This window comes from Oryx dammah, unplaced genomic scaffold (genome assembly GCF_014754425.2).
Source record: "Oryx dammah isolate SB20612 unplaced genomic scaffold, SCBI_Odam_1.1 HiC_scaffold_5, whole genome shotgun sequence".
Lineage (NCBI taxonomy): Eukaryota > Metazoa > Chordata > Mammalia > Artiodactyla > Bovidae > Oryx > Oryx dammah.
The window spans coordinates 91028270-91312221 of NW_024070189.1; the positions used below are offsets into that span (position 1 = coordinate 91028270).

Here is a 283952-nt window from a genome sequence, read left to right on the forward strand (position 1 = left end):
AATGTTCTGGATGGAAGGACTCACTTGTACAAAGGCCTGGAGGTGGGTTGAGGGCAGCTTTGGTCCATTGCTGCCCACTTCTGGGCATCTATTTGTCTGGGGGGGCAGGGAACCTAGGCCCAGAGCAGGGCGGAAAGTCACTTCCAGGGATATTAACATGGCTCAACCCCAGGGCTCCAGCCTCCCAGACTGTACCTATTCTAAGCACCACCTCTCCTCACCACCCTTGTCCCACAGTGCCCCCTGCTGGGGATGTCCTCACCTTCCACTCTTTCCCAGACTCCCTGGATTCCAGCCACTGCAGCCTCCTGGCTGAATTGGCCACCACGGGTCACGCCTCAGGACCTTTGCACCGGCTGTTGCCCCTGCCTGAGATGCCATTCTCTTCTGCCTGGCTAGCTCCTACCTTTGTTCAAGTCTCAACTTTCTTCAATCCTCAGGAAAGCACTCTGGGACGCCCAGATGGGGGTGGTTCCCAGGTTACCCCTGGCACAGTGCCCACCTCCTCGGCAGCATTTTCCACCACCTCGTTTAATGGTTCCTAGATGAATCACTTCTATATTATTACTGGTCATTAAGCAGGAGTGGTTCAAATTCAGGGCCCCCACTGTGTCCCCACTAGCTGGTCCAGCACCCTGTGCCCATTCGTATGTTGCCTGACAGACGACGGAGGCCGTGTGGCTGACCATCCCGTGGACGCAGGCTGAGGATGCAGCGCTGGAAGGCGGCGGCCCTGGCCTCGGTGCTCTGCAGCTCCGTGCTCTCCATCTGGATGTGTCGGGAGGGCCTGCTCCTCGGCCACCGCCTCGGACCTGCTCTGGCCCCGTTGCGCCGGCCGCCTCGCACCCTGGACGCCCGCATCGCCCGTCTGGCCCAGTGTAAGCCCTCCCCCACCCCGTCTTGAGTCAGATACCCCCAACATCGCAGCGACCATAATGGTGGAATGTTGTACGCAGTGGAGCGGGGCCACAGAGGCTTATTTTAGATGGGGTGGAGGGAGGGTGCAAATCCCCTCAACGGCCTGGCAGGGGTGTCAGAGGGGATGGATGCTGGGAACTGGGGTCCCTCAGCTCAGCTGTCACAAGGAATTAGGCTCTAGCCCTGAGGGGCCCGGGGGCCAGATGGAGATTAGACCTGGGCATTCGGCCCGGGCGGCCCCTGCAGCACAGCGGGGGGTGGAGGGAGAGGGAGGCTGGACTCGAGGCCCTAGTGACCTGCCGGGAGTGGGGGTGACGGAGGAGGAAGAGAGAGACCTAGAAACAGGACGAGTCCTAGAGATGGGAGACAGACAGACATAGAGGAGCAGATGGGCAAGAACGATGTGGGGAAAGGCCCGGAGGTAGAAAAGTGGAAATGTCAGCCCTGGGGCATGTGGCTGCATGGTCCAGCTCCCCACTCGCCCCTGATGCCTGCCCCCTGCAGGTTCTGTGGGGCTGGAGCAGTGCGTGGGCCCTGACTTCGTGGGTGCATGGGTGTGTCCACAGGTGCATCCGCACGGGTGAATGGGGATTAGGTGTAGGTGGGGGAGCATGCGTGGGCCCCCGTGGGTAGGGGGTGCATGCACGCCTGTATGCAAGTCTGCACGCGCCCTGCCAGCCTACACAATCCTTCTTTCTTGTCTTCACAATGGACAAGGGTGGCCTCCGGCGCAAGCTCCACTTCCGCCCCCGCCGCTCCCCACTTCAGGCTGCTTAGTCCTTCCCAGGACACTGGGTCCCAGAGACCCGGGCTCCCCAAAGCTAGTGCTCCAGGCCCTGGGGGCAAAGGCCCAGTGGTGAATTTCAGGCACCGGGGAGGATCTCAGCCCACTGTTGGGTCCTGCCTGCCCCGCATCCTGTCCCCGGATCCAGCCCTACTGGAGGAAGGACATGGATTTCCATACCCCAGAGTCCATGTTCTAGATTCTGGGATCAATGCACTGATGGAGGAATCTCAGGCTTGGGCCAGGGAGGTGCGGGCATCATCTCCTTGTATTCCACGTGTATTCCTGTGCACGTGGCCAGGCCTGCTGGAAGGACAGATATACTAGAAGATTATTGTTTATCTGAAATTCACACTGAACCAGGGATCTGTATCTTAACCTGGCAATCCCATGAATTAACTCTAGACACACATCTTTGGGGTGGGCACACTGGTGGAATTTTAGGCATCGTTAGTGAGGTAGGCTCACCCTGATTCTAGAGCAAGCAGTGCTTGTCACCCTACTCCCACCCATCTCCCAGAAGATGCTGTTGGGTGGCCCCCGATTTCTACCCTCCCAGCCCCAGCCAAAGTAGGGACTCTGCAAGTCTCACTGAGCAAACAATGAAAGTAGGGTACAGCAGGGTACAACGGGTGCAACGAAAGTAGGGCTGTCATCTGCCTGAAACCACAAGGCTCAGAGTGGGCAGAGCAAGGCTCAGAACCAGGGCTTGTCTGCTCTTGAGACCCCCCTATGGGAACAGACAGCTCCCAGGGTGACAGACAGCCCTTCCCCTTGGGCCTCCCAGGAAGCTATTTCTTTTGACAGCCAGGTGCGCCAGCCTTGGGGGCAGGTGGGAGGTTAAACTCGGGATTTCCTCTCTCAACCATAAGAGTGACTGCCACCTGCTCAGGGGCTGGAAGCCCCCTGTCTGCAGACTCAGTGTCAGTTCAGCGCTGTCTGCCATCCCGATGTCTACACTTCTCTCCTGGGGCTGAGGAGCACTGGGGCAGGACCAGCCGCTTGGGAAATAAATTTAGGCCGTGGAGCCCTGGGAATCTATGGCTCAGGGCACCTCCAGGCAGTTGTGGGAGAAAAGGGTTGGACTTGCACCAAACTTGGGCACGGGATGGAAGTGGGAAGGCTGTTTGGTTTTCTCTCTCTCTGCCACCTGCCAGTGGTGAGGTCTTAGGCACCTCTTTTCCCCTCTGGATGCCCGGTTTCCTCACCTGTAACATGGGGGGAGCCCCTGACAGTAGCTGTCACCCCATGTGGCGGGGCCAACACACAAGTCTCAGTGTCAGCTGCTCGTCTGTGCATTTTGAGGAGCTCACACACCCTGCTTTGGTGTTGTGAAAGGGGAAACTGAGTACTGCTACACAGTGGAGCAGGAGGGATGGGGGAGGGGGAGGCATTGGTAACAGGCCAGAGGTTCAGAGAAGATGCAGAGGTTTGGGTGGGGATCCCAGAGACGGAGTGAGAGACCCATGACAGCTCAACCAGAGTGGAGGGTTGGGGTGTGGGAAGCAGGCCCCCAACACTGCTCAGAGAGGATGTGCCAGTTTCCTGGAGCAACCAGCGTGGGGTGGGGACAGCTGGGGCCCAGGAGGGACAGGGATTTGGTTCACTACACTGCTTGCTGAGCGCCACCCCCCCGCGCTTTTTTTCTCCAGTGAGGTGAGAGCAGCTCAGTGAAAAAGGGAAGAATTTCCAGTGCTGCCCTGCATAGGGATGGGGTCCACAGAGAGTGGTGGAGGGGTGTGCCCACAGGGAGACAGACACCGGGTCGGCTCAGCTCAAGTTGGGGCAGACTGGTATGTGGTACAGGAAATGGTTCTGGGCAGTCCATCTTAGGTGTAGGCTCCAGAGAAGAGTGCTGGTAGCCTTGGGGACCCAGCCTGGGGGCCTGGATATGCAACCCTCCCCTTACACACACGCCGCCCAGAAAGGGTGCATGAGCCGGAATCGGGGAGCAAGAGAAGACGCGGTCGGGAGAGGGTGCAGTAGCCCTTGAGTCACCACAGGGTCCTTTTTGCAGAGGAACAGCGTAGATGTGGCGCTCCTTCCCATGCATCCACCCACTGACCCCCCCGGCCCTTCTCCATCCCCTCGCAGACCGTGCACTGCTGCAGGGCGCCCCGGACGCGGTGGAGCTTCGAGAACTGACGCCCTGGACCGGGCGGTCCCCTGGTCCGCGCCGTCGGGCGGGGGCCCGGCGGCGGCGCGCGCGTGCGCGGTCGGGGACACGGCCTTGCGGGCTGCGCGAGCTCGAGGTGCGCGTGAGCGAGCTGGGCCTGGGCTACGCGTCGGAAGAGACAGTACTGTTCCGCTACTGCGCAGGCGCGTGCGAGGCGGCCGCGCGCGTCTACGACCTGGGGCTGCGACGCCTGCGCCAGCGGCGGCGAGTGCGGCGGGAGCGGGTGCGCGCTCAGCCCTGCTGCCGCCCGACGGCCTACGAGGACGAGGTGTCCTTTCTGGACACGCACAGTCGCTACCACACGGTCCACGAGCTGTCGGCGCGCGAGTGCGCCTGCGTGTGACCCTACCTCAGCCGGCCCGGAGAGACGGCGGCCACGGCCCCCGCCCCGACGGCACCTACGGTCCCGCCTGGCAAGCCCCGCGACAGACTGCCAACGAGCAGAAGATGCCGTCCAGGGCTCAGGACTCTCGCGTTAACTGTACCAAAATAAAGTGTGGAAAATCCAGCCAGGGTTGTGATTCTGCGCTGAAGGCCTACGGGGAGGAGACGCCATCTCCACTGGGAAGAGGGGGACGGGTACCACCTGCACTATGGTGGGAGGATCCCATTTGCTTTGGGCTCGGGGGAAAGAAAGACGGTTTTGTTCAGGCGTGCAGAAAGGAAAGGGGCTGAAAGGGGGCATGTCCACAGGGACCTTCCTTCGCATCTCTCTACAGGCTCTCTTGCCCTTTCCAGGTGTGTCCTAGCCTACTCCCCGGCAAGTGTCCTTCTGGGTAGGAAAGATCGAGCCACAGTGCAGATGGAAAAACAGGTCCAAGTGGTCCAAATCTCCCTCACCCAACAGACCTCTTCGGGCCTGGTCAGCTCCCACCAGGGTGAACTCGGAGCCACTATCTCCTTTCACTAGCTAAAAATATCTGCGCTGCCCATCTCCCTGCGGGGATAGGTCTGGGGCGGGCGCCAACCCCATCTAGCCCCAAACTGGCGCCTGCTGGGGCACAGCTGGGTCCCCAGGGACCTAGGTCCTGGGCTGTAAAGGCTTTGGCCAGAGCTCGAGGGAGAATTTTCCAGGAGCCCCCGTGGAGGATGGAAAAAGCGTGATGTGGTGTTTAGATTTGCCCACGGTATCACCTTGATGCTTGGCACGCCCAGAAAGGGCACAGGGTGTTGGGTTCCTAGCAGGCCAGAGAGGGGTCTGCTGGTCAATGGTCTGAGGAGGGTGGGCAAGAGAGTGGCTGCTGCAAGCCCAGGACTGGCTCACGGGAGCCCAGGTGGAGTGGACTCTTACCCTTCTTCCCCTCAGACAGGGTGGCACGGGAATGTCTCCAAGGCACAATTGCCCCTTTGCCCAGTTTGTCTAAGGGCACAGTCCCTTCTCTTCCATCCTCCCACACTAGACTGGTATTCTCAAAAGAACAGCCCCACCCTCTCCTTTACTGTTGTGTCTCCTAGACTGGCCTCCTCTCTGCTGCGCTAAGGACCACCTCCTAGAACCTACTAAACATGGTGTCCTGCGCAGACCCAGCCCCATCCTGATGCTGGGAGACTCAGATCAGATGCTCCACCCAGGGAGGCTCACCTGGCTGGGCAGGAACATTCCCAGCTCCCTGCTTTCCAGTCTTCTTTTTTGCTGTTGCGGCAGCTGGACCCACTGGAGTCAGCTAATAGGCAGGACTTCCAGGGAGGCCCAAGAGCGGCACTTAGAGGCCAGGCCCCAGACCGTGGGTGGTCAGCTTGGAAGGCAGTTTCAGAGCATGCTGGCTGGCTGGGGTCCCCACCCACCCCCGCAGTCTTTTGACTCTGAGGTTTGGGGTGGTGGATTCCTACACCATTCGGGCTGACTCAGCCCGGCAGCCGTGGCAGAGAGGCCTGAGTTCCCAGAAGCCGAGGAAGCTGAGCCTCAGTTTCCCCATCCTAGAAGGCCTTGAGCCTCAGAGAGGGAAGTTGCTCAGCCCAGGACACACAGCAGGAAAATCAACTTTGATGCTTGGGCCTGTTGTCCCTGAAGTGTCTTGGGTGTGTGTGTGTGTGTGTGTGTGTGTGGCCTCCTGGGACCACAGCCTCCCTGTCTCCCACCCGGATCCAACCACAAGGCGCTGGCCCAGCCCACCAGAGAACTGGAACATAAACAAGCGCTGCCTTCGCAGAACCCAGAGCTGGGGGTCCTCAGCAGTGCATGCCATACACACACACACACACACTCACAGGACACAGAGACTGCCATTCACATGGGGCTTAGAACCATGCACAAACCTCCTTTGGGGGCATGCCCTGCCCCTCCTGTATCCTTGCAGTGGGTATAGAAGATTCACTTGTCTCAACCTTGCCCTATGTGACCTCCCAGGTAGCCCCACCCCCACTCTCACCTGCTCCCAGCCTCGGTCTTCCCACCCTGCTTGAGGGTTTTTCCTACCTCTGAACACTTGGAGCCGGTCCATTCTCCCAAATTCAGGGCCAGACTGGGCGCCGTAGACTTTTGGGCAGGATGTCTGGCTCCCCATCTACAGGATGCTATCAGCCCACCCCATTTGTGACAAGCACAGATGTCGCCAGACCCTGTGAGTGACCCCTGGGAGCAGAGTTGCCCTGAGGGGAGAATGCTGGTTTGGAATAAGGGAGGACACGCCAGTTTTCCTCAGAGCATTCCCATATGGAAAATGGCGTCAGTATTGCCAACCTTAATACCTCAGAGGCAGTTCATCAACAGCAGCAGTAATCACAAACCAGTCCACCAGAGCCATCACCAGAGGGCAGGACACCGAGGCCAGTTCCCCAGGGGCAGCCATAGCCCCTGGCAACTCACCCCTGCCCCCACCAGGTAAAGTTCCTAGCAAGCGGGCTCCCAGGGAGGAAAGACCCCTGGTGAAGCCCCAGGTAAGGGAGAGCTCCAGCCACCAGGTCCCCAGATAGTCAGCAGTACAGGTGCCAGGCTGGCCTGCTCACTGGAACCAAGACGCGATACTGGGCACCGTCTGGTACCTGGGCTCCTGCTGCAGCTTCCAGCAGGCCTTACAGAACATAAGGGCCCAGGAGAAGGACCGAGGCCGCAGCGTCTCCCGCCAGCGGAAGTAGTTCAGGTAGCTGGCGTAGTCCTTGTCCAGCGCTAGCAAGTACTGCGCCAAGTCCTTGGGGCTCTGGAAGTCGTCGACGTGGATGAAGGCTTTGGGTGGCAGGAACTGTTCATAGTTGGCCCGGCTGGGGCCCAGGACCACTGGCACGGCCCATGCCTGCAGGGCATTCTTCCACAGCTTCTCTGTGATGTAGTCGGGGTGCAGGGAGTTCTCAAAAGCCAGGTAGAACTTGTACTGGGACAGCTGCTTGGCCATGAGCGCGTAGGGCAGTGGTGTGTGGAAGCGTCCGTACACGTCCACTTGGAGGTGCGGCTTCAGCAGCTTGTAGTAGTGCACCCTGATAGAGTCTTTCTTCCAGTTGGACACCACCCAGGCCACCAGCTTGGTCTTGGCCGAGATGTTGAGCAGCGTCTCCACAGGCTGGCCAGGCCATGGCTCGAGCCAGCCGTAGGGCATGAAGATATCTGAGTCCCGGCGGTAGGACATGGTGAGGTTGAAGTAGCCGTCTAGGTCCTTCAGTTTCAAGCAGTTGCTGGGTGATTCCATGCTGAACCAAACCCAGCGCTGGCCAGGGGGCCGCGGGGAAGGCGGGAGCTGCATCTGGGGCTGGTTGCTGACCTCCCGGTGGTGCACGAGGACCGCATCCGCCTGAGGGTACTCGCTTCGGTTGACGGTCAGCTGGCAGTCAGCTGTGCCAGGCCACAACTCCGAGCAGCGGGACAGAGCCACTGGCTGGTTGAATGGCCACGTCCACAGCAGGACACGCAGGGGCAGGTGGGCGGAGGACCCCTCAGTGGCCTGGGAAGGGGCCCCCAGTTCAGAGACCCACATGGGCTTGGGCTTGTCTTGAGACACACGCAGATAAGAAAAGAAGCACAGAGCCAGAAGCAGCTGCAGCAACAGCCCGGGAAGACAGTGGTGCCAGGAACACTTCACCTTGGTGCAACCGGGTGGATACATGGTTTGGAGCAGCTGGGAGGAGGGGAGAGTGAACATGGCACCTTTGACAAGAAGGATAATAACACATGCGTAGGGACTTCCACCTGATGTGAAGAGCTGACTCATTGGAAAAGACCCTGATGCTGGGAGGGATTGGGGGCAGGAGGAGAAGGGGATGACAGAGGATGAGATGGCTGGATGGCATCACCAACTCGATGGACATGAGTTTGGGTGAACTCTGGGAGTTGGTGATGGACAGGGAGGCCTGGTGTGCTGCGATTCATGGGGTCGCAAAGAGTCGGACACGACTGAGCGACTGAACTGACTGACTAAGGGACTTCCCTGGTGGTCCAGTGGCTAAGATGCTGAGCTCCCAATGCAGGGGTCTGGGGTTTGATCCCTGATCAGGGAAGTAGATCCCACGTACCACAACTAAAGATCCTGGCATGCTGCAATAAAGACTGACAATGCCTTGTGTCACAACTAAGACCTGGTACAGCCAAATAAATAAATAAATATTGAAAAAAAAACAGTAATACCCATGCCTAGTGGGCACATGCGGGTTATTTCTATTTTACAGATGAGAAAACTGAGGCTAAGGGACTCAGTGAGAAAACAGCAGATCTGGCCCCAGAGTCCACACTCTCCTACCCACCAGGTCACACAACCTCTTGACCTAGGATAGGTTCCAATGGTTCTCAGGTCCCACCCTGACCGTGACTTTGCCCTTGCCCTTGCCCTTTCTTAGCTTCCCCAGAGTCTTCCCCAGCCTAGGGAGAAGACAGGGCTGGTTACTGGGTGCTCCCCCAGGGCCCTGGAGTTGAGGCTTGGAGCCAAGACTCCGTCTGGGAGGAGTACAACAGAATTATGTTAGAGGGCTCACCAGGCAGTATACGAGTTGGGGGAAAGGACACTCCTGGTGGACACAACAGCCAATGCCGAGGCCCAAAGGTGACAGTGAACCTGAACAGTTTGTGGGGAGAGGACAGGAAGAGCTCAGGGAATAAGCACTCAAGACACCTCCCATCCCTGGTCGCACTCTAGGGGACCCTGGGTGTCTCTTGGTCCACTCCCTGGTCCTTTCTGTTCCTGCAAGCGGTCACAAAGCCCTCCCAGACTCCAGACCCCAGCCGTGGGAACAGAAATCTAGGACCTTAGCCCTGTGCCCCTCCACTTCCTGCGGCCATGGAGCCGCCCTTTTTACAGATGAGAAAACAGAGGTTCTGAGTATGTCTCTTGCCCCAAAACACAAAGCTGGAGCAGTTGTGATCCAGAATCCGAACTCTCCTCTTTTAATGTAATTGCAAACTCCGCTCCCGAGTTCAGATTGGCTAGTTGTCCATGACTGTAGTTTCAGTCTGTCTGCCCCCTGATCCCCTCTCTCAGTGCCTACCATCTTACCTGGGTTTCTCTTACTTTGGATGCAGGGTCTCTCTTCACGGCTGCTCCAGCAAAGTGCAGCCGCCACTCCTTACCTTGGGCGCGGGGTAGCTCCTCTCGGCGCGCACTCGTGCTCCTGCGCCGTCGCAGCCACCACGCTCAAATTCTGAAAGAGATGGGGACTACCAGACCACCTGATCTGCCTCTTGAGAAACCTGTATGCAGGTCAGGAAACAACAGTTAGAACTGGATATAGGACAACAGACTGGTTCCAAATAGGAAAAAGAGTATGTCAAGGCTGTATATTGTCACCCTGCTTATTTAATTTATATGCAAAGTACATCATGAGAAACGCTGGGCTGAAAGAAGCACAAACTGGAATCAAGATTGCCGGGAGAAATATCAATAATCTCAGATATGCAGATGACACCACCCTTATGGCAGAAAGTGAAGAAGAACTAAAAAGCCTCTTGATGAAAGTGAAAGAGGAGAGTGAAAGAGTTTGCTTAAAGCTCAACATTCAGAAAACTAAGATCATGGCATCCGGTCCCATCACTTCATGGCAGATAGATGGGGAAACAGTGGAAACAGTGTCAGACTTTATTTTTCTGGGCTCCAAAATCACTGCAGATGGTGGCTGTAGCCATGAAATTAAAAGACGCTTACTCCTTGGAAGGAAAGTTATGACCAACCTAGATAGCATATTCAAAAGCAGAGACATTACTTTGCCAACAAAGGTCCGTCTAGCCAAGGCTATGGTTTTTCCAGTGGTCATGTATGGATGTGAGAGTTGAACTATAAAGAAAGCTGAGTGCCGAAGAATTGATGCTTTTGAACTGTGGTGTTGGAGAAGACTCCTGAGAGTCCCTTGGACTGCAAGGAGATCCAACCAGTCCATCCTAAAGGAGATCAGTCCTGGGTGTTCATTGGAAGGACTGATGTTGAAGCTGAAACTCCAATACTTTGCCCACCTGATGTGAAGAGCTGACTCATTGGAAAAGACCCTGATGCTGGGAAAGATTGAGGGCAGGAGGAGAAGGGGACGACAGAGGATGAGATGGTTGGATGGCATCATCAACTCGATGGACATGGGTTTGGGTGGACTCCGGGAGTCGGTGATGGACAGGGAGGCCTGGCGCATTGAGGTTCATGGGGTCGCAAAGAGTCGGACACGACTGATTGACTGAACTGAACTGAACTCCCGTGTTGCACATGGAGCTCCAGTCTACAGCCTGGTGCTGTCTACAAGAACGTTCTGCTATCGTGGAAATGTTATTTGTCTGCCCCATAGAGTGCACCCTATGGCTCTCAAGCCCTTGAAATATAGCAGTTGTGTTGGACGAACTGTTAGCATTAAGCTAAATTAAATTAAGAAAAGCTTCTCTATTCTGTACATTGAAGACAATTTCAAGATAAAAAGTAAAAACACTGGCGGGTCCAGTAGTTTAAGACTCTGCGCTTCCACTGCAGGGGGCATGGGTCCAAACCCTGGTCAGGGAACCAGATCCCACACGCCCAAGATGAGGCCAAAAAAACCAAACCCAAACGTCCACCTCCCGCCCCCGCAACAAAACCCCACCAAAACCAGTGTCTGATAGCCAATTCAACAGCTGAAAATCCTGACAGGATATTTGGGACATCGTGGAGGGGCAAATCTGCTCCCACAGGACATTTTTACAAAGTCTAATTAAAGATCAAGGATCTAGAGTGAAAACTGAGTGTCCGGATTAGGCGTGCTATCGATGTAAGATACACCCCAGTTTCTAAGACTTGGGCTTCCCCAGTGGCTCAGCGGTAAAAAATCTGCCTACAGTGCAGGAGACACAGGAGACACAGGTTCGATCCCTGGGTCAGGGAGATCCCCTGGAGGAGGAAATGGCAATGCACTCCAGTATTCTTGCCAGAAAAATCCCACAGCCTGGTGGGCTACAGTCCATAGGGTTGCAAAAAGTTGGACACAACTGAGTGGCTGAGCGCACATTCCAAGACTTGGGAAGCAAATGAGACAAAATTCTCAGTCCTTCTGTTGATTTCACATTGGAATAATACTAGTTTGGAACTTCCCTGGTGGTCCAGTGGTTAGTACTCTGCACACTCACTGCTGAGGGTGAGGGTTCAATCCCTAGTCAGGGAACTGAGATACCATATGCTGTGCAGTGCAGCCAAAAAATTAAAGAAGACTCTGATGGCTGGTGGGCTACTTCTCTTGGGCATAGCTGGCATAACCCTCCAAGTGCAGGATGGAGGAGCTGGCAGGTGGCCTCGGGTGATGAAAAGGGAGTGGGATTTAGAATTATATGTTCATGCCAGAGTTTCTGGAAAGAGACCCAAAAGACAAAACCTTTGAGGAGGTTCAGGAGGCTGAACTCTGACCACAACCTACTTTGTGCAGCTGGGGTTTGGGGCCACGCACAGAAGGTTAGTGTGTGGAAATGCACTTAAAATGAATATAGGTTTTTTTGTCCTGGGTTTATAGCAGCTCCTCCTAGGAGGCACTGAGGCCCTTGGCAGGGAGGAGGAGCCTGGATCGGGGGATGGGGGTTGGGGAGGTCAGCGCTGAGATTCCACCCAAATGGAACCTGAGATATTTTTTCCCAGAAAGGAATTGAAGAATGCCATGATACTGGGACGCCATAAAGATCAGATAAACAGAACAAAATCCACCCCCTTCTCCCCACAACTCAGGTCCTCTCCCCATGGAATGGGGTTGGAAAGAGGAAGGGCTCTGGGGTGCTCATGGGGGCCAGGAAGCAGTGGGGGTTCTAAGCCAGAGCTTTGCCAGAGAGAGACAGATAGACAGAAACAGAGAGAAACGCAGCTCCTCCCAGTTTGGCAAATCAATCAGAACTGCCCACACCTGCTCCACCTCTGGTGCACCTGGCACCCAGAAAGACCCCTGGGAGGGACTTCCCTGGTGGTCCAGTGTCAAGGATAGGAATCTCCCTGCCAGTGCAAGGGGCACAGGTTCAATCAAGATCCCACATGAGGCAACTAAGCCTGGGGTACCACAACTACAGAGCCCGAGCTCTAGAGCCCTCGAGCAGCGACTGCTGAAGCCGTGTGCCTAGAGCCCATGTTCTACAACAAAACACCACAATGAGAAGCCCGTACACCACATCTGGTGAGGAGACCCTGCTCGCCGCAACTAGAGAAAGCCCATGCACAGCACCGAAGACCCAGCACAGCCAAAACACCAAAAATGTCTGGGAGTACAGCCTGCAAGCCCTTCCCAGGGGGCATCAGTGCCTCCAGGGAGAGGGGACGTGTTCCCCAGGAGGCCTTACCTGGAGGGGCAGAGTGTAGGGCAGACAGCAGCCGACCAGGAGGCTTAGGGCCGAGGAACAGTTGGTCACGCTGGCAGGGGATGAGGCGACTCCAGGGAGGAGAAGGAAGTGGACCTACAGGAGCAGCACAAATCAGTCCAGTTCCACCACACCTGCAGTCAGATGACACAGGGTATCCTGTCCCATGAGCCAGGCCATAGTTTAATAGCAAAGGTGGGACTTGGCTAATCTCTCCCATATGGCCTGATGAGGAAGGGGTGGAGGAAACTGGGGACTTAGTCACTGCCCCGGTCTCTCGCGTGGCCGCCAGGCTTTCCTGGTTTTGGGCATAGAGTTGACCCATCCATAAAGGGAAAGGGCTGACCCAGACCACTGGCTCTCAAAGTGGTTTCCGTGGCAGGTGGCGGGGCACCAGGGGTTCCTTGGAGTTGGGGAGGGGCAGGTGAGGAGAATTGCAAGCCTCCTACCCTCCCTTCCCACACATCCCACCTCTTCATTCCGTCTCAGTCAGCAAATGTTTCTTGAGCACCTGCTGTGTCAGGCCCCAGGAATATGGCAGGAAGCAAGTGGGTGAAAGAGATAACCTGTAAGAAAACTTGTAAAAAAAAAAAAAGTTACAGATTGCAAGGACTTTCTTGGTGGTTCAGTACTTAAGAATCTATGTTGCAATGCAGGGGACACAGGTTCAAGCCCTGGTTGGGGAACTAAGATCCCACATGCTGTGGAGCAAATAAGCCCTTGTGCCAGACTGCTGAGTCCGTGAGCCACAACTAGAGAGTCTAGGAATCACAACAAAAGGTCCTGCATGATGCAACAAAGCTCCTGTGTGCCCCAACTAAGACCCAACACGGCCAAATAAATAAATACTCTTTAAAAATGTTTATTGGATCAATACTAAAAAATAAATAAATTGCCAAGAAGAGGCTGCAGCCTGGTCTGGACTTCTCCTGGATGTGTGAGCTGGGGGTTAAAGCCCCATTAGAAATTTCTAACTAGAGCTTCCCTGGGGCTCAGTGGTAAAGAACCTGCCTACCAGTGTAGGAAACATGAGTTCCATCCCTGGTCCAGGAAGATCCCACATGCAATGGAGCAAGTAAGTCTGTGCGTCACAACTACTGAGCCCGTGCTCTAGAGCCCGGGAGCCGCGACTACTGAAGCCTGTGCACCCTAGGGCCCGTGTTTCGCAACAGAAGCTGCTGTGATGAGAAGCCAGTACACCGCAACTAGAGAGCAGCCGCCGCTCGCCACAACTGGAGAAAAGCTTGCACAGCAAGGAAGGTCCAGCGCAGCCAAAAACAAACAAACAAAATTTTAAAAAGAATTTTCTAACTAAAAAAGACTTAACCACTGGACCATATGAGAGAGCTTTCCAGGCAGAGGGACAGCCTGCGCAAAGGCCCTGAGACAGCAAGGAATGGCAGCATTGGAGGGGATCCAGGAAGCCTGGGCGTTCAGGAGCAGGAAGTGAGGTTGGCCGCATTGAGCTGCGTCTGGCTGTGGTCAGAAATGGGTATTTAACATGGGGTGACAGTGGGGCCATGAGGAGCTTCCAGTGGAGCTGTCGCCACCGCAGAGACTCCTGTTTGAGATGCTCTTTCAGGCTGTCGTGTTGGGGACAGACTATTGGGAGGGGAGGGAAGCAGGGCAGAGGCAGGGAGGCTGGGAGAGGGAGGCTGTGGCGGGTGGGTGAAAGCACGAGGGACAGCTCCCATGTACTGCAACTCCTCCGTTCACAGGTGAGAAACCGTTTCCATGAGGCTGCTTCATGCTGCCTGGACATCCACCATCCAAGTGTCCACTTAGTTCCAGGCTGATGGAGGCTCCAGGAGCTAGGTATCCACCAGGGCAGGGCATTTGTAATAGGGAAGAATACGTCTTTTTTTTTTTTTGCTGTACCATGTGGTATGTGGGATCTTGGTTCCTACACTAGAGATCAAACCCGCATCCCCTACAGTGGAAACGTGGAGTCGTAACCACTGGACCATAAAGGAAGCCCTGGGAAGAAAAAATCTGACTCTGTATTAAGACATAACCCTCCTAGACTTCAGACAATACTACAAAGCTACAGTAATCAAAATAGCATGGTACTGGCACAGAAACAGACATATGGATCAACGGAACAGAATAGTGAGCCCAGAAATAGGCCCACACACTTATGGTCAATCAATCTTCAACAAAAAAGGCAAAAATAATACAATGGGAAAAGACAATCTCTTCAGTAAGTGGTGCTGGGAAAGTTGGACAGCCACACATAAATCAATGAAGTTAGAACATTCCCTAACACCATATACAAAAATAAACTAAAAATGGCTTAAAGACCTAAATATAAGACATGACATCATAAAACTCCTAGAAGAGAGCATAGACAAAACATTCTCTGACATAAGTTGTACCAGTGTTTTCTTAGGTCAGGCTCCCAAGGCAGTAGAAATAAAAAACAAAAATAAACAAATGGGACCCAATGAAACGTACAAGCTTTTGCACAGCAAAGGAAACCATAAACAAAATGAAAAGACAACTTACAGAATGGAAGAAAATATTTGCGAATGATGCAACTGACATGGGCCTAATCTCCAAAATATACAAACAGCTCATACAGCTCAACAACAAAAATACAACCCAATGAAAAAATGGGCAGAAGACCTAAGTAAACATTTCTCCAAAGAAGAAATACAGATGGTCAATAGGCACATGAAAAGATGCTCAACATCGCTAATCATTAAAGAAATGCAAATCAAAACTACCATGAGGTGCCACCTCACACTGGTCAGAATGTTACCAAAAATGGAAGTCTGTGTGCCTGACGCGCAGTGAGATCCATCAATACTAAAACACTGGAGTCTGGAACAGATAAAGGTTTATTATAGGGCCATGGAAGGAGATGGCCAGGCCCTAAGAACCCCCAAAATTACTGAAAGCTTTCAGCAAAGCCCCTTTAAAGCAAAATGTGAGGGAGGGGCGTGGTGAGCTGTTGCAAACTTCTTGGGGTCAGATCCTTTGTTCTTGAAGTCAGGTCACGGTCAGGTAACGACGTTCCTAGAAATCTCTACCAAACGAATGTCATTCTCCATCCTAACAAAAAGGGGCCAGGTCCCAAGACAACTGACACCTTCCAAGGTCCCCGTCCGGGCTAAGAGGAGGCAGAGCTCAGCTGGTGGCTCCCTCAGGGCCAAGTCCCCAGATCCTGACCAGCTGTCATCGCTGAGGGAGCCAGGTGCCCAACCCAACCGGCCCTCAGGCTCCTCAGGCTACCAGACGGGGAGGCCAGGTCCCACAGTCTGTGACCCAGGCAGACGGTCACTGCTATTAGCTTGAAGGGACAGGGATGGAGGACAGGTTCACTGCTGCCTCAAGGCCTGGGGGTGGGCCTTGCTGAGGGCTCCGGAGCCCTGCAGGACACAGGCCCCAGCCTGATCCCTGGGACCCCCCAGCTTACCTGCTGGCCCAAGGCCGGGTGAGCTGGAGGGCCTCGGGGAGAAGGCTGGGATCTGCCTCTTACCTCATTCTCCTCCTCAGAACCACCAGCCCACGGCTGTCTGAATCCGCTCACTGTCAATTCCTGATGGTTGGTTGCTGGTGGGCAGGGTCCACTGAGGCATCAACCAGCGGCTGAGCAGGATCCGTTGTCTGGCACAGGGTACAGAGCAATCACGTACAGAAATGGTTGTTTTGCATCCAGTACTGGATGTGCTCAGGGGGCTTTGTTACAATTTCCCCCCTTTCCCTTGATACTCCTCAGTCTTGAAGTTAACACGGGAGTAGGTTTAAACTTGGCAGAGGAACTTGGTTTTAGAGGGACTTAGTTTCAACCTCCAATTCCATTTCATCCTTCCCCATGTCTTTCAGGGAATGGGGTGATGAGTGCTCTAGCTACCTCCTTCCAAAATGGGGCACAGTCCTACCCTGGTTTGGGGAATAGCTACCAAGTCGAAAATACCCCTGAGTTCCAAGTCCTGGATCTGACTCTTATGTACAAAGATCTTGTATAAATTCAGGAGAATAAGCCTGAAAACCAGTCTGAACCTGGCAGTCTGGGGGAGGCTTGTTGCGAAGTAGCCCAAGTCATAGAAGTATAGTTTGCCAAATTGCTCGAAGTCATGAGTAACTTGAGAGGAAGGGCTTCGTTATATCTGGAGATATACAGAAGAGATAAAACGGAGATAAAAAATCAGTACTATTTCAGACAGAATCTATAAACATTATAACCATATATATCAGTTTAATCAGTAACCAATCCTTTTGTTACCCTTATCAAAACGATAAGGTTCCAGCACAAGAACAACACAGGTCAGAAAGGCCCTATAAAAGGTGGTATTTGGTAATGGAGGGCTGTCCCTTTTTGCGCTAAGAGTCATAGCTTGCCCCTGAGTTACTTATTCTTTTTCCCTTGATCTTCCTGCTGCCAAGGGATTGTCTCAGTAGAGCTGTGTTGTTTCAGGGGGCAAAGTAAGCAATGCTGAATGCAGTCTTTCATTATGCTTTTATGAAAACCAAATTTTTCCAAAGCCAGTACTTCATGTCTACAGTAGTAACATTTACCCATACAGTAAATCCTCAAAGGCTTATAACTCCTTTGACAATACTTCCCATGTAATTCAACATACCAAATAAAACTCATTAAGTACTCCTCCTTGAGATGCCTTATGGGCCCCCTAATGAACCTCAAAGTTAGCTAGAGGTCAAAAGAAATTTAATTAAAATTTGATATTTTGGAAGTTTGTCAAGAAGTCTCAAAACATTTGGTCAAATAAGATCATTGATCACTGTAAGACAATACAAAGATTACATAAATTATGACACAAAGTCTGGTACTCAGTAAATACTTAATAAATGGATGCATGCATGCTAAGTCACTTCAGTCATGTCTGAGTCTTTGTGACCCTACGGACTGTAGCCTGCCAGCTTCCTCTGTCCGTAGGATTCTCCAGGCAAGAATAACATAATCTCAGTTGACCATGCATAAAACTCCTTTTTAACTCAAAACATATATCCTACTTTCCTACTTAATACTGAAATTTTTTCCTTTAATTAATTTTAGTAACTTCAATTATATATTTATATTAGAATCCTCAACTCTTAAACACCTTACTTTTTAGTGAGAACCAACAGGTAATTATAAACTGTTATACCAGCATTTTCTGACTGGAAACTTATGCTATAGTTTTCCTCTTCTAAGAAGGCAAAGGTTGGTAAACTTAGATTTGCCCAGCAACCAATGACCCAGATAGTCAATGAATTCTTGCCATTTAAACTTAGTTCAGTTTCAAGTTACCAAAATCTGGAGAGGCTATTTTAGACAGACTAATCATTTCATCATATCAAGTTGTTGATATTTTCTTTGCTGACTAATTTGTAACAGATATAAGGTCTTATTTGATCTCTAACAAACCTAGGTACAACGAAGTGTTATACTTAACAAACCAACAAGCTTAAGCTAACTTCAGTGAAGTGAAGTGAAGTGAAGTCTCTCAGTCGTGTCCGACTCTTTGCTAACTTCAGTAGCAGATATCAATTCAGTACTGAATATTTCTCAGATCACGAGTACTTGAAATACATTTTGGCCAATTTTCTAAATATTATGAAGTATTTAAGCGCGGGCGGCTGCGACCGGCGCACTAAGCGCGGGCGAGAGAAGCTACCCCGCGTCCGAGGCCAGGGGCGGCGGCCGAGAGGAGGTACCCCACGTCCGAGGTCAGGGGCAGAAGCCGGGAGGACCCCATCCCCGAAGGGCGGCGGCCAAGAGGATTTACCCCACGTTCGAGGTCAGGGGCAGCGGCCGAGAGTGCCAGGCTGCGATGGCGCAGGAACGGCCGGGAGGAGCCACCCCAGGTCCGAGGCCAGGGGCGGCGGCCTGGAGGAGCCACTCCGCGTCCGAAGCCAGGGGCGGCGGCCGAGAGGAGCTACCCCACATCCGAGGTCAGGGGCAGCGGCCGAGAGGGCCAGGCTGCGACGGCGCAGGAACGGCCTGGAGGAGCTACCCCGCGTCCGAGGTCAGGGGCGGCGGCCGGGAGGAGCAACCCCACGACCAAGGAGCAGTGGCTGCGCAGGCGCAGGAGGGCCTAGAGGAGCTCTCCCACGTTGAAGGTCAGGAAGGGCGGCAGTGAGGAGATACCCTTCATCCAAGGTAAGTTGCAGCGGCTGCTCTTTGCTGGAGCAGCCGTGAAGAGATAGCCCACGTCCAAGGTAAGAGAAACCCAAGAAAGATGGTAGGTATTGCAAGAGGGCATCAGAGCGCAGACACACTGAAACCATAATCACAGAAAACTAGTCAATCTAATCACACTAGGACCACAGTTCAGTTCAGTTCAGTCGCTCAGTCTTGTCCGACTCTGCGACCCCATGAATCGCAGCACGCCAGGCCTCCCTGTCCATCACCAACTCCCGGAGTTCACTCAGACTCACGTCCATCGAGTCAGTGATGCCATCCAGCCATCTCATCCTCTGTCGTCCCCTTCTCCTCCTGCCCCCAATCCCTCCCAGCATCAGAGTCTTTTCCAATGAGTCAACTCTTCGCATGAGGTGGCCAAAGGACTGGAGTTTCAGCTTTAGCATCATTCCTTCCAAAGAAATCCCAGGGCTGATCTCCTTCAGAATGGACTGGTTGGATCTCCTTGCAGTCCAAGGGACTCTCAGGAGTCTTCTCCAACAGCACAGTTCAAAAGCATCAATTCTTCGGCGCTCAGCCTTCTTCACAGTCCAACTCTCACATCCATACATGACCACAGGAAAAACCATAGCCTTGACTAGACAGACCTTAGTCGGCAAAGTAATGTCTCTGCTTTTGAATATGCTGTCTAGGTTGGTCATAACTTTTCTTCCAAGGAGTAAGTGTCTTTTAATTTCATGGCTGCAGTCACCATCTGCAGTGATTTTGGAGCCCAAACAAATAAAGTCTGACACTGCTTCCACTGTTTCCCCATCTATGTGCCATGAAGTGATGGGACCGGATGCCATGATCTTTGTTTTCTGAAAGTTGAGCTTTAAGCCAACTTTTACACTCTCCTCTTTCACTTTCATCAAGAGGCTTTTTAGTTCCTCTTCACTTTCTGCCATAAGGGTGGTGTCATCTGCATATCTGAGGTTATTGCTATTTCTCCCGGCAATCTTGATTCCAGCTTGTGTTTCTTCCAGTCCAGCGTTTCTCATGATGTACTCTGCATATAAGTTAAATAAGCAGGGTGACAATATACAGCCTTGACGTACTCCTTTTCCTATTTGGAAACAGTCTGTTGTTCCATGTCCAGTTCTAACTGTTGCTTCCTGACCTGCATACAGATTTCTCAAGAGGCAGGTCAGGTGGTCTGGTATTCCCATCCCTCTCAGAATTTTCCACAGTTTATTGTGATCCACACAGTCAAAGGCTTTGGCATAGTCAATAAAGCAGAAATAGATGTTTTTCTGGAACTCTCTTGCTTTTTCCATGATCCAGCAGATGTTGCCAATTTGATCTCTGGTTCCTCTGCCTTTTCTAAAACCAGCTTGAACATCAGGAAGTTCACGGTTCACGTATTGCTGAAGACTGGCTTGGAGAATTTTGAGCATTACTTTACTGGTGTGTGAGATGATTGCAATGGTGCTGTAGTTTGAGCATTCTTTGGCATTGCCTTTCTTTGGAATTGGAATGAAAACTGACCTTTTCCAGTCCTGTGGCCTCTGCTGAGTTTTCCAAATTTGCTGGTATATTGAGTGCAGCACCTTCACAGCATCATCTCTCAGGATTTGAAATAGCTCAACTGGAATTCCATCACCTCCACTAGCTTTGTTCGTAGTGATGCTTTCTAAGGCCCGCTTGACTTCACATTCCAGGATGTCTGGCTCTAGATGAGTGATCACACCATCGTGATTATCTGGGTCGTGAAGATCTTTTTTGTACAGTTCTTCTGTGTATTCTTGCCACCTCTTCTTAATATCTTCTGCTTCTGTTAGGTCCCTACCATTTCTGTCCTTTATCGAGCCCATCTTTGCATGAAATGTTCCCTTGGTATCTCTAATTTTCATGAAGAGATCTCTAGTCTTTCCCATTCTGTTCTTTTCCTCTATTTCTTTGCACTGATTGCTGAAGAAGGCTTTCGTATCTCTTCTTGCTATTCTTTGGAACTCTGCATTCAGATGCTTATATCTTTCCTTTTCTCCTTTGTTTTTCGCCTCTCTTCTTTTCACAGCTATTTCTAAGGCCTCCCCAGACAGCCATTTTGCTTTTTTGCATTTCTTTTCCATGGGGATGGTCTTGATCCCTGTCTCCTGTACAATGTCACAAACCTCATTCCATAGTTCATCAGGCACTCTATCTATCAGATCTAGGCCCTTAAATCTATTCCTCACTTCCACTGTATAATCATAAGGGATTTGATTTAGGTCATACCTGAATGGTCTAGCGATTTTCCCTAATTTCTTCAATTTAAGTCTGAATTTGGTAATAAGGAGTTCATGATCTGAGCCACAGTCAGCTCCTGGTCTTGTTTTTGTTGACTGTATAGAGCTTCTCCATCTTTGGCTGCAAAGAATATAATCAATCTGATTTCAGTGTTGACCATCTGGTGATGTCCGTGTGTAGAGTCTTCTCTTGTGTTGTTGGAAGAGGGTGTTTGCTATGACCTGTGCATTTTCTTGGCAAAACTCTATTAGTCTTTGCCCTGCTTCATTCCGCATTCCAAGGCCAAATTTGCCTGTTACTCCAGGTGTTTCTTGACTTCCTACTTTTGCATTCCAGTCCCCTATAATGAAAAGGACATCTTTTTTGGGTGTTAGTTCTAAAAGGTCTTGTAGGTCTTCATAGAACTGTTCAACTTCAGCTTCTTCAGCGTTACTGGCTGGGGCATAGACTTGGATAACTGTGATATTGAATGGTTTGCCTTGGAAATGAACAGAGATCATTCTGTCGTTTTTGAGACTGCATTCAAGTACTAATAGATGGAGAAGTTCGTGACATTGTACAGGAGACAGGGATCAAGACCATCCCCATGGAAAAGAAATGCAAAAAAGCAAAATGGCTGTCTGGGGAGGCCTTAGAAATAGCTGTGAAAAGAAGAGAGGCGAAAAACAAAGGAGAAAAGGAAAGATATAAGCATCTGAATGCAGAGTTCCAAAGAATAGCAAGAAGAGATACGAAAGCCTTCTTCAGCAATCAGTGCAAAGAAATAGAGGAAAAGAACAGAATGGGAAAGACTAGAGATCTCTTCATGAAAATTAGAGATACCAAGGGAACATTTCATGCAAAGATGGGCTCGATAAAGGACAGAAATGGTAGGGACCTAACAGAAGCAGAAGATATTAAGAAGAGGTGGCAAGAATACACAGAAGAACTGTACAAAAAAGATCTTCACGACCCAGATAATCACGATGGTGTGATCACTCATCTAGAGCCAGACATCCTGGAATGTGAAGTCAAGCGGGCCTTAGAAAGCATCACTACGAACAAAGCTAGTGGAGGTGATGGAATTCCAGTTGAGCTATTTCAAATCCTGAGAGATGATGCTGTGAAGGTGCTGCACTCAATATACCAGCAAATTTGGAAAACTCAGCAGAGGCCACAGGACTGGAAAAGGTCAGTTTTCATTCCAATTCCAAAGAAAGGCAATGCCAAAGAATGCTCAAACTACAGCACCATTGCAATCATCTCACACACCAGTAAAGTAATGCTCAAAATTCTCCAAGCCAGTCTTCAGCAATACGTGAACCGTGAACTTCCTGATGTTCAAGCTGGTTTTAGAAAAGGCAGAGGAACCAGAGATCAAATTGGCAACATCTGCTGGATCATGGAAAAAGCAAGAGAGTTCCAGAAAAACATCTATTTCTGCTTTATTGACTATGCCAAAGCCTTTGACTGTGTGGATCACAATAAACTGTGGAAAATTCTGAGAGGGATGGGAATACCAGACCACCTGACCTGCCTCTTGAGAAATCTGTATGCAGGTCAGGAAGCAACAGTTAGAACTGGACATGGAACAACAGACTGTTTCCAAATAGGAAAAGGAGTACGTCAAGGCTGTATATTGTCACCCTGCTTATTTAACTTATATGCAGAGTACATCATGAGAAACGCTGGACTGGAAGAAACACAAGCTGGAATCAAGATTGCCGGGAGAAATAGCAATAACCTCAGATATGCAGATGACACCACCCTTATGGCAGAAAGTGAAGAGGAACTAAAAAGCCTCTTGATGAAAGTGAAAGAGGAGAGTGTAAAAGTTGGCTTAAAGCTCAACTTTCAGAAAACAAAGATCATGGCATCCGGTCCCATCACTTCATGGCACATAGATGGGGAAACAGTGGAAGCAGTGTCAGACTTTATTTGTTTGGGCTCCAAAATCACTGCAGATGGTGACTGCAGCCATGAAATTAAAAGACACTTACTCCTTGGAAGAAAAGTTATGACCAACCTAGACAGCATATTCAAAAGCAGAGACATTACTTTGCCGACTAAGGTCTGTCTAGTCAAGGCTATGGTTTTTCCTGTGGTCATGTATGGATGTGAGAGTTGGACTGTGAAGAAGGCTGAGCGCCGAAGAATTGATGCTTTTGAACTGTGCTGTTGGAGAAGACTCCTGAGAGTCCCTTGGACTGCAAGGAGATCCAACCAGTCCATTCTGAAGGAGATCAGCCCTGGGATTTCTTTGGAAGGAATGATGCTAAAGCTGAAACTCCAGTCCTTTGGCCACCTCATGCGAAGAGTTGACTCATTGGAAAAGACTCTGATGCTGGGAGGGATTGGGGGCAGGAGGAGAAGGGGACGACAGAGGATGAGATGGCTGGATGGCATCACTGACTCGATGGACGTGAGTCTGAGTGAACTCCGGGAGTTGGTGATGGACAGGGAGGCCTGGCGTGCTGCGATTCATGGGGTCGCAAAGAGTCGGACTCAACCGAACTGAACTGAACTGGTCCATCACCAGGTGAATGGATGAAGAAGCTGTATACAGTGGAGTACTACTCAGCCATAAAGAGTGTGACAAGGCAGCAACATGCATGCAACCAGCGATGACCAGACTGTACGGTATCACTCATATGGAATCGAATATATGGCACAAATGAACCTGTCTATGAACTAGAAATAGAATCAAAGACAGAACAGACTGGTGGTTGCTCAGGGGAAGGCGGGGGGAGGAACGGAGTGAGAGGTTGGGGTTAGCAGATGTAAGCTTTGATATATAGAATGGAAAAATCATAAGGTCCTACCATATAGCACAGGGAACTACTTTCAATATTCTATGATAAGCCCAATGGAAAAGAATTATGTCTCCTTGCCTGGCCCTGCAATAAACCTTTCTCTGCTCCAGTCTCCATTTCGGTATTATTTGGCCTCACTGTGCGTCGGGTGCAGGGACTTGCGTTGTAAGAGCGGGCTTATTCCAAGGTGCTCATGGCTCACTCCTGACAGGCAGAATTATCTGGTGACTTATTAAAATATAACTCAAGGAGGTCACTCTGTCCTCGGCCCAAGGCCAAACCTCGATGGGCAAGTCTTCAGCCTTCCCACAGCCACCCTGCCAATATGGACACTGAGACCTAGACAAGGGTCACTCAGAATCTCAAAGGCACAGAGGGGTCTCCAGCTACAAAAGCTGCTCTGCCAGGAACACTCTTTGCCCCTCACTGCCCTGTTAATCCCTAGTCATCCCATAGAGCTCAGTGCAGACACCTCCTCCAGGGAGCCTCCCCAGATACCTCCCCATCCCCTCAGCTGGATCAGATCCCTTCTCTGGCCCCCACAGCTGTCTGCTTGTCCCACTCAGTTTTGGCCACTCGGTGTCATTTCCTCTGCTGGACTGACAGCCTCATGAGGACAGAAAAGCTGGGGAGAGCATGAGAGTGAGGAAAAGAGAAGAAGAAATTGGGCTTTAAATTTCTTAAGGATTTAAAACTCCAAAGCAGAAACTTCCCTGGTGGTCCAATGACTAAGAATCCACGCTCCCAATGCAGGGGGCCCGGGTTTGATCCCTGGTCAGGGAACTAGATCCCACATGCCGCAACTAAGAGTTCGCATACTGCAACTAAGACCCGGCACAGCCAAATTAATAAATAAATAAAAATAAAGATGAAAAAAAGAAGAAGAAAACCCCCACAAACCTCAAAGCAGGTCTCTTATGGAGGGCTGAGGAGAGGTCAAAGCCATTTCCACAATTTGTCATCAAGTTCCGCAGGCTCTGTCTGCAAGTGTGTGGATGGGGACCCTGGTCCTGCCTGTTACCCCTGAGGGGCCTGAGGAGCGGGACTGCCTCTCTGGGAGCCTCCGTTTCCCCCTCTGTAACATAGGGCCTGTGCTAGCACTGAGAATGCTCCCTTACTGTCTCTAGAGGGAATGAGCTCCCTGTCAAGGGGTGGATCCAAGCAGGAAGGTTCTGCTGTGGAAAGAGTTCCTGTTCAACGTCGCTTTGAGATCCCCCCAGAAGAGCTGAGGAGGACTTTTATCTGCCCCTGGGCCAGGCTGGGAAGGTTCCAGGAGGCCTCTCTGTGACAGGGCCTGATGGGCTGGGCCTGCAACCAGAGGGAGGCCTGGGTGCTCCTCTCCCACCTGCTTCTGGACTCTGTGCTTCACACCCACTTGTCACTGTGCAGCAAATACGTGGGTGGTGGAGGTGCTGCTCTCTGCAGTGGGTCCCCGCACACATCTGGACTCAGGACTCTGAGACCCCCCACATCCCATGGGAGTTCTAGCCATCTGTCACCAGGCCATGGGTGCGGTGGGGACTGGGGCAGATGAAGCCAGGCTGGAGGCACGGGTAGCAATTTTTCTGTACCCAGCCTGCCTGAGCCTCCCAGAGGCCTGTCGCAGCCTGAACTCGGTCCCACAGGGCAGCAGGAAGCTGGAAGACAGGGCCGGCTTCTGGGGATGGTGCTTCTGGGGTAAGTAACAACAATCTTCCCAGGTTGCTCAGTGGTAAAGAATCCACCTGCCAAACGGGAGATGCAGGTTCGATCCCTGGTGGGGAAGATCCCCTGGGTAGGAAATGGCAACCCACTCCAGTGGGGCCTGGTGGGCTGCAGTCCATGGGGTTGCAAAGAATCAGGCACAACTGAGCACACAGGCACGCAAACTGGCCAGGCAGAGCCCCGACCCTGGCAGAGCCCCAGTCCCCACGGAGCCCTGATCCTGAGCTGCAGAGAAGGGAACGTTGGAGACTGGGGTTTGTGGGAGGCATGTAGGGTTCCTGATCACCGACGCTCTGCCCACCTGCACCCTCCAGCAAGTCCCGTCACTTTGCAGGGCCTGGAGACGAAACCTGTGTGTGTAACTGGAGCACAGGTTACCTCTTGTGCATTTAATCCCCCACTGGACCCGCCTAGCGAGTTCCTGCACTGCCCAGATGTCATCCCCTTTCCAGTTTGGCCAAGGGACACACCTGACCCCAACCTCACCCGTTGATCCCCTCCGCTCCCCACCCGACATCCTCCTTCTCAGAGGCCTCCTTTCATGGTCTCTCCCATCATTTAGTTTTATAGCCTTAAATCCGCCTATTCTGCCTACAATTTCAGATTTTATTGCCATTTTTGCCTGCTTGGCACAGCTGGGAAGTGGAGCATGGGGTGGGGTGGAGGGGGTTGCAACAGATTTGAACTGAGGTCTCCTTGCCTCCGGATGTGTAGCTGGACCAACCACCAGGCCCTGGGGTTCAGACTTTAGGGGGCAGAGAGGAACCTCCTGCCCAAAGCCAGAGAGAACCAACGAAGTATTTCCTGACCCTCTCTGGGGGTGGCTTCCCTGGCTGATGCCAGCCAGGTAGGGCCTCTATGGAAAGGGGTTGGTCCCAGGCCAAGTGTGGGGGACCTTCAGGCTTGGAATGAGCTGGGGCCAGCCAGCGTGGGGGGTGAGTTAGGGCTGTCTGCACCCCCAGCCCTGCCCTTTGCCTGCATCAGACCCGCAGCACCTTGGGTGAGTGAGAGAGCTGGTAGATCACTGGAAAGTGCAGATCCCTGAGGCGTTGGGCTGTGAGCCAAAGGGCGGCTGCCAGCTCAGGAGACGGGCACACCCCCCACGTCTGGCATGGGTGAGAAATGAGCCACGTGTGTGATGTGAGGGGCACAGGAAGGTGACAGGGTGCAAGGATGGTGCTTGGGTGTGAGGAGAGCCGGTGTCTCCTGATGTTGACCCGCATGGCCGGCGCTCAAGGCGGGTTCCCATCCTCCTCTGAGCCTCAGAGAAACTTCCAGAAAGAGGGAGAGAGAAGGAGAAACAATGAGGTGTTCAGCTGTCAGTTTAGTTGGAGGCGGTGACCACTCTATACTCCCCAGCCCTGGGAGGCCAGTCCTGCCCCAGCCTGCAAGGAAACCCTGGCCTGGCCCTCCAAGGGCCCCGTCTGCTTCCCAAGACCCTGGCCTACAGCCAGCCCATGGGGAGGGCCGCAGGTGTGTGGTGTGTGTGGCAGGTGAGCGATGGGCCTGGCAAGGCTGGCTCAAGCCTGCGGTCACTGGCGGGCTTGGCAGAGGCCCTCGAGGCCTCTCTCCTGCCATCCACCAGTGCCCCCTCTCCCATCCTGGGTCCTGGCCCAAGTCAAAGGCATCACAAAGATCCCTGCTGTGCAGACAGGTACACCACTGAGGCTCAGAGAGTGCCTGGAATTCTTCTCTGCCCCCAACTCCATCTCCCTTGGCATTGTCCAGACAGTAGCATTTTCCCCCAGCACCAAGAAGTTCTGGAATGTTCAGGAAGTCCTTATTTAATGTCAGAATCCATCTGTGGCCCCTAAGTGGTGCATCTGGGCTGGTACCTGTCTATCTGACTCAGTGTTCTTAAACCTAAGAGCTTCGGAGCTCATCTGGCCAGCAGCTGTGTGGCCTCGGGTGAGTGGCACAGCCTCTCTGGGCTTCAGTTGTGCCATCTACAAAACGGAGCCCATGCTGGGACCCCCTTCAGGTGGTTGCCCTCCCACACCTTCTCTGCAGGGTGGGATTGTGTGCAGGGGCTGGAAATCCGCAGGCCTCAGTCTCCCCTCCGATGGTATGTTAACCTGTGAGGCCTCTCCTTGCCTAGCGTTATGGTGTTGGGGCTGCCACCTGGAGAAGGAGTAGGGGGACTCAGGGTGACAGAAAACTATCATCCCTGTACTGCCCACTCCTGGCCTCTCTTCACCCAGGGGCCCCTGGCACGTTCGGGTCTGCCTGCCCCTGGCACCCCAGCCCTGCCAGGTTCACGGGGCTTAAATTTCAGCCCACAGTGGGTGAGGAAGGGGATTGCCAGACACACTTCATTTTCCAATTTCTGGAAATAAAAGCTGTGGGGCCACCTATTGTTGAGTGGAAAAAAGCTGGTTGCAAAACCGGGTAAGAAAAAAAAAAACAATAGTGCCTAGGTGCGTTGCTGCTGCGAGAGACAGAACATTCCAGGGACTCTGCGGGGCCCCAGGGAACAAAGGGCCCTTTCTCTCCCCTTGGAAAGGTCTGGTGGAGCGTGTGTGGCAGTTTCAGGGTCGGAAAAGCCAGGGAAGGTATTTTGCAAGAAAGAAAATGGTTCGGAGAAGATCTGTCAGGACAAGGAGACAGAAGAGCGTAGATTTTGTTGTTTTGTTTTTAGAGGATGTTGTCCAATTTTCTAAGACACCTGTCCCTCCACTGGCAAAACATGGAGCCAAGAATGCTGGTAAGCTGGGCTCCGGGCCCAGCCCTGCAGGGAGCGTATGGAGATGCCACATGCGGAAGAAGTGCTCAGAATCCCCCCCAAACCTGCCAACTCCACCCCCATCATCACTGGCAATCTCCAGGGAGAAGCAATTCTCCGCCCCCCCCCCCCCAGGCTCTCCAAATGTTCCGGAAGTCCTCATTTAGGGTTAGAATCCACCTGCAGCCACTTGGGTCTCCAGCCCAGCTGCAGCCGCTGGCCCAGTCCCTTGGCCTGAAGGGTGACAATTCTGGAGATGTACCTCAGAACGAGGGGAGAGCCAGGCAGGAGGGTTTCAGGCCACCTCGGGCTCATCCTCTGCTCAAGATCCTCCCGTGGCCCCTACAATCCCAAAGACAGAGCACACAGGTTCTGTGGCATTGCCCCAGTGGTTGAGCCCCAGGACCTTTGCACGTGCTGCTCCTGCTGCCTGGAACTCCCTCCACCCTGACAGCCCTCTGGTTCCCTCAGATATCTCCCTCTCAAATCACTTCCTGCTTTATTCTCTGTACAAAAGACTACCATTTCACCAGACCATGTATTAGACTTTCTGGCATGATTACTCTCTCATGCCTCTCTACCATCTAAATGTCATCTCTGTGAGGGATCTTGGCCTGCTTTGTGCCCTGCTGTGCTCCGAGCAGCCTGAACAGTGCCTGACACATGGGACGGCCTTGATAAACACACCTCAAATGAATGAATGAACAGTATTAAGCGCGGCTGAAAACTCTCCTGTTTCCCGGCTTGTCATCAGTTTTCCCCAAGACTGGGAGCTCTGTGGGGCAGGGTCTGGGTCTCCAGCAGGACTTGGCACTCAGTAAACAGGTGCCGAATAAATTAAGGCTTCTGAGAGTCCGCACAGACAGAAGCTTGGAGTGCTACTCGGGGAACTGTAAACGGAGACTCCGGGCGGGCGACGCCAGAGCCTGGGGCAGGAGTGACTATCACCCACCCTTTACCCTGCCCCCACCTCTGACTGTCCTGGGCCACGGGCTGTCTCCAAGGGGCCTACAGGTGAGGTGGTCCTGACCCAGGGCGGGTGACACCCACTCGGATGGAGCTGGATGGCAGGCACAGGCAGGCAGGCAGGCAGGCGAGGAATGCTCTGGCCGACAGGAATGAATAAACAGGCTCCTTGGATGTCAGAGGTTGGGGGCTGGGGGCCGCCTTGAACCTCATGCTTGGCTGAGGATGTTTGGACAAGGCAGGCAGCCAGGAGGTGTCATCAGGGCTAAAATTAGCCTCTGATTCCCGCTCAACCCCTCCCTCCTGGGCCGGGAGGCTGGGACAGGCCATCGCTTCGGTGAGCGCTAACTTTGTCCCAGGCCAAGCTCCTCCAAGCCATGAATGCATTTAATCCTTGCAATGACCCAACCCTCAGTATTATTATTAGCAGTGTTATCATTCATCCCCATTTTACAGGTGAGGAAACTGAGGCACTGACAGAACCCTGGGTGAACTTACCACTCGTGAGGGATGGGGCTAGGATTTGAACCTGGCTTTCGGGTTGACACAGTCACCATCAGGGCCTTGCTGAAGGCTGTGGGAGACAACAGGGCCCCTACACAGTGAAGACTTGGAGGCAGTGGGCTGACCACCCGTTCTCTCCTCTCCCCCAGGGATAATTTCAGCATCGAAATTCAAATACGTCCACTGCGGTTGGCAGCTAGATGAGGCCTCAGGTGCCCCCATCCACACCTGGGCCCCGATCCCAGGCCCCAGGTCCAGTGCCTGAGAGGGAGACCCACCTTACAGGGAGGCCCCCAGGATCCCGTGGGGCTGCATCCCTCTGACTGGTCAGTGTGGATCTGCATCCGAATATCTGCTCCAAATGCAGGGAGGCCCACCGTGGGCCATTGTCCACCCAGGCAAGATTAGGGGTAGGCCGCTGGAGAGTCGGGCTGAGTCGGGACTTCAGGTGAAAACCATAACTGTGTCCCGCGTAGGACATGGGTCATTGCTTAAAGGAAGCTCAAACTTCACTGGCCGTCTGCATTTTTATTTGCTTAATCTGACAATTTGAGGCGTACCCCCCCTACCCAGTGCAGGCAGCGAGGAAGAGTGTAGGTAAGCCACAGGGGGTGCTGGATGGTCGAGGCAACTCTGGTTCAGTTCCCCCGGGGCTTGACCTGGGGGGAGGACTGGTCCGGGAGGAGGTGGGGTGGGTGGGGCCTCTCTTCCCCACCCCCCTCCCCTCCAGATCCCGCCTGCTGGGCCCATTATCCATTATTCATTTTTAATGCAGGGTGGGCAGGGAACGCCTGGGCCTGATGGTCCTAGAGCACTAGAGGGGAGTGGGGGCTGGCCTGGGGCAGGAAGCGTCCAACTGGGGCAGGGGCGGGAAGCTGACTCCCACTGCAAGGGGCCGTTTCCTCTGAGCTGAGACTGGAGACCAGAAGCTGCAATTCTGGATGCTTTCATGTTATTCCACCAACCGCTGGGCAGATCCTCCTGCACCCCCAAGTCCCAGGTCCAGGAGCTGGGGGTGGCGGGGCGGGGGCCTGCTCTTGCCCTCCCAGTTTCCTCCTGCCCTCTGGCTCCCGAGTGCCTGCTGCACCCAGCGTGGTGCCTGCAGAGGTCACTGAATCCTCACAGCCAAAGTGAGGCCACTGAGCCATCACTGAGGCCCAAAGAAAGGGCTGATTGGCTACCAGTGGGCAGAGTGGGGACTGGAACCAGGGTCTTGTTCCTGCCACAGCCAGCGCTCTTGACCACGCCACTTTCCCTCGTGCCTCTGAGCCATCTTCCTTGCTGTTCATCTGGGCTCGTTCGCTCTCTCCCCTTCTGGAAAGCTCCTACACCCTATTATCCCTGGACAACCCAGGCCCGGTCAGGTGCCTGCCCCTGACCCTGGGCACAGGGCAGCCACATTACAGACCCGTTAACCCAGGCTGTAACTGCTCACGTGCTTGTCTCCCTCATTGGACTGCGAGCCCTGGGAGGGTAAACTGGATCAGTCTTGTTCATCACTGCGTCCCTTAGTGCCCAACATAGGGCCTGGGACAAGGCAGGTGGAAATGCTCTGGGGTCTATCACAAGGCCTTGGCTCTACCCCATCTGCTGTGTGACTTTGGGCAAAACAGCTATCCTTCTCTGAGCCTTGGTTTCCCCATTTGCAAAATGGAGTACTAGCACCTCCGTCCTAGCCTGAATCATACAAGACATGTAAGGAACCATGCTTGGCTCCCAACAGGAGGCTCAACAAAGCCTTATCTCATATTTAAGCAAATTGAAACCACAACAAGGTGCAACTACACACCCACTGAAATGCCCCGGATCCAGACCACAGGCAACGTCAAAGGCTAGTGAGGATGTGGAGCAACAAAACTCAGGTTCATTGCTGCTGGGGATGCAAAACAGGCCAGCCGCTCTGGGAGGCGGCTCATTCTCGCAAAACGAAACCTACTCTGCGTCCTGCCACAGTCGCCAAAAAAAAAAGAAACCTACTCTGACCAGGGCCCAGCATTCACACTCCGTGGAATTCGCCTCAAGGAGTTGGAAACCGATATCCATGTGGAAACTGATGCCCACACAGAAAGCTGCACGTGGATGCTTATGGAAGCTTTGTTCATAATTGCCGAAACTGGGAAGCAACTCAGACATCCTTCAGCAGGCAAAGAGAAACAAAAGTGTGCAACATTCAAGCAATGGGATGCGATTCGGTGCTAAAAAGAAATGCGCTACCCGGCCATGATGAGACATGGAGGGGGCTTCAATTCGCGTGACTAAGTGAACGTAGCTGATCTGAAAAAGGAGATGGACTGTGATCCCAGCTACAGGACACTCTGGAGAAGGCCAAGGTGGAAATGGTAGGCCCTCCCAGATGGCGCTAGTGATAAAGAGCCCACCTGCCAATGCTGGAGACATAAGAGATACAGGGTCGATCCCTGGGTCAGGACGATCCCCTGGAGGAGGGCATGGCAACCCTCTCCAGTATTCTTGCCTAGAGACTCTCAAGGATAGAGGAACCCAGTGGGCCATGGTCTATAGAGTCGCGAAGAGTCAGACACGACTGAAGTGAGCCAGGGGTGGAGCCCCAGTGGAAGGCTGAATAGCCGGAGCGCAGAGGATTTTCAGGGCTGTGAAACCTCTCTGCATGATACTATTGGGTTGGCCAAAAAGTTTGCTCAGGTTTTTCTGTAAGATGTGATAGAAAAACCGAAACGAACTTTTTGGCCAACCCAAAACAATGGTGAATGCTTATCATTTGACATTTGTCCAAACCCATAGAATGGACAACACCAGCAGCGAACCCTCGTCCAGTGCGCACCGTTGTACTATTTACAATAGTGCACTTCTGTGCTATTTACAATCGCCAAAACACAGAAGCAACCTCAATGTTTGTTGAAAGAGGATGGATAAAGAAGACATAGGATATACGTATGCAGTGGAATACTACTTAGCCACAAAAAGAATGAAGTCATGGCATTCGCAGCAACATGGATGGACCCAGAGACTCTCATACTAAGTGAAGTAAGTCAGGCAGAGAAAGACAAGCATCATGATACCAGTTGTACATGGGTTCTAAAAGATGATATACATATACTTCTTTACAAAAGAGAAGTGGATTCACAGACAAGAAAACAAACTTATGGTTACAGAAGGGGAATGGGGGAGGGATAAATTAGCAGTTTGGGATTAACAGATACACACTACTCTATATAAAAAGACGAACAAAGGGTTCTACTGTATAGCACAGGGAACTATACTCTGCTGCTGCTGCTGCTAAGTTGCTTCAGTCGTGTCCGATTCTGGGCGACCCCAGAGACGGCAGCCCACCAGGCTCCCCCGTCCCTGGGATTCTCCAGGCAAGAACACTGGAATGGGTTGCCATATCCTTCTCCAATGCATGAAAGTGAAAATTGAAAGTGAAGTCGCTCAGTCGTGTCCGACTCTTAGCGACCCCATGGACTGCAGCCTACCAGGCTCCTCGGTCCATGGGATTTTCCAGGCAAGAGTACTGGAGTGGGCTGCCATTGCCTTCTCCTGAACTATACTCAGTATCTTGTAATAACTTATAAAGGAAAAGGATATGAAAAATATATACATGTATGTATAACTAGTGATGAAGAATTGATGCTTTTGAACTGTGGTGTTGGAGAAGACTCCTGGACTCTAGGACTCCCTTGGACTTCAAGGAGATCAAACCAGTCAATCCTAAAGGAAATCAACCCTGAATATTCATTGGAAGGACTGCTGCTGAAGCTGAAGCTCCAATACTTTGGCAAAGAACTGACTCACTGGAAAAGACCTTGATGCTGGGAAAGATTGAAAGCAGGAGAAGGGGTTGACAGAGGATGAGATAGTTGGAGGGCTTCACCTACTCGATGGATATGAGTTTGAGCAAGCTCTGTGAGTTGGTGATGGACAGGGAAGCCTGGCGTGCTGCATTCCCTGGGCTCGAAAAGAGTCGGACATAACTGAGCAACTGAACTGAAATGTTACTTTGCTGTACATGTGAAATTAACACAACAGTGTAAATCAACTATATTTCAATAAAAAAAGAAAAAAAAATCCTATCTTTAGAACAGCGGGTGGGGGGTGGCGGGGGGGAAGAAGAGGGAACCCTGATGCTGATTATGGACTTTAGTTTACAATAATGTATCAGTGTTAGTTCATCAAATGTAACAAATAAAATGCACCAATACAAGATGTTGATAATAGGAGAGGGACTTCCCTGGTCCAGTGGCTCAGACACCGCCCTCTCAGGGCAGGGGCTCATGTTCCATCCCTGATCAGGGAACTAAGATCCCATATGCTGTGTGGCTCAGCCAAGAGATTTTTTTTAAAAAGCAGGTGGCTGGGGGAGGAATTGTGTGTGTGCATTAGGGGAGTAAGGTACTGTGTGAGAACTCTGCACTTTCTGCTCAATTTTCCTATAAATCTAAAATGGCTCTAAAAATATCAAGTTTATTTATTTATGTTAAAATATTTATTTATTTTATTTGGCTGCACTGGGTCTTAGTCTCGGCCTGCGGGATCTTCAGTTGCAGCGTGTGAACTCTCAGTTGCACCACGTGAGATCCAGTTCCCTGACCAGGGATGGGGCCTGGGCTCCGTACTCTGGGAGTGCAGAGTCTGAGGACCACTGGACCACCAGGCAAGCCCCGAATATCAAGTTTATCAATGAAAAACAACTTCAGGGACTTACCTGGCAGTCCAGTGGTTAAGACTCTGAGGTTCCACTTCAAGGCATGCAGATTTGATCCTCGGTTGGGGAAGTTCTGCACACCATGGGGTGCAGCCAAAAAAGAAAAAAGTTTTTAGGAAGGGTGCGAGTATGTTGACCCACAAGAACAGTGGCATTGTTACAGCGTGTTTTCCTTTCATTTACCCTGACTTCTTTTTTTAAATACAATTTTATTTGTTTATTGTTTATTTTTGGCTGTGCTGGGTCTTTGTTTCTCTGAGGGCTTTTCTCTAGCTGCAGCGACTGGGGGCTGCTCCCTAGGTGTGGCCCCCGTGGCCTCTCCTGTTGTGGGGCACAGGCTCTAGGCACGTGGGCTGCAGTAGCTACAGCTCCCGGGCTCTAGAGCACAAGCTCAGTTGCTGTGGTACCTGGGCCATGTTGCTCTGGGACATGTGGGATCTTCACAGACCAGGGGGTCAAACTGGTGTCTCCTGCATTGGCAGAGGATTCTTTACCACTGGACCACCAGGGAAGCCCTGCTACAGGGTTTATGGATTCACCGTTTAAACCTGCAAAATGCTGGGACTCAGGGCATATGCTTTCACGGGGACGGCCATCCAGCCCCAAGAGGAAATATTATACAGCCGTTAAAAGGCCAGAGAAGGTTCTTTATGGGAAGAAATCTGGGACATATTGTTATGAGGGAATCAGAAGGGCTGCAAAACAGCAGGGATGGATGGTATGATGCTGTTTCTATGAGGGGAAGGGAAAAGTACACAGATGCGCTTGTTTGGGGGAGGAACACGGCTGGGAGGAGAAACGAAACACTGGCTGGCAGCCTCTGGGGAGCCTGGGGGGCTGGTGTCTCTCCTGAACACCCCTGGTATAATTTACATGTGTGGCCTGAGTCTGTTTTGCCTATGAAAAAAAAATAAACTAAAATATATTTTTAAAAGACTGCTGTGAAAAAAAGGAGGGGCAAAATAAAAGCGTTTGGGTGGGTGTTGTGGGGGAAAATTTTAGGCCACATCACAGGTTTGTTGCAGACCCTACTTTCGGGCTGAAAGCCTCTGGTGCCCCGCAGTGCCTGGCCCCTGTGGGGGCTCACACCTTTCCTGTTCGGGGTCAAGGAGTGTTCAGAGTCCTGGGGCCCCCAGGGGTGAGACGTGGGCTGGCCTGGGGCTGGGACTGACGGAGGCCCTCGAGGCTCCGGGAAGACCCCTGGAGGCTTGGCTGGCTTCAAGTGGGGACCCGTGAGTGCCTATGTGGGGCTGGCGGTCCAGCAGGACCTCTCTAGGTGCCAAACCCAAGGAGGGCCAGAGCAGAGGAAGGAAGGGTGACTGGATGGGGGAGTGGAGACCCCTGGTCGGGGAGTTGGTGTGTACCTCTTTCCCATGGAAGTCACTCTCCGGCGGGGGTGGTGCTAGAATTGGCCAGTATCTCAGGCACTGAGGACTCCCCTGGGTTCTGAGCCCTGGATGTCGAGCCAGACAAGGTGATGGGTGTTCAAAACTCTGCCCTCCACTTTCAGACCCCTGAAGTGACAACTAACCCAGCTTCAGGGTCAGGGGCTGGGATTGGCAGGGTTGGGGGTGGGTGATGATGGTGGGCTGGGGCCCCAAGTCCCCCAGCCCCCCAGCATGAGTACTAAGTCACTTCAGTCGTGTCCAACTCTTTGTGACCCTATGGACTGTATGTAGCCCACTAGGCTCCTCTGTCCATAGATTCTCCAGGCAAGAATAGTGGAATGGATTGCCATGTCCTCCTCCAGCGGATCTCCTGACTCAGGGATCGAACCCAGGTCTCCTGAACTGTAGGCAGATTCTTTACCGACTGAGCCACGCCCCCAACAGAACCCAGACAGGGATCCTTGGGTCCCCCTTTCCCAAGATCCCCACCCTTCAGTCTCCTCCTTGCTCGCTCTACCCTCCCCTCGGTGTGGTGACCCTATGGGCATGGTGGTAGGTGCCCTTTTCACGGGGCTCAGAGGAGACAGGGCCAGAAGTGCCTGCTATGGTGCGTGCAGGATGGGTTCCAAGGTGTCTGTTTTGACAGGCTGGGTCCACCCGGGGCCATGCCTGACTCTGCTCACAGTCCACCCTTACCTGCCTTCCCGGCTGGCATGGGAGGTTGTTCCCCGCTTCTTCCAAGCCCACAGCCTTCGGACCCTCTGTTTCCTCTGGCTGGAATGTCCTTCCTTCAGTCACCTCAGGCTGGTCTTTCCCTCCCTGACTGCCCCCACCATGCCCACTGGCTCACGGCCCTGTTTTTTCCCGTGTCACTTAAGTTCTCTCTTTCCAGCATAGTTCTGTGTAAATCACTCTTGTTCATTTATATGTTTGCTCATTGTATTGTTTTACTATACATATATATATATTTCTTTTTTTTTTTTTTTTTTTTTTACCATTTTACTATTTCTTCCTCCAGACCAGATTTTGAGTTCTAGGAAGGTGGGAGCCTCGTGGGTCTTGTCACCTGATGGGACTCCAAGCCCAAGACTCTGCCTGACACATGTGGGTATTCGGTAAAGATGTGTAAGTCTTGCTTTTTCAAAGAATTTTTTTTTTTTAATTTTTGAGGTGGACCATTTTAAAAGTCTTTACTGAATTTTTTACAATATTGCTTCTGTTGTTTTGTGTTCCGGGTTATTGGCCATGAGGCACGTGGGACCTTACTTCCCTGACCAGGGATCGAACCCGCACCTCCTGCATTGCAAGGGGGAATCCAAACCACTGCACCACCAGGGAAGTCCAACACTTCTAAGTCTTGACTTTGAGACCCTCATTTACGGATGGTTCCTGCCTGACCCTGCCTCCTCCCCACACCCTGCCGCCACCATCAACTATGGGGGTGAACTGAGTGGGTCCCCACTCAGAGCAGGGCTGGGCCATGTATTTACAGAGCCCTGCTGTGTTCCTAGGCTGGGTGCTGAACTGAGGGTGTAACAACTGGGATATGCCCCATGTTCCACTAAACAATGCGCACAGTGATGACAGGGGATTTAGGAGCTGGTAAATGCGATGGACAAAAATAGAAGAGGGCAAAGGGCATGTGGGGTGCTGGGCAGGACGCAGGTTCAGAGGCGTGTCAGGAAGGCTTCAACGAGGAGGTGACGTTTGGATTTGGAACTGAAGGTGATAATTGGGGAGCTGTAGGGGAGGGGACAGGTCAGGGGAGAGAGGTCTGGGCAGAGGGCATAGGCTGTGCAAAGGCCCTGGGGCAGGACTGTGTGGCTGGAGCAGAGTGAATGAGGGGGAAGAGCAGAAGGCAAGGGAGGGACCTGGGAGTTTTACCCCCAGGGAGATGGGAGCCCTGGAGGGCTGTGGGCAGAGTGGGCGGGGCCTGACTTGAGTGCGAACAAGGCTGCTGCTGCGGGGAAGACAGACTTGGGGGGCGAGCGCAGAGCCGGGGACCAGGATGGGGGTGAATACCCCGGTCCAGGTGGTGCTGATGGGGGCAGCCCTGGGTTGGGGGGAGTGAGGTGTGGGTAGGTCCTGGATGGATTCTGGAGCCAGAAGGGTGTGAAAAGGGGTGAGAAGGCAGCAGATCAGCCTCCAGGTCCAGTGCGGGGCAGATGGCTGGCCCATGGGGCCTCCTCAAAAGCCTTATGTATCCCCCTAGCTCATGTCCAACGCAACTTTTTACAGGAGTTTTGGGGTTATAATTTTGCTTTTAAGATCTCTTGGCAGGGAGCACACATCCCTCCTCCCACTGGGTTGCTTTTGTTGTCACCATGGCGACCACATGGGCAGTCTTTCAGAGGCAGTCTATAATGCTCTTTGCCAATGACAGCTAATAATAATAAAAGAACTAACACTGGGGACTTCCCTGGTGGTCTGGTGGTTAGGACTCCATGCTTCCAATACAGGGGGCGCAGGTTTGATCCCTGGTTGGGGAACTAAGATCCTCCCATGCTGCTTGGTGTGGCCCTCCCAAAAAAGAGAACTAAGTGCCCACTGTGAGCTGGGCCCTGTGACATCACCTCTAGGGGCCTCAGTTTCCTCATCTGTAAACAAGATTAAAGTGAAGAGCTCACTCTGGAGCGGGGAGGGGTATGGGTTTCGAGGACTCAACAAACTGACAAAATGAGCTGACAGTAACAATGCCATCCACAACTGTGCCCTGCCGGTGGTGGGAAGGAAGGGCTGAAGATTTTCCTCCTTTTGTTTTGGATTGCTCACATTTTCTTGGCCTGCAAACAGCTCAGAGACTTGGCCTGGGCTGGAGGGCTGGGTCAGTCCTTGCAGCCTTGTCCCCAGGGGTCTTCAGTCCTTGGATCTTCCTTGGTCCTCTGCCTGGGACACCCTTCCCCTCGGCGCACATCTGGAAAGCCCCTCGTACCCAGGTCCTCCCTTTGCCTCCTCCAGGAAGCCCTCCTAGTCCCCTCCAATGAGGCCCCTGCTCCCCCTCTGCTCCAGTCCAGACCACTGGGGGCTGGGGATGGCTTGGTCTAGGTGATTCCAGAAAGGCCCTCCAGTGCCCCGCACGGGGGTGCTGCTGGCGCAGTGTGTGGGGACCCAGGTAGAACAGTGGGAGCGCAGGGTTCTCTGGTTGGGGGCCATCCCCACGGGGCACCTCCCAGCCTAGTAAATGTTTACGGGAGACGGTGCCTGTATCTGGGGCTCCCTGGGGTCCAGTGAGCTGCTGCTCCCTCCCGCCCCATCCTGGGGGTCCTGGAAGGCCTGCCCCAACCCTCATTCCTGCCCGCACAGGGGAAACAGAGGCTAGGAGGCAGGCTGGGGCTGGCTGGCCCTGAATGAGTTTTTCCTCCCCTCTGTGGGCCCTCGGACCTGGCACTCAGTTTGGGCTTCAGGAGAGCCAGACTGAGGAAGGCTGTGTGGGGGTGAGGTGGGGTGCCTAGGAGGATCTAGTTCTGGAAGCTACTGTGGTGTGGGGGCCAGGAAGTGACCAGCTGCGGGGCCTTGAGCCGGAGCTTTTGGCAGCCCCGACACCATCACAGACACTACTGATTCTGAGAATCTGTCTACCCTGCTCCCCGATGCTACAAGCAGGACAGATGGGAAGGTGTGGGAGGACCGGCAGAGAGGCAGGGCTGCAGGGCCAGGGGCCTGGGGGCACCGGACTGAGCAGGGCAGGCCCTGCCCCCTGCCGGCCACCGCAGGGACAGGACAGGCTGGTGCTGGAGTCAGGGACCTGACCCCTACTCAGCGGGCATGGAAGGGGCGTTCCCGTGGGTGGAGCCACTTCCCCTCTTCAGGGAAGAGCTGAAAGAGGCTTGCACTCATGTCCACTTGCCAGGTGGGGAAACTGAGGATAGAGCAGGAAAGAACCAAGTGCTAGGTCTCGAAGCCCTGAGGCCGGCTGGTTCCATAGCAGGGGTGAGGGGTTATCTCCATCCTCTCTCAGAGACCCCCAAGTCCGGACCTGGGTACGTAGGCCTGGATGTGACTCCAAGTTGGCGCCTGGTTCCAGGTTGCATGTGGACACTGGTGCCCACTCTGGGGTGGTGTGCTGGGAAAGGGCCATGTCCATGAAGAGGGGCTCAGCGTGGCAGGTGGGGAGGCCGAGGGGGCAGGGCTGGGAGGGACCCCAGTGGCTATAAGGGGGTGTGGGGGCTGGGGTGTTAGCAAACAGTGGCAGCAAGGGCGGCCCAGCTGACAGCCATGGGGCTCCGTGCTCTGCTTCACACTCGAGTGAATTATTACCTGGGCTGGACACAGCATAAATACAAGGCTCCAAGTTCGGCTTTCAACCGTATCAGGCTCCGGGAGAGAAGGAAAGGGAAGGAGGGTTGGGGCAGACACTGGGGAGGGCCACTCCTGCCATCCCTGGACCCTTCGGGCTGCTCCTGCAGCGCCCAGACCCCCACCAGGACATGATCCTGCCCCGCAGGGTGGGCCCTGGAGAGCACTAATTTATGGCCCACTGAGGCGTGCTGGGACACGCAGGGCCTTCCTCTCTGGCTGCCAGGAAGAACTGAGCTGGTTGTGCAGAAAGCCCAGGACTGCGCCAGCATTCTGGGGCCGCCTGCATCACTGGGCCTGACAGGCGGCTGTGCGTGCAAGGCCCTGAGTCCTTCTCAAACTGCCGACGAGGGCCCCTGCCCTGCAGGCTCCCGGTGGCCTGTCACCCACCTGTCCCACCTGATGGGGACGGGGCTTGGGGGCCAGGCCGTCTGGGGCTCTCCGCTCCAGTGCCCAGGAATTTGGAAATGGGCCGTGCGTGGGGCCTGGGCGTGTTTTCCACATGCTGTTGGCTTTGGGGGAAGGCCCAGAGAGGGGCTGGCTTGTGAGCTGCAGGGGGGCCACAGGAAGGGCTGTGGGCTGTGGGGCCCAGTCCCCCCCAACCTCCCCACTGTCAGTCCCCAAGGAGGCCCGGCGACCTCTGCCTGACACCTGCTCCCACACTGGGGCCCAGCTGGCGCCGCGCCTGCCCCTCTGGGCACAGACCCAGACGCCTTATCTCCTGCCGCTTCCTCACTCCCTCCCACGTCCGCCCTGAGCCGCCCTGGCCTGTCCCCCAGCCTCTGTCACCTGGACAGGGCTTCATCCTGGAGAACGACAGAGGAGGAGAGACGCACACAAATATACACAGGATTTATTATTTTTAGACGAGTTTCAAACTGCCCGAGGTCCCAGGAGGCGGCAACAGGGCTCACACCTTGGGTTCTGCAAACACCTTCCAGTCCTCCAGCTGGCCCATCTTGACCAGTGCGGCCGTCAAGCCCATGTATGCACAGGCAGCGGCTCCGATCCCATAGCTGCGGGCTGCAGGGGTGGAAAGACTGGCATCAGACAGCATGCGGGGAGCGAGGCTCGCCTACGCCCCCCCTGAGCACCATCCGAGGATGGCCCTCCCTCCAAGCTCAGGTGGCCAGGGCTGGACCACATGCTGTTTAGGGACGAAGCCCCGGGGCCTCTGCCTTTGAAGGTGGGCGGCGGGAGTCCAGGCTTCCAGGCGTGGGGGCATGGGGGACTGAAGGCCGCTGGCAGGTCTCAGTCCTGGCCAAGTCTGCCTTGTGGTCTGTGGAGTGGAGAACGCAAGATGCCTGTGGCCTGAGAGGTGCCCTGGGAAGGGGGTTCTGCCTTCTGAGTGCCGGGCTCACATACCCGGTTGCAGGCTCAGGGGTGCAGGTCAAAGCCGGACCTCAGCCAAGGTCTCCCAGCAAAGGCCAGGAGGGCGTGGCACCCTCCCTCTCTTCCCTGCTGGAACCTTCCACAGACACTCCAGCCAGCAGGCTGGGGTGTTTATCTGCATGTGGCCTCCATTTCTCCCCTGGCCGGCCGCCCCCACCCGCCAGGCTATGGGAGGCGGGAAGAGCGGTGTCTGCTTCCTATTCTAGGCGGCTCTGCTGTACCAAGCTGGCCTGGGGCCTGGCCTCCCACAGGGGAGACATCCTCTTCTCCATGTGGGTGACCTCAGGCCACCTCATCTCCTTGGGGCCTCAGTGCCCCGTCTGGAAGGTGGGGTTGGTGACAGCTGCTTCCCTGTGGGGCTCTGGGTGCCAGCAGCTCCAAGCCAGCCCCGACTGCTCCCCTCGACGGGCAGTGACCCTGTGCTCTCTGACAAGACGCGGCAGAGGGAGAGAGACATAAGCAAGGCAGGTGGGGGCCCAGATGTACATAGCGCATTGGGATAGTGACTTCTGGGGGGAAGGGTGTTCTGGCAGAGGGCACAGCCATGCCAAGGCCTCGAGGTGCTGGAGGAACAGCGAGGAGGCTGTGGAGCTGCAGCAGAGAGAGCAGGCAGCGAGGGCAGGATGGGGGCAGAGCAAGTCCATGCAGGCCACGCCGAGCCATGGGGGCAGGAGGGTGTAGCGAGGAGGACGTGCAGTAGGTGCCTGAGCAGCGCTAAGCTAGCTGGTGGCTGAGACTCAGAGGCGCGGGGTCTCTTGCGGGCGCTGCCCTCTCCCCTGCCAGATGGACGTTCTGCACACCCATCCCTGATGGGCAGAGGGAGGAGGGTTGGCAGAAGTCAGGGGCGCGGGGCTCACTCACTGCGCGCTCCCAGGGTCAAGCCTCCGGCACAGCCTCCGATGAGGTAGTTGAGAGGGTCATCGGGCTTCTCGCGGACCTGGGCGCTAATGCAGGAGGTGAGGCCAAATATGGCTCCGATGGCGGCTGTGGGGGCAGGTGGGGCAGGAAGGGCCCCAGTCTGAGTCAGGGGTCCAGACCAGTGCCGGAAGGGCCCCTGAGGAGAAGCCCAGACATCATGCAGGTTTGCTCACCTGCGGTGAATGTGTACCGTCCTGTCCTCGCCACTCCCTCCAAGAAGGAGGTCGGGGTTTTGAGAGCAACGCTGTAGGCAGAGACAACGAGGCCTGCAGACAGAGAGGGACAGAAAGGCGGCCAGGCAAGTCAGCCCTGGGCCCTGGAGGGGGCAGGCCCCTCCCCAGTCCACAGCGCCGGCTCCTTGCATTCCCATGACAACCACCAAGGTGGCTTGGGCCAGGGTGGGCCAGGAAGCGGCTGTTACAGGGCTCACCTGGGGTCCCACAGTCGATGAGCTGGGATCTAACCTGGCTCTCCTGCTCCAAGGCCTGGGCTCACACCCCCCGTCATCCAGCCCACCCGACAGGGCACCAGCCCAGAACACGGCCCCCATTGAGGATGAGCCGGGGCCTTCGTGGCTAGACCAGCACCCCAGCCCTACTCCCCACTTCCAGCAAAGCTCTGTCCCTGCTGCAGGGCCCAGGGCTCCTGACGCCTCTTCTCGCCACTCCCAGACCTGACCCTCACCCCGGCTGGTTCAGCCTCACCACTCTGGTAAGCTCTTCTATCTCCACCGTTACCCCAGATGAGCTGCCCCTGATGTTGGTTTTTACATGTGAGGGCCCCTGGTGGGCAGCCAGGCCCGAGGTCCTACCCTGGGGCATGCTGAGCCAATGCCGACCCACTCCATGTGTCAGCCTCCTCAGCCAGACCCTCTTTGGCGGATGTAGACCTGGCTGGCTCCCCGTCACCACAACAGCCCAGTACAGGGCTCCCCACCCTCCAGCTGACCCCGCACCTCTCCTCTCCAGACAGACTCACAGTGAGGCCCAGCTGCCAGCACAGACCTCCTGGGGCCAGCCCGTCCCAGACAAAACAGAACCACCTCCTGCCAGGTGACAGGGCGCCCACCGCCCTCTCCCTCCTCAGGGCCTGATGGGCTCAGTCCCCTCTTGTTGCTTTGTCGGGGGGTGGGGGGGGCCCCTCAGACAAGCAGAGAGACTCCCCTGATGCCACCCACCTGGCAGAGCAGCCTGGAAGACCAGAGGATCTGCAGGCCAACCACCTTCACCGATGCGCCAGGGACGTGGGCCCTGCCCAGTCTCCAAGTCCCCAGCTTCTGCAGACCCAGCAGCTGGCGTGCTGCACTCCCCCACCATGACCTTCCCAGCTGAGCAGCAGCCCTCCAGCCCTGCTGAGGTTCAGCTCACAAGAGCTGTGGGGGATTTGTCACAGTGGACAGGGGCAGTAACCTTGGGAGCAACTCTGAGGAGGGCCAAGACGGCCGACCCACTTCCCAGACGGGGAAGCCGAGGCCCAGGGATGAGGGGAGAGGAGCCTCATATACAGAGGGCACCCGTACGCCAGGTGCCCACTTGGGGGCTGCCCAGGTCCAGTCCTTCCGCATCCCACGCTGAACCCTAGTGTCCCCGCACTCCTCAGGGGCTGAAGGCTGGGAAGGAGGGAGTGGGCCGGAGTCTGGGGCTCCCCCTGCCCGCACTGTCCCAGCAAGCCCCTTTCCTCAGTTATTCTCTCATACGAGGCCCCCACCCGCACCCCAGCTTGTAAAGACTTAATCAGAGCAGCTCCCCACCCTGTCTGGGACCTGGGGATGCATGATCTCTAGACGACTCTCTGAAGAGGAACCACAGACAAGGTTCAGTGATAGTCCCCAAACCGCAGTGAGTCCTGGGGGAGAACCTTATTGATCCCACCCCCACATGCCTGCTTTCCTTATAGCTCAGATAGTAAAGAATCTGCCTGCAATGCAGGAGATCTGGGTTCAATCCTTGGGTCAGGAAGATCCCCTGGAGAAGGAAATGGCAATCCACTCCAGTATTCTTGCCTGGAGAATCCCATGGACAGAGGAGCCTGGTGGGCTACGGTCCATGGGGTCACAGAGAGTCAGACATGACTAAATGACTAACACATACATACCACATGCCTGCGACCCTGGCCGAGGGACACCCAGTTGCCAGGCCATGCCGGGCATAGAACGCACCCCAGCATCTTATGAGCCCTCAGAAGTCCTTTAACTGGGAAGGGATGACCTGGAAGCCATTGGATTATCCCAAGGTCAAGGACTGTCCGTGCCTCCCCCACCAACAATCATTTAGTAGATGACATGCCAGCCACCTCCCCCAGCCCACTTAACTCCTCAGATGCTACAGCCACCACCACCCACCCCCTCAGCACTCGAGGGTCTCCACTGACTTGGCCCCTTCCACAGGTTCCTGTCACCCCCTCCAAAGGCCCCTCCTCAGCCCCTCTGCCAGCTCCTGGCTCCCCATCAGTCTTCTGAAGTGACTTCCAGACACTTCACATGAAAGAATGAACACACAGTCGTTCACTCATTCTCACATTCATTCACTCACTGTTACTGTGTACCTTCATTCATTCATTCGTAAAGCCATTCATTCATTCCTAGTTACTACCTCGCCTTCCTTCCCTCGCTCATTCCATCATCCAGTTACTGTGTGCTCTGTGCTGGGTTAGAGCCTGGCCCCCTGCCCTCAAAGGGGCTCACCATCCCAGAGAACTCCAGTGTGAATTCTCGCTGTAGAGTGCTGAGGGGAGGCAGGGGTGGAAGAAGGGAGGAGGGGTGGGAGGACAGAGGGCCATGTGTAGTTAGGTCCTGAGTGTGGAGTGGAGTTGGCTGGTGAGGCAATTCGGGCGGCAAAATGAGTGTCACAGGCACACAGCAACGCCCTTGAAGACCCACAAGCCCCCTTGCGGGGCTCCTGGAAATCAGTGACAGCCCCCCAAATCCGAGTCTCTCCATGACCACAAGACATAATGCCTCTGTCAAAAGTTTCCACCTGCAACCTCTCAAACACCCTCCAACAAGCTCCTCCGGACTCCATTCAAGCAGACGCCACAAACACCCAGCACCCAGGAATTTTGACTACCCCAGTGATCAGCTTGTCACAGATACCACAACCTCCCAGGGCCCAGGAACCCTGCTAGCTCCCCCGCCTCTCCCCGCAACGTCTACCTCACACCAGAGGTCCCCATGGCCGGCTCAGACACTTCAACGAAGACCACGTACCCACTCCGCGAGATTCTCAGCCCTCATGGGACCCTCTCGGACCCTATGATCTCTCTGCGCCCTCTGCGTTAGTCCCCACAAAGTCTATCTAGTATGAGAGCCCCCCCGGCGTCCCAAGGCCACCCCACATACCCCGACGACGACTACTGCCATCCCGCGAGGTCCGCAGCCCCTCCAGGATGCCCTCGGGCAGTCCCCGAGGGGATCTGACGGCCTCCCTGCGCCCTATACCCTGGGGACCCGGCCAGTGCTCACCAGCGGCACCACCGATACTGGTGGCGGCGTAGGTCTTGCGGTGGCACTCGGTGCCTTCGGGGATGTCCCAGTACTGGTGAAGAAGCGTCTTAGCCATGACGGCACAGCCCTGGTCCTGCACTTTACCACCCGGCAGCTCCTGCGGCCAAGGACGGACGCCGCTGACTCTCGCGAGACTTCCTGGGCGGCGCGCGCAGCCTCTAGTGGGGGCGGGACAGCAACAAGTGAGCAACTTTATTGAGCGCCTCCTACTTGAACACGGGTTGCGCTCAAGTCCTGGAGTTGGGATGGGAGTAAAGGAAGAGCACGTGCACTACTGGCCGATTTCTGAAGGGGGAAACTGACCAGGATCAGTGAAGGCAGTTGTCGTTATTTTAGGTCAGAAGATCCTGGGTCAAGAATAGTGTGACCCCGAGAGGTAGGACCTAACTAGGAGCGGTACTATCAAAGGTACTAAGCCTATCCACATGCAGAGAGGAGACCGCGGAACCAAACTCTGCTGGAGCGAGACGTCATTATGGGGCGGGAACACGGAGGGATGTGGCCACTCCTAGAGCCAGTATCTGTGGGGAGGCGTGGTCACGCCCGATGGCCAGTTTTAAGCCTAGTTAACCGCGTGCTACTATTTGGGGGCGTGGTCAGGCACAGAATTACTGTTCAGTAGCTAACTTGTGTCCGACTTTTTGCCACCCCATGGACTGTAGCACGCCAGGCTACCCTGTCCTCCACTATCTCCCGGAGTTTGTTCAGATTCATGTCCTCTGTCGCCCCCTTCTTCTCCTGCCCTCTATCTTTCCCAGCATCAGGGTCTTTTCCAATGAGTCGGTTCTTCGCATCAGGTAGCCAAATATTGGAGCTTCAGCTTCGGCGTCAGTCCTTCCAATGACTCAGGCTCAGGGGCTTAACGAGAAAGTGTCCACTCCCAGTGCTTGGATTCTTAGCAGGACGGGGTCTGTGCCCGGTTTGTAGTCCAACCCCTGGGCGGGATGAAGAATGACCATCCACGGGGTGTTGGTCCAGAATCCCAAACATAACCTGAAGGGGACTGGACCAATCAAGAGTTGTACAATTGCCTAAGGGGCGTGAACGGCCAATGAGAGAAGCGTAACGGGTTCCAGGGGGCGTGGTCAGACTTGTGGGGCCCGACCAATTTGACGCGTTAGATTCTGAGGAGGGCGGGGCCTGCCTCGAGAGAATGACCTATCCTGTTGCCAGAGCCTGAGCTGGCCACCGGACGACAAGGCCAACTTGGTTTGTTAAGACCTTGGCCAATCTTAGTCGGGGCTCAGGGGAGGAGTTTCCAGTTGCCGGAACCAGTGAGGGCGTTCGAGTTTGAGTACTAGACCCAGCCCTGGAGGGCGGAGCCTAGCGGTGAACCCGGCCAATCACGCCGAAGTCTTGAACCGACCCTCGGAGGTGTGGCCCTCAGGGGGCGTGTCCAGGGCCTGTTCCGGGCCGCCCGTGGGCGTGGCCAGGCCTGGTACTCTGCAGGGGCCATGTCAGCGCCACCGCCCCTGCAAATCCGCGAGGCTAACGCACACCTGGCTGCCGTTCACCGGCGCGCGGCGGAACTGGAGGCGCGGCTGGAGGCAGCCGAGTGCACGGTGCGCGCCCAGGCCGAGCGCCTGGCGCGCCACGACCAGCAACTGAGTGCCGCTTTAGACGATCTGGGACGCGCCAAAGACCGGTGAATCTTGGGACCCGGCAGGTGGACTTCTCGGAGGAGTTGGGCAGAGGCAGATCCGAGATAGGAAGGGAATACTAGTAGGGGAGACGTGGAGCTGGACTACTGGTGGGACTGGAAAAACAAACACAAAAATACATGAATCATCACTATATAAAGTTGAGAGATGTCACTTGGGTGTGGCTATCTAACTTAACAGGGTCCATTTTACCACTAGGCAAAACTGGCTGGTCCTGAGTGGTACAGGGACCACCAGCAGCATGAGGTAGGTATTGGAGCCATGGCAGGTTCTTGGGAGGATGGGATTATATCGGCAGTTTTGAAGAGTCTTTCTAGCTGAGGATTCAAAGGGATGAGACCAGCGCCCAGGGAAGAAAGTGTTTCTGAGGACCCGGTGGGAAACAATTCAGAGCTGGTTGGACTTGTTACTTCATCTTTACTGAGCACTCTACCACGTGCCAGGCCCTGTGCTGGTCATTAGGGCACATCAGTAAGACCTGTACAGCCCTGCCCTCAAGCACACTGTTTGGCAGTTACAACACAGGGTGATTGGGATGTGTGTGTATGATGGCTGGGGAAGGAAGTGGCAACCCACTCCAGTATTCACCCTGCTCACAGTATCCTTGTGTATGATGGAGGGCAACAGGGCTCTAGGAGGGCCCAGAGGGAAGGCTTCTTGGAGGAGGAAGCATCTAAGCTGAACAGCAAATAGGAAAAGATGGAGGGGACAAGGGAACTGATAGCGGGTGAATGAGGGAGTGTGTTAGTTGCTGAGGTTGCCATTATAGAATACCACAGACTGGTGTCTTAAACAATATCAAATGAGTCCTCACAGTTCTGGAGGCTGGGAAGTTCAAAATCAAGGCGGTGATTCAGTTCTGAGTGTCCTCTTCTGGGCTTGCCAACAGTCATCTTCTCACTTTGTCCTCACAAAGCACACACACACACACACACACACACACACACACACACACAGAGCAAGCTGTGGTATCTCTTCTTAAAAGGAAACCCTTCATTACATCAATGTAAACTTTCCTTACCTCTCAAGGCCCCCTTCTCCAAATACTATCACTGCGTAGGGATTCAATCTATGAATCTGGGGATGGAGGTTGGGAGCAGGGGGAAGAGAACCTCTGGTGGCCGGGTACCATAATGGTTCCGTCTTGCCTTCCTGCCAGTGAGATTGCCGCCCTCCAGGAGCAGCTGCTGACCTCCGAGGCTGCTGTTCAGAGTCTGCAGGCTGCCGTGCGCCAGAGGGACAAGCTCATCGGGCAGTTGCAGCCCCGGGCTGAGCTGCTGCAGGATCTCTGCCGCCGCCGGCTGCCCCTGGCTGGGCTGCTGGCCACCCTGGCAGAGGCCGAGCGCCTGGGGCCCCTGCCGGCCAGTGACTCACTCCCTGGTAGGCCCAGCTCACCCCTTGCCAACAGTACTGGGGAGGAAGAGGACAGCGACCAGCTCGAGCCCGCAGTGTTTGGGACCACTGTGTGAGTCCCAGAGAGCAGGTTCTGGAATGGCGAAAGAGGACTCCAGTGGGAACTTCTACTGCCTGGGTATCCTCAGGGTTAACATATTCCAGAGAGGACCCCTTGGAAGAGCCATAATCCTCAGCATCAGAACCTGTTAAAAAGGCATAGGTTTCATATGGGTGGCCTGCAGGCCAAATGCAGATGAACTCAGCCAGGTTTTCTTGCTTTTTTTCTTTTAAAAAGCAAAACTTTGAGTCAATCACCCTTGTTGGAGAACTGGTCGTGCTTACACACGAATCTGGATCTCTGGCTTTGGGCTGGGCTGTACCTGCCTGGATCTGAGTCCAGGACACCCTCTTTAGCGAGGGCAAGTTTCCATTCACCCCCTTATCTCTCAAGGCTGGATGTCTGGCCCCTGAAACATCTGAGTTAGAGACCTCTCTTTTGCTGGTGGAGGTGGATGGCATCAAGTGCCACGTGATTTGAGTCTCTCCCTCTTTTCTCCCCTGCCCCGGTTTTTGTTCCTCCGGAAGTACTCTTCATCCTAAAGCCTTATTCTTCATCTCAGTCCAGAATTGTGAACCTCAAGCCTCAGGCCATTTTGCATTGGTTATACTTAGATATTTTCCCCCCTAATTCTATCCTCCTCTCAACCCAGGAAGGAGTGTGCAGGTGGGATGTGCCAAGATGCTGGCAACCAGGCTTCACTGCCCAGGCAAACTCAGGCATCCCGTACCCTTCTCTTCATAGCATCCTGCCTTGGGGTCTTTACACTAGCTGTTTCCTCTGCCTAGAATGCTCTTCCCCCAGATGCCACATGCCTGGCTCCTGCTCACTCAGGTCTTTGCTCAAACGTCACCTCCTCTGAGAGGGCTTCCATGATTGCCTTATCAGAAGTCATTGTTCCCCATTCCACCCCCGCTCATTGCCCCATTTTAATTCCTTTATGTAACTTTTTATCATTGGAGTGGAAGCTCCATGAGGGCAGGTTTTTGTTTTCTGTCTCCAGTGCCTGGCACACGCTGGGACCCAGCACATCTGATGAGGCCCCCGGCAGCTTTCCTTTCGTAGCACCAGCTGGCTCCTTTTTCTAATCCTCTGAGACTCTATTTTTTCACTCCTTATTTGTATGCTGCCCTTGTTGGCCAGAGACATTTGAGGCACTTTGCTTTTTTTTATCAGAACAGGGAGCAATGTGCCTTTCTCTGCCCAGCCCAAGTGCCTGGCCTGGGACTATGGCAGCCGTTTCCTGCCTCCCGACTCAGGGAACCCCCACCCCAGGAACCACTGCGGGGCACAGCCCCTTTCAGCCCGGAAAGCTCAGCGTCTGTCCTCTGCCCTGCAGAGGGTGCCGCCTGGCATCGCACAGTGACCCCCTCAGTGTGTAACAATGGCCCAGTTTTCTCCTCTGGACGAATAAGGGGGGTGCTGTTTGTACAAGGGGAAGGCAGGCTAGGGCCTGTCTACGCTCAAGAATAAACCAAATGATTTCATGGCACCACTGGTCCCTCCTCCTTTCTTCCTACTTCCTCCCCTTCCTGCTGGAGAGGTGGCTGTTGTGCTGCTCCTGGGTCCAGGGTGGGGCCCCACTGGGTGGGAGCTTGTGCCAAGCACTCCACATATACAGCTCTGTCTCTTAAGCCACCTATGCACACAGGCATTGCCCCATTTTATAGCTATGCAAAGTGAAGCTCAGAGAAGTAAAGTGAAAGGGCCTCTGGGTTTGGAGGGCCCTTGCCACTTCCAATTTTTTTAAAGTAAAGTTAATTAAAAAAAAACACAACCATTTATTTGGCTGTGTCAGCTTAGTTGTGGCACGTGGGTTCTTTGTGGTGACACAGAAGCTTAGTTGCCCCATAGCATGTGGGATCTTAGTTCCCCAACTAGGGACTGAACCTGTGTCCCCTGCACTGGAAGGCAGATTCTTAACCACTGGACCAACCAGGGAAGTCCCCCCAATTTTTTATTGTTGAGATTCTGATTCTCTCAGAGATGCGGAGATGCCCAAACAGAGCTACAATAATTGTGATTACATTTTACATTTCTTTATAGAAAAAACCCCTGACGTTTATAATCCTCATGAAAGCACACGATGGAGCTATTTCTTTGTGCCTACACAGAGAATGTTGGACTGCATGCAGCAAGTCACGAGAATTTCTGCAGCAGAATGTCACTGCAGTTTCTTATAACAATCGATGGTGTTGCATCCGCTGTGGTGTGAATCACAGTGACAGGTTGCTTGTGATCCACAGCTTTGCTTCAGTCGGGAGCAGCAACTTCGGACAATACCATTGTGCTGTGTGCAACTCCCAAGCTTTGAAAAGCCTCTGATGATCTCTGGGTCTCTGTGGGTGGGCAGGGGTTCCCCAAACAGGGGCCTGCATTTTAAGTCCTGTAAAATCCATTATCATCTTCGATCTTAGCCTGCTGATATGAGGCTCAGTTGGCCAGATGTCTGGTCTGATGGCAGGCCTTCTCTGCCGGTGGTCTTGGTTCCTCTTGGATTACGGAAGTCAGGGGCCCAGGGGTCCTTCTCTGGCCAGATAAGCGGCTTGTCATGAGCAAGCCCACCAAGTGATGTCTGAGAACCGGAAACCAACCCCCAAAAGATCCATGTTGACAAAAGTACCACGACTGGCCACAATTAACTACTGAGAATTGCTTCGTCCAACTCAACATTGATGTTTACACGACTGGCTGCGTCTCAGCTCAGCTAGCACTCGTCTGAGCAGCTCCTGTTGGATGTGGGCCTGGGCCATCTCGAGTCTTTAAACTTGAATTCCTCAGCAGCTTCAGCTGCAGCCCTGTGGAAAGGGGCTGGGGGCTGGTGAAGCCCAGAGAGGGGAGGGGTCGCATAGGAATTGGGCCTGGCCTCCCCTCATCTGGGACACTGGTCCCTGCAGGGCTGTGACCAAAGCGCCCCTCCCGCACTCCCCCCATCCTCCTACTAGCCTGGGTCTGGCTCTCTCCCAGGGCTGGGAGAGAGCAGGCGGACAGTGGTTGGGCAGTGCTGACAGCAACAGTGCCGGCCTGTCCTCCTTGGCCTTCTATACGGCCCCGCAGGGCTGTGCTTGTGGCCACAAGGCCCTGGCACAGGGAGAGTTACAGCGGGGCCCCTCCTGGTCTCCAGGGCCCTGTCCCCTAGCAACAGCCCTGCCTGGCAGGACGCACTGCCAGCGCTGGGCAGAACGGGCAGGAGGCAGGCAGAGAGGCCACCCGGACTCCAGGACAGATCAAGGCAGCCAGTCCGTAGCCTGGTGGCTGAGCAGGAGCCCCTCCTCCCAGATCTCTAGCCCGTCCAGCCACCCAGAGAGCCCGGAGCCAGCATGGATGCTGTGGACACCACCATGGAGAAGCTCCGAGCCCAGTGCCTGTCCCGAGGGGCCTCGGGCATCCAGGGTGTGGCCAGGTGAGCTTTCCTCTCACATCTTCCTGACCCCCAGTCCCACGGATCTTTTCGAACCCCACACCCCTGCCCCCCAGATTTTTTCGCCGCCTGGACCGGGATGGGAGCCGCTCCCTGGATGTGGGGGAGCTCCAGCGGGGCTTGGCTGAGCTGGGGCTGGTGCTGGACGCAGCTGAGACGGAGGGCGTGTGCAGGCACTGGGACCGTGATGGCAGCGGGACGTTGGACCTGGAGGAGTTCCTGCGAGCGCTGCGGGTGAGCTGGGGGTGCAGCAGTGTCCCTTCCTCCCATTGGGGTGCCGCACTCTCCCGGGCTCGTCTGTCAGTGTGGAGACCAAGGGGAGCCTCTGCGCCTCCTACCCCCCGGTCACCACCACACCCTCCCCAGCCCCCCATGTCCCAGGCCCGGGAGGCGGTAGTTGCAGCTGCGTTCGCCAAGCTGGACCGCAGTGGTGATGGCGTGGTGACCGTGGACGATCTCCGGGGGGTATACAGCGGCCGCACTCACCCAAAGGTGCGGAGCGGGGAGTGGACTGAAGAGCAGGTGCTCCGCCACTTCCTGGACAACTTCGACTCCTCCGAGAAGGACGGGCAGGTGGGTGCATGCATACCCCGGTCCCTCGCCCACACCTCTGGACCCCCAACCACCTGTCTGCCCCCAGGTCACGCTGGCTGAGTTCCAGGACTACTACAGCGGTGTGAGCGCTTCCATGGATACGGATGAGGAGTTTGTGGCCATGATGACCAGCGCCTGGCGGCTGTGAGCCGCACACCCTCATGCACCCTGGAGCCATGGCCTCTCATCTGGGCTTGGAGCTGAGCAGCCCTGGGGTGGGGGTGGGGAGGAGTGTGGCAGGTCGGAGGCCACAGAACCGGCTGGACCAGGTCTCCAAGTGTACTGCTTGGCCACCAGTTCCCCTAATGGGTCACTGGCTCAGGACCCCAGAAAGAAAGGCCCCTTGCCCACATCGTGCTAACCCCAAACCTCCTCCCATCCCTGCTCAGTGAACCCTGCCTACCAGCACCCCTCCCCCTCCCTGTGGGTCCCTGGGAAGCCAGGCAGCACCTGGTGGGGAAGCAGACAGTTCTTGTGTGAAGCCAGCCACTGCGAGTCTCGGAAGGCAGCCATTCTGGGTCACCTGCCCAGGTGTGCAGTGTGGGGCAGAGGCCACCACCCTGTGGGCAGGCCAGGCTGCTTCCTGGTCAGGTTGTCCGGCTTCCTGAGGCCCCTGGGGCATGCAGGAGGCCAGTGTTTTAGTTAAAAGTTTTAATGTAGTTCCCAAATACATTTCATATGACAATCTTACATAAATGTTCCAAAACACGTGGGCATTATCTGGTTTTTACTTGTCACTAGTTGACTAAGGCTTAAAGCAGAGAAGTGTGACCGGATCTGCTGGGGGGGCCTTTGGTGATGTCCCATGGCTCAGGCACGGCTGCAGGGCCACCCTGGGGTGCGGGTGGCGTGGCTCAGACGGCCCCCTCCTCACCCTGTCAGGGCGGGCGGGAGGTTTCCTGTGAACCCCTGGAGCCTCCTCTGTGAGCCCCGATGTGGGGGAGGCAGCGCCCAGCTGCTCTTGGCCACACTCCGGGGTGGGCAAGCAGAGGGCGCGCTCCTGTGTGTGCTGAGAGCACGGATTCTGCCTGCTGTCTGAAACCGCTCTGCCTGCTGGCCCCTCCTCGAAGGCCCCACCAGGGTTGCCCTCTCAGAGGCCCCCAGCCCTCGACAGTCCTGGGGGGCAGAGACGCCAGGGCCTGGTGAGGGAAGAGCGGCCAAGAGCAGGAAGCAGGCTTGCACCTGGGTACCCGAGGCTGGGTGACCCATGTCACGGGCACAGACAGGAGGATGGAGCCCCCCCGACCCCACATCCAGTGACCCTTTTCTAGACAAGATCTCCAGGCCCAGGGCCCAATCTGTCCAAACCCCACGACTCGGCCTGGAGGAATCCCAGGTGGGGAACCCATGGGGCTGGCTCTCGAGCAGTCGAGTGCCCCCAGCATGGGGGCTGGGATCACAGGGGGAACCAGGGTGCAGCCCACAACGCAGCCACGCCTGCTCCACACACAGAAGTGCCTTGCTCAACTTAGGAAACCAACACAAAGCCTTGGGGGGAGAAAAGATCTAAAAATAAAACCCCCAAGTCAGAACGTGGGGGCGGGAGGTAAAGATGGTGGTAACAGACGGTCCAGCAGGCCCAGTGTTACACTGCGAGGTGGCCTGGCGGCCTGGGCAGGCGGCAGGGGAAGCCGGCGGCACAGGGAGGGCGGGTGAAGAAACGAGGTGTCCCAGTCCCAGTGAGAAGCCGTGACAAGTCTTAATGTGCCATTTCAATTCAAGGTGGGGAGGGAAGAAATGTTCTTTTTCGTTTTGCTCATCAATATGATGAGGTTCGTGTCCCAAACCACATTCAGGCAGTTCCCGAGTCTGCTTCTGAACGGGACGTGCGGATCCAGACTGTGGCCAACCCAGCGGGGAGTGTGGTTCCCGAGCCCCGTGCCTCGATGCTGCCGGGGGAGGGGCGGGTGGGCAGACAGACGGACAAAGCAGCAGGCTCGCGGCGGCTGGCTCCTGGCGCTATGTGCTCCCGGCCGTCTGCCCATTGCCTTCATCGCCGGCGCCTGTGGGAAGCAGTGGCCTTGCCGTCAGGTCCCTGCCTGGGACAGCCCCAACCCGGGCCACCCTGGGACACCCGACTCACCGCCTGTGGGGGCCCCCGACGGGGTCAGCACATCGTCGTCATCACTGTCATCCTCGTTGGACGGGGCGGTCCCAGGCTCAGGGGCTGGTGCCTTGGCCTCCTGCTCCTGCTCCACGCGGCTACGCAGGGCCAGGATGCGGTGGTGCAGGGCCGCATACAGCTGGCCTGTGTCCTTGGAGCTGGCCTGGGGGCAGAGGGGAGGGCCAGGTGACTAGGCCTCTCAGGGAGACCCCTCCTCAGTCAACGAAGCCCCCAGGCCAGGACTCGGAGTGGGGTGCCCGACCTCCCTCCTCAACAAACCCTGGGGGCAGCAAACAGAAGCTCCTGCAGGTGCAGGTCTTGCCCTCCCGACCCTGGAGGCCTCTCGCTCTCCCTGGCCAGGCCCCCGTGAAGGGCGCCCAGTGCTGGACGTGGAGCTGCCCGCTTGTGTCTGGCAGCCACCTGGCCTCTACCCGGGGCTGCTCACCGAGATCAGGAAGACCTTCACGCCCTGGTCCTCAGTGTCCATGGCCGTGATGCGGATGCTCTTCTCGCTGGCCTTGTCCATCTGCATTTGGGCCCATAGCTTGGTGTTGAGGATCAGTCGCAGGCTGCCCTGGGTCCGCATCACTGCAACCAGTGAGGACGTCAGTCCTGCCCGCCCCCGCCCCCTACCCCAGGAAAAGACACACCTGCAGGAAAGTCAACATCCCAGGGAGAAATCCCACGACAGCTTCCCACCAGCCCGTCTGCCGAGCACCAGCCCTGGCACCCCTGCCACTGAGGTGCGTGCAGTGGGTGGAGGTGGTGCCTGGACGGGCTTCCTAGGAAAGGGGCTAGTTAGGGGGCATGCTGCATGAGGGTGGGCTGCACACTGGCGACATGCCACATGAAGCTGACACCCCCTGACCGTCGCCACCCACAGGCCAAGGTCCAGCTCCCGTCCCGTGAGGAGGAGCTGAACACTGGGAGGAAATGCTGGGGCTGACTGCTGCTCAGAGCATCCCTCAGGAAATGGCTGAGGGCAGCACGCAGTGGAGAGAACCTGGGACAGACCCTTCCCTCCGGAAACACAGGTGAGACCTGAGTTCCACCCACAGCCAGCCCAAGGCCAATGTCATCCTGCTTGACCTGTCCCGGCCTACCCTCCCGTCTATGCCCCAACCTTGAAAACCTGGAGCAGGTTAGATGTGGTCACCCCAACCCAAGTGCCCCCACCCCACCCCCCAAGGTGAGTTCTGAAGGAAGGTCTGTCTATGCCAAGGGTCAAAGGCTGTGTGGGGTGAAAGGAGGGCATGGCCAGAAAGGACCTCAACAAGGAGGGGAGGGCATGGCTGCAAGGAAGCTGACCACAGGCTGATGACCAGGGGATAAGCCACGACCTGGGGTCTTGAAATCCTGTGCCCTCTCTGCCCCCTGCTTGCACATTTCCATTAGAAAAATTGGAAAAGAAACAAAGAGATGTCTACGGGCAGGGGTGCAAAGACCTGTGCCCGAACAGGAGGGCCATTTCCATCTCTGTTCCAGTTCTGAGCCCAAGCACATAAAACACTGTTGAAAGGACACGGTGTGAGCTACACCTGCGCCAGGGATCGACATTTCTGTAAAGGCCAGATGACAACTTTTAATTTGGGAGGATAACTTACAAAAAAAAAAAAAAAGATGAGTACACGTCTCACACATATGCAAACACACTCACATACATACTTTTTGTAACAATCATACTTCCAGGAATAAAATTCATGTAAAAAATAGTACCAGAAACATTATTTATGAGTCAAGAAAAATTAGGAACCCAAATGTCCATCAAAAGGGAAATGGCTAAAATATATTCAGTCAGTGGAATATTAATGTGGAAGTTTTTCAAGAACTTTTTAAGTCATGTTTTAAGGCAAATGGAACAACACAGGAACATGCTCACTAAAGAGAGTGAGGGTAAGAGGGTAAGACAGAATCGCCCCACTTCCTTAAAAAAGGGCCACAGAGCAGGAATGGATCTACCCAAATGTTCTCAGCAGGGATTTCCCTTTTTCATAAAGAGATTTTAGCTGATGTTTGATTTGTTTTCCCACCATAAACCAACTGGCACTTTTATTATCGAAAAATAAGTTCAAAAACTACTGAATCCTTTTATCTATTTTCAGAGTCAGAAAGAGAATCAGAGAAGGACTGGCAGTGGGAGCCTCTGGGCTGGGTGGGATGGGTCCCCCAGGTTGAGGGCTGGCCATGGACACACGTCAGGGGCCCGAATCCCCCAGACCCCCCACAGGAACCTGGCCACAGCTCACCTAGTCGGGACTGCAACGTCCCGTCGTCAGTTGACGCCATGTCGTTGAGTCTGAGCAACCCCCGGCCTCTCTCCACCCACGACTGCGAGGTCTTGTCAAAGACAAACAGCTTACATTGGATCTGCAACACAAGGCGAACGTGCATGAACCACCAGGTTCCACAAACTATGGCCCGGGGGACACATCTGGCCCTTGGCCACTTTTCTGTCCTGCTTTCAAGCTAAAATGGATTTTACATTTTCAGAAGAGTATTAAAAAAAATCACTATGGAAATGCAAATCAAAACCACAATGTGGGGGACCTCTCTGGCGGTCCTATGGTTAAGAATCTGTCTTCCAGTACAGGGGACACGGGTTCACCCCTGCTCGGGGAACTAAGATCCTACATGTTTTAGGGCAGCTAAGACCTGACATAGCCAAGTAAATAAAAAGATAAAAACTCCACAATGTGATACCACTTCACACTCACTAGGATGGCTGTAACCAAAGGACAGATGGAAACAGGTGCTGGAGGATGTGGAGAAAGCAGAACCCTCACACTCTGCTGATGGAAATGGAAACTGGTGCAGCCACTGTGGAAAACTGTCCTTTAAAGCGTTAAACACGGACTTATCACACGGCCCAGAAATCCCACTTGTAAGTATCTACCCAAGAAGAGTGAAGCAGGTGTGCACTGAGAAACCTGTACACGAGTGTTCATGCTGCTGCTGCTGCTAAGTCGCTTCAGTCGTGTCCGACTCTGTGCGACCCCATAGATGGCAGGCCATCAGGCTCCACCATTCCTGGGATTCTCAAGGCAAGAACACTGGAGTGGGTTGCCATTTCCTTCTCCAATGCGTGAAAGTGAAAAGTGAAAGTGAAGGTGCTCAGTCGTGTCCGACTCTTAGCGACCCCATGGACTGCAGCCTACCAGGCTCCTCAACCCATGGGATTTTCCAGGCAAGAGTACTGGAGTGGGGTGCCATTGCCTTCTCCGTGAGTGTTCATGGGTTATCATTAATTCCCCCAAAGTGGAAACAAAGCAGGTGTCCACCAACAGGAGAAGGGATGAGCAAACGTGGTCCATCTGTACAGTGGACAGTCACTCAGTCATGAAGAATGAGGGTCTGACACATGTCCCAACAGGGACGAACCCTGAGAACATGCTGCTCAGTGAGAGAGACCAGACCCCAGAGACAACATAGCATGAGTCTGCTGACATGAAATGCCCGGAACAGGCACATCCAGAGAGAGAGAGAGGATTTGTGGTCGCCAGGGGCTGGCGGAGAGGGGGATGGAGAAATCACTGCTGAAGGGCAATGGGCATAAGGCTTCTTTTTGGGGGCAAAAATGTTCTAAAGTAGTGATGACATTTGTACAACTTTCTGAATGTGCTAAAAATCACTGAACTGTACACTTTAAAAAAGGTGAATTTCATAGCATGTGCACTGTATCTCAACAAAGCTGTTTTATGTTTAAAAAAGTGCAACAGAGACCATAAGTGACCCTTTACAGAAAGAAGTCCGTAGATCTTTATAAGTCAACATCTCTTGATAGTAAAATGAATCTGTGAGTAGGGATAAGCAGTACCACAGAAAACTCCCCAAAGCCACATGTACGTGGTTTACAGACACACATTCGGTACGTGTGGAAAGACCAAGGGCAGATGGAGCCCTACTGCCCTGGACCTGCCTCCCCAGAAAGGGAGGACCGTGGGGACGTGGCAGGAGGGCCGTGAAGTCTGGGCTAAGAGGAGGACACAGCACACTGGGGCAAGACGGTCACAGCTGCTAAGCGGGCGGCAGGAAGAAGTGTCTGTTTCAGGTCTGTAATTTGTCTTGAGACAGACCCTGTGGCTCCAGCACCCGGCACAAGCAGGTGGGCACTCACCTGCAGCACGTTGCTCTCGGCCTCCTCCCCGGTGATGACCTCCACCTTCTCCAGCAGGCACTTCCGCGCCGTAGCCTTGGTGTAGGCGGCTGCCGACTCAGCCAAGGACTCTGCAATGTGATTAGCTAAACGCCATTGACTATTGACGTGGCTGGGGGGATGGTGTACCTCATGGGACACCCCAAGAGGGCCGGTGCCTCTGGGAGCCACACCCTGGCCTACAGGGGACCCTGCTAACGCACCCTGTGACTCTGCCAGGAGCGGCCAGCACAGCTCCGGTTCCCACTCTCCTGGCTCCGGGGAGAACAGAAGATAGTGAGACCTCTGAGGGTGCTGAAGAGCACCCCCTCAGCCGCCTCGGTCAGGGACAGACACCTCACCCCATTCTGGGTCACCAGGCAGTGCCTGGGCCTGGCTATCCTGAGCTGGCCAAGCCCCCTTCTGCTAACTGGATGCCTGTACTCATGGCTGGGGTTCACAGTGTCCCCGGCCACCCTCCGGGACAGGACCAAGGCCTACCTTTCTCGGGGGTGGCCTCCTGGGACGAGGACTCGGATCCGGACTCTGCGGCTGTGTTTTCTCTGTTGGCATCTGAGCTGAGTTCATTTAACTTGGGTGGGCTCTGTGGGGAGTGAAGGTATACAGAAGAAGGTGGGTATGTGGGGAGGTGGTCCCAGTGGGCTTACTGCTGCAGACAGGAGGCCCCTCTGCTGGCAGGTGGCTCTCGGCACGTTCTCTTCTGGGCAGAGGGTTTCTCTCAGCCAGCTTCCCTCTTGGAGCCTGGGGACCTGCCCAGCCCCAGCCCCTCTCCACTCAGCACTTGCTGAGCATCCTCAGATGACACCCTAGACATAGGCCTGCCCTGGATGTTGTACGTGAACTGCCTCTGGAGCCTCTGTGGCATCACCAGGAGGCAGGGGCCACTGACCACAGGCCACCTGGTCACCTTGGTCTGTGAGGCAGTTCTTTGACTACTTCATTGTAATCGAAAAAGGACACTACTGATACTCAAGAAAAGCAGCAGGGAGTTCCTCAGCATAATCAACACAGAGACCAAGGTGCCCAGAGTCAGGTGAGCCCCCACCAGCACCTGAGCCACCCTCACAAATGGACACAACGGGGGTGGGAATGTGTGGTTGGGGGAATAAAAGAAAAAAATAAGGAAGCACGTAACAATTCTAGAAGCCCATCCTGGGCCAGAAGACGACCCGAGGTAAGTGTTATGGGTGCAGGGGACACTGTGGGGGCCTGAGGGTGCCACCCCCCGCCAACTCCGTGCTATGGCCTCAGTCGGGGTGGGGCCACCCTCCCCTGGCGTCAGAGATGGCTCGTGGTGGTCCCACTAGCACACAGCTGAGGGCTCTGGCCACCAGCTGCCCCACCTGCCCTGAGATGAGCAATGACAGAAGTGCAACCCAGGCTCCCGCAGACCCTCCCTGGGCCGCCAGATCTGTCCCTCCTGTCCCCGCACACTGTTTAGGCTGAGTCTGAGTTGGGTCTTCTTTCTCTTACTCGGCAAAAGAAAGCACTCTAATGTCACAGCAGGCACACCCCATGTGCCCGTGACCTGCGGGTGGCTCTGGAAGTCTCTGGGCCCCAAGGATCGTCTCCACGGGGTCACTCACCAGCACGCGCTCACTCATGTTCTGGCCAAACACGAATTTGCTGCTGGTGGCGTCGGCACTGTTGGTTGCATTCTCTAAGCTGCAAAGGAGACGCACTCTGAGTGAGTGTGGGGCGTCAGGGACACAGGGCCAGCGGTGTGCACGCCCGCACACACAATACGCACGGCTGGAGCAGAAAGCAGCTGAGGCCCCGCAAGGCCAAGTGGGCCGAAATGCCTCGCCAGGGACAGGCCCCGACAGGCTCTGGGTTGGGCCCCACCAGGAGGCAAACAGGAACCCTTGGCTCCAATTGCCTGGCACCAACTGCTTAGTCACTCTGTGACACACCGGATGCCCATCTTCCCAGCCCCCGGAGGAGGGCACCATCACAGAGAGGCTGAGTGCAGGGGCCATCTGCCCACTCCCCGAAAACATGCCCCTGAGACCTGCTGCAGCTTTCTGGGCCCCTCCCCCGGCCCCACACCAAGGAAGTGACACCTCCTACCAGGCTGCGGGTGGGTGACAAAGAACAGCCCTCAGGGAGCGCTCGGCAAATGGCCGCTGCCACGGCCGTCACACTTCATCCGGGTTAAGACATTATAGGCTGCACGCGCTTCCCAATGTGGGAAACACTGAGGTGCATAAAACATGTCTTAAAACAACTGATGTGCTCCACTAACTGGGGGCCAGGCTGCCGAACAGCAGGTCACTGCTCCCGCCAGGCCTCTTGGAGGCTGGCGTCTGCACGGTGCCTGCCCTGCTGGCCCAACTCCCAGGCAGAGTGTGCCTTCCTCCCCAGACACCCCAGCAGCCAGGCTGTGGGCAAATGTCCCTGCCAGCAGCGCCAACAGGGAGCCCAGATCCAGCACCTGGTGACGGAGGCCACTCCCAGGATGGGCTGGACAACCCCACGGGACTGCAGTCCTGCCTCAGCTGTCCACTGCAGTGCCCCCCACCCCCCAACCAAGTAGGGAAGGAGGGCTGGAGGTGACTGGAGTTTGGCTGCCTGGGTCCCCCACCCTCCTGAGGAAGGACTGGGCTGGTCCAGAGACAGTGGGTGACTGCGGGTCCCCCTGAGGCAAAGGCTTCCCCGAGCAAGGCTAGGCCCCAGCCCGAGGTGCACACCTGGAGCTGATGTACTGAAGGAAGTAGTTGGTCGCAGCTGGCGTCTCTGAACTGGGGTGTCCGGCGTTCTCCATGTCTGCCACTTCAGTGTTCTCATTGATCAACTGGGAAATGAGGGAAAACACTGCTCAGGGGACGGCATGTTCAGGGCCTCAGCAGCTCAGCCCATCTGCACAGGCCCTGCGCCGACACACAGCTCCATCTACATGCATGCGTCCTGGGGGTTACAGTTAAGATGTAAAAACAGTCCATGCTAGGAAGCCTTTTCTCCTCCGTTTAAAAACACACACTCAGGCTGGCAACCTGTTGGCATTTTCCACCAACGCTTCTGCACCAAGAGATTACAGATCATGTACAAATAAGGGGTTCATCATAAACAGCAGCCTCATTTCTCGAGGCTTCTTTTATGCCAACTGTCGTGCTGCCCTGGTTAAACACATTCGCCAATGCAATTCTCCTGGGAACACTGTGAGGTGGGTGTTAGAGACTGTGTTCTGAGAGAGGAAGCAGAGGCTCAGAGGGGTTAAGAAACCACACCTTCAAATCACTCTCCATGCAGAAGCCAGGATGTGGCCCTGAGACCCAGGGGCCTCCATGAGACGCTGCCCCACCCCAATCTCAAGGCAGTATGGAAGACTCGACCTGAAGGCCCAGGTCTCTCTTTTCCTCCTTCCTGCTCCAGAAAGGGAGCGGCTGCCAAGGGACTCGTTATTTTGCTGAAAGCTGTGCAACATCAACACCTACTTCTGTGTCTCTGGGGGCATCCGTGCTTCTGTTGGACAGCGGGCACCAAAGAAGGAAGCAGCTAGTGTGGCTGGACACCTTCCCTGCACCCCAGACTCTGGTCTCCTCACTTCAGGGCTCCCCACCCTCCACATCACTGACCCCGCACCTAGCTGGGTCCCTGAGTGGGGAGAGGGCATCCTGGGCACTGCAGTGTGTTGGTCAGTGTCTCTGGCCTCCACCTACTCAGCATCAGTGCACCTACCCTCCAGTTGTGACAATGACTGGTGTCCCCAGACCCAGCCTCCAGGAGCTCCTGCCTGATGAGCTGATGCACGTGGTGCAGAGAGACCTTCTGCACCCAGGGCTGGGACAGGTCTCCCAGAGGGCCAGAGAGCGGGGTCCCCAACTGAGAGCCCCTGCCATGGCCACAAGCTCCCTACCCCCAACTCAAAGCTCCCAGAGCAGACCAACACAGCTGGGGGCAGCCAGGAAGCTCAGAGCCTGCTGCCTTCTGGGGAGAGAACAAAGCATCGTCCCAGCTGTCCTACTTGAAAACAAATGGCGGCAGCTTTCACTGGGGGTGATGTAGCCCCCGGGGTCAGCACTCATGGGAATGCTTCCTGTGGTCACCACTGGCAGGGAAAGGCATCCAGAGGGCGGGGCTGGGGAACACCCTCAGTGCCCAGGACACGCCTCCCGGAAGAAAGAAGGATCCAGTCTAAACACTGGCAGTGCTGAGAACTCTTCAGTAAGGATAAGAATCTCTGGAGATGCTGAAAGCATCAGACACTAACATCTGCTCGTTCCTTTGCCGTAAAAACATCAGCTGTCAGGGCTCAGTCACCTCCCTGATCTTGTTCCTGGAGCATGAGGGAGCTGGCCGCTGGGAGCCCTGCCGAGCTCCAAAATTGGGGGTGGGGGTGGCACGTGGCCAGCAGTGCAGCAGGGTACCACCCTGGACACGGCCCCGCTCCCCAACTCTGGGAAAATGAAGCTGGGGGAGGCATAAGCAGGTTGCTTCACTAGTCCCCAGCTCACCGGGCTCTCCAACCACCTACCTTCACTCTGTCCCTCAAGTTCTGCCCAAACACGAATGCCTGCTGGGCCCCCTGCTCTTTCTTCTCACAGTTCTCCTCCTCGGAAGCATTGCTAGACTCATTTCTCTGGGACTTCTCCTGGTTAAAACAAGCAAACAGGATAGCTGAGAAGCAGGAACATCGTAGCCCTAGGAAGCGAGACGAGTTGTCTCATGCCCCTACATCTGCTCAGTATGAATCCTGTGGTGCAGGCCCTTGGGTGGGGGTTGCTGGGGAGACCACCTAGGATGGGGCAAGCTCTGGGCAGTGCCCTTGTCACTGGGGATGCTGGTGAAGGATGGTGGGGAGTAGGATGGGTGGGCTGGGGTCACTTCTGGGTTTTCCTCAAGCTGACTGCCCTGGAGACCCCGGCCACCAGTTTCTGAGAAGCTGTAGGCTGTGGGAACGATTCCTCTTCCAATTCTGCCGACTGTGGCTCAGGGGGGCTCAGGGATGTATGAAGACTGAATTGCACATGTTCATTTTCCCCATTTGAGCCTCAACATCCGGTGGGGGTGGGGAGCGTGGGCGGGGAGGTGGAGAAGCCCAGGCAGCACTGTATCTGCCCAAATGGATGGAGTGGAAATAAACACACGGGTGCAAGCGGTCTCTGCACATGGACCCTCGGGTTATGTGTGACTGCAGCTCGGGTTTCAGGTCTGACTTGCCAACCACAAATGCAGGCTCTTCATTAAATGTCTCGTATTTTCCAGCTGCTGTGAAATGCTACAGGAAAACACATCTGGCCTATAGAATCCCACAGCTCGTCTTCTCTTCTAAAGAACGATTTCTGAGCCAACTCCCAGGCACACTTCTGCCACCAGAAGCAGAGCGTGTGTACAAATCCCTAGGAGCTGCTTGTCTGTGCGAGAGGGTGAGGAGACAGCTCTCCATGGAGAGATGCAGGCCCCCTCAGTGGCACAGCCCTGCTCGTGGCCCATGTCTCTCAGAACCAAGCATGGGGTCCTGGCAGCCTGGTGATTTGGCCAGTCAGCTGTGGTTACCCAAGGATCCCTCCGGGCGAATCAGGCAGCCTGAGTACAGGCCAGCTTGGACACGGCCCAAAGTGGCCCACAGCCCACGTGCTCAGCTATATCCCGAGAGGCCTTGCATGTGGCACGCTCCCTGCCCCATCGAGGACAGACCTCAAGTGCTGGCGCCTCATCAGATGGACTTCTCCGGGCTGGGTTGTCAGGCAAGGCTGATGTTGCTGCCTCTGTGCAGTCTGCTGGGATGCTGACCCCGTTGGTGCCACTGCTCGGGACTGTGGGAAAAAAAGACGGAGGGCATCTCAGAGGTTGGACCACCTCTACTGCCCCCTCCTACCACTGGGGCCCAACAGTGAACTCTTTTTTTCAAAGGAGAGGATCTGGGACTTCCTTGGGGGGGTCCGGTGGTTAGGACCCTGTTCTTCCATTGTTGGGGGCCCGGGTTTGATTCCCAGTTGGGGAACTCAGATCCCACACGCTACAGAATACAGCGAGAAAATTGAAAAGATAACCATGCTTAAAGAAAAATGATATGGAATTAATACTGAAAATCACAAATTCTTAGGTTAGAAAAACCCAAATACCAAACGAAAACCTCACAAAACTGAGACTCTATTATTGTTAATTCTACAAAGAACCCTATGAATTTTCAGTTTATTTAGACATACTACTAATAAGGAGGAAAAAAGAGAATGTATTTGGGGAATAGTTATAAATTTTATAAAACTAGTTTTACTAATAAAGTGTTTTTTCTATGCACTCCTCTCCTGGTGGCTCAGACGTTAAAGAATTTACCTGCAATGCAGGACACGTGGGTTTGATCCCTGGGTCGGGAAGACCCCCCGGAAGAGGGCATGGCAACCCACTCTAGTATTCTTGGCTAGAGAATCTCATGGACAAAGGAGCCTGGCGGGCTACAGTCCATGGGGTCGTTAAGAGTCAGACACAATTGAGTGACTAACATTTCACTTTTCCCTTTTAAGTAGTTGCAACTGTGTGACTTGCACAACTTCAAATCTGGCTTTGTTCAGTGTTAGACCAAACAATTTTCCATGTAATTAAAACTCTTCATAAATACCAACTGCTTCTCCCAGGTGGGTTGTAGCACTGTTCCCGATGAGGAGTTCTTAAATTGCAGGGAAAGATTAAGAAGAAAAGCCCATCGTGATTAAAAAATTACAGATCAACTGCAAACCACACTTGGTATGTGGATATAACGGAAACATGGTTTAGGAGTTACATCTCGAGGTTGGGGAGTGAGGTTAGACTACCTCTAATCAGGTCACTCCTCCACGATTGGAGATGCACAGGGCTGAGCTGCGCACCCAGGGTGGGACCTGGCTCTTGGGAGCCTTGGCACCGCAGCAAGGAACAGTGATTGTACCCTCTGTGCAAGCCTGGCTCCGGGGCTGTGACTCACCTGTCTGTGAGAGCGCCTTTGGCTGCGGGGCCTGTAATACCGCCGGGCGAAGCACGCTGCGCTGCTGCTCCTTGGGCTTTTGGCTCGGCAGACCTGGTGACACAGGCTGGTTTGCCCTGGTCCCTCCGACCCCATGGGCAGAAGTGTCCCCCATCCCCACGCTCAGGCACTTACAGAAGTACCCCCAGTGCCCCATGTGATGTCCCTCCTAGGCTGGGCTTTACAGGAAGTACAGTAAAGCAAGAAAATTCAAGCTATTTTCTTTACAGTTAGACACACACATTCCAGCTATTCTTTTTATACGTGGTTCAATAAAACACCCCATGAAACAGATCTTGCCTGTAGATTAATCCAGGGAGTATGGTAATACTACAGGGGAGCCAAAGGACAGCTGGTCTTGTGGGTCAAGGGCAGATGGTGAGGGGAAAGCAGTGAAGGCATGGTTGACCTCTCAGAGTTTAGGACTCCACAACAGGTCATGTAAAGGTACCCCTTACATGTGCTTCTCAAAATGTCACGTTGAGAAGATCCCTCTGCCAAACACGGGGCAAGGACCACAGGAACGTCCCCAGCCCTGCACGGGCTCCCCACTGGATGTGGATGGCACCAGCCTGGGCCTCGCTCACTCATGGCCACTCTGCTACTCTGGGTTAACGCTGTGGCCAGAATGCTCTGGGGAGATAGTCTGATGACTGAGGACTGCCGTGCACAGAGCCTGAACGCCCCACCCCAAGCCGAGCCTATCCTTCCCCGCCTCCTCCTCCTCTGGGCAGCGGGCTCACTGGACGGAGCACCTCCTGATCTGAGGGCACTCTCGGTGCTCAAGTGTCAGGAGGGGGAGCCCAGCACGCACCGGCACTTGGGAGGCTGCTGCCCTGCACGCCTCCTCGACAGCAGACACCCACCTGCACTAGGGGCCTGGCCATGGATCAGCGTCGGTGGCTTCAACCGGAACCCACTGCTCTTTTCCTCTACAAGCACAAAACAAAAGATGAAAAGCGGGCCTGCTGGGGCAGAGCAACAAAGCCGGAGGGACCTGGGGCGGCCAAGGCCTGCAGTCTGGGCTTCAGTGGCCGTGAGTCTGGAGAACCAGGGCAAATATTTCCAAGTTCAAACAGAGAAGCAGAGGCTGGTCCAGTCCCATCTGTGGGGCAGCCCAGGGAGGAGGCTGGAGGGCCGCAGGCATTGCTGGCTCCAGGAGAACTGCTGGTAGCAGAGACTGCAGGGTGAGTGCAGGACTGGTCAGGCCTCCGCCCATCTACCCAGCTGCCTGCAGGGGCTGAGGGCCCCAAGGACAATCAGGGAGCCCCAAAAGACTGCCCTCCCTGGGACCCAGCTCCCCATCCCGGAGGACACAACTGCTATCAGGAAAAGTCCTGCATTACAGCAGATGTCTGGGAAATGAGATACGGTTTTCTGTGGTGAAAGATCAAAGGAGGCCAATGGCAGGCTTGCTCTCTCCAGATGTGCCAGGAAGGCCTGGGAGAAAGATGGGGCCTTCTGAGGATGGGGTCTGGGACTGACAGCCAAGGCTCAGAGCCCGGTTCAGCTCAGCCACCGGGGCACCCAGACCCCTTCATTCTGCATCCTCGTGAATGGCCCATCTTAGGGAGCGGGGGAGACAGGCTAACACCACTCCTGACCAGATGGGTCAGTAGAAAGCCTCGTGGTTCCGACAGGACAGTCTGTCCCCAGAAAAGTCAAGGGATGGCCTCACTTTTGTGCTAAGGTCCAACCCATGGGAAAAAAAACCTTTTCAGGTCACTGGGAACAAGCTCAATACACAGAAATCATGTGTGTGTTATCAGACACGAGCGGTGAATAATCCAAAAATGAAGTTGAGAAAAAAAAACTCCGTTTATAACAGCACAGAAGAGAATATAGTACCTGGGAATAAATGTAACCAATAAGAACTATAAAACATTGCTGGAAGAAAATAAAAGACTTAAAGAAACAGAAAGATGTCCCCAAAGGCCACACAGTTGTGCGATTCCATTCACATGAAATGTCCAAGGCAGGCAAATCCATGGAGACAGAAAGTGGATTTGTGGTGGCCAGAGGCTGGGGAGACCAAGTGGGGAGTGACTGCCCAAGGGCACAGAGTCTCTTTTTGGAGTGACAGTCATCCTAAAATTAATTATGGTGGTGGGTATACGACCCTTCAGCTGCCCTAGAAACCCTTCAGTTGTACACAGAAACACCACCATATTCACAACTCGTCAGGCCACACAATTAATTAAGTACGAAAATCAAATTGGAACTCCCCATCAGGCAGGAGGGCCCTGTGCTCTCCTCAGGCAAACACAGGTTCACAAGAGTGATGCCCCCTGCTGGTCAGCACGTGGGAGCCCATGCTGCTGGGGCTGGGGTCCCTCCTGAAAGAGGCCTCAACAGCCAGACAGCCCAGGATGTGGGGAAAAACATGCTGCTAGGTGGGCCTCTGGGGCAGGGTGATGCTGAATTACATTCCCAGAGCTCAGGGTTACTAAGACGATGACTGGCAATTTAGAAACACTGGGAAAGACTGAGGTAAAATTCACAACTGAGGTAATTTTAGAAGGTCCTCGGAGCTGGCCTTGCAATGCTCATACTGCAACTACTATTCACCACTCCGCTCTGACAGGCTAACCCTCGGGGTCGACCCTGAGCAGGTGCAACAAGCCTGGAGAGTCACAGACACTGACCACCACCTCCCGGCCTGGTGCTGGCCCGCCCATGAATGTACAGGACGTCCACCCTGAATGCTGCGGGGAACTGACGCACCACATGCCTCACGTGACTGGGAACACTGGACAGAAAGATGGCGGGGCCCAGAGCAGCAGGGGGACACTTACGGGGCAGGGCCCCCATCTGCACTAGAATAAATGTGCTCTCTGCTTGTGGCCTCTGGAAGCTCCCTCTGCAGCAAGGTCAGTGTGTAATGGAGCAGCGGTCAGAGCCCTAGCATGCATGCCCAGGTCATAGGAGTGCACAGGCCGCCATGCCCGTGTTCTCTCAAGGGCACATGCGTGGCCCAACATGAGCCTGCTGTGGGAGAACAGGACTCCTAATGGGGCAGCCTCTGCCCTCCTCTGAAATCACACCCAGGCAAGCAGGTTTCTCTGCCTTTGCCTCAGAGAGACCCCAAGTGCTGAGAGGGCAATGCTGGCTCCCAAGGGAATTCCAGGAACTCTTGGATTAAACCAGAAAGACAGATCAGAATTTAGCCTGGTGCAGACCAGAAGCTAGAGAGAATCTGAGAGGAGGCTCTCTGGTAGGGGCTCAAGCAACAAGTAAACACACTGAGGAGAAAGGGAGCAGGTTTCTCACTGTCAGGAAAGGGGCAGAAACATGAAGGAGGGTTTCAATGAACCTTGCTGGCACTGGACAGGAAGTATCCACATGAACTGGGGGGACCTATACACACAGACAGAGAAGCAGAGACACAGAACGCATGCAGACGTGAGTGCCTGTGTGTGAAGAGGTCCATGTGTATGTATACACGTGTATGTATGTATGTGCTCTCAGCCACGCGTGTTCCCAGCTGTGCGTACAGAGAGGGCCTGGGAGCAGCAACAGCCCCCAACAGCGCGGTGGGCCAAGTACTCAGATCTTGGTTCCAAGAGACCACTTCCCCTAAGCAGAGCCCGGACCCCACTGAGGACAGGGAGAGAAGATGATGAGCCTAGAACTGCTTCTGACAAGAAGAAAAGGGCATGCTCAAGAGAAGGATGGGGCCGTGGCGGAGAGCAGAGAAACCTGCTGGGCAGGGCTCCGCCAGCCAGATCGGCGGCCATTAGAATGAACTGACGCTTAGTTCATTAGAATGAACTAAGAGCTGAATGTTAAGATAAATACTAGTGACAACAGATTATAGCCCACTGACATAACTAGGTGAAGCTGGGGGACTGTTTCAGATGTGTGATGCAGGAGCCAGAACAGGATGCCTTTGCTCATCGCTAGGGCATCTGGGGGAAGATCGAATGGGGTGTCTAGGTGGTGGGATGGAGAAGTACCTTATCTTAAGGGTTACATTTTTTTTTTTTTTTCCAAAATAAAAGCTAAAAACAATAAAAAGGCAGGCGGGCAAGGAGCTGAGTAGTTCACTCTGTGGAGTGGATAGGTCAGCCTGTCCCCATTGCATACCGCAGAGGGGACCAGGGGCCAGGCTGACCTTTTATGACCTGGCCCCCACAGTCCCGAACGGGACTCATGAGGCCGGTGCCCAGGCTTTCCCCAAGGAACCCTGAGAACCAAGCTCCTCAGGACTTCCTGGTGGTCCAATGGTTAAGAATCCACCTTTCAATGCAGGGTACTCGGGTTCAAGCCCTGGTTGGGGAACTAAGATTCCCCATGCCACAGTATGGCCAAATAAAAAACAAAAAGCCACCTAGCTCCCTTTCAGGCCCCGTGAAGAGGTCAGCTCAGAACAGTTCACCTCTGGAGTCAGAACAAATTCAACCACTTGAAACAGTGCCATCAAATCAACCCTCAAAGTTACAGCTCGCCTCTCCCCCGACGGCGCCCTTGTGCCAGAGGCTGACTGAGTTTGCCTTGCTTTTGAAGTCAGCAGTGAATTTATACAAGGCGGGTTGGGTTACAGAATTCGGATGGTTATGTTCGCTCATTAAATCTTTTATGAGGAATTCCAGCCACGTGGGAGAAACTTTCAGGAAATCTTGGAGCTGGTTCTCTAGTGAAGGACCGAAAAAGGAAAAGGCTGCACATTCTTCAGAAAGGATCAAGCTATTCGCCATAAAGTTTTAAAGCTGTGATTAAATATATTTACCTAAACAGATCTAAGTAATATTAGTCAAGTGTGAGAATTTAATACACAGAGAAGGGGTCTGGAAAATTACATAAACTTCAGAGTGGTGATCATGGGGACGGCAGTGTGGCGGGAAATGAACAGGAGGACTCTTTCACTCTGTATTTCTGAGTTTTTAATGACACAGAGATACAGTATTTGTGTAAAAATTTGAAAAACGAGTCCTGTATTTCACTATGGATTTTTGTGTGTGTTTGCTTTTGTCTTTTTTTTTAAAGGGACCTGAAGCTCCCTGTAACTAGGCTCTGCTCGCAGAAACCGATATTAAGGGCCACAGAAGTCTGCCTCACACTGGATTCTACATCTGCCCGCTGAAGGTTGGGAAACACGAACCGAAAAGAGTGCTGATTTCCCACTGTTCTCCCTCGTTTAAGACAGTGTTTTATGAGAGTGCAAGTGCTTTTCATCCCAGGACACCCCCAGTGACCAACTGGTGAAGGGCAAAGGCACGCGAAGGCTCACCTGGTTCTGAGTCAGAATTGCCTGCAGATGGCTCGCAGAAGGTGGATGGCATAAAAACATTGTTTTTGGATACTGTCGACAAGGAGGTGCAGGCAGGGGAGGAACAAGAGGAAAACAGCGTGAGTAGGCAGGACAGACATGCCTGGGAGCATTTCTCCCACCTGAGGGGGCATCTCCAGGCCCCACTGTGGTGCTATGGGGGGTGGGGAGGTCAGCATCGCGAACCTGGCCTTCAGCCACTCTAGCAAAAGTGAAACCCCGGGACTCCTCCTACAGCCCCGAAACATGGGTGTCCAGCGGAACAGCCTGAATCTGCCTGATACCTAGCTGTCAACTCTGGTCTGCTGTGGCCTCCTGCCTTGCCCGTGTGTCTCCAAGAACACGGCAGGGAGGGACGCAGACGCTCCCCGGGGCCGAGCCCCAGACCCTGCTCCCTCTCAGCAGTCGGTGCTCGGTTGGCTGCAGGCTTCCCCTGCACCCCCTTTTAGAATCTTACAAAAACAACTGGTTCCCTTGTTGTGGGCCAGGCAACACCACAGTGGGGCTGAAGACCAAACTGTGCAGACTGCAGGCAGCTAAGTGGAATCAGAATGCAGCACAAAGCCAAGGCCTCTGAACGCAGACCACTTGTCTTTACATGCCTGATGGCTAAGCTGAACCCTAGGGGGGAATGCGCCAGAGGACAGGACTAATGTCTAATGTTCACTGGTCCTTGGTTTCTCCAGCCTACAGCCAGAGCACAGACTACCACCTCTCTTCTCCGCTGTAATTTTTTGATGGAAGAAGTGAGGCTTAGCAGTGGGCGGGAAGGAATGTGATCTATGGCCAGGAAGTGGATGCTGCCCTCCTGTATTAAGGCCCATGCAACAAGCGTGCAGAAAGCCTTAAAAAAAGAATGGACCCCCAGCCTGGACTGCAAGCTGTCCGGAGGACTCCTCAGTGCAAACCACAGCACCTCTGTTTGGAGTGGGGAGTGGGGGGAGTGTCTCCTGCAGTTATGAAAAAGGGGTCAGCTGTGCCCAAGGCAAGTGTTCAGGGAACAGGCATGAACTCAGGTGTGTTACAGGGGTGATGGTAAGAGGACGCTCATGTACTCTTTAAGCTTCCAAGAGTCTTTTCTCTCCTAAAGTGACATCCTTAGGGCTCACAGCTGTAAATGCTTTAAGTGAATTCCCAAGACTGAACTTCAAGCTAGGGAGCTGGAGGGCACGTGAAAGCCAGTGCTGCAGAGAGCACTGGGCAATGCTCGGGTTGGGTGGGGAGTTTGGGGGCCCTGCTGCAGCTTTGACCCTGCAAGGAACAACAGCAACCCCAGGCTTGCAGAGCCCCCCACTCAGTAGCCCCAGCGCCCTCTACCCCAGGAACCCGCCTTTGTCCACCAGATGGTCTCCTGGCCTCCGTGTATGCACAGACCTGGTTCTGGCCTGGAGGCTCCAACCCCTTGGGCCCAGCCTGGCCAAGCCCTCTGGGATCCCCTGAGCTCCCCTCCTTGGGGAGTTCATGCCATCCCACCACCAAGTGTCTGCCAGGGCTGCTGGACTCCCCATGTACTGTCTGTGTGTCTGGGCTTCTCAAGTGGCCCCCCTGGGCACTAGGCTCACTGCTGAAGGGCGAGGGAGACCCTCCACTTCCCACACCTTCAGTACACACATAGCCAGCAGCCCATACAATGTGGACATGCACTTAATGGTCAAAGCCCGAAACACGGCCCTGACATCCCACCCCTCCATAAGTGTCACTGATTCTCGAGGGTGTCTGTGCTGTGCTCAGCCAAGCTCCAACCTTACTCCCGCCCCGCCAAAAAAACTGAGCCTCAGGCTGAGCATAACTGGAGACACACAAGGGGTGGGAGGCACCGCAGGAGGCAGCAGGCTTGCAAACACGGCCGCTTCACCACCCAGTAAAGGGCTGCTGTTACCTGACTGTGATGGCGGGAACTGCGTTAAAGAGGAGGTTCTTTCTCGCTTGACGGGAGGGCAGTAATTTCCATCTTCTCGGTCAGAATCTACACAAAATGAGGAGGAGGAGAAGAAAAATCAGGCTGCTTCCACTTTTACGCCTGAAGCTGGTAAAACATTTGAGAGATATCCTCACCTTCTCCACCTTCGGGGCTGGAGCCGCCGGCTGACCTCTGAAATGAGAACACACGTCAGGGCCATCAGAGAGAGCCACACGGCCTGGTGGCTCTTGACTTCTGCCACCAATGGATCCCGAAATGCGGCACCAAGGGTGTGGGGCTTGGGTTCAGTTGCCCGGGTCACAGACTTTCGACCTAATGCCTGAAAATCTCCCGTGAACCTTCTGCCCCCGCCTCACCAGGCCTCGTGCCAAGGACTCCTAACAGCTGGGAATGTTTCCAACACAGGATCAGTATCCAAGTTTTTCCACTGGGTACAGCTCACTGGCATGTCCCCCGCACCCCCCACCCCAAAGAGAAAAAATGGCCCTGGCAAAGTCCATTCTGCCGAGGTGACCTCTCCACCCTGAAGGGCAGCAGGGCCGTGGACACTGGGTCAGGGGACCCCCATCTCTGGCACCTCCCCTGGTGTGGAACCCAATTTCCACGGAGGCTGCTGTTTCCAGAGTAGCTGAGTGCTTCGGTGCCACGGGCCCAAGTGTGCAGCACCTCAGACTACAGACCGGCTGAACAATCACGAGCTGAGAGAAGGGTGGATGAAGAACTTCCTCCCCAACAACCTCTGGTTTTAGAATGCGAACGACTAGCAATTAATAAGTTTAAAATGAGCCCCTGGCCCCATCTGGGGTGACACATCCTCTCTCAGGGACTTGTGATTCTTCAGAGCTAATCAGCCTAAAGCGAACTCCGAGGGGTCAACATCCCCACCCCCCAGCCCTGAGCACCAGAGTTGAAGGGGAAGCAGGGGAGCCAATTTTCTTATTTTCAGAAAAGCCCCTCAGGGGTTAAGTTTGGCCAAACGAGGACCACCTGCCTTGAGCCTGTGAGGGATTAAATGAGATGATGCATGTGAAAGTGCTCTGCAAGCTGCAGGGCCGCGAGTTGGGGAAAAGCTGTAAAATAAGGAAGCTGCAGATGAGGAGGCTGGGACCCTCGAGAACTGGGGCGGCGCTTTCCAGTAAAGGGCCAGCTCCACAGGCCCCATTCAGGCCACACGTATATTCTGTTTTTACAATCCTTTAAAAACCTGAACACCATCCGAGCTTGTAGGCTGGACAAAAAGAGGCGGTAGGCAGAGTCTGCAGACAAGTCCTAAAGGACAGTAAGAAAAGGACCCCAGACTGCACCCCCGCCCCATCAGAGACCATCTATCAAAATGCTCAGGAAATGTGAAAGCCTCCTAACTCGACGGGCTCAGTGGTCCTCGGGGCAACTGTGAACATACCACGGGGCTCAAAACGAAATAAAATACCCCCATAGGATTCAGCAGGCAGGCACTAGCTGAGCACAAGACAGTGGTCAGGGCTTGGAACGAGAGGGCGCTCAACTTCCTCTCAAAGGCTTGAGAGCTAGTTGGCCGTGTCTTGAATGTGGAACCTGGGGCAAACGGCTTCACTGGCCGAGGTTTCCACCTCCTAGCTTGGAAGACAGTGCGGCCAGTGCTTCCTCTGCAGGGATGAAGGTGCAGGGGTCGATGGGTGGCCTTACACCTGGACCTCCCGGCAAGCTCACCTCCTGGTGTCACACCCAGGGCAGCAGGGCTTCAGAGCTCAGGGGATGGTGTGGACAGGAGGGACCAGGGTAAGGCACCCTCTCACTGTGGGGGGCCGATGAGAGAGGCACCGTTGCAGTGCTGTCATTCAACAGGCCTGGGCTGGCAGCTGACGGCCAAGAGCCGTGCCCGCGTCACCAGGACATCAGGGGTTCCTCTCGGATGCCCCCTGCCCTGGCTGACACTGTGAAGGCACAGGCTCCAGGGGCGGCTCCTGTTGTCCTCTAGAGCAGGCCTTGCCAGCCCCAGACTACCCCTGCTACCCTGCCCCCAAGTCCTGGCCTCAACTTCTTTCCTCCTCTTCATTCAACAAGCATTTCGACTCTACCAAACCTCCCCACAGCAGGCAGCCTCCGAGGCCCGTGGCACCTGTGGCTTCCTGAAGGATGCCTGGGACCTGGAACAGCCAGCCCCTGTAGACATTCCTCTCTCACAAACACCCTCCCTTCCCTCGCCACCCAGGTGCGAATCTCTCAGGCTGTGGCCTCACCCCTCCCTGCTCTTCTCCGTCGCTCTCGCTCCGGGTCCCCCGCTAGCCTCTAAGTTCCGGGAGAGTGTGGCCCCAGTGCTCAGTGGGGCTCGCTCACCACGTGTTCAGGGGAAGCACCTGGATCCCAGGTGCTCGCTGGCCACAGAGAAGCAGCCAAGTCACCTACCACCCCGACTGTATGCGGAGTGGGGGCCCTGACAGCTGCAAGGCCAGGATGGTCCTCCTGGTTCTCAGCTCCTGGGGAGGACGGTCCTCCGCCACCTCCATCTCAAAGGGCCCCTGTCTGGCTGCCTCTTCCGCTGGCTAATTTCCATGGGTGTGAATGCCCCAGGGCTCCTTCTGCTAGGAATTTCTAATTTCATTCCATTTTGGTTGGAGAAGACAGTGATTTCTGGACTCCCTTTCTTCTGTCATTTTTTTTTTTAAAGTACTTTGGGGCTTTTTTAACAACACTTAACTTGCTTATCCTTGCCAGCGACACCCCAAGCCTCTCAGGGATCCGGGTGTCCCTGAGAATTTGATGGGAGCCAGGAGCCTCTCCCCTGAAGTGTGCCTAGGCCTCTGAGCGGCAGCCCTGCCTCTTGGGGCCTAGGACTGCTGGCTCCAAGTGGCCTCCTGCTACACTAGGCCCCTCCGCCTATCACACTCTAGCCCTGCTGTCTCCCTCCCGTTTTCTGACACGGTGACACCGTTTCCGCCTCAGTGTTCCTTCTCCATGTGCGCGCTGCTCCCACGGCTGTCCTGACCACCTCCAGGGTGAACCAAGCTCACGTGCCATCCCATGACCCAGCGAGAGGAAGCAGCTCCTCTGCCCCCACCCTCCAGCCTCTCTCGGGCCTCAACTCTGTTTTGGGCTTCACAGTGACAAGTGATCTGCTATGCCCATCTGTTGTGTGCCTCCTGCTACCACGAGGCCCTACCCTGCCTGTTCGGCTTACAACTCACACACCCAACACCTAGGATACTTGCTCAGCAAGCATCTACTACACAGATGGAGCCCCGATCTCTGCCACAGCCCCCTGGGTGACCTGGAGAAGAAAGGGCACCTGGCAAGACAAGACACTCCCAGACCTCTGCCCTCAGGAGGCCCTCAAATCCATGCTCCAAGTCTCAGAACCATCCCACAGCCATGTGGCCAGCCTGCTGGTCCTGGACAGCCTGGGAGGCGAAGGCCTGTGAAGGACAACACAGGAGACTCCTCCACTGAAAGAGCCTTTCAGAAGCTGTTGGAACTTCCTGTGGGTTCTGAAACAGCTGACTCGGAAGCAGTGAAGACAGTGACGTCAGTAACTCTCCTCAACAGGAGTCAGCACGAGGACGCAGGCGGCCAGAAGTCAAGTCACTTCGGCTTGCCTTGGGAGATGCTCTTCATGTTGGAAAGCCCCCTCTGTTGCTTGTGTGAGCTGCAGCCTGACCTCTCCCCACCCCGTGGCCCCCATCAGAGAAGGCCCGAGCTTGCCGTCTAGGCCTGGTGCCTTGTGCTATCTTCCACTCCCTGGGGCACACGTGGGGTTGGGCCCAGTGACCTGTAGCCCAAAGCTTGGGAGCTGCTGCTCCAGGGATGACTGTGAGGAGGGTCTTGAGAGCAGGCTCTCAGGATCTGTGATTTGGGGGAGCAGTCAGGACGGAAGTGGGGTGTGGAAGCCCCACGTCCTTCTCTTCTTCTTTCCACAGCAGAAGCCGTCCCTTGATGACGTGGGCTTCAGGCTGACACCTTGGGGATGCTCAGATCAGGGCACCCTAACTGCGCACTTCACAGTGGCTGTGCGTCCCACATCAGTGGAGGGGGTGGGCAGGGTAGACCACCTTCTCAGAACACACTGGAACCCTGGGGAGAAGCAGCTTGTCCTGTGAAGGGCATACGAACCTGTCACCAAGCACCAGACTGGAGGGAACACCTGGCTCAGGACAGGGCCAAGGGGCTGAGAAGCGCCCGTCCTTTGTGTAAAGGCTGAATCGACGGCAATTACTAGTATTCTGTTTACTGAGGCTTGCACCCTCCCCAGACAGGGCTTTTGTGAGGCTGCCTGGCATGGGTGGCCTTGAGGGGATAAGGGTGCCAGGCCAGTCCAGGAGGTGGAGAAGGAGCAGGAGGCTGTGTCACAGAAGCTGAGAAACAGACAAACAGGCAGTGAGCAGGAGTGAGCGGTGCTACCTTCTTGGCCTCCCGGAAAGATGAGAAATCAAGACCATGTCAGGGACATTCCTTCCAGAAAATACCAGTTGGCCTGCCAGGGACTTGGTGATCCGCACCCAGATGGACCCCCATCTGGACAGTCCAGCCAGAAAGTCCGCTGCTGTGACTGCAGGAAAATGGACACCTGGATGAAGACCCACTTGAGGGAGGCGCCTGCCAAGGCAGCCTCACCTTCACGTGGACCGCAGGCCCACTCACCACTGTTTATCCTTTGACTCAGGGAAGCAGCTCAGAGCTTTTTACCCAAAAGGCAGACACTGAAAAAAAAGAGAAAATGAGGTAGCCTCCACAGATGTGCCTGCTGGGCAGGGGCGGACGAGTGGTGAAGCCCGTGCACATCCAGAGGACGGGCAGGGGAGCAGTCCGGCCAGGGGACTTGGTCCAGACTCTTGGTTTCCCAGTGGGGCTCGTAACACGTTTCAGGCTCGGGACTTCAGCTGGCAGACTTCAGCCAGGCTCGGGGTGGGCACCGGGAACACTTTCTCCAGGTCAGATGAAGAACTTAATCTGGATGTGGTTTGCTGTCCCTCAAGCTGCCTTGTGAGAGCCAGGTCTGCTATAAGGAGGCTGTTTCCTGGTCCTGGGGCTTCAACGGCCAGGGCTCTGATGAGACTGGCAGATGATAAGGGCCCTTTATAGGCAACAATTCAGTGTGCGATATATCGCAGCTTTACAATCCCCCGAAGGATCGTGGAATGAAGAACAGGCTGAACGTGAGGGATGAGCCCTGTCAGGTTACACGTGGGTATTTCCTGAACTCCAGAGTGAGACAGAGTGAGCGCCAAATCTGCTCTGAAGCAGGAGCAACTAGTCCAAGTTCACCACAGAAATATCTCAGCCCGGGAAGTAGCTGGGATCAGGGTCTATCCACACCCTAATTGACCTAAAAAACAAACTCTGCTGTGTCTTAGTGACCCAAAAGCAGAAAAAGCTGCGGATGGCTGATAGCTGTCACAAATGGTGTGATGGCAGTACTGCTGGGACTTCTGATGGAACCAGGGATGCCCAGTTACCCATGTTAAAACCACACAGGGTATGCACGGGTGTGTATGTCACAGGCATGGCCCTGTCCATGAAGCTGGCACGTTCAGAAACAACCCCCCTCCGCCCCAGGCCCTCTCCCACAGCAACGTAACAACCATCTTCACATTCCCTGCTATCGCCCTCAACCTTGCATCTTTCAGTCTGGGCACTGCTTGCATTTCTCAGAATTAGAGCTTCTGACCTACAGTCCACAAGAATTGAGAAGCTGAGTTCTGTTGGCCAGGCCTCAGAAATCGGCATCTGGACTGGCCATAGAGAGAAGGCGAGGCCCTGTCTCACAGGCATTAGCAGAAAGGGGTCTGAAAGAGCCTGGCTTCTGGAAGGGCCGCTGCCGTGATGCCACCTCTACCATTTGCCACCCTCCACAGAAAACCCTCGACCTCTGCAGCTGGAGGTTCTCCGTAAGTTGCGCTCTTCAACCCAGACAGCAGTGGAGGGGCCCCGTTTCCTGGGCAGATCCTCACAAAGACCACCTGTTCTCAGGGAACTGGGAACATGTGCCTGCTGTCACCTGACTCAGGAGAAGGTTCCAGCAGCTGCTCTTGCCCAACCCAGAAAATGACTGCCTCTGAATTCCTGCTCTTGGCCCTCAAGTGGGGACCTCAGATTGGAATCTTCCCTGGGCTTCCTTCCGTCAAGCCCCCTTCCAGGCCACGAAGGATAGCCCCCAACAGGGACAGAATGGTTCTTCTTTTTCCACCACACACTGATTCCTCCAAATGTTAAGATTTGGCTCCAGCCTCACTTGGCTGAACATCACTTCTTTCTGTGAATCCCAGGGTCTGGCAGCTCTAGCTGAATTTCAATGGTTTCCTCAAGGACATGGGAGACTGGTGCTGTGACACAAGGAATCACTAAAGGTCTGGGAGAGGGCTGGGGCTGTGATGCCCTGGGTGCCATGTGGTGGGGTGGGATCCTGTTCTCTTGAGTCACTTTTCCCTGATGTGGGAACGGGGGGCTCTGCCACTAGGTACCGAGAGGATGAAGCTTTCGATCCTGAATGGAGGATAATGTTTACCTTTCCCAATTTATCAAACTCCAAAAACTCCAGACATTTCTTGTTCTGGAGAATTCACAGTCTTCTCCACCTATAATCTTCCAAAGCCTTCTGAATACAAAGAAAAAGGGCTCAGGGGGCTCCCTCCGATTCAAAGGAAGCAGCTCTTCTTCCTGCTTTGATTGAAGACAAGCAGTTCACAGCCCAACCACAGTCCAGACACAACTGGTCTTGCAAAGCAACAGGCATTAGACACCTTTTCCTACAGATCAAGGAAGCTTGAGCCTTTCGTGTTTCTAAGATACTGAATTTGAAAGCCCGAATTCAGGAGAGACGGAAAAACGGAAGGAGGGAGAAGGGGCTGAATTGGAGGTGGAGAGTTCTACCCTGCTCCTCAAGTCCTCTTCTGACCCTTTGCTTCTTTCACTAACAGGATTAGGTGCAGGCTGTGGATGAATGTTCCCCTGACTAGAAAGGTCTCAGCATAGAAGGGGACGTGCTCCTTGCTGACTTTTTGGCAGCGGGAATTAAAGGGCGCCGAAGAGAGCCTTCTCATCTTTTCAGTTGTCGCCAGCTGCTGGCGACCTGGGGTCTGGATGTAAGGGCCGAGGGGGAGGGGCCGGTCTGGGTTGGGAGCCCCAGGCTGGGGGATGCCAGGGGGAGGCGGACTTACCCCTGCCAGTTCTCGTGGAAAAGGAAGAAGCTGGGCTTCGGGAGCGCGGGCCAAAGCGCTAGCGGGGGCAGGAAGCTCTAGGGCATGCTCACCAGCTGACTCGGGGTGACCCGTGCCATGGTGGGGGGCCTCAGCCTCCCCCCGAGGCTCCTCTCCCGAATCCGACAAGTCTTTTTGCTCTGCAGAGGACTGGGAGCAAAAAAGACAATTTTCCTTCAATGTAAACAAAGCCTGCAATGCGGGGCAGGGGAGGGGGTGGGATTCAAAGGTTGAGCATCTCCTGACGCTCCTGCCCGGGAGGGACATCGGGCCAAGAGAGCTGGCCCTCCATGCTGTCAGAGGGCGGTGACATGGGCCAAGTGTCAGACTTGGCACTTCCTAAGGTGTCCAGGAAGTCGGACCCAGGTTTTGAAAACTGGCAGGCGGCCTCTGCGGCATGAAGCTCCTCTGCTGGTGGCAGCCATGAGGAAACGGTCCCATCCACTCAGACAACTCAGGAAGGTGGGTGAGTGCCAGCACCGTGTCTGGCCGCTGGGACTGGGGCTTCAGCAGGAGCTGCAGCCCCGGCAGCACCTCCCATCTGTGCCGGTAAACCCGAGAGGAAGGAAACGCATTCCTGCTCAGCGAGTGCAAGTGTCCAAGCGTCGGGGACCCAGCAAGCTGGGTGGAGGTCTGGCTGAAGGAGAGAGCCCCTCGGCCTAGGAGTCTCCCGGGCCAAGCCTGATCTAGAAAACAGCCAGGGTAAGGGGAAGCCGGAATCCTCTGAGGCAGTTCTTGGGGTTCAGGAGGGGCTTCTATGGAAGTGGCTTGTTGCAAAGCTGGTGGCCTGGATCCAACAGGTGGGCTCTGGTCCCCAAACCTCATCCACCACAGGCTTCTCTCACTTTGTGAACTGAATGACAATGGGGCCACCCTGTCTCCCTGTAGACGCAGCCACATTCCTCCTGCCTGTGAAGTGACTGAACCCTCTTTAGACAAGACTCGGGACTATTTTTAAATGTGTGAGCCTGCTGGATGAAAGCAACTACATAAAAGATTTAAGAGAACGTTCAAACACTCTTGGAAAAGCAAAAGCCACGTGACGTTAACACATCCACATGTCTGAAAGTCACCCAAATGGACTCTTCTTATGCAGGGAGATCACAGACGTAAACCCCTTCCTCCTCAGGCTCCTCTTCCAACTTGTGCCGGGGGCCGAGGCGGGGCCCCACACCTGCCTGCTGCTGCTGTGCGGCCAGCACTGGACACCCAGCCAGAGGGGACAAACCCAGAGCTCCATGGGAGACTGTCCATCTGTATACAGAACAACTAGGGTTTTTAAAACAATCCCCACTTTTCGAACAGAAAAGTTCAAATGCCCTCACGTATGGCAGAGATGAAGTTTATACCAGAGAAACAAAAAGAAATACAAATGCCACCCCAGCATTTTCTCCTAGGGTCTTGAGTATTTCTTCTGGACAAGGAAAGTAAGCTCTAAAGAGCCTGTAGGTTTTCAACATGTTTGTTAAAGTCAGACACTGGGATTTTGGCAGCCTTTAACATCATCCTAAAATACAGATGGCTGACAAAAAGCCACACACACAGAACACGCTTGTTACACACAGAGTAAGCGCCCAGCATTGTCAGAGACATCCTGCTTTCTGCCCAACAGCAGACTGCTGTTGTAACTGCTTTCTGTCTTTTTACTAAACTGCTTTTTGTCTTTATTCTGCCACGGCAACCCCAAAGTCTTCTGCCTTCAGATTAACAAATATTTGGAAGATAAAGTAAATGAAAGGAACCTTCAGTTATCACAAACAGTGTAACAACCCACAGAAGGAGATTCAAATTCTCTTCCTGTTTAAAAGAAAAAAACTGTCTTCATTCAAGGCAGTTAAGAAGGTTTCATTTTTGCCCCTAAAACACAAACGCGTGGAAACGCAAGCATCTTGTGAAGAGCGCCATCTTGAGGAAGTTCGGGCATAGGGAAGCGACAGGAAAGGCTCTTGCATTTGGTCTGGGTTTTGGCATCAAGACTGCAGTTCCAGCTGCCCGAGGCTCTAACACAGAACGATGGGAGGATCTGAGGACTCTTCCCAAGACCCAGGGACGCCACCGGCAGGCCACCGATCTGTGGTTTGCTGTGAAGGCAACTCAAACCTTGTCTACGGGACAGACAGAAAATCCTAGGTGGTTTGATCACCAAACCAGCACCAAAAATGCCTGGGCTGGCAGCCTAACTTTTTTCTTCTCAGTTTCCAATCTTTTATCTTGATCATGATTTGGTAATAACAGCTGGGCCTCTGAAGGGGACTGGGGGCTCCTGGAGTACATCCCATGGGTGCACTAGCGGTTTACGGATTACCCACCAGAAGAAGGGAATGGGCCCACAGGCGACAATGGGACTCCTTGATCTCTGTGGATCCAAAAGTGGCTCAGAAAATAGCTGTGCGGGTGGCACTTAGGACCGTTTCCATCTGGACTAAATATGTTACAGGATGTTTCTGAATTAATGGTCACTCTCTCAGGCGTGACCATGGCACTGGGGCTGTGGGGAGGAATTCCGAGGAGACAACTGTCTTTAAGGGAGAGCCGTCAGGGGGCACAACTGACAGCTGAGTGTTTCTAGAGCCTGGTGGGCTGCAGTCCATGGGGTCGCTAAGAGTCGGACATGACTGAGCACCTTCACTTTCATGCACTGGAGAAGGAAATGGCAACCCACTCCAGTGTTCTTGCCTGGAGAATCCCAGGGACGGGGGAGCCTGACGGGCTGCCGTCTATGGGGTTGCACAGAGTCAGACACAACTGAAGCGACTTAGCAGCAGCATTTATGATAATGATGTTAACAGTGAAGCCTACCCAAGGTGGCTTCCCAAGGGTCCAGTCCATGGTACCATTCTTTTAATTTCTCTGAGGACTTGACAAAAATTTCAGAACAGAAAGTTGAAAAAGGGCAAAAAAGCTCACTTGGAAAAAAATAACAGCAGCCTGTTGTTTCCCAACCCTGTGGTGTGAGCAGGGAGGGCTGAGATGGCAGCAGGACGGGAAACCAGAGGGGGCCCCAGGAAGGCATGGTGGCTGCTCCTTGCAGACCCACCTTGCCCCAGCCCCGGGGGCCACACAGACACCAGGCCAGCTGTCCGGGCCTCTTCACGTCCTTCCCGCCTGATGCCCGAGTGGTCACAAGCAGCAGAGAAGGAGGAGGCCCCATGTCTACTGGGCAGCCGCCTACTCGGCAGCTCAGACATGGGCCTTGATGAATACACAGACTCCCCTGGCCTCTGCTGCAGAGGTTTTCCACGCCCTTCCAGTGATCTTGTCACACAAGTATGACAGTAGCGGAGAGCCGGAATCTGAAGAGCTGACGGTCAGCTATTTTTAGAAGCCCATTTAGAGCTGGCACCGAGTCAATATTTGGAGGTGCACGTTTTCATGAGGATGAGCATCCTGTTGGCAACTCTTCAGGTTCAAACTTACCCTGTTCGCATAACTAGAATCAACCTTCTGAAGGTAATGAGTGTAACTTGGCCTTTTGAATAGACAAAGCAACAGAGCCATCTCAACCATGAAAACAGTACTGAAATAAGAATTAGTAATTTTAAAAGCATTTTAAATTCAGCTGAATAAACGTTACACTTTAGTTTTTCATCCTGCTGATTGTTGGAAAGTCTTCAGAATTAGCTATTTCAATTACTTGTTTCAAATCTGGGTTGCCAACCGTTTTTTCTGTAAAGGGCCAGGTGCTGAATATGTTTGAATCTGCAGGCTGCCTGGTCTCAGTCCAAACTCCTTCATGCTGCAGCTGACAGGGAGAGAGCAGCCACAACTCCCAGTACACACTGGGTGGGGCTGTGCGCCAATAAAGTTTTATTAACAAAAACAGTTATGACAGCCCTTAGTTTGTTGATAATCTAAAAGTGGTTCAAAAGAGAATCACAGTAAAATTCAAAATTCTAGAAAGTCCCGATTTTATGGAAAGCCTGAGTAAAATAAGTGACTTTCATATCTGAAGCAGAAACCAAACACGTTTACTTCTAAAAGCCAGAAGAAACACATCAGCCCCTTCACAGAGGCTGAACTTCCAAAGGACAAGTGATAAAAGCACGTGAAACTAAACTGTATGTATTGGTTAGGGCCCAATGGGGAGGAGGCAGCTGAGGCTGATGGACCTAGAAAGCATGACCCAGGAAACAGAAGCAAAAAGGGAAGAACCTTTTCTTGTGTTTTCTGATTCCTCAGCAGAAGAACTGACAATGGGAAAGATTCATGCGAGAACAAGCCCAGCAGATAACACAGAAAACACCCTGCAAGGGGTGTGGGGGTCTCAGGGCAGCTGCCTCTCCTCCCCACCTCTGCCCCCACAATAGCACCGTTCCCCACAGCCCTTGAACAGTGTACCGCGCACAGGAAGAAGACTGGCCTCTTCTCAGACCATGGGGCAGGGTCTACAGGCAGCGGCTCGGCTGCCAGCAGCCCCCAGCCTCAGAGCCAGTCACCTTCGGGAGGACCCACCTGGTCTGTGGGTCATGAGTCCAGAGCCGAGGGGCCCCTCAGAGGCTGTCCTCACTGACGAGACACACACAGATTTCAGAATACTGGTATCAACTCAGTGCAGAGGTCACTCTGAGACCTTGCCGTGGCCACGACATCACACCTGCTGTCCCCGGGCACGAAGACAGGCACTTTTTTTTTTTTGACAAATAGGGGGAGTCCCCATATACCCCTGGGTCACCACAGAACATGGACTAACTCGAGACAAGCCCAACCTTCCACACTGCCCCATCAGGGAGGGACATGGCCTGCTGACTTCAAGGTGAACAACCATACATGACAAGGACCACACATGGGAAGGCACCGCCTCACCCTCCAGGCGCGCGAGCTCTTCACCATGAATTTGGTGAAGTATCTCCAACAACAGAGCCAAGCAGAAACGTAAAGCAACCTTTAAGGACAGGCAGCGAACACATGATGCAAGCCGGCTGCCAATTATTCTAAATGCACTTACGCCAAGTTGGCTGGGGCCAAAAACTCCCCTAAACACGGTAAAGGTCCTGTTTTTCCTTACTCAGCACTGCTCCCGCTCCTCCCCTCTCCTCCCACCTTCCCTCCCTCCTACCAGGTTCCCTGATGCACAGCAGTACTTCAACACTGAATTAGAAGGAAGCGCTCTCTCTCTGTTTCTTAACAGGGTCTCTGAGCCCTGTCCACGCACCGTCTGTTAACCCTGGGCCATGGTAAACCTAAGGCCACCAGGCCTTCTTCCCTGAGCCCCATGGCGGCGCTGCGACCTTCGGGGGGAGGTGGGGGGGGACGAGGGGATGGGAGAACATACCGGCCCCTTACCTTTTGTCCTTTCTCCTTCTGAAACACAAAGACAGGCGGAGCAATGGCAGGCTTTTCTGCAAAAAGAAAAATTGGTGTTTTTCCCCCCAACACTATATTCATACAGTAAACACAGCTACATTTGTTTGTGATAAGTTAAAAACAAAACACAAATCCAATATAAAACTAGTAACTCGAATGATCATCGGATCACCTAGAAAACAGTTTCTCGATATAAATGCATAGTGTTCAGCGTGTAAAGCTATGTGCATCTTTCTGTGTGCATGTACACACCAATAAACGGTTTCGAGACTGGCTTAGAACGGCCATGTCACTGGGCAGTTCGTAGGTTTAAAATGTTTGTTTTCAAATCTGCAGGCCAGCTGGGGCCAGGGGCAACCCATCCACAACCTCTGCCCACGAGGCACACGCTCTTTGGAGGATTACTGTGCTCAAGTCAGCTCTGCGTCCCACCGGGGTGTGTTAGGGAAGAGTGTGGGGCTGTGAGGAGTTAGGGAAGAGCGTGGGGCTGTGAGGAGTTAGGGAAGAGTGTGGGGCTGTGAGGAGTTAGGGAAGAGCGTGGGGCTGTGAGGAGTTAGGGAAGAGTGTGGGGCTGTGAGGAGTCAGGGAAGAGAGTGGGGCTGTGAGGAGTTAGGGAAGAGCGTGGAGCTGTGAGGACTGAGAAGCCCAGCCTGCACAGCCGCTGCTGGAGGGAGAAGCCCAGGGGCGCTGTCACTGGGCCAGGAGACGGCTGCCGCCGGTTGTCCTCAGCCAGCACCACTGGTCTTCCGTCCGAGGGGCCACGTCCCTGGCCCTCTGCCATCCGCCGGAGCGGGCACCGCCTTTCTGTCTGGGGCCTGAGTGCAGGGCTCTGGGTGTGCTCCTGAGCCCTGTGGGGGGTGGCACGGATGGGAAGCAGGGCCGGGGGGTGTTGTTATGAACTTGGGCAGCATCTGCACAGCCCTTCCCCTGCCTGAGTCCTGGGCTGAGCCAGGAACCCGCACTAGCACAGCCTTTACCCGGCAGGATGGGTGTGCGGTTTGCAGGCCACGAGGGCACTCGCAGGCACCTGGTCGGAGGATAGGGTCTGGGGCATCTTGGGAGAGGAGGCTGCACTGAAGCCTCAGCAGAGGAGCCTGGAATGGAGGGACAGGTGTGAAGGCGGCTCCTGAGGTGACGGGCAGCCTGAGAGGCAGATGGTGGCGATGTAAGGAGGTGGGGCAGTTGTGAAGGGGGTGGGGGAGGAAAGCACAGACCAGAGTGTGGGGAAGGGGCGAAGGCGACCACCCATACTGAAGAGGGGGGGCGGGGAGGAGGTGTGAGGAGATGGCCACAGAACACTGTGCCCGCTCCACCCCCAAAACTCCCACGCCACGGAGGAGCAGGACGGACGCCCATCTGCACTTTGGGAACATGGCCCACTGATGGTGACCGTTTCCTCCACTGCCTCACTCACTCTGGCACCTGAGTCAGATTCACCACGACAGTCCTCACCAGACGCAGCCCACGCCGCCACCACTGGGGTAAGTGACAGCTTAGAGACTGCAGTGCCACAGGGCAGGAGAGTGGGGGGCGTGGAAGGGTCTCCCAGCACAGATGTGTAGCTCCACAAACCCAGGTAAACGAAGAAGAACGAACGTGCCCTACTGCTGGACAGTAAGTGACAGCGAAGGTGAGCTGCAGGGACTCTGGGGACAGCAGCAGCTTTTCCACACACACGTCTACCACGGGATGGCCAGACACCTGCCACTGCCCTTTGCCCGACCAGCCTGACATCGAGGGCTGCGGGCCCGGGTCCCAGCCTTACTTCCGCATTCCACTCCAGGCCAGCTGCAAGGCTGGGGGCATGCAGGAAGGAGCTGGCATCAGCCCAAGGCCCACTTCCTACAGCCCTGGCTCCAGGCCAGAGGGGAGATGCTGTTTGCCACGGCCCTAGGGGGCACCAGGCACGGCAGCGAGGCCAGACGGCTGGCAGTGATGGCACTCAGGCCCGGGACTTTTGCCAGAGCTGCCGGGGAAGGGGCCCCCTCGCTCTGCTGGGGCTGCTAAGCTGGTAGGAGAGGACCCCGGGGCTGCCAGCGGCCAAGTGTCGCCACAAGGGAAGCTGGAGCCAAGCCAACGCAGCTGGGAGCAAAGCTGGGGGTGGAGAAGGAAGCGGAGCCCTGGAGGCTGGGCTGGAGGCCCCCAGTCAGCAGGCCCAAAGCTAACCCCACCTCCCACCCTGACTCTTCAGTTAAGCCAGCAAATGTTGACTTTTGCTTAAGCCAGCCTGAGCTTGATTTCTGCCCCTGGTCTCTAAGCATCTCTGGCCTGAAAGGGGAAGCCTAGCCACTGCAGACCTCACTAAACACACAGTTGCCTGGAGAAGAAACCCGGGACGGGCCTCCCAGGGAAGACAGGATGCCTGGTTGCTCTCACAGCACCACCACCACCTGTCACACTGTGTGTGTGTGTGTGTCTCTGTGTGTGTCTCTGTGTGTGTGTGTGTGTCTGTGTCTCTGTGTCTGTGTGTCTGTGTGTGCTGCACCTGTCACACTGTGTGTGTATGCGCGCAGGGTTAGGGCCTGTCAGCCAGAGTAAGACACCAACTCCATGAGATGGGAGGCCTTGCCTTGCTCCCCTCCTGTCCCAAAGCCTGAAAACAGTCCTGGGCACCCTGAAGGGACTCAACAAGTAACTGAGGGAGGGACGAATAAGGGGAGGGGCACTGAGAAAATGAACGCCATGCTGGGCTGTAGGAGGGCCTGAGACGGAGAAGCAGCATGCAGATAGCAGAGGAAGAGCTCCCTGGTGCTGTGACTAGAGGCCCCCGGGAGGGGCTGCCTGGGGACCCCCAAGGCGGGGTGGGAGTGGAACTGGTTTCAGCAGGAGGCTGGCTGTGGCTCACAGGGCCTGCCCAGTGCCTTCTGGAGCAGCTGGGGGCAGAGGGCAGCGAGGGGCACAGAGGGCTCTGTGCTCTGTGAGTGGATCCGGCCTCCTTACCTCCACGGTTGCAGCTGAGATCTCCCGTCTTTTCCCGCCTCTACCCTCACCCCTTGGGGTGGCCGCCGAAACCACTGGTGCGAAACTCACGCTTACAACCTGGCAACTTCCTCCCCAACTTGAGGCACAGGCCCTCTGAACAGGCCAGCCCCGCCAACCACGACTGGGACACTGATGAGCCCTGGTCCCCGCGTGCCCCACGCTTCTGTCACTTTGGGACTTTCGCCCGGCTTAGTCCCTCTGCCGGGAAGAGTCTCGCCTTCTCTTCCCCAGGTACAGACGCTGCTTCCCCTGGGAAGCTCCCAGTTTGAACTGGGCTCCTGAAGCCTGCTCTGGCTTGTATCTGCATGGGTGACACCAAGGCTGCCTGTCAGGGAGTCTGAGGGACCACAGACAGCCCCCAGAATAGCTTTGTGCCCCCACGACCCTGTGTGTGGAGGGTGAGAACTGTCCGTCATGTCTGCACTGAACCCCCCGTGCCCTTCTTCCTGTGGGAGTGCCAGCTGCCACGTAATCACATAGGCAGATGAAGCCCTTACTCGGTGCAAGGCACCATGGGAAAAACGAGGACAAGGAAACTGGGGGCAGAAAACTTCAGGGTAAAACATCTCGTGAAAGCGGAGGGGGTGTGTGTACACGCGGCCTGGCACTGCGGAGCCTGGGGGCTCCAGGTGGCGGTGGGACAGGGCGGGGCGGGTTATTTGCTTGCCGGCTGCATCTACCCCTGGACCATAAGCACCATAAGCTTCCTGAGAGCCTCTACGTGTTCACAGCCAAACGCAGACACATACCTGACACGTGATCGACACACAGTCACAAAGCGAGCGCAACACTGACACTGGGGCCAGGGAGACCCCTTGGATGGCAGGTTTGGCAGTCATGAACTTCAGTCAGTTCTCTACCAAAGACACAGAGTACCAGAGCCACGCGAGTTTCATTTCTGCTCATCCACTTCAGGGCCCCAAGCCTGTAACCTGTAGATCAGTCCTGACTCCACGACAACACGCATGTGCCCTCCTCCAGGCAGGCTGGTCTTTAACTGACCCGCGTCACCACTTGTGCGGTCACCAGATGAGCACCATCATGCAGGAGACTGAGATCCCAGCGTGGGGAAGGAATGGGGACAACGGCAACAAGGCTCCTAAGGTATGCCTGAGACCCCAGCCCAGCTCTGCTTTCTCAAGTGAACTTCCAGATGTGTAAGCTGGATTTAGAAAAGGCAGAGGAACCAGAACAAACTGCCAACATTCGCTGGATCACAGAGAAAGCTAGGGAATTCCAGAAAACATCTACTTCTGCTTCACTGACTATGCTAAAGCTTTTGTGCAGATCACAATAAACCTTGGAAAATTCTTAGAGAGATAGGAATACCAGACCACTCTACCTGTCTCCTGACAAAACCTATACGCAGGTCAAAAAGCAGCAGTTAGAACCAAACATGGAATAACGGACTAGTTCACAACTGGGAAAAGAGTACATCAAGTCTGTATGTTGTCACCCTGCTTATTTAACTTATATGCAGAATACATTGTACAAAATGCCAGGCTGAATGAATCACAAGCTGGAATAAAGACCTGGAGAAATATCAACAATGTCACATATGCAGATGATACCAATCTAATGGCAGAAAGTGAAGAGGAACTAAAGAGACTCTTGATGAGGGTGAAGAGGAGAGTGAAAAAGCTGGCTTAAAACTCAATATTTAAAACACTAATATCATGGCATCCAGTCCCATCACTTCATGGCAAATTGAAGGGGAAAAAGTGGAAGCAGTGATAGATTTTATTTTTCCTGGGCTCCAAAATCACTTCAGACAGTGACTGCAGCCATGAAATTTTAAAAGACACTTGCTCCTTGGAAGGAAAGCTATGACAAATCTAGCGAGCATAAAAAAAGGCAGAGACATCACTGTGCCAACAAAGATCCGTCTAGTCAAGGCTATGGTTTTTTCAGTAGTCATGTATGGATGTGAGAGTTGACCATAAAGAAGGCTGAGCACCAAAGTACTGATGCTTTTTAACTGTGATGCTGGAAAAGACTCTCGAGAGTCCCTTGGACTGCAAGGAGGTCAAACCAGTCATTCCTAAAGGAAATCAGTCTGGAATATTCATTGGAGGAACTGATGCTGAAGCAACAATACTCTGACCACCTGATGAGAAGAGCCAACTCATTGGAAAAGACCCTGATGCTGGGAAAGACTGAAGGTGAAAGAAGAAGAGGGCAGCAGAGGATGAGATGGTTAGCTAGCATCACTGACTCAGTGGACATGAGTCTGAATAAACACCAGGAGATAGTGAAGAACAGGGAAGCCTGGGGTGCTGCAGTCCAGACACAACATAACAACTGAACAACAAGGGGGACGGGGCAACGAGGCTTCCAGGGAGTGCCTGAAATCCCAGCCCAGCTCTCCTTTCATGCGTGCAGAGAAAACCACCTCCACAGATTTGTAGAGACTAAGGCCACCACAAAGACCTAAAACAGTAAAAGGTTAATCGAATGCATGCTATTTAGTGCAGAGTCTGTCCACCAGGTGTTTTAAATGTTGCCCAAAGCTATCTGACCAGGGAACCCTTTGCAAGAACACCTGTGACGAGGCCTGAGAACAGTGGGTAACTGCAGTCAGCACTGCTGTGTGAAGTGGGGCGGGATTCAGAACCCCAAGTCACCCGGAAGAATGGCCCTCCTCTGGACAGAGTGGGCACCACTGTCAGGGATGCACTGGGGGTGCCCGCCTCACCTCAGCTTTCCAAGGTGCCGATGCCAAGTCCAAGGTGGCTGCTCTTGGTCTGAACCCCTCCTCCACTGTCCCCGACACAGCCCTCCTCAGCTCCAGGGCCCCAGGGGGCTACCCCAGCCCAACTGTGATCCTAGCTCCCAGCCAGGGAAAGTCCTTACCCCTGCCTCAAGAGGGTTTCTAGGGTGCGGTGGTGACACAGAGAGACACGTCCTCTGCCTGCCAGGAGCCGACTTCAGACTTAGTTGAACATTACAACACAGAGGAAGCACAGAGTGCAGGGCTGGGGCACCCAAGCCGGTGAGGCTGCAGAGGAGCAGCCCATCAGGGAAGGCTTCTGGAGGAAGTGCCTTTAAGCAGAAGGCGGAGCAGCACTTGGCCAGGCAGCCAGCAGCAGGGAGGCATGAGGACACACTGGAGGAACTCGAGGAAGGTCAGGGTGGGAAACGCCCCAGCCTGGGGTGAGAGGAGCGGGGTGCAACCCCCCATGACTGCACGGCCCAGGGGAGACGCTCCTGGAAGGTAAGCACTGATAACACTTAGGCGGGTAGTTTCTTTCTTGAGTAAAGGAACTAAGATGGCTGTGAAGAAGTCAGGGGGTCCCTGAGGTGCAGGCCGCCTCTGGACCCAAGGGGCCACAAACCATCCTCTCGGCTGGGAGTGGAGGACTCTGGGTAAGAAAGGGGTCACCGAGGAGCCAGGTCCTTCTCCTAAAGCACAAACTACTGACCCAGGGCCCAGGTTGGGGGAAAGTCCTCAGATGGCTGGGTACCTGTGGGGGAAGCTGTAAAAGCCCCACCCTGAAGGCACCTCTGTTATCTGTGTGACACCTCTGTCAGGAAGAGGGCCCCTTAAACTGTCTCCTAAAAGAGGAGGTGAGGAGGGTCAGAAAGAAGAGAAGAGTTTTACAAAGCGTCATGCTTGACAGATTTAAAACTGTGGGCTTTCTGACACCACCGCTACAGGCAGGGCAGGGGACAGGGAGGGTTCACTGGTGTCTTTTCTGCCCAGAGATTGACTGGTGGCAAAACCCTTAAAACAAAATGACTTGTGTGTCTATTTTGGACGCAGCAGGAAAGGGGGATGGAGCGGGTACAGACCTGAAGCCAGTCTACGGTGGAGGAGTCCCGAGGGAAAGGGTGGGTGGCGGCAGGTGCCCACATGCAAGGAGCTGGCCTGGACCGCAGTGGCAGCCCCGTGGTAGAAGGGTGTGTGTCCCAACCCTCCAGGGTGACACAGGTCTTGGGAGACCCATCTTTAAACGCCTCCCAGCCTCTGCTATGCAGTCACAGCAAGAACACTCCGATGGGGTGTCCAGACCCTCAGATGGTCTCACCCATCAGTGGTCACTGATTGTGGGGTACTGATGGACCAGGCAGGTGCTCAGTGCTTTGCTGGCAACACTGTCCTGAATCTTCACCACCACCTGAAAGGGCAGGTCCTTCGTTTACAGAACAGGAAACGGAGACTCAAGCCAAGTGACTTGTCCAAGGTAGGCTGGGCCTCCGACCCAGGCAGGTCTAACTCTGGCCCCTGACCTCCACTGCTATCCCCGCACCGCAGGGGCAAAAGGGAGAAAGTCACTACCCTAGCCTGCTCCCTCCCATCTCTCCCGCTTAGGAGGGCCTCGAAGCTGAGACACTGAGGCTTTTCTTTTGAGAAGTAACATCAGGAATAAAGCAGCTACAGTGAACATTCTAGACAGACATCTCTGGAAGAGTCCCAAAGAAACTAGCCGGTGAGCGGTGGGCTTTCACCAAGTCACGAGACCATCTGCTTTGGATGAGCAAGCATGCAGTTAAGCCAAGGGCAGATCCTTATGGTCCTCAAAGAAAAAATGAAGACCCACTCCGAGGTGCATGCTCCACGGAGAGGCAAGCTACGCCGTCTTCATCTGTCAAATGTGTAACCGTGGGATGTTCTGTGTAACACTTCCACTGTCTAAGCTGGAAACACACACACATTCACCCCCCGCATGCAGGCTTTCCTTCTCCACTGTGCTGTGCAGGGAGGTATGTACACAGAAACCACGGGCGGCTGCTCCATGACAAGCTCTGGCACCCCCCCGTGGCGGCTTGACTGCCTGTGCCTGAGGATGTCTGTTAAACTAAACAGAAGAAACTGTAGACCCAAGAGAGCACACTGGACTACCTTGGCCTGTTCTGTTTATCCCCCTACTAAAATGATGTCTCCAACACCTGCCAGGAAACAGCTCCCATCTGGAAAGCCACTTACAATTCTTGACCAAAATGTCAGTAAGGTACTTGTGCGAAATGAGCTTTAATCCTGGGCTGATGTGGCTTAATCTTATCTGTGCAAAAAATATGGAAAGCATCTTGCCAGCACAAACAACGGTCTGTTAATACGTGGCAACCACTTTAATCCCCCAATACTTACTATCTCAACCCTTCGAGCCGTTTCTTTTCTCAGGAATTATTATAAACAGTTCAGTGCAGCAACATAAAGGTGAATTTGTCACCAATGTGTCAACACTGTCCACCAGCTAATTCTCCAGTGAAGAATGGAACTGATCTCCATCATGCTGTTGCTAGGCGACGCCTCTGATCTCATGCACCGCAGACTCCGCGGCCCCACGGCCCAGCCACTGTGGGGTGTGGGCCCCTTCGTTCCTTTTTTGGTGTTCGAATGTGTTTTGCCTCAGGCAGCTCTAAACTGGTCTCACAGAGACCACAGGAGCACACGGCTGGGAGATGATGATCTTATCCCTTCTTTCTGGAATGCTCTTCCTCACACCGTTACCTTCACATACTGAAATCAAGCCACTGCTCAGGGCTCCAACCTTACCCTGACAACAGCAGGGATAACAAATGGCTCATATTTGTTCAGTGGCCCTTCCTAGACCCTGGCACTTCACACACTCCATCTCATTCAGTGTCATCACAGCCCAATGGCAGAGAAATCATTTATCATCTCTGATTTGCAAATCACGAAGCCAGACTGGGAGGCCTTGGAGAGATGGGTGCCCTAAGTCATGATGGGTCCCCATAGCAGGGGTGGGACCAGAACCCTAAGCCTGACTTCCAAGTTGGCCGCCTCACGTCCCTCACAACCTCTCGGGCTAAGCTACATCTGCCTTCTTCTCTTCTAGAACTATCGGCCTGGCAGACCCCTACGACCTTCCCATCCTTGCCCCATCCACTCAGACTACAAGATCCTGGGGCACACCCTGCACTGTGCATACCCCTGGGCCTTAAAACCCAGAAAAACCCCATTCGCCTATTACTAAATCAAAGTCAGCAACCTCACCTACAGCAACCAAGAAACCAGGGAGCCAGCTTCGACAGCAGTTCTCTGTTCTACCACTAGATGGCGCGACGAGAGCACGGCTGAGCTGAGATTGGGCGTGAAGCGGGGCAGTTCCCCAAGGGCAATCTCAGGACTACAAGACCTCTGCGGAGGCTGCAGACCAACCAAGGAAACCTGGGAACGCGGGCAGTGGGTTCTGTGTGCGTTCAGGTGGGCCTCCACCACCCGGGGTTGGGATCCCCTGCAGGTGAACTCTCTCCACACATGCCTGTGTCTGTCAGCGCAGATGGGACCCCCACTCTGTCGGTTCAGAAGGACTGGACCCAAAGATGCACATCCAGAGCTCGGCAAGCGGCTGGCATTATTATCTTACTCTAATTACACACAGGACACTGCAGATACACGGACGCCACCTCAAAGCGTGGGTCCTGGACTCAACTCCAGTTGCCAGTCCCTTTCCAAGGGCCGCCTGGACACAAGGACACCTCACCACACACTCTCCATCTCTCAGAATCCCTGGAACCCTTCTGAGGCCGAGAGAATCACCGAGATGATTGGCCAGTCCACCGGCCAAGCCCTGCTTGCAGCAGTACAACCTCCTGAGCACCCACAACGGCCCAGGGGCCAGAGACAGGACGAAAGGTGGATGAGGCCACAGCCCTCTTCTAGTGGGAAGAGGAAGGAAAAACATGAAGCAGAGGCGTGCAGGGGTCACAGAGGGGCATTGGGTGGGTGAGGGAGTGAGCCAGGCGAACCGGGCAGGGGGGGAGCCCTCAGAGTGAATGAACAAAGGGCAGGAAGAACCCTGAGGCCTAGTGAGCCAAGAGCTCCTGGGGGGGGGGGAGTGGGGAGGGAAGGGGGTGTGTGGTGATGAGTGAGTGGAGGTGCAGCATTCACATCCCACCCCACCCTGGCAGGGGTCCTCGGGCAATCTTTCCCATCTTGGTGCGCTGGGATGTTTTTAATAAGGTCACCGGGGGTGGTGAGGAGAAGAGATCTCCGGTGGATGGGAGTCTGACTGTTCTGGGGACAGAGCCTCCCGTGTCTGAGCTGGGGGAGGGCTGAAACGACCGTGCGAGGCTGTGGAAGCATGGTCCGCTCACTCAGTGGCTGACTGGACCCTCACTCTGACAACAAGACTCCATGAATAGGGGTCCCATCCATGTGGCACTGATGATGAGTGACCCAGGCCCTGGGTGCTCAGATTCCCAATGGCCACTCAATGCTGCAAAAGGTTCTTTCTCCTCTGAGCACAGGAGGCCTTCTTTTCTAACTCCTGCCATGGTAGAAGCCGCATTCTCTAGAACTATTTTGCCCAAGCTTGCTGTGCTGTGACAGATACAACACAGACGTTCATTCTGGGCTGACAAATTCCTGAAATCCAGTGTGGCCAGCCTGGAGGGTGTTTAATTTAGCAAAGGCATTTAAAATACGATGCAAAAGTGAGCCTTGCCTCCTGAACAGGGCGTGGAGAAACCACTATCATCTCTGTCAGGAGAACAGGTGCCCGGGGAGTCAGAATGACCCACTGGGAAGCATGAGCTAGGCTCTGAGACTCAGTGGCTGGAGGTGGGCACACTGGGACAGGCCGACTCTTCCAACAGACCCGGCCCTGAGCTTCAACCCCTGTGCAAGGGGATTGCTCAAACACAGAGCATCTTGGAAGGCCCTCATCTTGAACTTGGAACAGTGCTGAAGGTCATGGAAAACACTGTTCCCCTTAACTGGGACATGAAGTCCATCACACCATGATGCCAACGGCTGCCAAGAGGCCATATGGGAAAGAAAAGGTCGGCAGGGTGAGCCCTAAGCTCTAGCTGGCAAACCATTTTCTCCTGGACAGTTTTATTTGCCCCCCTCCCTCCCACTGGGTGATGTCTGAACATTTTTGGTTCCCATGAGGGCAGGAGCTGCTAACGGCATTTGGCATTTGGTAAATGGAGATCACGATGCTGACAAGCATCCCACTGTACACAGGATGACCCCCCAAGCCCAGAGAATGAGCCACCCACACATCAACTGTGCAGAGGTTGAGAAACGACACATTGATTATGTACAAGGAGGCCGGGTCAGATCCCCAGCTCATGCTGTACACCGAAGTAAATTCTCAGTGGGTCAGACGGCACAAATCAGGGTGGCACCCCAGCTTCTGTGAATAACCTCCTCTCCCTCCCCACTCAGTCTGTATATTTAAATGTGTGCAGCATCTCAGGACTTCAGTAGAGATGACTATGCCACACAGTCGTGTGGGGGGGCAGGTGGGGGGAGGTCAACAGAATCCCCTAACCCAGGGGTACTCAAACGGTGGTGATTTTGCCCCCAAGGGGACATCTGACAATGTCCGGAGACATTTGGGTAGAGACCAGGGACACTGCCAAACATCCCATGAGACTCAATGCAGCTGGAGGACAGCTCCCACCAGCACCAATGAAACTTGGCTATGGTCAGAAAGGAGCTTTCTCTCTCCCTAGGATCCATCAGCAGACTAACAGCAGGAACCGATATGGCTCCCCACACGCTAGTGGGCCGATCACCCGCCACGTGTTCCCTTCACAACAATCCGCAGACTAGAGAGCACCATTCCTATTTTACAGATGCAGGACCTGAGGTCAAATAATTTGCCTAAGATCCTGGCCAAGTAAGTGACAGAGATGAGACACAAACCTAAAGCACTTCCAACTATGCCACAAGCTATCAGCTGGAGGCTGCCTGTCAGCTCCAGTCTAAGATTTCTTCGAGGCCCGAGACAGGGGAGAAAGTCCCACAGACCCTGTACAGGCCCCACTCAGGCCCTTCACACTGGGGCTCCACTGGCCCAAGCCAGTGTTTCTCAAACTTTTTGACCTTGGGACCCCTTTCCACAATTGTAAGTTATTGAGGATGCCGAAGAACTCTGGTAAATGTGAGCTACAGCTACTGATATGTACTATGTTAGAAACTGGAGAAGGAAATAGCAACCTATGCCAGTATTCTTGCCTGGACAGAGGAGCCTGGTGGGCTACAGTCCATGGGGTCACAAAGAGTTGGACACACTGAGTGACTAAACGATAACATGTTAGAAACTGAACTAAGAAACATCAGAAATTAGTTAATTTACTTAAGATAATAATAGTGAAGTCTTAGCTAGATAATACACTTTTACGAATAATAACTATTTTTGAAACAAAAACACTAGGGAGAAGAGGGACATTATTTTATATTTGGACCCATGTTTTAACATCTGGCTTAACAGGAGACAGGCCAGGCTTTCTTATCTGCTTCTGCAGCCCATCTGTTACACTATACAACCTCTGGGAAAAAACACCACCATCCATTCACAAGGAGTGTGAAAAGGGCAAATGATGCCTTTGCATTGTTATGAAAATAGTTTTGAACTCGCAGTCCCCTTGAAAAGGTTGAAAAGTCCCCTGAAAAACTCCCAGTGCCCCTGGACTATCTTGGAGAAACACTGCTCTGAGCACTAGCATTTCAAGTGCACAGAATCCTGAATGATGGACCGCCAAGACCCGTCTGCTGAGGGTCTCTGCCACAGAGCACCCAGTGCTCTGAACACATCTGAGAGGTGCTAGAGCCACCGGAGTGAAGCCCACAGGCCAGCCGAGGTCAGGCAGGCCCGGGGAGCGGGGAGCGGGGAGCGGGGAGCAGGCAGGTTCCCAGCTGGCCGGGGCAGCAAGGGGCTGGGAGGGGGGCGAGGTGCTGCCTGTGGTGACTGGGAAGCACAGCCTGTCTCAAGGGGGCGCTGTGCCTCAGTCCTGGCACATCACTGCCGGGCAGGAACACCAGCTGAGGCTGGTGCTGTTTTCCGAGAGAGATCAGAAATCTGGATTGTTCTTTCCCCCGAGGCCTTAGAATCCTTACTCCGCTCCTAACTAACAGCAAACAAAGACAAACCCAATGGACCAAATTACATACTGTTTGCCCCGGAAGTGAGGTCACAACTCCTGCCTGTGGTTTTTGACTCTGGCTCTGTGTTGCAGAAAACCGGTGGGGTCCTAGACATCGCAGACCTCCTGACCTCCTGCAACCATCTCCGACAGTGCAGCCAAGTGTTGGTTTTAGTTTTCCTCCACAACCTCCTTAAAGTAAGCGTGAAATGCAGTTGGGGTTAGGACTCACAGTGAGGGCTACACAGCTGCAGCAGGTGGAGACAACCAAGGGTGAGGCAGAGTGTGGACACTCGGGGGCCTCACCTGCTCTGAGGCCCTGAGCTGCCTAGGTTCCCACCAAGGAGCGCTCAGCCACGCCGGACAGGGCTCCACGGGATCACAGGAAGGCAGCAAAACAAACGACCAAACAAAACAGAGAACCCCTGCTGCTTGCTGCTGGTGCCGCCACCACCAGATTTTGCCTCCTGCTCGCTTCAAAGTACCATGGAGAGCTACCTGCCAGGGGCTCGGCGAGGTGGCAGCAGCTACCTCTGCCCGCTGCCTTTGTCAGGCAGCCCCCATCACGTGAGAAACAGGCCCTGTCCAAGTCCCCAAGACACACCCTACTGCTCCCCAAACAGCCGCCATCTCCCACTTCACTCCAGCCCACTCTCTGTCTCTGAACTCAGGTGGGAATTCGACTGGTACCTAAAACGCCCTCTTCGCCAGGCCCAAACACCGCCCCCCTCCCAACACCATTCAAAGCTCTGTCCTTACTTCTGTCACCTCTCTCTCTCCAGATGCTTCAGCGTGTAAGCACACAGCAGAGCTTGACCTGTCCTATACCCAACGATGCCCGCAGGAAATGGTGGCGCAGTGTGAAAGAATCCACCTGTCAATACAGGAGATTTGGCTTTGATCCCTGGGTTAGGAAGGTCCCCTAGAGGAGGAAAAGGCAATCCACTCCAGTATTCTTGCCTGGGAAATCCCATGGACAGAGGAGCCTGGTGGCTACAGTCGATGGGGATGCAGAGAGTTGGACACAACTTAGTGACTAAACAACCACAGTGGGACTGCTGGGTGAGTCCGTTTTCCAGTTAACTGAGAGGCAGGCTGAAGATACGGTGGAAGAGTTTTAAACTTGCAGAACTACAACCGTGTTTCGTCTGTACACAGGATCTCGGGCAAAACTTAACATTTTCTTCCAAGTATACAAAGGCATGGCACCCTCAGCCCTAATCTGCCTCAGGTGAGACGCACGGGGGAGTTCAATGTATACTCTGCAGGGCAAACCTCAGGGTTAATGTTTATTGTTTAAGTTCATGAAACTTTGAAAAATTGCTTCTCACTTATCCTAAGTATTAAGTTGAGGGCAGGGCAAGCGGGCGGTAAGAATCAAGTGAATGAAGAACTTCAACCATTGGAATTCTAGCGCATCAATAAACAGTCAGCTGCATCTCATCCTCTCAGGGGTTAGGTTTGAAATCAACAAGGTGAGGGACTTCCCTGGCAGTGCAGTGGTCAAGACTGAGCTTCCACTGCAGGGGAGATGGGTTCGATCACTGGTCAGGGATCCCACATGCTGCACAGCATGGCCAAAAGCCAAACAAACAAAAGGCAAAAAACAAGTCAGGTGAGTGAAGAAAGACAAATCACCCTTGGAAATCTCTGGACTGCTATCTGGTCAGGCCAGATCGGGGGTTCTCAATGGGGGGCAACTATGGGAGTCCCCCACCCCACCACCAGGGGACACTGAGCAACATCTGGACATTTCTGGTTGTCATGACAGCAGGAGGGTGCTACCAGCATCCAGCAGGCGGAGACCAGGGAAACAGATCAACATCCCAGGACACCCAGCGCAGCACCACAGAGAATGCTCTGGCCCCAAATGCCCGGAGTGCCCAGGCTGGGAGCGCGTGGCTAGACGGTCATGTGATCAAAGTCAGGACAGGACCAAAGAGGACGGACAGCCCAGCTCCGGCAGCATCCCATCCTGGGCGTGCCCCAAGGCCACCTCGTTCAGACTCGCTTCTTGTTCTCTCTGACTTTGCCTTGGGCACTTCAGCTAAATGTGTCTATAACATAAGTCCTCCACAATAAAAATAGCTGCCATTTCCTCCTAACGGTTTATTACTGGGCTGAGATAGGTGCTAAATCATTTATATGTATTAATTCAGCCAGGGCTCAGAGCAACCGTGTGATAGATACACTCACCATTATCCTCATTTTACAGGTGAGGAAACTGAAGCTCAAAGCAGTTAAGGAGTTGCCCAAAGTCACTCAGAGAGGACAAGGCAGAGTCAAAGCACAAGCCCAGTTCCAGGGCAGAGACTGGGGTCCACCATCACGCCACACCACAGGCCTCAGCTGAGGGGGATACACTGTGTCTGAAGATGGTCACGGCCCCTGGGGTAGGGGCGCCAGACAGGAAGCGTGCTGCCAGAGTCGCATGGAGGCAAAGATGCTGCGGGGACGCTCAGTATCCTGCACAGCAGAGGACAGCCCCTCAACAGAGACTCATCCGGTCCAACGTGTCAAGAGGACCAGAGCTGAGCAGCCTGCGCCGCACGTCTCTCAGGTTTCTGCCACGCGGCTCTGCAGGCCAGCAAGGCGTCATGTGTATGTGGTGTCAAGTTTTAAGGCGGGGATCTAGAACCCAAGGTCTGCTGCAGCTCCAATATGCTCTGCTCACCTTCTTCACCTTCACCAGAAACCAAATGCTGCCTTCACATCCTGATGCCAGTCTACCAGGCAGAATAACTCCAGAGACAAGATGGTTAACGACTCTGGGATGTGTCAACAGTGAAGTGCAGGGTAGAAGATTCCAGGACACAAGTGTACCCCACCCCCACCCCCCAGGAAACATTCCAACGGGACTTTAAAAGTCACAGACTACAGGACTACCAGCAAGGGTTGTGGGTGTGGCTGTTACCATCCCTGAAGAGATCGCCATGGCAATAAGAGCCAACAAGACACTGAACTGGATGCACATCTGGAAATGCTTCTCTCTACACAAGCACGGCCCTCCTAACCAGTACTGCACCACTCAAGCCGGCGATTCTCAACCCTTGTTGCACAGCAGGATCACGTGCGCTGCTTTCTGTCTCTACAGACGCCCAGGAGTAAGGATGGGTCTGCTTAGGATCCCAGTCCAGAAAGACAGAAGCCAAGAGGGCATGTGAGCTTCAACGACAAGTGGGAAAGCACACGTATGGGGCAGTCCCCTAGGCTGCACAATGCATAGGAAAGGAAGTCCTAGTTCACACAGAGGATAAGAAACTAAACATGCTGGCGGGCTGCAGAAGCCAAAACCAGAAATAGAGTCGAGAAACACATGACAACCAACTAAAGGACGGTAGAGATAAGGGAGGCATAAAAGGCCACTAGGATTTGACTTTTTTGAGGCCAGCTAGGCCAGAACTAGTGTCAGAGGCAAAATACTAGGTGAGTGTGGCATTTACTAGGCAAAAACTTTAAGTACAAAATATTCCATTGTCTCTATTTTATACACTGATCAGTTCAGCTATGCAACGGACAGCTCATGTGCCAGCACCTATGCTAGACATGGTGTCCCTGGATAACCAGAATCCGTATTTCCCTTTGTGCTCACAGGTACACCTCACTCGTTCATTCAACAAACATTCCCTGGATCCCTATACCCTGCGCCAGGCACTACTCTGCATCGGGGTGGGGTGGGGGATCCATTAATGACAGACAGAAACCCTGCTCCTCATGGAACTTACATTCTTGAAGAGGGGTAGTCAGACAAGCAAGTCAACCCAGCTTGCTGGTAGGTGATAAGCACTGTGGAGTATCACGAAACAGAGTAAAGGGGATAGGGAATGAGGATAAAATTTAAAATAGGTGGTGGGAGAAGTTCTCAACAAAGCAACACGTGAGAAGGAACTTGAAGGAGATATAGGAGCGAGCCACAGGGACAACTGGAGAAGACTGACTCGAGCAGAGGAACCAGCAGGTCCAGAGGCATAACAGAGGGGGGATACGGAGTGCGAGACGGGTGCTGAGAAAGCTGGAGTAGTTAAAGCAGGGCAAGTCGGGAGACAGTGGTGGGAGGGGAGGACAGGGAGGTCTTGGGACACAGGGGTCGTCTGCCTTCTGGGTTGAGAATCTGCCAGATGGGTGAAGGTGGCAGGGAGGACCAAGCAGTGGCAGCAGCACTGGTGAGAAGCGGTCATTCTCTGGAAAGATTTTGAAGGTAGAGCAGACAAAGATGAGCTGCAGCATGTGAGAGAAAGTCATCAGGGGCAACTTCAAGGTGTCTGGCCTGAGCAATTTTGAACAAGGGACCTGCTATTTACCACTAGGGGAGAAAGCTGGCAGGGTGGGCGGGTTTGGGGGAGAAAGATAGGGGTTTCATTTGATATGACATCCAAATGGAGGTGCTGAATATGAGCCCTGAGCTCAAGAATGTGAACGGGCCAAACTTGCAAATATATAAGGTGTGTCCTATTGACTCTCTTTTATCCAGTGCCCGTTCTGCCTTTAAATGGATCCTGTGAATGGAATGCCTCAACCCTCCACCAGCTCCTTTAACTTATCAAAGATATATGGTACAGATGAGAGGTGAAGTGGGGGCTCTGAAGTTAGACCACGTTGATGCACATCCCTGCTCCTTACTAGATGTGTGACCTGCCCTGGAGGAGTAACTTAACCATTCTAACTCAGTTTCCTCACCGACAACCAGGGCTGATGGTACCTTCCTCTGGGAACGTCTGTGCGAAACTTCTATTCTCCAGATAGCTGCCCACCCAAGTCTTTGAACAGTACCTGGTACTGCCCCAAATGCTCCACCAGGGTGAGCACTTAGGACCATCATTTGTGCGGAGGGGGAAACCTCAGGCCAGCAGGGAGCAGGGTATGAGGGGGAACCAGGGCCAGGTGACCGCTTGCCCGCAGCTGTGCACCTAAGAACGAAGGAAGCTAAACACAAGCCTCAGAAAGTCCTGAAGCTACGAGCGATCTGAACATCACAGTTGATTTCATCAGACGGCGGCTGATGGCGCGCTTTCTCTCAGCCGTTCGGAACTGTAACCTTGTCAAAATCGTTCAGCTGGGATGTCAGCGCTTCGAAGAGGAGGGGATCACACAACCTTGTCTCTCTCTCGAAGTGCAACCAAAAAAAGGGCCGAAAACCAGCTAGGGCTGGGCTTTCAGCGGCCCACACCCCGCGGCTGGGGCCTCAAGGAGCTAAGACGAGGCGCGACTCTCAGTCGCCACTAAGGATCCGGGGTAACTGGCGGGAATTGGGGGGCCGAGTTGAGGGTGGGGATGAAAACAAACCCGACGTTCTCAATCCTCGGCGAGGGGCACCGCCACAGGATTAGGGGGTGGGCCAGCTTGGCAGCCAGGCCGGGGAGGAGGGAAGCCCGGGTCCCCGAGAACGAGGGGGCGGGGAGAGAGCGTGGCGCGCTGGGCCCGCGACCAGGCCCCGAGATCTATTTACATCCGAGGTCGAGGCGCTGCGGCCGTGCCTCCCGCCCCCTTCGGCCCCCAGCCTGGCCTGGGAGGCGGAAGGGCCTCAGGATCGCCGTTCCCGCCGTCTCCCGGGCCGTCTGGCCGGACGGTGGTAGGGCCGGGGCTGCCGGGACTGATGGGTCGGGCGGGTGAGCCCGGCCTGAGGGGACGCAATGGGGGGCGGCTGCAAGGCCCTCGGGGCCGCTCTTCCGGAGCAGACAGGCCCCCCGCACCCGGAGTGCTCACCCCTCGGGCCTGTGGCCCCCGGACCTCCCGCCGCCCGTTCCCTGGCCGCCAGCTGGCCCCAGACGGCGCCTCCCCTACCTTCGTTCGCCAGGTCCGCCATTTTACTTCCTTAAGCCCTCCCACAAGGCCCCGCGCCGGCCCGGGCTCGTCTGCTTTCTGCCAGAAACTCCCGCGCGTGCGCACTCTCCAAATCGACTCCCAGCGAGGCGGGCAGCTAGCGCCTGCGCGCGGAGCCCGGCACTGAGACGCGCTCTGGATCGCAGTCCGGTTCAGCCCAAGCTCGTAGCACGCGCCTGCGCATTAACCGCCCCCGCCTCCTTTTCCCGCCGACCGAGGGGGCGTGGGCAGGGCCGGGCAGGGCGCACGCGCAGTGAGTCTCGAGCGCGCGGCGGGCAACACAGGATCCGAAGTTCTTTACAGCTGCCCGGCCGGAGTGGATTTTCATGCCCCTGCTTTCCGATTGTTTTCCGGCTCTGCCCCCCGAGGCTGGAGCGTGGACAGTGGAGGGCTCCGCAACAAAGGCCTTCTTCTAGGTAAATCCCTGGGTTGGGGCTGGGGGAGGTTTTCACGTGCGCAGGCCCAGGGCTTGGAGGGGACCCTGGAGGGGGTCTTGGGGCTCCCTATGTCACCTCAGGCCTCAGTTTTTCCTTCTAAGGAACCGTACGTCAGGCAAATTTTCTGAGGCCACGTGGAGAGGTGGGGGATGGTTGCGGGAAGTAGAGGTCAGAGGTTGGAGAGCACTGGCCAAAGGGAAGGTCCATGGGGGTGGGGCGGGGCTCAGATGTTGGTCGGGGGACTCAGCGCAGGGGACCTGCCTCATTGAACCATCAGAATGGGCGTTCCGGGACCAATGGCCCACGAGGCCCTGGACCTTGCGACGACTGTCTTCATAGATCACGTGGGCTGGCTATCGCCCAACGTCTGGAAGACAGTGAAACCTACACAGGCGAGAAAAGCAGGCACCGGGGCAACCAGGCAAAAATTGAACTATAAGTACTGCCTTAGTGGTTGGGCATTTTCGGAGGTCGAGTGTGTGTGACTGAAATGTAAGCGAGTATGGAGTCCCAATCCTCAGTTTCCTTCTTCCCGAGGAAAACGGCGGTGAATGCTAAGTCATGTCCCCATGGACTGTAGCCCACCAGGCTCCTCTGTCCTTGGGATTCTCCAGGCAAGGGTACTGGAGTGGGTTGCCATGCCCTCCTCCAGGGGATCTTCCCCACCTAGGGATCAAACCAGCATCTCTTAAGTCTCCTGCTTTGGCGGAGAGGTTCTTGACTACTAGCGCCACCTGAGAAACGCCCTGAGATGGTCAAACCCATTTTCAAGAGTGTGCAAGAAGCCTCCAGTGTAGGGGGCTTGAGTGCACAGGGAAACTCAGGCATAAGGACCAGCTGAAAATTGGGAATAAATGTTCTAGGCCTAGGGAACCAAAGAAAGGAGGAGATAAGGATTCTTTCTGTGACATCCCCCCACCCCCTGCCCAATAGTCCACTGGGGAGGATGTTGAGATTTGGGGCAGGATAGTCCTCCTGCCAGGACTAGCCGCTGAGTAAGGCTCTGATGAAAGCACTGTTGCCTGCTTGTAGGAGACAGAGCGGTCTATGCTGAGCAGTTGAGTTGGAGGCTGATGTGATGCTTTTCCTCTGCTTAACTAGAATTTGTCCGGATAAAACTGAAGATTTTTACACGAGAGCTTTGCTCCAAAGAAATGGGACATTACTCTTCCCGGCCGCTCATGATTCTCAGGTGACCGAGACATTTCCAGGAATGGTGAAAGCCAAGTCCTCATACGGTGCAGTGGTTCCCTAGGGAAACCCACTCATTAATTAAAACACTTAATTAAAACCCCATGGGGTCGCAAGGAGTCGGACACAACTGAGCAACTTCACTTTCATTTTCACTTTAGAGCCAGGGGTCTCAAATAAGAATTGGCTATTGAGACACGTAAAAGGGCTGAAACGACTCTGGGGTGACTCCTGGAGGAGTTAAGCTCACATGCAGCACACTGGCCCACCACACATTTCACTAGTAAATTTTACCCATGACAAATTCAACTTAAAATGGGAAATAAAATCCCTCAAACACAGAAACACAGGGCATCAGAAAACAGCCCTAACACCAACCTGGTTTATGCATGTACAAAACTTATTCTTGCAGGTTTCTACTTGGAATTAAAGGAAAATTTTTGTCCTAAAAATAGCCAAAATGGGCTCTTTTACTGCATAGGCAGTTGTTAAAGAAAGCTAGCTAGAGATAATCTAGTAAATTTTAATCTGTGAGCTATGTTTGTCTATAGGTATGTAATATTATGCTTTACCTGTGACATGATGTTATCAAAATTATTTTGTAAATAAGCACTACTTAATTGGCTTGAGAAAATTAAGAGCTTATATAAATTCTCAAAATACAAAAGATAACTGGCCAGAATTTTAGATTCATGAAAACTAAAAAAACGTTCAATATTAAATCTGATGTTAAAGTGTTAATATAGCCATGTCTTTAGACTTCCCTGGTGGCTCAGACAGTAAAGCATCTGCCTACAATGAGGGAGACCCAGGTTCAATCCCTGGGTTGGGAAGATTTCCTGGAGAAGGAAATGGCACCCACTCCAGTATTCTTGCCTGGAAAATCCCATGGACAGAGGACCCTGGTAGACTGCAGTCCATGGGGTCGCAAAGAGTCGGACACAACTGAGCAACTTCACTTTCATTTTCACTTTAGAGCCATCAACGTTAGGTATAATACTTTTATTGATTAAACAAATGCCAGAAAGTCTGCTTCCAGACGAGGTAACTATAGCTTATGTAAATGGTCACCAGGAAGGGAATTCTATGGAAGCCACAGGGAACAGGCTCACAGATGAAGCCACTAAGTGAGCCTCTCTAGGGGAGAAAATGAATCTATTGAACCTGATCTCGAACACCCAAACTGAAGACCAAAGATGGGTGTTACCTGACGGAAAGAAAATGATAAGTAAGCCCATGATGAGGGAATTGATGACTATTGGGGCCCCTGGGCTATGTATGATACAATACTTAGAAACTGTGGTTGCCTGAGAATTTACACCATTGCGAAACAGGTTTACAGAAGCTGCGTAGCCTGCCAGGAAATTAACAAGAGGGTGATTAGGAAAACACATTTCAGGAGGCAGACCTCCTGGGCTAAGACCAATTTTTAAGAAACTATATACTGACCATTTCCTCTGCCTTATCATCCCCCAGATTAAAAGGACACCTTGCCCAGACTCTGCCTGTAGAATTCATCACTTCCAGCTGGGTGACTTGGAATTAATTAAAACCTGGAAAGAAGACAAACTCCAACAAGCTGGAAAGGCCCTTATCAAATGCTCCTGACCACCGAGACAGCTGTGTGCACTGCTGAAAAAGGTTGTACTCATTATACACGAGTCAAGGGGCCAATAAAAGAGACCTCAAAGGGAAGGGAAAGGACCAATGAGCAGCCTTTAAAGGTAACTTTAAGAAAACCTTGTTAAATTCCTCCCTCTGAATCTTCCCCTTCACAATAACCATTAACCATGTGGCCACACCTTTGGAAACTGGTATTGAAACCAACAGGTAAAAAGTCAGAGTCGAAATTGACAAGGAACCCCTGATTATCCAACCAGGTTGGTTGTCAATATAACCAAAACCTTGTCACCTCAGACTATTAAGTTTTGATGCCTGCCAAATTTTACCTTGTGGAAACTTAGAAAACCAGAGACAGTTGTCACAGGCGGATAAGTATCTTTGCCCTGAACCAGATTTGGTTTATACTAGAGCAAGCCCCTGCCCCAGTTGGGATGATGTACGGTGGACCACCAGGTTTCAGGACTGGATGGTAAACACTGGGTGGGTGAGGCCTTTGAAAGACAAAATATACCTAAAGGGCATTCCACCAGAAGCCTGTCAAAATCTACAATGCAACCCTATCCTCTTGACTGTTAACAACCCAGCTACCCTAGACTAAGAGCCAAAAGTAGCATCTCAGGTATATGAGTTAGGGACAGATGTCACGGGGAAAGACCCCCCTAGGGTGATTTGTTCTTAACTTTATTGAAAATAAAAACCTCCCGTGTATCAGAGACTGTCCCAACCCCAAGCTCCGAAAACCATGTTAGTTCTATTAATGAGCCCAAAAGAATAGAAATAATTGAGGTACAAAGATCTAAGACAGACTTTAGAAACTGACACAGGGTATGGAGATACGATTGCCTGGGTTGAATGGGTCAAATTTACAGTGCAAGCCCATCATAGGAGTGATGTGATGCGTGTGTGGCCAGACGCCCACAGGCACAGGTGGGGAACCAGTTCCCCCTCAGATGGGGCACTGATCTGGGAGGAACGCACCACATGTTGGCCCTTTACCAGGACAAAGATGCATGGGGAAAAGACCTGCAAGAATCTGTCGTGACTCTTTCCCGAACTGCAAAGGTTGGACCCAAGAGCCATCCCCTCTTTCTCCATAGGGAATATGAAACAGTGCAGGAGACTCAAGAGACTCAGGTTCGATCCCTGGGCAGGGAAGATCCTCTGGAGAAGGAAATGGCAACCCATTCCAGTATTCTTCCCAGGAAAGTCCCATGCACAGAGGAGCCTGGCGGGCTACGGTCCACGGGGTCACAGAGAGTCAGACACGACCAAGCACGGTGAGTGCTCTTGCCTCTAGGCAGGGGGCAGAGTTCAGTAGACCCCTGGGAGAACTTGCCACCTGTGCCAGCTTCGTGAACGTTACCGGTGAGCCAGACAACAGCAACTACTCAGCCTTCCATAGACCCCGGGCTGATGGCTGGTGGTTTTGTGGGAAAAGGAACCTCCCAGACTGACTGCCATCAAGTTGGACAGGGACTTGTGCCTTCATTCAATTGGCCATTCCCTTCACCCTGGCATTCCACAAGGTACCTGAAAAGCCACCCAGCCACCGAAGCTGAACAGCGGTGGACTCCTTTGACATATATGTATATGTGTATAGACATATATATAGAGAGTCAATAGGAGTCCCTAAGGGAGTTCTTAGTGAATTCAAGGCCTGAACCAAATAGCTACAGGGTTTGAGTCAGTACTTTTTAGGTGGTCCACAGTTAATAAAAAGGAAAAAGAAAAAAAGTAGATTGGATTAATTACATATAACCAACAGATTTATCAGATATACCAGAGATGCCCTCCAAGGAGTAGCTAGCCAGTTGGATGCCACCAGTCAATGGCTTGGGAAATAAGATTGCACTGGACATGATAACTAGCAGAGAAAGGGGGCGTTCATGTTATGCTGGGTGGGAAATGCTGTACTTTTTTTCCCAAAAATATAGCTCCTGATGGAGCCATCACAAAGGCCTTAGAAGGACTAACGACCTCAGCCAATGAGCTGGCAGAAAATGCTGGAATTGATGATCCACTCACAGATTGGTTAAAAGGATGGTTTGGAAAATGGAAAGATTTGGTTGCCTCAGTTCTCATCCCTCTCATAACAGTTCATTCACTCAGTTGTGTCCGACTCTTTGCAACCCCATGAACGCAGCAAGCCAGGCCTCCCTGTCCATCACCAACTCCCAGAGAACACCCAAACCCATGTCCATTGAGTCGGTGATGTCATCCAACCATCTCATCCTCTGTCGTCCCCTTCTCCTGCCCTCAATCTTTCCCAGCATCAGGGTCTTTTCCAGTGAGTCAGCTTTTCGCATCAGGTGGGCAAAGTATTGGAGTTTCAGCTTCAACATCAGTCTTTCCAATGAACACCCAGGACTGATCTCCTTTAGGATGGACTGGTTGGATCTCCTTGCAGTCCAAGGGACTCTCAGGAGTCTTCTTCAGCACCACAGTTCAAAAGGATCAATTCTTTAGCACTCAGCTTTCTTCACAGTCCAACTCTCACATCCATACATGACCACTGGAAAAACCATAGCCTTGACTAGACGGACCTTTGTTGGCAAAGTAATATCTCTGCTTTTTAATGTGCTATCTGCTGCTGCTGCTGCTGCTGCTGCTGCTAAGTTGCTTCAGTCGTGTCTGACTCTGTGCGACCCCATAGACAGCAGCCCACTAGGCTCCCCCGTCCCTGGGATTCTCAAGGCAAGAACACTGGAGTGGGTTGCCATTTCCTTCTCCAATGCATGAAAGCGAAGAGTGAAAGTGAAGTTGCTCAGTTGTGTCCGACTCTCAGCGACCCCAAGGACTGCAGCCTACCAGGCTCCTGCATCCATGGGATTTTCCAGGCAAGAGTACTGGAGTGGGGTGCCATTGCCTTCTACAAATATGCTATCTAGGTTGGTCATAACTTTCCTTCCAAAGAGTAAGCATCTTTTAATTTCATGGCTGCAGTCACCATCTGCAGTGATTTTGGAGCCCAGAAAAATAAAGTCAGCCACTGTTTCCACTGTTTCCCCATCTATTTCCCATGAAGTAATGGGATCGGATGCCATGATCTTAGTTTTCTGAACGTTGAGCTTTAAGCCAACTTTTTCACTCTCCTCTTTCACTTTCATCAAGAGGCTCTTTAGCTCCTCTTCACTTTCTGCCATAAGGGTGGTATCATCTGCATATCTCAGGTTATTGATATTTCTCCCGGCAATCTTGATTCCAGCTTGTGCTTCCTCCAGCCCAGCGTTTCTCATGATGTACTCTGCATATAAGTTAAATAAGCAGGGTGACAATATACAGCCTTGACGTACTCCTTTTCCTATTTGGAACCAGTCTGTTGTTCCATGTCCAGTTCTAACTGTTGCTTCCTGACCTGCATACAGATTTCTCAAGAGGCAGGTCAGGTGGTCTGGTATTCCCATCCCTCTCAGAATTTTCCACAGTTTATTGTGATCCACACAGTCAAAGGCTTTGGCATAGTCAATAAAGCAGAAATAGATGTTTTTCTGGAACTCTCTTGCTTTTTCCATGATCCAGCAGATGTTGCCAATTTGATCTCTGGTTCCTCTGCCTTTTCTAAAACCAGCTTGAACATCAGGACAGTTCACGTATTGCTGAAGCCTGGCTTGGAGAATTTTGAGCATTACTTTACTAGCGTGTGAGATGAGTGCAATGGTGCGGTAGTTTGAGCATTCTTTGGCGTTGTCTTTCTTTGGGATTGGAATGAAAACTGACCTTTTCCAGTCCTGTGGCCTCTGCTGAGTTTCCCAAATTTTGCTGGTATATTGAGTACAGCACTTTCACAGCATCATCTCTCAGGATTTGAAATAGCTCAACTGGAATTCCATCACCTCCACTAGGTTTGTTCGTAGTGATGCTTCCTTAAGGCTCACTTGACTTCACATTCCAGGATGTCTGGCTCTAGGTTTGTGATTACACCATTGTGATTATCTGGGTCGTGAAGATCTTTTTGTACAGTTCTGTGTATTCTTGCCACCTCTTCTTAATATCTTCTGCTTCTGTTAGGTCCCTACCATTTCTGTCCTTTATTGAGCCCATCTTTGCATGATATGTTCCCTTGGTATCTCTAATTTTCTTGAAGAGATCTCTAGTCTTTCCCATTCTATTATTTTCCTCTATTTCTTTGCATTGATTGCCGAGGAAGCCTTTCTTATCTCTCCTTGCTATTCTTTGGAACTCTGCATTCAAATGGTTATATCTTTCCTTTTCTCCTTTGCTTTTCGCTTCCCTTCTTTCGACAGCTATTTGTAAGGCCTCCTCAGACAGCCATTTTGCTTTTTTGCATTTCTTTTTCTTGGGGATGTTCTTGATTCCTGTCTCCTGTACAATGTGACGAACCTCCGTCCATAGTTCATCAGGCACTCTATCAGATCTAGTCCCTTAAATCTATTTCTCACTTCCACTGTATAGTCTTAAGGGATTTGATTTAGGTCATACTTGAATGGTCTAGTGGTTTTCTCCACTGTCTTCAATTTCAGTCTGTATTTGGCAATAAGGAGTTCATGATCCGAGCCACAGTCAGCTCCCGGTCTTGTTTTTGCTGACTGTATAGAGCTTCTCCATCAGGAATTTGTAAGAAATAAAAAAGTGGTCCATTTTCAAAGGTAGCTAGCTCTGAGTGGAAAACTACCAGCAGCCAAGCTTGCCTAACAGTTTGCTGACGTAACAACCACAAAGTTCACACACCTGGAAAGTCCCTAAGTAAGTGGGATGTTGTGAGAGAGATAAACTAAAATCTTGGTTGAGAAGTAACAGAATTAGGTTGGGAAGGGAGAAGGAAGGATACTTTATAACCAAACCTTCAGGATGATCATACACCCCATAGTACCCAGCGGATGAGGAACCGAGGGAGGGACCTGCATGCCAGCGAATAAAGTGCTTGCTGTAACTGTCCTGGCTGTGCCTGCCCACCAGACACTCGGTCTTGCAAGACCGTCATTAAAAGTCTCACTTTCACCGTGGTTCGTGTCTCTGGGTCCATTCCTTGGTTTTGGACATGTGAGCATATTTCTCACACTTTGGAGCTCCCCAAACTCTCTGAGCCACTGGCTGATCCCTGCGCTTGGAACTTTGTGCCCCAGGTCTTCAGTTTGGGTCCCAGTTCCACTCCTGCTCCAGTACGATCGTGACAAGGAGGTCCTATAGCCTTTGGGCCACATCTGTCTTCAAGCTAAGGGTGGCTGTTACATTTTTAATTGTTGGAACAAAACCAAAAGAAGAATCATCTCATGACATGTGAAAATCATGTGAAATTTAAATCTCAGTGCCCATAGATTTACTTGAAAATAGCCATAGTCATTGACATAATGTCTGGCCGCTTTTAAGCTGCAGCCACAGAGCTGAGTTCTTTTAACAGACTGGCCCAAAAATCTTCAAATATTTACTTGTTGGGTCTCGATAGAAGTTTTGTTGTTCAGTTGCCAAGTCTTGTCTGACTGACTCTGCTAACCCATGGACTCTGGCAGGCCAGGCTTCCCTGTCCTTTGCTATCTCCCAAGGTTTGCTCAAACTCGTGTCCACTGAGTCGGTGATGCCATCCAACCATCTCATCCTCTGCCACCCTCTTCTCCTGCTCTCAGGGTCTTTTCCAATGAGCTGGCTCATCACATCAGATGGCCAAAGTATTGGAGCTTCAGCTTCAGTCCTTCCAATGAGTATTCAGGGCTGATTTCCTTTAAGATTGACTGGTTTGCGGTATTTATATGGTTGTTCTATACACTTCTGTACAACCAGTGGGGTGTGGTGAATGTTCAACAGCTCCTGCTGCTTTGGGAGAAGCAGAGAAGCGTGTGTTTCTGCCTATAATTACACATGTGCCTGTGTATATATAGTTTCTTGTAAATTTTACCATTTTCCCATACTTAAGTTTTGAAGACAATAAAACAATAAAACGGACCCTGCCTTGTAATGCTAATTTCCTTGATATAAATACTTCATATGGCCAGTCTCAGGCTACCAGTGTGAATATCACTAATCAGAGTTGAGCAGAGGTGTGCAGTAGCATACTAGATTTTTCTCTCTAGAGCCTGCTACTTTCTTGCTGTGGCCTCCAAACCAGCAGCATTAGCATCACCAGGAAATTTGTTGAAAATACAGACTCCCAGGTTCCAACCTAGACCTGAATCAGAATCTGCATTTTAGCAAGATACTCATTTGCTACCTTGTATTTTGCCTCCAGGCTGCAGGCACAGGCCATAGAGATTGGCTAGAAATTCTTCAGGAATAGCTAGAATGTCAGTGCTGGAAAGGACACTGAAATGAATTCACTCAGTCATGTCTGACTCTTTGCGACCCCATGGACTCTAGCCTACCAGGCTCCTTCGTCTGTGGGGTTTTCCAGGCAAGAGTACTGGAGTGGGTTGCCATTTCCTTCTCCAGCGGATCTTCCCAACCCAGGTGTCTAGCCTGCAGTACACAGACTTAGTTTTCTTATGTATTTCGGTATCATTATGTTTGGGCTTCCCTAGTGACTCAATGGTAAAGAATCTGCCTGATAATGCAGGCGATGCGGGTTTAATCCCTGTGTCGGGAAGAACCTTTGGAGGAGGAAGTGGCAACCCACTCCACTATCCTTGCCTGGGAAATCCCATGGACAGAGGAGCCTGGCGAGCTACAGTCCATGGAGTTGCCAAGAGTCAGGCACGACTTAGCAACTAAAGAACAACAATCACTATATTCATTACATTTTGTTATCTGTAACTTCTCTTGGGTAAGTGTTCTTGGCTGTTGCCATGTCTCTGAACCCTCTGACCCTTAATGAACTTAATACTTTATGTGCCTTTTATTAGTTGAAGTTGACATTAAATAGATACCGTATATTGCCACTTCAGATAGAAAACCACTGAGCCGTAGCTGTAAAAAGAAACACAAAAACAAAACAATGTTCTGTAATTCTGGGTGGATATTGTTGCCTGCCAAGGTGTTGAGCCCCAAGCCTGCTTTTTTTTTTTTTTTAATGTAAAGAGATTAGCAAAGTATTAGAGGGCTATTAAAGGCATATTATCACTCAACTGAAACTTCTTGACACAGTGAGAAGGAATGAAAGAACTGAACTGAGGTAACTCTAATCCATGAGATTCTGTGTCATTTAATGCTCTGTCTGTATGCCTCCAAAAGTCAGTTGCATGGACCACATCCATCCCACACTTTGGGAGACTCCCAGCAACATGTCATCACTGGCTAAATATAATCCAGTTGTGGTTTCTCAAGGGACGCTAAACCCATCACCCTGATGTTCATGCACGCTCAGTTGTCTGACTCTTTGCGACCCCATAGACTGCAGCCCGCCAGGCTCCTCAGTCCATGGAATTCACCAGACAAGAATACTGGAGTGGGTTGCCATGCCTTCCTCCAGGGGATCTCCCTGACCCAGGGATTGAACCCGTGTCTCCTTCATTGGCAGGTAGCTTCTTTACTGGGCTACCGGGGAAGCCCCATCAGCCTGATGAGCCAACTAAATTTCCCTTGGTTTCACGGTTTTCATCCTGGTGGCCATGGTTGCCTTTGTCGTGTCCCTTAGACCTCCCTTTGCTTTCTTTATCTGGTCTCCTCTTACACATTCACTTAGTCAACATTTATTTATGCAAGAAATATTTGTTGATTGCCTACTCTGATGGTTTTAAAACATGGCCCCAAATTCTTTGACCTTCTTCCCATCAAAAGGTCAGGTCTCAAATGCCACCTGATACCACTTAACATGTGGAATCTCAAATACAACACAGAGGAACTTATCTCACAAAACAGACACAGAACAGGCTTGTGGTTGCCGTGGGGGAGGGATGGACTGGGGATTTGGAGTTCACAGATGCAAACTGTTACATACAGAATGGATAAACAACAAGGTCCTATTGTACAACACAGCTATACTCAATGTCACATAATGGAACATAATGGAAACCATAATGGAAAAGAATATGTACAACCGAGTCACTGTTGTAGAGCAGAAATTAACAACATTGTACATCAACTCTTCTCCAATTTAAACAAAGGTGAGGGCTCCATTTTCCATGAATGGGGGCAGGCTGGTTACGCGTCCATTTATGGAAGTGGAAGTGATACCGTGTGACTCACAAGACAGGATACAACTTCCACCTGCTTTGCTGGAACGGTTGCTGTCCTGTAAGCAGTCCCCCTGCCCTGAGGCTGCCATGCTATAAAGGTGCTGAAATGAGACCAAAAGGCAGGGCCTTCCTGGTCATCCAGTGGCCAAGACTCTGCTCCCAGTGCAGGGGGCCTGGGTTCAATCCCTGGTCAGGGAACTAGATCCCACATGCTGCAGCTAAGACCTGCCGTAGCCAAACACATTAAAAAGAGACCAAAAGGCAAAGCCCTGAGAGAGACCTGGCCAGCCTGGCCCTTTCCATTCTTCACCTCCATGAAAGATAAATGATGCTTCCCGTCCATAAACCAAACCACAGAATATTCGTTACATGGCAGCATATATTCACCGCACCTACTACGTCTCAGATGTTCTACGCTTGGGGGCCCAGAACAAGACAGACCCTGCCGTCACCGAGCTTTGCATCCTTCTGTGGGGGGACTGACAATAGACAAGGAAGAGAAATAATTTGAGATAGTGACCCAGGCAGTGTTACAGAGAAAAGAGTAAAGGATCTAGTGACAGAGAGGGTACTTTAGGTTGGCTGTTCAGGGGCTTCACTGGTGGCCCAGTGGTTAAGAATCCACCTTCCGACGCAGGGGTCGTGGGTTTGATCCCTGGTTGGGGAACTAAGATCCCGTGTGTTGCAGGGCAACAAATCTGACACTGCCAAAAATAAATATTTAAAAAAAAAAAAGATTGTTCACAGGAGTCCCCTCTGGGGATCTGAGGAGGTGGCATTCTAGTGGAAGACCTGCAGGAGAAGCACTCTAGACAGTAGTGAGTGCAAAGGTCCTGAGGCAGAGACCAGTTTGGTGAAGAGCGAGGAGCTCAGTTTGGCTGGGGCTGAGTGAGCAAGGAGCCCCACAGGGCCTGGGAGGCTATAGAGTTCTTGGAGGAGTTTGTGATTTTTCTCCAAGACAAGGGTCAGATGTGGGAAATGGAGGGACCCCAATGGTTTCCTTTAAGCTGCTGACCAGCCTCTCTGCTGCCTTCTTCTCCCCTGACCCCGGGTCTGGGCTAAAGCCCTGAGGACCAGGAACTTCCTTCTCTACAGCCAAGTTGGAAAATGGCTTCTGTAGTTAGACCCCAGGAAAAGGGCCTTCACAGCTGTAATTTAGTTATCATCTACCCATTGTGGGCAGGGAGCTGGCGTGGGAAGTAGCTGCTCTGTGCCCAGCCCCACGTGGAGGGTGAGGACCCAGAGGTTAATCAGCAGGAGTCCCTGGCCTCCTCTGTTCAGTACCTCTTCTCCCACTGTAGTCCACTGGGTCAAGTTCTTGCCAGCAAGGTGTGGCCGATGCAGAAGCCAAGAGGGGGACCCCTGATCCAATCTAGGTGCATCGGCTTCCCCTCCCATGTTTTGCAGCAGCTGAATGTGGATCTAGGAGGAAATACTGATCTTAAAGCTTCCCAAGTGGCTCAGTGGTAAACAACCTGCCTGCCATGGCAGGAGTCTCAGGAGACTCAAGTTCGATCCCTGGGGAGGTTGGAGATGGCAGCCCACTCCAGTACTCTTGCCTGGATAGTCCCATGGACAGAGGAGCCTGGCAGGCTACAGTGCACGAGCTTGCCAAGAGTCAGACATGACTGAGCACGCATGCACTGATCTTACTCTTTGTAATTTAAAAGATTTTTTTTTTAAAGGTCACTCTGTGCAGCATGCAAGATCTTAGTTCCCTGACCAGGGATTGAACCTGTGTCCCCTGCATTGAGCGTGTGGAGTCCTAATCACTAGACCACCACCAGGGAAGTCCCTGTAATGAAAAGGATTTAACCTTCAATTAAAAATAAATTCAGCCTCCCCTAACTCTAAAAAAAAAAAAGAAAAAAAAAGATTCAAACTTACAAAGAAGTTGAAAAAACTGCCAAGAAATTCCATGTGGCCTTCATCCAGCTTCCCCAAATATTGCTTAAACAGCACAATGCTCAAAACCAGGATATTCGCACTGATCAATATGTGATCAGTACACTAGTGATTACAAACCTATTCAGGTCTCATCTGCTGACTGCCAGTGTTTTGTTCCTATCGCAGGATCCAGTCCAGGATTCCTCGTTTAATTTTTATTTTCTGTCTTTTGGCTTTGCACGGCATGTGAGATCTTAGTTCCCAGACCAGGGGATGGAACCTATGCCCCCTGCAATGGAAATGCAGTGTCTTAACCGCTGGACTGTTAGGGAAGACCCCCTTGTTGCATTTAGATGTCATTTCTCAGGTTTCCTTTAGTCTGGATTAATCCCTGTGTCTTACTTTTCCTTCACCATGACTCTAGTGAGGAATTGTTATCGTTTAGTTGTTAAGTTGTGTTCGAGTCTTTTGGGACCCCATGGACTGTAGCCCACCAGGCTTCTCTGTCGACGGGCTCTCCCAGGCAAGAATACTGAAGTGGGTTGACATTTCCATCTCCAGGGATCTCCCCAGACCAGGGATCGAACCTGCGCTGCATGCACTGCAGGCAGATTCTTTACCACTGAGCCACCAGGGAAGCCCCTAGTCAGGGATACTCCCAGCTATTTTGTAGAAGATTGCTTCATTTTGGGTCTGTTGGATGTTTCCTCCTGATTAAATCAAGGTGATGATTTCTGGGTGGGAATAACACAGAATAACCTATCTGGAAGGCACCTGATGGCAATTTGTATCATTACTGACAACTCAGATCACTTGGTGTTGGTCAGGTTACTTTTTCTCTTTGTATTAACAGTTACTGAATATCTTGTAGGGAGATAAATAAACAGGAAATATTTGAGAAAGAGGAGGAGAGATGGGATGTAGAAGAGACAGCTAGCTCTGATCTTTCCAGGCACGACTGCAATTTCAGTGTAAACAAAACAGCCTCGCCTCTAGGCAAAATCGGAGTTGGCCGTTTTCCCCAGTGTAAAGGAAGAGGCAGTGTCACAAACTGACCACAGTGGGGCGGCAGAGGATTGGGATGAAATAAAAACTGCTGCTGCCGCTGCTAACTCACGTCAGTCATGTCCGACTCTGTGTAACCCCATAGACAGCAGCCCACCAGGCTCCCCTGTCCCTGGGATTCTCCAGGCAAGAACACTGGTGTGGGTTGCCATTTCCTTCTCCAGTGCATAAGAGTGAAAAGTGGGCTCCAGGTAAAAAGCAGTTGAGCTCCTTCAAAGTGAATAAATCTGTGGAAACCCAAAGGCTCTGTACTAGTTGAGGTTGGGCATCTTCTTGGAACCAGATGAAGTAGGCGCTGGCTGCTCAGATTGCACTCGCAGCATTAGGGGTGGGCCATGTCTAAAACAGGGGCTCTTGGGGTTGTGGTGAACTTGGAGACTGGGATTGACACTATACACTACTGATGCTGTGTATAAAATAGATAACTAATGAGAATCTACTGTACAGCACAGGGAACTCTAGTTAACGCTCTGTGGTGATCTAAATGGGAAGGAACTCCAGAAAAGAAAGGATACGTGTAAGCTGATTCATTTTACTGTACAGTAGGAACAAATGCCACATTGTAAAGCAACTATCAGTCAGTTCAGTCGCTCCGTCGTGTCCAACTCTGACCCCATGGACTGCAGCACACCAGGCTTCCCTGTCCATCACCAGCTCCCGGAGCTTGCTCAAACTCCTGTCCATCGAGCCGGTGATAGTCCAATAAAAATTAAAACGGGGGCTCTCGGGCAGTGGGGTGGGGATTTGGGCAGGAGGTCTGGATTTTCAGATGCTGAGCGAGTCAGCAGCATGTGGACGAGGTCACAGAGGGTGTGGAAGGAGCAGGACCCAGGTGTAGTGAGTGGGGACAGAGGGACAGCCAGAGAGGCGGGAGGAAAACTGGTGCAGGGGGTGCCACTCCCAGCCAGGAGAATCTCTCTTAGCACTCTTGCAGCTTCACGCTCGTGTGTGCGTGTCATATGCAGGTGCACCCTATACTCTGCTTCAGAGTTCTTGCTACCAGAGTTCTTAGAAGCAGGAACATCAGTGGGTCCCTCTGCAACCCTCCTAAATGGTGGTTTACTGAACTCTGACTGGAGGGTTCACTGGGGCCCTGGGAACCCAGGCTCCTCTGTCTCATTGCTTTGCCACCCTTATTGTATGATGTCCACCTCAGGGTCCAATATGGCTGCTGGGGCTCCAGCCATCCTGCTTGCTTTCCAGCCAGCAACTTTCGATTTTCCCATGGGTATGACAGTGGATGGGGGTGGTTAATACCTATCTGGGAAGATCGTCAAAAAGAATGGACCAGAGCATCTACAGGGAAGCCACTGTGATTGGTCAGGATCTCCTGAGGCTCTTGGTAGGACTAGGTCCCTCTTATGCACTACCCAGTGGGCCATCAAGGGACTCGATGACCCAGGAGCCTTCAGTGGGCTCCCCTCCTTATCTCTCTTCTCTGGCTCCTGCGGCAGCAATCGTGTGGGCATCACCTGTGCTCATGAGCCTCACCAGCTACCCAAGCCCTAAGGTGCCCTCCCCTACCAGGGACCCTATTGCCTGGCCCTGGCTGGGATCTCTGAGGGGGAAGGTTAGGGGTGCGGCTCCTGCCCTGTGCAAGGGTTGATGCTGCTCAGGGGCCATGGGCTGAAATCCTGAACCATGAGAGGGTGGGGACACCTCTGGGCTCTGCTGAGTTTTCAGAGCCTGGCAGGGCATTGCACAGAGTTGGGGCCTGGCCACTGGCCGAGGGGGAGGCTGCGTGCTTGGGTCCTGGGAGCTCCTCCCCAAGACTGGCCACCGTATTTGTGAGACCCAGTGTGAAATGAAAGCACTGACCCTTTGGTGGAAAATTCTTAGGAATCTCAAGATGGGGACCACAAAGGCATTAAGCCAAGCGCAGGCCCTGGGGTTCCCAGCTTGGGATAATTTTCATTTGGCCTGGAGTCACCTGGGCTGCCACTCGGGACATAGAGGCCTGGGCTGGGGCCGAGGCTGAGCAACTTCGGCGGCGTACAGGGCACCTGCCTCGCCCCCTAGAAGCAGCTTTTACGGGCAACTGAGAACTGCGTCCAGGTTTCTAGAACATCCTCCTGCCCCTGGGCCCTTCCTGGTTCCTGAGCACATTGCTCTTCTCTGCAGGATTTCTCCAAAGTCCCACAATCCCGTGTTGGGTACCCCCATGCCCACACCCACCCCCTGCAGAGAGGGTGGTGGCAACAGTTATGGATGCCCAGCCCCGACCTTAATGCCACAAGCCGGGCTCTCTGGGGCTGGGGCCTGGTGATTCTGCAAGAGGCTCAGGCATTGATTCTTAGGGGGTTCTGAGGTCTGCCCCATGCCTCTCCGCCCCCGCTTTACCAGATACACCTGGTAAACACTCAATGGGCTGCATCAGCGGCTGGAGCTGGGTTTATGCTGCACCTCTGAATTACTCTAGCCTGGACACACTGTGTTGCCCATCCTGGGCTGAGCTGCTTTGTTGTCCTCTCGGCCTGGCGAAACTGCCCCTTCTGGAACATTCCCCAGGGAGCCGGAGGAAAGCGCCGTTTCCGTCCTGCCCCTTCCCAGGCTCACGGAGCCCAGTCTAGGCCTCCCTGCTGTCCCAGAACTAGGGGCCTGCAGGAGGGGGTGCTGAATCTTCCAGAACCACGGGGGGCGGGACAGGGGTGGGAGTGTGGACCGTGACCCTCAGTGGGCACATTCAGTGTGTTTATTGCAACGAAAAACAAGAATGGGCTCGAAAGTCTGGTGTCTTTATGTCGTTTATATTCCTCCTCACGGAATCTGGCAAAGGACTAGACAGGGCGTAAGGCAGAAACGTGGCGGAAGAGGCAGGCATGACCATCCAGGAACCATGAACTTGACCGTCTCCCAGGAAAGCGGATGTATCTTTAAAGATATTTTTTTTGTCTGAGTTCATCTGAGTCTGCAGTCTTGAGAGGAGATGCACTCGGTGATCGCCACAACAGGCCGCTGGTTCCTTAGAATGAGATTTCTCATCTTTCCCCTCAGCTCCCTGCCCAGTGCACTCGAGGACACGGATGCACAGCGCTGCTTGTCGAGAAACAGGGTTTGCAAGGCCACGTGAGTTTCCATTAGTACCTTCTTCATGCATGAGGAAACCACTGGGGATCGGATATACTGCCATATACACATTCATAAGGAACATTCTAATAACAATTAGATCACAAAACTATCGGTATGAACATATTTTCAAAAAGAGAAACGAAGCCGGGCCTTCTTAGACCAGAGGCTTGTCGTCTTCTCTGCAGCTGCTGTGGGGTGCAGCCCTCTGTCCCAGGCCTATTGGTGCAACGGGTAAAATTATGAGGGTTGCAGACACAGAGCGTGTAGAGTTCGGGGCTGGGCCGGGCCTTGGGGTTCATTTGTCCCCAGAGAAGAGTTTGGACTCTGAGCAGTTCAAGATGGGACCTGTTGGAGTCAGTGCTCAGGGATCGCTACTTCAAAGGGAGGCAATCTGGAAGGTTCTGTGAAGCGAGGCTTAGACACAGCTGTTCATGCACAGTCTTGGCTGGATGGGCTGCCCTCTGAAGGCGCCGAGGGGACACTGATCTCCCGAACTCCTTGGAACAAACTCATTCCAGACTTCACTGTTGAGCTTGATGTTGGCTGTGAACTTGGGCAGAATCCCAATCCTTCCGGTTGCAGATCAAGCTTCTGGGTTTGATGGAAAGGTCCCACTGGGTCTTGGCACCAGGGAGCCTGTTTTGGTGACTGGTTCTTGAGCCACGTGGGGCTGTGGGCTGAGCCCCGTCCAGGGATCATTTGGCAGCTGCTTTTGAACCCTTTGGCATCTAGAGACCAGGCTCTTGGGGACCAGCTGGGCAGGAGGCCATGAGGCAAGGATCAAGACGGCCCCTGCCCTCTGCAGGACACGAGGGGGGCTTCGGGACACCCCCTTCCTCCCTGGGGCCACTGGAGTTCCCAGCTGGGAGGGGAGGCAGCAACTGGCCAACACCGCCTGGCCCCTTCCAGCTCTGAGCCAGGGTGTGTGCCGAAGGGGGAGGAGATTCAGGAGGAGGAGAAGGTGGGCTGGGTGCCCCAGTGTGCAGCTCAGGCCCTGGGCACCTGGCGCACAGTTCCTCCAGGGTCACAGCGGTTTTCGTCTTGAGGAAGAGGAGGGTGTCTTTTATGGGCACCCTGGCCCAGGGCGCCTGGACTCGGGAGTAAAGATCACTTGTCTAAGAGGCACTATTGTGGCGGAGTTCGGGCCTGGAGCTGGGGGCCCGGCTAGACGCCCTGCAGGGGGTGGTTGGGGTCGCTGCGCTCCCGCTTCACCAGGGGCTCGCCCCGTCCTCGGGTCTCCGAGTGGGCCTCACTGATGTCATCTGTGGGGTCGGGTCGGGTGGGGGGCACGAACAGGCCAGGTGAGGGCCCTGCCTTGGCTTGGGTCTGGGCTGACTGGGGGTTTCCTGCCCGCGACCACCCCTCAACCAGCACCCACGTGCCTGGGTCATGCACCTGGTAGGGTCCCCCTTGGGCGCTGGGCCTCCCATCCCCGTGGGGCAGGGAATGGGCCCCAGGGGTGCTCACTGCCCCACCTGCCCCACTCCCTCTCCAGACGTGGAGGGAGGAGGCACTTAGCTGCCCCAGTCCCGTCTGTGGCCCTGCTCCTCCGGGCCTGGTGTGGATGGCCGGGGGAGCAGGACAGTCATCTAGGAGGAGCAGGGGGGCTTCTGCTCTGAGCCCCGGTGAACATGCGGGCTGCTGCCCAGGGCCCTGCCTTAGGGGTCGCCCCCACCTTCACTGTGCCCAGGATGGGAGGGAACGCCCAGACACACCCACCTTTGTCCAGCAGTGTCAGCGACAGGGAGGCCAGATCGTTGAACTGAAAGAGAGAGGCTCAGAGTGAGGGGCTCTGCAGGGTGGTCCCGGGGAAGGTGAGCCATGTCTACAGTGGAAACTGGTTTGGCTTTGTGAGGGGGCTTATGCCCTGAGAAATAGCCCTGAAGCTGCAGAGGTCTGGGCTGTCCCCTCTGACACTCTCTAGGCCCTGCCTGGGAGCGGCTGGAGGGCACAGGGGGTGCCGACTGCCCAGGCTAGCAAGGGCACAGAGGCTGTGACCTCTGAGTGCTCAGGGAAGGAATGGCTGCTTTTTCTCACTGCTTATCATGCACTAAAATCTCTGTGCACTAAAATCACCTTGTTTCTTCCTCAAAACAAACTCATCATGACCCAGAAATACACTCCCAGGTATGTACCCCAAAGAATTCAAGCAGATGTTCAAACAAAATGTGCAGGAATGCTCACAGCAGCATGATCCACACCAGCCAGAAGTTGAAAACAGCCCCTCTATCAACAGGTGATGGGTCAGCCAAGTGGCAAATAGCCAGGCAATCAGAGAGTACTCTGCCATAAGAAGGAGGGAAGCCCTGACGCTCCACATGGACGGACCCTGAGAAACGATGCTCGGGAAGAGTAGCAGACACACAAGGACACACAGGCTGTGACTCCATGGCTGGGAAATGTCCTGAACAGGCAGATCCACGGAGACAGAGAGGGGGTGAGTGGTTGCCAGGGGCTGGAGGAAGGGGTACATGGGGGGACTGCCAGTGGGAATGGGGTTTTTCTTGGGGTGGTGGAATGTTCTAGAACAAGATAGGTGGGGGTTTCACAACGTCGTGAATGTACTAAATGCCATTTGATTGTTTACTGTGAGACGACTGAAAAGGTAAATGATACGTTCTGTGTGCTCTACCACCAGGAGGCAGGAAATCCTGCCCAGGGTCTCATAAGGAGGTGACAGGAGCCAGGGTCTGCCTGTGTCAGTCCGACTGGGGAAGGCGAGCTCTCTCCCAGCCACTGACCCCCCATACCCGAGCCCCTCGATGTGTCCTCTTGGACCCCGAGGCCTGCCCTCTTGTCCCAGGGTGGGGGTGGGGAGCGCTCACCTCTCCCATCACAGCAATGGGTGTCTCCCCAGTGGCCTCGGCGACCCGGTGTTCCACCAGGTAGAACATGTACTCGTCATAGAGCAGCCGGATGAGGTGGAAGGAGCCGAAGCTGGCAGCGCTGCGCAGGGTCAGGTCTCGGATCACCATGGAGCTGGAGCGGCAGACACAGGCTGGCACCTCCAGGACGCCAGGCTCCCTTCCAGCCCCAAGCTGGCCCACAGGGCGTCAGCCAACCGCCTGGACCACCCCGCCTCCCCTGCCCTGCCATGTCCCCAGTCAGTGGCTTTAGGCATCTAAAGACAAGGCTCAAGTTCAGGGTGCCTTTGCTGCTTTCATCCAAAAGCAGGGGCTGGCAAACTGTGGCCGACCCAGACTGGATCCAGCCTGTCACCTGGTCTGGGATGGCCTGTGTGCCAAGAACAGTTTTCACAGTTTTGAATGGTTGGGGGGAAAAGTGTCAAAAAAAAAAATCTAATTGGTACAGTAATGCAAATTAACTATACTTAAAAATAAATACATAAATAAAATAATTCTATTTCAAAACACATAAGAAGTACCTGAATTCACATTTCAGTGTCCATAAGTAAGGTTTTATTAGTCATGTCTGCTGCTGATGTGCTGTGTGCCATCCGCCTGGAAAACTGTGTTGCTCAAAGAGCTCTCCTATCTCATTCTTTACAGAGAAATCTAAAGGGATAATGTGGTGCCCAACCATACAGTCTGGACTACACACCCAGATGTGCCATCTCAGAACCCACCTACCCTCGGTGATGTCTAACTGCTGTGACAGCGAGAAAAGCAGCAGAAAGGGACGAGACAGGAGGGGACCCGCAATGTGAATACCACCCGCGACAGTAATGGAACTCAAGGGACATCACCCTGGGTTCCAAGGGCATCACCCTGGAGTCCAAGCAGCCACAACCCGATCAGATCAGTCAGTGCGTGCCAGCCGCAGCCATCAGATCATCTCCTTCTGTGTGAACACCTCTCCCCTTGCTCCCGGCTGGGGAGCTCCTCACCATCTTGGCTTTGGCGCTGCTTGATTCAAAGCAATGTTTGCTCAGAGAATCTTTTGAAAAGTCAACAAGCCTCAGTTTATCTTTTAACAGGTTGAAACTTGTTACTTGTGAGTCAGTAAAGACAACTGACAACAAATCAGTTTACTTAATTCTTTTTGCATTTTCTGGGGCCAGCGTGTAGAAGGCAGGTGGGCTCAGCAGTGGAAATGGAGAGCTGGCTCCAGCTGGCTGTGGCTCCAAGATGCCCTAGGAGGCACCAGGTGGTGAGTGCCTGCGTCTAGAGGAGCACATTATTTTTTAAAAATTTATTATTTTTGGCTGTGCTAGGTCTTTGTTGCTACTCATGGGCTTTCTCTAGTTGGCAGCAAGCAAGGATTACTCTCTGCTTGTGGTGTGCAGTGGCTTCTCATGTTGCAGACCATGGGCTCTATGCACATGGCCTTCAGTAGTGGTGGCGCACAGGCTTAGCTGCTCCGAGGCATAGGGAATCTTCCCAGACCAGGGATCGAACTAGTGTCCCCTGTATTGGCAGGCAGATTGTTACCCACTGGACCACCAGAGAGGTCCCAAATGAACACTGTAGGAAGCAAAGGTCACTTGAAGAACTTTCATGAACGCAAAGGCTGTGTAACTGAGCCACACTCCCAATCAGGCTCACGGTCCCTTTCCTGTTCATTCATTTGTTCATTCAACATTCAGATGCTGAGGATGCAGAAGTGAACAAGAATAACACCCTGGCTCTTGGGGGGATACTCCCGATGTCGGGGAGATAGGCAACAGACAATCACACAAAGGACAAGGTGACAGGCAAAGGAAGAAGATCAGGTGCGGGGAATGGAGGGTGAGAAGGGGTGTGCCACTTCACAGGAGAGGCCTGCAGGCTTCCCTGAGGACAACTGGGCTCACGGCTCCCTGGGGAAAGCATGTTCTGGGCAGGGGAGGGCCGTGCAAAGGATCTGAGGATGGCAGTACGTGAGGATGGAGTTGGGGACTGGAAGGGACTGGGCCAGCATAGCCATCTGAGGGGTCAGAATACGCTGATAAGAGTCGGATAGTAAATAGCCTTCTGACCCCTCTGCTCAGCTCTGCTGAGTTTGCAAATGAGCGGGCCTGGTAGACTGCCAGGTGGACAGGGATCTGAACCCTCAGCTATAGTGGGCTGATGGGCTGTCCGGCGCCTAGAACAGCTGGTGGTCTTCCTGTGCTCAACTGTGACAAAACGACTCATTTCCCTGTGTTTGCCACTGCCTGGGACTGGAAAGCCCCACAGGGCCCCTTTGGGCTGGTCCTCCTCAGCCTGAGTTTCCCGCTTCTGTCTGCCCAGGTGAGAACTGCACGGGAGGAACAGGTTTCCCTGGGTCTCCTGGCGACATTGTCCCCCGGCACCCTGGCCTGAATGCTGCTCTGGCTCCTGGCCTACATATGATCTGCTGTCTTTTCTCTGAAAACCTTCCTGATCGGCTCTTCTCGGTGTCGGTGTCTGAATGTCACAGGAAGGCTCGGGCTCCTTCACTGGGCGGGGAACCTGGCAGCTCTTGGAAACTTGAGCCCTTAGTTCTGAGATGTCTTCATTTTTTCTTTAAATTTTGGCTGCACTGGGTCTTCACTGTGGCTCACGGGCTCAGTACTTATGGCATGGCCTTAGTTGCTCTGAGGCATGTGGGATCTCAGCTCCTCAACCAGGGATTGAACCTGCATCCCCTGCGTTGCAAGTGTTTTAACCACTGGACCACCAGGGAAGTCCCTGAGATGTTTTCTTGATTATGTTTTTTATTCTCTTTCCCTCCGATTTCTCTCTTTAAAAAAATTTCCTATCAACAGGATCGTAAACTGCATGAGTTGATCCTTTCGGGCCTTTCTCTCTCTCTCTTTTCTTTCGTGGGTCCTCTTTCTCCCATTCTTCTTTCTTCCTCCCTCTGTTTTTCTCTCTCATGTTTCCTTTCTGTGGCGGTTAGTTTTCTGTGTCAGTGATGGGCAGTGATTCATTTCAGTGCGAGTCTGGGAGTCGCCGTGGTTGCTGTCCACCATCTCTCGACTAGAGGTAGAGAAGCTTAGCCTCCACACCAGGGCTGGGCCTCACCTGGTCAGCTGAGGGGCCTTGGGAGCAAAAGTGAAGTTTCCCTGAGGAGGAAAGAGTCCCACCTGTGGACAGCGGCATCTGCTCCCACCTAAGTGTCCGGCCCGCCAGCCCACTGTACAGACTTCACGCCAGCCCATTCCCAGAATCTCCTTACATTCACGCACACACGTCTAATTAATTCTAATACAGTTTTGTTGCTCAGTCATGCCCAACTCTTTTGCAACCCCATAGACTATAGCCTGCCAGGCTCCTCTCTCCATAGGATTTTCCAGGCAAGAATACTGGAGTGGGTTGCCATGCCCCGCTCCAGGGGATCTTCCCAGCCTAGGGATCAACCCCCTCATCTCCTGCACTGCAGGTGGATTCTCTACCACCAAGCCATCTGGGAAGCCTGTAGTACAGTTACATACATCATTTTAAAATAGGTCTACCTAGGGACTTCCCTGTTGGTCCCATGGTTAAGACTCTGCCTTTCCACTGCAGGGGGCTGGGTCTGATCCTTGGTCGGGGAACTAAGATCCTACAAGCGGTGGCACGGCCCTAAATAAATAAATAATCGATAGGTCCACCTACCCCTCATCCAGGACCTCTGTGGGGAGCCGACACCTGTTTCTGCCTCCTGCCTGCACTTGGTAGTGAGGGGACAGAGACTCATGTCACATCCTATTTTGCTGGTCACCGTCCTCACTGGAGCCTCTCACTATGATTCTCTAACCGGTTCTCACTCGCCACCATCTGCGCCTCCCATTCTCTCTAGACCTTTCCTTTACCTCACTCTGTGGGGACACTCTAGGGGCAGAAATAAAGGCTTGTGCTGTGTTCTTTCCAGCAGGGAGGCCCGAAACGGAGGTTTTTGTCTGCAGAAGCCTTTGTAACCTGGGACCTCCCTGGTGGTCCAGTGGCTACGACTTGGCGCTCCCAAGGCAGGGGGCCTGGGTTCAATCCCTGGTCAAGGAATTAGAACCCACACACCACAACTAATACGCAGCACAGACAAATAAATAAATGTGAATTAATTAAAACAATAATGGTGAATTAAAAGGAAAAAATTAATTAAAAAAAATAGCCTCTGTAACCCAGTTTGAGGTCCCAGGAAGGCCTGTCCCTGGGATCCCCCAGGAATGAGTCCTGAAGGCTGGCCTGTGTCTGTGGACCTCAGCCCCCTCCACCTTCCCAGCTCTCTGGGAGGTGACGCGCACACTCACCTGTAAAAGGACCATTTCAGCAGGAACTGCCGGGCAGCCTTGGGGAAGCTGGGGCTGCCTGCATGCTGCTTCAGGACCTGGGTGACCACATTGTCTAGCCAGCTGGCCCACTGGTCCAGGGAGCTCTGCTGCTGCAGGGTCAGCTTGAAGTCCTGCTCCAGCCGCTGTACTACACCCTCCTCGCACTGGCACACCCACGAGGCCTGCTCCTGTGGGCGTGGGTATGCTGGGTCAGCGACACGTCCTGAGTGTGGCCCCCAGCTGGATGCACATGAGCATAGATGCCCATTGCCCTTGGCCTTTTCCAGCATGATACCCATTTCATGAGGTAGAGACAGAAGGATTTTAGGAGGGGACCTGGCAGGCTCCTAGGGCCTACATCCAGGCTTCTTACATCTGAAGCTCAGACTGTACCTCATCTTTGCCTTGTGGTTTTTTTGCGGGGGTGCTGCCTGGAGCAGCATGTGGAATCTTAGCTCCCAGACCAGGGATGGAACCTGTGCCTCTCGCACTGGAAGCTCAGAGTCCTAACCATAGCACCACCAGGGAAGCTCCCGTTGGGTTATTTCTAAGTGGCCGCTCCTCTGTGTTTGTGTGTTTATTTCATGGATCAGCTCAGGACCTGAACTAGACATAGATATGGCAGCAGAACCCATCTGACGGCAGCATGTATTTTTCTAAGCCCAGAAGAGAGCCGTAAACATGGCACGGGGAAGGCAAACTTTTAAAGAAAACAGATCAAGGTCTTGGTCCCAGCACCTGGAGGCCAGGGGGATGATCACAGAGTAGAACCTAGGGGTCCCAGACTGGCTGCGGAGGGCTTCAACCCCAACCGTTCCCATGCAACAGAAATGTGGGCCCCGGTGAGGTGACCGGTTTGCCATGGGCTAAGTTTGGTGGGTCTCTGCATTTTTCTAGCGGGTGGGAGCTCAGCCAGTGGGTTCCCATGCCTGCCTCTGGTGGGGGAGGTGCCTGGGAGAAGTCACCTGCACATTGGCAAAGTCCACGCGGTTGAGGTCGCTGAGCATCTGGTTGATCTGGGAGGTGTTCTGCAGCACTGCCCTGGCCGCCTGAGCCAGATGGTTGAGGGACGTGTACCTCCGCAGGGTCTGCGCAAAGGCACTCACCACACCGACCTGGGGAGGAGGCCCGGGGTGAGCCTGTGTCTGCTCAGGGAGAGTGCAGGAGGAGGGGTGGGGAAGGGTGGTTCCGGCAGGGACCCACCCTCTGGACAGGCTCAAAGACCCCAAAACTGAAGATCAATGAGGGACATGCATCGAGTGGCATCTATCGTGGATGCCGAGCATGAGTGAGGCAGAATTCAGGACAGCAGCTCTCTGGGGTGGATGGTAAAAATACTAATTCCAGGGTGCCACTGGACCAGCCACTCTGGGGCTGTGGAAATCTTCCATTTTATTTTCAAAACATTTTAATTATTATTTTTTTGCCACACCACGTGGCTTGTGGGATCTTAGTTTCCCTACCAGGGCCTGAAACTGGGTCCTCAGCAATGAGACTGCCAAGTCCTAACCACTGGACTCCAGGGAATTACTGAGTTATTTTCAGCAGCTTCCCAGGCAATTCCTGTACATCCTGAAGTCTGAGACTCACTGGCCTCAGGGATCAATTCCAGGTTGAGGGTGGGACAGGCAGGCCAAATGCCCAGATCTAGCCCCACCTGCGTGAGGCTGTAGGAATGCTTGAGACAGGAATGTGATCACCTTTTCTCTACAAAGAGGCCTCGTCTCCACATTTTATAGTCTCATCTGTGGTCAAGGCTATAGTAAAAAGGGTGACCACAAAGAGATTGAATGCCCCTCCTACAGTGAGCAGAGAAATATTCAATTTATTCCAATTCAGTCCAAAAGTCTCCCAGCAAAGACACCTTCAGTCAGGCCAGCAGCTGCCAGCACCACCCTCCATTGGAGGCATCCCTGGCCCTTCAGGAAGGACCCCTTATCTTTAGGACACTCGGGAGCAGCCTGCTTTCTCTGGAGCCCAGGGGCCCTCAGGTTCCCCCACGACAGAGAGGAGTCCCCTTCCTTCACAGCACAAGGCACTCCCAGGGTGACCAGTGTGGTCTGGAGGCCCAGACCCTGACCATTACCTTGGTCTGGATGACCTGCTGTGGGAAGTCGCTCATGGCGTTGGTCAACCAGCCTTCCAAGCTCTTGGCAAAGTTGCGGATGGCTTGTGTCAGGGTACCTGGGGACACAAGCCATGGTATTAATTGTGAGAAAGGCAGCCTCCCCCATCAGAATCAGCTCAAGTGCAAGAGATGCACATGCCGTGGAAATCACCCCCACCGAGAAGAGATTGAGAATTTGGGGCTCTTACGAGGGAGCCTCTGAGTAGGAACACTGAGTGGACCCTGACACTGGTGCCAGCCCTGCGTCGCTCATCTCTGCTCATCCATGTCTACACTGGCGGTTCTCACCCCAGCGACCCTGCCCCACATGACGTAAGACCATGTCTGGGTACATCTGTAGCTACCATGACCAGGGGGCTTCTGGCAGCCAGCAGGTAGGGGATGCTGCTCCACACCCGCCAGTGCTGAGGGGGAGAGCCCCTGATACATACAAATGTGTGTAAATGTATTCTACCGACTTCCAAATTTGAGACAGCTTGCAATAAATGAAACACATTTTTTTTTGAAAAACCAAAAAAAAATCCCAGTGTTATAAAAAGAAAGATACCCCGATTTCAAACCTTAACACAGAGACTCTAAAAGAACACTGCACTGAACAGTTTCCAGGAAGGCAAGGCCAAAGGACAAGGGCAATGGTTTTGCTATTTTCCTTTCACTGGCATAAAAAGCACAGGCCAGCTTATCAAAAAGACGGAGGTTCCTCAGCGCTAACAGTCACGAGTGTTTACAGAGAGGCCTTGGGGAAATGAGGCTCAGAGCCTGGCCCCCTCACTCTCACGGGGTGGGGACCCCACCCTCAGGGGCCTGGGAGCCCCAGGGAGAGCTCCTAAGTAGGGGGCCAGCAGGCGGGCGCCTCCTAGTGGTGGGCGTGTCACCGCCTCCGGAAGCCACGGGGGCGAGTTGGGGACAGGCCCCTGGGATGGTCCCCAGAGTATCAGTCGTATGAATCGGACCAGATGAGTAGGGGCGCGGTGGGGGCGGGTCAAGAAGGGGCGGGGCGGGCGCTCACTGGGCGCTCGCGGGGGCGGGGCCAGGAGGGGGTGGAGCGTTCACTGGGTGTGCTAGTCGCGGGCAGGGCGCTCACTAGGCACGGGCCGCAGCACGTCCGGAATGAGGATCTCCACCAGCGCCTGGTACAGGATGTGGTCGCAGGTCCTCATCCACCGGAGGACGGGGTCGCACTTGCACAGAGACACCAGCTTGTCCTTGGGGAGGACGGCGCCTTCTGGCTCCTCGTCACTGCAGGGGACAGGGGACACCAGGGCAAATGGGTCAGCCTTCGGCTCAGGGGCAGCTCTCCTGGGATAGATGAGCCGGGTAAGGCTGCTCCCCGGTGCAGGCCAGCTCCCCGTCCCGTGGTCACCCTGAGACCACAAGTGCACGAGGGTGTCTGAGCGCCAGTTCTTGGAAAGCTAGAGCATGTGTCTGGGGGTGGTCTGCAGGGTAAACCCGGGCCGGTGAAGAAAGCCACGTCTGGGGGCCGAGGGGCAGGCAGTACCTGGCGGGTAGAGAGGTGGGACCATCGCTAGAGGATTTAGAATTCCAGAAGGAGAGCCACAGCTTCTCAATGTAGTGGAACTGGAGGTTCATGACGACGTCTAAAGTGGCCTAGGAGTAAACGCACTGGTTAAACACATCCATGTGCGCAGGTGTCTGTCGTCAGAACATACTGGCAAGCAGCTGGGCTGCAGTGGGGTCTTTCCAAACCCAGAGAGAACATGAGAAGGGATGGGGTGAACAAAGGGAGAGTCCATCTACTCCTCGGCCACAGGGAGGGAGGCTGGCACTGTCTGCTCCCTGTCGCCCGCCAGGGACACCCAGGGATCTCTGGCGCTGGCCCCATGCAGCTGAGGGAGGCGCCCACTGGAGCCCCGGGGCCGGGCTTGGGGCAGTCACCTCACAGTGCCGCCGGTAGGCCAGCTGGAGGGCCTTGACGTCATGCAGCGTGATGCTCTCCTGCAGTAGGACGCTGCCCAGGTCGGGCGCCGGGAACTCGGGGAAGACGTGGGACACATCTGGGGGAGGAAGGTGGGGGTCAGCAGGGCCGAGGACGGCGTGCAGGAGCTGCTGGCAGGCCGGCGGGCTGGGGACGCTGGGAGGATGTGCTAATGGCCCCACCGCAGCCCCAAGGATGGAGTCCTGGCTCCCCTCTCTGCCACACAACCTTTAAGCTTGGTTTTCTCAGATTCAGGGTGGGGACGACTTTGTCAGCTCCTGGTGATGTTAAGTACACATGCACACCACACACACACACACACATACACACACAAACTCACACAAAGGAGGGGAGGAGGCCTAGCACACAGCAGGCTCTCCATTCCCACCAGCAAGGGGGCAGCCGGTGGGTTGGGGTGAGAGCCTCTCCAGGAGGCCCTAACTCGGGAGGGTTCTGTTGGGGCTCAAACATGCACTGACATGCACAGAGCACCCCGTGTCTTCAGGTGTGTGCGCACCTCCCGTGGCTGCCCTGGGAAGTGGGCTGAGTCAAGACACTTTCTTGTTGCTCCGGAGCAGTGACTTTTTGGGCTGGGGAGGGACCCTCCCAGGGAAGAGAGCCAGGCTGCCCTGTGTCGGGGGCCCCAGGAGGGGCCAGGCTGAGGGGTCAGACCCAAAGAACATCTAGTCTTCTTTCCGATGGGCATTTCATTTTATTTATTTTTTTTCTGATGGTCACTTTACTCCATTTTGGGGGTATTAATACCCATTAATATGGGAGGCACATGCTGATAATTCAAAAACCTCAGCAATTCCACAAAGGAGGTCTACTCGAACTTGAAAAGGTGGCAGGAAAGCTGTCTGAAGTAGCCCTTTAGATGCTGCTGGTGCCGAAACCCACCCCAGAGGTGCTGAGTGGCTCCGGAGCCTTCCCAACAGGCCCTGTGCCAGGATGGGGGTAGGGGCGGAGGCAGGGGTGGGAGTGGGGGTGGCTCACCGATGTACTGCTGGTGGTGCTGGCTCTGGGCAGCCATAGCCTGCTCGGGCGTGCTGTGCAGGCTGCTATGCGAGCCACTCTCCCCAAGGCTGTCCGTCTTCTGGGCTGGCCGGTACCTGGCAGGAACACATGAGCCACCATGAGGCCCCAACGGCACTCCCCAGAAGGGGCCGGAGGACTGGACAGGATTTGGTTTGGGAAGGGTGTGTAATTTTTAAAAACTTGTGGTCAAATAGAACACACAAAATTTACCATTGGGACCACTTTCAAATGCACAGCTCAGCAGCATTAAGTCCATTCACACTGTTGGGCAACCATCCCCACTATCCATCTCCAGAACTTTTTCATCTCCTCAGACTGAAACGCTGTCTCCTTTAAACACTCACTCCCCATCCCCTCCCCCAGCCTCTGGCCCCGTCTACTGCCTGTCTCTGTGCATCTGACTCTAGGGACCTCCTGCGCATGGAAAAGACAGTGTTTGTCCTTCTGTGTCTGGCTTCTCTTCTTGAGCATCATGTCCTCAGGGTTCATCAATGCTGTATCAGGGCTCAGAATCCCCTCCCTTTTTAGGGCTGCATACTACTACACCATGTGATTGGACCACATTTGTTCGTCCATCATCTGTTGATGGACCCCTGGGTTGCATTTATGTGTATATATTCTAATAATTCTCTCTTAGAAGCCAAGTGAACTTCTTTACATAGGGTCCCAAATGTTTATATGGTCTCAAAGCAAATTCTGAGACTTTGTTTTGCCCTCAGCCAGAAGGCAGTGGACAACCTGTCTAGGCAGCAAACTGAGAAACTAACAGAGACGGGCTTCCTGGGGTAACTGTCTGGAGCCCAGATGGACAAGGGGGATCCAGCTTGAGGTAGGAGTTCCTTTCCTTGTGGGACATGGGGCCAGGCTCGCTGGGAGGCGGAAGGATGTGGCTCAGATGTGCGTGGCCCTCCTGACCAGGGGACGGGCTCCCCAGGCCAATGGCACAAGCCTGTCGCCGTGAAACATGCATCTAAATTCTCCAGGTGCTCTCAGGGGCCTGAACCCCACAAAGGAAGCTGGACCCCTTTTCTGGGGAAAACCAGGAACAGGAGGGACTGCTGGTTCTGGAGAACATTCTGGACTCCCTCCTGTGACCTCCATGTAGTTGGGAGTCACCGGGACCCCTTAAGCAGCTAAAATGGGGTGTCAGCCATGCAGCTCGATGAAGGCACGAAGGTGCCAAGTGGAGGTGAGTGGGGTGCGCCCCTGCCTTGGAGCTGAGTAGACTCTGGAAAGGGGCTTGGGACACAGCAGGGCAGAGGGGTGACTGGAAGGGGCCAGGGAGGTGATATTCCAGTGGGGCCCTGAACCAGGTATTTCCAATTTGGGTGGTGACAGGGCCATTTCTACCACCTGTTTTGAAATATAGTTTGATCCCCACCTGGCCACACCTGTTCCTTCATGCCTGTTGTGTAATGACTTTCATACACACAGACAGAGCTGAAGACATCCTACAGACAGTGTCTGCCTGCAAAGCCGGGGGTATGTGCTCTCTGTCCCTTTACAGAAAAACTGTGCTGATTCCTGCTTTAAAAGGCGAGTAGGTGTGTGACGCACAGAGAACATTCCCAAAAATGACCAGGCCTTTCCAGCCATCAGACCCAAAGGTCAGGAAGAAGCAGCGACTTCAGTGTACAAGCCTCTTTTTCCTGCTTCTGGGGCTGTGTTCAATGTTCTTTCTTTCTTTGCAGACAGGGAGGAAAAATGCAAGATTGTGATTCTAACTCTACGGCACTATGCCAAAGGCAAAAACAAAGGAGCAAGTAAAACAAAGCAGTGGTTGCTGGAGGCTGACGGGGAGGAGCGCGACAGGAGCGGGACGAGTCTTCGGGGCAGTGAAACTATCCTGTGTGGTCCTCTGATGGTAGATGCATGTCATTACAACTGTCCAAACTCGCAGAATGTACACGCACAGAGTGAACCCTAACGTCAGCTGTGGACCCGGTGTGACAAAGATAGATCTGGGTGGGTTCACCGACCATAACAAAGGCCCGGCGTCGGAGGTGTCCTGCTGGCCTCACTCCATGCCAAGTGGAAGTGAAAGGCTGACCTTCATCCACCTCCAGGATGTGGTCAATGGCCCAGAAACCCCCTCCATCCATTGCCCCTAGTGAAACTCGCAAGCCGGCCTGCGGTCCTCAGGCTGGCCTGAGGCAGCTCACCCACCTGGGCTTCTGATGGACCGGCTGCTGCCGCATGGCCATGTACTGTGTGTCCTCCTGCAGCCGGTTCAGGGGCGAGTCTGGCTTCAGGCGGATCCCGTAGTAATGGTACTTGGAGTTGCCCCTGGGAACCGAACATCTGGGTCAGCTCTCTTCGCAGGGGTCCTGAGCCGCGAGACCAGGGCTCTGGCCCGGGCTCCTCCCTGGGCTCTCGGGGCTCATGTTCCCTGGGCTGTGTGGGGAGTGGTCACAGACTGGTCCGTGGTCAGAGGAGCTCGGGAAATTCTGTAGACTTTGCTCTCTGGGGGATTCTACCTCAGTTTATTATGGGGGAAATGATGATCAAAGGGTTTTGAACAATTTCTTTAAGGAGACAGGTCAGAAGGGACTCCTAGGAGGGAACAGACACGCGGCCTGCAGACACCCTGCTTCCCGTGCTGCCATGTCTCCAGAGCTGGAAACGTGGGCAAGTAGGTGGAGTCTGCGCCCCTCCCACATGAAGTGAGTGGAACCAGTGCTTAGAGGCGGACAGCAGGGACTGAGGCCCCGTCTTGAGGCAGCATCCAGGACCCTGGGCAGGTGGAAGCCCCAGAAGCCTTCTGGAAAGGCCCAGGGTAGTGGTGGTCATGTCCCTGAAACCAGGGCCCAGCTGCCCCTCCTCCCCCATCCATTCATGGTTTGTAAGAATCTCCTCTGTCAAGGATCCCCAGGTGGCAGAGAGCTCTCCAGGATGCCAGTTGAACAAAGGGTATAGGTGAACCCTTCACCTACCCTGGCAGGCCGCAGGCCACAGGCCAAGGCCACACAGGGTGGCCTCACACATGGGGCAGCCCCTGCTCTGAGCATAGCAAGGCTGTCTTTTTCTAGCAGGAGGACCCGATTGCTCTTGTGGGGTAAGTTCCCTGCTCATGATATCCCCTGGCTGCTGTCACCCAAGGGCAGCCCTCAGTGGGCCAGTCCAGACTCAGCAAAAAGCATCAAGACACAGTGAATCCCACTCTGCTAGACAACCTGGAGGCTGCTGTTTAAAAGTTGGTTACCATGAAAAATTTCAAATGGAGAGAGAGAGCTGAGGGGAAGCCTGTGTCCTGTCCCCAGGAGATGAGTGACCACCGCCCCTCCCCACTGGGGGTGGCCTGGCTGCTACCCATGCAGACCAAGTCCAGGTACACCTGGAGCTGTGGACAGCAGGAGCATGGAGAGGAGGGTGCCTCGCATTCTCTGAAAGCTGGGTGTCTGGATAAGGGAAGGGGGTGGGCAGGCAGGTCAGGGGCTGCCAGCCTTCCCCAGGGACCCACCTGGTGCCCAGCCGCCGCGTCCGCAGGCCCATGAACACGGAGCGGATTAGCTTCCCAAAGGAGGCGGCGTTCACTGGGTCCAGCTTGTGCTCCTGACAGTGCCGCAGGTAGTGGTTGTAGAGTGAACTTCTGGGGAGACTCACACCCTCCGCGGTCTCGTAATTATCCAGGAGCCACTGCAGCTGGACAGAGAAGACATGCCCGATGCTGACATGGACCCACCGGGACCATCACACGTCACATGCTGGCCCACCTCGAACATGACCGGGAGACTCACAGCTACAGTCACACTCATTAATCAGTAGCTTCTGTTAACTCATTTGTTTATTCCCTCTATTTCTAGCCAGACTTTCAGGTTCCCTGACTTAATTTATAAAAACCTGAACATGATGGAGACCTTAGGATATGTCTTCATCATCACTGAAAGCCCCCCAGGTCCCGCACACCAAACGTTTCCTAAACCTATGGGGACAGAGATCACCTGATGCCAAGAGAAAGACGGATGAAGGCGAGCTCGACGGTGCATCAGCACGGTGCCCAGGGTAAGGGAACATCACCGATGTCCCTGTACTCACAACCCAGGAAAAGAAAGAGAGAGAGAGGAAGACAAATGGCCAAATCTTGTGCTCAGGTTGGGGGACGGTCTACAGGCTCCATGAAGGCAGAGCCTCACTTGCCGCCTGAGCAAGCACCGCGGGGTCTATGCAGGCGCACTCCCGGATGCCATGACCTGGAGTCATCCCCACCCGCTGAGCATCACTCGTCAGTGACACTACACGACCGGGAGGCCCAGTTTCCTCCCTACAGAGCTCTGCCTCACCCACGGCAAACCCACCTCTGGGGTCCCAGCACCTTCATGCAAGCACAGTGAGAGGGTGACAGGATCACCTTTTGGTTCTGGGTGATTCTGCACCATTTTCTCTGCCAATATTCACATGGTTTCTAGGTCAGTAGCAAATAAAATAAAGAGAATCTTTTCCAGGAAAAAGTACGTCTTTAGCCACATTTGTGATCTGTCCAGATTGCACTCTTCTTGATGATACGGTCAAATCCCTTTTTTAATGAGGAAAGCCACAGAACCCAACACCCCTGCTGGCTCTGGGCTCCCTGGTGGCACAGGACTCCTGAACACATGTGCTCCTAACCTACAAACAGGGGGCAGGGGCTGGATGACCAGACTTGCCCACCCACCCAGCGCCTCTGTCCTTCAGGGTATTTTTTCCACTCGGGAGCAAACGCTCCTGACTGTGGCTCCTGAGCCACCCTCACTCTGTTCATATAACTCAGCTTTGCATCTATCCATCTATCCACCCGGGCTTCCCAGGTGGCACTAGTGGTAGAAAATCTGCCCGTCAATGCAGAAGACGCAAGATTCGCCAGTTAGATCCCTGGATTGGGAAGATCCTCAGGAATAGTAAATGGCAACCCAGTTCAGTGTTCTTGCCTGGAAAATTCCATGGACAGAGGAGCCTGGTGGGCTACAGTTCATGGGGTCACAAAGAGTCAGACACAACTGAACTGACTGAGCCCACACATTTATCCACCCACCTGCCCTGGGTGGTGGGGATACAACTGTGATCAAAATAGACAAAAGCTCTCTGCCCTGCGGAAGCGCCCATTCTCATTGAAGGATTGACCCACAAAAAATAAGTAAAATGCTCAGAATGAGAGCTGGTGCTGTTATGAGGAAAATCCAGGAGAGGGAGCTGGGAGCTCCAGGGATGGCGCAGGGGGAGGAGCTGAGGGAGTGAGTTGAGGGAAGGTGTCCCAGGCAGAGGGTACCGCGTATGCAAAGGCCCTGGGGCAGGACTGTGCCTGCTGTGTTGGAGGAACAGTGGGGAGGTCCAGGTGGCTGAAACAGAGTGAGTAAGGGGGAGAGAGGGAGAAAGGGAGGGCAGGGAGGGGATGGGGCAGGTCATGCAGGGCCTTCTGGGCCACGGGGAGGCCTCGGGTTTTTATTCCAAGGAGGCGGGAGCCCTGGAGGTCTGTGTGCATAGGAAGGGTGGGGCCTGACCCAGGTTTTTAGCAGGACCACTCTGGCAGCTGCCATGAGAGGGCCTGGAAGCTGAGCAAGGGCTGGCTAGCAGGTGGCTGCTACAATGTCCGGGAGATCTGGGGGCTGGGAGTGGGGTGAGAGGCTGTGGCCGTGGTGGGAGGGGTGGGAGGAGTAGTCCGATTCCCGGTGGTTCTGAAGGTGCACTCCTGGAGCATTGGGTGTGGCTGCAGCAGGAGGAGGGCAGGCAAGGTAGAGCCCCCAGCAGGACCTCGCTGTCCCAGGTGAGCTGGGAAGATGGCGGGAGGCGAGGCAGGTGTGGGCTTGGGGTGGGGGTTGGGTTCCAGCGCTGAACACCTGTGTGGTACTGCTCCTCCAGACAGGCAGGCACCTTGGACACTTGAGGATGCAGCTGAGGGGAGCGGCAAGGGGGTTTCAGAGACTCCAGAACACAGCAGTCCAACCTCAACCACCGCTGGAGGCATTTGCCACGTGACCTGGAGCAGCTTCTGGGCAGAGGACCAGCCCCCAGAGCTGCCAGTTCCAGCCCAGCCCACCCCAGACTGCAGGGCATGGCCTTGTCACAGTGTCACTACTGCAGGTTAAATCATTTTTTACGATATGTGTTTCTTGATTAAAAAAACAAAGTCATATAATCTGAATGATTCACCTAAAAGTAGGTCCTTCTCCCAGAGGAGGAACAGTAGATTATACAGTAGGCCAAGGTCACTTCTGCAGGGACCCACGACTGGGGCCTTCTCCAGACAGACTGGGGGACAGCAGAGGGGCAGCCCTGGGGGGTGGTGTCTGCCTGGCCAGTGTGGCTACACCCAGAGGCCACAGACACCCTGGCGGGCTATGGTGTCTCCATCCCCAGGGCCTCCTTCCTCCAAAACAGCTGTTCTTCGTTTCCTGCCACCAAATTACCGCTCCTCCCCGTTTCAGAGATGCCTTGGGGCCCATTTTTTCTCTCGGGGGTTCCCACACCAAGCCAGAAGGTCCCTTCAACCCACAGACCCCCTTGTCCAAGCCCCCAGGGCAGTCTGGGGAGCTCAGGTGACCTTGACATCGGAATGGGTCTGGAAGCACAGGTCAGCCTTCTCGGGGCCCGGGCATCTCGCTGCCCCGCACCAGGCTCGTTTGCCCGGGCATGGGGACTGCGGTCGGTGGCGCCCATGTCAACTGTCTCCAGTGAGCATGGCCGGGGAGGACCACGAAGGGCTCTCCCCGCAGGACACACAGCCGCCGGTCTCCAGGCCACACCTCAGCTCTCTCCTGGTTCTCCTGGCCCAGACAAGCTCCTGGCGGTTTTCCACCAGTGAGCGCGCAGGGTCACTCTTTCCAGAGACCTTATTCCTCTTCTCTTTGAGTCGCCATGCCCCAGATCCTACTTCTTAAGCTCCCGATGGAAGAAAAGACTCAACAAGCCAGCAAGGAGAAAACGGACTCAGAGAGGTTCTTCCTGCTCGGAGTTGAAACTCAGGAATGGATGCCAGTCTGGGGGAAGGAGCCAAGGCAAGCCCACCTTCCAGAAAGAAGTGTCAGAAAGTCAAGAGGCAGCCCTGCGGCCAGAGACAGGGCGTCTGTGTTTCGCGTGGACACTGTAAATTTCCCGGGGCCACGCCCACCCTGCCTTCCTCATGCCTCTCCGAGCGCTGGGCGTCGCACACGGTGCCGCTGCGGCGCTGTCCACTCCAGAGCTGAAGAGCCCTGGTCCCAGCGCAGAGAATGTGTCCTGACGACGTTCTACTCTCTCTGCTTGGAGTCTAAGGCTGCTTTTCCTCTAGCGTTCAGCTTGGGGGCTGCAGCTTCTGGCCACGCCTGTGCCCTGCCCGTCCACAAACCCAGAAGCTTCTGGATCTTTCCCGAGTGGGTAGGGCTTCTGCCTCCCCCGAAACCCCGCCCCGGCCAGAACAGTTCCCTTTGAACTTAAGCCAGTATAAAAGTCGTGCTGGGGTCACGTTTGGGGTCAGGTTTGACTAATGGAGATTTCTTCTCTCTGATGTTTTAATTCTCCAAGGAACGTCCAATCCCAAGCCAAGTGCCTGAGAAAAGATGCCAAAAGCACGTTCTGACTGCTGCCACCTGTCCCTCCTTCAGAATGCTGAACCAATTTCCAGTTAAGTTAAAGATGAATTCAGAGAGTTTAGATAAAGGGAACAGGGAGGAGTTTGGGGGAGACTGGCGCTTCCCCTCCTCAGCTGTCCCTGGAAGCTGAGCCTCTGCGCTGTCACCCGCTCCTGCCCCCATCCTGCCCAGAAAAGCCAATGGGAGGCAAGTCCATTTTCGCCATCCTGGCCTGGAACCTGTGATCACAGTGTCCCCATTAGAGAAGGGTCTTACGCAGCTAAAATCAGTAGGATTTAGTTGATTTACCCTTTCTCAAATTACCTTTTTTTTTTTTTTGGCCACACTATTTCAGATCTATTTCCCTGACCAGGGATCGAACCCATGATGCATTGGGAGTCTGGAGTCTTAGCCACTGGACAGCCAGGGAAGTCCTTCAAATTACTAGTTTGTTTGTTTTTTTTTCCGAAGAGCTAATCACAGAATTAGCCAAGAACCTTTATGGCAGCCCCCATAAAATCCGGTGTCATTTTTTGGTGGTGGCTTGAGTATGAACTTATTACGATGCTATCCTCTGCCAGGCCTGGTGGGCAGGATGTTAGGTACACTAAGCAGTTTAATCCCTGTCCCACCAGGAGAGGGATTCTCCTCTCACAAAGGGAGAGTCTATCTTGATTTCCTTTCCCTGTAGAAGGATATTCTTGCTGAACTGTAGGTTGGTTCCCCCTTCCCCTTTCTGGCACTTTAAAGGTGTCAACTCATTGTTTTCTTTTTTTTTTTTTGGCCTCACCGCACAGCTTGCCAGATCTCAGTTCTGGGATCAGGGATTGAACCTGTGGTCATGGCCACCAGGGAACGCCCTGTTTGATTTTAAAAATGCCTATGTAGGTAACAGGCAGAGCAGGGCAGACCAGCAGGTCGACGCACACTTACATGGCTGTTGAGTAAACCGCTTTTGTGAGAGGTGATCCCTTCGCTTTTTTGGAGATTTTCAATCGCCATTTCAAGCTAAAGAAAATGTGCGCAGAAACAAAACAAAATGGAAAAAAAAAAAAAAGGAAATCAGATAGTTAGCATCAGCCAAGATTTGTTTGTATTAATATCCAAACAAAGATCTGCGTGCTTATGGAACAGAAACCAGGCTGGACACAGGCAGGGGATGGGTTAGGTGAGGGATGGATTGTGAGGGGGTAGTGAAGCCTTGGCCCGGAGTGTTACTTCATCACATGCAAAGGTGCCCAGAGCCCATCAGACAACAGCAGCAGGTGGGGTCCTCCCGTCCTCACGGGCCGGTCTACATGGGTAGCCAAGTTTTAACGAGTCTGCATGTGAGCATGTACAACAGGAAGACTTAGTGGCTGCATAAGTTCAAGTTTAAGCGAAGTCAGCATAATAACCGCCTGCTGCTCCCCACACTCGTCAAGTGCGCTGGGAGACTCAGAGGATCACTGACGGTGGGGACAGTTTGTGGCGCTGGTTTCCAGGTCAGCCTGTCATGCTGCAATCCCCAGGGTCTCCTGGCTGCAGGCTTTGGGAGAACACCAAGAGGCCACAGCCCCAGCCCTGCCATCGGGGGGCACAGGTTCCTGGGGTCACGGAGATGGGACCGACTGGTGGGGAGTCATGTGCAGCTTACAAGGGGGGGCCTTCCTGGGAGAGGGCTTCTGAAATAGAATCTCAGGCCTCTCAGAGGTGTGGGCTGAGGGGCCACGGCAGGTCTGTGCAAAGGAAGAGACACCTGGTCATGTGTGGCAACCACATCTGAGCCCAACTCTTTTTATAATTTATTTTAATTTTGGTTGCACTGGGTCTTTGTCACTGTGAGAAGGCTTTCTCTAGTTACGGAGAGCAGGGGCTATTCTCTAATTGTGGTATACAGGCTTAGTTGCCGCGAGGCATATGGGATCTTCCTGGACCAGGGATTGAACCAGTGTCCCCTGCCTTGCAAGGTAGACTTTTAATCATTGGACCACCAGGGAAGCCCCTGAGCCCAACTCTTTCATGGAAAATGCAAACATGAGCTCTGCTGGAAGAAATGACCCTTCAGGACCCAGGGGAGGCAAAGACCACAGAGATGCTTCTGTAAAAAGCAGGCCCAATGCATTCAGGAAGTCCAGGTGGACCAGTTCCTGGAGCCATGTTCAGGAACGAGGGGCTTCTGCTTCACCCACCACCTCTTCTGACCATGGCTGAGAATGTCCATTCTCACCACTGCTATTTGACATTGTACTGGAAGTTCTAGCCAGGGCCATAGGAATAAAAGGAAATAGGAAATAAAAGGCATCCACATGGAAGAGGAAGAAGCAAAACTACCTCTGTTTTCAGACAGCATGATCTTAAATATGGAAAATTCTGAAGGAGCCACAGAAAAAGCTATCAGCACCAGAGTTGCAAGATACAAGATGCATATACAAAAATCAATTATTTTAAGCAATGAACGATATGAAAATGACATGAGGAAAACAGTCCTATTTGAAACAGTATCAAAGAGAATAAAATACCTAGGAATATGTTTCACCAAGGAGGTGAAATAATTGTACACTGAAAAAGCTATGAAATGTTTCAAGAACTTAAAGACGATCAGAACAAATAGAGACATCCTATATTCATGGACTGGAAGACTTACTATTAAGAGGGTAACCCTCTCCTAACTGATCTATAGGTGCAATGCAATCTCTATCAAAATTCTCTACACAGCTTCCAGCTGCCTTCTCAAATGGATAAGTTGATCTTAAAATTCATATGGCATTGCAGGGGACCCGAAGTGTCAAAACAATCTTGAAAAAGAAGTACCAAGTTGGAAGACTCACAAGTCCTCATTTCAAAATTGATTACAAAGTCAGTAACCAAAGTAGTGCAGTACCAGAACAAGACAGACACAGAGAACAATGGGATGGAATTGAGAGTCCAGAAATAAACCCATGCATCCAGGGTCAATTGATTTTCAACAAGGGTGTTCAGACCAGTCAATGGAGAAAGAAGACACTTTTCAACAAATGGTGGTGGGATAAATAGATAGCCTCGTGCAAAAGAATGAAGAAGGACCCTTGCTTCACAGCATATACCAAAATCAATTCAAAATGGATCAAAGGACTACATGTAAGAGCTAAAACAACAAAACCCTTAGAGGAAAACCTGAAGTAATCATGTAAAATAAGGTTATTTCCATGACCTTGGATTTGGGAATTGATTCTTAGATATGACACCAAAAGTAAAATTTTTAAAAAGGTAAAAACTTTTAAAAAGATAAATTGGATTTCATCAAAATTAAAAACTTTTGTACATCAAAGAACACTATCAAGACAGTGAAAAGACAACCCACGGAATGGAGGAACATATTTGCAAATCAGGGCCTATATCCAGAATATTATAAAGAACTCTCACAACTCAAAAACAAAATGACAAAATGACCTGATTAGAAAATGGGCAAAAGTCTAGAATAGATATGTCTCCAATAAGCACATTAAAAAGATTCTCAACATCAACAGTCATTAGGGAAATACAAACCAAACCACAATGAGGTACTACTTTATACCCACGAGGATGGTTGGTAAAAGAAATAAGAAAAATATTAATGACAAGTGTTGGCAAGGATGCGGAGGAATTGGGAACCCTTGTCCATTGCTGGTGGGAATGCAAAATGGTTCAGCCACTGTGGTAGACATTTGTTAAACATAAATTCGGTTAAGCCACATGACCCAGCAATGCCATTCAGTTCAGTTCAGTTCAGTCGCTCAGTTGTGTCCGACCCTTTGCGACCCCATGAATCGCAGCAATGCCATTAGACCCAAGATAATTGAAAACAAGTGTTCTAATAAAAACTTGTCCATAGTAGTGTTATTCATAGTGACAAGAAAGCAGAAAAATGCAAACGTGAGTCACCGATGAATGGATAAACAAGATATGGCCCACACATGCAGCAGAATATTATTCATGTCCCCAGAGGAGTGAAGCGCTGACACATGTTACAACGCGAATGAGCCTTGAAAATATGATGCTCAGTGCGAGAAGCCAGACACAGAAGGCCACATGGGAGGGCTTCACGTGTGAGGGCTTCACGTGGGGGAGCTTCACGTGTGAGGGCTTCACGTGAGGGGGCTTCCATTTGTCCAGAACAGGTGAATCCATGGAGAAGAAGGCAGATCAGTTTAGTTGCCGGGGGCTGGAGGAGGAAGGAATGGGGTCGGGGGGGGTGACTCCTAACTGGTACAGGTTGATGAGAATGTTCTGAAACTCGATAGGGTAATGGTTACACAACATTGTAAAAATGTACCAAATGCCACTGGTTTGTACCCTTTTACATAATTAAAATGGTGCATTTTTATGTTCTGTGAAATTTACCTCAATAAAAACTATATAATTAAAAAAAACTTTAGTCTCACTTGCAATTTGAATGAATCTTTTTACTCACATGTCTTTGTTAACACTGTGCACTGGTCACTTGGAAAATATTGGTTCACCAAATTTGCAGATCTTCCAAATACTGACACATTTCATCATACAATATCAAAAACATCCAGTCATTTGAGCAAGATACCAGTTTTCCAAAATTCAAATTTTTTTTTTTGTAGAACATATTGGCAATAAAATCTGTCAGTTGTTTCCTTGGATGTGTCAGGCTCACAGATGTTCATTTTTGAGAAAATGTGGGCCAGATCTCCAAGTCTGAATAATCATAATTTGTCTGTCATCCTTTCAAGGAAAAATAGCATTTCATGTGTTCATAGACTGCAGCCTGCCAGGCTCCACTGTCCATGGGGATTCTCCAGGCAAGAACGCTGGAGTGGGTTGCCATGTGCTACTCCAGGACACCTTCCCAACCTGGGGATTGAACCCAGGTCTCCCGCACTGAAGGCAGATTCTTTTCCGAATGAGCCACCAGAGCTCCTCTCTAGTTGTGGTTCGAGGGCTTCTCATTTCAGTGGCTTTTCCTACTGCAGAGCACAGGCTCTAAGGTGCATGGGCTTCAGCGGTTTCGACTTGTGGGCCCTAGAGTACAGGCTTAGTAAGTAGTTGTGGCACACAGGCATGTGGCATCTTCCCAGACCAGGGATTGGATCTGTGTCCCCTGCATTGGCAGGTGGATTCTTAACCACTGGACCATCAAGGAAGCCCATGAAAACAATTTAGATCTCATGGAGCAACTGAGAGGGTGCCAGACATACGTAAGACTGACTGCTAAAAGGCGTGGAGTTCTGAGAATTGTGGAAAATACAAATGAACATTTGCTGTGTAAGGCCATCCTCAAACCCCGCTAGCTAGTAAACAGGGTCTGAACAAGCCCACTGATATTATACACTGAATTAACTTGATTCACAGTGGAACCTCCCAAGGTGTTCACTGCATTTTAAAATTAAGACATCGGGGACACTTCTGAAGGTCGTGAAGTTCAAGAAAACATCCCTAGTTCCCCAAGTTCCAATGGAGAGGTTGGTGCCCTGGAGTTAGGACGGAAGGCACAGCGCAGTGCATCCAGCAGAGGGCGCTGCGGCGCCACCTCCCAGCCCCAAGCAGCACCCAACTAGCCAGCATCCTTGGAAAAGGAGCCTCTCACACTGGAACTTGAAGTCGGGTCAGGGAGTCGGGGTGCAGGAGTTAGTGGGGGAGGGTAGGGGGGTGAGTGAGAGGGGAGGCTTGCTTACAAACCTGGCCCAGGGATTCTAACTGCACAAGTACAAAAGGCTTGCTCAGTCCTCTCAGGGGCTGGAAAAGTTAGTGCTTAAAGTGGAAATTAATTTTATACTCCACTGGAGTTTAATTCTTATTGTTAATTTTTTTATGAAAGTGGTACCTGCACATGTCCAACATGTAAGGAAGAGCCAAGGATGGACATAGAGGTGCCCCATTCCCACCCCAGGGCTAGGCTGCTGCTGCTGCTGCTAAGTCACTTCAGTTGTGTCCGACTCTGTGCAACCCCATAGATGGCAGCCCACCAGGCACCCACATCCCTGGGATTCTCCAGGCAAGAACACTGGAGTGGGTTGCCATTTCCTTCTCCAATGCATGAAAGTGAAAAGTGAAAGTGAAGTCACTCAGTCATGTCCGACTAGGCAGCTTTCCCTAAAATCATTTCTGTTTTCTGAACTTTTTGAGGATTCCTTTACAACTTGGTATTATGTATAACATGGATGCATGTTATACATACATATGTTATATATGTTATACATATATAGTATATGTATATTATGTATGTGTATATAATATGTATATAATACTATGTAATTACGTATATGTATATAATATACATATATAACATATGTATACATGTTATACATATATATATATATACACAAATACGTATTTCTTGACTTAGCAGGAGTTTTACCTTTATTTCTTTTAAGATTTTTTTTTTGATGTGGACCTTTTTGTTTTTTTAATGTCTTTATTGAATTTGCTACAATATTGCTTCTGTTTTATGTATTGTCTTTTTGGCTGAAAGGCATGTGGAATCTTAGCTCCCCGGTTGAACCTGCAGCCCCTGCACTGGAAGGCAAAGTGTAAGCCACTGGACCACCAGGGAAGTCCTCCATCTTTATTTTTGATTGGGCTCATTGCAGCCCTTATTCCTTTTCCTTGGCAATTTAATTTCACTGGCTTCCACTGCAAGAATTATTAGCAGAATGCCTGCGGAAAAGGGTACACACATATCATGCTTTAGGGGTTCTGGAGAAAGGTGGGGAGACAATGCTTAAGGACTTATGATCAAAGATACAGTGTCTCAAGAACTTAATGTAATAGCAGAGCACAGATAAGTTTTCAGTTCAGTTCAGTTGCTCAGTTGTGTCCGACTCTTTGTGATCCCATGAACTGCAGCACGCCAGGCCTCCCTATCCATCACCAACTCCCGGAGTTCACCCAAACCCATGTCCATCGAGTTGGTGATGCCATCCAACCATCTCATCCTCTGTCGTCCCCTTCTCCAAGTATCACCCAGGTGGCTCAGTGGTAAAGAATCCACCTGCCAATGCAGGAGACGCAGGCTTGATCCCCAGGCCAGGAAGATCTCTGGAGAAGGAATTGGCAAGCCACTCCAGTATTCTTGCCTGGAGAATCCCATGGTCAGAGGAGCCTGGATGGCTACAATCCATGGGGGGCAAGGAGTCGGACATGACTGAGCACCTGAGCATACACGCACACATACACTGAAATTTAGTCTAGCATTTTAAAAATTTTAAAGAAAATTTTAAAATTCCCTTCCTGTTTAATCCTGGCAAGATTTTGCCTGACATAAGGATTAGACTCATGTCTTCTAAGGGAGGGTGAAAGTTACTTCTCCTTTGAGTTCAATAGCATCCACCCAAATGGTCATTCCATCCATAACATAGTAATCTCATTAAAATGACCTGACAGACCAAGATCACCCCTGCAAAGGGCCAGCAATGACCAGTATAGAAGCAAACTTGTATGTCAAGCCTGGATCTGGCTGTGCCTTGTGGCATGTGGGATCTCAGTTCCCCGACCAGGGATGGAACCCAGACCCCCTGCATTGGGAGTGCAGAGTCTTAGCCACTGGATCCCCAGGGAAGTCTAAGTAGTCATTTTTAAAGGTTAACAAACAGGTTTAGCTCTTTTTGTAGTTCCTAGAACTTAAAATATTGTAGTTCTACTTTTTAATTCATCAATTAAACTTAAAAAAATTTTTTTTTTAGTTTGGAAATAACTCCAGACTTACAAAAAGGTGCAAAAAGAGAACAAAGCTTTCCTATAGGCCCTTCAGCCAGCCTCCCCAAATGGTCACTGACCTCATTGACCCAATGACCTCCCCAAGACCTGGAAACCAGCCCTCACTCAACACTATTAACCAATCAGAAGCCCCATCTGTGGACCAGGAGCCAATCAGGGGTCACACACTGTGGATATTTGCATACGGAGCCATGAAAGAAAACAAGAACACAAGGAAAAGATGAAGGAAATTAGAAAGGCTTTTATTGAGCGGTGACCCATGTATCCCTTGACATGATGAATGGGTTTGTGTCACTCTCAACAGGATGATGACTTCTCTGGAAAATTAACTGAGACTTTTTAGAATAAGTACCAGAGTTTCCAGTAGCACTCTTTAATTTTGTCACTTAAAGCAGAACAGAGAAAAATATTCAGGTAGATCTTTCAAAGGGATACTACTTCCCCCTTTGCAAACAAATGTGCAAAACCAAATTCAAAAGTGATGACATTGTTAGATGTTTGTCAAAACCCATGGAACGTACAACACAAGAGGGAGCCCTGATGTCAGCCAGGGGCTTTAGTTAATAACAATAAGGCGTCACTGTTGGCTCAGTGGCTGTAACAAATGCGCCAGACTTAGGTAAGATGTTAATAACAAGGAGAGCTCTTGGGTACGGGGTGGGGAGTCATGGGGATTCTTTGGTTTAGCTTCAGTTTTGAGCATTACTTTGCTAGTGTGTGAGATGAGTGCAATTGTGCAGTAGTTTGAGCATTCTTTGGCATTGCCTTTCTTTGGGACTGGAATGAAAACTGACCTTTTCCAGTCCTGTGGCCACTGCTGAGTTTTCCAGATTTGCTGGCATATTGAGTGCAGCGCTTTCACAGCATCATCTTTCAGGATTTGAAACAGCTCCACTGGAAGTCCATCACCTCCACTAGCTTTGTTCATAGTGCTGCTTCCTAAGGCCCAGTTGACTTCTCATTCCAGGATGTCTGGCTCTAGGTGAATGACCACACTATCATGGTTATCTGGGTCATGAAGATCTTTTTTGTGCAGTTCTTCTGTGTATTCTTGCCACCTCTTAATATCTTCTGTTTCTGTTAGGTCCATACCATTTCTGTCCTTTATTATGCTCATCTTTGCATGAAATATTCCCTTGGTATCTCTGATTTTCTTGAAGAGATCTCTAGTCTTTCCCATTCTATTGTTTTCCTCTATTTCTTTGCACTGATCATTGAGGAAGGCTTTCTTTTCTCTCCTTGCTATTCTTTGGAACTCTGCACTCAAATGGGTATATCTTTCCTTTTCTCCTTTGCCTTTAGCTTCTCTTCTTTTCACAGCTATTTGTAAGGCTTCCTCAGACAACCATTTTGCTAGCAAAGTAATGCTCAAAATTCTCCAAGCCAGGCTTCAACAGTACATGAACCATGAACTTCAAGATGTTCAAGCTGGATTTAGAAAAGGTAGAGGAACCAGAGATCAAATTGCTAACATCTGCTGGGTCATCGAAAAAGCAAGAGTTCCAGAAAAACATCTACTTTTGCTTTATTGATTACACCAAAGCCTTTGACTGTATGGATCACAACAAACCGTGGAAAATTCTTAAAGAGATGGGAATACCAGACCATCTGACCTGCTTCCTGAGAAATCTGTATACAGGTCAAGAAGCAACAGTGAACTAGACGTGGAACAACAGACTGGTTCCAAATTGGGAAAGGAGTACGTCAAGGCTGTATATTGCCACCCTGCTTATTTAACTTATATGCAGAGTACATCATGAGAAATGCTGGGCTGGATGAAGCACAAGCTGGAGTCAAGACTGCTGGGAGAAATATCAATAATTTCAGACACACAGATGACACAACCCTTATGGCAGAAAGTGAAGAAGAACTAAAGAGCCTCTTGATGAAAGTGAAAGAAGAGAATGAAAAAGTTGGCTTAAAACTCAACATTAAGAAAACTAAGATCATGGCCTCTGGTCCCATCACTTCATAGCAAATAGCAAATGCAGAAACAATGGAAACAGTGAGAGACCTTATTTTGGGGGGCTCTAAAATCACTGCAGATGGTGACTGCAGCCATGAAATTAAGACGCTTGCTCCTTGGAAGAAAAGCTATAACCAACCTAGGTAGCATATTAAAAAGCACAGACATTACTTTGCCAAAAAAGGTCCATCTAGTCAAAGCTATAATTTTTCCAGTAGTTATGTATGGACGTGAGAGTTGGACCATAAAGAAAGCTGAGCGTCAAAGAATTGATGCTTTTGAACTGTGGTGTTGGAGAAGACTCTTGAGAGTCCCTTGGACTGCAAGGAGATCCAAGCAGCCCATCCTAAAGGAAATCAGTCCTGAATATTCATTGGAAGGACTGATGCTGAAGCTGAAACTCCAATACTTTGGCCACCTAATGCTAAGAACTGACTCATTGGCAAAGACCCTGATACTTGGAAAGATTGAAGGCGGGAGGAGAATGGGACGACAGAGGATGAGATGGTTGGATGGTATCACTGATGCAATGGACATGAGTTTGAGTAGGGTCTGGGAGTTGGTGATGGACAGGGAAGCCTGGGGTGCTGCAGTCCATGGGGTCACAAAGAGTTGGATATGACTGAGCGACTGAACTGAGGCTCGGTTTTTCTATAAACTTAAAATTTCTCTAAAAAAGTCTGTTAAACAGATAAAAAGTGATGATGAATTATTTATTTATTCATTCATTTATTGTTTTGGTTGATTGCACGATCTTAGTTCCTTGACCAGGGATCAAACCCACTTCACTTGCAGTAGAAGCACTGAGACTTAACTGCTGGACTGCCAGGGAAGTCTGATGATGAATATTTTAGAGAAAAAATGGATGTGCTTTTGCTGGCAAAATGTTTCCTGTGGTATTTGGACAAAGGTCTGTCCAGGGGGCAAGGTAGCCTCTAGCCAAACCCCAGTAGGCATGTGAGCTTGCTGTCAAGATATCCGGATCTTCCCTGAAAACCCAGGCTACAGAGAAGAGTTGTTTCACAGCTGATGATCCACTGTGAGCTGTGAGGCCACGTGGATGGTGCACCAGCCCCATGGGCCACCAGGAAGGGTGCCATGAGGATGGAGGGGCCCGCGTGGGAAGCCAGGCCAGACACAAAGAGGCGTGGACGGGCTCTCATCCGTCTTACTGAGTGTAGATGGAAGCCAGTCCCTTACAGACACAGCTACTTGCAGTGACCATGTGACGGTCTTCTCGGAGAGCTGAATGGAGGGTGTGAGATTTGGCTCTGCTATGCCCACGAGTGCAGGTGGTCAAAGCCAGGATGTTTGCTGGGGTCCTGAAAACAAGAGCTGAGTCTCTGATGACTCAGACAAGAAACTCCTCAATTTCTAGTGGCACATCTCAGAGACACCTGCTGTAGCCTGCACATTGCCGAACATGAATCTATCATCCCAAGGCCCCAGATACTGCAACTAAAATATATGTATTCTTTTTCATATTCTTTTCCATTTGGGTTTATCAAAGGATACTGAATATAGTTCCCTGTGCTGTACAGTAGGACAGTGTTGTTTATCTATTTTATGTATAGTGGTTTATATCTGCTAATCCCAGACTCCTAATTTATTCCCCCCCCACCCACTTTCCCCTTTGGTAACTATAACTTTGTTTTCTGTGTCTGTGAATCTGTTTTGTAAATAAATTCATTTGTAACATATTTTAGATTCTACATATTGTTGTTGTTCAGTCGCTAAATTGTACCCAACTCTGTGACCCCATGGACTGCAGCACACCAGGCTTCTCTGTCCTTCACTGTCTGTCTGAGTTTGCGCGAACTCATGTCCATTGAGTTGATGATGTCATCCAACCATTTCATCCTCTGTTGCCCCTTTCTCCTCCTACCCTCAGTCTTTCCCTGAGGAAAAATCTTTCTCCTGCTCTCAATCAGGGTCTTTTCCAATGAGTTGGCTCTTTGAATCACGTGGCCAAAGGACTGGAGCTTCAGCTTCAGCATCAGCCCTTCCAATGAATATTCAGGGTTGATTTCCTTTAGGACTGACTGGTTTGATCTCCTTGTAGCAAGGGACTCTCGAGAGTCTTCTCTGGCACCACAATTCAAAAGCATTAATTCTTCAGTGTTCAGCTTTCTTTATGGTCCAATCATCACATCCATACATGACTACTGGGAAAACCAAAGCTGTGACTAGACTGACCTTTGTTGGCAAAGTAATGCTTTTTAATACACTGTCTCAGTTTGTCACAGTTTTCCTTCCAAGGAACAAGAATCTTTCCATTTCATAGCTATAGTCACTGTCTGCAGTGATTTTGGAGCTCAAGAAAATAAAATCGGTCCTGGAAGAGCAGGGTAGGGTGTCAAAATATAGACTGTCCATGGATTTCCAATCAATTAAAAAACTTGAAACCCAGATATCAGACCACAGTGACTGGGCAGCCCAGGGTCTGAGCTGCCTTTGTTTGTGGTAGGGTGGTGTGGACCACAGAGAACATCATGACCTATGACTGCAGTTGGTCTGCGACCTATGACCCTAGTTTATTCACTAGTGTGAGTCGATGCAGTTTGCTGATATGGAGGCATCATGTCTGTGAGGAACACTCCCTACTGACAGCAACTCCACGCTCAGGTCTGCCAGCCAGTCCTCTGAGGGTGTGCTGAGGGCCCTGCAGGGGGCAGGCAGGGAAGCACAGGCTGCTGGTGCCCCGGATGGCGGGGTGGGCGGCACCCACAGCCTGGCTCTAGGGAGCAGGCAGGGAGGCACAGGCTGCTGGTGCCCTGGGATGGCGGGGCGGGCAGTGCCCACAGCCTGGCTCTAGGGAGCAGGTGGGGAGGCACAGGCTGCTGGTGCCCCGGATGGTGGGGCGGGCAGTGCCCACACTCTGGACATAGAAAGGAGAGGCCAGCAAGACTTGGGGGGCCTCTGATATCACGGTGACCCTGAAGCACATCAGGATCGAGAGAATAGGGATGAGGTTAGAGCATCCCCTTCTATTGAAAATTAGGCCTCCACAGAAACAGGAAGGTATTTTTAATTGACCCATTATATCAATAGTCTAAAGAAGAAAAAGCACATGATCATATCGATGAAAAGAAAGCATTTGACAAAACTCAACATCCAATTGTGATAAAGACTCTCAGCAAACTGGGAATAGCAGGAAACTTCCTCAGCCTGAAAAAGGGCATTGTGAAAACCCTACAGGTAACATCACTTGGGGATGAAAGTCTGAAGCTTTTCCCTGAGGGATATCCACCCTCACTACTCATATGCAACATCGTGCAGGACGTCCTGGGCTTCCCAGGTGGCGCTAGTGGTAAAGAACCCATCTGCCAATGCAGGAGACATAAGAGACATGGGTTCGATACCTGGGTCGGGAAGATCCCCTGGAGAAGGGTATGGCAAACCACTCCACTATTCTTGCCTGGAGAAGCCCATAGACAGGGGAGCCTGATGGGCTACAGCCCATAGCATCGCAAAGAGTGGGACATGACTGAAGTGAATTAGCACGCACAGGATGTTCTAGCCAGTGCAGTAAGGCAAGAAAAAGAAATAAAAGTCATCCAGATTGGAAAGGGGGAAATAAAACTGTTCCTATTTGCAGACCACAAAAAACTCTTAGAACTAAAAAGTGAGTTTGCTAAAGTATCAGGAGGCAAAGTCAAGAGCCAGAAATCAACTATATTTTCATACATTAGCAATGAAGAGTTGGAAATTAAAAATCAATACCACTTACAATAGCTCCAAACCCAAAAGATACTTAAAGATGTCAATTCTCTCCAAACTGATACAGAGCTTTAAGGCTATTTAATCAAAATCTCACTAGGAATTTTTTTGTAAATATAGATAAGCTGATCTAAAATTTTACAGAACTTGTAAGAGAATAAAAAACACTTTAAAGACTGGGAAAGAATATTTGCAAATCAAATCTGGCAGGGGACTTGAATCCAGAATATACAAACAATTCTCAAAATTAACAGTAAGAAAATAGACAACACAGTTAAAATAATAACAATAAACTTCAATTGACACATCCCCAGAGAATATATATATATATATATATATATATGAGAAGCAAAGCCCTTGAATGGGTTCTCACTATCACTGGTGATTACGAAAATGCGAATTACAACCACCGTGAGATACCATCGCACACTGATGAAAATGGCTAAAACAGAAGATGCTGACGACACCTGAGAACGAAAGATGCTGGCGACAAGGTGGACGAGAGGAGCTCACACCTGGCTGGGGGAGGAACTCACACTGTGCAGGAAAACATGGGTGGTTTTGGATAAAGTACTTACCATAGGAGCAAGCAATCCCACTTGTAGGCATTGACTAACCCCAGAGAAAGCAAAACATGTGTCTACACATGTGAGTACTTCTAGCTGTTTTATTCAAAATCATGAAAAATGAAAACCCAGGCGGCCCTCGGCTGGTGAAAGGATGAATGAACTTTTGGGTAAAGGAAGACGACTGAGGAACAGGAAGGAGCTGGTGACTCACACAATTGGACAGGATCTCCAGGACCCACACTGGGGGAATAAGCTGGCCACAGTGGGGGTCTTGGGGATGATCCCCCCTGACCAGAACAAAACTGCGGTGACGGAGGACAGACCGATGGGTGACAGGGCGCATGGGTGAGAGGAGGGTGTCACTACCAAGAAATACCCAGGGAATTCCGGGGACAACGCCACCATGCTGTATTCTGAGGTAGAGACAGGCACCCGAGTCTGTGTGCGTCAGAACTTGTCTCTCTGTGCACCCAAGCGGGTCACTCTATTCTGTGCTAATTTTAAAAATTAGAGTAAGTATGGGACATAGGGTTTTCAAAGCAGATACATTTCCAAAGCAAATGAGCCACGGTTGGGGCAGGGGCAAGGGGTGCCCATATAGCTCTGCTTTGGTTCAGCCCAGTTCCGCAGGGAAGGGCCGATCTCCACCTCCTAGAGGCTGACGATAATGACCGTGGTCATGGTGGAACACCAGCGCCAGCTCGCAACATCGCTCCCAGCAGCTGCCTGGCTATCCACTCTGTCTTTACCAAGGGAGGACCCCAGGTTCACAGAGGGGGCACCTGTCTGAGCCTGGTGGGGCCCAACGCCCGTGGTCCCAGCTGCCTTCTACTCACCATCCTGCTGCTTTTGGGGGTTTAACCTGCCCCCTCCAGAGCCCGGGATGTACATACCGTAGCCGGCGACGAGCGGGACGTGTGGGCCAGGGTGTGCCTGGTGCCGTCCATCCCCCCGTGGATAAGGTAGGCTCCTGCGCTGGAGACGATGGGACTGCCCCCGACATCCATGGTGATGCCCACCATGCTGTGGGAGGGGACTGCGGACGGGGAGGAGCCTGCCACGGTCACCTGGGCGCCGCCTGGGGCCTCAAAGTAGGACGCGGCGCTGCTGGGGGCGTACATCTGAGGCTCGGGGTTGTAGGCGTAGGCCGTCCGCCTGGTGGAGAGAGAAAAGGCGTCGTGTCAATGCCGGGGCCCAGGGCACCGAGCGCGTGGCTGTCAGCCACGGAGTGTCAACACAGCCAAGTTCACAGCCAGGGTCTCAGAAAGCACGTGGAATCCCAGCTGACACAACTGGTCATTTACAAACCGCAGGTGCGAACTGCACGCGGGGGCCCCCTGAGGGCATGGGGCGGGACTGCACCCGACCCTGGTTACGGGAGGGCTACCCCGGGATAAGATGATGTAAAGTCACCCACCGACCCACCCACACCCACACCCACACAGAGGCTCATGGGCACAAGTGCGTGTAAGGGCTGTGAAGCTGAATGCACCCGATGTCAGTGTCCTGCAGTCACAGATGCTGTCACCACTGGCGGCAGGGAGCGGGATGGGGAGCCTGGGTGAATGGTACAAGGGACTCTGGGCTCATTTTGCAGCTTCCTGAGAATCTAGTTCTTTCAACCCAGAAGGTCAGTTGTTTTTTTAAATGTAATTGCTTAATAAAAAGAATATCTAAAGGATTCCAAGAATTCGTCTGATGTTCCTTTAACATCTGGATCAAATCATTAACCATGTGTATTGATGTCCAGCCTGCTGCAGTGGAAGGAGGTCAGTAGGGGTTTTTCCTCAGGGGTGACTGAGGGGTGTCCAATCTCCGGGGGACATCATCTCTGACCACAGTGCAGTCAAACCAGGACACTACCACCAGAGTGCCCCCCAGAGCCTGCTGGGGCCCCAGGGTTCACTCATCCTCCTCTGGGTCAGCGCTGACCTGTGGACACTCAGGATCCCAGCAGTCACATCTCTAACCACAGCCAGGCCCCCACGCCCTCCCAGGACCCCAATGGGGCATCGTGAAACCAGATGTCAGAAGCAGGCACAAGGAGGCATGCCGAGCAGTGAGCTTCTGGGAACTGCATCACTCTGCCCCAAGCATCACAGAGTTCAAAAGCAGAGAGCCCTGGACGTCCTTGACAAGTAGAAGATCAAGTTCTCAAAACATCAAGATAAGCCAGAGGCTAACAGAGGCCAGAATGAAAAAGCAGAGATGGAAATGGTTTCTGGGTTTCGAAGGTGGGCTCTCCAGACTTCAAGGGTGGACTGGAGTTTCTGTTTTTTAAAACTGACTTTCCTTGAAGTAAAACCACAAAGGCCTATGATTTCTGATATCTCCACTAGGCTGAGATGTCCTGATGGGGGTGTAATAGCTGGGTCACCCCACCAGAAGGTGAAGGGAGAAGATTGTGGGCAAACCCATTGCCAGGGGAGCTCAGTAGGCATGGTGGCCAGGTTGGTTCTCTGTAAACCCCTTCCTGGAGAGGGGAGAAGACACCCACGTACAAGGCTCCGTTGGTGAAGACGGCGTCCCCGCCCTCCACGTACTGCACCTGGGAGGGGTACACGTGCTGCACCGGCTGGACCTGAAACAACAGCAGACACTTGGTGTTACACGGTTTCCAGAATATTCAGGTGGAAATATCTCCTATTGCCTTTTGTGAACACTTAGTGCCACATTACACTTGTTCTACCCCTGGCTGGCATATCTGAAAACTAGGAGAGAGGGTCACGTCGAGGCCACGTATTCTGGATTAGCCCAGACAGGGATGACTGCAGCAGGTTGGGGCCCCTATTCCATGTGGAGAGGAGCCCCGCTGGCACCTGGGAGCCGAGATGCAGAACAGGGCGGGAGATGGTGGTGGTGATGGTGCCTGGGGTCTACTGGCCACTGGGCAGAGGGGCCGGTCCTGCTTGATGGTGGACACCAGAGACGTGGACAGCACTGGGACCTTGGAGCGTCTGATCCCACTCCCCATTATTCCCACCCGCCGGCAGGGCAGGGGTTCAATGGCTCACTTGCTCTATCACCCCCGCGCCACCCCCTTTGGTGCCCTAGTGGCAGTCCCCAGGAGCTGGGTGGGGGGAGGGGCCTTGGGAACCCCTCTGGGGAGAGACTGTGAAGGTCTGAGCAGAATCAGTAGGAGTGCTGGGCCTGGGGTAGGGGTTGGGGGCTGCGGGTGGAGGGCAGGGGCCGGTGGGAAGACCCCTCCCTCCTCTGTCAGTCCACAGCCTCAGCTGATGACCCCTGGGGGATGCAGGCACTCTGATGGAGCCCAGAGCTCTGTGTGGGGACTCCGCTGTGGAGGGAGGCTTAGTTCATGCTTGATTCAAGCTCACTGGGGATGAGGAAATCAGGGGCAGGTCTCATCATGGCCTCTCTGTAGACCTTCGTGCAGCGGCAGGATTGGATCGACTCCCACCTCTGAGGACACAACCCAGGGACATGTGCACATACATAACCCCTCTCGTCCGTAGGGGGTGGGTGTGATGCAGAGGTCAGCGGAGAGAGAAATGGTGGACACGTGCCCAGCCCCACAGGACAGGGGAAGGTTCTGGAATCACAGAGCCATGGTCGCGCCCCTCCCTTGAGGAGCTGAGGCAAAGATGCAGGGTCCCTGCTAGGCACCCCCAGAGCCTTCACTCCTCCTGCAGGAAACCCCAAATCACACAGCATCAGGCAAACCTCTCTAAGGAGTGAAGTCACTCAGTCACGTCCGACTCTGCGATCCCATGGACTGTAGTCTACCAGGCTTCTCTGTCCATGGGATTTTCCAGGCAAGAGTACTGGAGTGCGTTGCCATTTCCTTCTCCAGGGGATCTTCCTAACCCAGGGATCGAACCCAGGTCTCTTGCACTGCAGGCAGACGCTTTCCCGCTGAGCCACCAGGGAAAGGCCAAACCTCTCTAAATACCCTGCTAATCTGAGCAGAGTCCCTCGAAGGGAGAAGTGTGTCATCTGGAATCTCGCCATCTCCACACTATGCTCATAGGTCCTGTTGCATGGGAGCCTGAATGAATTTGAACTCAGCATCTCACACAGAGCAGGAGTTGGCAAACTTGGGTCCTTAGGTCAAATCTGGCCCGCCTGATCTTACAAATAGTTTTATTGGCACACGGCCACACCATCCCTTCTACGAGAGTTGCATGGTTGTGCCTGAGACTGTCTGGCCTGCAAAACCAACCAAACAAACAAAAAGCACTGTGAGGCCTTTTCCAAAAAAGGTTTGTCGACCGCTGCTAAGATCACGCTGCCTGTCTGAGCTGATGATCTGGGCTGTGATCTGGCTGCTGAGCCTACATGTTCAAGCTCTGTTCTCTAATCATTTAACTGAACAAGAGGTGCCTGTCTTAGGGTCCAGCACTTGCCTGCGGGTGGGTCTGCCTCTCCTGGAGGGTCCATCTTCCTCCTATTCAGAAACCTCTGCTATCTGCCTGTGTGTCTACAGCTGTACCCCAGGCTCTACCTGGCAGCTCACTTGTGCCCGAAAGGCTGAAGATCTGAATGAATAAAGATCATCAGTTTTCTTGGCTTGTAGCAAACTATCTGCAGCAACAGATTTTTTTTATAACGCTTCCAAAGAGAACTTCCTGGTAAGGAACCAAACATGTTACACAAAAGGAAACGACGAAACAGGAAAGGAAGCACTGTCATTCGGATGGGGGCTCCCAGGCATCCCAGGCCAACCGTGTCCCACATCCCCTGTGCTGTGGTTACCTGCTGTGGCACCTGCTGGACTCTGGGGAGGGAGAGTGGCTGCATCTGGGCCCCTTTGGGAGCCGAGCCCGCTGCCTGGACCAACACCCTCTACAAGGGAAGGAGAGAGGACATTTAGGCTCATCATACGTGAGTCCTGAAAACAAATACAGGTCACAGCCGGCCTGATGGTGCCTGCTGCCGCTTAACAGAAACGTATGTAGGGGAGCAGTAAGAAGAAGGAGGGCACACACATGCCCCCAGCAGCTTTGGCTCCTTGGGGTCTGTAGTCATCAGGGTGATGTGAGCAGAGAACTGGGTGCCAGCCACACTGCCTCCCCCGGACAGGCTGGGTCACACCCCACTGTGTCTCTCACCCTCGACCTGGCCCCGTTTAAGAAGAAAGGAAGCCCAGAGTGGTCACTGCTAGGTTGCAGTCCCAGCATCTCAGTATTGGAAGTTCCTTAACCCAGACTCAGGCCAGCCCCCTCCTGGCCTCCATGGCTGCTCTCTGGGCCCCTGGGCCATCTTCCCAGAATGGCTTTGTCACTTTGCTGGAGAACTGGTTGAATGGACAAAGCTATGAAAGCGGGAAGGATCAAATGCACTCCCGAGGTGGGGGAGGAATAGGAGGGATTTGGTCGACTATGATTCTGTGATTGGCCTCGTGGACCCTATGCATCACCAGTAGTAATTCTGCAGGGCTTGGCCTCATGAACACCACTGCACTAAGAATTCAACACACTTAGCCCTCCATGAACTCGCCCCCAAAGACACAGAGAACACAGATGGCACACAGAGATCAACAGGATGGATGGACAAACCCCAAGTGTCCATCCGCACAGGAGAACATCACTCAGCCAGGAAAAGGAGAGAAGCCCAGCTCTCAACACAATGTGCATGGTCCCTGAGAACATGACACTCAGTGAGAGAAGCAGGCACAGAAGCACACACAGTGTGTGATTCTATCTATGTGAAACATCCAGAACAGACTGATCCACAGGGACAGAGTGGATTCCTGGTTGCCAGGGGCTGGGGGTGAGTGATGGAGGGTCATTGCTAATGGGGAGGGGGTTTCTATTTGGGAGGATGAAGATGTCCTTGAACTAGCCAGAAGTGGAGGTTGCAAGACACTGTGAATGTCTTGAACACTGCTCAATTGTTCACCTTAAAATGGCAAATCTGTGTCGTGTGAATTTCACCTCAAATACATAAGAATTCTGAGGACTGACAAGCACACACTCCAAAGCTGAGGCATCCAATATGGAAGATAATAGCTGGGTATCTCTGTGGCCACTGACATTTACTTTGATTTAAATGAACTGCAAATTTCAGTTGCTCTGCAGCCCTGGCTACACTGCTGGAGCTTGGAGCCTGGTGGGGCTGGCGGCAGGACACTCCCGCGGTGCTGGGAAGTTCTGCTGGACAGCGCGGGACTGAGAGAAGTAGGAAGTGTGCGTCATGGGATGGAGGGAGCAGGAGAGCCCCTTACTGGGGAGGCACTGGGTGCTCACTCTTCAGGAAGCCTGTAGGCGAGGCAGGTGCCCAAGGGGTGGGGGATGCAGCCACTGATGCTGGGCTGGGCGGCTGGACCCATCTCCGGCAGGGACGGAAGCCCTGGAGCCTGGGATGGACATGGAGCTCATGGCAGAATGCTGGGACCAGTCTGCCTGCAGTCGCCAGAGTGAAGGCGGCTGCCACCCAGACCTGGGGCACTTGAGACTTGGGCTGGTGAGAGGGAGCCCAGGGAACAGGGGGTGGAGGGCCCGTGCATCAGATGCGGTGGGCAAGGAAACGGTGAGGCCACAGCCACAGGTGATCACGCCCTCTAGGTACCCATGCTGGGGTGGCCACACTTCCAAGAAATAAATGCCACACATGCCCGACTACGTGTTCCAAACTGAATAGGTGGTCTCGGTGTCTATCTACTTGCTCTTGCTGAATTATGGGTTTTATTTTTCTTTTTTGCCAGTACCAATTCTCTCTGTCCCGCTCCTAATTTTCAGACTTGTAAATCATGGATATTGGGCCTCTGCATATGTCTAAGATTTCTGGTCTGTTCCATTATCTTCAGTTTCATGTGGAATTATGTTTATGTCTATTTTCTGGTGTATTTCAAACTACTGTGGAAATCTAGGAGTTGGGAGAACCTTGATGTGAAAATTCTCCGCAAATTTGAAAGAATATGCCACTTCTAATGCTAGATTCAATTATGAACCAATCCTAAGACTTCTCACTTCTGCGTAGAAGGCTCACTTCCAAGGTACAAGAAAACTGCCGCTAGCAGATGAGAATGAAGTTGATCAGAGTCCAAGAAGGGCTTTGGTTCTGAGTTTGGATCATTTCACCAATTCCTTGGTGGGGCCTTTTAAAACAAATGGTGAAAAAGCCAGATAGCATGGGAAGAGGGAGGCACACGAGGTGCATTTCAACAGCAGCAGCCGTGGAGCTGGGAAGTCAATTTAGAAGAATAGAGATGCCAGGCTCTGCAGATTCAAATGCTTTTTGAAACCGTGGTGGATGTGCCCACCCTGGCTGCACTGGTTTTCCCGGGGCTGCCTAAGCAACAGGCGGGCTGATCTGTTACCTGCGGGGAGGCTGTCACTGGCTGGGCCACGGGCGCCTGGGCAGCCGCCGACGAGCACAACGCCACGGAAGCCGGGGAATCCGATCCACTCTCTGAGTTCTGCATGCTCAGGTCTAAAGAGAGGCGGGAGAGAGGGAGGGCAGGGTGGAGAGAGAGGGGGGACAGGGCTGCCATCACGAAGCCTGGAGAGGCGATGTACAAGGTAGTGAGCAAGCGGCAACGACCAAGTTCAAGTGCGAGGATCCTGGCCAGACTAGGTAAGTAAGGGGCGGGGGGGGAGAGAGGCTTCGCAATCATTTCATAAGAAGAGAGAAGGGAGGTGCAGGAGGTATTTTTCCCAACAGAAACTTGAAAAATAGCCCAGCAGGAATTCCTTAAGGACAGGCGTGGGACAATGGCGTTTCCCTTTCCAATCACAGCAAGCTCGACTATTTTCAAGGGTTCATGCAATTTTTGAACCATTTATGGAGAAAATGAAAAGCGCTTGTTGGGTGTTTGCCATCTGGGGAGCTACCACACCCCACTATAAGCGCATCTCTTAGGGCAGGGTGTCCTCTTGGCACCGTGGCCTGCGAGCAGGTGTCAGCGAGCAGGCTGGTGAGCAGGAGGTCTGTGGGACCTCCTGGGCCAGGTGAGGGGTGGAATAGCACCCCTGCGCCCCCAGTCATGACAACCACAGATGTCCCCAGACACCAGTGTCCCTTTGGGGGCGGATTCAACACCAGCGAGAAAAAAGGTGATGGCAGAGGAAAGAACTGGCAACTTCCTTTGGGCTGGAGAAAAATCCTCAGGCATTTCAGCAATAAGAAAAGGTACATTTTGTTCCTCTGCCTATGAGAAAGAGTAAAAGTATTGATATATTTCTCTGCAGCCAGGTGCAGACGTCTCTCAAATGGGTCGTTTAAAAATTCTCTACCAAAAAATTCATGTAACCGCAGCACAAAGTGGCAGATGAGATTGACTCCAGGAAAATGCTGAAAGGTAAATGCTCTACATTAAAAAAAATTTTTTTTTTGGCCACGCAGCAGGGCATGCGGGATCTTGACTCCCCAACTAGTGACTGAACCCATGAACCCTGCAGTGGAAGCACGGAGTCTCAATCATTGGACTGCCAGGGAAATTCCTCTCTACTTTTTAACAAACACTAGCTACCTTCAAGCGTCAAGAAACAGATCAGCAACTGCAGACAGAGGAGATGGCTCTGTGGCCGCACACGGCTGTCTCATCTCTGTCTTGTCCCCTCCCGGCCACAGCTCTGAGCATGTCCTCCCACGAATGGCGGGTCTGGGCTCCCAGCTCCCAGGGAGACCTGGAAAGCATGGCACACGCCGCGGTGCCCAGGACATACTGCCAGAAACTCTGTGTTTCTCTGTAGCCCCAAGAGGCCCACCTCCAATAATAAGTAGATAATTTTTTTAAAGCCTTTTTAAAAATTCAAAGAAAAATTGATAATAGATTTAAACAATTTGCCTAAGGGAAGCAGAAAGGTGTGCATACAGGAACCACTTGAAGGACGGTGGCCATGCCTGTGGCATTTTTCTATTTCCTGTGACCTTGATTCAGTTCTCACCACCAGAGGTCCCCAGATCCATACAGTGACTGCTGCTTCATAAGCTCTTTGCCTCTTTTGGAGGAGGAAGAGGAGAAGGGAGGGAGAGGGATGGAGGGGGAGGAGGAAGAGGAGGGAGAGGAGGAGACTGTGAATCCCCAATCTGTATTTGCTGGGTCTCCAACTTTCTCTCCTTCCTGAGGAAACTCACTTTCGGAATTATTCTATTGGAATTTGCCTAACTTGTGGTCTTATGTTCATGGTTTTCTCTGACCATTTAAGCCAGTCAGTTACCCACTCAGTACCATTCTGTCCCCATCTGAAGCCAGGAAGTGGGTAACTTCAGTGGCACTAGGGGGAAAGTGATTCAAACTCTGTATGAAATGAATCCACGAGTGAGAAAGTGAGGAGGCTGACTTCACTGAGACCAGTTCCTTAGTCCATAGTTGAAGTCTTATGGAGACAAGGAGAGGCTGTGAGTGAGTGGGATAGATGTCGGGCCCATGCTCTGCTTACTGTGGCCAGAATGCACCTTCCAGAATGTGAGTTAGTTTAACACGCTCTTGACCAGGATGCACTATCTGTCTCACTCACACTGTATGGTGTTTAGTGAAAAAGTTGGCTTAAAACTCAACATTCAAAAAACTAAGATCATGGCACCTGGTCCCATCACTTCATGGTAAATAGATGGGGAAACAATGGAAGCAGGGACAGACTTTATTTTCTTGGGCTCCAAATCACTGCAGGTGATGATTGTAGCTATGGAATTAAAAGACGCTTACTCCTTGGGAGAAAAGCTATGATAAACTTAGCGTATGACAAAGCAGAGACATCACTTTGCTGACAAAGGTCTGAATAGTCAAAGCTATGGTTTTTCCAGTAGTCATGTATGGATTTGAGAGCTGGACCATAAAGAAGGCTGAGAGCCAAAGAATTGATGATTTTGAACTGCGGTGTTGAAGACTCTTGAGAGTCCGTTGGACAGCAAAGAGATCAAACCAGTCAATCCTAAAGAAAATCAATCCTGAATATTCATTGGAAGGACGGATGCTGAGGATGAAGCTCCAATACTTGGCCACCTGATGTGAAGAGCCGACTCATGGGAAAAGACCCTGATGCTGGGAAAGATTGAAGGCAGGAGGAGAAGAGGATGACAGATGATCAGACGGTTGGATGGCATCACTGACTCAATGGATATGAGTTTGAACAAGCTCCGGGAGATGGTGAAGAACAGAGAAGCCTGGCATGCTGCAGTCCTGGGGTTGCCAGTTTGCCATGACTGATTAAGTGAACAACAGCAACAAATGCCATTCAGACCATAGTCAGCAGACTTAAGTCCCGAGTGGGACTTATGGGCCCACCTGATCTCTGTTACAACTACTAGACTTTGCCATCATAGCATAGGAGTAACCATGGCTGACACATGAATGAATGATCTTGGCAGGGTTCTGATAAAACCATTTATAAAAACAGGTGATGACCCATGGTTGTTGGTCATTGATCCACATAATTTGGGTTTGATAAAGTGGTGTGGTTTAGGAAGACATAGAAAAATTACACTGCCTTGATTACACTCCCTGAGGCCCACAGGCCTTCCATCCAGCACCTTGTTTCTGAGGCGACATCTCACCAACATGACAGGACTTGGGGGGACCCCAGAGGGTGACTCAAATTGGGAGAAGAGTGAAGTTGCTGACATTTAAAGACAAACAGAAATATCAGACACTGGTTAAATGCCAACTGTGGTCTTCCTGAAGCTTGATGCTGCTGCTGCGTGCTCAGTCATGTCTGACTCTTTACGACCCCATGAGCTATAGCCCGCCAGGCTCCTCTGTCCATGGGATTTCCCAGGCAAGAATACTGGAGTGGGGGTTGGCATTTCCTTCTCCAGGGGATCTTCCTGACCCAGGGATCAAACCCGCATCTCCTGCACTGGCAGGTGGATTCTTTACCACTGTGCCAGCTATCCTGAAGTTTATGAAGCCATAAAGAAGGCTGATTCATTGAATGCCAGAACCCTAAAAGCCAGGGGTAGCCCTTAAAACTCAGGATGGGCAATTGGGCACAGCTCACTTTGGGGGGCTGTAGTGGGTTGAAGGGTGTCCCCCCAAATTCATGTCCCCCTGGAGTCTCAGGATGTGACCTTATTTGGAAACAGTGTCCCTGCAGATATACAGAAGAGAAGGATGGAAAGGAGATCACAGGGGATGAGGGTGGGCCCAAAATCCAGTGATAGAGTTCTTAGAAAGGGACACACAGGGAAGAAGGCCATGTGACGGTGGAGGCAGAGACTGGGGTGACGCAGCTACAAACCGAGGATGCCGAGGCCCTCAGAGTTGGAGGAGGCAGGAAGGCGCCTCCCCTAGAGCAATCATGGCCCTGTTGACACTCTCTGGTCTCCCGAACTGCAAGAGGATTTTTTTTTTGGTTGTTTCAAGCCACCCAGTTTGTGGTACTTTGAATGGCATCCCTGGGAAACCCACACAGGGGTCTCCCTATGGTCCACCCCATGAGGTGCTGGGGTCCTGCTTTGGTCCCAGGCACATTGTATCAGGCAGATAGATGACACACATTTAGCAAATGAATGAACACCAGTAATGCCTCAGTATTACATCTGACACTGAATGATAAAAACTTACAGACAGCATTTCAGATAGTGAGAGTCTATGATGGTACTTTATGAGACAGATAATGAGACATGGAATTATTATTTCAAGTGACAGTACAGTTGGGAAATACAAAGAGGTTCATAGAGGTTTCAGAAAAAGTACAAACCACCTGGTTATTTCAGGGGTACCTAGGACTCTCCTGGGAAGGATAATGACTCGTTGAGACCAAATTCTCTGCTCCCTCAATTCATCCTTTGACACTGGGATCAGAAACAGAATGACAGATGCCTGGTGGGTCAGTCTGGCTGCTCCTGTATATGAAGATACGGCATGCCCATCTGCAGACAGTGTGATACCCTTCCTTTCCCACCTAAGATCACCAAGGTTGTAGGTTGCACATAAGCTGACCCAGTTTCCTGCAAAAATGTTTTATTTGGGTCCATTAATCAAGGGCTCTTAGCACATCAAACTTGAGGTTTTTTAAAACATGGTTTTTCAAAGGCATGCAAAAGAAACACTGGCTTTCAGTAACGGAGCAGCAAATTGGGTGGATTAAACCTTCTGCAGAAAACAACTGCAAAATCTGGGCAAATTATTATTATTTTTAAAGCAAGTATTTAAGACACTGGAGGGTGACCAAAGCAGGAGGACACTGCCAGGGGTCCCGCCCTTGGAAGACCACTGTCACAGATCAGACTGCCTGGGGACTCTGGCTTTTGCTTGGGGGTAAATCCCCTGTGCAGGAATGCTTGGGTGGCAGAAAGCAGCAGTGTGGGCATCTTGAAGTGTCAAAGGAGATAGTTCACAATGTTGGGGGGAATCTTGGAAGACAGAGAGCCACAGAGAGGGTGAACCCCCAAATCTGACTACAGAGTACACCAAAACCCCAATTGGCTAAAAATCACACATGTGGAGAAGACATGGGGGTCTTGGAGAAAACCCGGCAGTTCACAGATGAAAATGCTAGGAGATTTCAGCTGCTACTCACTGCAGGAGGGCAGTTTGAGTCCAGCCAAGTTAATGGCCATCAGGGAGACATGGCAGAATCCAGAGATTCTGTAACATATCACTCATGGTGTCTAGGACCCAATAAAGACCGTAAGCTATGAGAAAAAATAGGAAATTGTGATTCATACCCAAGAGAAAAAAAAAAAGAGAAATCAATTACAACCAAACTAAGATAATCCTGCTGTTGCTGATAAAGCATACATACTGTGTGACTCCAGCGATACGACATTGTGGAAAAGGAAAAACTATGGAGACAGTGAAAGGTCAGTGGTTGCCAGGCGTTGGTGGAAGGAGGAACGGACAGGAGGAGAGAGGGCTTTAGGGCAGTGAAAATGCTCTGCAGCTTCCCCGGTGGCTCAGCAGTAAAGAACCCGCCTGCCAGTGCAGGAGACACAGGTTCAATCCCTGGGTCAGGGAGATCCCCTCGAGAAGGCAATGGCACCCCACTCCAGTATTCTTGCCTGGGAAATCCCATGGACAGAGGAGTCTGGTGGGCTGCAGTCCATGGGGTCGCAGAAGAATCAGGCATGACTGAGCGACTAAACACCACCACCAGAAATACTTTGTAGGCTACTGTACATCTGTCCACACCATTGAAAGTACACCACCAAGAGGGAACCCTAGTGTAAAGGGAACCCTAGTGTAACATAATGATATGTTAGTGTTGGTTGCTCAGTCGTGTCTGACTCTGGACTGTAGCCTGCCAGGCTGCTCTGTCCATGGGATTCTCCAGGCAAGAATACTGCGGTGAGTTGCCATTCTCTTCTCCAGGGGATCATCTCTAACTAGGGATCAAACCTGGGTCTCTGGCATTGCAGGCAGATTCATTACCATCTGAGCCCCAGTGATGTGTTAGTATACGTGTACTATCAGCTGCAACAAATGGACCATCTGGTGAGGGATATTGATAATGGAGGAGGCTATGCAGGTGTGAAAGCAGAGTATACACAAAATTGCTGCACCTTCCTTTCAGTTTTGCTGTGAACCTAAAACTGCTCTTGAAAAAATCTAGGAATAAAAAGACTGACAACCCTCTATTTAAAAATTGACATGACAAGAATGAAAGAGAAAAGAAAAGGGAAAAACCACAGACTGCCAATGCCAGGAAAGGGATGAGCTATAGCACTACAAATCTCACAGAAATTAAAATGATAAAATGGAACTATTATGAACAACTTTAGCCAATAAATTTAACAATTTAGATCAAACAAACACTGTTTTGAAAACCACAACAAACCCAAACTGACCAAGATGAAGTAGAAAATGTGCACTCAGGGCTTCCCTGGTGGTCCCGTGGTTAAGAATCTGCCTTGCAATGCAGGGGAGAACCAGTTCGATCCCTCGCTGGGAAGATCCCACATGCTGTGGGGCAACTGAGCCTGTGCATCACAACAACTAAGCCCACGCTCCACAACTACCGAAGCCCTTGAACTGTAGAGCCCGCGTGTCACAACGAGAGAAGCCACAGCAATGAGAAGCTCATGAGCTTCAACTAGAGAAAGGCCCCACACAGCAATGAAGACCCAGCACAGAGAAAAATAAAAATTAATTAAAAATAAATAAAAAATAAGTTCTTAAAAAAAGAAAATATATGGTCACACAAAGAAATTGAATACATCATTGAAAACCTCCTTACAAAGAAAAGTCCAGGCCCTAACAGTGTCACCTATGAATGCTATCCAACACCATAAAGGGAATTAATACACAAATTCCACCAGAAAATAGAGAAAGTATTATTTAACAACTCATTTCATGAGGTCAGCAAAGTCCTGATGCCAAAATTTGATTTTAAAAATTATAAGAAAAGTATTTAGACCAGTATCTCTCATGAGCACACTTACAAAAATCATAATAAAAATAACAAATCAAATCCAGAAATATATAACCAATATAACCCATACTTACATTGTTGATTGACTTTTCTAATGGTGCCCCAGCTCTCTTCCTTCTCAGTTGATTTTTGACAAAGGTGTCAAGGCAATTCAACAGAGAAAAGAAGCCTCTTAAACAAATGATATATCCACATGGGAAGAAGAAAACAAATGAACTTCGACCTCTGCTTCACACCATACACAAAAATGATTTTGAGTTAGATCACAGACTTATACATAAAAGTTAAAACATGATACATTAGATTTCACAAAAATTTTAAACTTCTGCTCATTAAAGATTTCATCAAAAGGCCAAATTGTTAAGTCCCAGTCTAAGAGAAAATATTTGCAAAAATTGTATCTGACAAAGGGCTTTTATCCACAATATATAAAAAGCTCCCTACAACTCAATAATAAGGAGACGATCTAATGGGCAAAAGACTTGGATAGGTACTTCATAAAGGTATACAGATGCCCCATAAGTATATGAAATAGTATTTACCAGTGATAGTCACTAGGGAAATGCAAATCAGAACCACAATGAGATGCCACAAAACACTCAACGACTAGAATGCCTAAAATAAAGATGTGACAACCAGTGCTGTGAGCACACGCAGAAACTGTAACTCTCGTGCACTTGTGGGGATGTCAAATGATATCACCACATTGGGGAAAAGGTTTGGTAGTTTTCTAGTAAGTTCAACCTACCATTTAAGGCAGAATTCTTCTCCTGGATGTTTATCCAAGAGAAACAGAAACATATGTCTTCAAAAAACTAGCACATTCATAGCAGTTTTCTAGCCAAAAGGGAGGAAAAAACCCAAATGTCCATCAGAAGAAGAATGAATCAGAAACTGCAGATTGTGGTAAGTTGAAGATGCAGAGCATAATCCCTCAAGCAACCACTGAACACGGACACACACACAGACACAGCCAAAAAGCTGATGGGGAAAGCAACTTACTGATAGAGAAGCATGAACTGCTGATAGCACACGGGTGAATCTCAAAGTCATTACACTGAGTGCAAGAAGACGGATCCGAAAGAGTATGTTCATAATACAGACTGGCTAATTAATACAAGGTTAAAGAAGAGTCAGAGGAGTGTGGGCGCCGGGTCTGAGAAGGGACAGGGGAACTTTGAGAGGAGTGGATGGACATGTTCTCTATGTGTCAGGATGTGTATTACATAGAAAATCCACCTGCCCAAACTGGACAGCTAAAGATTTCCACATTTATTGTCTGTAATTTTTTTTTTAATGTGGACCGTTTTTAAAGTTTTTATTTAATTTGTTACAACATTGCTTTGGTTTTATGTTTCGGTCTTTTTGGCCACGAAGTATGTGGGATGTGGGATCGTAGCTCCCTGACCAGGGATTGAACCCACTTCCCTGAACTGGAAGGTGAAGTCTTAATTACTGGACCACCAGGGAAGTCCCTATTGTCTGTAAATCTTAACCTATAAAAACCTTTACTAGCAAGTGGAGGATGGGGAGGGGGTGTCTGTACAGGGGGCACAAAAGGTAGAGTGCTGATGACTGTAGAGGCTAGTGGCGGCTACTAGGGGGTCATCACCTGCATGTTTCTCCATCTATTTGCCCTGAAGTGATGGGACCAGATGCCATGATCTTAGTTTTCTGAATGTTGAGTTTTAAACCAACTTTTTCACTCTTCTTTTTCATTTTCATCAAGAAGCCCTTTAGTTTTTCTTTGCTTTCTGCCATAAGGGTGGTGTCATCTGTGTATGGAGATCCAACCTGTCAATCCTAAAGGAAATCAGTTTCCTGAATATTCATTGGAAGGACTGATGCTGAAGCTGAAACTCCAATACTTTGGCCACCTGATGCAAAGAACTGAATCATTGGAAAAGACCCTGATGCTGGGAAAGATTGAAGGCAGGAGGAGAAGGGGATGACACAGGATGAGATGGTTGGATGGCATCACTGATGCAATGGACATGAGTTTGAGTAGGCTCTGGGACTTGGTGATGGACAGGGAAGCCTGGGGTGCTACAGTCCATCCATGGGGTCACAAAGAGTTGGACACCACTGAGTGACTGAACCGAACTGATCCTGCATGTGGATTTTGCTGATGCTTGAAAATTCCGTAACAGAAAGTTAAACCAGAAAAACTCATCCTGCTATTAGTTTTCAGCCACAAATAATGAGTGCTGGGTCCTGCCTTTCTCCACAGCGCTGGTGCTGAGGTAGCAGCCCGTGAAGAGGGGACCAGCAGTTTCAGGGGTCCTTCTGGAAGTTGTGAGGCGGGATCAGGGTGATTGACCCCCCAGGAGCTGTGGGAAGGTAGCCAGCCTCGAGGACAAGGGCAGCAGACACCACACACAATGTGAAGTCCTCGGCATTTCCATTTTCCTGCTCACCTGGGTCAGGCTCATGGGTGACCGCAATCAACTTGGGTGGCTAAGCATCTGCTCTGAACTTGAACTTGTGATCAGAACTCGGAGTCATTCCATTGCGTCTTCCTGCTTGTTCTACCACACTCACTCGTCCTCTCTCCTGTTCTTCTTCCCCAGGCCAGGACTCAAGCCTTCTTTCTCTGACAGCTTTCTGTCTTTGGCCGCTGCCTGGAACAGAACCCATGGCCCAGCCTGGCCAGGTTGGCCCAGAGCTCTGTGTGGCTCAGAGACACGCCCAGTGTGTTGTTTGTAAGCCGAGCATGGTTCCTTTGTCGTGTGCTCCAAGATAAGGGCAGGCTTGAGAAAGTGGGAACACGCAGGGCCATGGGCGCAGCTTTCCCCTCCTGGGCCGGCCTGGCATTTAGAATGCACGTCTGACCTGCTGGAGATGCTGCCCAGAAACACCCACCAGTGCGAACAAGGGCGAGGGTTCCTGAGCATCTGTGAGGGGACCCAGTAGAGACCCACTGTCAGCAGCCCTGGATCAGGGCCTCGATGAATGAATCTGCCCGGGCACAAAGGGAAGAGGCTTCTGTTGACAGGAAAATACTCTGGTTACCCAGCAACCAGTAATGACAGGAAAGGAAATGTAGAAAAAGCTGAGGGCAATTTCTGGGCCCGGTTCCTAGCCTGGTGCTGACTCACCACGGCCTGAAGCAACGGCCTTTCTATTCCTGCTCCTCCCTGAGCCAAGTGGAGGGATCACCTGCCGTGCCCGGGTCTCTCGACATTTAGGAAGCTGCCTGTCATCTCTGGGTAACTAGGGGAGAGCAGCCTGCTGGGTTTTGGTTCCCTTTGTTCTGAATGGCCAATTAACTTCCACTCTGGGGCTTGCCTTGTGGCTCAGCTGGTGAAGAATCTGCCTGCAATGTGGGAGACCTGGGTTTGATCCCTGGGTTGGGAAGATCCCCTGGAGAAGGGAAAGGCTACCCACTCCAGTATTCTGGCCTGGAGAATTCCATGGACTGTATAGTCCATGGGGTTGCAAAGAGTCAGACATGACTGAGCAACTTTCACTTCACTGGGAAGTTGCAGACCTTTTACTCTTACTTTGGGGAGAGACACGTGGCCTCTGCTGGTATTTGGTGGCATTCGATGGCACCTGGGTCCATAAGCAATTCATGTCTTCCCTATGGACGAGAAGCCACAAGTCCAGAATGTTCTCAAGAGCACGGGTTGTCTTGCACCCCGGGGTCTGACTTGACACTTGTGTTGACATTCGCAGAGTTGTTACGGGTACCAGAAGCATCAGGTCACTTTGCTGCTTATGGGTCCCCACCAGTCTGAGGCTGGGCCTGGGGAGCAAGCCATGTGAGGTCTACTTTCTCAATTGGCCCTGCTAGGGTGTGGCCCCTGCTGTGGGCTGGTTACCCAGCGGAGACCCGTATGCTTGCAGAACAAAAGCCCCTCTCCTCTTTGCGGAAAAGTGGATCCTATAGCACTCCATCAAGGAGATCAAACCAGTCAATCCTAAGGGAAATCAGCTCTGAATATTGGAAGGATTGATGCTGAAGCTGAAGCTCCAATACTTTGGCCACCTGATGAGAAGAGCTGACTCATTGGAAAAGACTCTGATTCTGGGAAAGATTGAGAGCAAAAGGAGAAGGAAGTGACAGAGGATGAGATGGTTGGATGGCATCACTGACTCAATGGACATGAGTTTGAACAAACTCCGGGAAGATAGTGAAGGACAGGGAAACCTGGTGTGCTACAGTTCGTGGGGTCGCAAAGAATCGGACAATATTCAGTGACTGAACAACAACATAATCATCCATGAAGGTGGAAAGCACATCCTTTCTATCTTTGGCCCTCCCAGCCCCCTCCCCTCACTAGGCACTGATGCAGGGTCCCCACTGTGGATAATCGGCAGGTCATTCTCTGTGAGGGGCTGGCCCAGGCACTGTGGGTGCTGATGGCACCTCTGGCCCCCACCCACCAGATGCCAGGAGTACCTCCCCGACCCTGAGTCTCCAGACACTAAGGAGCATCCCTGGAGCGGGGGACAGGGTTGCCTCACTGGAACAGCAGCGTCCTCAGGGACTGTGCAGCCTCTGGGACATGAGACAGACAAATGATGCTTGAGAAGGAGACTCAAAGACAGGTTGAGAACAGGGACAATGACAGGGCGGGCCCTGCAGTGACCCGGGCCCCAAATAGTTGAAATTCTGCCAGATGAGGGGCACAGAATGAGGGGGGAAACAACTGGACCTTTTAAAATCTACCACCCTTTCTAAGCATCATAATTTCAACTTACATCAAGGCTGACACAACATTGGCCTAAACCTTTCGGATGCCCTGGCACTCCTCTGTCAATTCTCAGGTTTTTTTTTTGTTGTTGTTTTTCTTTTTGCAGCCATAGACTCTGAGGATCAGAATTGGCTCTGAGTCGCTCTGGAATGAAGTATCTTCAGAATTCAAATTCCTTTTTCTTTTGGTCAGAACTGGGCTTCTGTTGCTGTTTTGGTGACGGGAGCCAAGCCATCCCTCCTTTTCCAGCAGAGACAGGATCAGGCCCCAGCCCTTGAAACTGGCCGTCGGAGGCCTCTAAGCATGATGCCAGGGTGGGAGGCAGGCAGGTGCTCAGCCGGTCACAAGGGTCCGAGTCGCGTGGGACATGCCCCTCTGAACTCCAAGGACCACAACTTTCCCCCACATTGTAATGGGGCAACGCTGTCTCACTTTCCTCCTAAAGAGACATGATTTGACTATGAATATAAAAATTGTCCAGACTTAGGTATGGTTACCTCATCTGAGATGTGATCTGATTTTAGTTACCACTGACAACGTCACAGATTCAGGGGAAAACATGAATCAAAAAACCATCAGCCTGGGACTTCCCTGGTGGTCCAAGGTCTAAGACTCCATGCTCCCAATGCAGGGGGCCTGGGTTCGATTCCTGGTCAGGGAACTAGATCCCGCGTGCTCCAACTAAGATCCCCTCATGCCATAACTAAGATCTAGCACAGCCAAGAACAAACAAACAAAAAACCACACCAGCCTGCCCTGACATTCTCACCCAGCAAATGTGCTTCTGGAAAGCACTCTAATTCCATCCCCTCATAGTAATCACTTAAACTGCATGAGACTTGGGTTTCAGGGAATTCCCCCCTGGCTGGGCAGGGGGAGGCCCTCCAGAAATTCAGCACATCAGCCACTTATCTGTCCCAGGAGGGGGGTTGCTGAGAAGTGTCATCTGCTCACCCCGGTACACACGCACCCACAACAAACACACACACACACACGCACACACACGTATACCCATACACAGGAACCAACACACATTGACATACCTGTGTATACACACATGCACACACAGAAACATATAGGGCACACAGACACACAAATACATATACATGTGTACACACACATATACCCCCACAGGCTAACCTGAGAAAACTGGACGCAAACACTCATAAGACACTGCTGCCATTTTCTTCCTCTGCATGTTTCTACTAAATTGAAGGTTGACTAGATCCTCAGGCTCAGGAGGGAGAAACAAATGATTCTTATAGTAAGAGGAGGGGACTCCTATGTGTACATGTTTGCACACTTGCATTTAGTTCTCTCTGCAGAGAAGCTCCTCATCCTGCGGTTCTGCTCTGAACTGCACCTCCGGCATCCTACTTGGTGAAACAACCTCTCCATCCCAGATCTACCGCCTCCAGCGCATCAGCTACCTGCCCCCCAAATCCTCCTCCATCCAGCCCGGATCCCAACCTGCTGTTTCTACCCCTCTCTTGCTGGTCAGCTCCAAGGTGTTTACTCTGGCCCATGGGGCTGGGTCACTCTTGGAAATGGGGCTGTCCCGGGCCCTGTGGGTACCGAGCAGCATCCCCAGGCCCCATCCCCCTTCGAGGCCAGGAACACCTCTCCAGTCACAACAACCATAAATGTGGAGACATCCCCCAGGGTCCCCTGGGGGGGGGTGGGGGGGTGAAGCCAGCTGGGATGAGAGGAGCTGCCCGTGTTTCCTGGAACTGTTCGTAAATCACAACCTCGTGTTCCACACAATCCCAGGAGCCTCGTCTGCGCGTTAAAAGTTTGAGAAGAGCTGCTTGCAACGGTGTCTTGGCCTCAGCACTAGTGACTCTGGGGGCCCAACATCCTCCATGGGGGGCAGTCCTGGGTGCTGTAGAGCAGCCTCCCTGGTCCCCACCCATTCAATGCCAGGAACACCCCCAGTCGTGATGACCACAGATGTCCTCAGACATCGCCCAGTGTCCCCTCGAGGCAGGGTCATCCCCCAGGAGACTCCCTGGTCTGAGGCCACAACCTCGCTAAGCATGGCGTTTCCACACCCACCACACACCCTTCTGGGTGCCAGGGACCTTGCATCTGCCTCCTATCATGCAGCGGTGCACGTTAGAAAACAAAGTCTGGGTCTTAGTCATCCTTGAGGACCCCTCCCAGCCCCTAGCATGTTGCCCCTGATGGATGACCCCCCAGATGTGGTTTGGAGTGAGCGGGTGCACAGGGACCCCTCACAGCTGTTGGGGGCTGCCTGCCTGCCCTGTCTGCCTCCGCTGAGCCAGGCACTGGCTCTGTCTCCCACTGACCAGGGTCCTGGACCTGGGTCTGGGGCGCAGTGCTATCAGTGTCTTGCTTTTGTATTTGGGCAGGTGTGGAAGGCACTGAGTTAACTAGTCCCCTTCTTGAGTGCCCCCCACAAAACAGAGGAGGGAGCAGGAGGCGGAGAGGGGAGGATGATGAGGGCCAGGCCAGGCACTGCTTCCTTGACCAGCATCTTCTGGGTCTGAGCTGGTGACAACCCAGTCCAGGATAGGGCTGCCTGGCGCCAGGCCACTTCCTGTCCCCCTCAGCATCCCAGAGATAGCCAGCGACCACGGGTGATGAGCAGCACCTCTGTGACAGATTCGGGCCCAAAGGACAGGCTGGCTGGCTTTACCCACACGACAGCACATCCAGGACCTTCCAAGTCATCCCCAACTCCCCGCCAGTCATCACTTCACTCTGGGATTTAAAAAGCAGAGAAACAGACTACCTAAAAATGGAGAATGTCTCCTTCATGTGAGAGCAGAGGAGGAGCCCTTAAAAACTCCAAGCGCAATAACTCTATCCGCCAAGGGAGGAAGGGCTACTTCACCCAAAGATGTGAGGTGCCCAAGCTGCCAGGCCTGCTATGTAGGGGTGGGGAGATGTCCATGGGAATTTTATTAAATGATCAATTTAAAAGAAAAGTTTAAAATTAGGGACTTCCCTGCCAGTCCAATCCTGGAGAAGGGAGTGGCTACCCACTCCAGTATTCTTGCCTGGAGAATTTCACAGACAGAGGAGCCTGGAGGGCTACAGTCCATGGGGTTGCAAATAGTCAGACATGACTGAGCAACTAACACAGTGCTTAAAAGAAAAGTTTAAAATTAGAGACTTCTCTGGTGGTCCAATGATTAAGACTTGGCCTTCCAATGCAAGAGGAGCAGGGTCGATCCCTGGTGGGGAAGCCAAGATCCCACATGCTTCTGGGCCAAAAACAAGAATGTAAACAACAGAGGTAATATTGTAACAAATTCAATAAAGACTTTAAATAAGTGATCCACAGTTAAAAAACAAATCTTAAAAAATAAATAAAATCAGGCTGTGCTGTGCTCGGTCATATCCGACTCTTTGTAACCTCATGGACTGAAGCCCGCCAGGCTCCTCTCTCCAGAGAATTTCCCAGGCAAGAATATTGGAGCGGGTTGCCATTCTCTTCTCCAGGGGATCTTCCCAACCCAGGGATCTAACCTGGGTCTCTTGCACTGCAGATGGATTCTTTACAACTATTGCCGCCTGGGAAGCCCCCAGATCAGGCTACAAGTCCTGAAAGATGACTTTCCTAAACTGGGACTGCATCCGAAACAATTTTCCGGAACGCAGAGCAGCATTTCTTTTGGAAGAATTTATATTCCTCAGTATGTAATGATCTACAATTCTCCTGCTGCAGGAACAATTGTGTGTCCTAATTAATCTTTGGGGTAATCTTCATGTAAGTCAGAACTTACTCATCTTGATTCCAGCAACCTTTGACCTAATTGGATATGCATGTATCTTTTTAAATTTATTTGGCTATTTCGAGTCTTAGTTGCAGCATGTGGGATCTAGTTCCCTGACTAGGGATCGAACTTGGGCCCCCTGCATTAAGAGAGGAGTTTTAGCCACTGAACCACAAGGGAAGTCTCATAATTAGATCTTGATTACATCTAATAGGGATGACATCTAACAAGATTTTTTTTAACAGCTTGCTTTATTTGTTTTAGAACACAAATGACATCCTGTGATAAGTTTTGGCTGCAAAACAACATTGGGAAATGTGTTCAGATCCGTTACATTGTCCTAAGACCTGAGCTGAAGTACTGATATGAAGGTGCAGAGAGCATGTTCTGGGGGCTTCAGCCAGAATCGCCCGCCAAAGAGAAACACAACAACAACACAAGGAAACACAAATCACGACTCGGCAAGTCTCCCTGCAAGGGCTGCTCTACTGACCGCGGGCTGCTGCGTTCTCACACCGGTGGCAGTCGTGGGGTGGCGGCGAGCTTCGTCACACGGCCCACACTCAGATGAACAAGGCAGGATCAAGTCCCCACCAAAAACCTGCCCTGGCTAACATTTCTCAATTTATAGCCCTGGTTGGTGGGCGGGCGGTGGTGCAGGGAGGAGGGAAAGAAATGTGTCACCGGCTTTTAATGAAGTTCATGGGCAGTGTTTACCTCAGCAACCAAGTCCAGTAAACAAGCGTTCTCTCTGCTGGGGAGTGACACAGTTTTGATCAAAAGCCACCCTGTGCAAAGTGGCTGCAAAGCGCCCCACAACAGGGTGAGGGTCTGGTGGAACATCCTGCTTCTTTTTTTCTAAAAAAATCTTTTTTGGCGTATAGTTGATTTACAACGTTGTGTTAGTTTCTGCTGTACCGCAAAGTGAGTCAGTTATACATACACATGTATCCATTCCTTTTTAGATTCTTTTCCCAAATAGGTCATTACAGAGCACTGAGTAGAGTTCCCTGTGCTATACAGTAGGTCTTTATTAGTTATCTGTCTTATATATGGTAGTGTGTATATGTTAATCTCAATCTCCTAATTTCCCTCCCACTCTTCCTCCCTGGTAACCACAAGTGTGTTTTCCACATCTGTGACTATTTGTTTTGTAAATGAGTTCACTTGTACCATTTTTTTTTTAGGTTCCACATATATAAGCAATGTCATAAGCATAATGTACATGCTCCCCTGAGAGTCACCTGCATTCCCAAATTCTTAAGAGGAATATTGAAGAACCAGAAGGTTCAGGGTTCAGTTTCCATCACCAGCGACCCTGACATGTGACTATCTTTACGAGTGAGCTGTCAGGGATTGAAGCCTAGCTTTTCTGACATTTTGGAGCAACAGGAATAAAAACTTTATGCTGAAAAAATGACAAAGGAGTTGAAGTTTATCAAGGACCTAAGATAAGTAGGCTAGATGGGTAAAGATTTTTATAAACACAAGAAATTAGATCATAAAAGATATTCGACTGAAGACTGAAATAAGTCTCCAGCTGAGAAAAGTCTAGGACATATTCAAGGGACTGAAAGTTCCTTTGTTGTTGTTGTTTTTTTTTCTCCCAACAGCTCCTCCTGGTTTACATGGATGAGATACCAGTGTGACAATACAGTTTCTTCTAAATCGACCCTCGGTGGACCCACGTCTACCTGTGGTGGCAGATCAAACTCAAACAGTTTCACCAGGGAAAAATATATGCAGATGTTCAATTAAAACCTGGAGTCCGCAGTCCTGGCACTGTTTGCCGGCCCTCATTGTTTGCTGAGTAACAACGGTTGCCAGGGGCGACGCCGTCCACTCCCGTCTCCAAGAGCCTGTTGCTGGGCAACTGCGAGAATACTTCCCAAACCAAACAATGTCATCCCAGAGCAATCCCCTCTATCTCACATTAACCAGATCTAAAAAAAAACCCTCCCAAATATGTAATCTATTATTTTCAGAAGCCCAAAGAGAAAGGCAAATAATCTCCTCTCTATAGTAACCGAGGGGAAAACAGTTTACCATATTTGTTCTGAAATAACAAAACCTAAGAAGGACCAACTTTCTCCGTGGAAAGCATCAGAGGAGGGACTTCTTCAAGCCTTCCTAGTGCTGGGAGGAGAAAGTGCCTTTTTCTCCAAGAGGAAAGAATTTATTTATCACCAAGCCAACAAGGTGGGGTAGCTCGTAACTGCACCCAGGTTTTCTGGGCAGTGATTACACAAACTGAAACAGCCCGGAGATTCAGCTATTTGAAAAACACATAAGAACAGAGAAGTAGATACCTAATTAAAAAGACTTTTGAGAACGTCAAGTGCGTAAGAAATAAGTGCAAAGGAAACCATGGACTTGGCATTAGAAACGCATCCTGCGACAGTATCCTGCCACAGTACGGGAAGAAACTGACAGCACCTGGCAACCTGGTGTCTGCTCTTCCCCCTCACCCTCCCAGTCCCCCCGCTCCAAGAGGGGAAGTCTCCCGGAAGAGGAAGCGAGGCCACACTGGGGCCCCCAGATGGCAGGAAGCACAGGGAGAGGCCACAGGGAGGTCCCTAGTGTTGGCCAATCTTGACCCACAGAGAAAAGAAAGCCAGCTGAACTCAAAGACAGAGAGCTGCAGCTTGGCGGAGCAGTACAGGCTGTGCCTGGGTCCCTGGGGTCTCTGGACCAGGAAAAGGGAGAGGGGGCAGACCCCATCTTACCAAGGGATTGTGGGGTTCTAAGCTATGGTCTGATTTTAGGGGGAGCGCAGCCAAGGATCTTCGAACACACTGACTGAATGGGGAGCACGTGACTCCAGCCACAAGGGTCAACATTTCAGATGATCAAAGCAAACAACACTAAGAGACTGGTGCATAATTAAAGCTCTTGCTTGGGGCCCGGCCCGTGGTACACAGAACCTTTGTCTTAAAACAGCATCCAGGAGTCTCTCCTAGGATAGACGGATGCGTGTCCTTGAGAAGGGAAGGTAGATTCCCATATTGTTAAGACTCTGAACCTGGACTTCAGGGAGACCAGGAATTCCAGGTCAACCTCTTGGGCCATTTCCCCAGGGCTAAGCGGTGATGTGGAGTGGTCATCATGCCCATCTCTAGTTCTGGGGTTGCCAGGGGACAGGGCCAGGGCCCAGTTTGCCTGGACTCCCCATCTGGAGGGAAGCTCTGCCATGCAGCTGTGAGGACCCCAAACCCCCTGTCCAGAAAGAGGATGGACACGGGCATCCTAGTTGCATTATTCATTGATTCGAACCAAAATCCATTTACTGACTGCTCAGCCTGGGCAGGCATCGCCCAGGAATCAAAGCAGACCAAATTCCCTTCCCTCATGGAGTTTATGTTCTAGTAGGCAATGGGAGGACAGGGGAGAGAGATTGTAAACAAAATGAGCAAGATATATATATATACTACGTCAGGTGGTGACAGATTCCAAGGGCAAACAGAACAGAGTTGGGGCTGTGGGGTGGGGGGAGAAGGGGTTGCAGCTTTTAAAGGGCTGTCACATGCCTTCCTGAAAAGACTCATTACAGAGATGAGGAACGTGAGGGGCAGAGCCATTCAGGTATTTTTGGGAAGAGCATTCCTTTGAAGGCAACAGCCAGTGCAAAGGTCCTGAGGTGGGACCATACTTGCCCAGTGACTAGTGCTGAGGGAACCAGGAGATGAGCAGCAAAGAGCCACACAGACCATCAGATGGGCTCTGTGAAATCCAAGCGACCAGAGAGTTTCAGCGCAGGAATGGCCTGATTTGACTTGTGTTTTAACCAGGTTCCTCTGGCTACAGGGTTGAGAGTGGGTGAAGAAGAAAAAGGGTAGAGGCAGAGACTGCAGTTAAGAGGTGAGTGTGGTCATGCAGGTGAGAGATGATGACGTGGCCCAGGCTGGGTGACAGCAGCAGAGGGGTGCCCGTCAGACTCTGGATAAACACAGCGGGTGGAGTCAGCAGGTTCTGCTTACGGGCTGGATGCAGAGCATGGGAGAAAGAAGTCAAGAGTGTCTTAAAGACTTTTTTGCAATTAAAAGGATGAGAATAGGAAAACTGAAACAGAAGCAGGCCTGGGGTGCAGCCAGGAGTGGATTTTTAAAGGTGTGAGGGGTGAGAGGCTCAGACATCTGAGTTGGAATACTGAGAGATTCAGGTGGATATACAAGTAAAGGTTTGAGAGCCAAGAGTAAGCTGGAGTCATGGTGTATAGAGGACATGGTCTGGAGCCATCAGTGTATAGAGGAGGTGGGCTGGAGCCAGCAGTATACAGATGACATAGGCTGGACCCATGAGTGTATATATGACACAGGCTGGAGCCAGCAGTGTATAGATGATCTATTTTAAGCCACGAGACTGGCTGAGCTCATAAAGGGAGAACAGAGAAGAGACCCAGAGCCAGGCTCTCCATCATTTAGAGATCCTGAAAGAGAAGGACTCCAGCAAAAGAGCCTGAAAAGAGGAGGACACAGAAGTACGAGCAAGTGGTATCCTGAGCACCAAGGGGGTGGGAAATGACCACTGGACTCAGTGAGGCAAAGGTCACGGTGACTCTGACAGAGCAGTTTCAGGGGAGCAGTGTGGCCAAAAGGCACAGGGATTGGGCCAGGTTCAGGAGAGACCAACAATTACGGAACCAGAGAACCAGGAACAGACAAGATTTGTCAGGAATCTCTACTGGAAAGAGGAAGAGAGGGACGGTGTGGCAGCTGAGAGAGGGTTTCTGTAAATGGAAGAAGCAACAGCAGGTGTGTGTCATGACGGGCAGGATCAAACAAGAGGGACTGACTTGGGAGTGGGTGAGGACTGCTGGCGGCTTGTCCATGTACAGATGGGACAGGAACAGAAGTCCTGCGGGAAAGAGGAGGGGCTGGCCAGAGATAGGTGCGTGGATGTCTGTCCACCAGCCCAGGATGGAAGGCAGAGCCTTGGGCCAGGGGCAGGTGTCACCAGGTCATAGATGGGTTACCCCAAACCCGAAAGTCCCTCCTGGGAGCTCCCAGTCTCCAATCCCATTCCTCAGCCACAGGATCCACTTGTTATGATTCCAGGGCCCTCGGGAGGCTGCTTAGGGTTGGGGGGAGCTGGGCATCACACACAACCACTCATCAGGTCTCCAGACTCACAGCAGAGCCTCCAGCAGCCCCCAGGCTTGGGGGCTGACTGTAGCTGGGAAGGAGCCCTCAGACTGCCTCTCTGACCCCACCGCTCCATGTGACTTTGGAAGGAGGCAGGGCCCGGGGGAGGTGCTTAGGTCACGAGGGTGGAGCCCTCATGAATGGGATTAGTGCCCTTATAAAGGAGCCCCCAGTGACCCAGCTCACCCCTTCTATGCCATGTAAGGACACAGTGAGAAGGTTGTGACTCAGAGAGGGCCTTCATTGATCGCACTGGCGCCCCGAACTCAGACTTCCACCTTCCAGAACTGTGAGCAATGAATTTCTGTTGTTTATAAGCCTCCCGGTCTGTGGTATTCTCTGAAACAGCAGCTTGAATGGGCCAAGTTAGGCCAAGAGCTGTCCCCTAACCCCATGGCTCCCCATCAACAGTCTAACAGAAGCCCTGTCCTCCATGTTGCCACACGATCTGCCCTTTTTATTGGTCTTTATGGTGACTAGAAACCTCTCTGGAAATCCATCAACATGTCTGATCTTTCCATGTCCAAGTAGTACCAGAAATTCATTTCTAGACATAGATTTTTCTTGCCAGGTCAACATTCAAACCCACAACCTTAAATAGGAAGCTCTAGGGTCGCACAGAAAAATAAAAGCATATATCTTGCTAAGTCATGCTTGAACTATGTGAGATTACTGAGAAATTTAATGCAAGATAAGCGAGCGAGGCCAAGAATCTTGCTGTGAGGATTTCAAGAGCAGAGCTCTGTGGCTCTGGGTAATGTGTGGACGCGGGCCAGCTCCCAGAGTCCTGCCTGTTTTAGGGAGGGGAGGACCCTCCATGGCTTGGAAGTAGTCTCAGGTCTCTGGGCTACAGCTTTATCTCGACTGGCCTAGGACCAAAAATCTGGTCTGAGAACCCTTTCACAGCACCCAGGGAGGTCTCAAGAAATGAAAATAAAGCGACAAAGGCAAAATCAGGAATATCGATCTCATCCATCAGCTCCTCTCTCCCTATCACAAACCCCCATCCAAACTTACATGGACAAAAGGACCTTCTATTCATGGCCCCATGCAAGTTTCAACCCCAGAGCCAAACCTCAGGGTGCTCTGACAAGATGGAGCAAAACAAGGTTCTGTGGTCATTGTTGTTAAATCCATTATTCTAATTAAACCCAAGGAGAGAAATCATGGAAGCATTTTACATTTTTAGCCTTAGTAAGACTAATTAAAGAGCTTCCCTGGTGGCTCAACAATAAAGAATCAGCCTGCAATGCAGGAGATGTGGGCTCAATCTCTGGGCTGGGAAGATCCCCTTGAGAAGAAAATGGCAACCTACTTCAGTATTCTTGCCTGGGAAATCCCATGGGCAGAGGACTGTGGGGGCTACAGTCCGTGGGGTTGCAGAGAGTGGACACGACTTAGCAACTAAACAACAAAAAGCCTAATTAATGCCAAGAAGATACACTCAAACTGATTCCATTTTAGAAAGGTATTTTCATCCAAAGTTTGGGGGAGGGGAATGTTAGTTTCAAATTTGAAAAAAGTACCAGAAGACCCTGAAAGTGTTTTCAAGGACATTCCTGTTATTATACATCAAGATTTGAGATGAGTCTTCGTTTTTCCCAGCAAACAGTTTCTACAGGTGCAGGGTAGGGAAGGACCAGGAGCGGGAAACCAGCAATAGCCCTCAGGGCCCTGACAAATGCCCAGCTCTGTCTGGTTCTGTTTCTGGTGTCTCTATTCCCAGCCCCATGTTAAGTCAGCTTCTGAAGCAGAGTGAAAGATAATTGGGGAAAGAAATGAAATAAAATGTTCTAGCTCTGCTTGAAAGGTGAAAAGAGAAGCAGATGAGGAAACTTAACTCAGGTACTGGCAGGCCAGCCTTCCCATCTTCCTTCCCTCTTTTCTCTCACTCAAAACGCTTCCTTGGGAAAAAAGCTGCCTCTCGAACCCTCCCACATCCCAACACTGGTCCCAGCTCCTCTTGCTTCTAGAAGTCCCTGTGGCTTGACCACTGTGACATTTGAAAAACATTTACCACTACTTTGGCATATATATTTTTTAAGATAAATATTTGAAAGATTTCTGTCCAAGTAGAATTGGAAATGATTTGAATAAGGAAAAAAGTAAGGTTGAAAAAAAAAAAGCCCTCTAATGCTTACTGTGGGCTGGAATCACGAAGACACAACTGTATCTCTGTGTAAGTGAAATCCTCTTTTTCAGGACACAAATGTGGTGCTGAAGGTTAGATTAACTGTGGATGGCTGAGCTCAGTAATTTGGACTGAATGCTCCTCTTTGGGGACCTCAGCATCTCCCTGGCCTGCTGCTCAGTCCTGCTGATTCAGAGAGCATCCCTGAGGATGTGGGACACTGAGAGAAACCCACCCGCTTTCTGATTCTCTAGTAAACAGCAAGTGTGCTTCATCCCTACATGTGAATGACCACAGACAAGCACACAAGGACCACCTAACAACCTTTAGGCAGGCCTTCCCCAGGGGGCAGGGGCTCTGTGCAGTGCCCCAGTCAAGGCCAACACTCAGGAAGATAGAAGATGGGTCAGGGGTGGCCCTGTGCAAAGTGACCAAGGGGACAGATGTGGAATGGGCAGGTTCTTTAGCAGGGATAACACAGAAATTGCCATCATTCATACAGCCGAGAGAGTTCTAAAGCATTAACAGTTTTTTTATAAGGCTTACACCTTATAAAAGTTACAAAGTATTTCTATTTTAAATTAAGCACCCAATCCAACTATAATGCAAAAAGTTGCTTTGTAAGTTTGGTACAATTCCTGCTAAATGAAAAATAGAGCATCTGTCCATTAAGGTCAGAAGTGGAGCCGGTGGAGTCCTGATTGTACCCACAGTGGACGAGGGAGAAATTGTCCTGGACATGTGAACCGCCCCCCTCCACCCGACACACAGCACCAGCAAAGTATCCCGCCCCCAGGATACAATGAGATGGCTGAGAGCAGGTACTCGGATCTGAATCCTGGACTCTCCATTTACTGGCTGGGCAACGACCTTCAGCCAGTGACTTAAACACTTCTGAGTTTCCATTTCTTTCTCTGTAAACAGAGAAAACAAATTCTGTCTGCTTTGGCTGGTTGTTTCATTCAATAAAATGAAGCCTACAAAGATGGCCCAGCTCACAGTAGATGTTCAGTGGGTGTTAATTAGTATCTAAGTCACTCCATTCGAAGCAACCAAGATCAGCGGCTAATGTTCACCTATTTAAATACCTGCAACCCCCAAAGCAGTTATGCACTTCACTGTTTGGAATTTCAAAACAGATGTGCCAAATCAGCCCTTCAGGGAGCGCCTCGTGCTCTGTGCTGTAACTCATTCCAGGGCATACTTGTGGGGTTCGTCATTTTGGCCCAAGACTTTGTATTTGTTTCTCTCCCAGCATCATGCCAAACGTGGCAGCTTTCCTTCCAAGTGAACCCTGCCGCACTGCTGTTATGAAGATGACACTGGATCACGGTCCCTTTTCTTTCTCAGACCATGTCCTTGCCTGAGACTCAAAGCAGTACATCATCCTTTTGGGGGAGTTTAATACCCCATAAGGAGATCCTTTGTGCTTTGCCTTCTTTGCCACAAGTTCCTAGGGTTTGCAATGAAACAGAGTGAAAGTGAAGTCGCTCAGTCGTGTCCGACTCTTTGCGACCCGTGGACTGTAGCCCACCAAGCTCCTTCGTCCATGGGATTCTCCAGGCAAGAGTACTGGAGTGGGTTGCCATTTCCTTCTCCAGGGGATCTTCCCGACCCAGGGATCGAACCCAGGTCTTCCACATTGCAGGCAGATGCTTTAACCTCTGCGCCACCAGGGAAGCAATGAAACAAGGTTAGGGGCTAATTCAAAGACAGGTAGTATCCCCCTGAACGTGTGCCAGGAGCGAAGAAGAATCGGGCAGGCTGGGTGGTGGAGAGGAGGGGTGGTTCTCACCCAGAAGCAGGGTTTGCCTCTGCAGAAAGTGACCTCCGAGCATCTCTCGAGACCAAGGATATGTGTGAGCCTGAACCACCAGAGAATGAAGAGCTAGCCAGAGTGGTGTCTCTTCCCCACCTCTCAGAAATTATCTTACAGAAGCACATGAGTTCTGAAAGGTACACAGACACTGTTCACCAATGTGCACAACAGCATGGCTCCTCATAGCCTCAGTTGTCTGTCAGCTGATTCAACAAAATGGGTTCCATCCATGGCTGGAATATTATTCAGCCACGAAGAGGTGACAGGCATGGACACTCACTGCAACACAGATGGGCCTCAGAAGCGTGACGCTCACCAAGAGAGGCCAGATGCGAAAGGCCGGATAGTGTGTGATCACGCTGATGAGGAACGTCCAGAACAGGCAATCCACAGAGACAGAGAGTAGGTGAGTGGCTGTCAGGGGCTAGGGAGAACGAGGGTTGGGAAGTGACTCTTAATGGGCATGGGGTTTCTTTTTGGCATGATGGAACGTTCTGGAGTTAGTGGTGATGGCTCCATCCCCTGGATATACAAAAATCCACTGAACTGCACACTCTAAATGGGCCAAAGTGATGGTATGTGAAATTTATCTCATTAAAGTTGTTTAAAAAAAAAAGGACATATGGGCAACATTCTGGGTGGCATTATTTGAAGTCACAAAACACTGCAACTAACTCCAATGTCCATCATTTAGGGAAATCATCCAATAAATTATGGTACATCCTTGCTGTAATACCAGGATGTCATTGAAAAGAATGAGGTACTTTCTCCAAGAACGATCTCCAAGATCTACAGTGCCTTGGCAGAAGATTTTCAAATATTTGAGAAAGAATCTATGTTAAAAAAACTTAGCTATCAGGACTTTCCTGGTGGTCCAGGAGCTAAGACTCCAAGCTCCCAATGCAGGGGGCCCGGGTTCCATCCCTGGTCAGGGAACAAGATTCCACATACTGCAACTGCTAAAGAGCCCACAAGCCTCAGCATAAGACCTGGTGCAGCCACAAATATATATATAAAATGCAGATATACATGCTATAAGGGTTTCCCAGGTGGTGCAGTGGTAAAGAATCTACCTGCCAATTCAGGAGATGAAAGAGACTCGGGTTTGATCCCTGGGTGGGGACGATCCCCTGGAGGAGGAAACGGCAATCCACGCCGGTGTTCTTGTCTGGAAAATTCCCCAGACAGAGGAGCCTGGCAGGCTACAGTCTTTGGGGCTGCGAAAAGGTTGGACCCGACTGAGCACATGTACGAGATATATGCTATAAAATAGGTAAATCTATTTAGGAGATCGGGAAGGACACACATACTATTTACAACGCTTATGTCACAGGAGGCGAGCGAGTCAGGACAGGAGAGAAACTTACATTTATCAATGACTTCTACAGATGACAGCCCTCTATAGGTCTTTAAAAAATTGTATGTTGGGTTGTATTACTTGGAAGTGAAAGTCGCTCAGTCTTGTCCAACTCTTTGCGACCTTTGGAATTCTCCAGGCCAGAATACTGGAGTGGGTAACCTTCCCCTTCTCCAGGAGATCTTCCCAACCCAGGGATCGAACCCAGGTCTCCTGCATTGCAGGGGGATTCTTTACTAGCTGAGCTATCAGGGAAGCCCCGACTGTATTACTTATGTATCATTTAAAAAATGGTGATACATTTGTAAGCACTTGAAGGCAAGTCAGTTCTTGTAAATGTGCAGGCTGTACCTAAAGCATGCTGTTTCGGCAGGGAATACCAGTACTGTTCAACCTACTTGGTCTACAGTACACTGCCACTCTCATGACCGGAGTCTTTAATATTGATATTAATTTGACACTGAACATTAAAAGAAACTGTACTGAATAAAGCGACTGTGGTGCATTCACACGACGGAATATGACTCTGGTAAAAAGAACAAACTCCTGCAACACCCATCAGCCTGCCGAGTCTCAGATGCATCACAGTGAGTGAGGGAAGCCAGTCTTAAAAGCTGCATGCTGGGCTTCCCTGGTGACTCAGTGGTGAATAGTCTGCCTGCCAACGCAGGGGAGACCAGTTCCATCCCTGATCTGGGGAGATCCCACATGCCTCGGAGCAGCTAAGCCCATGCATCACGACTATTGAGCTTGTGCTCTAAAGCCCAGGGGCCGCAACTACTGAGCCCGAGTACCCTAGAGCCTGTGTTCTGCAACCAGAGAAGCCCCCGTAATAAGAAGCCTGTGCCCTCCAACTAGAGAGGAGCCCCCTTTCACCACAACTAGAGAAAAGCCTGCACAGCAATGAAGACCTGGTGCAGCCAAAAATAAATAAAAAAAATTTTTTAAGTGGTTAAAATGGTAGTTTTTGAAAGAAAAGGTAAAGGTACATGCCGTGCACCTCCACTTAAATGAGGTTGTGGAGGTGAAACCGCAGGTTGGGGACAGAGCAGGGTGGCCAGGGGATGGTGGGGGGGGCAGGCGGTTGAGCGTCTGACTGTAGATGGGCAGCTCAAGAGAACGTACTGGGGTGCTGGAACTGCTCTCTGCCCTCTGGGTGGGTGGTGGTTGCAAGAATCTGGGAGTGTGTGTATGTAACTGTCCACTACTAATGAACCAAAGGAACAGCATGAATTTGCTAAGTGCAGGCACTGCTCTAGGCTCTGAGGATTCACAGGTGATGACAGCCCAGCTTGGGGCACTAACATCCTTGGGCAGGGGAGTCAGACAAGAAACCAGTCACCAGCAACACAAGATGATTCCCGATATCTGATGGGGGACAGTCGGGGGTCCTGGGGGAGAAGGGGACCTTGACAGGCCAGTTAGGGGTACCATGGAGGGTGGCACTGACCTGAGAGTAGGCCAGACCCGGAGGGAGGTGGGAGTGAGCACTCCCAGCACCAGGAGTCGCGGGTGCAAAGGCCTTTCAGTAGAGGAGGGCAGGGGGGTTAGAGATGCCAGCAGAGACTCCATGGGCACAGCCAAAAGTCAGGATATTATTCTACCTTGTGAGGGAAGCCCCGGGGTGGGGGTGTGGTACACTATCATCTCACTTATATTCTTAGAGGATTCCCTTGTAGCTCAGCTGGTAAAGAATCCTGCAATGCAGGAGACCTGGGTTCAATCCCTGGGTTCGGAAGATCCCCTGGGAAAGGGAAAGGCTACCCGCTCCAGTATTCTGGCCTGGAGAATTCAGTCAGACATGACTGAAAGAGTTTTACTTTCAACTTTTCATGTTCTTAGAAGAGCCCTCTTTTCAGACCATTGGGATAAAGAGTGAAAGCAGGAGAATCAGGGAGGAGGAAGCTTGTGTGGCATTTTACTGAGCATGAATGTTTCATAAGTTCCTAATCGAGCTTCTGAAGACCTAGATATGGAAGATGGAGAGGACTTTGCCAAGAAACCAAGGTGCAGTCACCCCCGTGAATGAAGGGTTCACTCATTAAGTATTCACTCAACATGAAAGTAAATGATGGGGACTTCCCTGGCGATCCAGTGGCTAAGACTCCTTGATCCCAATGCAGGGGGCTGGGGTTCAATCTCTGGTCAGGGAACAAGAGTACATGCTGCAGCTAAGACCCAACATAGCCAAATAAATAAATATTACAACAAAAAATAAAGTAGTGGCCTCTATTATTTTCATGCAGGTAGATTATCACAGCCCACAAGCATTGACTTACTGATGAGCTCAGTATTAACTGTCCTTATTGACTTATAAATACCATTATCCAAAAATGAAATATGAGTGTACATTCATTTTTTTTTTTTTAAAAGAGCACCCAAGACAGAGGCAATGGACAAAGTGTTGAATTTGTATTTTGGTTATAGTAATAGTTATTTGCTGTTTGGGATCAACAGAATAAATTGATTTCAACCAAGTATTGGCAAACTTTCTATGAAGGGCCAGAGCATAAGTGGTTTTGCTTTCATGGGCCCCGAATTCTCTGTTGAGGCTACTCCACTCAGTGACTATCTCTAGAAAACTGCCCAGGACCTTCCACAAGGAATGAACCTGAGGCAGATGAGAAAAACTGGAGACACTAATCCTGTCTTTACGATTTTGATATAGTGCTCATCATGGATTTTTCTGGCATTGATTTTGATTTTTTAAAATATGCATTTATATGTATTTATTTGGTTGCATTGGGTCTTAGCTATGGCCAAAGGATCTTCATTGTGGTGCAAGGCCTCCAGAAGTTGGCAGTGTGCAGACTTAGTTGCTCTGTGGCTTGTGGGATCTTAGTTCTCCAACCAGGGATTGAACCAGTATCCCCAGCATTGCAAGGCAGGTTCTTAACCACTGGACTACCAGGGAAGTCCCTGATTTTGCTTTTTTTCCAATACTGCCTCAAGATAAAATTTGTGTGAGATGTATGGAAAGAGTAACATGGAAACTTGCATTACTATATGTAAAATAGATAACCAAGGGGAATTTGCTGTATGGCTCAGGAAATTCAAACAGGGGCTCTGTATTAACTACTCTAGAGGGGTGGGATGGGGAGGGAGATGCAAGGGAGTTTCAAAACGGAAGGGATATATGTATACCCACGGCCGATTCATGTTGAGGTTAACAGAAAACAGCAAAACTCTGTAAAGCAATTATCCTTCAATTAAAAAATAAATATTTAAAAAGGATACAATTTGTGTTGATGGCTGGGTTTTCTTTGGCCTTTTCTTACATTTTGTGTCCAAGATGACTGTCTTACTGGCCTCACCGTACTCCTGACTCTCTTCTAATAAAATTTATGAACATTGAAATTTGCTTTTCATATGATTTTCACGTGTCACAAAATATTATTCTTTTGATTTCCTTTTTTGAACCACTGGAACACAAAGAAACTATTCTCAGCTTGTGAGACCTGTTGAAAAACAGGTGGCCTGCCAGATTGGGCCCCCGCATGCAGCATGCTGTGCTGTTTCCGAGGGTCATTTAAGATTCATGTCTTAAACATGAATCAAAATTTTAAATGCTTAATTAAATTTTTTTTTAATTTTTACTCATCTTCATATTCACATAAAATGATTTTGTGTTAGTCGCTCAGTTGTGTCCAACTCTTTTGTGACCTCACAGGCTGTAGCCCACCAGGCTCCTCTATCCATGGGATTTCCCAGGAAAGAATACTGGAATGGGTTGCCATTTCCTTCTCCCTGGGATCTCCCAGACTCAGGGATCAAACTCGAATCTCCTGTTCAGCAAGCAGATTCTTTATGCCTGAGCTCCCAGGGGAGTCCTGGCATAAAAATATCTGCTACCATACGGGCATTCAAATGGCTCTGAACGCATCGATTCTACTTTTCTTCCTTTGTGATATTCCTTCTTGCGCCCAGGTTCCCAAGCACAGGGCGCCTGCCCAGAATAGCCCAGGAGGCCTGGTGGTTGGTGCAGGAACACCTGTGAGTGGCCAGACTGGCCCTCAGTCTCCCCTCCTCCCCTGCTTTCTCATCTAGGAAGGCCCGTCAACCCAAGAGTATAAACTTCCCAAGTGAGGGTGTGGAAGCGAAATGAGTTAATGACACGTCACTCAACCAGCAGATGACCGCTTACAAGTTCTCAGGGCCCTTACTCAAGCTGTGATCCTAAGGTCTGGCAGGAGAGGTGGGACTTAACAAGGTCTGAACTATGAAAGAATATGCCTCCTCTAGTGCAACACTGCAAAGTGCAAGTGCAGTGAAAGATGTACTATTATTCTTTAAATTGTGGTGAGTATATATAACACAATTTGCCAGCTTAACCATACTTTAAGTGCACAGCTCTGTGGCATTAAGCACGTTCACACTGTTGTCAAACCATCCCCAACATCCATCTCCAGGACTTTCTCAGCTTCCCAAACTGAAACTCTGTCCCCATGAAACACTCACTCCCCTCCCCTTTCCCAGCCCCTGGTCCCACCATCTCCTTCCTGTCTCTGTGGATCTGACTCCTCCAGGGACCTCCTGTGAGTGGAATCAGACAGTGTGTTGTCCTTCTGTGTCTGGCTTCTCTCCCTGAGCATCGTGTCCTCAAGGTTCATCCAGGTTGTAGCAGGTGTCAGAATCTCCTTCTGTTTTAGGTCTGAATAATAGTCTATTGTACAGATGGACTATATTTTGTTTATCCATTCATCTTTCAGTGGCCTCTTGGGTTACTTCCATCTTTGGGCTACTGTGACTAGTGTTGCTGTGAACACAGGTGTACAAGTATTTGTCCAAGTCTCTAGGTATTTATCCAAAGAGGAACTGCAGGACCACAGGGTAATTTCCATGTTTAATTTGTTTAGGACCCGCCATACTGTTGTCCACAGCAGCGGCACCATTTTTCATTCTGCTGGTTATGCACAAGTTTTCCAGCTCCTCTATCTTGTTGCCAATACTTGTTATTTTCTGGGTTTTTTTTTTTTCAGTACTAGTCATCCTAATGGTGTGAAGTGGTATCTCATTGTGGTTTTGATTCATATATTTCTTAATGATGAGTAATATTAAACATCTTTCCATGTGCTTATTAGCCCTTTAAATATCAGCTTTGGAAAAATGTTTATTCAGATATTTGTCTATTTCTTGTCTTTCTTTCCTTTTTTTGGCCACCCCAAACGGCAGACAGGATCTTAGATCTCCAGCCAGGTGGCAAACACCACCTTCTGCATTGGAAGATGAAGTCTCAACCAATGGAGCTCCAGGGAAGTCCCCACATTTTGACTTCTTAAGCATCTGTTCCCACATGAACACAATGGTTCTAGATGCTGGATTTCCCACATGAGCAGTGATTCATTTCAGAAATTACTCTTGGGCGCCATGATTCAGGCACCAAATTCCAGAGCAGGTGTGACCTTCTGAGAGGGACCTGTCCACGGGGGCCTGCTACCAGGGCTGAGTGTTGGTGAGCAAGAGATCCGAAGGAAGAAGAACTGGAGCTTCCTGACGGCAGAGGACCTGCCCTCTCCACGTGTTGGTCTAAACTCAGCCCGGCTCACTGGGCCTGAAAGATGGCGAGGCTTCTCAGAGAGAACGGCCAGGGTGCTGGCAACAGGGGAAGGCCCAGCCTCACGGACATAGGAAGAAAGGGGACGCGGCCTACAGGATGGGTGTGGCCAGATCAAGACTCTTTAATTACAGCAACCGGGAGAAGCTAATACAGTAAATATTATCCCCTTTGTCTTAAAAGAAGTGAAAAATAACGTTAAACAGTGCCGGCACGTCCAAGTGTTCACATACCTCCAAGCCAGCATCATGTTCATACATGCTTGATGCTGTACCCAATGCAGGTCAAACATAACCAGAAGAACTGGGCGATCAGCCCTTGGCCAACTTTTCCTGTAAAAGGCCCCACAGTGAATGTTTTAGGGTTAGATGCTCATTTCGGAGACTACTCAGCCCCTCCAATGTAGGGCGGAAGCTGCCACAGTTGATATGTACATGGATGAGTATGGCCATGTACCGATAAAACTTCACTTATGGCCCCTGGAATGTCAATTTCATGGAATTTCATGTGTTTCTAAACTATTGTTAATTTTGTTTTTTCCTACCGCTTTAAAATGTAAAATAATAATAATAATCATTCTTATCGCTAAGGGAGAGCATAAAACAATTGAGGGTAGATAAATGGACAGGTGTCCAACAGGCCATGTCATGTCTAATTGCGTGTTGGTGTGGAAATGTGAGCATCCAGAGACCAAGGACATTTGGAGGGTGATCACCCACAACCCTGCCCAGTTTCCCTTCTCAAGCAAGAGGATGCAGGATGTCAGGAAGTCTCTGAAAAGGACGTGCCCACAAGCCAGAGCAGGAGTTGGGTCACAAGGAAACGAGAGGCTAGCCCTCTTGCCCTGTGGCTTCTGACCCTCACGCCCCTCCACCACCCCCTCCACATAGCTCTGATGCGCATCTCCCCATCTTTATGATTCAGGGTCTTTGGGCATTTCACAAAGGAAAAGAATTTGTGGATGCAAGAAAATTGTAGAAGCTCACACTTTTGAGGTGACATTTCTCCAAAGGAGGTATACAAATGGGCAAGGAAAAGATTTTGCTCAAATATCACCAGTCATTTGGAAAATGAAGTAAAAAACCACAAGATACTGCTTCACACCTACTAGGTTGGCTATAATAAAAACAAGGGAAAAGAAGACCGTGTTGGCGAGGACGAGGAGAAATTGGAGCCCTCCTACGCTGCTGGCGGGGACGGAAAATGGCGTGGCTGCTGTGGAAAACATTTGGCACCTCCTTTAGAAGTTGGTCACCATATGACCCAGCAACTCCACTCCTAGGTAGTCACCCAAGAGAGATGGAAATCGATGTTTACGCAAAAACTTGTCCACAAACATTCACGGCAGCACCACTTGGAATAACCCCAAGGTAGAAATAATCCAAATGTCCATCACCAGATGAACAGATACACAAATTGTGGTCCATGCATACAATGGAATATAATTCAGCCATAAAAGGGAAGGAAGCACTGACACTTGCTACAATGTCCATGAACTTCGGCACACGATGCTCAGTGGAAGAAGTCAAGTCACAAAGGGCCTCTGATTATAGGATGCCACTATAGGAAACATCCAGAACAGACCAATCCACGGAGGCAGGAGGTAGGTTAGCAGTTACCAGGGGTTGGGGGAGGGGGAATGCGGAGGGGCTCATAACAGGCAGGCATAGGGTTTGTTTTGGGGGCGATGAAACACTTCCAGAGTTAGATAGGGATGAAGGATACAGAACATTGTAAATATCCTAAAAATCACTGCATTGTACCTTAACATGGTGAATTTTATTTTATGTGAATTTTATCTCAATTAAAAGAAAATGACCCAGCAGGTAAGGGCAGATGCCAGACAAGTAGCAAAAAAGATGTTCTATAAACGAATTTGTTCCCATATTCTTTTTTATTTTTAGTTTTTTGGCTGCTCCAGAGCATGCAGGATCTTAGTTCACTGACCAGGGATTGAACCCGGGCCCTGTGCATTGGGAGTGTGGAGTCTTAACCACTGGACTCCCAGGGAAGTCCCTGTCCCTTTGTTCTTTACCTGGAAAGAAGTGAAATACAGCACTGCTCCCAACCATGAGGAAGTTAGGCCTGAGAGCTGACTCAGTTGGAATTCTTTGTACCATTTTCAGAAGTAAACTTGGTTAAGGGACAAAAATCCTTCTCACACACTATTCCTAAGAGAACTTCTGTTTGAAAACCTCAGTGACGTGGGGGAAGGTGTAAGAAAGCCTGCTTTTAAAACGCCACAATGTTTGGTCAGATGTGTCCCGTAAACATAACCGATTTCGGGAAGGAGGGAGGAGGGGATAGCTAGGGGCGGGCTTCCCACCATCAGGACTTTGAAAGGAGAATATGTCCTAGTTTGAGAGTTGAGAGAAATGAAGACTTCCTGCTCTGTACCCCTCCTTCCAAGTGAACCTCACCACTGGAGGATAAAGGAGCAGGCAGTTTCTAGAAGATTTCATATTCATGAAACACTAATAAAGGAAAATCAAATTAGGTGTCTCAGAAGTCTTTAAGGATGTTAAAAAGAAACATATGATCTGTTACATTTAAAGTGGGGGACAGCTTTGACTAGGGGTGGGTGACTTTATTCCACTTGGTTTGGATCCCGGCTTTATGTCATTTGTGTAGAGTCACCGTGTATACTCTATGAGAAGTCAGATGGCATGGAGAGACAGGCTGGAGAGCAGCATCTAGAGGCTGCAGGAGAAACGGGGTCCCCACTTGGGAGGAGACACCCCAGCAGGAGCGGGCCCCCACTCGGCACTGGAGGACGATGACCCCGAGGGACCAGTCATCTGGTTTCACCACAGCTGAGCAAATGCTTTGATGGGGATTCGAGGCAACAGCTGGAAACCACGTACCAACAGGGAACTGGAAGGGATGGGAGTGGGGAAGCGCTGCTGCCATGCAAGCCTCGGCTCAGAGTCAAGGCAACAAGCGTGAACTTGTGTCAGCGCAAACCTGCCGAATGGCTGGGCCTCCCCCAGAGGCACAGGCGGCGCAGCTGGCGGTGATGGACGGGGCTGAGTCAGCCGCACGTGGGCTGCGAAATGGGCTGGTCCAGAGAGAGGGGGTGAGGAGCCCCAGAATCTTTGAAATCCCGGGCAGATCCAAGGGGGGAGATCACTGTGCATTTTCCTGGTGGTCAGGCAGGGACACAAAAGTTCACCCGATTGTCCAAAGTTCTGTGACCTGCTATGCTATGAATGAGACCGGAAGTTAAGGGTAAAGGACAAGCAGATTGTGAAGGAGTGTGATGGTGCTGGGGCCGGGGTGGGAGAAGAGGGCGTAAGTTTCAGGCAAGGACATGGTTGGAAGTGACCACTGCTGCAAGACTGGAGTAAGAACATGAGAACAAGCTAATGCAAAAGAAAGGAAGTTCCCTTCTACCCAGCGACTCCCCTTCTGGGAATCTGCAAACATCTCACAAAATGCATAAATATATTTGGATGAGGACATTCACTGCAACACTGTTGATGAAAGTGAAAAAGTACTAATGAAGTGCCCCTAATAAGGAGCTAAGTAAGTGCCTCAGGACACATCTGTACAGTGGAATCTCAGACAGTCAGCATAGAAAGCTGCAGCAGACACACAGTGTGATAAGGAAAGACACAGACTAAGTATCAGATGAGAAGAGCACGTGCAGAAAAGTGAGCATCCTAGGCCTACGAAAAAGGAATGAGCACTGACACACGCCGCAGCATGGACAAACCTTGAAAACACGGTGGTGAGAGAAGCCAGCACAGCAGGCCAGAGTGAGTGACTCCATCGACAGGAAACATGCAGCACAGGCAAGTCCACTGAGTCAGAGTGGAGTAATGGCTGCCAGGGGCTGCGGGAGGGTCAGGGGGGTTCTTTTTGGGGTGATGGAATGTTCTAGAAATAGCAGTGATGACTGCATAATCCCGTGAGGATACTGAAAGCCATGAAATTGTACACTTTACATAGGGGTGAATTTTTATCAGTTACATTTTGATGAAAGAATAAGAAAATATCAGTGAGGATGTTTTATCTGCATACAAAATTGGAAAGCAACCACACTGAACTTTATTATTGGTGGGAAGGGCAGGAGGAGAGAAGAGGAGGAAGCCAGAAGCTCTCTTTCTCCTCTTTATTTTTTAAAACGAGTTGGATTTTTTTCTACAGTGAAAAGATATGACTTCGGTTCCATAATGGAAAAGGGGAAGTGAACAGACTTCCAGGAACTGCCCACAAGGATCCCAAAGTCCCCAGATGGTCCCTCGAGAATCCTGGGATCCAACTGCCCAGCAGCCAGGCGTGGACACCTGTTCACAAAGTTCAACCATGATCACTTTAGAAAATGGCAAACATTTGAGGTGGGGGGACCTGTGCTCCTCAGATCTTGTGAGTGACCTCAAACTGAGAGACTACGAAGGACTGAAGACAGTCAAGAGCTCAAAGACTGGCCACCTTTTATCATTATTATTATCGTTTTAAGTGGTTGTCTTTTAAAAAGAGTTGGGATGGAGACTTCCCTGGTGATCCAGTGGTTAAGATTCTGCCTTCCAGTGCAGAGGACGTGTATTAAATCCCTGGTCACAGAACTAAGATTCCACCTGCTGTAGGGGAACCAAGTGTTCGCACCAAAATTAGACAACCTCACTCAGCCAATAAAAGGAGTAAGGGGGGATGATCGAGAGGTTGTGCCTGACCTCATTTGACACTTTGACCCACACTGTCCAATATGTCCATGGTGGCCACACATTACTACTGAGTTCTTGAAATGTGGCCCACCTGAACTGAGACACGTGCTGGGTGTAAATCACACACTGGATTTCAGAGGCTTAGCCTCCCAAGAAGGATGTGAACTACCTCAATAAAAATGATTTCATATAGATGCTGTGGTTTAAATAAAATATTTTGTAGATACTGGGTTAAATAAAAAATATTATTCAAATTACACACAACTCACGTTATGCCTCCATTGGAAAATTGTGATCCAGGGGACTCCTAGGGTAAGTCACCCAACTGTGAAATCACAAATCTCTCATGAGTCCCTATGTTACTAGAAAGTAATAAGCGAAATGATTTCAGAGAATGGTCAGATTTTGATCTAGTAAGAGCTAGAGTCAATTCAGGAGAAGGCAATGGCAACCCACGCCAGTACTCTTCTCTGGCAAATCCCATGGGTGGAGGAGCCTGGTAGGCTGCAGTCCATGGGGTCACTATGAGTCGGACACGACTGAGCGACTTCACTTTCAGTTTTCACTTTCATGCATTGGAGAAGGAAATGGCAACCCACTCCAGTGTTCTTGCCTGGAGAATCCCAGGGACAGGGGAGCCTCATGGGTTGCTGTCTATGGGGTTGCACGGAGTCGGACACGACTGAAGCGACTTAGCAGCAGCAGCAGCAGAGTCAATTCAACAAATTATTTGGTGCTCCACAAAGACAGACCTGATCTCTGTCCTCAGGGGTCTTATACTGTGTGTGAGAGAAAAGTGTTAGTAGCTCAGTCCTGTCCAACTCTTTGGGACCTCATAGACTGTAGCCCACTAGGCTCCTCTGTTCATGGGATTCTCTGGGCAAGGATACTGGAGCGGGTTGCCATTCCCTCCTCCAGGGGATCTTCCTGACCCAGGGATTGAACCTATGTCTCCTGCATTGCAGGCAGATTCTTGACGATCTGAGCCACCAGGGAAGAGAGAAAAGGAACACACAAATAATGCCATCGGAGCCAAAGGTGACAGGTGCTGACTCCAGGTAGAACTTGGGAAGATAAACCCTGGGGCAGGGAACCTGAGACTGTCCCATACTGGACACTGCGGGACAAGCAGGACCTTCCCATGGGGGTGGAGGGGTGAGGGTGGGGTAGATGGGGAGGGTGGGGCAGTTCAAGAGCAAGAACCTTGTGCAAGGGAAGTGTGTGTGTCCTGGGGGTGGGGACCAGGAGAAGGGCAGAGAGACTGGGCTGGTTGGAGCAGAGGGTGTGGGCTGGGGGCTCTCGGGGAAAACAGGCTGTGAATGCACTGGACTCCATCCTTCATCACAGGGCAGAGGCCAGAAAACCATCACCCATGCCCAAGGCCAACTCCAGTCCAGATGGCTGCCTGGTTTTGTACAGTGCACAAACCAAGAATGATTTTTACTTAAAAAAATTTTTTTTTAATTTATTGTTTACTTTTTGGCTGCATAGAGAGATGTGGGATCTTAGTCCTCTAACCAAGGATCGAACCTGTGTCACCCCTGCAATGGGAGCCCAGAATCTTAACCACTGGACCGTCAGTAAAGTCCCTTTACATTTTTTAATGGTCAAAAAAAAAAAAAAAAGGTCAAACTGTTTTGTGGCACATGGAAATGATATGAAATTTACATTTCGGCCCCCATAAGTGAAGTTTTATTGGCACTTGGCATCCTTTGCAAATGACCAGAACCACCATAAATAAAATCTGGTTCCAAACAGTGATGAGTGTGGCCCTATCCCACTGCAGAAAGAAGAGTTCTTTCACAAATTTTGAGTGCCATGTCTTGTGGAGGAAATAAATCTAACTGACGTAAGTATGTTTGTTTCAAATTGACTTTTTAATGGAGTGAAATCTTTGAAGGCTCCAAAGCAAACGAATATGAATCAAGCCATTGCAATTGGCTTGATGTAAAATTAGGTATTTAAACATCCTCCACGGTGTATGGCATGGGCTTCCATGATGGCTCAGCGGTGAAGAATCCGCCTGCAACGCAGGAGACACGGGTTCATTCCCTGGGTTGGGAAGATCTCCTGGGGGAGGAAATGGCACCTCACTCCAGTATTCTTGGCTGGGGAATCCCATGGACAGAGCAGCCTGGTGGGCTATAGTCCACAGAGTTGCAAAAGACCCAGGGACATAACTTAGTGACTAAACAACAGCAACAACTATGTATGTGGCTCCTGGCTTTAGGACCCAGCAGCAATTGGGGGGTAAGACTTCCTGTCTCCAGGAAGAGCCCCGCTTTCTGGAAAAGAACCTCACCTTCGATTTCAGCTGGGCCAAAAGGAGAGTCAATTAGCAGCAGGGGTCTTTGATTAAAATTTCTCTGGGGATTTGGTACAAAACAACAACAACAAAAAAAACCAAACTACATATTGAAGGGGCTGGAATGTTAATCTAAGCTGAATCTAAAACACAGGTTGTTGTTTTTTTAAATATAAAGTTTACTGATTCTCAAATGTGTAAAACCATCACTATTATTTAATTCCTGAATATCTTTATCATCCCCCAAAGAAACTTTTAAATATTACAAATCACTCCCCATTGCACATCCCCACCCTCAAAACCTCCAGCAACCACTAAGTGATTTTTTGTCTCTGTGGATTTGCTATTCTGGATGGTTCCTGTGAATGGAATCATATAATATGTGACCTTTCTTTTGGCCTGGCCTCTTTCCTTTGGCATAGTGTTTTCAAGAGTCATACAACTCCAGTATTTCATTTGCTTCAGTTGGCAAATAGTAGTCAAGTACGTGGGTACACGACATTTGTGTATCCATTCTTCTACAAATAGACGTTTGGGTCATCTTCACATTTGGCCATTATGAGTAATGTTGTTATGAGCACTGTGTACACGTTTTGGTGTAGACATGGTGGGTTTTGGATTGTTTGGGGTACACACTTGGAATGGAAATACTGGGCCACATGGTAACTCTATGAGGAACTGCCAAACTGAAAAACACGGAGTTTTGAGGGTTACCAAATCGCAGGCAAGGATTTCGGGGTTTTTACTTGCTACTCAACGTAGGCCTGAAGAGCTCTCTGGCTCAAGTGTTTGAGTCACTCACGTGTGAAGTACAAAGACATGTGGGAAGTGTGGCAGGGACAGCTGTCCCTGTCCCTGGGGGCTCACAACTGAGGACAGGAAAGGAGACACATAAAGCCATGATGGCACGTTCATGTAGCATGGGGTGTGAAATCTACATGCCCTGGTACTTTTGACTGATCGATCCAGGGGTACCTAACTAGGGGCTGGTTCTGCCCCCCAGGGGGCATTTGCCGCGTACTGGGGACAGAGTTGTCATCAGGATTGGGGGGCTGGGGTGGGCGCTCTGGTCAGCTGGAGGCCAGGGATGCTCTTCAACCTACGACAAGGCCCAGAACAGCCTCCCCACCATCCCACCAAGAGCAATCGGGCCCCAAAGTCAATGGTGATGCGTTGGAGAAACCTGGCCTACTCTTCTGCTTTCCCACTTAATTCACCAATGACCATCTCAAGGGTCCCTGGAGAGAGCGCATCAGAGAAGAGGTAAGTTTTCATCAGCAGAAATGACATTTCAAAGAAAGGGGAGACCCAAGTATTAGACCTGTTTTAAGGCATTGCAAGCCCATCCAGAGAAGTCGTGAAAGATGGGTAATGAAGAGAAGCAGGATTGGATGGAGACAAGCCTTGAACACTGAGCTAAGTGCCACGTGGTTATAACGATGGGGAGGGGCCAGTCCATCTGTTTGGCTACAGAAAGCAGAGAGAATGTGCCCAACCCCTCCTCCTGATGGAGCCCAGGAGAGCCATGGCGGGGTGGACTGCGAGGGGATGAAGAGGTAGGTAAGACTCAGGAGCCCAAGGCACGAAGTCTACGTGCAGGATCTGGGAGTGATTCCAAGTGTGCTTACTGCTGCAGAGCTGAGACTACAGAAACCCTCCTTCCAGAACAGGAGGGGAGAGGAAGGTGGGGCTCCTGTGGTCATTAGAGCTACAAGACCCGGAGAAGCGAGGCCTTGCAGACCCCACATACTCGAGGGAGGGAGAAGCTTCCCAATCAGAATCTAGGCGGGGCCGCCACGTCTTACTCTGCCATCCTGCAGTTTGTTCAGCTAGAAAATCGCTCATTGGTGAGTCTCTTCCGGTCCCTGCTGAGTTTCCCCAAGGAGCACAGTCCAGTTCCAGTGATAAAGGCTCGGTCAGGCATGGACTAAGGCCGGCGATGAATTTGTTTTTTACAGGACTTCCGGAAATACCTTCTTCTTGAAAAAAAAAAAAAATCTCTATTTGGCTGCTCCAGGTCTTAGCTGCAGAACATAGGTGGGATCTTACTGTGTGCCCCGTGGGATCTAGTTCCCTGACCAGGAATGGAACCTGGGACCCCTTCATTGGGAGCTCAGAGTCTTAGCCCCTGGACCACCAGGGAAGTCTCCAGAAATAACTCCTATTCATGCCTGCCTGTCATTTTAAGAGTTGGCCGTATCACCATGCCTTGATTTACACAGTTGAGGAGCTCTGGAATTATACCCACTTCATGTTTTAACATCCAGTCCAAATGTCAGTGGCAAATGGCTGCTGGCAATTTAAAATTTCTCTATCACCTTCTCCCCTTGTAACTCCCCACATGATAATATATGAATACACTTCAGTGTTTGGCTAACTATAAGTGACTCAGATGTTTCATATTTGGGGCCCATAGTACTGGTTGAACAGGTGGAGACCCTAGGAGCACTGAACACAGAGAAGTCCCCAGGAAGGTGAACTCTTCTAGAAGATGAAGAATTCTTTTAAAAATCCAACACATGCTTCAAGCTCTTTTCGGTGGGTCTGGAATTCCAAATTTATTTTTTCTCCAGCAGGCTCCATCTGTGCGTATTCTGAGAAGGACAGGCAAGGTGGGGAACCTCTGCGTGGTGTTTTCTTTGGGTGCTTCCTAGACGGGTGGAGCTGGAACACATTTTTGTGGGCTGTGGATTTTGGGGGGAAATTGCTTCCCAGGCCTTACCCTGCAGGTCACCCTTTGGACAGAAACGTATCCTGGAAACATGGCGCTGTCTCCAAAAGATAAACAGTTCACATTTTAAAAATACAAGCATAATTAAGTGTTGCTGCGACTTCAGGAATGGGCTGCTTCTATATCATAAGTGTGATTTCAACAGTTTGCCGAGGAGACAGGCACTTGTGAGCCAAACCTCTTGTCCTTCTCTGGAGACATATCCTTCCCCCTTTTTGCTGGGGAACTGTCCCTGTTGGCTCATCTCTCTGGTTTCTGCTAAATCTCACCCTCTGGTGCTCAGACCTTGAGTTGCTTCCTCCTCTGGCTTCACAGCTCTTTGTCTGGTTCCCCCTGTGCCTGCCAAACCTCCTCTGTCCAGCATGATTCAAGGAGCCAAATGATACACAAATTGTGGTCCATCCACACAGTGGAATATTATTCAGCCCCAAAGATGGAGACACTGATACCTGCTACACCTTGGAACCACGAGGACATAAAGCTCCGTAAGAGAAGCCAACACAAAAGGACAAATGCTGCCTGATTCCACCCATAGGAGGTCTCTCACGGAGTTAAAGCCATAGAGACAGGAAGTAGACGCTGGGGCCAGGGGCTGCGGGAGGGGGTGGGGAGTCAGTGTTTCATGGGGACCGAGTTTCAGTTTGGGAGATGAGAAAGTTCTGGGGATGAGTGGTGGGGATGGTTGCCCAACAATGTGAATGTGCCTGGTGCCATGGAGCTGTGCGCGTACATGGGTTAAAATGATAAATTTTATGTCATTGTGTTTTCCTATCATTTTTTAAACATGCTTTCCTCTGACTCTTGGTTTCCTGCTCCTGGAATTTGGATGGTTCTGCCTCTGGCCTTCTCTTCTCACTGGCTTCTCCCTGAGTGAGCACATCCATTTTCAGGACTGAAATGACCAATGACGTGCTGACAGCACCCAGATCCTGACCTCCAGCCTGGACTGCCTCCCTCCCCATCTCCGGACCCCAAAATCCAGTAGCCTGGCGGAAAACTGCCTGCTCTCCAATGGCCCCATGAGTCTCAAGCCAGCCAAGCCCATGCCCATGCCTCAACTCCTTACCCTTCTCCCCACTAGCATTTCCTGGGACCCCTGACTCACTGAAGTGGCCTGTTCTGTCTGATCCCCAAAGTCAGACTGGACTCCTCCCAGTCCTTTGTGCCACAAGAAGTCACTGGGCCCTCAGAGCCCCCAGAACCCTGCACCTCCGTTTCCCCAAGCATCCCGGGCTGGTGTAGTCGGCCAGGGCCCTGTCACCCTGGGCTTGGACCACACCAGCCATAATTCTCCATCACCAGCCTCCAGAAGCCATGCCTTCCACTCCACCGACCAAAATCCCATCGGATTGCAAAGATCTTCCCCAACAAACCTCTTGTCCTGGCACCAGACAAGTCCCACTCATCCAGTCAGAGGTAGGCAAACTGTCCCCGTAAAAGCCCAGACAATAAATACGTTAGGCTTTGAGTTTCACATTCTGTGCCCATCGCAAATAGTCCACCCTGCCATGGCCTCTAAAGGGCAGCCAGAGACTACGTGGGTGGATGAGTGTGGCTGTGCCGCAGCGAGCCTTCACTTTCAGAAACAGACCATGGGGGCCGACACCTGCTCTCCTCTCTGGCCTGGTCTCCCCCATTCCCTGTGTTCAGCTTCCAGAAAACACAGTCGTGCCACAGCTCTCCCCACCTGTCTGCCTGCACATCAAAGCTCCACTCCAGCCTACCTCCTCCTGGATACCTTTCATGGCCCCTCCAGGTGAGCGCCTGCCTCCTCTGTGTACCTGCTGGACCCTGGAGAGGCCTCCAGCCCATCCTTGTTCTGAAGCCGTTGCCCTCTCCTAGTTTCTTAGTCTCTGTGACCTCACAGGATAGTGTTTGACTCAGAGAGTGATGAACAAAGGAATGAATGAATGAATGAGAGATGAAGAAATGGCAGAGGTCTAGAAAGTATGTCTTCCAGTGAATGAGTGGACACCAAGGCTCTGACAGCTACAGGAGGAGGTTAAATCTCCCAAGACCTAATTTATACTTAGAATAGCAGCCAGACTGCTCCCTATGGCCCCTGAGGCCCTCTGTGTCTCCTCCTTTTGCTCACCAGTCATTAGCCACACAGCCACGTTTCTCTGCCCTCACCAGGGCCAAGTGATTCCACCTGCCACAGGACCTTTGCACCTGCTGCCCCCTCAGAAGGCTCTCCCTGTGAACTGCACAGAGCTGCTCCCTTTTATCAGTTCAGTCTCAGCTCAACTATCTCCTGAAGAGCTTTCCTGGACACCATAGCCCAGTTCTTACACACACACACACACACACTCTCACTCAAAGTAACTGCAGAGATCTTAGTAGAAACAGGCTCACATTATATAGCATATCTGGGCTTCATTACATAGTAAATGACAAATCATCACTATATTGGGCCATAACAAGTAAGTTCTAGGCTTTTAATGGCTTTATAAGGTGTTTTTTCTTTTTTTCCATTTTTCAACACGGCATGTGGCAGGTATAATCTAATTCACAGGGACTGAAATCCAGTTGCTGTATGTATCATCAATAGGCTTTGGAAGTCAACTATATTTCTTGGAAAGTCATAGAATTGACCAGAATTAAAAATGAGGTTGCCAGGGCACAAAACCCTGCTTTGAAACATGCAAAACCTAAGTATCATAAAATAGGAATGCATTTCAGGAAAAAAAGCAAGGTGTAACAAGGAGTAAGGCCAGGCAGTCTGCTCCTGAGGGCCCAACTCAAGTCCTGGCACAAACACCAGGCCGGTTCTCACCTCTGAGCTGCTGATTTTCAGATTTTGACCTGATTGGCACCTAAGTGACAGTGATAACAGAGAGGGGAAACCAGTTTTTAAACATTCTCATCTGGAGGTTCTGCTGGCTGAGCTGGCTGCTTGGCAAAACCCATCCAAAAGTGTGATGTTTGGGGAGTAATTTCAGATGAACCAATACCCCAACCAAGATGTGAGCTACTTTTCTGGTGACATTTGGTTTTGCCTAGAGCTTCACGCTTGCAGACACCATATCAGAGGATTTCTATGCAATTGAAGGGTATTTCCCAACTTAAAACAGACCATGTAAGGCTCACCCACTCAGTAGAGCAAGATGTATTTACTGAATGTCTCCTCAGCACTTGGTGGTCAGGAAACCAAACTGAAAAATCCATCCCAGGCAGGCCACACTGCTTCTTTGTTTTGTTCTAATAATAAAAATAACAACAGCAATAATAACAGCTACTCTGTCATATACCTATTCTGTACCAGGCCTTGGGCTACACAGTTATAATATTATTTCTAATATCAAGACCATAAAGTGGGGACTTCCCTGGTGGTCCAGTGGTTGAGATTTTGCCTTGCAATACAGGGGGTGTGGGTTCGATTCCTGATTGGGGAGCTTCCTGGTTGTTGGGGAGCTAAGATCCCACATGCTGCACAGGGCCAAAAGACCAAAACATAAAACAGAAGCAATTTTGTAACAAATTCAACAAAGACTTTAAAAACAGTCTACATTAAAAACAAAACAAAACAGTATTTTAAAAAAATATGTAAGTGATTACCTCTTTTACCTATGCTAAACCTTACCTGAAGTCACTGAGCTAATAAATGTTAACCCCCTTCTCCACCAGGCCCAGAAGCCCACATGTGCAGCATCCAGGGTTGGGACTCATACTTTTCCTTCCCTCTTCCCACTGACTTCATTCATCCAATCTGAGCTGTACTGAGTCATACAGAAGGCGAGATATGGTAGATAAAGAGCAGCTCTTCATTTTCACAGCAGCTTTCCCATTAGGTGCATGGGAGATCATTTACTTATTCACTTAACAAATATTTATCAAGTGCCCACTCAGTGCCAGAATGACTCTCAGCCTGGGAGATACGGAAGTTCATAAAACACCCAGAGCGTCTTGGCAGCGAGCTGACATTCTAATGAGGGAACGGCAATCATAAAATCAATCTATGTAATATATGGGGTGTTAGTGATAAATGTGAAAGAGAGAGAAAGCCCAGGGTTGTGGGGGGAGGGGACAAAGGTACCATCACTTACAACTCAATGGCCTGGGAAGATGAGTTTGAGAAAAGGCTTGAAGGGTGTGAGGGAGGAAGCCCCCAGATGCCTGGACCAAGAACTTTCCAGGCAGAGGGTTTGAGGTACTCTGGGAAGGCCAGTGACATTGAAGGCAGGCACATGGGATTGGAGATTAGGTTAAAGAGGGACTGGGCTGGGGGCCCCAGTTGGGGGATGGACTTCTGTTTTTGCTCCAAGTGAGATGAGAGCCGAGGGTGGGTTCTGAGCTGAGGAATACACAACAGGACATGATACAACCCTCAGTGAACGGCTGGAAGCATCTGGGCATGAGGAGCTGGAGGCTTAGACCAGGGGCTGATGGTGGAGGTGGTGAGGCACGGTTAGATTTTAGGTTTTTTGCTGATGGCTTGAGAGAGAGAGAGACTCAGGGAAAGACAGAGACGCGCGCGCACACACACACACAGGGCTGGAGGGATGACTCCGAAGTATTAGCCTGAGCAGCTGGGAGAAGCAGGCTGATACTCACTAAGGGAGCTGGGAATCTTCAGAGGAACAGACTGGGGGACTGTAAGCCCTTGCCCTTAAGCTGCCTCTCAGAGTCGCCAATTTTACCAGCCCTAGCAGCCAACCCACTTGGTGGGCTCTCCCCAGCCCTTCCCCTTATCCTCTGCCCCTACTCCTTATCCCCTTAATTCTGGGTCTTCCTCTCAAGTTCTCCCTCTTTGTTTGCCTTTTCTGATAAGAATTTCTTGGCTCATCTTGGGTTCAGTGAGGGTCTGATGAGGGAGAGTGTCTCTGAGAACCTCCCATGCTTTGAAAAAACGTTTACATTTTACAAATATGTAGGTGTGTAGCGGGGAGCACGTCATTTAAATAAGTGGTTGGGATTAAATAAGTGGTTGGGACTTCCCTGGCAGTCCGGTGGCTAAGACTTCACACTCCCAATACAGGGCACCTGGGTTTGATCCCTGGTCAGGGAACTAAGATCCCACATGCCACAAACGAGACCTGACACAGCCAGAAAAATAAATAAATATTTTTTAAACAAATAAATAAGTGGATAACCTGCATTAACTAAAAAGAGCCAAATGTACCATAAGATATGATTCCTCCTGGCCCTGGAATCACACCACATGTGACTACCAAAACTGTACATTTAAAATGTTGACTCAATTCTATGATTAATGAAAGTTCAATTCATCAAATATAAATTCATGTTAATTAATTTTAATTCAAATCTGAATTTACAAATTAGATCTAAAGAATGAGAGCCAGATAAGTTCCTGGCATGTGTATTTCTGGTGACTAGCTCCATCCTGGCAGTGCTTCAGTGATCAACATGGTTAAAAGAAAAATATTAAGGTGATATGTACCCTACCCAGCACCCAGAAAGCACATATCAGCTGAATTTCAGAGGAATTGTTCTCTTACTGGGTGTCACCAGTAACTCTGTCCCTCTCCTCCTGGACTCCCCTTCTCAGCATCTCAGGGGTTTATTTGGGATGAGAGGAACACACCTTCAGGGTTAAATAAGTCATATGGCTTGGATCACAGGGGCAAAGTGTTTCTGAACTCATTTCCTGACCCAAATCAGTTGCAATATCACAGGCTCTGGGAACCAGTTATCTTTTCCATCATATATTATGAAAAATCTTTTTTTTTAAAAAAAGACTACCCAGTCCCCTCCCATACTCTACCTAGCCTGTTGGCAAAATTAGCAGCAGTAATTAAGGAAATCAAATTCCTTGGGCAGGGGGGATCCCATATGCACTTTTCTCTGGCCAGAGTAGATGAGTAGCCATTTCTAAGATTATTTTAGAGTCAGTCCAAGCTTTTAAACTGGAGTGGGAGAGAGAACAGGTAACCAGCCCCTGGTACTCTGCAGCACAGAGGGTAAGGGTCTTCATAAAAGCAAACAAATAAATGTTTCAGCGTATGAAGCAACAAGACAAAAATGTGTTGCCAATACCTGCAGGCAACAGAGAAAATTGTTATTGTTAATGTTTTCTGCTATTACTATTATTACTATTTTGTTGGCTAAGTCTTCCTTAACATGAAGAGCCTTGCATAAGGTTTGATATTTTGGATCTGCAGAGATAAAGCTGATTGGGAGGGAGGAAAACTCAATGACAGCCTGCACTGACAGTTAAATGCACAGAGGCACAGAGCAAGAAAATAACTGTATAGGGGAACTGCGGGGTGGGGTGGGGGTGGGGAGGCGGGGGGCGGCACATAATTAAAACACCCAGAAGCCGAGGAATGAGCTCTCCGCGGAAAGGCAGCCCTGGACTTGCGCGCGGCACCCTGCCCTTCTCCCTCATTCCTGCGGGGCAACCAGGAGGTTAAAATTAGGACGATGAACCACCCCCGCCGCCGCCGCCAGAATGGCAGGGGCTGTTGGGCCCCGGGGGCCCTGTAAATAGCCACTAGGATCGGAAACCCAACTTTTCCGAGCACGGCAGCGAGAAAAACCAACGGGGACGAAGCTGGAGGGAGCGCCGCTGGCATGTCCCACAGGGGAGAAAAAAAAGGCATCAAAGAGCATTTGGGGGCGGGGGTTGGGAGGTCGGGAAGGGGGGAGAGACTGGGAGGAGGGGGGTCGGGGTAGGGGATGGATTATCACAGACACACACACACCCAAGCACTCGAACAACCCCCGGAGAAAATGCCACCGAGCAGTTTGGGCCACAAACCCTTTACAAAATAATAATTAAAAAAAAAAAATCCTTTCGGTGAAACTTTCCTTGCTTCGCGATCAGTCCTAACATGGGAGCTGCGGGTGTGCAAAGGGGCTTCCTGAGGGGCGCCGAGGGACCGGCGGATCCAGGATCCCCCAAACTGTAGAATGCGGGGTTACCAGGAGAGAGAGCCAAGAAGTGTCCGAGGAGCCCTAAACCCGAGAAACTTTTTGGTGAAAAGGTGAGAAACGGGTCTCCGGGAAGCCCGATTCTCGGGAGTTTGTGGTCAAAAAGCGAGGAGGGGAGCGGTTCTTCCTCTAGACCAGCGCACCGACTTCGGATTTTAAAAGTGAGGAGGGGGCTACAGAAAACCTCAAGTTCAGAATTTGGGGGCGAGGTCAAAAGGAGGTGAGAACGAATGCTTTAAACCTTCTCAATTCAGCGATTTGAGTTTAGGAGTGAGAGAAGTGACTCCGGGCGCCCCAATTTCAGAGATTTGGGGAATTAACAGGAAGAGCCCCCAGGCGCCTTCAACTCAAGGAGTTTTAAATGTCAGAGTTCGACAGGCGTTGCTGAGGCGCCCCCCAATTCGGGGTTTGAGGGAAAGACTGAGACGGGGGTCCTCGGGCGTCCCCAGCTTAAAGATTTGGGGAGTCAGAGTGAGAAGGAGTTCCCCACGAGTCCCACATTCAGGGGGTTTGAAGGTAAAAGTTTGAAATGGGTTCTCGGGGCGCCCCCAACTCGGGGAGTTTGAGGGTGACAGTGAAAGACGGCTCCCCGGGAGCCCCCAACTCAGAAAGTTTTGAAAAAAGTGAGGCGATGGGTCCCCACCTCTCCCTGACTTTGGTTAAAAGGAAAAGGGGGACCCTCCGGGCACCCCAAACTCAGCTGCGACTTCGGGACTCGGGGTGAGGAGGGAGGTCCCGCGGGCGCGCCATCTCGGACGTTTGGGGTGAACGGCAGGGACTGCGCTGCCCGCCTCTCGACCCCCGATCGGGATCCCCGCGGCCCCCCGCACTCTCTAGCCGGGCAGAGCCCGGGGCGGTCGCATCGGTCACCTGGAGTTCGGGCCGGGAGTTCGGGCAACGGCTCCCGCGGCGGCGGTGGCGGCTGCTGCGTGTTGGTCCCCGTTGGTAAGTAACAGTCTCCACGGCTACAGTCTCTATGGCGGCGGCGGTGGCGGCGGCGGCGGCCGCTCCTCCTCCGGCTCCCGGCGCCCGCCCGCCTGCCTGCCTCGCGCCGCCTGCCCTCCTGCCGCGACGGGGCGGGGCGTTGTTATCGGCAACGGTTACCAGGCTCCGAGCCCCACCCCCTCAACGGCCCGCCCACGGCCGCCTCCCACGGGCGCGATGGGGGCGGGGCACAAGGCTTTGCGGCTCCCCATTGGCTGTGTGCAGTGCCTGTCAGCGGGCGTGAAGAGGGCGCGGCTCGACCAACCGCCGCGAAGAGGGGCGGAGCTTGGCGGGAGGCGCGCTCTGCGAAGGAGGGTTGGAAGGCCGGAGGCGCGCGCGGGCTCGGGGCTGGTGGCGCAGCTCCCGGAAGGCCGAGTTTTGGGGACCCAGACGCCTTACTGCCGGTGTCCTGGTACAGTCTGGACCCGGGGTCAGCAGAATCCGATCCGCAAGCCAGATGACTTATATTCATGGCCCACGAGCTGGGAATTTTAATATACATTTTAAGCGGTAAAAAAATTAAAAGGATCTTTGGTAGCACGTGGAAACTATATGAAAGTCTATTTTATTTTACTGAATCCAGTATTTTCAACTCCTTTAAGGGTTAACAGACTAAGACCTGTGGGGCAAATTCCACCAGCCCCGTGCCTATAAAGTTTTATCAGAACACAGCTTCCCTATTTGCTTGAGTGAGGGGTTCCCAACCTCAGCGATCTAACCCCCTGATGATCTGAGGTGGAACTGGCTTAATAATAATAGAAATAAAGTGCACCATGAATGTAGAGTGCTTGAATCATCTGGAAACCATCTCTCCCCTACCAGCCCGAGGAAAAAATTGTCTTCCATGAAACCTGTCTTCAGGACAGGGAAAGTTGTCCCACAGAGTTGGGTACCAGACACGAGTATTTGCACAAAGATGGGATGACACAAGCAGTCTAAAATATTTACTATTTGATACTTAACAGAAAATGTTTGCCAACCTTTCCCTCTCCTCCCTACCCCCAGGTGGTAGGTTCAATTTTTTTTTTTTTTTTTTTTTTGCATCTCTGCTTGGCATAAGAGATACTAGATCAGCGACCAGAGGTTGAACCCATTACCCCCACCCTCCTTGGGAGTGCGAAAACTTAACCACCGGACTGCTAGGGAAGTCCCAGGAGGTTCAACTTTTGAATGGGACAAACAAGACACCCTGGTAGAGTTTGGGTTTTTTGGGGAGCAGGGGGTGATTGACACTACAAAAAGTAAACATAAATAGTCATTTGGGAGAAAGGGCTGGAATTCTAGGAGAAAAAGCTTGTTCTGAGAAAAGGCAGGCAGGGCAATTTAAGGGAAGGTTAGATTTCATTCATACATTTGACAAATCATATTAGTCAACACTGACTAAACTGTCCTTATATGCCAGAAAGTACTCTAAGCATTTTTCATACACCAACTCAGTTAAGACAGTGTATTAAAAAGCAGAGACATCATTTTGCCAACAAAGTTCTGTACAGTCAAACCTATGGTTTTTCCAGTAGTCATGTACGGATGTGACAGTGTGACCACAAAGAAACATTGATGCTTTCGAGTTGTATTGCTGGAGAAGAATCTTGAGAGTCCCTTGGACTGCAAGGGGGTCAAACCAGTGAACCTTAAAGGAAATCAACCCTAAATATGCATTGGAAGGACTGATGCTGAAGCTGAAGCTCCACTACTTTGGCCATCTGATGTGAAGAGCTGACTCGTTGGAAAAGACCCTAATGCTAGAAAAGATTGAAGACAAAAGAAGAGGGTGGCAGAGGATGAGATGGTTGGATGGTATCACCAACTCAATGGACATGAATTTGAACAAACTCTGGGAGACAGTGAAAGAGGGAGGCCTAGGGTGCTGCAGTCCATGGGATCGAAAAGAGTCAGACACGACTTATCAACATAACAATCATCAGTTAAAATTCACAATCTCATCCCGAGAGAGACTGTGCACTGTCTTCATTTTACAGATCAGAGAACAGAGGCCAGGGGAAAAAACGAATAAATTTGCATGAAGCAGCTTGTAAGGGCTTCCAACGCCAGCAGTCTGATGCCCAGTCCCACACTCTTGACCACTAGATGGGTAGTTTTCAAACATTTTTGACCACAAAGCATAGCAGGAAATATATTTTACTCAGAGGCCCAGTCCACACCAACACATATATCATGAAAACAACATTTTCATGACATGATGCTTTAGGTAGTGCTGATTTTTTTATACTTTGTTTTAATGAAAATGATAAGATGATTTCGCCATGTTCTAATGGGTTACTTCTTGCAGTGTTTCATATGATGGAATTTTTTTTTTTTTTGGCTGTGCTACATCTTCATTGCTGCATGCAGGCTTTCTAGTTGCAGTGCAGAGGCTTCTCATCATGGCGGCTTCTCTTGTTGGGAAGCATGGGCTCTAGGTCCACAGGCTTCAGTAGCTGCAGCATGTGAGCTCAGCAGTTGTGGCTCATGGGCTCTAGAGCACAGGCTCGGTAGTTGTGGTGCACAGGCTTAGTTGCTCCGAGGCAGGTGGGATTGTCCCGGACCAGAGATCAAACTGGTGTCCCTTTCACTGCAAAGCAGATTCTTAACCACTGGACCACCAGGGAAGCCCATGTGATGGAATTTTAAACCTAAGACTGTAAGAATCAATTTCTGTCCTCAATGATTAATCAAAAGTATTTCTCAAGTGCTTACTATTTGCCAAGCATGGCTCCAGGTTCTAAGGACACAAGTCCCACACTTATAGAAAAAACAATAGGGTAGTAGCTTGCGGGGTGAGTAGGTGGGGCTTGTTTTGGATGGAACAGCCAGGGATGGCCTCTCAAGTGTGGCCAAACCAGGATAGTTTGATTATGGGGTTTCCCACGACATGGGGCTTTCAGTGCTAAATTTGGGGAATTCCCAGACAAAGCGGGAAGAGTTGGCCACTCTCAGCCTCTCTGAGGGCGTGACATTTGGGCCCAGGTCAGAATAATGAGGAAGAGTAAAGGAACATTTCAGGAATTTAAAATCCCTGGGACGGAAGCTTGGGTGGAAGAAACAAAAAGCAGGTTCCTGGGTGTGGCTGGAGCAGGGTGAATGGGGAGGGTGCGAGTGGGTGGGGAGTGGTGAGTCAGGGGATGGAGAGGGTCATTTCACTTAAGGTTTCACCTTGTTGTTGTTCAGTTGCTAAGTCATGTCCTACTCTTTGCCACCCCACGGACTGCAGCACACCAGGCTTCCCTGTGCTTCACTATCTCCCAGAGTTTGTTCAAACTCATGTCCACTGAGTCAGTGATGCCATCCAACCACCTCATCCTCTGCCAGTCCCTTATTCTTCTGCCTTCATCTTTCCCAGCATCAGGGTCTTTTCCAATGAGTCAGCTCTTTGCATCAGGTGGCCAAAGTACTGGAGCTTCAGCTTCAGCATCAGTCCTTCCACTGAATATTCAGGGTTGATTTCCTTTACAATTGGCTGGTTTGATCTCCTTTGTCCAAGGGACTCTCAAGAGTCTTCTCCAGCACCACAATTTGAAAACATCAATTCTTCAGTGCTCAGCCTTCCTTATGGTTCAACTCTCACATCAGTACATGACTGAAAAATCATAACTTTGACCATATGGACCTTTGAATATGGAAAATGGCCCTCATCAGACTTGGAAGCCGTCAGAGGGTTTTAAGTAGGGTGGGGCAGATGTACAGTAAGTTCTCTACATACAAACATTCAAACTGTGAACTTTCAGAGATGCAAACTTGCATCTGGTTCCAACAAGGAACCAAAACCTGTGTCATCAACATCAGGCAAGTGTGAAATTGCAGCTTGCCCTCCATCTCCTATTGCTGATGGTCCTTCAGCTCTCCCACCTCCCACCTCCTCCAGTCAGTAACTCTTCTTGCCTGTTCACTTGATGCCTGTTGAACTGTATGACTGTACTTTCCAAGGTACTGTACCATAAGATTTAAAATATTTTCTTTACTTTTTGTGTTTGTTTTTATGTATTTGTGTGAAATGTGTTATAAATCTATGACAGTACAGTACTATATAGCCAATTGTGTTAGCTGTGTACCTAGGCTAACTTTGTTGGATGTAGGAACCAACTGGACTCACGAATGCACTCTTGGAATGGACCACGTTTGTATGCAGGGCACTTAACTCTACTCCAGTTTGTGGTTTGTGATTTTAAAACCTCATGGCATGGGGAATAGACTGTAGGAGACCAGACAGACACAGAACCTGGGAGTCTGTTACCATTCCCCTGGACTTAAAATCATGGTGGCTTGGATTAGGAGCCTGGTAGCAGAGGTGGAGGTGGGTCGGTGGATTCAGTGCACATTTTGGAGAACATGCTGATAGACGTGAGGAGGTGAGGGGGAAGGTTTTAGAGTGGGACAGCATTGCTCTGGAGACACATTGTACAGTTCATTCTGCAACTCTTGTCTTGAGAATGCGAACTTGTCCCAACATGATGTCATATTTACAGCACTGTTTATGTATTTCTTCCCCCACTTAATAAGTGTAAAACTCCGCTATCTCAAAGAAGAAATCATAAGGGAACTTCGAAAATACTTTGAGATGACTGAAAATGAAACACAACATACAAAAATTTATGAGATCCAGTTAAAGTAGAGGAAAATTAATAGCTGTAATCATCTATGCTAAAGGAAAAATAAAGAGAGAGAGAAGGACCTCAGTCAATAATCTAGCTATCCACCCTAAGAAACTGGAAAATAAGAGTAAATTGAAACTAAAGCTAGCCAAAGGAATGAAATAATAAAGATTAGAGTGGGAGTAAATGAAGTTGAGAATAGAAAATCAAGACAGAATTATTAAAACCACAAGTAGCTTCTTGGAAAAGATCAAATAAGTTGAAACTTTAACTAGACTGATCAAAATAAAAAGAAGATTCAAATTACTAAAATCAGGAATGAAAAAGGGGACATTACAAGCAGCATTACAGAAATACAAAAATGAAAAAAATAATACTATAAACAATTGCTTGTCAACAAATTAGATACCCTGGATGAAATGGGGGAAATTCTTAGAAAGATGCAAATTACCTAAACTGATTCAAAAAGAAATAGAAAACTGAATGAATCTTTAACAAGTAAAGAAATTGAATTAGTAATAAAAAAACAAAAACAAAGAAAAACCCAGGCCCAATGGCTCCACTGATGAGTTCTACGAAATGTCTAAAGATTTAAACATTTAGCCTTCACAGACTTTTCTTAAAACTATGAGGAGAGAAAACTCCATGAGGCCATTCTAACATTCTCTGAGACCAGTATTATCCTGATACCAAAACCAGACAAAGACACCACAAGAAAAGAAAACTCATGACTAAGATTTCTTATGAACACAGATGCAAAAATCCCCAACAAACAACTGGCAAACCAAATCTGGCAACATATTAAAAGATTTATACACCATGATCAAGTGGAATCTGTCCCAAGAATGCAAGCTTGGTTGGCCTAATATTTTTAAAAATCCCACTCATTTTAGTAGATTTTAGTAGGACAAAAATGATATGATCATCCCAACAGCTTCAGAAAAAGCATTTCACAAAATCCAACACTTTTTCATGACAAACTAGGAATACAGGAGACCCTCAAGCTGATAAAAGACGTGAAAAAAATGCCACAGATAATAATACTTAATGGTGAAAAGTCAAATGCTTTCCCCATAACATTAGGAACAAGACAAGGATATCTGCTCTCAACATTTCTATTCAACGTTGTGCTAGATGAGATAGCCAGGGTAATTAGGCAATAAAAAAATATATTAAAGGTACCCAGATTGGAAACAAAGCAAGAAAACTATCCCTTTTTGCAGATGACACAATCTTGTATGTAGAAATCCCCAGGAACCCATTGTGTGTGCGTGCTTAGTCGCTTCAGTTTGTCCGACTCTTGGTGGCCCTATAGACTGTAGCCTGCGAGGCCCCTCTGTCCATAGGATTTCCCAGCAAGAATACTGGAATGGGTTGCTGTGCCCTCCTCCAGGGGCTCTTTCTGACCCAGGGATTGAACTTGTGTCTCCTGTACAAGAATTTGATTTATAATAACACCAAAAAGAACAAAAGACTTAGGAATGAATTTAACTAAAGAAGCCAAGACTTCTATAATGATAACTAAAAAACAAAACAAAAACCAAAATCCAAAAAACACAACAGCTTTGAAAGAAATTAAAGAAGAACCAAATAAATCAAAGGATATCCCATGTTCGTGGATCAGAAGATTTCATGTTATTAAGATGGTAATATTCTCCAAACTGACTTACACACTGAATATAATCTCTCTCAAAATCCAGCTGGGTTTTGTTGTTGTAGAAATTTAGAAGCTCATTCTAAACTTCATAAAGCAATGCAAGGAACCCAGAATAACCCAGTCTTGAAAAAGAAGAACAAAGTTGGAAGACTTACACTTCCAAATTTTAAAACTTACTACAAAGCTACAATTGTGGTATTGGCATAGAGCTAAGCATGTAGATAAGTGGAACTGTACTGAGAGTCCAGGAATAAACTTACGTAATAAACTTTACGTTTACGATCGTAAACACGCTTACGATCAGTTGATCTTTTGACAAGCATGCCAAGATTATTAATACGGAAAGAATAGGTCTCTCCAACAAATGGTGCTGGTTGGCTTATTAGCTCCTGGGAGAAGTCTAAAGTCTCTGGAGATAAAATAACTGAGCTCCACCTGCCCCTGTCAGCCTGTAGCAGGCTGCTTGTTCGAACTTCAAGATGGCAACAGCACAGCAATAAATCAGGTACAAGAGACCTCGTCAAGTTCCCCTGGATACAAGCCACCGACCCTGCCCCATCTTGGTGGGTGGGCTGCCACCTATCTTTCCCTTTACCCCACCAAACTCACGACACTGACCTCCCCTTCCTCTTCCCCTGGTCTCTAGGAATTCAGGCCCCATGGCCTGCTGAACCTCCGGGGAGGGAAGACAGGAGAGGCTCCGGGACAAGATCTAAAGTGCCCCCATGCCAGCTTTCTGAGCCCATCTAGTTCCTGAGAAACGCACACCTTTTCCCAAACAAACCCGCTCTTTGCGAGCCCATCCTGATTTAGCAGCAAGTTGCCTTGGCTCAGCTGCCAGAACAACCAGCCCACCTCTTGCCCTGCAACTTCTGCCAGGAAACGGACACCGATCCAGCACGCCTCCCTGGAAGAGCAGCATCACCCACTCCCTGCTCCCAGGGGTTCTCCCTGGAGCCAAGGCACGCCCTTCAAGCACACCCACTGACCCCTATTCTCCATACCAGAGGGAGGGGCAACCAGACCCCTCTGTGCACCCAGCCCTCAGCACCTGGATATTTTCTGCCCAAGACATCCTTTTAAAAAGTTAAGTAGTGCCATTTGCAGCAACATCGATGGACCTGGAAAGGATCAAACTAAGGGAATCAAGTCAAATATCGTATGCTATCCCTTATATGTGGAATCTAAAAATAATGATAAAAATGAATGTATTTACAAAACAGAAAGAGACTCAGACTTAGAGAATGAACTTATGCTTACCAAGGGTGAAGGGGGAGAGGGACAGAGTGGGAGTTTCAGATGACAAGTTCACATTACCAACAAGGACTTACTGTTGTGGCTGTTGTTCAGTTGCCAGGCCTTGTCCAACTCTTTGCAACCCCATGGACTGCTTCACTGTCCCCCACCATCTCCCAGAGTTTGCTCAGATTCATGTCCATTGAATCGGTGATGCTATCTAACCATCTTATCCTCTGTCCCCTACCGTACAGCACAGCAAACTCTGCTCAACACCCTGTAATAACCTAAATAGGAGAATAATTTGAAAAAGAATAGATGTATGTATATGTATCACTGAATCACTTTGCTGTACACCTGAAAGGGTCACAAAATTTTTAATCACCTATGTGTATGTGTGTGCTCAGTCCCCCAGCTGTGTCTGATTCTTTGAGACCCTATGGACTGTGGCCCGCCAGGCTCCTCTGTCTATGGAATTTTTCAGGCAAGAATACTGGAGTGGGTTGCCATTTCCTCCTCCAGGGGATCTCCAATATAAAATAGAAATTAAAAATAAATAGAAAGTTCTCTTCCAGTGTCTGCTCTTGCCCTTCTGTACCCTCTGGGTTGGTGAACAGCCTGTAGAGTTGGGATCCTCTTTCTCAGTTATTTCCTCTGAAAACATTCCCATTGGGCTGGTGCCTCTCTGAAGAATTCCAGAACCTTCGTGTCTTGAGGCTGCAGCTGAAACTGCAGTTTCCAGCCCTGTTTGATTTGCTTTTTCATGTGTTGCCTCTCCCTCATCCTCTAGTCTAAGTAAATTCTATTACAGCAGGGACCTCTTCTGTCTACTCTCAATCCTGTCATCTAAATCAGAGATTTAGGGGGGGCGGCAGGGAGGGGGCTCTTTTCTGGTGGTCCAGTGGCTATGACTATGAGCTCCCCATGCGGGGGGCTCAGATTCCATCCCTGGTCTGTGAACTAAGATCCCACGTGCCCCGGAGTAACCGATCAGGGGCGCCACAACCTGAAGCCCGCACACCTGGAGCCGCTGCTCTGCAACAAGAGAAGCCTGCACACCACAGCTAGAGAGTAGCGCCCGCTCGCTCCAACTAGAGAAAGCTCCTGCACAGCCACGAAGATCTGGCACAGCCAAAAAAAATACAAAAGATCCTGCGTGCTTCAAATAAGACCGGATAAGTAAATAAATATATATATTTTTTTAGGCATAGATTTTTTTTTTTTTTAAGCAACAGTGACTGCCTCACAGGGGACTTTTGGCAATGTCTGGAAAAGGTCAGTTTTCATTCCGATCCCAAAGAAAGGCAATGCCAAAGAATGCTCAAATTACCGCACGACTGCACTCATCTCACACGCTAGTAAAGTAATGCTCAAAATTCTCCAAGCCAGGCTTCAGAAATACGTGAACCATGAACTTCCAGATGTTCAACCTGGTTTTAGAAAAGGCAGAGGAACCAGAGATCAAATTGCCAACATCCACTGGATCATCAAAAAAGCCAGAAAAACATCTATTTCTGCCTTATTGACTATGCTAAAGCCTTTAACTGTGTGGATCACAACAAATTGTGGAAAATTCTGAAAGAGATGGGAATACCAGAGGACCTGACTTGCCTCTTGAGAAACCTATATGCAGGTCAGGAGGCAACAGTTAGAACTGGACATGGAACAACAGACTGGTTCCAAATAGGAAAAGGAGTACGTCAAGGCTGTATACTGTCACCCCACTTATTTGGCTTCTATGCAGAGTACATCATGAGAAACACTGGGCTGGAAGAAGCACAAGCTGGAATCAAGATTGCTGGGAGAAATATCAATAACCTCATATATGCAGATAACACCACCTTTATGGCAGAAAGTGAAGAGGAACTAAAAAGCCTCTTGATGAAAGTGAAGGAGGAGAGTGAAAAAGTTGGCTTAAAGCTCAACATTCAGAAAACGAAGATCATGGCATCTGGTCCCATCACTTCATGGGAAATAGATGGGGAAACAGTGGAAACAGGGGCTGACTTTATTTTGGGGGGTTCCAAAATCACTGCAGATGGTGATTGCAGCCATGAAATTAAAAGACGCTTACTCCTTGGAAGGAAAGTTATGACCAACCTAGACAGCATATTCAAAAGCAGAGATATTACTTTGCCAACAAAGGTCCATCTAGTCAAGGCTATGGTTTTTCCAGTGGTCATGTATGGATGTGAGAGTTGGACTATAAAGAAAGCTGAGCGCCGAAGAATTGATGCTTTTGAACTGTGGTGTTGGAGAAGACTCTTGAGAGTCCCTTGGACTGCAAGGAGATCCAACCAGTCCATTCTAAAGGAGATCAGCCCTGGGTGTTCTTTGGAAGGACTGATGCTAAAGCTGAAACTCCAGTCCTTTGGCCACCTCATGAGAAGAGTTGACTCACTGGAAAAGACTCTGACGCTGGGAGAGATTGTGGGCAGGAGGAGAAGGGGACGACAGAGGATGAGATGGCTGGATGGCATCACTGACTCGATGGATGTGAGTCTGAGTGAACTCCGGGAATTGTGATCGACAGGGAGGCCTGCTGTGCTGCGATTCATGGGGTCGCAGAGTCGGACACGACTGAGCGACTGAACCGAACTGAACTGAACTGGGGACATTTTGGCGGTCACCGCTAGGGGCCGCCGTTGGCATCGAGTATATAGATAAGAGACTAGGAATGCGGCTCAACAACCCCAACAGTGCGCAGAAAGGCCCCCACCACAGAGAATTTATCTGGCCTCAGATGCCAACAATGGCCCGACTAAGAAACCTGCCATTAAGTATGAGGGGAAAGGATTGAGTCTGATCCTGGTCTCCACCATGCACCAGAATGAACTCTCAGTGGGTTAAACCCTGTACACCTGGGTGCCACCCCCCACCCACTCCCAGCATCTGTGAATTACGTCCTCTCTCCCTCTCCACTCAGTTTGTGCACTGAAATGTGTGCAGCATCCTAGGACATCCAGAGGTCCGATGGTCACAGAACACAGATTATCTTGTGGGGGAAGGTCCATGGAACTCCCTAACCCAGGGGTCCTCATCTGAGATGATTCTGCCCCTCCATGGGACACTGGGCGATGTCTGGAGACATTTACGATGTCACAACTGGGGGAGGGAGCGCTACCGGCATTTGGCTGGTAGAAGCAGGGCACGCCGCCCCTACAATGCACGGAGTGGCACCACCACGGAGAATGATCTGGTCCTAAAGGCAGCAGTGCCGAGGCTGAGAAACCTTGGTCTAGAATTGGGCTTGGAGCACAGCTGTTCCTCACTAAGTCACTGTTGAATAAATGGATGGTGGAATACCAGGCCTGCAGGTGACAATTTCTTGCCCAGTCTATCACAAATTTTTCTTTTTTTAGTTTGAGGTAAAATATACATAAACCACTTGTAAGAATGAAGTTCAGTGGCTCTAAGTACATTCATATTTTTATGCAATTCTCCACCACCCATCTCCCTAACTTTAAGAAAAATTATCGTTATTATTATTATTATTATGGCCACCATGCATGGCCACTTCCTGCATCTGCTTCCTGTCTCTGTGGATCTGACTCCCTCAGGGACCTCGAATAAGTGGAATCAGACAGTATATCTCCTTTGGTAACTGGCTTACTTCACTGAGCATCATGTCCTTGAGGTTTATCCATGCTGCAGTGTGTGTCAGAATCTCCTTCCTTTTAAAGGCTGAATAATGTTCCATTGTGTGGATGGACCACATTTTATCCTTTCATCCATCAACAAACACTTGGGTGGCTTCCGCCTATGACTTAGGCTGCTAATGAGCAAGGGTGTGCAAATATCTCATCAAAATCCTGCTTTCAATTCCTTTGTTGCCTGAAATCTCTTAAGGCAAGATGGGCAGAAACCTCACAGAATGCTTCCATTAGGAAAATGCAGGTGAAAAAAAGAATGCAATTCTGTGCATGTGTGAAGGCGTTTAAGCCTCTGATTCTAATCCAGGAAAGATATGGAAGGAAGATTAATCAACTTTGAACATTCACTGGAAGGACTGATGCTGAAGCTGAAGCTCCAATACTTTGGTCACCTGATGCAAAGAGCCGACTCATTGGAAAAGACCCGGATGCTGGGAAAGCTTGAGGGCAAGAGGAGAAGGGGGCCACAGAGGATTAAATGGTTGGATGGCATCACTGACTCAGTGGACATGAGTTTGAACAAATGTCGGGAGATAGTGAAGGACGGGGAAGCATTGCATGCTGCAGTCTATGGGGTCTCAAAGACTCAGACACGACTGAGCGACTGAACAACGAACCTGGAAGGGTTTCTCTAAGATTCATGCTTAGCCTTTAAAATAAATTAAGTTTAATTTTTTACGTTATTGGAGTATAACTGCTTTACAATGCTGTGAGTTTCTGCTGAACATCGTGCATCAACTATATGTATACACATATCCCCTCCCTCTTGAGACAACCCCCGCCCCCACAACCAATCCATCCTTCTAGATCGTCCCAGAGTACCGAGCTGAGCTCCCTGTGCTCTACAGCAGCTTCCCACCAGCTATCTCTTTTCAGCAATATAGTGTCTGTATGCCAACGCCACTTTCCCAACTTGTCCTGCCCTCCCCTTCCCCCCTGTACCCACATGTCAGTTCTCTACGTTGTAATTCCACTATTTCCCACTCAGATGGTGGTTCTATATTATGTTAGGGCAGGAGGAAACAGGTATGAATTTCCAGATTTCAGCTCAGTACTTAGGCTCTGTTCTGTCACTCTTGAAAGTGAAAATTGCTCAGTCGTTTCCGACTCTTTGCACCCTCATGGACTGTACAGTCCATGGAATTCTCCAGGCCAGAATACTGGAGTGGATAGCCTTTCCCTTCTCCAGGGGATCTTCCCAACCCAGGTCTCCCGCATTGCAGACAGATTCTTTACCAGCTGAGCCACCAAGGAAGCTCCCTATTACTCTTAGCTCCCCTTGGAATCCTATTCTGGCCCAAGTCATCTCTGATCAAAAAGTGCCAGGTCCCTGCTGACACAGAACACCCAAGGCTTCCCAAGCAGATGGAGAAAACGCTGACATTTCCCCCTAGGGGACTCTGCTTTCAGTCTCATCCATTGAGAGGGTGTTTCTTGCTTAAAGAAGCAACTCAAACCACAGGAGAATCTTTGGAAGACAATGGAGGGCACGGTCTGGAGGGGAAATGGCAGAGTCTGTGGTACAGGATGCCACAGAACCAGAAAAATTGGGTGGCAGTGGAGGGAACCCATGGAAAGCAGTATCTTGACTGGGTTGTCCTCTTATCTAAGGTTCCAGGGCAAGTGACGTCAAGGAGGACTCATTTATAGGGTGTGATCAACTTGTCCTAGTTTCCCCAGAACTTTCCTGCTATTAAAACCGAAATTCTAGGTGAAGTCCCTGGGATCCAGTGGTTAAGACTCTGTGCTTTCACTGCTGAGGGTCTGGGTTCAATCCCTTGTAGGGGAAGGAAGATCTCGAAAGCCATGCTTCGTGACAAAAAAAAGAAAAAAATGGAAATTCCATTTCCTCAAGAAGTTAAACAGAATTACTACATAAGCTGGTAATCCTACTAGGTATGTATCCAAAGAGACTGGAACCATTAGTCCATCTGAAAATTGATCTACACATATTCATAGCAGCATTACTCATATATAATAGCCAAAAGTAGAGACTTCCTGGCTTTCCATTGGCTAAGACTCTATGCTCCCAATGTAAGAGGGTCAGGTCGGATGTCTGGTCGGGAACGAGATCCCACATGCTGCAACTAAGAGTTCACATGCCACAGCTAAAGACCCCATGTGCTGCAACTAAGACCCACACAACCAAATAAATACATGTATTTTTTCAAATAGCCAAAACGTGGGAAGAACACAGATGTCCATCAACAGATTAATGAATGCATGAAACGTGGTATATTTACACAATGAAATGCTGTGTATGGACTCAGTTGCTCGGTTGTGTGCCCCATGGACTGTAGCCTGCCAGGCGCCTCTGTGCATGGGACTTCCCTGGGCAGGACTACTGGAGTAAGTCGCCATTCCCTCCCTCAGGGATCTTCCCAACCCAGGGATCAAACTCGAGTCTCTTGTGTCTCCTGCAGTGGCAGGCAGATTCCTCACCACTAGTGCCACCTGGGATCCCAATGGAATACTCTTCAGCCATAAAAAGGAAGGAGGCATTGACACCCGCTACAACACAGATGAACGCTGAACACACGATGCCACGTGCCGTGAAATGGTCACAGAAGAGCAGATACTGTATGACTCTATTTCCGTGAGATGTCCAGAACAGGCAAATCTATAGAAGCAGGAAGTGGGTTGCTGGTTCTCAGGGGATGGGAGGGAGAAATTGAGGGGCTTCTGGAGGGGTATGCGGGTGTGGGTTTCATGGTGGCTGGCAGAAACATTCTTGAATTAAACAATGGGGATGGTTGCGCCACATTTTGAATATGCTGGAAATCACTGAGTTGTCCATTTTACTATGATCAGCTTCATGACATGTGAATTGTATCTGAATAATAATTAAAAAACAACTTTTTAAAGCTGAAAGTTCTACATGGCAAAGACTACCTCAACCCTGAACAAACTGGACGGTTGTTCACTCTAGCTGTTGTAGGTGTGGGCTGGGGTGCAGATGGGCTGATATTGAGTCCCTGCTACCCTGTCCTGAAGGAGTCTTGCTATAGACAGATTTGCTGTGAAGAACGGGCTCTGTAGTCAAAAGAGCCCAGAGGCCAGCAGCTTATTCAAGGCCCTGAGAAGTCCTGCAACTGCATCCAAGCTACAATCCCAATCTTTGGAACCATTCAAAGTTCTGGACATTAGCTGCATGCTCGAGGGCAAATCACATAGCCCTGTAAACACTAGTTTCCTCTTTTGTAGAGAAAGACTTCCGATGAAAACCTACGTTGTGAGGGTGTCATGAGGATTCAGTGGGATGAGCTCTGGAAAGTGCTAGGGATCCTGAAGGTGCACAAGAGCTATCATCATTATTAGAAAAAAAAAAGAAAGAAACCATAACAAACAGAAGCATTAGTAAAAAGGTTAATTCTATCTAACTGGCATTTCCAAACTTATTAAATCAAGTGACCTATTTTCCCCTCATAATATCGACTAACACCTCTCACCTTGGGAAATGCAATTTACTATTAGGAATTGTCACTTTTCAGCAGCTGAGGAGCTGGGCAGATGGCTCGAGAAGGACGTCGGATGTCATTGTCCTTCCAGCTTTAAGATCTTCCCCTGAAGTCCCTCAGTAAAATGGTTTGATCCCCCCCCCCAAAAAAAAGGAATTGTCCTGGTGAGGGGATAGATAAATTAAGAGGTTGCTGTTAACATATACACACTGTGTGCATGCATGCTCAGTTGCAAAGAGTCTGACTCTTTGCAACCCTATGGACTGTAGCCCACCAGGCTCCTCTGTCCATGAAGACTCTCCAGGCAAGAATGCTGGAGTGGGTTGCCATGACCTCCTCCAGGGGATCTTCCTAACCCAGAGATTGAACCTGCATCCCCTGTGTCTTCTGTATTGCAGGCGATTCTTTACCATTAAGCCACCAAGGAAACCCATCATATACACATTACTATATTTTAAATGGATGACCAACAAGGACCTACTGTATAGCACAGAGACCTACACTCAATATTTTGTAATAACCTACTATAAGGGAAAAGAATCTGGAAAATATACAAACGTATAATTGAATCTTTGCTGTTGACCTGAACTGAACACACTATTGTAAATAAATTATATTAATACTTCAATAAAAAAATAAAATCAAAAAGAAAGAAAAAAAAGAACTGTTCTGGTATTATTTCTGAGGAGGGCTTCCCAGGTTGTGCAGTGGTAAAGAATTTGCCTACTAATGCAGGAGATGCCAGAGACATGGGCTCAATCCTTGGGTCGGGAAGATCCCCTGGAGGAGGAAATGGCACCCCACTCCAGTATTCTTGCCTGGAGACTCCCATGGACGGAGGAGCCTGGGGGGCTTCGGTCCACAGGGTTGTAAAGTCAGACACGACTGAGTGACTGAGCACAGCACAACATTTCCAAGGAGGTGGCTGCGAAATAAACTTCTTTGCCTCAAACAATCCCATGATGAAGCTGCAGATGTGTTCTCATGGAAGACTTGTGAAGTATGGAGCAAACACAGGATTAGGTGTCTGGGTCTGGGGTTAGACTGGTGAAAGGGGAGCAGTTTTAATTCAAGGCAGGGGGCACCACAGAACACTTGGTCTCCTAGAACCACAGTTTAAAACCTCAGTACCGAATGCTTCCAAAGACAAGTCTTTTCCACCTGGAACAGTCTATGACTAGAAACATCGCATTTTAAGATGTGGCACTGAGACCAAAAGGAACAATCTAGACAACGACCAGTACAGGACTGATTGAATGAAGCAGCATTCAGCTAAGCAGCAGGCCATTATACAGCCAAGAAGAAGGGTGAGATGCAGCAATATGGGCAGATGTTGGAGAAGGGCTGTGATTTACATATTAAATGACAAAAAAGTAAACACAGAACATTACGCTCTGTTGACAGTGTTTTTAAAAGAGGATATTTGCTTCAAAGGGGGATAAACTTAAACACATGTTACCTTTTAAAGTAAATACGTAAACATTTATTGAGTGCTTAAGATGTGCCAGGTAATTCCCTATCATTTGTCAATATATTCTCAATTCCTCTTCACGATAACGCGTATTATTAGTCCTACATGTTACATATGAGTTATCTCTTGCTGCACAACAAATCATCCCCAGATTTAGCAGCTTAAAATGATAAACATTCATGATCTTAGATAGGTACTGTAGGTCAGGAATCTGGATGCAGCTTCTCTGGGTGCTTCTAGTTCAGTCTCTCAGAAGGTTGTGGACAAGTTGTCAGCTGGTCTTATCTGAAGACTCGAGTGGAGAAAGAGTCTTTCTTTTTCCTTTCCTTCCTTCCCTCCCCCTCTTTCTTTCCTTTCTCCCACCCATTTTATTCTTCTTTCCTTCCTTTCTTTCTCTCTTCCTTTTCTTTCTAAACTTGTGTTCTAAACTTGTGGTAAAAACACTTAACATGAGATATATCCTTCTGACAAAATTTCAAGCTTATGACAGAGAATTGTTAACTGCAGGTGCCACACTGTTCAGCAGATCTCTGGAACTTATTCATTTTGAAACACTGAAACTTTATTTACACCCATCAGACAGCGCCTCCCCATGGGGAAGAACTCACCTCTAAGGTCACTCATGTAGTCGTTAGCAGGTCTCAGCTGCTCAAGGGCTACTGGCTGGAGACTTCTGTTCTTCACCCCATGGGCTGTTTAACAAGCAGCTTGTGTGTCCTTTTGACGTGACATCAGGGACCAGGAAGTTGGCACCTCCATGCACTTGAGACAGAAGCCACTGTCTTTTGTCACTTAAGCTCAGCAGTGACAACATCTCATCAGTTCTTTTTTTTTTTTAGCTTAAAATTTTTTTTAATTTATTTGGCTGCTGCAGGTCTTAGTTGCAGCATGGAGTATCTCTGACCTTCATTGTTGATGTGGGATCTAGTTGCAGCGTGTGGAATCTAGTTCCCTGACCGGGGATTGAACCTGGTCCCCCTGCACTGGCAGCATGGAGTCTTAGGCACTGGGCCACCAGGGAAGTCCCTCATCAGCTCTGATATCATTGTAAGAAGGGGGTCAGCAAGTCCAGCCCACACTTGTGGGGAGATGATTACATAAGGAAGTAGATATGATGAAGTGGGGATTGCTGAGGGCTGTCTTCTCAGGGGTGCATTTTAGAAGCTGACAACCACTCTGGGGGTGGGGTACAGAAGTGTTCAGTCAAACTCATAGAGCCAGCTAATAAACTGCAGAGTTGGGATCTGAACCAGGAGGTCTAGTTTTGACACCCATATGCTTGACCTCCAACCTTTCCTGTATCTCATCCATGCTCTGATGCAGCATGCTTATATACGCAGAGAATATTCCAGAGAATATTCAGAGAAAAGACAATCAATATAAACTAAGAATACACATGAAATGGAATTAAAAGATGCTTGCTCTTTGGAAGAAAACCTATGACAAACCTAGAGAGCATATTAAAAAGCAGAGATATCACTTTGCCAACAAAGGTCCATGTAGTCAAAACTGTCAAAGCTACAGTTTTTCCAGTAGTCATGTACAGACGTGAGAGCTGGACCATAAAGAAGGCTGAGTGCCGAAGAATGGATGCTTTTGAACTGTGGTGTTGGAGAAGACTCTTAAGAGTCCCTTGGACTGCAAGGAGATCCAACCAGTCAATCCTAAAGGAAACCAACCCTGAATACTCACTGGAAGAACTGATGCTGAAGCTGAAGCTCCAATAATTGGGCCACCTGATGTGAAGAGCCAACTCTTTGGAAAAGACTCTAATCCTGGGAAATATTGAGGGCAGGAGGAGAAGGGGGTGACAGAGGGTGAGATGGTGGGATGGCATCATCGATTCAGTGGACATGAGTTTGAGCAAACTCTGGGAGATGGTAAGGGACAGGGAAGCCTGGCAAGCTACAGTCCATGGGGTCTCAAAGAGTTGGACATGACTAAGCAAATGAACAGTAACAAAGAATACACATAACAGGAAAAGGGAAGAACAGATCTTCTCTGTAGATCCTTTCACCCTACTGAGGCTGTCTGCTTTGTATGTGTTTACCAAAAACGCAAGTATTACTTTCCCAATCTATTTTCTTTTTTAGTAAAAAAAAAAAAAAACCCCAGAGGCATAATAAAATGAAAGGATATTTTCTGCTCAAATATAAAACAAAAATTGAAACAAAACAAAACAAAACAAAAAGGTCAACCACATGTTTACAAGAAAAGAATTAGCCAGTAAAACCACAAAACCACTAAAAACTAGATGCATCCAAGAATGGTACGAAAATACATCCTCCTGGGAGCATTCCACATCTCCTGGAGAGCATTTAGCCTACGGGGGTTGTGAAAACTTTTCTCTTCCCCTCCCAGACGGAATTCTTCCTAATTGACTGCTTTTATTTAGCTAATGACTGTTAATTGACCGGCGCTGTTAGAACTTTAAAGGCTGTTGAAGCTTTGGTGGATGGTTTTGAGAGCCACTGATTGGGCGCAGACCTGAGTGTGAGCATCTGATCCTTTCAAGGGTAGCGTGAAAGGGCAATTTCCATAATGACGAGGCTTCTGATTGCTGAATTTTGTGTACACAGCACCTGCGTGTTGCGAAGATCTTCGTTTTTCTCCTGGCCGTCTGTCACATTTCTCCAAGACACCAAGTCATTTCTGGGGCAAACTGCTGTGACCTTGAACAGCCTTGGAAGGGGCAGGCTGAATATGCATGGAACAACATTTTTTAAAAAAGTAACCACGTGTTTTCAGCCAACTGCATGAACCACTTCCAGGCAACAGGGAAGTAGGGCAATAGAATGGCTGTACCTATGTTCCATAGTGACTGCCAGTGGATGGAAGAAGGAAAGAAAAGAGGGATGAAAAGAGAAAAAGATGAACTAGAGGAAAATGAAAGGGGAAAGGAATGAGAGCGAAAGAATTAAAAAAAAATCAGGAAGAGAAACGCTTCAGTGACACATACTGTCAAGCACTCTTACTGTCCACTTTATAAAAATGAACCTAAGAACCAAATATTCTTAGCTTACACTTCCCTTGGTCCAGTGGTTAAGAGTCTACCTGTCAATGCTGGGGACACGAGTTGGGTTTCTGGTCCGGAGAGATCCCACATGCTGCGGGGCAACTAAGTATGTGCGTCACAACTACTGAGCCTGGGAGCTGCAAGTACTGAGTCCACGCCTGCAACTACTGAAGCTCGTGTTTCCTAGAGCCCGCGCTCAACAATAGGAGAAGCCACCGCAATGGGAAGCCTGTGCATCGTGACTGGAGAGTAACTATCCCTTCCTGCAATAAGAGAAAAGTCCACGAAGCAACAAAGACCCAGTGCAGCCATAAATAAATAAATAAAAATTCTTAGCTTGATTGCAACTGTACAAGTTGTAACAGTAATGTGGGTTGATGAATCAGAACTCCACTTCTGAACATATATGTGTCTTTCAGGAAATTATGTTGATACGAGGTCTGCATAAGATTTTGGAAGGACAGTCTGAGGCGGGTGGGGGCAGGGGACTTGGCACTTCCTTCACATCTTCATGAAGAATGCCGATCATCCACATTATTCAGGGAATATCGCCCAACCAATATCTTTTCCATGTTCATCATTAACTGGAGGAAACCATGAATAGGGAAAAAGAGTATGGAATAGCATAAATTATGGGTTTATGGAAGGAGCTATTCGTGTGTGTGCATTTGGCTTCCCTCTGCATTTTGGCCCACCTGCCCTGCCTCCTGAGAAATCTGTATGCAGGTCAAGAAGCAACAGTTAGAACTAGACTTGGAACAACAGACTGGTTCCAAATCAGGAAAGGAGTACATCAAGGGTGTATATTTTCACCCCGTTTATTTAACTTATAGGCAGAGTACATCATGCAAAATACTGGGCTAGATGAAGGACAAGCTGGAATCAAGACTGTCAAGAGAAGTATCAATAACCTCAGGTATGCAGATGACACCACCCTTATGGCAGAAAGTGAAGAACTAAAGAGCCTCTTGGTGAAAGTGAAAGAGGAGAGTGAAAAAGTTGGCTTAAAGTTTAACATTCAGAAAACTAAGATCACGGCATCCAGTCCCATCACTTCACAGCAAATAGCCAGGGAAACAATGGAAACAGTGAAAGGCTTTATTTTGAGGGCTCCAAAATCACTGCAGATGGTGATTGCAGCCATGAAATTAAAAGACACTTGCTCCTTGGAAGAAATGCTATCAGCAACCCAGACAGCATATTAAAAAGCAGAGACATTACTTTGCCAACAAAGGTCCGTCTACTCAAAACTATGGTTTCTCTAGTAGTCATATATGGATGTGAGAGTTGGACTATAAAGAAAGCTGAGCGCCAAAGAATTGATGCTTTTGAACTGTGGTGTTGGAGAAGACTCTTGAGAGTTCCTTGGACTGCAAGGAGATATAACCAGTCCATCCTAAAGGAAATCAGTCCTGAATATTCATTGGAAGGACTGATGCTGAAGCTGAAACTCCAATACTTTGGCCACCTGATGCAAAGAACTGACTCACTGGAAAAGACCCTGATGCTGAGAAAGACTGAAGGTGGGAGGAGAAGGGGACGACCGAGGATGAGATGGCTGGATGGCATCACGGACTCGATGGACGTGACTCTGAGTGCACTCCGGGAGTTGGTGATGGACAGGGAGACCTGGCGTGCTGCAGTCCATGGGGTCGCAAAGAGTCAGACACGACTGAGCGACTGAACTGAACTGAAGTGTGTTTTGGAGTGGACGCTCCTGTGTTTGTTTTTTTTCCCCAGACAATGACCGTTTCAGAATATCCACTATTCATGCTCAGGGAAGTCCACTCTGAGGTTAAAAACAAAGATGTAATAAAATTTCTGAAGTTCTTAAAGTTATGGTGGATTCCGGTTTTCTCCTAGACTTTCAATTTATGAAGCAGTCAGTTCACATCAGGATGTATTTTTTTTACGCTGTTATGAGGATAGGTAATGAAATATTAATTCCTGTAATGATACAGATGAAAATCATCAGAGAGCAAGGCCATAACAGGAAGTCAGAGGATAAAGTCTAAGATGGAGGTTAGAAGGATACATACACCCCAGAGTTCACAGTAGCACTGTTTACAATACCCAGAACATGAAAGCAACCTAAGTGCCCACGGAGAGAGGAATGGATAAAGACGATACAGTACATACATATGATGTAATATTATTCAGCTGTAAAAAGGAAAAAAAAGAAAGGATGCCATTTGCAGCAATATGGATGGACCTAGAGACTGTCATACTAAGTGAAGTAAGTCAGAGAAAGATAAGTATCAGGTCGCTTATATGTGGAATCTAAAAAAATGACACAGATGAGCTTATTTACAAAACAGAAATAGTCACAGACATAGAGAACAAGCTTCCAGTTCTGACAAGCATACAGTTATATATATATACAACTGAATCACTTGGCCCTACACCTGAAACTAACACACTACTGTAAATCAACTATATTCCAATATTAAATGAAAAATTAAATTTAAAAAACCAAGGCTAATACCAAAGGAAATAGTCAAAGTGTTGATAACTGTTGGCTCCTGGAGAAGGGATACCTGTGGAATCTGAGGAGGCAGAGGTGGAACAGGGCCTTTTTTTTTGCTTTGTTACAAACCTTTCTGATACTCAAACAACAACAAAACAAGGGGTACAAATTACCTTAATCGAAAAGTAAAAACTTAGGACTTCCCTGTTGATCCAGAGGTTGAGACTCTGTGCTCCCAATGCAAGGGGCCCAGGTTTGATCCCTAGTTGGGGAACTAAGATCCCACATGCTACCTGGCCCAGCCAAAAAAAAGTGAAGACTTAAAAACACAGCAGACGAATGTCAGGGCCCTCCTTCTGTGCCTCACGCCATAGACACCCCAGACGCTGTGTTACATTCATTCTGGCTGGGTGAGAGAGACGCACACTCTCACTAGCGGGAGCTGGGAGGAAAGTTATAGTTTTCCTCTGGAAAAATAGAAATGAGAATCACCCTGGAGCATCTATAGTAGGAATCTCCGAACTACCACCCCTTGTATCCAATCCAGCCTCTGCCTGAATTTGTGGAGTTTTTTTGCTTTGTTATTTTTTTTAAACTTTGTTTTTATTGAGGTATAATTGGCATGGTAACCCACTCCAGTATTCTTGCCCGGAGAATTCCATGGACAGAGAAGCCTGGCAAGCTAAGGTTCATAGGGTAGCAAAGAATCAGACACAAATTGAAGTGACTTAGCACGCATACAATCGACATATTATGTTTCAAATGTGGACAACATAATGATCCCATATCAGAATACACTGCAAAATGGCCACCACAGTGTTTAGTTAATCACTTTACATAGCTACAATTTTTTTTCTTGTGAGGAGGCTTTTTAAGATCAACTTTCTTAGCAGCTTTTATTTTTTATTTTTATTTTTTTAAATTTATTTATTTATTTTTAATTTTTACTTTACAATTCTGTATTGGTTTTGGCATAGATTGACATGAATCCACCACAGGTGTACATGCGTTCCCAAACATGAGCCCCCCTCCCACCACCCTCCCCACAACATCTCTCTGGGTCATCCCCGCGCGTCAGCCCCAAGCGTGTCATATCCTGCATCAGACATAGACTGGCATTTCGATTCTTACATGATATTATACATGTTTCAATGCCATTCTCCCAAACCATCACACCCTCTCCCTCTCCCTCTGAGTCCAAAAGTCCGCTATACACATCTGTGTCTTTTTTGCTGTCCTGCACACAGGGTCATCATTGCCATCTTCCTAAATTCCATATATATGTGTTAGTATACTGTATTGGTGTTTTTCTTTCTGGCTCACTTCACTCTGTATAATCGGCTCCAGTTTCATCCATCTCAGCAGAACTGATTCAAATGTATTCTTTTTAATGGCTGAGTAATATTCCATTGTGTATATGTACCACAGCTTTCTTATCCATTCATCTACTGATGGACATCTAGGTTGTTTCCATGTCCTGGCTATTATAAACAGTGCTGCAATGAACATTGGGGTACATGTGTCTCTTTCAATTCTGGTTTCCTCTGTGTGTATGCCCAACAGTGGGATTGCTGGGTCATAAGGCAGTTCTATTTGCAATTTTTTAAGGAATCTCCACACTGTTCTCCATAGTGGCTGTACTAGTTTGCATTCCCACCAACAGTGTAGGAGGGTTCCCTTCTCTCCACACCCTCTCCAGCATTTATTGCTTGCAGATTTTTGGATCGCAGACATTCTGACTGGTGTGAAGTGGTACCTCATTGTGGTTTTGATTTGCATTTCTCTAATAATGAGTGATGTTGAGCATCTTTTCATGTGTTTGTTGGCCATCCGTATGTCTTCTTTGGAGAAATGTCTATTTAGTTCTTTGGCCCATTTTTTGATTGGGTCGTTTATTTTTCTGGAATTGAGCTGCAGGAGTTGCTTGTATATTTTTGAGATTAGTTGTTTGTCAGTTGCTTCATTTGCTATTATTTTCTCCCATTCGGAAGGCTGTCTTTTCACTTTGCTTATGTTTTCCTTTGTTGTGCAGAAGCTTTTAATTTTAATTAGATCCCATTTGTTTATTTTTGCTTTTATTTCCAGAATTCTGGGAGGTGGATCATAGAGGATCCTGCTGTGGTTTATGTCGGAGAGTGTTTTGCCTATGTTCTCCTCTAAGAGTTTTATAGTTTCTGGTCTTACATTTAGATCTTTAATCCATTTTGAGTTTATCTTTGTGTGCGGTGTTAGAAAGTGATCTAGTTTCATTCTTTTACAAGTGGTTGACCAGTTTTCCCAGCACCACTTGTTAAAGAGATTGTCTTTACTCCATTGTATATTCTTGCCTCCTTTGTCAAAGATAAGGTGTCCATATGTATGTGGATTTATCTCTGGGCTTTCTATTTTGTTCCATTGATCTATATGTCTGTCTTTGTGCCAATACCATACTGTCTTGATTACTGTGGCTTTGTAGTAGAGCCTGAAGTCAGGCAAATTGATTCCTCCAGTTCCATCCTTCTTTCTCAAGATTGCTTTGGCTATTCGTGGTTTTTTGTATTTCCATACAAATCTTGAAATTATTTGTTCTAGTTCTGCGAAAAATATCGCCGGTATCTTGATAGGGATTGCATTGAATTTGTAAATTGCTTTGGGTAATATACTCATTTTCACTATATTGATTCTTCCGATCCATGAGCATGGTATATTTCTCCATCTATTAGTGTCCTCTTTGATTTCTTTCATCAGTGTTTTATAGTTTTCTGTATATAGGTCTTTAGTTTCTTTAGGTAGATATATTCCTAAGTATTTTATTCTTTTTGTTGCGATGGTGAATGGAATTGTTTCCTTAATTTCTTCTTCTACTTTCTCATTATTAGTGTATAGGAATGCAAGGGATTTCTGTGTGTTGATTTTATATCCTGCAACTTTACTATATTCATTAATTAGCTCTAGTAATTTTCTGGTAGAGTCTTTAGTGTTTTCTATGTAGAGGATCATGTCATCTGCAAACAGTGAGAGTTTTACTTCTTCTTTTCCAATTTGGATTCCTTTTATTTCTTTTTCTGCTCTGATTGCTGTGGCTAAAACTTCCAGAACTATGTTGAATAGTAGTGGTGAAAGTGGACACCCTTGTCTTGTTCCTGACTTAAGGGGAAATGCTTTCAATTTTTCACCATTGAGGATAATGTTTGCTGTGGGCTTGTCATATATAGCTTTTATTATATTGAGGTATGTTCCTTCTATTCCTGCTTTCTGGAGAGTTTTTATCATAAATGGATGTTGAATTTTGTCAAAGGCCTTCTCTGCATCTATTGAGATAATCATATGGTTTTTATTTTTCAATTTGTTAATGTGGTGAATTACATTGATTGATTTGCGGATGTTGAAGAATCCTTGCATCCCTGGGATAAAGCCCACTTGGTCATGGTGTATGATCTTTTTAATGTGTTGTTGGATTCTGATTGCTAGAATTTTGTTGAGGATTTTTGCATCTATGTTCATCAGTGATATTGGCCTGTAGTTTTCCTTTTTTGTAGTATCTTTGTCAGGTTTTGGTATTAGGGTGATGGTGGCCTCATAGAATGAGTTTGGAAGTTTCCCTTCCTCTGCGATTTTCTGGAAGAGTTTGAGTAGGATAGGTGTTAACTCTTCTCGAAATTTTTGGTAGAATTCAGCTGTGAAGCCGTCTGGACCTGGGCTTTTGTTTGCTGGAAGATTTCTGATTACAGTTTCAATTTCCGTGCTTGTGATGGGTCTGTTAAGATTGTCTATTTCTTCCTGGTTTAGTTTTGGAAAATTGTATTTTTCTAAGAATTTGTCCATTTCTTCCAGGTTGTCCATTTTATTGGCATATAATTGCTGATAGTAGTCTCTTATGATCCTTTGTATTTCTGTGTTGTCTGTTGTGATCTCTCCATTTTCATTTCTAATTTTATTGATTTGATTTTTCTCTCTTTGCTTCTTGATGAGTCTGGCTAATGGTCTGTCAATTTTATTTATCCTTTCAAAGAACCAGCTTTTGGCTTTGTTGATTTTTGCTATGGTCTCAATCCAAGAAGAAGATATAACAATTATAAATATATATGCACCCAATATAGGAGCACCGCAATATGTAGGACAAATGCTAACAAGTATGAAAGGGGAAATTAACAACAACACAATAATAGTGGGAGACTTTAATACCCCACTCACACATATGGACAGATCAACTAAACAGAAAATTAACAAAGAAACGCAAACTTTAAATGATACATTAGACCAGTTAGACCTAATTGATATCTATAGGACATTTCACCCCAAAGCAATGAATTTCACCTTTTTCTCAAGTGCTCATGGAACCTTCTCAAGGATAGATCACATCCTGGGCCATAAATATAACCTTGATAAATTCAAAAAAATCGAAATCATTCCAAGCATCTTTTCTGACCATAATGCACTAAGATTAGATCTCAATTACAGGAGGAAACCTATTAAAAATTCCAACATATGGAGGCTGAACAACACGCTTCTGAATAACCAACAAATCACAGAAGAAATCAAAAAAGAAATCAAAATATGCATAGAAACTAATGAAAATGAAAACACAACAAGCCAAAACCTGTGGGACACTATAAAAGCAGTGCTAAGAGGAAAGTTCATAGCAATACAGGCATACCTCAAGAAACAAGAAAAAAGTCAAATAAATAACCTAACTCTACACCTAAAGCAACTAGAAAAGGAAGAATTAGAGAACCCCAGAGTTAGCAGAAGGAAAGAAATCTTAAAAATTAGGGCAGAAATAAATGCAAAAGAAACAAAAGAGACCTTAGCAGCTTTTAAAAAATATATTTATTTATTTATTGGCTGCACTGGGTCTTTCTCTCCACGCATGGGCTTCTCATTGCAGTGGCTTCTCTTGTCATAAAGCACAGGTTCTAGGGCTGGGGCTTCAGCAGTTGAGGCACATGGGCTTAGCTGCCCTGCAGTGTGTGGAATCTTCCTGGACCAGGGATTGAACTCGTGTCCCCTGCATTGTGAATGTGGATTCTTAACCACTAGAAAACCAGGGAAGTCCAAGCAGCTTTCAAGTCTGTAATAGAATGCTATTAACTGAAGTCACCATGCTGTGCGTTACATCCTTACAGATTTTATAACTGGAAGTTTGTGCCTTTTGACCACCTCACCCATCTCCCCATCCCCAACAATCTGAAAACCAACAATCTGCTCTCTGTACCCATGAGTTCTGTGTTTTGTTTTGATTCTATATATAAGTGAGAAAACCAACAATCTGCTCTCTGTACCCGTGAGTTCTGTGTTTTGTTTTGATTCTATATATAAGTGAGATCATACAGTATTTGTCTTCCTGTCTGACCTTTCAGTAAGCATAATGTCTGTAAGATCCATCCATATAGTCTCAAATGCCAGAATTTCCTTCCTTTTAGTGATTGAGAAGTATACCATTCTTGATATACACATAAATAGGTATCATTTTGTTGTTGTTGTTCAGTTGCTATGTCGTGTCCAACTCTTTGTGACCCCAAGAACTGTAGCTCGCCAGGCTCCTCTGTCCTCCACTATCTCCTTCAGTTTGCTTAAATTCACGTCCATTGAATCGATGATGCTATCTGACCATCTCATCCTCTGCCGCCCCTTCTCCTTTTGCCTCCAATCTTTATTAGCATCAGAGTCTTTTCCAATGACCTGGCTCTTCACATTAAGTGGCCAAAGTATTGGAGCTTCAGCTTCAGCATTAGTCCTTCCAGTGGATATTCAGGGTTGATTTCCTTTAGGATTGAATAGTTTGATCTCCTTGCAGTCCAAGGGACTCTCAAGAGCCTTCTCCAGCACTACAATTCAAAAGTCTCAATTCTTCAGCACTCAGCCTTCTTTATGGTCCAACTCTCACATTCATACATGACTCCTGGAAAAACCACTGCTTTGACTATACGGACCTTTGTTGGCAAAGTGATGTCTGTTTTTTAATATGCTAGGTCTGTCATAGCTTTCCTTCCAAGGAGCAAGCGTCTTTTAATTTCAAGGCTGCAGTCACTGACCAGTGATTTTGGAGCCCAAGAAAATAACATCTGTCACTGTTTCCACTTTTTTCCCTTCTGTTTGCCGTGAAATGATGAGACCAGATATCATGATCTCAGTTTTTTTTAATGTTGAGTCTCAAGGCAGTTTTTTCACTCTCCTCTTTCATCTTCATCAAGAGGCTCTTTAATTCCTGTTTACTTTCTGTCATTAGCGTGATATCATCTGCATATGTGACATTGTTATTTTTCCCAGCAATCTTGATTCTAGCTTAATATATATCATATGTATACACACCCCCCCCATATCTTCTTTATGCATTCACTTGTCAGTGGACACTTAGGTTGCAGGTCGCCTTGGCTATTATAGATTGCTGCAGTGGACACAGGAGGACAGATCTCTATTCAAGATAGAGTGTTCATTTCCTTCAGATATATAACCAAAAGCGGATTGCTGGGTCACATAGTAGCTCTATCTGTAGGTTTTTTGAGGCGACTTTCATTTTGCCCTTGGCTCTGGAGGAGGGGGTGTATTCCAGGGTCAGCGCGGTTGGGGTGGACAGATTTTGCCAAATCAGGGCTTTTCTTTCTGCAGCTGCTGCCTCCGCGCAATCCTGTTTTCTACTGTCAGACTTTTCTCGATTAAAATGTGCGCAGTGGCCTGGAATCAACTCTGTCCCTCTGCTCAGAGGAGGGGCTCGTCCACCACCCAGAGAGCATGGTCACTGCTGATGGCCAAGACTGGCGGGGAATGAAAGGTCCCCGTTGCGAGCTTATCTAGGGCAGGTAAGAGAAAGGTGAGACGAGGTCAACACTGGGATTCTGGGGGGAGATGATGACTCCTCTTGCTACGTGTCAAGCTCGTTGGGAAGCAGGGCAGACGAACTGAGCTTATAAAAGGTTTATTTGGGGAGTGCTCAGGGTGGCCCTGGGGGAAGGGGAGGAGTCAGAACCCGGTTTCCAAGGCAGAGAGAAGATGCCCTTCCCCCATGGAGGCTTGGTGGCTGGGACCCCTCTCAGTACTGCCCTGAGATGGGGTGATGGGCGGGCAGCTTGATGCCCCCACGTGGGTGTGGGTGGCCCTGGGAAGGGAGGGTGACCCTAGATGCGGGGGGCTATTCAGGGGAGGCAGATCCCAAGCCACCAGGAGCGGAGGTCCGCTTCCAGCAGCATTTCCGGAAGCTGTCAGTGTGCCCTTTAATCCTGAAGGAGATCTGGGTGGATGTCCGTTGAGATATTTCTGGATGGGCTTTTCCTGAGTGACTTACTTTTCTGTGGTGAGACAGTTGTCTGTGTACGTGTGTGAGAATATCTGTGAGGTGTGTGAGTGCACATGTGCTCACACATGGGTATGCAATCCTGCGTCCAATGAGGATGCACGAGAAGGTGAGGTTGTCGTACATACTCGTGTTGAGCACATGTGTAATATATATAATTATATATATATATATAATTACGTGTCTGTATAGAAATTTGTGCCTGAGTGCATCTGTATGACTATAATTGTGTATCTATAAGAGGGTTTATGTGACTTGAGTGTGTGGATGTATGCAATTGTGGGTCTGTAGGAGGGTGTGTTTGAGGGGGTGAATGGGTATGATTGTGGGAGAATGTGTGCATGTGTGTGAGCGCAGATGAGTATACATGTGTGTGTACATGTGAAGGTGCGTGTGTGTGTGTGCATGAAACTCTATCTGTCCGGGACTAGCAAGGTGGCTGCACAGTCATTAGGAACCCAGGCTCCTTCCCTCTTGTTGTGCCTCCTCACTTTTCAGTGAGGCAACAGTGGCAATAGGCAGGCAATTCCTTCCTATCCAAAGTGATTGCTTCAGATCTCAGCCTCCCACTAGGGAAAGGAGGTCCCAATCTCCTTTCCGTTACTGGCATGACTCTACAGCGACCCCTGCCTTCCCTGTATCCACATTCCACAGGTCAGGATGTAGCCAGACGGCCACATGTTGCAACAACGGGGCCTGGGAGATGATTTTTGGGTGAGGGGCTGGAAGAAGAGAGTCAGAATGGCTCCTGGTGGACACTGGCTTCAGGTGACTCAGTGCTCTGCAGGGTGACATTGCTCAGCCATGGATGGGAACTGTCCAGAAGGCTCCAGAGACAGTAGAACACTCCTGTTCTTGTCTCTTGGCAGAGCAGGGTGTTTGGGTGGTGGTTGTTCAGTCACTCAGTCACGTCCGACTCTTTGTGACCCCAAGGCTCCCCTTGCTGGGCTCCCCTTCACTGTTTCCCGGAGTTTGCTCAAACTCATGTCCATTGAGTCAATGATGCCATCCAAACATCTCATCCTCTGTTGCCCCCTTCTCCTCCTGCCCGCAATCCTTCCCAGCATCAGGATCTTTTCCAATGAGCTGGCTGTTCGCATCAGGTGGCCCAAGTACTGGAGCTTCAGCTTTAGCCTAAGTCCTTCCAATAAATATTGAGGGTTGGGCAATAAGTCTTTACTGACTGAACACACCTGCTGTGTGCCTGGCCAGGAGCTGTTTTAGGCACTGGGATGCAACTGCGAGAGGAGGCGGAAGCAGACTGAGAATGCATGGAGCAGGGCATGTGATCAAAAGCAGTGAGTCAGGCCAACACCTGCCCAGCCTTTATAACTCAGCTCCAGGGACCTCTCCTGACCTCCCTGCCTAGGCCAGCCCCACTAGCAAACCCCTCCCACCAACATATGTTGGGTGTCTGTCTGACTCCAGGTTTCCCGTGGTCTCCCTGAACAGACCTCATCTGGTTCTGCACATCTTCACGCCTTCAGCATCTAGCACGATGTCCGACGTAAGCACTGTGGCTCATATGAATCTCACCAACAAGTTAAGGAGTGCAGTGCATGAAGGGATGGATGGGTGGAAAGAGAATGGCTGCCCTCCTGCTCTGGGAGCAGGAGTGGAGGTGGGGTGGTGTGGGAAGGCAGGGGCAGCCAGTGATGTCATAAGAGGTGACTGGGAGGAAGGTTCTGGAAGGCTGAATGGGATAGAAGGGCTTTTGGGAAGGGAAACTGCCTGCCTTCCTGCCTCTCCTCACCACCACCATCCTGACGGTGACAAGGGCTGGGAAGGGACAGCCCATGTTCAGGTTTCCAGGAGGAGCAACTTGTTTATCATCTCTGTGGAAGAAGAAAACACCCTGAGTGTCCAGATGACTCTGCAAGCCATGCTTTGCTGTGATGGCCAGAACCACACCTGGTGAAAAGTGGAAGGTGCCAGTGCTGTGGGGGGGGGGCACCAGGGTCCTCTGGGATTTCTGCTTGACAGTCATACTTGACTTTCAATGTATCCGTGTGTGCACTCAGTCTCTCAGTCACGTCCCACTCTGCGGCCCCTTGGACTGTAGCACTCCAGGCAAGAATACTGGACTGGGGTGCTGTTTCTTACTCCAGGGAACCTTCCTGACCCAGGGAGTGAACCTGTATCTCCTACAGCTCTTCCATTGGCAGGCGGATTCTTTACCACCAGCACCACCTGGGAAGCCCTGGATAAAGCAGTATGTCAATGTAACATTCAGGCATATTTGGATTCACCTCCAACACACCTTTTGGCCTCAAGCTAGACTCTCGATGTCTTTTTCTACTGCGTCTTCTAACTAGTTGCTGCTGGTGTACAAGAATGCTATTGGTTTTTAAATATTGCTTTTCTATAATCGCCTTAAAGAACTGTTTTTATTTCTTTTTTTTCCTTTTTCATAGAATAGATGTTTTGGCTGTGCCAAGCAGCATACGGGATCTTAATTCCCCAACCAGGGATTGAACCTGCAACCCCTGCATTGGAAGTGCAGAGTCTTAATTGCCAGGGAAGTCCCAGATCTGTTTTTATTTCTAATAGCTTTTCAGTTGATTGAATATCTATAGAGGCAGTCAATCTCATGCGATGGTGATGTTGCCTGTTTTCAATCTTAATTCCTCTCACTTCCTTTTCTTATTGCATTGACTAAGGACCTCCACATCAATGCTGACTAGTAGAAGTGACAACTGATGTCTTCATCTTCTTTCTGACTTCATGGAAACTCTTCTGATGGTTCTGTTGCCATTGTTAAGTATAACATTCATAGTTCTAGTAGACAGCCTTTATTAAGTTATGTAGACTCTTCCATTTCTTATGCACTAAGAGATTTTCATTTAAAAAGTGGATATTTCATTAGATTATATCTTGAGATGATATAGTTTTCACTCTTGTCCCTTAAATTCAATAAGAATTCTTAATTCATTGCTATAATGAGCCCTACATGGCTTTTTAAAATTGCAAAACACATTTTGCATATAAAATGATGCACAAAACATTTTAAGTACAGCTTAATAAATAGCAATACATGTCTGTGTACCTACTTCACTTTATGAAATATAATAGTACTAGTGACTTAGAAGTCTTCTGTGTCCTACCTGTTTCTCCTGTTCTTCCCTCACCTGAATGAGATAACACTTCTGAACTGCCTGCAGAGCTTTTCCTTCTAGTTTTACCAGTTAAACAAGCACTGACTAATGTTGCCTGCTTGTGAACTTCACACAAATAAAATCATACTGCCATCTGCTTCTTTATCAGCATCAAGGCTGCGAGATGCACCCACGGTTTTGTGTCTGTTTTTTCATCACTGCATAGTATTCCATGAAGGTTGTATCCTTTTTGTCATTGATGAATTTTCAGGCTGTTTCCACTTTGCAGTTCTTATGAACACAGCCGCTATAATCATTCTTGCCCATGTCTCCTGGGGCAGACATCCAAAAGGTATATATGTGTGTGTGTGCGCTCAGTTGCTTCAGTCATGTCCGACTCTTTGTGACCCTGTAAACTGTAGCCCACTAGACTCCTTTGTCCATGGGATTCTCCAGGCAAGAATACTGGAGTGGGCTGCCATGCCCTCCTCCAGGGGATCTCCCTGACCTGGAGATCAAACCTTTGACTCCCGTGTCTCCTGTATTGCAGGCAGATTCTTTACTCACTAAGCCATCTGGGAAGCCCTTGGGTATAATATATATCTGGGAGTAAAAATGCCAGATCAGGGATATGCATAATGTTCACTTTGAACCATTAATGCCACAATGCTTCCCCAACGGGCCGTGCCATTTTGAGCTCCCTCAGCAATGGAGGAGAGCTCCCATTCGTCTTCCTCTCCAGCATCTGATGCATTTCTGCACATCTACTGGGGGTAACATGATATCTCACTGTGGTCTTAATGTGCATTTCCCTCATTACCAAGGAACCTGAGCATCCTGTCCTGGGTTTATAACCCATTCAGTTCTGTGAACTCTCTGTTCAAGGCTTGCACCCATTCCCGATGGGGTTGTCTCTTTTAGTATTTATTTATTTATTTAGCTGTGCCAGGCGTTAGTTGCAACATGCAAGATCTTTAATTGCAGCATGCAGGACCTTTTAGTTTCAGTATATGGAATCTTTAAATTGTGGCATTCCAAATTTTTAGTTGCGTGTTTGAACTCTTAGTTGCATCATGTGGGATCTAGTTCCCTGAGCAGGGATCGAATCCAGGACCCCTGCATTGGGAACCTGGAGCTTTAACCACTGGGCCACCAGGTTAAGTCCCCCAAATTCTCCATTTTAAAGTGAATACTTCAGTGGCATTCAGTACATCCACAGCAATGTAATTCCAAAATATTTTCAACAGCCCAAAAGGAAACCATATATATGTTAAGCAGCCATTCCCCACCCCCCACCCCCAGCCTCAGGCAGCCACCAACCCACTCTCTCTCTGTGCAGATTTGCCCGTCTGGACGTTTTCTGCAAACGGACTCACACACTCTGTGCCTTTTGGTGCCTGGCTTCTTTCTCTTAGCCTGATGCTTTCAAGGCGCATCCTGTTACTATCCTAATTGATCTTTGTTCCCTGGCTGTTTCTACCAACTAGAATGATGGTTTCAGGAGGGATTTCTGTACATCTGGTTGCCCGCTGGCTGGAGCCTGCCTGGCTCACAGTAGTAGATGCTCAGGAAACACCAGGGTAAGAGAGAGTCTGACCCCCGGGGTGGAGCCCCTCCTGCCCCCTTGCTGAGCGTGCAGGATGGGTTCCTGGTGTTGGTGAAGCCAGACGAGACCAGCGCATGCCCGCTGACGGCCACAGGCGCCTGGGGCTGTGTGACTTGAGACCTCTCTCTCACCTTCCTGTTTTCAGGGAATTGGTGGTCAACTCTGGGCTAGACTGCTGGCATTTTTGCATCGTGTCTGCCCAGGAAGTAATGACCTCTTAGACTAGAGACGCAGAACTTTTTTTTCTTGAGTCACATACGTGGATCCATCTGCCTGCCCAGTCACCTTCTGTATTTGTTGTCCAGGATCTTGCTTTTTTTATTTAATTTTATGTCTTGGAGAACGTTCCATTTCGGGAACCATGAATCAACATTTCTGGTGTTTTTTAATTGAGGTGAGAGTCGCATAACGTGAAATTAACCATTTTAAGATAAGCGGCTGGGTGGCATCTAGTACATTCACAATCTTGAGCAACCTTTGTTTCTGTTTAGTTCCAAAACATTTCCATCGCCCCACAAGGAAACTCTGTGCTCATAAAAAGTCACTCCTCATTCCTTCCCCAGCCCCCTGGCAACCACAAACCCACTCTGTCTCTATGAACATTTATATAAATGGACTCACACACTGTGTGTCCTTCTGCGTTTGGCTTCTCTCACTGAGCAGCATGTCCTCCAGGTCCATCCATGTTGAATCGAGTATCAGTGCTTCTATCCTTTTCATGGCCAAATAACATTCCACTCTGTGAACAAAATGAAATTCATGAGCTCATTTAAGTAACAGTTTTCAAGATATTTATGTAACTGTCTGCTGGGGTTGCTGTTAACAAAAACACTGTAGAATTGGGTGGCTTAATAGCAACTTCTTTTCCTTGTTGTAGCTGGGCTGGAACTTCAAGATCAAGGTCTCAGCAGTGCTGGTGTCTGGTAAGGCCTCTCTTGCAATACGGCCTCCTCCTCACTGTGTCCTCACATGGTGGAGGAAGAGAGCTGTTTTCCTCTTCTCAGGAGGACAGCAATCCTATTGGATTAGGGCCCTACTCTTGTGACCTCATTTAACCTTGGTTATGTTTCTCAAGGGGCTTCCCTGGTGGCTCAGTGGTAAAGAATCCACCTGCCAACGCAGGAGATGTGGGACTGATCCCTGGGTCGGGCAGATCCTTTGGAGGAGGGCATGGCAACCCACTCCAGTATTCTTGCCTGGAGAATACCCATGGACAGTGGGGCCTGGTGGGCTACTGCCCATGGGGTCACAAGAGTCAGACATGACTCAGTGATGAGCAGGCACTCAACTTTCCTCAAGGCTCCATCTCTAAATGTAATCACTCAGGGGTTAGGGCCTCAACATACAAATTTCGGGGAGGACAATTCAGTCCATGCAAATAATTGTTCTTTACAAACCTTTATCATTTATTTGGCTGCACTGGGTCTCAGTTGCCGCATGCAGGATTTTTAGTTGTGGCATGTGAACTCTTTACTTGTGGTATGTGGAATCTAGTTCCCTGACTGGGGATGAAACTCAGGCCCCCTGCACTGGGAGCGCAGAGTCTTAGCCACTGGACCATCAGGGATGTCTGGAGAATAACTTTGAATTCCTGTTATGTAGATGTTTATAAGAATGTTATTTGAAAGGATTAACACATTGAAAGTCAAGGATGGTTAAGGACTGGTGCTCGCCCCACATCTCACACAAAAGGATTCAAACAGTGGTGTCCAGTTCCTGAACATGCAAGGACCCAAGGTAGCCCGGAATCCACACTGGCCTCTACCAATAGATTCATGATTGTGTGAACTTCAGTCTGATTACTGACAAAACATCCTCTAAAGGGGTTGCATTGGTTTTTACACCAGTGAAGGAGAGCCTTTGTTATCCCCAATCCTCCCTCACTAACATGAGTTCTTTTGCAGTCGTTTGGGGCGTACTTCATCTATGTGAAAACTGCATCATGTTTTCTACTGCATTTCTCTTTAGACTGAGATGGAGCATGTTTTTCTGTTTTTTTGGAAGTTAATTTGGTTGTTTCAAGTCTTAGTTGTGGCATGCGGACTCTTGGTTGCAATATGTGCAGTCTAGTTCCTTGACCAGAGATCAAACCAGGGCCCCCTGTGCTGGGAGTGTAGAGTCTTAGCCACCGGACCACAAGAGAATGCCCTGTTTTTCCTTTCTTTAAAAGTCAGTTAAAACTGTTTTCAGAGAACTGTCTATTCGAGATTTTGTCCCATTTTCTCATTGGGCTATTGGTCTTTTTCTTATTGATTCACTGGTATTCTTTACATATTAAGGAAATTAGGCTTTGACTGATTATATGTGTAGCCCATTTTTTTTCAGTTTGTTGTTGATCTTTTGATTCTGTTCATGGTATTCTTTGCTGTTTGAAAAACTTAAAACTTTTTATGTGCCAAAATTTACTCTGTTTTATCCTTTATTGAGTTTTTGTGTTGTACTATCTTTAAGGAAACAAACCAGAACAGAACTCTCTTGGGAGAGTTGCTTCTCTTCAGGAAACTCCAAAATGTTCTCTCACCCATAAGATCACATATAGATCTAGCCTCTACATTCTCATTGTTCAAGAGACTCTTCTGGAAACTCAAAGAACTGCACATGCTCTGGACTTTACAATTGCTGGATGATCTGGCATGCAGGCCTGGCTCCTCTCCTCCTAGGCCCAGGACAGGCATGACTAATCAATCCCAGGCTTCTAGGTGACAGGACTAAGTCAACACCGGAGCTGGCTTCAGACTTGCAGCCTCTTTACCAGGCCTGCTAAGTTCCTGGAGCTTCCAAGGTGGGGCTAGTGGTAAAGAACCCACCTGTCAATAAAGCAGATGTAAGAGACACAGGTGTGATCCCTGGGTCGGGAAGATCCCCTGAAGGAGGGCATGGCAGCCCACTCCAGTATTCTTGCCTGGAGAATCCCATGGAAAGAGGAGCCTGGCAGGCTACAGTACATGGGGTCTGCAGAGTTGGACACAACAGAACTAAGCATGCTAAGTTTCTTGCTCTGTGCCTTGCAGCATGATGAAGAATGGTCTCTGTAGACCCAGAAGCCCTGAAACCCTGATGACTCAAGAAGAGAAGGCTGAGGACCTCAAAGTAGACATGAGCCAAGAGCAAGGTACGTTGTGCAAGAGAGAGAAAGGTGCGCTGATTCACCACTGTTTATAAAGGAGCCCGGGTTGGACAGCTGGGCATGGCCACTCTGTGCCCCAGCTGCTGGCCTTGGCTGAGGTGCCCCACCCTGGAGGGCCAAGTCTCTACATGTGACGGGTAGCAGAGGGGGCAGACATAGGGAGTGACAGCCAGGCCCCATTGTTCAGAGTAGCACTCTGTGAGCCAAGTGACAGCGGGTGAGTCACCTGCTCTTTTGAAGTCTCAGTTGTACCCCTTGTACTGGGGGGGCCGGCATTAATAATAGAAGCTCCCTATGGCTTCTCTAAGGTCTTCCCTGTAGCTCAAATTGTAAAGAATCTGCTTACAATGCAGGAGACCTGGGTTCGACCCCTAAGTCAGGAAGATCCTCTGGAGAAGGGAATGGCACCCCACTCCAGTACTCTTGCCCAGAGAATCCCATGGACAGAGGAGCCCGGCGGACGACAGTCTATGGGGTCGCAGAGTCGGGCATGACTGAGCGGCTGACGCTGACACTGTGGCTTGTCTGGTGGCACAGTGGTGAAGAAGCCGCCTGCCTGTGCAGGAGACCCAAGAGGCTCGGCTTCCATCCCTGGGTCAGGAGGGTCCCCTGGAGGAGGGCGTGGCAGCCCACTCTGGTATTCATGCCTGGAGAATTCGATGGACAGAGGAGCCTGGCGGGGGCTATGGTCCATGGGATCACAAAGAGCTGGACATGACTAAGTGACTAAGCATGTTAGGGTGGTGTGCCTGTGTGGGTAAAGCATATATACACACATATATATTTAATATTATACATATTGGGGATGTTCCCAACCCAGGGATCAAACCCAGGTCTCCCGCATTCCAGGCAGACACTTTAACCTCTGAGCCACCAGGGAAGCCCACATTATACATTACATATTACATATAGTGCAGATGTAATTGTGTGTGTGTGTATATGTGTGTGGCAGATGTAATAATTATATATATATAATAGTATATATTGTTGTCGCTAAGTTGTGTCTGAATCTTTTGTGACCCACCGCAAGGCTCCCCCATCCACGGGATTTCCCAGGCAAGAATACTGGAGTGGGTTGCCGTTTCCTTCTCCAGGGGGTCTTTGTGGCCTATGGATTGAACCTGAGTCTTCCGCATTGGCAGGAAGGTTCTTCACCCCTGAGCCACCAGGAAGTCCAATAATATATATAACAAGAATATGATTATATATATAGTACATATATATACACTTACTATATAAGAATATAGTTATATATATAGTACAGATGTAGTTATATATATGTATATATAGTATATATGTAATTACACTTATGGTACAATGTAATCATATATGTAATGCAGATATGTGTATATACATATACTTCTAGTTAATGATTCAAATGCTAAAGGCTGATTCACATCTAACGATTCAAATGTTTCTAAAAGGAATAAAATAATGCCATTTACCACCTATGAATGGCCATAGATATTATCATACTAAATTAGAAAGAGAATGACAAATACCATGATATCACTTATATGTGGAATCTCAAATAAGACACAAATGAACTTATCTATGAAGCAAACAGACTCACAGAGAATAAACTTGTGGTTGCCAAGGGGGTGGGGGAGGGATGGACCGGGAGTCTGGGATTAGCAGATGCAAACTATTCTACAGAGGACGGATAAACACTGTCCTACTGTAGAGCACAGGGAACTCTATTCAATATTCCTTGACAAGCCATAATGGAAAAGAATGTATGTGTGCATAACTGAGTCACTTTTGCTGTACAGCATAAATTATCACAACATTGTAAATCAACTATACTTCACTAAAATTTTTTAAAAATGACTCAAATGTTGAAGAGTGAAATGGATGCAGCTTTCTTTGAAATGTGTCAAAAAGGAAGATGGCGTGATGGATGGATAAATAGAGGGATGGCTGGATGTGCTAACAGCTGTAGGATTTGGTGGTGAGTAAGAAGGTGCTTGCTGTACAAATCCAACTTTTTGTACACTTGAAAATTTTCATAATAGACTGTTGGGGGAGGGTAAGGAAGAAATAAATAGAAACAGGGAAGCTTGAGTAGACCAGCACTGACCATGTGATTTCACTAGAAGCTTGGGATTCATTCAGTATCAAAAAAAGAGCCTCCTCCTGCCTCCTGAGTATGAAGTGAATATAAAATATATGCCATCCAACCCCGGTGGTTATTTGCAGTTACCCCTAGGCTGTGGACCATTCACCGAGATGGAGAAGTCCTTATGAGGCTATCAAAACATGGGCCAGGCCACGAGAGCCCCATGACCATCCCTGAATTTTTTTGGGAGTCAATCAACCGATTTGGGTCTTATCCAGCCCTAGCATCAAAGAAGAATGGAAAGTGGGAAGTTCTGAACTACAACCAGTACTATGAGGCTTGTCGGAAGACTGCGAGAGCCATGCTCAAGGTAAGTGCGCTGTTCACTCACTCCTTGGTTTGTTCATCATGTATTAAACCATTCCTTCTATGTGTAAATACATATGGGACAAAATGCACAAGGCACCCCAAGAAAGAAGGTTAACTGGTGAAAATTTTCTTTCGAATCTTTGTCCCCTCTCTATGGAGTGACTGAGTTGGATGTATCTGGTTCAAGATCTCTTGTGAGATTGTAGTCAAGCTACCAGCCCCGGCTACATCATTGGAAGGCTTGACTGAGGTGGGAGGGTCCACGTACGTCTAAAGCATGGCTAGGTCTCGGCAGGAAGCCTCAGTTGCTTCCTCTGTGGAAGGTCCCTGGAGGAGTCAGATCCACAAAGACAGGAAGGATAATAGATGGTGGGGGCCAGGGGCTGGGGAGTCAGTGTTTCATGGGGATAGAGTTTCAGTTTGGGAAGATGAGAAAGTTCTAGAGATGGATGGTAGGGATGGTTGCTTAACAGTGTGAATGTACTTTTTTGGGTCACACTGTGAGGCTTCTGAGATCTTAGTTCCCACAGCAGGGATGAACTTGGGCCCTCAGCACTGAAAGCATGAAGTCCTAACCACTGGACCACTAGGGAATTCCCCTGGATTTGGGGGGTTTTTTTAGGGTAAAGGAGCTTAATACCACTGAGCTGTGCACCTAAAGTTGGTTAGGATGATTAAAAACTAAAATCCATAAAAATTAGAATAAAAAGAGGGTATTAAGTAGAGCGAGGCAAACCAGCCTCTCAAGAGTCACAAAGAAACATCACCCTCTGGATTTCCATCTCAATGTGGGCTCTTCCCCCACGTGACTTCCGAGGGCTCTGGAGACCGCCTTCTGCCAATGAGCGGGTCCCACCTGGAAGCAAACCTCCCGTGTCTCCGTTCTCTGCTTGTCCGTCTGTTTCTGCCTTCCCAGCTGGGCCTGGAGCCGTTCCACTCAGTTGGCATCCTTGGGTTTAACTCCATCGAGTGGTTCCTTGCAGCTCTTGGTGCCATCTTCGCGGGGTAAGATCCTGGGCCCTGGACCCTGTGAATGTTGGGGTGGGGTAGGGGCTGCTGCTCCAGGGGGCTGGCACCCGCACAGGTTTCCACCGAGATATGAGCAGAGAGCCCTAGGCCAGCCAGTGAGAGAGAGACACACACACACACACAGACACACCAGTCATCTGAAATACACTGAAGGACTTGTACAGGTCAGGAATAAAAACACAGACAGATTTTAAATGAGCAGGAAACTAGAAGGGAAGCAGCCAATAAGCACTTGGAAAGCTCCTTGAAGTCATCTGGCAGCAGGGAGATAAAAACCCACCACATAATGGTTGAAAGCAAAAAGAAAAGGTTGTGAGTGAAGGGAACAGGTGGCTGGGGGAGGGGTGGGGGTTCCAAATCCCGCCTCCTATTTACTATGGGACCCTGAACAAGTGACTTCCCTCCCTTGAGCCTCAGTTGCCTTATCTGTAAAATGGGTACTGTGAAGGCTCCACGTCATAGCAACATCACAGGAGTCCATACTCCCATCATCACTGTCATTCCTGTCCTTTCCGTCATTGCCCAGTTGTGGAGGGAGGGAAGCTGGCGGCAGGACTTTAGACTCAGAACCTGACGGCAGGCCCTACCCCCAGACCCTTTCCTCCCCTTCCAGGATGTTCTTGACTCAGGTATGTGGGCACACACATAAGTGTGTTTTCTTTTCCCAGGGGCTTCTGTGTTGGTATTTATGCCACCAACTTTGCGGACGCCTGTGAATATGTCATTACTCATGCCAAAGTGAACATCCTGCTGGTGGAAAATAACGCTCAGTTGCAGAAAATCCTTTCGGTAACAACTGCCCCCACCCCCCCCTACCCCCTGCCCGCTAGCACCCATCACCAAGAGAGAAGGGGTGTATGCAGAGTGGAGGAGTTTACCTTCCAAAGCATATTCTTTTCCTACTTGGCCTCCATTTTTTTGATGTGGACCATTTTTAAAGTCTTTATTGAATTTGTTACAGTACTGCTTGTGTTTTATGTTTTGGTTCTTTTTGGCTGAGGGAAGTATGTGGAATCTTAGCTCCCCGACCAGGGGTCAAACCTGCACCCCCTGCATTGGAAGGTGAAGTCTTAACCCCTGGATCATCAGAGAAGTCCCCTGGGCTTCCGTTTTTTAAAATGCACTTGTGTGTTCTTTCATATACAGTCCACTGTTGATCAGTTTTCTCTTAGAAACGTTATCTTGAGCCTTGCCACGCTTTCAATGTTCATCTCTTAGGATCATCCTCTTTTCTGAAATGCTTTTGTGTTTCTCTTCTGTTTCCTCCCCAAGTCTCACTGCTTCACTGTTTCACTACTTTCTGGTGGATGTCTGGCTCTCCCCCAGGGCTTGTACGTTTGCTTTGGGTTCTTCCTTTCAAGCTGCGTTGAGCTTGTTACATCTTACATTTGATATTAGAAGTTTGGGGGGCAATTTTCCTCTGTTTGCTGTGACTTTTTAGAATTTTTCCTTTGGGTTGTGCTGGGTCTCTGTTGCTGCTTGTGGGTTTTCTCTAGTCGTGGTCAATGGGGGCTGCTCTTTGTTGCAGTGAGGGCTTCTCGTTGTGGCGGCTTCTCTTGTTGTGCAGCATGGGCTTTAGGGCATACAGGCTTCAGTACTTGTGAAGGCTTAGTTGCTCGGCAGTGTGTGGAATCGTCCTCAACCAGGGATTGAACCCATATCCCCTGCGTTGGCAGGCAGATTCTTATCCACTGTATGACCAGGGAACTTCTACGATGACTTTTTGTACTCAGTGAAATCTGACTCCTCTCTGACTCCTTTTTTTTCCTCCTTGCATTATCTTTGTATGGATGCTGGAGAAACATTTCCCATGATTTGTGTTTGAATGATTGCAGTTGTATGAACCAGCTTTTGACAGAAGTATTCTGAAAGTATGGAAGTCCTTCGGAAGAGTGAACCTCCATGGGCAGAGTCATTGCTCAGCCCAAGAAGCACTGTGACTATTTCTTTCTTCCCTTCTTTCCTTCTGTATCTTTTTTTTGGCCACACCATGCAGCATGTGGGATCTTAGTTCCCCAACCGGGGGTCAAACACACATCCTGTGCATTGGGAATATGGCGTCTTAACAACTGGACCACCAAGGAAGCCCTCTGACTGTTTCTTTAATACCCTATTCCATTTCTCCTGTGTTACACGTTTCATATTTCTGAAGTTGAGATTCAAGTCTTGCCATCAGTGCCAAAGACAGTATCCTCTGAACATCAAGGGTGTTTGCCCACATATGAACTTCACTGAGACTAGGGTAGATTCACCAGACTCAATGAAATCCAGCCTGACTTCGTGAAAGTGGACATTTTGTGCCACCAGGCCTCCTTCAATGCAAAACCTAACTCCTGAGCTGGTTCAGGAAGCACAGACTTCTACTTTCTGGTTGTCTGTTTTTTTTTTTTTTTTTTTGGCTGCACCACGTGGTATGTGGGATCTTAGTTCCCTGACCAGGCATTGAACCTGTGGCCCCTGCAGTGGAAGCGTGGAGTCTTAACCACTGGACTGCCAGGAAAGTCCCCAGAATTCTACTTTCTGAAATTGCTTTCTGAAGCCATGCTTCTTTGGTTCCTGGTACTCAATTTGTGTCCTGTCTGTCCTGCTCATAGCAGAATGCACTGCTTGCGAGGTGACTGGTGATGAGTGAGAGTAGGGCCGTTTTCCTCCTTGCCGTGAATACAGGCTTCTGATTTGCGTTTTCCCACTGTTAGAAAATGCTTCGTGTTCCATCCTTCCCCTGCAGCCACCTCGCTGCTATGACTTCCAGTCCTTGGTCTGGTATCTTCAACCCCACAGGCATAAAGCAGTATCTGAATTATTTCCATCTCCTAGTTTCACTTCCCAGGTGGCTCAGTGGTAAAGAATCTGTCTGCCAATGCCCCAAATGCAGGAGACATGAGTTCAATCCCTGGGATGGGAAGATCCCCTGGAGAAGGAAATGGCAACCTACTCCGGGATTCTTGCCTAGAGAATCCCATGGACAGAGGAGCCTGGCGGGCTACAGCCCATGGGGTGGGGGAGATTTGGATATGACTGAGCAGGCACACAGACACTGAGTCTGACCAAAGTGGCAGTTTGCGGAAGACTGTTGTTCTGGTTGCTCTGAGTGAGACTCAGAGCCAGGCTCCTCCCAAACTGCATGTTCAGGTCCACTTGGAAATCTTTCTTTCTTGGTGATGTTCACAGCCTGTAACCCTCCAGGGCTTCCTTCTTCCTTCAGAATAAACCACAGACTCCTCACCATCACTTCCCCAGGGCATGGCCTCCTGGTCCTCATGCCCTTTCCTGCCTCCTCCCCTGGAACTCTTCCCTTCCACCCTCACTCCAGATCATCCTGGACTGTTTACATCCCTCAAGCATGCCAGCCACTGCCTGCTTCAGGTTTTTTGGATGTCTGTTCCTTCTCTCTCTGGAAAACTCTTGTCCAGATGTGAAAAGCACTGCTGTCATCTTTTCTCTCCAGCCCATGGCAGAGACTTGGCTATAATCAGCATTCTTGACGCTGGAAGTGACATCTGCATTGCATTGGTAGGAATTGCCACAGACACAAATGTCCTCCCCTTGCATGAACAACCAGATTCTTGCAGGGGACAAGAATCCCCTGAACCTTACAGTTGTAGGTTTAGATGGAGTGTTCGGAACCTGCCCAGGTTCTGGCCACCTTCATGGAGAATTTCTGTGGCCTGATGCCAGCTAGAAGTTTGGCTGGATCTTGGCTGCGTAGCTCAAGGTGCCAAGAGAGGAGAAGCCAAGAGGGTTGTCCTTTGACTCACCAACTGAGGGGCACAACTCAGTGCAGCAGAACTCAGGGAGCTGTTGCCCTCAGCCCTCTTCAATGGTTGGGGTCTACTGATACCAACCACAAAGAATTTAGCAGTCCTAAGACCAGGTTGCTTAGTATCAGTCATGGCACAGAGCCAAGTTTTACGGTGTGGCCAGGGAAGGGAAAGAGGTAGGGGTCCCTGTGGGAGAGAGCTTAGGACACGGTCTCCTGGGCCGTGTTATCCTGAGGTCCATGCATAAATTTGACTGTGTGGATCACAACAAACTGTGGAAAATTCTTAAAGTGATCAGAATACCAGACCACCTAACCTGCCTCCTGAGAAACCTGTATGCAGGTCAAGAAGCAACAGTTAGAACCAGACATGGAACAATGGACTGGTTCAAAATTGGGAAAGGAGTACATCAAGGCTGTATATTATCACCGTGCTTATTCAACTTATATGCCAAGTACCTCATGCGAAATGCCAGGCTGGATGAAGCTCAAGCTAGAATCAAGATTGCTGGGGAAAATAGCAATAACCTCAGATATGCAGCTGACACCACCTTAATGACAAAATGAATAGGAACTAAAAAGCCTCTTAATGAAAGTGAAAGAGAGTGAAAAGGCTGGCTTAAACTCAATGTTCAAAAAACAAAAATCATGACACCCGGTCCCATCATTTCATGGCAAATAGATGTGGAAAGACTGGAAAGGGTGACAGACTTTATTTTCTTGGGCTCCATAATCACTGGGGATGGTGATGGCAGCTATGAAATTAAAAGATGCTTGCTCCTTGGAAGAAAAGCTATGACAAACCTAGACAGCTTATTAAAAAAGCAGAGACATCACTTTGCTGACAAAGGTCTGTATAGTCAAAGCTATTGTTTTTCCAGTAGTCATGTATGGATGTGAGAGTTGAACTATAAAGAAGGCTGATGACCAAAGAATTGATGCTTTCAAATTTGTGGTGCCTGAGAAGACTCTTGGGAGTCCCTTGGACTGCAAGGAGATCAAACCAGTTAATCCTAAAGGAAATCAACCCTGAATATTCATTGAAAGGACTGATGCTGAGGCTGAAGCTCCAATCCTTTGGCCACCTGATGCAAAGGGCAGACTCACTGGAAAGGCCCTGATCCTGGGAAAGATTGAGGGCAAGAGGAGAAGGGGGCTACAGAGGATGAGATGGTTGGATGGCCTCATCGACTCAATGGACATGAGTTTGAGCAAACTTAGGGCGACAGTGAAGGACAGGGAAGCCTGGCGAGCTACAGTCCATGAGGTTGCAAAGAGTCCTACATGACTGAGCGACTGAACAACAAACGCACAACTTTCTTTCAGATTCCGAGCAACAGGATGGAGACCCTAAAAGCGATCGTTCAGTACAAGCCGCCCGTGGACGACAGCAAATGTGAAAACCTGTACTCTGTAAGTGTCAACAAAGGAGAGGACCGGGCCTTAAAGGGAAGGAGGGCACGGCAAAGGAAGTGGGTGGTGAGCAAGGGGGAGGGCGGGGCCGCACAAAGGAAATGAGTGAGGACTCAAGGGAACTGGGTCGTGAGCAACAGAAGTGGGTAGTTGCAGTGGTAGTTTAGTTGCTAAGTCGTGTCCAACTCCTTGCAACTCTATGGACTGCAGCCTGCCAGACTCCTCTATCCATGGGATTTTTCAGGCAAGAATACTGAATGGGTTGCCATTTCCTTCTCCAGGGAATCTTCCCAACCCAGGAATCGAACCTGTGTCTCCTGCATTGCAGGCAGATTCTTTACCGACTGAGTTAGGAGGGAAGCCCACAGAAGTGGGTGGGGACTCAACCACCACTGAGTGGTGGGCAAGGGAGAAGACGAGGCCTCACAAGAGAAGGGGGTGAGGCTTTTGAGAGAAATTTTTTGTGCCACGAAGGGTCTGATTTCCCGGAAGGTGTCTGTTCTGGTAATTTATTTATGTGTAACAAATCACCCCCAAAATTGGTGGCATAAGACAGTACCAATCATTTTATTATTAGTTGTTTTTTTTTTTCCATAGCATTAGCGTAACTGAGGATTTCCTTGGTGGCACAGTGGTAAAGAATCTGCCTGCCAGTGCAGGAGATGTGGGTTTGATCCCTGGGCGGGGAAGATCCCCTAGAGTAGGAAACGGCAACCCACTGCAGTGTTCTTGCCTGGAAAAATCCCATGGACAGAGAATACTGGTGAGCTAAAGTCCATTGAGTCGCAGAGTGGGACAGACTGAGAGCATGCATGCCCACACACAGCGTAACTGAAAAAATTCTGCAGCACTGAAAATAAGATGTGTTGGAACTCACAAATTAAGTTTAAATATTTAATTTATATTCAAGTCAGAATTTATTATAAATTTACTTTCCCGGCTCTCACAGATGCAAAGTCATCAGTATCTTTATTAAAACCATTAGCCATTTTTAATATATGAAAATACACATACCAGGGGCACCCATTTTTGCTATGGCTTGGACCAACAGCCCTGTTGGAGCCTGCCTTTTTCTTTTTTTTTCAAATTTTGATGTTTCATCCATCAGAGATTTGCTTTTTGATATTGACTTTTAAAATATTGCATTGAAATATTATTTATCTTGATAACAAGCTTTTTTTGGGGGGGGGAAATTCCCTAAAAAAATTGCACTCAAAGAGAAGCCCCTGGTCTGCAGTCTGGTCCTGACTCTGCACCTGGGACTCCTCCAGCACCTTTCTCTTTTTCTGCTTCTGCGATGTCTTCAGGACCTGTGGGCTTGTTTGGTAGCTCAGATCTCCACAGAGAATGTTTTTTTGTTTGTTTTGTTGTTGTTTTTGCCATGCTGGGCAGGATGGCGGGGATCTTTATTCCCTGACCAGGGATGGAACCTCCGCCCCCTGCAGTAGAAGGAAGCTCAGAGTCTTTAACCACTGGACCACCGGGAAAGTCTCCAGAGAGAATGTTTTGAGGAGAGAAATATCCAGGCAGAAGCTGTCCTGCCTTGAATGACTTATTCTTGGAAGTAGCATGTCGAGGCCAAGCTGCAGACCAGAGTCCACCTCTTACTGAGGGAGGGACAGGGCCCCTGAAGACTGTGTGACATCAAACAGGTCGCATTCTATTTTTTTTTTTTTGCAAATTCAGTCTGCCTCAGGGCCTTCTAGAGTCAGAAAATGCTTGAGTGCAAGCAACAGAGACCCACTTAAGCCAAAAGAGAGGGTTTGGGTCTTGTTTCTAAGCATACAAGAAGTTAACTCACAGAAGTCAGGGCAGGAGGTCTGTGAGGGACCAGCCCAGGCTCCTGTTGTTAACGTTCCTGAGATCAGGCCATCAAACCCATGATCCAAATCAGAAGTCCTAACATGTCATGGAATTTATTTGGTTTTCCCTCCACTCAAGTGGGAGGAAAGATGACAGTGATCCTTTCTGGCCGAAACACTCGCCAGCTCGAACACCTTTCAGAAGACCTTAGAATATTAAGACCAGGATGATAACTAAGTAAGACAACTGATCAGAATCACAGACCTTTCAGAGGTTAAATAAAAGTGACCATCATGGCAACAAGATCTTAAGTCTGGATAAGTTGTTAGAAACAGTATTTACAGCAGGGTTTCTCAGCCTCACTGGATATTCGAGGTGGGTATTTTTTTTCTTTTGAACTTGCTATTTCGTATTAGGATATAGCCAATTAATAATATTGTGATAGTTTCAGGTAAACAGTGAAGGGACTCAGCCATACATAAACATGTATCCATTCTCCCCAAAACTCCCCTCCCATCCAGCTGCCACATAACACTGAGCAGAGTTCAGGGTGGATAATTCTTCATTGTGGGGGCTGTCCTGTGCATTTTTAGGTGTTAAGGAGCAACCCTGGCCTCCCTCCACCTACTACATCCTAGTTGAAACAATCACAAATATCCTCAGATATTGCCTAGGTCCTCTGGCGGGGGGCGGGGGGGGGATGGGCAAAATTGCCCCTACAGATTAGGTATCTACTTCTCTGCCAGGGCGAGTAGAACCTCCTATTTTTAGATTCAGTTTAGGAATACATTCATTAGAACTGAGAGAAAAAGGAAATGCCTGGGAAATTAGAAGGTGAAATTTGAGGGCAAGGGGATGACAGAAGACCATTAACTGGGCAGGTGGTGATGCCTGGAGTTGGACTCGGGACAAATTCCAGATTTCCAATGGAGGACTGGATTGGACCGGGTTGGGTCTAGTGTCTATGTGACCCCATCATTTGTGGCCATGGGAGGATGAGGTCCTGCACCTGCCATTAGGGGGAGCATCCTTTTGATGGGGGGTCTTGGGGCATTTCTCAGAGAAAGGACAGGGTCCCTCCAAAGGTCTGTGTGACTGCTCCTCTCACCATCACTCTACCCTGTTAGAGATGCTCTGGTGAAAAGTCCTTCCCTTTTGGATGGGGCCAGCATTGCCCTGTCAGGTAGCAGTAAATGCTGGCCATTTCTGGAGGACATGGAGAGCCCTCTATTTTGCAGACAGGACACTGTCCTCCTCCAGAGCCTCACTGGAGGGTCAGAGACAGCATTTTTGCAGTTCTTATGTGAAATTCGGTTCATATAGCCTCACAGTTCCTTGTGAGGCATCAAATTCTAAGGCAGTTAAGAGCACAGGCTCTGGACTCTTGGGTTAAAATGCTAGCTCCTCTGTTTACTTAATGTGTGACCCTGGGCAGGTAACTTACCGCCTCTGAACCTCAGCTTCTTCATCTGCCAGAGGGAGATGATGTATGTCTTATCACTAAGGATATCTTTGGTGGCAAGTGATAATAGCCTAACCCCAAATGGCATAAGCTTCCAAGATCATTTGTTAACCCATGCACAGCTGGAACCAGGAGCTCAAATAACATTCCCAAGGCTCCATTTGGTGGCGAAGTGGTAAAGAAGCTGCTTGCCAGTGCAGGAGACATAAGAGACGTGGGTTCAATCCCTGGGTCAGGAAGATCCCCTGGAGAGGAAATGGTAACCCACTCCAGTATTCATGCCTGGAGAATCCCCATGGACAGAGGAGACTGGTGGCTATAGTCCATTGGTTACAGAGTCAGACACAACTGAAATGACTTAGGCTCCATTTTGCTCTCCACGAACCTTGCTTCCCTCTAGTCCTGAGACAGTCCAGCAGCTCCTCAGGTTACCTCATGTTCAGATGACCCATTCATGTCCCAGCACTTCCAGCCAAAGCCCTGACCTTCACTGTGATTGGAGCACCTGAGGTCACATGTCCAGGACCAGTCCAATCACTGTGGCCCAGGCAGATGGGACCTTCTAGCTTAAGCCAATCAGGATGGCCTTCAGTTCCATCAATCTGATCACTAAGTTTGAGGTGCCAAGTGGAATCTGGAAAGGCAGAGAACAAATGATCCTGAACTCTGCTGTTCTAAGCATTTTACACATAGTGACTCATTTACTGCTTCGAACAACCCAAAGAGTTGGGCCTTGACATCATCCCCATTTTACCTATGAGGAAACTGAGGCTGAGGTGCTTGAGTAGCCTGCCCAGGAAGTGGAGGAGAAGCAGGTGTCTCAGGGCCTCTGTATGAAGTACCCTTCCTCCTGCTGGGAATCATCCTTCCAGGGCAGCTGGTGAGGCAAGACCTGACTGGGGAAGGGGAACACCTGGTGTGCCGGGGGCCCCCTTACACCCTTGAGCCGCCACCCTCTGCTGGTCTTTTCTTTCCATAGTGGGATGACTTTCTAGAACTTGGCAGTAGCATTCCCGATGCCCAGCTGGACCAGATCATCGAAAGCCAGAAGGCCAATCAGTGTGCCGTGATCATCTATACTTCTGGGACCACGGGCCAACCCAAGGGGGTGATGCTCAGCCATGACAATGTAAGTGCTGTCTCTGCTGATGGGGTTGGACTCTGCAGCCTCCAGGGTCTCGATGCCTTGGGACAGAGGCCTTCAGACTGCTTTTGTTCTTGACCCACAGGAGCACAGTGGTGTTTAGGAGCACAGTGGCATGGGGGACCTTGATCTGTGGGGCAGAGAGACTTAAGGTTGGGGCAGCATAGTGCAGGGGTTGAGATCAGGGACTCTGCAGGAGACCTGGCTCTATGATCTTAGGCAACACATCCAGGATCTCTAAGCCTTGGTTTCCTCATCTGTAAAATGGGTGTGATGTAACAGTCCCTGCCTCCTGGGACAGTGTTTGAGCTCAGAACCATGCTTGATAAAATAAGTATGTGAAAGAGCAGTGTAAACACTGAGTTTCAGGGGATAAAGCAGGAGCTGATGTTTTAGTTACTTGAGGAAGGCTCTGTGTTTGGGGAAAATGCATGTATGTCTGAGTGGAGTCCAAAACTGATGGTAAGTTAGGTCTCTGGTAGGAAAGAATAGGGGAATCCACGCTAAAAGATCCTATTTATATAAAACCCTAGAAAGGGACTTCCCTGGCAGTCCAGTGGTTAAGAGTCCACCTGCCAATGCAGGGGACACAGATTCAGTACCTGGTCTGGGAAGATACCACATGCAGAAGGGCACCTAAGCCTGAGTGCAGCAACTACTGAGCTGACATGCTGTCGAGCCCACGAGAGAAGCCAACAAGAGAAGCCACCGCAACGAGACGTCCACGCACCACAATGAAGAGCAGTCCCTGCTCGCTGCAATCAGAGAAAGCCCATGTGTAGCACAAAGACCCAGTGCAGCCGTACATTAATTAAAAAATAAATTAGAAAGTGAATACAATGACCTAACTGTAATTTAAAACTGTAACTAAATAAAAGATCCTGTTTATATAAAACCCTAGAAATGGAATTCCTAGGCAGTCCAGTGGTTAGGATCTGTGTGCCACTCCCAAGAGCCCAAGTTCAAACTCTGGTCAGGAAAATACTCCTGTGTGATGAAAACCCTAGAAAATGCAAACTTGTCTACGGGAACCAAAAGCAGATGGTGGCTGCTTGGGATGGCAAAAGGGAGGCATGACAAAGGGCGATGGGGACAGGGAACATTCACCATTTCAATGGTGGGGATGGCTGCAGAGCTGCATGTATAGGTCACTATGCACCAACTTGTACAGCCCGAATGCAGGTGGTTCCCTGCATGTCAATTACACCTTGATAAAGCTGTTGTTTGTTTTTCCCTAAAGAACAAGAAAGGCAGTGATGGTTCATTTCTGTTGCATGCCTGTGATATGCCAGGGTCCATCCCGAGAGTTTTACACTTTGTAAATCCTCCTGGTGATTCTATGATTCTATCTGTTCTATCAGGTGGCCGCTGTTTCTACAGATGAGAAAACTGAAGCCCAGAGAGGTTAAAATGCTGGGTCCAGGTCACACAACAAGCAGCATGGCAGAGCCAGGATCTGAACTCCGGCAGGCTAGAGTCACAGTCCACATTTTCACCTACACTGTTGATCTATGTGGCTAAGGTGTAAAGATCCTTAAAGATGCGATCACTATAAATATGCTGAAGCCAGCTGAAGAACAGTACGCAGAGCACAGGCGGTTTTTGTTAAAAATTGAAAAATGAAGCGACCGATGTACAAGCCTGTAAGCTTTCAAAGTAGAAAAGTGTCTGGCAGGACGTACACCCAACACATACACTCCCCTTTGTGAGTCAGAAAGACTGCTAGTTCTACAATGAAGCATTTCTTACTTAAATTTTTGGCTGCACGAGGTCTTAGTTGCAGCATGTCAGATCTTGTTCCCTGACCAGGGATTGAACCTGGGCCCTCTACACTGTGAGCACAGAGTCTTAGCCCCTGGACTAGCAGGGACGTCCCAGCGTTTCTACTTTATGAGCTTTTTGCACCAACCCAGCTTAAGAGTTGGCAGTACACACTGGCTTTTGCTCTGGCTATTCCCTCTGCATGGAATTCTTTTTCCTAGAGACCAATTTGGCTTCCTCTTTCACCTCCTTGGGGGTCCCTGCTCAAATGTTACTGCCTCTGAGAAGTCCTCCCTGACTTTCATGTTCAAAACAGCAAATAAAAATAAACCACCCCATCAGTCCCTGATCCCCTCTAGCTACTGTTTTCCGTGCACTGACATATTATATACAGTCACATGTTTATCGTGAACATCAGCTCCTTGAGGGCAGCGGCAGTCTGTTGGGTTCACTGCTGTGTCTCCAGTGGTTGGTATACAGGAGGCTTCAATCCATTTTGTGGACTGAAATGAATGAAGAGGGTCTGAGGAAGCCCACCCTGGCCAGCGTTCATACTCCTAGTGGCTTCATGTCTGCCGAGATCATCTCCTTGAAGACAGCTGATGAACGCCGAGCTCTTGGAGCAAGTCTGCCTAGATCTTCATCCTGGCTCCCCCATTTGCTAGTTGTGTGACCTGAGAAAACTCCCTTAACTTCTCTGGGCTTCAGTTTGCCCACCTGTGAAATGGAGACAAGAACAGTTGATAGCTCTTAGAGTTGCTGTGAAGGTTAAATAATGTCCCATACTGTGTCAGTTAGCTACTGCTGTGTAACAAACCATTCTAGAACTGAGCGACTTGAAACACCAACAGTGCATTATTTCTGGGTCTTAGATTTGGACCAGGGCTCAGCAGTGTCTTTTCTGCCCCACAGAGTGTCAGCTGGGGTCACTCAGCCAGTGCCCAGGCTAGGTTAACAGGTCCGAGAGGGGCTTCACTCACATGTCTCCTGGGGCTTGGGTTTCTCTGTGGCATGGAGGTAGTGAGGCTGTTGAATTTCTCAATGTGGTGCTGACTCCAAGGGCAAGCACACTGTATATAAAGGCACAGGCTGACATCTATTACGGCTCAGGGCCAGAAGCTCACATGGTGCCCTGCTCTGCAGGTCAAAACCAGCCACTGGACCAGCCCTGGGAGGGGAAGGGAAAACAGACTCTAGCTCTGAATGGAGGGGGTGGCAGAGAATTTGCCACTGTCTTTATCTTACACGTGGGCTTCCCCGGTGGCTCAGACAGTAAAGAATCTGCCTGCAATACAGGAGACCTGGGTTCAATCCCTGGGTTGGGAGAATCCCCTGGAGAAGGGACTAGTACCCACTCCAGTATTCTTGCCTGGAGAATTCCATGGACAGAGAAGCCTGGAGGGCTACAGCCCATGGGGTCGCAAAGAGTCAGACGTGACTGAGTGACTAAGTCTTCACTTAACCTACACACAGATATAAATGCTCAGAGTGATACCTGGCACACAGCCTCATCAGTGTCCCTTATCGTGACTTTCAATGCATTATTGACTGGAGACATTTTAGTACATCTTTTCTTGCCCATTACTGACTGGAGACATATCAGTACATTTTTAGACACTGATACATTTAACATCAAGTGTGAAGTTGTTAGAGCTTAAAGTTGATCAAAGTTTCATTACACAACTTACGGTTGTCATTATCATTCACGTTTTTCTCTGTTAGATTTTTGTTCCAACTTTGTGTATGTGATAAGTGCTAATTGATTACCGTAAAATCTTCAAAGATAACACATGGTGAAATTTTACACAAAGACGAATTTTTCAGTGAATTTTATGGGAATACTTTCTCTGATTGTCTGAGCAACGTACATACAAGTGTCTCAGAAGATGACAGTTCTTCAGAACATAGTTCTGATTCAGACAATATGCATGTAGACCAACAAGAAGACAAAAAGCCTTAATGATTGATTCCGATGTGGGAAGTGAAATTCACGATGCTAGAGAGGACTTTACAAGTCTGTCAGGTGTAAACCACTGAATGTAATGACCTGCAAAACAGTGTTAGTGAAATCACAGAATTGATTTTTGGCCAGCCAAAATGAAAACTCCAGCCGCAGGCGTTAGTTTCTGCAAGAATACCGCAGTCAATAACGAGTTAAAATCATCATAATCGTCATCATTTTTATAGCAAGAAGTCAAAGGTAGTCCCAGGTCCTCAACATATGTCCACAATTCAAAGTTTCCCCCGTTTTATAGAATACTAGGCCACGCTGAGATAAATAGATATAACCCCTCACAGAAACCCCAGGAGGTTAAGATGTGTCATTAACCCCTTTCACAGATGGGGAAACAGGCTCAGAGAGGGGACATGACTTGAGCAAGGATAGAGAGCAAAGAATGAGCTTGAGCCAGGTTCTGAACCCACGGGTGTTTGAACGACTGTAAATCACAGTCTGCACGCACCTAGTCCCTTTTCTCAACAAACGGGTGCTGGATTCCTTGGGCCTCTGGAGTGACAGTGCTTATGGGGGCAGAAGGAAAATCCCTCCATCCTGAGACCCAGAGAAAGACAAGGGATGAATCTTGAGGGCTCACCATGGGCCAAGGGTTTTGCATGTTTCCTTGCTCTTAAATGTCCCTTCTCTTCTTTTAAATGTCCCTTCTCAACAAAAATTCACTGGGCACCTACTATGTGCTTGGAAAATGGCTTTGGACAGAACAGACCCAATCGTGGCCCCCGGGAAGACAGACAGGGAATGAATAAAAAACCACTGAGATTGTGGCAAGTAGTACTTAGAGGATTAGACAGATGCTGGAAGCTTCGGTTTGGGGGTGAGACAGTTTCTCTAAGAGGTGACATTTAACTAGCAATTCAGCATCCAAAGAGTTATTAATAATTGTGGAGACAGTTGAAGGAAGCAGGTCCCAGGCAGTGGGAATGGCCAGTGCAAAGGCCCTGAAGCAGGACCTCGCCTGACCTGTTGGAATAACAGTGCAGAGGCCCATGTAGCTGGATTAATGACCAGTTTATGATACCATAAGAAGTGTAGATTGCTAAATTATAGATATGCTAAAACTTTACATCAAAGTATGCACTGGACAAAGAAAAACATTCATAGAGTTATAAAGCAACTACACTCCAATAAAAATTTAAAAACTTTTTAAGAAAAACATTAATATACTAATTGTTGGGGTGTTTATTCCATGGGATTAAGAGTGGTCTTTTTGTGTTTTGGACAGTGTTGGTTTCTTAATTTTATGTTGGCACAAGGAAATTCTGTGCCCATTTTACAGATGAGCAAATAGAGGTTGCAAGGGATTTTAAGCAAATAGCCCAGGGTCACTCAGCTAGTCAATGGTGGAGTCAGGATTTCTTTTGTGTGTGTGGCTGTGTTGGGTCTTAGTCATGGCATGTGGGATCTTTCATTGTGGCAAGCAGGCTCAGCAGTTGTGGTACACGGGCTTAGCTGCCCTGTGACATGGGGGCTCCTAGTTCCCTGACCAGGGATTGAACCTGATCTTCCACATTAGAAAGTGGATTCTTAACCACTGGACCACCAGGGAAGTCCCTAGAGTCAAGATTGCTTCTGAGACACTGAGTCCTTCAGATTTTCTGACTTTCCCGGTAGACGTCCTGACTCTAGGGTCTCCTTTTGGATCCTGGGGCATCTGGTAATCCCCCAAAGCTGCCCACTGTAGTTTACAGTTCATCCCAGCCTCAGGCAAGTTAGTGAACTGTGCCCCTGGTTTCCCATCTCGATGATGGGGAAGAATCACAGTTCTCAACCCCAGCGTTAAGATGAGGACTAAATGACTCAATGTTTGTAAAGAACAGGAGCAGTGCCTAGCGTTTAGGAGGTGCCTTGCATTTGTTAAAGAACTGCATTTAAACAGCCCTCAGGTGAGGAGGAGGAGGAAGTATGTCGGATCTCACTGGATCCTAAGTTCAGCTTGTGTTCTAGATCACGTGGACAGCGGGGTCGGTGGCAAGGGAATGCAACATGGCTTATGCCTCCGAAAAGCAGGAGGTGGTGGTCAGCTACCTTCCTCTCAGCCACATCGCAGCTCAGATGATGGACATCTGGGTGCCCATTAAGGTCGGGGCTTTCATCTACTTTGCTGAACCAGACGCTCTCAAGGTATCAAGGCTGAGGGCAGCCCAGATGGGTGGACGGCTCCAACAGGGCCCAAATCTGGGGGTGTGGGGTCAAGGTTAAGGGCAGCTTGGAAGGGTGGATGGCTCCATCAAGGCCCAGATCTGGTAAGCAGCGGGGTTCCTTCTCTGTCCTCAGCTAATGCTCCCCTTTAGCAGCATGTGAATTGGTTAACCACCTTCTTTTTGTTTTTATCTTTATCCAAGTCATGGTGTCCATGGTTTTTCAGGCTGTATACTGAACTACCTAAGACTAAAATGTGAATGGTACTAACGGCAGAATTTGTGTGTGTGCGTAGCGTGTTTTTTTTTTTTTAATTCAGTATTCCCAGCTCCAAAACCCTCCACAAACCAAACATTTTTGGCAGTAGAATCTGACCTGAACTGATGTGAAGCTATTTGAGTCTTCATGTTTAGCGCACTTGCTGGGAATATGCGTATCTACAGGTGTATTAATGGGTTTCTCCAGTGCCTCAGCGGTAAACTATCTGCCTGCAATGCAGGAGGCACAGTACACAGGGCTTTGGTCCTTGGGTTCAGGAGGACCCCCTGGAGAAGGAAATGGCACCCCACCCCAGCATTCTTGCCTGGAGAATCCCATGGACGGAGGAGCCTGGTAGGCCATGGTCCATTTGGTTGCAAAGAGTCAGACATGACTGAAGCAACTTAGCACTAGGAACAAAGCCATTTTAACTTGTTTTTGGCTTCAGCACACAGGATCTTAGTTCCCTGACCAGGAATCGAACTCGTGCCCCCTGCAGTGGGAGCACGGAGTCTTAACCACAGGACTGCCAGGGAATTCCCTGTCTTAACATTTTAAGGAACTGCAAGAGTGTTTTTAAAGAGGCTGTGCCATTCTACATTCCCACCAGAAGTGTATGAGAGGTCCAGTTCCTCCGTATCCTCACCAACACTTGTTACTATTTTTGTTTTTATTATTATTACCATCCTTTCACTTTTCACTTTCATGCATTGGAGGAAAAAATGGCAACCCACTCCAGTGTTCTTGCCTGGAGAATCCCAGGGTCAGGGGAGCCTGGTGGGCTGCCGTCTACGGGGTCGCACAGAGTCGGACACGACTGAAGCGACTTAGCAGCAGCAGCAGCAGCGGACGTGAAGTGGTCTCTCTCCTATTAATTTGCATCTCTCAAATGATTAAGGATGGTGAGCAACTTTTCTGGTGCTTATTGGCCAGCTGTGTATCTTCTTTGGAAATATCTCATTCACAGTTTTGCCTGTGTAAAAATTGAGTTGTACATCTTATTGTTGAATGTTGTGTTCTTCACACAAATAGTTTATCAAAGATAGGTTTTGCAAATACTTGCTCCCAGTTCTGTGGCTTGTCTTCTCATTTTCTTACTAGTGTCTTTTGAAAAGCAGAAAATGTTCACCTCTAATGAGTGTCAACTCTCCAATTTATTGATTTTTTTTTCCTTTCATGCTTCTGGTGTAATTTTTTTTTTTAATATTTGTATAGTTTTACTTTATAAAAAGTAAAAATTTATAAAAAGGTTTTCTTATAGCAGCATTTGTATTGTGAATGAAATGTGATGGAACAATGTTGCAGTGTGCATGGATTCATACTGCAAATCAGACGGAGCAGCTGCATTCCTTCCACTGGAAGGAATGTCTGTTTCAGAAAAGCAGTTTCTATAAAGTACAAAAGTCTTGAGGGGCTAATAACTTATATGAACCTTAGAAGGGCATTTTAAACTTATACCCATAGCATTGGCAAGAAATACCCACAAGAAGTCCAGGTTATCTTTACCTCAAGAAAAACTTCTTAATGAAATAAGTAAAAACTATGGTAATGAATGGTGTTTTTTGAATTACATGAACTTGTTAGTTTTTAAGAAAATCATTGCCTACCCTAAGGGCTGGAGGAGGAAATGGTAACCCACTCCAGTATTCTTGCCTGGAGAACTCCATGGACAGAGGAGCCTGGTGGGCTACAGTCCATGGGGTCACAGAGTCGGACACGACTAAGTGACTTACACATACTGTATCTAAAGTCACAGAGATTTTCTTCTCTGTGTTCTTCTGGAGGGCTTTTAGATCTGCTAACAGCTCTTACTTTTAGGTCTGTGGTCCATTTTGAGGTAATTTTTGTGTCTGGCAAGAATGCTCTAAGTTAGCTAAGCTCGCTGCTTGTTTGTCTGTCTTTGGCACTTTTATTGAGTATCAACTGATCATAAATGTAAAGATTCATCTTTAGATTTTCAGTTCTGTTTCATTGATCTTTATGTCTATCCTTACACCAAAACCTCACTGACTTTATTTTTCCAGCTTTTTGGTAGTGAGATCACCTTGTTCCTGTTTACCAGGACTCTCCCAGTTTCCTAAGTAAAAATTACCCCACATTCCAGGAACACCTCCAGTTCTGGACATATCGGGACAGTTGATCACCCTACATTATAGTCAGTTTCAAAATCAAGTAATAGTAAGTCCTCTGATTTTGTTTTTCAGAATTGCTTTGGTTATTCTAGGTCCTCTGCATTTCCATGCAGCTTGTCAGTTGGTATGAAATAGCTTGCCTATTTTTTATAGTGATGACATTGAACCTGTAGATCAATTTGAGGGAGACTCTTTCATGATACTCCACTTCATGCTTGGGCAACAGTTTTTTTAGCCACTCCCCCCACAATGGCTACGTAGCCTGTTTTCATTTTATTACAAAATGATGCACTAAGAGCGTCTCACACGTGTTTCTCTGTGTATCGGAGTCTTTTGTCCAGCTGAGTTCTATCACCCACAGAAGTGAAGTTGCCTAGCTGTATTTAAAATGTTAACAGCACTGTCATACTGACTTCCAAAAATATTCTAACAGTCTGTACTCTCCACTATGTCCCCAGGGAGAACAGGTTAAACTGATTGGCCACTGGCTAGTCAACGGGCTGGCTCCCTTGGGTCAGGAGCTCACCTTGGTCCAGAAAGCTAACAGAAAGTTCTCCTGGGCTGCCCTCAGTGGCTGAGGAGAGATGGACACCTGGGGTGCAGGTGTTGCTGACTGAGCTCTGTGTCCAGCAGGGTACCTTGGTCAACACCTTGCAAGAGGTAAAGCCTACTGCCTTCCTGGGGGTACCCCGAATTTGGGAGAAGATGCACGAGAAGATAAAGGATGCTGTTGCCACGTCTTCAAGCTTGAGGAAAAAGGTGTTTTTGTGGGCAAGGAATATTGGCTTAAAGGTCAACTCGAAAAGGATGCTAGGGTAAGTGGTGGGACCACTGGGGTCAGGCATGGAGGGCGGTGGGTGAGGGGGCTCAGCCTTCTCCAGCTGGGTCCCATCCACCCCTGTGTGGCTCTGTGGCTACAGAACCTTCCTTGGCATCCATGTTCACAGGGAACATGACCCTCCCATGAGCTACCGCATGGCAAAGGCACTTGTGTTCACCAAAATCAAGAATTCCCTTGGCCTGGATCACTGCCGCCTCTTTTTCAGTGGGGCCGCACCCCTCAACCGGGAGACTTCTGAGTTCTTTTTAAGCCTGGACATACCAATAGGCGAGGTGTACGGTATGAGTGAAAGCTCAGGACCCCACTCCATATCCACCCCGGCAAACTACAAGTTTCTAAGGTACCGGTCTCCTGGGCAGACACCTGGTCCTCTGGCAATGCTGGGTCAAAGGGGATGGAGGTGTGAGGGTTTCTGGGATATGATGAATCCTGACTTGGTGTCTCCAGCCTCCAGGCTCCAAATCTTCATGACTGTGGGAAGCCCCAGTTTGTCCGAGAGCCTGCGGACAAAGAGGGATGTCTCCCAAACATTCTATGTATGTACCCTCCCTATCTGTCACTTGTGAGCTCTGCCTCCAGATGTCCCACCTCAGGTTGATCTCCAAGATGCTTTGTTTCAAACATGTCCCCGGGCCCCTCTGGCTTCCTCCCAAGCTTAGCTCATCTTGGGCTGCAGGATGGAGCCCAGTGACACTGATGCAGTAAGAACACCAAAGGCGAGTTCCACTTGGAGTCTGGGAAACATGTTCCCTCTCGGGACCTCCTTCCCTGACCCCCTGGCCCCACCAACTGCACCATATCGCAAGTTCGAGTCTCCTCTCGTGTTTGGCCAGGTTGCATTTGGCTTTGAACTTAGTAAAATCGAAGTCTAATCTTCCAAATGTGGCAAAACCATCTCCTGCTTCTTACTTTACTCTGTACATTAGTATCCACCCCTTCCAGCACATAACTGCACCTGGGTCTGTTTTCTGTAACCCCAAATGCCCACTTGAGCTTTGTTTTTTTTTCCCCAAACCAAAGAGTAGTCCTTCCTTAAACAGGTGTTTTTTTTTTCCTTTTTTCCTGTGTAGAATTTTTTTTTTTTTAGGTTTACTTGGATGAACACATCAAACTTGTATAGCTTCTGAGTTTTTCCACACTTCTAGGAAAGTTTTTAATTGGGTCATAAGAAGAAGTCATAAGAATCCTCTTTGTACTGTTTTTTAAACTTATACTGGACTATAGTTGCTTTACAAAGTTATTTGCTGCTGTATAGCAAAGTGAATCAGTCATCTGCTGTTCAGTCACTATGTCGTGTCCAAGTCTTTGTGACCCCATGGACTGCAGCATGCCAGGCTTCCCTGTCCTTTATCATCTCCCAGAGTTTGCTCAAACTCATGTCCATTGAGTTGGTTATACCATCCAATCATCTCATCCTCTGTCGTCCCCTTCCATTCCTGCCCTCAATCTTTCCCAGCATCAGAGTCTTTTCCAATGAGTCAGCTCTTTGCATCAGGTGGCCAAAATATTGGAGCTTCAGCTTCAACATCAGTCCTTCCAGTGAACACCCAGGACTGATTTCCTTTAGAATGGACTAGTTGGACCTCCTTGCAGTCCAAGGGACTCTCAAGAGTCTTCTCCAACACCACAGTTCAAAAGCATCAATACTTCGGTGCTCAGCTTTCTTTATAGTCCAACTCTCACATCCATACATGACCACTGGAAAAACCATAGCCTTGACTAGATGGACCTTTGTTGGCAAAGTAATGTCTCTGCTTTTGAATATGCTGTCTAGGTTGGTCATAACTTTCCTTCCAAGGAGTAAGCGTCTTTTAATTTCATGGCTGCAATCACTATCTGCAGTGATTTTGGAGCCCCCAAAAATAAAGTCAGCCACTGTTTCCACTGTTTCCCCATCTATTTCCCATGAAGTGATAGGACCAGATGCCATGATCTTTGTTTTCTGAATGTTGAGCTTTAAGCCAACTTTTTCACTCTCCTCTTTCACTTTCATCAAGAGGCTCTTTCGTTCCTCTTCACTTTCTGCCATAAGGGTGCTGTCATCTGCATATCTGAGGTTATTGATATTTCTCCCAGCAATCTTGATTCCAGCTCGTGCTTCTTCCAACCCAGCGTTTCTCATGATGTACTCTGCATATAAGTTAAATAAGCAGGGTGACAATATACAGCCTTGACACACTCCTTTCCCAATTTGGAACCAGTCTGTTGTTCCACATCCAGTTCTAACTGTTGTTTCCTGACCTGCATATAGGTTTCTCAAGAGGCAAGTCAGGTGGTCTGGTATTCCCATCTCTTTCAGAATTTTCCACAATTTATTGTGATCCACACAGTCAAAGGCTTTGGCATAGTCAATAAAGCAGAAATAGATGTTTTTCTGGAACTCTCTTGCTTTTTCCATGATCCAGCAGATGTTGGCAATTTGATCTCTGGTTCTTCTGTCTTTTCTAAAGCGAGCTTGAACATCTGGAAGTTCATGGTTCACGTATTTCTGAAGCCTGGCTTGGAGAATTTTGAGCATTACTTTACTATCATGTGAGATGAGTGCAATCGTGCGGTAGTTTGAGCACTCTTTGGCATTGCCTTTCTTTGGGACTGGAATGAAAACTGACCTTTTCCAGTCCTGTGGCCACTGCTGAGTTTTCCAAATTTGCTGACATATTGAGTGCAGCAATTTCACAGCATCATCTTTTAGGATTTGAAACAGCTCAACTGGAATTCCATCACCTCCACTGTATAATCATAAGGGATTTGATTTAGGTCGTACCTGAATGGTCTAGCAGTTTTCCCTACTTTCTTCCATTTAAATCTGAATTTGGTAATAAGGAGTTCATGATCTGAGCCACAGTCAGCTCCTGGTCTTGTTTTTTGTTGACTGTATAGAGCTTCTCCATCTTTGGCTGCAAAGAATATAATCAGTCTAATTTTGATGTTGACCATCTGGTGATGTCCATGTGTAGAGTCTTCTCTTGTGTTGTTGGAAGAGGGTGTTTGCTATGACCAGTGCGTTCTCTTGGCAAAACTCTATTAGCCATTGCCCTGCTTCATTCTGTAATCCAAGGCCTAATTTGCCTGTTACACCAGGTGTTTCTTGACTTCCTACTTTTGCATTCCAGTCCCCTATAATGAAAAGGACATCTTTTGGGGGTGTTAGTTCTAAAAGGTCTTGTAGGTCTTCATAGAACTGTTTAACTTCAGCTTCTTCAGTGTTACTAGTTGGGGCATAGCCTTGGATTACAGTGATATTGAATGGTTTGCCTTGGAAATGAACAGAGATCATTCTTTTTTGAGATTGCATCCAAGTACTGCATTTCGGACTCTTTTGTTGACTGATGGCTACTCCACTTCTTCTAAGGGATTCCTGACCGCTGTAGTAGATATAATGGTCATCTGAGTTAAATTCACCCATTCCAGTCCATCTTAGTTCGCTGATTCCTAGAATGTCAACATTCATATGGGAAAACCATAGCTTTGACTATATGAACCTTTGTTGGCAGAGTGATGTCTCTGCTCTCTAATGCGATGTCTAGGTTTGTCATAGCTTTCCTCCCAAGGGGCAAGCATCTTTTAATTTCATGGCTGCAGTGATTTTGGAGCCCAAGAACATAAAATCTGTCACTATTTCCACTTACACTTTTTCCCCTTCTATTTGCCATGAAGTGATGTGACCAGATGTCATGATCTTAGTGTTCTGAATGTTGAGTTTTAGGCCAACATTCACCCTCATCAAGAGGCTCCTTAGTTCCTCTTTACTTTCTGCCATGAGAGTGGTATCATCTGCATATAGGAGGTTGTTGACATTTCTCCCAGCAATCTTGATTCCAGCTTGTGATTCCTCCAGCCTGGCATTTTGCATGATGTACTCTGCATGTATGTTAAATAAGCAGAGTAACAATATAAAGCCTTGTCATACTCCTTTCCCAATTTTGAACCAGTCGGTTGTTCCATGTCCTGTTGCTTCTTGACCCACATACAGTTTTCTCAAGAGACAGGTAAGGTGGTCTGGCATTCCCATCTCTTTAACTATGTTCCAGTTTGTTGTGATCCACACAGTCAAAGGCTTTTGTGTAGTCAATGAAGCAGAAGTAGATATTTTTCTGGCATTCTGTTGCTTTTTCTATGATCCAACAGATGGTGGCAATTTGATCTCTGGTTCCTCTGCCTTTTCTAAACCCAGCTTGTACTTCGGGAAGTTCTTGGTCGTGTGTGTGTGTGTGTGTGCTCTTTTTGGATTTCCTTCCCATTTAGGTCACCACAACACTGAGTAGCATTCCCTGTGCTCTACAGGAGATTCTCATTAGTTATCTGTCTTACACATTGTAGTGTATACATGTCAATCCCAATCTCCCAATTTATCCCACCCTGCCTTTCCCCCGTGGGGTCAATACATTTGTTCTCTCTGTCTGTTCACCTGTACCCTTTTTCCAGAGCTCACATTTATGCATTCATATACATTTTAAGCATCTCAAGCCTGCCTTCTTTTTCCACTTGCTGACTAAGGAAGTTTCTACACTTTGCCCTAAAACCACCGACCCTTCTAACTGCCAATAGAAGATATCTGAGCCAGGCAGAAAGAAAATACTTCCTTCTCTGCATCCTAAGACCACCCTCCCAAGTGGTATCACTAGCGAAAGGAATTTCATGAAAATCCAGATTTCATTAGCGCTCTGTCCTGTGGAAGTAACTATAAAGAGACTTTGGCTGGTCATTTTACCTAAAATCAGCTGTGCTGGTCACTGCATTCAGGGCGACATTGCTGTTTCCTAGAGAGGGTTTTGTTGCTGGGGTTGGTTGGTTTTCTTTTTTTTTTTTGCCACTCCATGTGACTTGCGGGATCTTAGTTCCCCGATCAGGGATGGAACCCAGACCCTCGGCAGGGAAAACATGGAGTCCCAAGCACTTGGCCACTGGGGAATCCCGTTGTTGTTTTTAAGCTGGGAAGTCTTTCTGCCATGTACGTGAACATAAAACCAACCTACAACTCCACTGGGCTTCCCAGTTCACCAGTGAAAATGTCACAGTTGTGTCTGACTCTTTGTGACCCCATGGACTGTAGCCCATCAGGCTCCTCTGTCCATGGGATTTCCCAGGCAGAAATACTGGAGTGGGTTGCCATTTCCTTCTCCAGGGATCTTCCTGACCCAGGGATCAAACTCAGTCTCCTGCATCGCAGGCAGATTCTTTACCACTGAGCCACCAGGGAAGCCCAGTTCACCAGGTTTTTGGGAATTTGACTCCCTTGGTGGGACCAGCCCTCTCTCCACTCAGCCAACAGTCACAAGCACCCACTGGGACCTGGGGAGGATGCAGCGGCAGCTCCGGGCCAGGCCAGCTGAGCTGGTGGTCAGGAACCAGGTGACCTCGGCCCCTGCCCCTGAGCCTCAGTCTTCCTCCCTCCTGTCCCCTGGCAGTTCTGGCAAAGTTGTGACAGGGTGTAAGAACATGCTGTACCAGCCGAGCAAGGATGGCGTGGGGGAAGTCTGCCTCTGGGGCCGGCATGTCTTCATGGGCTACCTGGAGCAGGAGGACGCGACCAGGGAGGCCATTGACGAGGAGGGCTGGCTCCACTCCGGGGACCTGGGCCGCATGGACAACCAGGGCTTCCTCTTTATCACCGGCCGCATCAAAGGTACTGGGCCTGGGTTCCCAGGGGCCTCCAGCGAGCAGGCCAGCCTTGAACACTGAAGGCTCTGCCTTTCCACCTTTCATGGGAATGGGTGCTCACACAGATGTACAGGGACACCCCAGCCCATGCACTATCCAGCCCAGTGCTATCCCCGTGCCCAGCATTTGGCCCTCAGCAAGATGGAGCCAGAAAAGAAGCCTATACTGGGCCTCAAACCTCTGTTCCCTCCCCTGTCATTTACAGATAACAGTAACTACAGAGTCACCGTGATTAAATGAAATGATACAGAACAGGGATCAATCAACTCTTCCCATAAAGTTGGTCACTGTTTTAGTCACTAACTCATGTCTCTTTTGTGACCCCATGGACAGTAGCCCAACAAGCTCCTCTGTCCATGGGGTTCTTTGGGCAAGAATACTGGAGTGGGTTGCCATTTCCTTCTCCAGGGGATCTTCCTGAGCCAGGGACAGAGCCTATGTCTCCTTCTCCTGCACTGGCAGGGAGATTCTATGCCACTGAGCCACCAGGGAAGCCCTAAAGGGCCCATGTATAGATATTCTGGATTTGCGGGAGACAGGGTCTCTGACATAGCTGCTCCACGTGACTGCTGTGGGACAAAAGTAGCTACAGTTGATGTCCAGACCTGTGGTCGTGGCCATGCACCAATACAAATGTCAGGATTTTCACGTGTCACCAATATTGTTCTCTGGATTTCCTTCCAACCGTTTAAAAATGTAAAAAGTTTTTAGCTCGAGGCCTTACAAAAACAGGCAGAAGGAGCACTGTGGAATTTAGCCCACAACCTCTGATGTAGAGCATTTGGCATGAAGCCTGACATAGGCTGTAACTGTTCAGTAAGAGGGCTATGTTACCATTATTTCTGTGATGAGCAACAGAAAACCCTTCTTAAACAGGTTTGAGTGGAAAAGTAAAGCTGCTGGCTCAAACTGTAAAGTCCAAAAGTGCGTGCTTCGGGCATGGCTGGATCCAGATCTCTTTATCCTGTGACCAAGGTCCCCTCTGTATTTACCCCATTCTTGTTTATTTATTCATTCATTTCTTTGTCTGCATCTGGTCTTAGTTGAGGCATGCGGGCTCTTTGTCACGTGGGCTCAGTAGTTGTGGCTCAAGGGTTTGGTTGCCGCACGGCATGTGGGGGTCTTAAGTCCCTGACCAGGGATTGAACCCACATCCCCTGTATGGGAAGCTAGATTCTTAACCACTGGACCACTAGGGAGCTCCCTGATGCCATTCTTGAGGAGGCTTTTCCAACTTGATGACAAGACGGCTGCCAACAGTCTAGGCTCATCGTAACACCCAAAGGTTGAGGAAGAGTGTACTTACTCCCAACAGCGTCAGCAAGTTTTATGTCTGATTCTCACTGGATCTTCCTGGTCAGTATCCCATCTCAGAATGAATCACTGTAGAGGACGGAATACACTGACTGGCCCGATGTGGTCACAGGCTCACCCCAGCAGCCCACCCCTTCCCCAGACCACACAGAGATGGCGGGTAGTTCTCTAAAGAAACTCGAAGGACGGAGGAGTCACTGGGCAGACGATATCACAGATGTCCATCAGGGGCCCAAACGGATCATTCCTAGCGCTACAAGGACCTCAGCGGAGGTGACTGCAAGATCACAGGGTGGAATGGAGAGAGTCTGGGTGGGTGGGACAGGAAGCAAGGGCCCCAGGATGGAGGAACAAGTGAAGACTGCGTCTGGGGCAGGAGGAGGAGCTCCTGAAGGATTTGAGGCAGGGGAAGACAGCGGCACAATCCTTTAGGAGCCTGCCGAAACTAGGGAGGCACCACGCACCCCCAGGAGGAGCCTGGACTTGGGATCTTTGAGAGCTGCCAGACAATGAGAACAGCAGGAGACAGAGGGTCAGGGCATGGTCAGAAGCGCTTGACTATTCTCCAGGCAAGGGCACACTGGAGGGCCTGGACCAGGGCACAGGGGACCGAGGAACAGGCCAGGAGTGGACAAGATGCTGTCCAAGTGGGATACTCAGGATGTGGATGCTCAATGGGAATCTGAAGAAGATGGGGGAGGAGGGGCAGAAGGACTCTGGGTCTGGGGCTTGGAAGAGGACATGGAGAGCACCCTGGCCAAGGGCAGGGGTGCTCCTCTGCTTCTGGGGTTTTTCGGGGGAGAGGTGGTTGCTGCTGACACCTGGGCCCCTCCGATCTGCAAAGGCGTGGGGCCTCTGGGCTGTCCTGGTTGGACCCACCCCCCCGTCATGCCTCGTTTCAGAAATCATCATCACAGCCGGTGGCGAGAATGTGGCCCCTCTTCCCATCGAGAACCTGGTTAAGGAGACAATCCCCATCATTAGTAATGCCATGTTGGTGGGCGACAAGGCCAAGTTCCTGAGCATCCTCCTGACACTGAAGGTAACATGGGTTTTCCAGCAGGTGGGAAGCCGCATCTTGGTCCCTGGGGATGGATGCTAGGGGTTGTGACAGGGGTGTCGCGGGGGCAGTGCGAGGTCGACAAAATGACCGGAGAGCCACTGGACTTGCTGAACTGGGAGGCGATCAAGTTCTGCCGGGATGTGGGCAGCCAGGCGACCACGGTGTCTGAGATCCTGGACTTGCGAGATCCCATGGTCTACGCGGCCATCCAGAAAGGCATCATTGCTGTCAACCAAAAAGCCATCTCCAACGCACAGAAGATTCAGAAGTGGGTCATCTTGGAGAAGGACTTTTCCATCAGTGGCGGAGAGCTAGGTGAGTGGCCTGGAGAGCTTCGACACTTGGAGGCTGGTCTCCTGATGGTGTCCAGGGCCCTGTGGGCGCTGAGGAGACATGTCTTATTCTGGGATTCAGAGGGTCTGTGGGACCAGCTGCCGACCGAGGGGTGGCTACCTGGAGGGAGATGGTGTCCACCTTCCCCCGATCCCACCCCCAGCAGTTGCAGACTCTGATGTGTCAGGGAGGCGAGAAGACTGGGCAGTGTAGCAGGTGTGACAGTGGGCTAGACGGGTGATGGGTCAGGGGTCAGACAGCAAGCTGCTTTGGCCAGAAGGATCTGGGAAGCCTGCTCTCAGGAAGTGGTCCTTAGGGTAAGACTCAGAGGATGAAAAGGAGCCTTTTGGGCAAACAATTGAAGGGGAATGATATTCCTGGCTGAGGGAGCAGCAGGTATAGTGGCCCTCAGGCAGGACGGTGCCTGGAGAGTCGTGGGAACAACTGGGAGGCCTGTGAAGTCAGGGTGGAGAGAGGTCACGTTCAGCTGTAGTAAGGAGTTGAGATTTTATTCCCAGAAAGGGAGCTGTGTGTGTGTAAAGCAGTCTCCTTTGCCATCCCTTAAGATGGCAAAGGCAGTGCCCCAGGAAGATGAGGGCATGGCCAGGCACCAGCCCAGCCCCAGCCACGAGATCCTGCCGCCTGGTCACACCCAGGGTACACAGACTCTTATTTCACCCCCACATCTGAACCGGTTTTTGCTTTCTGGGCAGGTCCGACGACAAAGATTAAACGACATTTCATCCTCCAGAAATACAAAAGGCAGATCTACAGCATCTACCAGTGACGACTTTGGCGGAGCGGGTCCTGGCTGCCCTGATGGTGAGACTGGCTTGGCGGGCTGGGCCACAGATGAGTCCAACACAGGTGGTCTCCACACGTGCACACATGCCGTGGGCTCTGGATGGTGTCTGCCCTCCACTCACCCTCCACCTGGGTCCCAGTGGGGCACGCCTACTCCTTCCTGCCTGGCTGTCACCTCTGTTAGCTGTTCTTCCTGCCTTTTCCACTTGTCTGGTAGAGGGAGCCAGGCAGTCTTCGCATCCCAAACCAGAGCCCAAATGTGAAATGCCCAAATGTTTCCTGGTGGCTTCTCTGTAGAAGCCCTTTTGTCAGAAACTATTGTGGGAGGCAGGTGGGGGGAGTTCTACTGGCCGGAAACCCAAGGAATGAGGTGTGACGGCCCATCCCAGCAGTGGCATGCAGGCCTAATTTTTTGGGCTGTGCTGGATCTTTGTTGGTGCCGAGGGTTTTCCTAGTTGCAGTGCTTGGGCTTCTCTTGTTGCAGAGCATGGGCTCTAGAGTGTGGGCTCAGCAGGGCGGGGGGACAGGCTTACTTGCTTGGTGGCATGTGGAATCTTCGGGGACAAGGGGTTGAACCTGTGTCCCTGGCATTGCAAGGTGGATTCATAACCAGTGGACCACCAGGGAAGTGAGGGACAGAGACTTGAACTTTTCCCACTACCCCCTGCACCCTCCCTTTCCCCAAAGTCTTTCTCACAAGGAGCCTCCACGATGCCAGGAGTCACAGGTAGGGTTTTAGAAACCCAGCACGACAGACGGTGTGGGCAGAGAGGTGGACACATCTTCTGCTGTCCCAAGACCTACCTATAATTCTCTCGTGGTCAAACCCTTCTGCTCGGATGCCCTGTGCTGGTTTCCCAGGACTGCCACAGAAGACAGTTCTGCAGGCCCAGGGCTTAAACAAGAATCTTTCCTCAGGGTCCTGAATGCTGGAAGTCTCCCCACAGTCAAGGCTGGTTGGCTCGGCTGGCTCCTTCTGAAGCCCTTCTCCTTGGTTTGTGTGTGCGTGCTAAATCGCTTCAGTGCAGGTCTAGAAATCAGCATACTATTGGAGGGCAGCCTGGACAGGTGAGGTAACTGTGACTCCCAGCGAGGGAAAGGACTCTGACAGCAGTGACTCAAGAAAAACTATTATTCTTATGTTTTGACTTGTTCTGTAGAGTCTTTTGGAATTTTTTTGTTTTGTTTTGTTTTTTTCCTACCCCAGCCCGTTGCAGATGTTGACTTTATTGGCACTATGAAATCTAATTAAGCTTTTTTTTTTTTTCAGTCACACTTTTTATTGTTGTTATAAACCTCTGCCTCTATGTTGGGCTTTTGCAGTTCTGTGGAGTTTTCTTTCTTCTTTTCTTTTTTCTTTAATTTTAATTTTTTATTTTAAAAAATCTATTATTATTTATTCCTTTGTTTGCGTTTCCTACTGTTCTTTCCCCCTTGCAGTTAATCTTTAATATATACAAATCTTTATCTACCTCTATTTAACTTTGCATATCTATTCTTTCTTTCCTTTCCTCTCAACATATTTGTTAGTTTTGTTTTCATTGCTTCATTCCCCACTTGGCACCTTGCTTTAGTTTTGTTTTCCAGTTTGTGCTTTAGTTAGTTTTGTTCTTAACTGGTAAATGTGATTTTTGATTTCTTTGTTTGCTGGATCAATCTATTGTACTTTATTTTTGTTGGACTGTTTTGATTTTGCTAATGGGTATATATGTATATGCATATATTCCACTATTTTAATTATTATTTGCCTGGTTTTGTAACTACCATTTGTCTGGGTTTCATCTTTGGTTTCTCATTTCTGGGTATTTGTTTTAATCTCACTTAATGCCATAACAAACCACTTGTGGAATCTTCATTCCTGACCAGAGATCAAGCTCTGAGCCTTTGGAGTGGGAGCAGTGACTCCAAGACCCTAGACCCTAAGTATCAAATAGTGAGAACTCACACAAAGGAAACCACTTGAATGCAAGACCTGGCATCACTCAACCACCAGTAGCATCCTGTGCAGGACGCCTCATCTAAACAACAAAACAAAAATACAAACCCAATCATCAGCAGACAGGATCACCACCTCATTCAGCCTTGCCCATCAGAGGGAAAACAAACAAACAAACAAAAACTCAGCACAAATCTCACCCTATACTAAGCTTACACAAACCACTGGACCACCTTGGGAGGGCAGAAACCCAAAGGAAGAGAGAATTTAACCTTGAAGACTGGGAAAAGGAGACCTCAAACACAGTAAGTTAAAAAAAAAGAAAAGACAGAGAAATACTACACAAATGAAGGAACAAACTAGAAACACAAATGTCCAAATAAATGAAGAGGAAATAGGCAAACTACCTGAAAAAGAATTCAGAATAATGATAGTAAAGATGATCAAAAACCTTGAAAACAGAATGGAGAAAATGCAAGAATCAATTAACAAAGACCTAGAAGAATTAAAGAATAAACATACAGAGACAAACAACACAATTACTGAAATTAAAAATACTCTGGAAGGAAAAGCAGAATATCTGAAGCAGAAGAATGAATCCGTGAGCTGGAAGATAAAATGATGGAAATAGCTTCTGAAGAGCAGAATAAAGTAAAAAGAATGAAAATAACTAAGGGTAGTCTCAGAAACCTCTGGAACAATATCAAACGCAGCAACAATCGAATTATAGGGGTCCCAGAAGAAAAGAAAAAGAAAGGATATGAGAAAATATTTGAAGGGATTATAGCTGAAAATTTCCCCAACATGGAAAAGGAAATAAAAGTCCAAGAGGCACAAAGAGTCCCATAGAGGATAAACCCAAGGAGAACCATACCAAGACACATACCAATCAAACTAACAACGACTAAAAGAAAGAATATTAAAAGCCACAAGGGAAAAGCAACAAGTAACATACAAGAGAAAGCCCATACGCTTAACAGCTGATCTTTCAGCAGAAACTCTGCAGGCCAGAAGGGATGGCAGGATATATTTAAAGTACTGAAAGGGAAAAATCTACAACCAAGATTATTGTACCTGGAAAGGATCTCATTCAAAATTGATGGAGAAATCAAAAGCTTTTCAGACAAGCAAAAGTCAAGAGAATTCAGTACCATCAAACCAGTTTTACAACAAATGTTAAAGGGACTTATATAGTCAAGAAATACAAAAGAAGAAAAAAGATCTACAAAATCAACCCCAAACAATTAAGAAAATGGCAATAGGAACATATATATCAATAATTACTTTAAATGTAAACAGATTTAATGCTCCAACCAAAAGCCACAGACTGGCTGAATGGATTCAAAAACAAGACCCATATATATGCTGTGTACAAGAAACCCACTTCAGACCTGAAGACACATATAGACTGAAAGTGAGAGGATGGAAAAATACATTCCATGCAAATGGGAAGCAAAAGAAAGCTTGAGTAGCAGTCCTCATATCAGACAAAATAGACCTTAAAATAAAGAAGATACAAGATATAAGGCAGGACACTACATAATGATCAAGGGATCAATCCAACTGGAAGACATAACAATTGTAAATATCTATGCACCCAACATAGGATCACCTCAATACATAAGACAAACACCAACAGACACAAAAGGAGAAACTGATAGTAACACAATAATAGTAGGAAACTTTAACACCCCACTTACACCAATGGACTGATCATCAAAACAGAAAATTAATAAGGAAACACAAGTCTTAAATGATACACTAGATGAGTTGGATCTCATTGATATCTTCAGGAGATTCCATCCAAATACAGAAGAATACAACTTCTTCTCAAGTGCACATGGAACATTCTCCAGGATAGACCACATTCTGAGTCACAAATCAAACTTCAGTAAATTTAAGAAAACTGAAATTTATCAAGCATCTTCTTTGACCACAACACCATGAGATTAGATATCAATTACAGCAACAACAACAAAACTGTAAAAAACACAAACACATGGAGATTAAACAATACGTTTCTAAATAACCAACAGGTTACTGAAGAAATAAAAAATTTTCTAGAAACAAATGACAATGAAAACATGACAACTCAAAACCTATGAGATGCAGCAAAAGCAGTTCTAAGAGGGAAGTTTATAGCAGCACAATCCTACCTCAAGAAACAAGAAAAACAGCGAATAGACAACCTAGCTTTACACCTAAAACAACTGGAAAAAGAAGAACAAAAA

The 283952-nt window shown here is 50.1% G+C and overlaps 8 protein-coding genes and 1 long non-coding RNA gene across 17 annotated transcripts in view; 5 read left to right on the top strand and 4 right to left on the bottom strand.

Moving 5' to 3' along the window:
- Positions 1-620: 620 nt before the first annotated feature.
- NRTN (neurturin) lies at positions 621-4386 on the top strand. The gene is made up of 2 exons (XM_040242060.1): positions 621-878; positions 3797-4386. Exons 1-2 carry the CDS (start codon positions 710-712, stop codon positions 4219-4221), a joined length of 594 nt encoding a protein of 197 aa, XP_040097994.1. The 5' UTR covers positions 621-709; the 3' UTR covers positions 4222-4386.
- Positions 4387-6510: 2124 nt separating this feature from the next.
- Positions 6511-9330, bottom strand: LOC120864866 (3-galactosyl-N-acetylglucosaminide 4-alpha-L-fucosyltransferase FUT3). Of its 2 annotated transcripts, none has more exons than XM_040242062.1 (2): positions 9293-9330; positions 6511-7924 (listed from the first exon to the last, which is right to left on the bottom strand). In XM_040242062.1, exon 2 carries the CDS (start codon positions 7910-7912, stop codon positions 6821-6823), a length of 1092 nt encoding a protein of 363 aa, XP_040097996.1. In that variant the 5' UTR covers positions 7913-7924; positions 9293-9330; the 3' UTR covers positions 6511-6820. The 2 variants fall into 2 exon arrangements, with proteins under 2 accessions (XP_040097996.1, XP_040097995.1); XM_040242061.1 differs by lacking the exon at positions 9293-9330 and adding an exon at positions 8775-9221.
- A 31487-nt stretch (positions 9331-40817) lies between these two features.
- Positions 40818-45940, bottom strand: NDUFA11 (NADH:ubiquinone oxidoreductase subunit A11). The gene is made up of 4 exons (XM_040242063.1): positions 45753-45940; positions 42466-42558; positions 42236-42358; positions 40818-41005 (listed from the first exon to the last, which is right to left on the bottom strand). The coding sequence occupies exons 1-4, from the start codon at positions 45847-45849 to the stop codon at positions 40893-40895; spliced, it is 426 nt and encodes a 141-aa protein (XP_040097997.1). The 5' UTR covers positions 45850-45940; the 3' UTR covers positions 40818-40892.
- Positions 45941-47211: 1271 nt separating this feature from the next.
- Positions 47212-50400, top strand: VMAC (vimentin type intermediate filament associated coiled-coil protein). The gene is made up of 2 exons (XM_040242089.1): positions 47212-47439; positions 48615-50400. The coding sequence occupies exons 1-2, from the start codon at positions 47249-47251 to the stop codon at positions 48922-48924; spliced, it is 501 nt and encodes a 166-aa protein (XP_040098023.1). The 5' UTR covers positions 47212-47248; the 3' UTR covers positions 48925-50400.
- Positions 50401-51274: 874 nt separating this feature from the next.
- On the top strand, positions 51275-53631 carry CAPS (calcyphosine). 2 transcript variants are annotated; one of them, XM_040242087.1, is made up of 4 exons: positions 51275-52311; positions 52386-52563; positions 52696-52902; positions 52970-53631. In XM_040242087.1, the coding sequence occupies exons 1-4, from the start codon at positions 52229-52231 to the stop codon at positions 53069-53071; spliced, it is 570 nt and encodes a 189-aa protein (XP_040098021.1). In that variant the 5' UTR covers positions 51275-52228; the 3' UTR covers positions 53072-53631. The 2 variants fall into 2 exon arrangements, with proteins under 2 accessions (XP_040098021.1, XP_040098022.1); XM_040242088.1 differs by having other exon boundaries at positions 52503-52563.
- RANBP3 (RAN binding protein 3) lies at positions 53560-104494 on the bottom strand. Of its 4 annotated transcripts, XM_040242071.1 has the most exons (18): positions 104390-104493; positions 85763-85818; positions 80441-80629; positions 73445-73481; positions 73269-73355; positions 71351-71422; positions 66987-67052; positions 66082-66174; positions 64818-64936; positions 63655-63771; positions 61871-61974; positions 60767-60845; positions 59661-59763; positions 59142-59251; positions 57274-57394; positions 55473-55615; positions 55007-55190; positions 53560-54926 (listed from the first exon to the last, which is right to left on the bottom strand). In XM_040242071.1, the coding sequence occupies exons 1-18, from the start codon at positions 104409-104411 to the stop codon at positions 54883-54885; spliced, it is 1746 nt and encodes a 581-aa protein (XP_040098005.1). In that variant the 5' UTR covers positions 104412-104493; the 3' UTR covers positions 53560-54882. The 4 variants fall into 4 exon arrangements, with proteins under 4 accessions (XP_040098005.1, XP_040098006.1, XP_040098007.1 ...); XM_040242072.1 differs by lacking the exon at positions 71351-71422 and having other exon boundaries at positions 104390-104494; XM_040242073.1 differs by lacking the exon at positions 80441-80629.
- Positions 104495-104659: 165 nt separating this feature from the next.
- LOC120864887 lies at positions 104660-125749 on the top strand. Its single transcript, XR_005721248.1, has 4 exons — positions 104660-104844; positions 107533-107780; positions 124000-124200; positions 125273-125749. It is a non-coding gene; the product is annotated as an uncharacterized LOC120864887 (long non-coding RNA).
- RFX2 (regulatory factor X2) lies at positions 121374-211819 on the bottom strand. 4 transcript variants are annotated; one of them, XM_040242066.1, is made up of 18 exons: positions 211665-211806; positions 162756-162868; positions 160190-160279; positions 157978-158057; positions 156370-156631; positions 142472-142546; positions 137479-137660; positions 136185-136304; positions 133977-134092; positions 132941-133059; positions 132543-132652; positions 132129-132283; positions 131003-131100; positions 129882-130031; positions 128896-129104; positions 124589-124742; positions 123483-123525; positions 121374-123025 (listed from the first exon to the last, which is right to left on the bottom strand). In XM_040242066.1, the coding sequence occupies exons 2-18, from the start codon at positions 162858-162860 to the stop codon at positions 122928-122930; spliced, it is 2166 nt and encodes a 721-aa protein (XP_040098000.1). In that variant the 5' UTR covers positions 162861-162868; positions 211665-211806; the 3' UTR covers positions 121374-122927. The 4 variants fall into 4 exon arrangements, with proteins under 4 accessions (XP_040098000.1, XP_040098001.1, XP_040097998.1 ...); XM_040242067.1 differs by lacking the exon at positions 142472-142546 and having other exon boundaries at positions 211665-211819; XM_040242064.1 differs by lacking the exon at positions 211665-211806 and having other exon boundaries at positions 162756-165482.
- Positions 211820-250623: 38804 nt separating this feature from the next.
- ACSBG2 (acyl-CoA synthetase bubblegum family member 2) overlaps positions 250624-283952 on the top strand; it is a 37089-nt gene continuing 3760 nt past the window's right edge. Inside the window, exons 1-12 of the mRNA XM_040242082.1 lie at positions 250624-250852; positions 251768-251856; positions 252549-252669; positions 256967-257053; positions 261298-261447; positions 267185-267361; positions 270403-270584; positions 270717-270950; positions 276019-276236; positions 278488-278627; positions 278717-278963; positions 279695-279803. Coding sequence (XP_040098016.1) covers positions 250667-250852; positions 251768-251856; positions 252549-252669; positions 256967-257053; positions 261298-261447; positions 267185-267361; positions 270403-270584; positions 270717-270950; positions 276019-276236; positions 278488-278627; positions 278717-278963; positions 279695-279768 — 1905 coding nt within the window. The 5' untranslated portion in view covers positions 250624-250666 and the 3' untranslated portion in view covers positions 279769-279803. The remainder of the gene's footprint in view (positions 250853-251767; positions 251857-252548; positions 252670-256966; positions 257054-261297; positions 261448-267184; positions 267362-270402; positions 270585-270716; positions 270951-276018; positions 276237-278487; positions 278628-278716; positions 278964-279694; positions 279804-283952) is intronic.

Bases quoted from the DNA above. Each gene is read 5' to 3' on its own strand.
- NDUFA11 (XM_040242063.1), bottom strand. From the start codon at position 45,849: ATGGCTAAGACGCTTCTTCACCAGTACTGGGACATCCCCGAAGGCACC. The intron at 42,559-45,752 runs GTGAGCACTGGC...CTCTGTCTGCAG, and splicing joins CAGTATCGGTGGTGCCGCTG to GCCTCGTTGTCTCTGCCTAC. The intron at 41,006-42,235 runs GTGAGTGAGCCC...CCACCCCTGCAG, and splicing joins CTTGACCCTGGGAGCGCGCA to CCCGCAGCTATGGGATCGGA.
- RFX2 (XM_040242064.1), bottom strand. From the start codon at position 163,217: ATGGTTCAAAAATTGCATGAACCCTTGAAAATAGTCGAGCTTGCTGTG. The intron at 160,280-162,755 runs GTAACAGATCAG...CTTCCCTTGTAG, and splicing joins CAGTGACAGCCTCCCCGCAG to AGGGTGTTGGTCCAGGCAGC. The intron at 123,026-123,482 runs GTGGGTGTGTCT...CCGACCCCACAG, and splicing joins GCTGACACTGCTGGACAAAG to ATGACATCAGTGAGGCCCAC.
- LOC120864866 (XM_040242061.1), bottom strand. From the start codon at position 8,918: ATGGGAGGTGTCTTGAGTGCTTATTCCCTGAGCTCTTCCTGTCCTCTC. The intron at 7,925-8,774 runs GTGAGCCCTCTA...CCCTCCTCCCAG, and splicing joins CCCAACTCGTATACTGCCTG to CTGCTCCAAACCATGTATCC.
- VMAC (XM_040242089.1), top strand. From the start codon at position 47,249: ATGTCAGCGCCACCGCCCCTGCAAATCCGCGAGGCTAACGCACACCTG. The intron at 47,440-48,614 runs GTGAATCTTGGG...CCTTCCTGCCAG, and splicing joins CTGGGACGCGCCAAAGACCG to TGAGATTGCCGCCCTCCAGG.
- CAPS (XM_040242087.1), top strand. From the start codon at position 52,229: ATGGATGCTGTGGACACCACCATGGAGAAGCTCCGAGCCCAGTGCCTG. The intron at 52,312-52,385 runs GTGAGCTTTCCT...CCTGCCCCCCAG, and splicing joins GGCATCCAGGGTGTGGCCAG to ATTTTTTCGCCGCCTGGACC. The intron at 52,564-52,695 runs GTGAGCTGGGGG...CACCCTCCCCAG, and splicing joins AGTTCCTGCGAGCGCTGCGG to CCCCCCATGTCCCAGGCCCG.
- RANBP3 (XM_040242071.1), bottom strand. From the start codon at position 104,411: ATGGCGGACCTGGCGAACGAAG. The intron at 60,846-61,870 runs GTGTGCACCTCG...TCTCCTTTGCAG, and splicing joins CTTCAGTACATCAGCTCCAG to CTTAGAGAATGCAACCAACA. The intron at 57,395-59,141 runs GTGAGTGCCCAC...CTTGTGTTGCAG, and splicing joins CCGAGAGCAACGTGCTGCAG to ATCCAATGTAAGCTGTTTGT.
- NRTN (XM_040242060.1), top strand. From the start codon at position 710: ATGCAGCGCTGGAAGGCGGCGGCCCTGGCCTCGGTGCTCTGCAGCTCC. The intron at 879-3,796 runs GTAAGCCCTCCC...ATCCCCTCGCAG, and splicing joins CATCGCCCGTCTGGCCCAGT to ACCGTGCACTGCTGCAGGGC.